General features: G+C 35.5%; 11 protein-coding genes and 2 long non-coding RNA genes across 19 annotated transcripts; 7 read left to right on the top strand and 6 right to left on the bottom strand.

Moving 5' to 3' along the window:
- Nucleotides 1-27,382: 27,382 nt before the first annotated feature.
- LOC126828074 (dynein axonemal heavy chain 7) lies at nucleotides 27,383-34,145 on the top strand. The gene is made up of 11 exons (XM_056102241.1): nucleotides 27,383-27,582; nucleotides 28,244-28,318; nucleotides 28,512-28,769; nucleotides 29,337-29,529; nucleotides 30,233-30,394; nucleotides 30,595-30,789; nucleotides 31,216-31,349; nucleotides 31,694-31,856; nucleotides 32,210-32,467; nucleotides 33,341-33,472; nucleotides 34,119-34,145. The coding sequence occupies exons 1-11, from the start codon at nucleotides 27,434-27,436 to the stop codon at nucleotides 34,143-34,145; spliced, it is 1,746 nt and encodes a 581-aa protein (XP_055958216.1). The 5' UTR covers nucleotides 27,383-27,433.
- A 54,757-nt stretch (nucleotides 34,146-88,902) lies between these two features.
- Nucleotides 88,903-99,339, top strand: LOC126828222 (pyruvate dehydrogenase E1 component subunit beta, mitochondrial). Its single transcript, XM_050557869.2, has 12 exons — nucleotides 88,903-88,963; nucleotides 89,055-89,117; nucleotides 89,849-89,956; nucleotides 91,256-91,318; nucleotides 91,869-91,904; nucleotides 92,995-93,057; nucleotides 93,694-93,738; nucleotides 93,965-94,142; nucleotides 94,803-94,913; nucleotides 95,806-95,897; nucleotides 96,360-96,501; nucleotides 97,423-99,339. The coding sequence occupies exons 1-12, from the start codon at nucleotides 88,931-88,933 to the stop codon at nucleotides 97,569-97,571; spliced, it is 1,083 nt and encodes a 360-aa protein (XP_050413826.1). The 5' UTR covers nucleotides 88,903-88,930; the 3' UTR covers nucleotides 97,572-99,339.
- Nucleotides 99,340-100,254: 915 nt separating this feature from the next.
- Nucleotides 100,255-122,585, bottom strand: LOC126828219 (inner nuclear membrane protein Man1). Its single transcript, XM_050557860.2, has 14 exons — nucleotides 121,433-122,585; nucleotides 120,313-120,362; nucleotides 119,119-119,197; nucleotides 117,951-118,039; nucleotides 117,316-117,380; nucleotides 116,926-117,068; nucleotides 115,816-115,917; nucleotides 115,238-115,334; nucleotides 114,809-114,929; nucleotides 113,138-113,174; nucleotides 112,705-112,795; nucleotides 111,705-111,810; nucleotides 110,686-110,764; nucleotides 100,255-109,685 (listed from the first exon to the last, which is right to left on the bottom strand). The coding sequence occupies exons 1-14, from the start codon at nucleotides 122,391-122,393 to the stop codon at nucleotides 109,531-109,533; spliced, it is 2,175 nt and encodes a 724-aa protein (XP_050413817.2). The 5' UTR covers nucleotides 122,394-122,585; the 3' UTR covers nucleotides 100,255-109,530.
- Nucleotides 122,586-156,696: 34,111 nt separating this feature from the next.
- LOC126827298 (haloacid dehalogenase-like hydrolase domain-containing 5) lies at nucleotides 156,697-162,842 on the top strand. 2 transcript variants are annotated; one of them, XM_050556568.2, is made up of 9 exons: nucleotides 156,697-156,854; nucleotides 157,296-157,342; nucleotides 158,019-158,213; nucleotides 158,454-158,566; nucleotides 158,785-158,875; nucleotides 159,275-159,498; nucleotides 159,735-159,780; nucleotides 160,273-160,415; nucleotides 161,081-162,842. In XM_050556568.2, the coding sequence occupies exons 1-9, from the start codon at nucleotides 156,809-156,811 to the stop codon at nucleotides 161,466-161,468; spliced, it is 1,293 nt and encodes a 430-aa protein (XP_050412525.1). In that variant the 5' UTR covers nucleotides 156,697-156,808; the 3' UTR covers nucleotides 161,469-162,842. The 2 variants fall into 2 exon arrangements, with proteins under 2 accessions (XP_050412525.1, XP_050412526.1); XM_050556569.2 differs by lacking the exons at nucleotides 159,735-159,780; nucleotides 160,273-160,415; nucleotides 161,081-162,842 and having other exon boundaries at nucleotides 159,275-159,502.
- A 2,167-nt stretch (nucleotides 162,843-165,009) lies between these two features.
- Nucleotides 165,010-168,741, bottom strand: LOC126828598 (uncharacterized). The gene is made up of 4 exons (XR_007683165.2): nucleotides 168,717-168,741; nucleotides 166,943-167,052; nucleotides 165,424-165,503; nucleotides 165,010-165,166 (listed from the first exon to the last, which is right to left on the bottom strand). It is a non-coding gene; the product is annotated as an uncharacterized LOC126828598 (long non-coding RNA).
- An 852-nt stretch (nucleotides 168,742-169,593) lies between these two features.
- On the top strand, nucleotides 169,594-183,923 carry LOC126828596 (uncharacterized). Its single transcript, XM_050558462.2, has 12 exons — nucleotides 169,594-169,777; nucleotides 172,960-173,142; nucleotides 173,801-173,958; nucleotides 174,356-174,469; nucleotides 175,574-175,822; nucleotides 176,818-177,024; nucleotides 177,962-178,109; nucleotides 178,765-178,945; nucleotides 179,750-180,263; nucleotides 180,697-180,905; nucleotides 181,445-181,590; nucleotides 182,393-183,923. The coding sequence occupies exons 1-12, from the start codon at nucleotides 169,684-169,686 to the stop codon at nucleotides 182,533-182,535; spliced, it is 2,346 nt and encodes a 781-aa protein (XP_050414419.2). The 5' UTR covers nucleotides 169,594-169,683; the 3' UTR covers nucleotides 182,536-183,923.
- A 3,868-nt stretch (nucleotides 183,924-187,791) lies between these two features.
- LOC126828597 (HMG box-containing protein 1) lies at nucleotides 187,792-199,347 on the bottom strand. Of its 3 annotated transcripts, none has more exons than XM_050558464.2 (13): nucleotides 199,320-199,347; nucleotides 194,809-195,017; nucleotides 193,981-194,087; nucleotides 193,517-193,685; nucleotides 193,321-193,389; nucleotides 192,774-192,901; nucleotides 192,460-192,583; nucleotides 192,149-192,291; nucleotides 191,538-191,673; nucleotides 191,191-191,254; nucleotides 190,561-190,715; nucleotides 190,219-190,383; nucleotides 187,792-189,816 (listed from the first exon to the last, which is right to left on the bottom strand). In XM_050558464.2, exons 1-12 carry the CDS (start codon nucleotides 199,332-199,334, stop codon nucleotides 190,248-190,250), a joined length of 1,455 nt encoding a protein of 484 aa, XP_050414421.1. In that variant the 5' UTR covers nucleotides 199,335-199,347; the 3' UTR covers nucleotides 187,792-189,816; nucleotides 190,219-190,247. The 3 variants fall into 3 exon arrangements, with proteins under 3 accessions (XP_050414421.1, XP_050414420.1, XP_050414422.1); XM_050558463.2 differs by lacking the exon at nucleotides 199,320-199,347 and adding an exon at nucleotides 198,994-199,123; XM_050558465.2 differs by lacking the exons at nucleotides 191,538-191,673; nucleotides 192,149-192,291; nucleotides 192,460-192,583; nucleotides 192,774-192,901; nucleotides 199,320-199,347 and adding an exon at nucleotides 198,994-199,123.
- Nucleotides 199,348-204,907: 5,560 nt separating this feature from the next.
- On the bottom strand, nucleotides 204,908-220,484 carry LOC126828595 (putative helicase MOV-10). Its single transcript, XM_050558461.2, has 17 exons — nucleotides 220,392-220,484; nucleotides 219,070-219,799; nucleotides 217,746-217,993; nucleotides 216,870-217,116; nucleotides 215,917-216,057; nucleotides 215,303-215,465; nucleotides 214,674-214,816; nucleotides 213,973-214,164; nucleotides 213,248-213,392; nucleotides 212,752-212,916; nucleotides 212,055-212,158; nucleotides 210,930-211,126; nucleotides 209,851-210,269; nucleotides 209,248-209,424; nucleotides 208,756-208,844; nucleotides 207,238-207,356; nucleotides 204,908-206,421 (listed from the first exon to the last, which is right to left on the bottom strand). The coding sequence occupies exons 2-17, from the start codon at nucleotides 219,744-219,746 to the stop codon at nucleotides 206,369-206,371; spliced, it is 3,279 nt and encodes a 1,092-aa protein (XP_050414418.2). The 5' UTR covers nucleotides 219,747-219,799; nucleotides 220,392-220,484; the 3' UTR covers nucleotides 204,908-206,368.
- Nucleotides 220,485-221,364: 880 nt separating this feature from the next.
- On the bottom strand, nucleotides 221,365-230,729 carry LOC126828600 (uncharacterized). Its single transcript, XM_050558467.2, has 2 exons — nucleotides 230,626-230,729; nucleotides 221,365-227,675 (listed from the first exon to the last, which is right to left on the bottom strand). The coding sequence occupies exon 2, from the start codon at nucleotides 227,594-227,596 to the stop codon at nucleotides 225,857-225,859; it is 1,740 nt and encodes a 579-aa protein (XP_050414424.2). The 5' UTR covers nucleotides 227,597-227,675; nucleotides 230,626-230,729; the 3' UTR covers nucleotides 221,365-225,856.
- Nucleotides 230,730-231,999: 1,270 nt separating this feature from the next.
- LOC126827676 (dynactin subunit 4) lies at nucleotides 232,000-233,811 on the top strand. The gene has a single exon (XM_050557126.2). It carries the CDS (start codon nucleotides 232,031-232,033, stop codon nucleotides 233,378-233,380), a length of 1,350 nt encoding a protein of 449 aa, XP_050413083.1. The 5' UTR covers nucleotides 232,000-232,030; the 3' UTR covers nucleotides 233,381-233,811.
- Nucleotides 233,812-234,621: 810 nt separating this feature from the next.
- Nucleotides 234,622-267,180, bottom strand: LOC126828837 (uncharacterized). Of its 4 annotated transcripts, XM_056102106.1 has the most exons (6): nucleotides 267,056-267,180; nucleotides 266,628-266,684; nucleotides 262,168-262,408; nucleotides 242,973-244,069; nucleotides 241,919-242,043; nucleotides 234,622-241,211 (listed from the first exon to the last, which is right to left on the bottom strand). In XM_056102106.1, the coding sequence occupies exons 4-6, from the start codon at nucleotides 243,850-243,852 to the stop codon at nucleotides 240,231-240,233; spliced, it is 1,986 nt and encodes a 661-aa protein (XP_055958081.1). In that variant the 5' UTR covers nucleotides 243,853-244,069; nucleotides 262,168-262,408; nucleotides 266,628-266,684; nucleotides 267,056-267,180; the 3' UTR covers nucleotides 234,622-240,230. The 4 variants fall into 4 exon arrangements, 3 of the variants coding, with proteins under 3 accessions (XP_055958081.1, XP_055958082.1, XP_050414802.1); XM_056102107.1 differs by lacking the exon at nucleotides 266,628-266,684 and having other exon boundaries at nucleotides 267,056-267,125; XM_050558845.2 differs by lacking the exons at nucleotides 262,168-262,408; nucleotides 266,628-266,684; nucleotides 267,056-267,180 and adding an exon at nucleotides 245,799-246,313.
- Nucleotides 262,346-265,759, top strand: LOC130013514 (uncharacterized). Its single transcript, XR_008788680.1, has 3 exons — nucleotides 262,346-262,576; nucleotides 263,121-263,242; nucleotides 263,882-265,759. It is a non-coding gene; the product is annotated as an uncharacterized LOC130013514 (long non-coding RNA).
- An 18-nt stretch (nucleotides 267,181-267,198) lies between the features above and the next one.
- LOC126828838 (uncharacterized) lies at nucleotides 267,199-278,890 on the top strand. The gene is made up of 8 exons (XM_050558847.2): nucleotides 267,199-267,286; nucleotides 267,814-268,686; nucleotides 269,662-269,841; nucleotides 270,502-270,834; nucleotides 273,106-273,214; nucleotides 274,193-274,422; nucleotides 274,718-274,844; nucleotides 275,747-278,890. The coding sequence occupies exons 2-8, from the start codon at nucleotides 267,937-267,939 to the stop codon at nucleotides 275,884-275,886; spliced, it is 1,869 nt and encodes a 622-aa protein (XP_050414804.1). The 5' UTR covers nucleotides 267,199-267,286; nucleotides 267,814-267,936; the 3' UTR covers nucleotides 275,887-278,890.
- Nucleotides 278,891-281,113: the final 2,223 nt, after the last annotated feature.

Raw genomic sequence — 281,113 nt, 5'->3', positions numbered from 1 at the left:
CCAAGATTACCACCAATCAAAAAGCCTGTATCATCTAAAGATGATCCGTATTCAGACAGCAAATTAATGACATTTAGATTAGCTAATCATAAACAAGCTCTTTTGATGCAGATATTGTAAGTTTGTGAATGTAGCCTAGTCTATTTTCGTTTTATCAACAAATTGTAATTCTGAGGTCTTGAAACCAGAAACTTGTTGCTAAAGAAAACTTGATATAATGAACTTTAAGATCAACGCAATAATTTAAACCAGAAAATTTTCAATTAAAAATACAAGATCAAGGAAAAACAATTAGTCAGAATATACACTACAAGGCGAACATATTTATTATTTTGTAAGCACCTAATATGATATTGTATATACTATTTTATTTTAAACTATCACATTAATTGAAAGATTTCTGGTACAAATTGCCATACATTACACTGAAAAACTCTTCTCATGACATCAGAATTTTGAAGTTCTACTTATTTTAAAATATTAACCTTACATTAATGTATTCTTTGTATCTAATTTTTCTTGTTATAAATATATGTGATGTGAATATTTATCGTGACCAATAGCCTACCTAGCACTGGTCTATTGCATAAATATGACATGTCAATTACCAAAATCAAATTTAACATCCTACTTTTCTGCACCAACTGGGATAATGAAGTAGGGTATACACAATTAAGGATGTAACGGTTCAAAATTATTTACTACACGCGTTCCTTTCACAAGCCATGCTGTATAGTACCAGTAGTGACCTGTATGTTATCAAGTTTGACCCCATCGGCTCAGCACCGTAGGCTCTTTTGATAATATAAACAATTTTGAAGGTCAGGTATGATATGGAAACGAATACCGGTTAGTAATTTTTTGAACTGGTTCACCAGTACAACCGAACCGTGACCAGTTAACCGAAAAGCCATTTACTTCCTTATACACAATGCAATGTGCTATAATAAGTGGAATTTTGCCTGGATAACAAGGGTTCTTTTGCGTGCACACTAGTTTGTACACATGACTTCAGTTTTTGTCCCATCTGAACTACTAGACCATGTTCCTTAATAATAATGATAATAACAGTTACTGTATCTTTATATTTTAGACAAGATAATGCCATAAAAACTATGAATGATACCAAATCTAAAACAGTGAGAGTTTTAGATAGACCTCCTAGTCCCAAATATCCAGCAGAGGTAATCCGTCTAATCATTTATTAATTTAGATCAAAAATTGTCAAATTAGAATATTTGCCCATCCAACTTTTTAAGATTATGATCCTGTTTTTCTTACATGTCCAATCTTTGTCTCCTCATTTGTTCTTCATGTGGCTTTACCATTAATTTATTTTTTACTTCTTTTTAATTTACCAATGTCTAAATCCTGTTTATTGATCATTCATACAAATTTTAATCTCAGAATCCATTTAGCAGCATGGTAAAGTATTTTTCTCTTCTTGACTTTTTTGTGTGTTAAATTGTAATAACATCCATTATTTTGTACCTGAGTATTGCACCTGTTTTTCATTTTTAGACAAAATAATTAAAGGAGGCAACTCGATATCATCCTAAGTCTTCGACATTGCATACATGACTTATTGGTCAATTTAGATCAACATTGATTAATGCTGATATCTTACCGTCCAAACATGGGCTTTTGATATCCAAAATTTTGACAAAATGAAAATTTTAAAATTCGCACACGAATCACGTGCCAGAATGCTTTTGAGCACCATTTGTAATGAGTCAACTGGCGTGGTTTTGAATTATTGATATAAAATTGAACCATGTGTTTATCCCGAAATGACGTAGTGTGTGTTGAGTGGACATTCAACCCCATTCTCTCTCGCTCTCTCTCTCCATTTGTAATGAAGCGACTCGGTGAACGAGGCTAAACATATCCCACGTAGCAGAATATTACCGGTGTAAACTAGAATAACCAGACGCTAAAGACTACCATTCAATTTGGACTCTTTGCATATTTCTCCAAACATAACTGATTAGAAATTACAGTAAAAACAGAAACGATAGAATGTAAATTGCGACCTATTTGTGTCCATATCTAGGTGTCAAAGAATAGAGATTTAGCTCCTTTAAGTGTATCACTATCACTTAACATACCCTGGGCCACGGTATTCAAGTGTTAAGGTGTTGGACTCTTGATTCTTCAAGTCCAGCCTTCACCCTGCAAAATATTCCTAACTCACACTACACAGGTAACCAGAGAAATAAAAATTGCCATATGTTTGTCCCAAAATGACCAAGGTATTGTGTTGATGAGACATCATAACACCATTTCATTCCATTCAACTATGCACATTTCTAACATAACACACCTCCCCAGCCCACCCCTCCTCGATGGTAGACAATTGCCAGTAATGATTCCCCATCTATATGGTTTTCAATTTATTTCATTGTGCTGTGGTTTCCTGCCTTGAAGTATATCAAGCTATTGAAATGTGTGTTTTGTGTTAAATGTGGTGGGCATGCTTTTGTTGTGAATAACATTTTCAGCACAGTTAAATATTTAAGAAGAAACAGCTTGTAGATTTTGTGATCTTACCCAACCAGTTATCTCATCATCTCAAAAACATTGATACAGCATATCAATTCTGTTTACCTTTTCCTCTTTGATGGTGCCAGCAAAACCATTCACTATTTAGACCAATTAGAGGATCGTTGAACATCTCCCAAATAGTCAGGCAGTATTATTGAATTCCAAATGGGTCCAAAACATTTCCCAATATTTGAAGCATAAAAGAGATATCTGGTAGCAAAAACAAATATTTTTTTTTGTACTCACCATCTACTAAGAAGTGGACTGTTCATTTAGATAACCAATATATTTCTGATATTGGGTAATGAAGACTTTCTATGATTTGCTTCGTGATTGTGAAATGTATCGCACATTGTTGGGTCGGAGAAGAACTACTACGTATTCACATTTTACTTCTCTAACTGTTTGGTCACCTAACATTAAATGTCCGTCTATTCCATTAAATCAAAAAATAACCACCTATCACTGAGTTAAAAGTCAACAGATCATTTTTATATATTATTTTAATCATTTCTTTTATGTCTGTATAATATCCAGAGGGTAGTGTATCCTATAAAAACCCACATTTTGTTGTACTAGAGCCCTACGATAGTTACAGTATGTAGTCTCATATCCTAGGATTGTTCTGTCATAAACTTGACACTTTGTGAAGAGGGGTGAAAGTATAGTACACATACATTAATTATATTTACAGTGTTTTTTAATGTTATACAATAAATGAAATTATGACCGAATAAATGATATTCTTTCGTAAAAATAATGATTTGTTTGTAAAGATTAATTTATGATATTTTATAACTTTGTACAGATGATGAGTAGTGATAGAAATACCAGGGTAAGTTGGTGGTAGACTGATAGCTGGCTAGATACATCTGTATTAACTTTCCAGTACCACAAGTCTCTAACGATAGTCTAACCATGGAACTTGTATTACCATCCCCATCCTCTAGACTCTAACCATAACACTTGTATTAACACCCCATCCTCTTGTCTCTAGCCATAGTCTAACCATAATACTCTCATTACCGTTTCATCCGCTGGTCTATAACCATAGCCTAACCATCATATTCCCATTAACAACCTCATCCTCTAGTCTCTAACCATAACCTAGCCATAATACTCACATTACCATCCCATCCTCTAGTCCCTAACCATAGCCAAACCATAAAACATGTTTTAACATCCCACCCACTAGTCTCTAACCATAGTCTAACCATAATACTCCTTATGTACTATACCATCCCATCCACTAGTCTCCAACCATAGCCTGACCATAATACTCCCATTACCATCCCACTCACTAGTGTCTAACCATAGCCTGACCATAATACTCCCATTACCATCCCACCCACTAGTCTCTAACCATAGCCTGGCCATAATACTCCCATTACCATCCCACTCACTAGTCTCTAACCATAGCCTGGCCATAATATTCCCATTACCATCCCACCCACTAGTCTCCAACCATAGTCTAACCATAATACTCCTATACCATCCCACCCACTAGTCTCTAACCATAGCCTAACCATAATACTCCCATTACCACACCACCCACTCTAATAATACTAAAGTATTTAAATTTCTTATTCCTATAATTTGTGTATATCCCTACATACAAGCTTAATTCTTATAATTATACATATAGCATAATTCTTACCCCAATTCTAATAGTGTGTACCTTAATTTATAACAAGATACTCATATAAATTTCCTTTAAGAATACTTTTCTTTTGACAAATCTGATCAGTTTAATTTTACAGTCATTCTTTATATATTTGAAATTGAGTCCAGAACTGTTTAATTTACCATATTCTTATGTTTTCAGAAGATAAATATTGGTACTGATCACTTTTCAAAATTAAAATTCTCTTGGTTGATTTTGATTTGAATGAATAAATTTATCCACAAGTTTGTGTTATTCAAATTGTTTTCCAGTTGAATTACCAGTTTTTGAAGCAATGTGTAGAAAGTGGTCCTGTAACACCAATGCAGAAAGAATGGGATCAGCATATTACAAGAATGATACCAGACCATTTGATGCATGGGAAACAACAGAAGGAATGTATGGAGGAACTGTTTGGTGAAATAAGACAAGATTTCTTAACCAGTATGAAGAAATCTATGGGTATGTAATTAGAGAATATATCAAAACCAGATAACTATTATTCTATGGAAAATGTCTATGAGATGTATTCAAAACCAAATACAGAGATTGAAATTTCTGCTCTCTCTATACTGACCCCAAAAGACAAAAAATCAAAGTTCTCTCCCAAGCATTGACATTGAACCCCATTCCATTGTCTAAAAATTGGTCGTTGTAAAATCTTGTAGATTAATAATGATTAAACTTTAGTTAGATAGATAACAACATGTTAAAGATTGCTAAATTATTTTTTTACAGTTCAGCATGTATTGGTTAAACCTGAAGTGAAAGGTCTAGAAAATGAGGAAGCTGGTCCACCACCCGAAGAAACAGAGTAAGTAACATTATAGGCATCCTCTTTAGAAATACAAGGTATTATGGACCAGGAACCGAGTAGAACGTCATCGCAACCTCTTTTGGAATTGTGAAGTCAAATCATAAATCAAAGCTCATAAGTTGATGCTCCTTTGTCCAAGAGAAAGCATGCCAAGTTTCATGTCGATTGTACTTGAATTGGCAGAGCCTTACATTTTTTTCGATGAGCATGTCACCCCCAAGAGAAAGAACAAGATGAGTAATGCTTGGGGCCCAGTTTCTGGTCCAATAATTGTGCTGTATATAATCTCACCATTTTAAACTGTTCTTTTTCATTTTAATACAGTTGAAATATTATCCCTTTAAAAATATATTTATTTTTTATTTTCACTTCAGAGGATTAGATTATTCTCGACCTTGGCATAATAGCTTTATAACAGCGTGTGAAACAATACGATCAAATCTTCATCTGTTACATCCCACAATGCAACAAGTATTATTAATGTGTCAAACTACATTGGGTAGTATGGTATTAGTAGACTGCTCACAATATAGGTAAGTTTCATAGTCATATGACTAAAACCTTTATTATTCCTATTTAGAGACATACATAGTTTTATCTTTAAGGTCACACCAATTTAAATTTTTGTTCTTTGTGAACACCTATTATAATTTTGTTTCCTATTTCTTGGGAGAAAAAATATAATTTTAAAGCAAAATTTAGCTATTTATTTATTAAGATTCCGAAGAACTGTTTCTTTGGCCCTAAATACTATTGCATGTGCCTGATAAGTTGTTTATTTTAGGGGGGGGAAATTGGTTTAACATATACACTTTAGATCATCAGATCTGTCATTGAGTCAGTGGCATTGTTTCGATTCCCCGCTTGTATGTTAGACCCAAAGTGACCTAGTTTGTGTGGTGCGTGGGACGTCAAACCCCATTTGTGCTAAAGACTCCTTAGCACAATTGAACCATATTATATTAGTCCCGAAATGACCTAGTTTATGTTGAGTGAACATTAAACCCTCTCTCTCTCTCTCTCTCTCTCTCTCTCTCTCTCTCTGTAGTCTTCCTGTCTTATTAACCCAGTTGAAACCCTATTTCCTTCTCTGTGGTCTGTCCACAATATTTTATTTCAAATTGAACATGTAGCTAACACAATTATATTATCTCCATTGATGATAGTTTTTGCACTAAGCTTACTGGAAACTTTTGAATTTGAAAATGAAGAGATGTACTGAAAAAAAAAAAAGATTCGGCCATTTTTATGAATTATTGAAAATTTATTTTCCAGAGCTAATGGTCCAATAGATTTTGAACGTCTGAAAAATGATTCTATAATAGATCTAGAAAAAGCAGAAGATAAACTTTTACACAAGTAGGTATTACATAATGAGGTGTTAAAGATTTGATGAGCCATTTGCATTTTAACTAATATATCAAATTTCTCACAGCTTTATCCACAGATTGATTATTTAACATTTAATTAAGAAAACAAATCAAAAAACCAATTCGAGATAATCTCCCAGCTTGGATTCAGTTGGATTTAAACTAGGCCCAGCAGAAATCTTTGCTACCAATAAAAGATATTGGCGTCTTGTTATAGTAAGCAGCATAGATCGGTGAAATTTCAATTATCATAGCTTTATAAATAAATACAGAACGGAATTGAATCATTTTTGGACTGTTATTCCTTTTAAAGATTCAACTTTAATTCGTATAGTTCATATGATTCATATAGTGCTAAAATGACACATCAAGACTTAAGTGATATATATGGGAAAGATTATTCTAGCACATTATCTTAAACTATGTTTTTTTTTACTAATTTTCAGCTGGTATCCAAAAATTATAAATATATTTGCTGATAAAAATAATTTCCGTACTATAACTGGTGATAAATTAGATTCTTTTTATAACTGTATAACAACGTTAATCTCTAATCAGGTGAGTTCATTATTTAAAAAAAGACCAAAATTAATATGAACTGCTCATTATTATTTTTATTGAATTTAAGGAAAATGGCATGTAACTAGAGTAATTCCTAATTCCCGTATGTCAAATCAGTTTTTCAGAAATTGCCAGTCCATTGTTTTTCTGGGTTTTTTTTTTTTACCTCCACCCTCTTCCGTGCCATTTTCTTCAATAAGACACCCACTTACCACTCTTTTGGTGACTTTGCAAAAAAATAATCCAATTTTTATAATTGCTAAAATCCTGTATAAACCGTAATAATGTATGTTTAATTATATTTATCTTTCAGCTAAAAGCCTTGTTAGAGAGGACTATAGATAGTTTTGTCCAGTTGTTTGAAGAAGAAAATAGATTAAATCTGCCCATTTTAAAAATGGAATTGACATTTGATGATGATAAAATGCAGTTTTATCCCCCATCAGAAGATCTGGAAGAAACTGTTTTATTTATTATTTCGAGAATCACTAAAACTATGCAGTCAGTACCAACTATATCATCATGGCTGTCTGGTGGCAGCAGTGTCACACATACTGATGTGTCAATAGCTAAGCATATCCTGGATACAGCTGTAGCCAGACTGAAAGAAAGGGTAGCATACTATTTTGAAGCTCCATCCCAGCATTTACAAAAATTCTGTAAGTATAACAGTTCATTTTACAGACTTAACATCACAGGAAAAGTCAGACCTGTGGTCTAAGGGGAGATAATATTGTGTTAAGGAGATTTATGCGGAGTTACCTCCCCTTTAAACGTAAACCTGATGTAATATTATTCAGATGTTCTTTTTTACTATCTTAGCATGAATGATTAACAATTGTTTTTAATGAATAAGAATATGTACTTTGAATATTGTAATTAATTATTTTCAGTTGATACTTATGAATATATTGTTAATGGTGAAGCATTAAAAGAAATCCATGCCTATATGGCTGAAGAACATTCCTTTGATGAATATACAGAGGTTGGTTTAGCATTATTGTTTTATCAATTTTTATTGATTTGCATAAAAAACCAATCATGAATAACTAATTGACAATTGTAGATATAGTCCTCTTCGGTATCTAAATTAAGCAAATAAAACCAAGTAGGTAAGGTAAGACAGAAGAATTTGTCATTAGTTTCTTTTGGACCATTTAATAATAATAATAATTCTCAATTTATATATTGCAAAAATACTTTATGGCACATTTTATTGTGCTTTTCAAGTTTGAACAAATTTTTTATGTCAGATTTTTTTTTTTTAACAAATAGTTTTCCATTTTTTTCGAAACTTTTCTTTGATGTTATTTTATAACCTTCTATTTGTAAACTTATTTAAGCCTATGTATTGATATTTCAGTATATTGAAAGATTCCGTAACTTGGCTGGTGAAATCATGGGTTTACCAAGTATTGAACATTTTGACATGATAAGATTAAACTGTGAAGATTTAAAGTTGGGTTTAGCCAAGGCAGCTCGAGGACTAGCTGATGAGTTACTAAGTCGAGTATCTGCTGATCACAGAAGTGAAAATGAAAGGTACGAAACTTCTATGTGATATTATAAGATTATTTCAAAATTTATTTTGATGTCAAACAAAACCAGAGTTAAAGTTAAAGATTGTATATTTTACTACAATATTTAATGAGAAACTATATCCCAACAAAACCAACATAGGCCATTTAGTTGTACTCGTTTTTTTACTATGTCTGTGGTTTTGTCTGGTGTAATTGTTTGTGATGCAGTCCCCCTGCACTTACTATATAAGTAATACTTCAAAACTTTAAAAATAAAAAAAAAAACTGTTGGAAGAACATAATTTAATTAAAATATCAATGGTTGCATTTTGTAGTATTTACAAAGACTATTGTATTTTGTAGTATTTACAAAGAATCTTGTATTTTGTAGTATTTACAAAGAATCTTGTATTTTGTAGTATTTACATAGAATATTGTATTTTGTAGTATTTATAAAGAATCTTGTATTTTGTAGTATTTACATAGAATCTTGTATTTTGTAGTATTTATAAAGAATCTTGTATTTTGTAGTATTTACATAAAATATTGTGTTTTGTAGTATTTACCATTTATATTGTATTTTATAGTATCTGTAAAGAGTTCAGTGAGATGATGGAAAGAGCTTTAAAAGATCCAGAAACTAGTGAAGATCTAATGGACATGTTGGCGTTTGTAGGACAAGCTAGAACTATGGGAATGATCAAACTTAACGAACGTATTAAGGTAAACATCGACACCTATTTTTGATAGTTATTTTTTTTAGCATTTTTGAGATTACTTCTTTTATCACCATTAGACATAAGCTTGCAGTCTGCTTTAAGTTGACTGAATAGTCTAAAGCATTGTACTGCAGTTCTTAGGTCTGTAGCTGATGTGGATAGAAGGTTAAATCTATTTCATAAGGCTAACTTTAAGTTTGATCAAAGGTCACAAGATGCAAACAGGGCTAGCGCTAATCCCAACCCTAACCCTAACCCTGGACCTTAGCCCTAACGCTTACCCTAACCCTAACCTACAATTTCGCCAACAATCGCTTACCCTAATCCTAACCTACAATTTCGCCAACAATCGCGTGCCCTAACCTTATTTAAATCTCAGCGACCTTGACGAAATATTGAGTTTGCCGTAAGAAATAGATCTAGCTGGATAGAGGTTTTTAATCCCTTGGTGTTGTAGGTGTATGTTGTCTGGGTTATCTGGTTTTCTCTGATAAAGTGCCCTTGAAGGCTGACAGTTATTCATTTTCCATGTACTTTTTTTTTATTTACATTTTTTATAGAAATTTTGGGGGGGTTGGGTGGCCGAATGGTTAGCACCTGCGTGCTGTATCATACGGCCTGTCATTGAGTCAACTGGCGTGGTTTCGAATCCCCGGTTGTACGTGACAAGGAGTAGGCTCGCCTATCCAACCTCGTGGGTTTTCTCCGGGTCCTCCGGTTTCCTCCCACTGCTAAAGACTCCTACGCGCAAGCAAATTAATGAAATAAAATTAAACCATATGTTAGTCCCGAAATGACCTAGTTTGTGTCGAGTGGACGTTAAACCCCATTTCTCCCTCTCTCTCTATAGAAATTTTGACTTAATTTTATGTTGATGTGTGATGTATTTTATATTTGTTCATGATATATTTTCAGGAGTCAAAGGATCGTCTGGCCTATCTGATTGATGTATATATGTTTACACCAGAGGATATAGATTTAAACTGTGAAGTTTTAACATGGCCAAGTCGTATTAATCCTGTATTTGATCAAAACGATGAGGTAATTCTATTTCTATCGTTTTATGATAAGTTATATTATTCATTAACTCAGATTTTTAAATGTGGGCATATTTAGGATGTTATAGATTAATATAAAATCCCTAATTGTATTCCCTTATTTTAAGTTCTGAATGTTATTGAATAAATTAAATTATTCTTCCTATATATGGAGGTTGGGTGGCCGAATGGTTTAACATGTACGCGTTAGATCATTAGGTCAGTCATGGAGTCAGGTGGTGTGGTTTCAGTTCCTGCTTGTATGTGTCAAGGAGTAGGGTCGTCTGCCCTCGTGGGTTTTTCTGGGTCCTCCGGTTTCCTCCCAGAGCTAAAGAACCCTAAGCGCAAGCAAAGTATTGAAATAAAATTGAACCATATATTAGTCCTGAAATGACCTAATCCTGAAATTTTAAGTAGTTAGTTTTATAGCTCATGCTGATGACTTTGCTGCTTAGGAGTGTATAAAGGGTCAGGCTAGGCGTAGATTAAGCCGTTGAGAAATAGGCACTGAGGTTAAAGATCCTGAAGGTTGTTCGTGACCGCTAGGCAATCATAAATTTATTAACAGCTCAACTTCTTGAGGAATTGACCACTAGGCAATCATAACTTTATTAAAAGCTCAACTTAAATTTCTTTTTCTCCTTTTAGCTTGTTGAGAAATCTAAACAGAAGAGTGAGAAGGAGTTATTACAGAAACGAGAGAAAGTTATGCTGGAGTTAGAGAAATTACGTCAACGAGTTATCGAGTTTAATGACTGTGGTGAATTAGATCACATGCAACAATATGTCGGTGATGTTCGAATTGTACAGAAGAAATTAATAGAATTAAATGATCAGATTGCTTGGATAAATAAGGTAAGAAAATAAATGTTGATGAAATTAATTCAAATGGCAGTATGATTTACACTTCTTTAATGTTAGGTATGTAAGTTTACTTGTCTTATGTGAGCCCTGGTGACTTGACATGGTGGTCTTGGATTCGCTCTCGCTGTTGGTCAAGAAATTTTCTCAGGATTTTCCCTCACAAAGTTTCCCCTTGTCAGTGGTTCAGGACAGAGCACCAAAATACACATTGGCGTGCACATAAAAGATCTCTTGAAAGTTAGAATTTGTAGGGTTTTGCGCCGCTGTCCAGGCCAGATTTCCCTCATAGCACACTGTATGGCGTAAGCCTGTCTTCGTTAGCCCAGTCGGTGCAAAAAAATAGGATGTTGAACCCCATTTCTTTTCATTTACTTGTCTTATTTATACTTGTTAAATGAGAATGATTCTGTAAAAATCCTCCATAACTTCTTCTGAAAATCATTTAATTAAATACTTGCTCCCATTCACATGGGGGGAGTTGGATGGCTGAATGGTTAGTCTGTTATTGAGTCGACTGGCGTGGTTTCGCCTGTCCAACCTCGTGGGTTTTCTCCGGGTCCTCCGGTTTCCCCCCACTGCTAAAGACCCCTATGCGCAAGCGAATTATTGAAATAAAAATAAACCATATGTTAGTCCCGAAATGACTTAGTTTGTGTGGCCGTTAAACCCCATTTCTCTCTCTCTCTCTCTCCCATACACATGGAGGGCCCTCGATTGTCGTTATTAATTTACGAAATTACAATTAAATCATACAGTTCTTTCACAGTTCTGCCAATCCAAAAAACAGGCTGTGAAATAATAAAACATTTCAGCTATTGTGATTTATTTAATTTTAATCATATTGATAAGGCACAAGCATTGTTATTCCAAATTAACATGTTTACTAAATTAACACCTTTCGAAAGATGGAGAGACCCCCCATACATCACTTTAGTGAGTCACTGAACATTTTATTTAAATTTATCCAGGAAGAAACATTATTTAAATATCCTGTTACAAGTTATCCTGATGTAGAAGAAATATCAACTTCCTTAGATCCATTCAACAGATTGTTTAATGTTGTACTGAAATGGCAGAAAGCAGAGAAAAAGTAAGTACCCTAGCTAATCATTTAGTTATAAATTTCTATCAAGATTTCAGTATTATTCAGTGTCTTTGTCTTACTTAGTATTTCTGTCCGTGTTTGAGGCTGAGTACTGGTGACAGACAATTCAAAATGTGCTTGTGATTTTAAATGGACGAATTTAAACATACATTATGCAAGAGCTAAATCTACCTATTGCATGTCTTTCTTTAGGCCTTAAATGTTATATAAACTATTAATTAGACATTTATTAACATGATAAGACCATAATCAACTCTCAATGCTATCGATTACTCAACATTTTAACTAGATTAGAACGGTTCGCCATTTAAAAATTAAATTTGAAAATGGGAAAACAAGGCTAAGTCTCGAATATACCAGTGCCCTGGATCTCACAATGCACACATCTTGTCAAAACTACAAACGGTGATAATTTGGCTCAGAATGAAGTAATCTGAATGAAATTTTCAATATTTTCATTTTACATTATCTATTTTTGAGCTAAATCTTACATAATGTATCTTTAAATGGAAATATTAATGTTTGTTTACAATGCATTTTTAGAAAAGACAGATTGTAAAAATTGATAATATACTAAAAGTTTAATTACAACAACATCAAATTAACATGATCAATGGTCAATTATGGATATTTTGTGTATATTATAGGTGGATGGATGGAGCTTTCTTGGATCTAAATTCCGAGGCTATTGAAGGTGAAGTAGATGAATACTGGAGGGAACTGTACAAAATACAGAAAATCTTTAATCAAAAGGTCAAGAAAATGCAAATGGAGAAAGAGGAGAGAGATCGGGATAAGAAGAAACGTAAACGACATCATGAGGAGGGTGAAGAACAGGAACCAGAGGAAGAAGAAGAAGAGTTCCACATGCCACAGGCCATTAGTGTCTGTAATAATGTTATGGATAATATGAAAGATTTTAAGGTAAGAAACTGTTATATTTTGTGATATTAAGACATTATTAAATGTCCCTTCATTGCTAACATAGTAGTAACCTCATAAAATTATAATCTTTAGAATTGTCCATTTATAATGCAAATGTCTTCTGGAAGAGATTACATAGCCTATTATTACTCTTTGAATCAGTTGTGTGTAACAAGTCTAGTCTTTTTTGATTCAATACTTCTCTTTCCTTTTCAATACAAGATGGTCCCTCGTTGGATTTCTCTGGGCACTCTCACTACTAAAAACTTGTATGTGCAAGAGAATTATTGAAATAAAATATTAACATTATGTTAATCTCGAAATGACCTAGTTTGTATTGAGTGGACAATAAACCCAATTGTTCTTTCTCATTCAATTCAAGATAAAACTCTAGAAAACAAATTTAATTATTTTTTAATTTGTTGTGTTGAAGTGTTTGGTGCAGAAATGACTGAAATTTTGAACTTTACAGCTAATAATACTATTAGTAGAAAAGGATTATTCATTTGAATTTTAATATGATTTTTCCCAGATAAAGTAAACTATTTACTTGTATACATCTTAAAACATAGTGTGACTTGACGAGAATTAGTTGAACTTTGACTATAAATTAATCTTTGATTTGTATTGATTGTGATGAATTATTTATTAAGTTATTGTGTTTTTTATCTCTGTTCGTCATGATATGTGTTTAGAAGTTGAATGAGTGGGTCGTCAGTCCAGGTTCAAATAGTGTATATTTATTTTTTGCAGGACAATATTCCATATATTTCTATCATGTGTAATCCTGGTATCAGAACCAGACATTGGACTCAGATGTCAGAAATTGCAGGATTTGATTTGACGCCTGATTCTGGGACAACATTACGGAAAGTCCTCAAGCTGGAGCTGGACCCTTACATGGAACAATTTGAAACTATTTCTGGTGGTGCATCAAAGGTAAGCAAATCTTAGACATGTTTTTTTTGTGTTCCTTTCTTTGAAAGCTTCAAAAAGATTTTTTTTTTCTTATGTGAATGCACCAGTGAAATTTACAGGAACATGTTTTGTTTCATAACAAATTAATATCCAGTTGGTTATGAATTCTTGTAATTTCCAGTGAAGAAATTTTTATCCAAAATCTAAGAGTGTGTCTGTTTTATTTTCAGGAATTTTCACTTGAGAAAGCCATGAATAAGATGATGGAAGAATGGGAGGGTATTAACTTTAACTTGACGGCTTATCGTGATACGGGTGTCTCAATCCTGGCCTCTGTGGATGATATTCAGACCATGCAAGATGATCAGATTGTTAAAACACAGACGATGAGAGGATCACCATTTATTAAACCATTTGAAACAGAAATAAAGGTAATATTCTTTTTTTTTTACCCTTACACGAATGAAGAATTTAGTCCCCATATTAGAATACATGTGTTAACATGATAGATAGTAGAGATTTTTCGTGTAAACCTGCTTACACATATACAAGCTATGCAATGGGGTGGCTATTGTTTGTGCCACTGGTGAGGGTGGGGGGGCATTGAGTCTGCCTGTCCCTCCCCCCACAAACACTATGCAATTATCATTGTCGAAAAGAAATATATGACAATAAACAGGGATTTTGTGGAAAATTAAAAAATATGTTCGGCATCTTGTGTCCTTCTACTGTCCTGACAGAAAAACACCATGGGGCTGTTTTTCAACACAGTCGATCAAAAGTGCCATCTCCCAAATTAGTCCCTTGTCTGTGGTGCAGGACGGAGAGCCTGAAAAGGACAGCTGTCTAGTCATTCGAATGGGATGGAAAACCAAGGTCCTGTGTAAACATTGGAGTGCATATATAAGATCCCTTTGCAGATAGAATTTGATATAAGAGTTGGCCGTAGCACCACTGTCCAGCCCAGTTGGAGCAGAACAGTAGGACGTTAATCCCCATTTTGAGCAAGGTAATAAATGTATTTTGATTTTTGTGTCAGTTGCTATGATTAACTATCAATGAAATGTTTGTTTTAGGAATGGGAAGAAAAGTTAATTAGAACACAAGAAACTATAGATGAATGGTTAAAGGTACAGGCTCAATGGTTATATCTGGAACCAATCTTCTCATCAGAAGATATCATGCAACAAATGCCAGAGGAAGGACGTCTCTTTCAGATGGTCGACAGAAATTGGAAAGATGTCATGAAACACACAGTAAAGGAACCAAAAGTAAGCAAAATATTTAGTATTTTGATAATTACCCATAGAATAATAGATGTCAAGGACAGATATTGAATCAATTCCTTCCAATCTACTGGAAATAAGGTCACATAAGAACTGTTAACAGGCCTGAAAATAACGGTTTTAGTAGTACCTAACAAAATGCCAGGCACTAATGAACTATAGTACTGACATTTTGAACTTTCTGTCACATATATCAATAAAATCAATAAAAATACCGAAAAAACGTGCCGTACACAATGATAGGCACAAGAAAGATTGACAAATTCGGAATTTGTACCAGACTATGTCTGTGACAGGTGTCCTATTTCCAGACTTGACTGTATTAAACCTATTTTTTATTCTTCCTAAGTCTGTTCAGTGGAGACTATGATTTCTTCATATGTCTTTTCTCTCCACCTTCATCACCTATTCAGATCTAATGGGTTTATCCAACTGTTTTAACTCTATCCTCAACTGGACAAATATAAAGCCGTGTAAACCTACCACAGGATTAAAACTTTTTCTATTATGAGAGGTGTCTTTTATTAAACTACCTCTTTAATACTATGATATCCTGTGTTTTTAAGGTGATGATTGCTGCTTGTTTACCAGGTTTATTAGAGAAATTAGTTGATAGTAATGGTTTATTAGATAAAATCATGAAAGGTTTGAATGCATATCTTGAAAAGAAACGTCTTTTCTTCCCCAGGTAAGTTTATGATGAGCAGTTGTAACACCTAAATTTTTACAAATCCTGCTATGAATTTCAATAACTTGTATTGGCAGAGAGTTTATGCTCTATAAATTCCAAGACATGTTTTGGGAGCCATTAACAGATCTTCTAATCATTTAATGATGTTATTTAAAAATGGCGAATCAAGGCTGAGTCTCGAATAACAACTACCGTTGTTACAATAATAAACAATCTATGCCACATCTTGTCAAAACATCAAACAGTGATAACTTCACCAAGAATAAAGTAATTTGAATGAAATTTTCAATATATTCATTTTGCAGTATCTATTTGTGAACTATTATAGCCAGCATATTCAGTTCTTTATCTAAATCTTATATACCGGTAATGCATTTTTAAACATTATATCCACCATAGAATCTTTGCTTTAACCTGCTATTTTCATGTTACAGATTTTTCTTCTTGTCCAACGATGAAATGTTGGAGATTTTATCTGAAACAAAGGATCCGACTCGAGTACAGCCACATCTGAAGAAATGTTTTGAGGGTATAGCCAAACTCGAGTTTGATTCTAAACTAGATATTCATGCCATGTTCAGTAGTGAAGGTGAAAAGGTTAAATTCAGTCAAATTGTGTCCACATCAGACGCACGTGGTGCTGTAGAAAAATGGTTGCTACAAGTACAAGATGTCATGTTAATGTCTGTCAGAGATGTTGTAGAGAACTCCATTGAGGTATGAAACATTGTAGTGTGTTCTGACTGTATCTGTTATGATTTTTTTCTTGGAATAATTTTTTTTTTTTTTTTGCGATATCGATAATACACAATAGTTACATTTACAAAATGAAATAAAATGGGGATTGAGTGTATTACTTTTTCTGTATCAACTGTGCTAACGAATCTGGACATATTTCAATTTCCAACTATAAGGGGATGCCAAAGAATAAACAGAACCTCAGTTTTTTGTTCCATCCAAACAACTAGATGCTTTTCTGTGCCAGGCCCCCTGTATTGCACTACTGACATTAGAAACCAGACAGAAAAATCCTGAGAAACTTTCATGGTCGACGCAAGAATTAAAACCAGGACCTCACAGTTAGTGAGCCAACGCCTAACACGATGAGCCACTGTGGCACCTCAAAATTATATGTACAAATTCTGTGTAGGATACAATGCAAAATTTGATTAGGAAGTTATAAACATGACCAAATCATTCTGCTAAATATTTAACCTTCTATACCTTTTTTGTTTACAGGCATATATTATTTCACCTCGTACAGAATGGGTCAAAGAATGGCCAGGTCAAGTGGTTCTGTGTGTATCACAGACATTCTGGACACGAGAAGTCCATGAAGCTATCCGAGGTGGACCCCAGGGTTTGAGAGATTACTGGGATCGTCTAGAGGCTCAACTCAAAGATATTGTTGCTCTGGTACGAGGAAAATTAACTAAACAACAACGAACGACACTTGGAGCTCTTGTTGTTATTGAAGTCCATGCTAGAGATGTGGTTTTAGATATGGCTAACAAAGGTAAGGATGAATCTATTATTATATAAGACACATTATAGTCTTTATTTTATTATCTTCTGTCAAGACAATATAATGTGTCCTTAAAATCGCTGGTCATAATTTGAGGGGTATTGAATCCCTTACAATAGTTACAAACTATAATATTGTGAAAGTTGAATTTCAAAAAGAAATATCAGCCCATAAATGGATTGATTCCATGTAGTTGTGGATTGAGTCCACTTTTGATGAATGCTTCTAGAAAGAGTAAAAAAAGAACGAAATAATAATCTTACTAGACACCTATGTAAAATTTAGACAAAGATGATATTTTCTCAGGATTATGCTAGTATAATAAAGTCAATATTTTGCTTCTTTTCTTTTTCTCATTCCATGTATTGATATTTGCTTGAATTCTCCAAATATATAATATTTTAAAATGTGAACTTTCATTTTTTTTTATAGGAGTTTCTACGGAGAATGATTTTAATTGGTTGTCACAGATGAGATATTATTGGGAAGAGAACAATATGTTAGTACGAATCACTAATGCTACTGTCAAATATTGTAATGAATACCTGGGTAATTCAGCCCGATTGGTCATTACACCGTTGACTGACAGATGCTATCGTACTCTGATTGGTGCTTTCCATCTGAATTTGAATGGAGCTCCAGAAGGTCCTGCTGGAACTGGTAAAACAGAGACTACAAAAGATTTAGCTAAAGCCATTGCTGTCCAGTGTGTTGTGTTCAATTGTTCTGATGGTCTGGATTATATTGCTATGGGAAAGGTATTCGTGTTTCTTTATCACAATAATTTGGTAGATTCTTGGCTTGAAAAATAATGAACTGTGTAAATGTGTTCATTTTCTGCACCAATCGGACTAATAAAGATGGGCATATGCTAATATGCTATGCAGTGTGCCATGAGGAAACTTTTTTCACAGACAGCAGTGGTTCTGTCCATCTGAAACCTCCTGTTTAGTGAGCCAATGCCATGCTTACTGTTGACAAGATTTCTGCTTGCCTCTTTGACACTAATACACTAATATTAACCCAACATTTTTTTCTGATATATAATTATAAATCAAACATTTCCTTCTCATTCATTCAATTTGTATTTTAAATATGTTATTTCTTTCAGTTTTTTAAAGGTTTGGCTTCATCTGGTGCTTGGGCTTGTTTCGATGAATTTAATCGAATTGATTTGGAAGTATTGTCTGTCGTAGCTCAACAGGTAAATATAAAAACATTTCAAATAGAAACTAATTATTTTGGAATATCATTTCTAAAGTACATACATTGAGATGAATTTATATAAGCTCATGCTTGTTTTCAGATCCCATAATTATATATTGTATGTTTATGATATGTAAATATTTATTGAATAAGTACATTGAGGTGATTTATGTCTACCTCTAAACATTATTAATTGATCAAATAGAACAGAAAATACATGATTATTGTAAAATTTTCTATTGATATGCGTTGATAAAGATACGAATATCCTTGTCAAAATGCTCCTTAATGCTAAATTCTGTCAATGTGCATCTGATAATTATATCTAGTGTTAATATCTTCAATTACCAAATGCCTCCCAAAGAAATTATGTGTGGAATTTGTAGACTTATGATTTTAATTTTATTGGAATAGATCCTGTGTATTATTCGAGCTGTACAAACGAAAATGGATTGGTTTGATTTTGAAGGAACAGAATTACGTCTCAATCCTAATTGTTATGTGTGTATTACTATGAACCCAGGTTATGCTGGACGTTCAGAACTACCAGATAATCTTAAGGTATGTTATTTGATTGGAATTTTATTTCTGTTTCTTTCTTTATAAAGTGGTTTTTTTGCCCCGCCTTTGTGATCTGACGAGAAAGTAAAGATAGCATAATGATCAACAGATTTTTTTTTTTTTTTAAATCAGTTTAACTTAAAGAGTCTGAACAATATCTTAGACCAAATATGTTTTAGAAGATTTTTTTTTATATTTAAACCTGAAATTAGAAGGGAAAGTGTGTAGTTACTGGTATATACTGCTAGCCTTTACTTTAATATTGTTAAAATTTACTTACATGTTTATTTATTTGCAGGTACTGTTCCGTACAGTAGCTATGATGGTACCAGATTATGCCATGATTGCTGAAATTTCTCTGTACTCCTTTGGTTTTCTGGATGCTCGAAACTTGTCAGTCAAAATTGTCACCACATATCGTTTGTGCTCAGAACAATTGTCATCACAGTTTCATTATGATTATGGTATGCGAGCTGTAAAAGCTGTCCTGTCAGCTGCTGGTAATCTTAAACTCAAAGATCCTGACGGTGATGAAGATATACTGGTAAGATTTTAAAACATCCGATTTTGAAGAAAATTTGTGCATAGGTCGTATTCCACAAAATTGTGGTAAATACTAAAGGATGATATTAGTTTGTTAGCTATGGGAATCTACCAGATATGGCGTAATATTTTCAACTTGGATTAATAGATTGCTGTTATCATTTTCCGCCCTAAATTAAAAGCCAGTGATCATTATTTGCATTTATCAGACACTGTCCTTTTGTCCATGAGTTAATCAATACCAGAACTTTACTCAGATTGATTGTTTAACATTTAATTAAGTAAGGTTGACATTTAATTAAAGATACATTATGGGAGATAAGATAAAGAGATGGCAGTTCTCGCTATAATAGTTAAAAACTAGATAGTGTAAAGGTAATTTGCTGAAAATTTCAGTCAAATTGATCCACTATGAGCCGAGAAAGAAGCAGGTGAAATTTTTGCATAGTCTTGGTCATCATTACTAAAATCATTAATATAAACAGCATAGTCTCGATTATCCACTTTTTCTGATTTAATTATCAGTGGCTGTTAGCGGCATATAGGAATCTAATCCAGCCAACATCGAAGGCTAGCCTTGACATCGAGAGTTTATTATGATCTGGATAAGTTAATTAATGTCTAATTGATAATTTAGGTAACATTTCAGGCCTAAAGAAAGACTTGTAATAAGCAGATTTTGCTCTTGCATAATGCATGTTTAAGTAGATAAAACCAAAATGTCTATGGTAGATAATTTCTCTGCTTGGATTCCAAATGCTGCTGAATTTTCAAATCATACCTTTGTAAACACTGTACAGAATTGAACCATTTGTTGACTGATATAGTGATATTCCTTTCAGAGATTCAACCTCTCAATATTGTACTTGACAAGGGATTCAAAATCCTGTAATTGTCTTGTATACTCGTATATTTCTTGTGCAAGGTTGATACTTTATTGAAAAAGAAGCATGGAGTAAAAGGATATTCTGAAACATAGAAATACTCTGACATTTCTTTCAAATATCTGGGGAATTATGGGGTGGTTTAACAAGAAACAATTCTATATTTGTTTGTTTATTTTTTCAGTTGTTGAGATCTATCATTGATGTCAACTTACCAAAATTCTTATCTCACGATATTCCGTTGTTTAATGGTATTATATCTGATCTGTTCCCTGGACTCAAACTACCAGAAGCAGATTACGATATCTTCTTAAAAGCCATCAGAGAAGTTGCTGCCAGGAAGAATCTTCAGTTTGCCGAGTTCTTTAAAGAAAAACTCATTCAAACATACGAGATGATGATAGTTCGACATGGGTACGTTTTATATTTTTATCAAGATGTCAGGGGGTAACATGTGTGAGGCTGATAGGAAAAGTTTGTCTAATAGTTCAGATTGTACGTAAAATGGAATTTCCATGCACAAATTAAAAAGGCACATAATACTAGGAGGCTCTTGGCAGATATGAAAAAGATTGACTGGAAATTATAGAAATATTTGATCTTCCTGGAGTTCAGATGTGTTACATTTCCAAATGATGTGGTATAACTTTAGTATCTTTGTTTGAAAATGTTTTTTCTCAGAAGTTCATTCAATTTTAAATAATGATTAAAAATCATTTATAGTCAGGTTAAATGGAGATGAATTTATATAAACTTCAACTTGTTTTCAAACCCATTCTTCAAGTATTGTATATACTCATTTCATACTTGAAATAAAATGTTGTTGAAACCAGATTAAATGATAATGAAAAAATCTTAGACATTACTTTTAAAGTATTCAATACATTTAATTAAAGTATTCAATACATTTAATTAAAGTATCTAAAATTTATAATTTTTTTTTTTTCAGTTTTATGTTGGTAGGAGAACCATTTGGTGGTAAGACTAAAGTATTAGAGGTTTTAGCTGAGGGTATGACTTTACTCAATGAACAAGGATATGATGAAGAATATGAAAAAGTTTTGACTCGTATTATCAACCCTAAAGCTATTACTATGGGTCAACTTTTTGGTCAATTTGATCCAGTATCTCATGAGGTAATACGTTTGAATCTATTTAAATTTTGTTGACTTAGAAAAAGAGATTTGCAATCCTCGTGGACTGAAATTAGTAACTTTTGTCTTTTTGTAAAATTAGTTCATTCTAATAATTTGGCTATCTATTCCCATTACTAACACATTTAAAAATAAATCTTCTTAGTCAACTCAACATTTGAACAGTTAAAAAATAACACGTTAAATACCTAAACCTGGGTTACATCTAGAGATCTCCTTTTTATATTAAAAGTTTGTCAGATAGTCATTCTGAATTTTTGGCCTGGTCCTAATAATATGAATGTTTCAACATTGTCGGCAGAACTGTTTTCATAAAGTTTGAACAACAAGTTTATGAAAGGATGTGATAGACAAAAAAGTAAGAATCAGTAAATAGGTAGGCCGCAATCCTCCCCTAGGTTATATGATTTTATAGCTTGTGGTAGTCTGTTAACACTGATGGTATCGTAAATTAAATGTTTTATTTTTACATTTATTTATAGTGGACTGATGGAATTGTAGCCAACACTTTCCGAGAATTTGCTTCCACTGACACACCTGATCGTAAATGGGTATTATTTGATGGTCCTATTGATGCCTTGTGGATTGAGAACATGAATACAGTATTAGATGATAATAAAAAACTATGTCTAATGTCTGGTGAAATAATACAGTTGTCTGCTGTTATGAGTTTAATTTTTGAAACAATGGATTTATCACAAGCCTCTGTAAGTATACACATATAATCAGTCTGTGTATTTCCACCAGTTTGTGCATATTCACAATAGTAATACATATATACAGACGAATGTTTTAATGCATAGTTAATCTCTATGTATATTCACACCGGTAATACACAATTGAAGAGTTTATGTATTCACACAGTATATACAATTTAAAACCCCTCTCTCTGTGCCTTTATTCTAGTAATACACAACCAGTCTGTGTATTGACCGTAGGAATACACATACCCAGTTCCTCAATATATATTTGCACAAGTAATACACCAGCAGTCTGTATATTCACACCAATAACACACAGTATACCCAGTCCAAAAGAGTGTATTTGCTCTAGTAATACACACCCAATTCCTCAGTGTGTCTTTGTACTAGTAATACACAACCAGTCTGTGTATTCGCCCTAGTTACACACACACCCAATCATTCTGTGTGTATTCGCATTTAGTAATACATATTTAGAAATTTTGTGTTATATATATGCTTTCTTTGACTTTATATCCCAAATAATAAAAAATAATAATAATGATTTTCTATAGTGCTGAGAAGCTGTACAAAAGGATATAGCATTGAAAACAAGAAGCATGTGTAAATAAAATTATAAAAATGCCCAATATTGATGTGTTATATAACTGTCATGTAACTGGTTTCAAATCATAAAAGATTGTTTGTATTTTAGCCTGCTACTGTTAGTAGATGTGGTATGGTGTACCTTGAACCCTCAACTCTTGGTTGGAGACCTATGGTTCGCTCCTGGCTTAATGTCTTTCCAGAAGTTGTACCAAGAGATGATGTGGAAGTTTTAGATGGTTTGTTTGAATGGTTGGTTGATCCATGTCTAGAATTTGTCCGAAAGAACTGCAAGGTTGGTAAAACATATTAATATTATTGTTACCCATTCTCATTACAAATAAATGAAATGCAATTGGTTTAACTTCCAATTAATGAATATGTTCATGCTTCTCCGCCTACTCTTCATCCAATTCGAATGTGCATGAGAACGAGTACACAGGTGGCCATTGTTTTTTTGTACCAGCCGAACTACTATATGCTTTTACCGTGCCAGGCCCGCAGTTCTGCCCCACTAATCGAACTGAGGACCTCTTGGTTAGTGAGCCAATGCCATACACACTGTGCCACTGTAACTCCCATAACAAAAGTACTAAGAATCCTATAGTAATGGTATCCGGTGTTTTAAGCGGTAACATTAATACCCCTTTCATGCATGGCACCAATAGCATATTGTATAAATTCTGTCTCAAAGGCAGCTAAGAATTATATAATGATATTGGTAAGCTTATACATTTATGAAAATATAAAAATTTTATGTTTTTTCCCAATAGGAATATGTTCCATCTGCTGTGGCTAATTGTGTATCATCGTTGATGAGAATGATTGACATGTTAATGCATGAAACATTAGAGAAAGAAGATGCAGCTGATAATAAACACATCCGAGGATATTTAGTGGTAATTATTACTCTGTAGAATATATATCATATTTTGAAATGAAATGAAATTTAATGTCCGACTTTATTGCTCCGACTGGGCTAATGAAGACGGGCATACACCATAGGCCCTACAGTGTTCTGTGAGGTAATTTTTGCCCAGACAACAGCATTAGGACATAGCCTAGGGATGTTTTACGTGCACACCAATGTGTAAACGGAATCTCAGTTTTTCATCCCATTCAAACGATTATACGTTATTCCTTGCACATATGTCCTGCACAGATAAACTTTCTCGGACAACGTAGGGATTGAACACGGTACCTCCAGATTAGCGAGTCAACGTCGTACTCTCTGAGCTAGCGTGGCTTCCATGATATTTTGAATATCTATCATGTTTATTTTATCAAAACAATAATGTAACTAAATACTTGTTTGATATTTTTACTTCCTAAAAGGTGTTCTGTAGTTTATATTAAATGACTTTTGTTCACTAAATTCTAAACGAGACATTTTTTTCAATTATGTATTATTTATAAATATATTCTATATTTTTTTAGTCGGCTGTTTTATTCGCCATACCATGGACAATTGGAGCTGGTGTTGATAATGATGGTAGAATCAAGTTTGATACTTTCTTCCGTGAAATATTGTCTGGCAAGATGGAAGAATTTCCTATACCGAAATCTGTAAATAAACTAGAAGTACCCTACCCTGCTGAACATCATGTATATGATTACATGTTCGAGGTAATTTAACAGAAATTTTTTGTTTTTGCTTTGTTTATTGAAACATTGTCATTGACAAATGAAATGAAAGATAATCATTAATATCCATAATTCTTGGAAACCCAAATCAAGTTGTAAGATAGTAAAGAGAATAGTGGAACAACCATATTGTTAGAACAAGTATGGGCGTACTATTGACCAGGTACCATGTGTGATACCATCACAGCCATCTTTAGATATTGATGTCATATCGAAAATCGAAATCCGTCAATTGATGTACAATTGTCAAAGGAACAAGCATGCCAAGTTTCATGTTGATTGTACTTAAATTGGCGGGGTCTTAGGCTTTTTGAAAGAGTGTCCTCCCCAAGAATAACAAGATTAATAGAGCTTGGGGTCAGGTCCAAAAATATGAATATGTATAGAATATTCAGTGTTATATTAAACTAATGATTTTTATGTTTTAACAGCAAAAAGGTAGAGGAACATGGAAACATTGGAATGAATTAATTAAAGGAGCTGAAATAAAATCTAAGAAGATAAGAGAGATGTTAGTACCAACTATGGATACAGCTAGATATACCTATCTCATGGAACTCTGTATACAACAATCAAGGTATGCAATCAAATATTACATAAAAAAAAAAAAATAACACGCCTGTGTTTTAGAAAGTCTTAATAAAGAGCGTAGCAAGCATTTATGACAACCGTCAAGTGCCTGGTAAATATTGATACACCAAAAATGTATCAATACAGTGTATCACAGACAATTATATTGCAATCTATAGATATAGCAATATTTTTTGACGGCCCTACCTATGAAACGTCATTTTCTTCCTTCTTTTCCTTGGATACCACTAACTGATGTTTTCTTGTTTTATTTTTAAACAGCCACCATTTGCTTATTGAAATAAATAAACAATATGTTGTATTTATATTTCAGACCTATATTATTAGTTGGTCCGACCGGTACAGGTAAAAGTGTGTATGTACAGGATAAATTAATGAATGGCTTACCTAAAGATAAATATCTACCAACATTTGTAAACTTCTCCGCACAAACCAGTGCTAATCAAACACAGGTAGGATTCAAATTTAAACATTTCTTAAATTTAACAAACGTAACCATGATAACTTAAATAATTGCCTTTGGATTTGCTTTTTCTTTGACTATGAATGGTAAATTGCATCCGGATTGCAATATTGAAAATGCACTAATGTACATTTATACGGTTCAATTTATTAGAAATATTAATAATGCATACTGCTTTATACAAAAGGCCAAATAAATTTAAATTTTAGTACATTGGGAGCAATCAGCTTTGAATTTTTAAGAAAAAAAAAGAAATATCACTCAGAGCCTAATTATCAAGATCCCGAAGAACCAAAAATCAAATTGTTTTAGCCTGATTAATTTGTTTGTTTTAGAACAAAATTTGCTTTTACTTTTATGTATTAATTTGTTTATTTCAGAATATTATCATGTCTAAACTTGACAAGAGAAGAAAGGGTGTATATGGACCACAAGTTGGTAAGAAAGCTATTATATTTGTTGATGATATGAACATGCCACAGAAAGAAGTATATGGAGCTCAACCACCCATAGAATTATTACGACAATATATTGATCATGGCAACTGGTAAGATTTTTTTTTACCTTTCCTTTTTATTGTTATCTCAAATATTTTGTTATATATGTACTGGTGTGGCCGACAGAAACCGAAATTACATGTAGTTCTAATAAAAGTGAATTTTCAAGCACAAATATCATAATGAGATTGTCACTTATGCAAAAGGATAATTATAATTCTAGGTATGATCTCAAAGATACATCTAAGTTGGTTTTACAAGATATACAGTTTATGGCTGCTATGGGACCACCAGGTGGAGCTAGAAATGTCGTCACTCCCAGATTTTTGCGACATTTTAACATAATTGCCATGAATCCATTCTCAGAAGACACTATGGTGAAAATATTTAATACAATTACATCATCATATTTGAGAGTAAGTACTCTATTACTGTAATTTGAAAAATAATCTGGCCGCATTCTACATGACTTAATATCAGCACGTCATGGAATGATGATCAACCAATCGTCCATCAAAAGTCGTAAATATTGTTGAAATTAATGTAATTATTAATGGAAAACATAGGTGAAACTGACTGAAACTTATTGCTGTTGTTACTATTTTTTGAAAATGAAATAAGGTCGGGTTTACTTTGATGTCTTATTTTCCGTGCCAACGTGGTTAATTGAGACAATCTAGTGTGCCATACGGAAAATTTTGCCCCCAAACTGGCTGTACGACCTACTCTTATATTTTTTTCGAACTGTCAGTGGATCTTAAAAGTGCTGCCAATTGTATACACAGGACCTTTTGTTTTTGTACTATCTGAATAACTAGACGGCACCTTTTCCATGCTAGGCCCTCTCGTGTTCCTTGCCCCATATCAGCAGAGCTTGGCAAAATATTGAAAACATAATTATATAGAATCTCATCAGTTAATGTCAAATTCAAATTCCCCCCCCCCCCCCTCTCGATGTTCTTTTTTTTTTTCACTCAATTAATTTGTTTTATTTTCTCAATAGAGTGCCGAGTTTTCAACCGATTTCTTCTCTGTTGGAAGTCAGATAGTTCAGGCTACCATGGAGATGTATAAAATGGCAATGGTGAATCTCCTTCCAACTCCTGCTAAATCTCACTACGTGTTTAATCTACGAGATTTCTCTCGTATTATTCTCGGTGTCTGTCTCATTAAAAAAGAACAAGTGGAAAGTAAAAAAGTCATGGTCAGGTAAAATATTATATTCAGTTTTTTTTAATCATAATATATTAGATGTGCTTCTTCTATTGATGTTTAACGTCTGCTTCCTCCAATGGTGATATCGCAGACAGATTGTCTTATTTTATTATGCTTAGCGCATGCGCAGGGGTCTTTCTTGTAGGAGGAAACCGGAGTACCCAGAGGTGACTGGCCAGCTAGAGCTCGAAGTACGATACTTTAGACCACTTGGCCATCCCAACCCCCTATTAGTTGTGCTGTTGATGCAAAAAGGTGCAACATCGTTGTGTAGGTGATATCAGGGATTTCAAAAAGAGTAAGCCTACTCTGCCTCATTCAATACACAGATCATTATGATTTGGATTTCAGTGATAGAAGTTCCATGGGAACTATGACAGAGGCCTGTGATTTATGTATTACTTATTATTTTATGTACTCCAGGGTTAATTTGTATTTTATGTATCTCACATCTCATACTCCATCTTTTATTTGTATTTTATGTATTTCGCATGTCATACTCCATCTTATGTTTGTATTTTATGTATCTCACATCCTCATACTCCATCTTTTATTTGTATTTTATGTATCTCACATATCATACTCTCTCTTTAATTTGTATTTAATATATCTCACAATTCATACTCCATCATTTATTTGTATTTTATATTTATAGATTATGGGTACATGAAGTAATGAGAGTATTCTATGATCGTTTAATTGATGACTCAGACAGACTATGGATTTTTAAGTAAGTCTTTAATCAAGTCAATTACATTTTCATATCATACCATGGAAACATGTTATTTATTTGTTCAAGTACTGATAGAAAAATTTCAGTCGGACATGTCTTTCTTTTTTCGTATTTGAAGTTTCTAGAAAATTTGATAAACTACTACTTTTGGAAAAAAGCTCTAACCCTTTTATGTTATCTAATATTATAGAGCTGTTCAAGGCCTGGTCAAGGAACATTTCAAAGAAAGTTTTGAAGGAGTGTTCGAACATCTAGCTGATGAAGGTAAAGTGAAAGAGGAGAACTTGAGAAGTTTGATGTTTGGAGACTATATGAACCCTGAAGCAGAGCCTGATGAACGAGTTTATGAGGAAGTTAAATCATTAGATGATTTCTATGTGGTCGTAGAACAATGTCTAGAGGAATATAACAATACACATAAAACTAGAATGAATCTGGTTATATTTAGGTAAATAAAACATGCATAATCATATATTGGCTCCATGCTTGCAGGGGGGTTGGATGGCCGAATGGTTAGCACGTGCGCACTGTATCATAAGGTCTGTCACTGGCGTGGTTACGATTCCCCGGTTGTACGTGACAAGGAGTAGGGTCGTCTATCCAACTGTGTGGGTTTTCTCTGGGTCCTCTAGTTTTCTCCCACTGCAAGCGAATTGTTAAAATAAAAATTAACCCTGTGTTAGTCCCGAAATGACCTAGTTTGTGTTGAGTGGACGTTAAACCCCATTTCTCTCTCTCTCTCTCTCCCATTCTTGCAATATAATTTTACAAATAAACTGATTACTGTACAGTTCATAATAGTTTTCAGATAATAAGCCATCTAATTTTAAAATCTTAACAATCGGTATATGAAAGTTGGCAATGGTGTATCCATGTATCAATTACTTGGCACCGCCATAAAAAATGGCAGAAATGATGAATGAGCATTATAAAACTCTTCAGAAATGTAGTATGTTAAACCCCATTTCATTTCATTTAAAATCTGTTAAACTTCCAATGCCATTATTTTTTCCAGATATGTATTGGAACATCTATCTCGAATCTGTCGTATTTTGAGACAACCTGGTGGTAATGCCCTTTTGGTTGGAGTGGGTGGTAGTGGTCGTCAGTCGCTGACCCGTTTAGCAACAGCTATGGCTGGCTATAACCTCTTCCAACCAGAAATCTCCAAAAATTATGGTAAAAATGAATGGAGAGAAGATATTAAGGTAAGACTTGAATGTTTTAACATCCTATCCGCCGTTTTAACTAAAATTGATTCTTAAAATCCACCATAACTGTTGCATTCTACATCATCGGTCAACCATTTAGCATTCGTAGATAGAAAATTTAATACAAAACAGTCTACATTTATGAGCTCACCTGTACATTTCGGGATTCAAAGAAAAATTTAGTACTTGTTTATTGTCAGTTATGTTCTTTTCGAAATTATATAAATTTTGCTAATAAGATTATAATTCTAGATGTCAAACTGTTTTTCATAGTAATGTAGTGTTTACACAAATACGGTGTTCAAAATGTTTTCAAAAATTGTTGAACTTATATTGTCAATGTTCTTTTCTAAATTATATATAATTTTGCTGATAAGATTATAATTCTAGACTTCAAACCGTTTTTCATAGGAATGTAGTACAAATATTCAAAATGTTTTCAAAAATTTTTGAACTTGTATTGTCAATGACAACTGATGAAATTTCATGTTTTTGTCTCCTATGTACTATTTGATAATATTCATTCATTGAAATCAACTAATAAAATATTCAGAAATAAACAAACAATAATGATTTGAATTGAATATTCTAATGGCATTTGAATAATGACATAGCATATTTGAACCTTAAAATCAGCCTTCAATGTGACTTCTACTGCAATGAAAGATAGCCAAGATACAGAATTTATTTTGTATTATAGAATCTTCTGAAGACCGTAGGAGGTGTTGGTAAAGCCACGGTGTTCCTCATCACAGATACACAGATTAAAGAAGAATCATTCCTTGAAGATATTGACAGTTTACTGAACACAGGCGAAGTCCCCAATTTATTTGCTACAGACGAAAAGGCGGAAATTATGGAGGTTTGTTTCATTTTGTAGATTTAAGTAGGAATTAAAGTGCTGCAAGGTCTAGATATTTAGTTTGGTTATCTTAGGAATCATGTTTGTAATCTCTTTAAAAATATTTCGAAACATAGTACTAGTAGAATTTATTTTCTGAAAAATTAAAAAAGATATTAACAAATTTAAACATGACAACAATTTTTTTTTATCTATTGCAGGCTGTTAGACCAGTTGCTCAAGCTGGTGATAAGAATGCAGATTTCAGTCCTCTTGCCTTGTTTTCCTTCTTCGTCAACCGATGTAGAGAGAATCTACATATTATGATAGCCTTCAGTCCTATTGGTGACGCTTTCCGTAACCGGTTACGTCAGTTCCCTTCACTGATTAACTGCTGTACCATAGATTGGTTCCAGGTTGGTTATTGATTCATATTTTCTCCATATATTACACAGGTTAAAGCCACAGAGCTTGAATAGGTGGGAATTTGAGCTAATTGGTTAAGGTTGGGGTTTAAGGTCTGGATTAAAAACCTGCAGCTGAAACACTCTACATTTGTTAGTGAGCAGTATCTGTTAACACCCAGCCATTTTCTTGCTACTATAAAATTATAATATACTGTTCAGATGCTTAAATTGAGCTAGTTTGAGAAATTTGCAGAGTCAATCAAGATATAATATACATAATTAACTACAACCTCTTAACATGGATGTGAGAACGATTAAGCTGGCTTGAATTTTGTCCATTTGAATGCTACAATGCCCGGGCTTTAAAATGCCAGTATTTTAAACTAGGTTAAATATAGCTGTCTGAAATGAGCATTTTGTTTGTATTGTTTATAGCCATGGCCAGAAGATGCATTAGAACGTGTTGCTAACAAGTTTTTAGAAGATGCTGATATTGAAGATCAAGAAAAGGTAGAATCAGTTCATATGTGTAAATATTTCCATCAAAGTACCAGAATCCTTTCTGAGAGGTAAGTGATCAAGTACTCACAATTATTATAAAATCATTTTTGAATCTTCTGTTTGAAATCATTATTCATCCAAATATGAAACTCAAAATGTAATCAGTTCTCATTTTTGAAAATATCATTTATTATAGTTACTATTTTTGTTTAAATATGGTTTTTGTTTTTGAATAAATCATTTATTATAGTTCTTGATTTTCAGTATGATATCACGTATATGGTAAATAAATGAACATAAATTCATCAGTAAAATTTTCCAAACTTTTTATAAGTAAAATGTTTATTTTACGCATGTTAGTAAAACGCCTCTGTTTTTGATATTGAAATATTTATTTGTGTGTATATTTTAGGTTTTTGGAAGAGTTGGGTCGACATAACTATGTTACACCTACCTCGTATTTAGAGCTGATTTATGCCTTTAAAAATCTGCTACAGAAGAAACAAGATGAAATCATGAAGGCAAAGAGACGATATATTGTTGGTCTGGAAAAACTTGCCTTTGCTTCTTCTCAGGTAACATATTTGTCATACATTATACCTTTGTATACTTTGAAATTGATCATCCTCAGTATTTTCCTTTCTGATTTCTCCTTGTCAGGGGTGTAGGATAAAGGGTCTAGTCATTCGGATGGCTACAAAAAAAACAATGTCCAACCATGTAGTTGTATAAGAATCCTTGACAGTTAGAAGTCGTGGACGATAGGTAGAAACAGCACTGTCCCTGCAGCATTTCCCTCATAGCACACTACGTGGCATATGCATGCTTTCATTAGCAAGATTGGTGCAGAAAAGTAGGATGCTAAACCCCATTTCATTTCATTTCAAAAACTGCATGTATGATTAATATCTTTATATTCTCATTCCAGGTAGCAGACATGCAGAAAGAGTTGGAAGAACTACAACCACAGCTTGTTGTATCAGCAGCAGAGAATTCTAAAATGATGGTCATTATCGAGAAGGAATCTGGAGAAGTGGAAGAAACTAGTAAAAAGGTCAAGGCTGATGAAGCAGTAGCCAATGAACAAGCAGCCGAAGCTCAAGCTCTAAAAGATGAATGTGAGAATGAGTTAGCTGAAGCTCTACCTGCTTTAGAAGCTGCCTTGTCTGCCCTTAACACGCTAAAGGTATGTGCTAAAATTATTTCATAACATGTATTCATTTTATGTCTTATTTGACTGTGCAGAAGCTAGACTGTCAGCTGATCTGTCTGGTTATCCATTGATGGTATGGATTAGAATATAATTAATGTAAAACCACATGTTGTGAAATCAACCATTAACTCTCTTGTCTTTAAGTCAAAGATTACATAATGGGAGATAACTCCAAAAGACTCTGATGACTAATAAAGGGGAGGAAACCCTTCCATGAAAAGTGTGATTAGCACGCAATGTATGGAGGATATATAATGAGATATAATTAATAAAAGTATAGGTAATTAATTAACACTCGGGGATAATATAAAGATGTTAGCTGTTTAAGCTTCCCAAATGAATACAATGTGGTATCAGGTGTTTCACCCACCTCATGCAAGAGAATGATATCCAAAAAAATTCAAGATGAGAATCGTTGAGCTTGATGATGTGACAGGTATATCTCCTGTCGGGATTCAAACCAGTGACATTCAGTGTGAAAGATTAACTTTCTACCAAGGCGGCCATAAGGGTGCCCCAGGCCTAATTGGCTGAATTAACTCACACACAATGTATTTACAATCCCTAGAATAGCCTGCATGGCCATTTGGATCAATGGGGGTGATTAGATTAACAAGAGCATGTGTTAATTTAACTCCCATCTTTATTTGGCCATAATCTCTAAGGGCAGGCAACTCTAGCCAGCCTTACCAGCTATATCAAGGGAAGCCACTCCTTTAGGTTTGGGGCATGTCAGACCACTATTATGTTACTAGTGGGGAATATTCCTAAGAGAATTATTACTACATAACAAAATGTATATGCAACCTGTTTACATAATCAAAACACTATTTCATGTAAATTTAGACAGCAGATATTGTTATTGTGAAATCCATGAAGAATCCACCATCTGGTGTAAAAGTTGTAATGGCTGCTGTCTGTATTATGAAGGATATCAAACCAGATAAAATAAACGATCCTGATAAACCTGGATCAAAGGTAACTTTACATCAGTTTTATTCAGGTTATTCAAAACAATGTTTTATGATTGTAAGATATATTATTAAGAAACTAGATATTTCTCTGCGAAGTATCTTTCTAGTTCTAAGCAAAACTAATTATCATTTCTAATGTGATGGAAAATTCGAAAAAGATAATTTTAGCTTAGCGATCTGTGAAATCCCAAAAGCATATATTATAACTTCTTTAGACACTTTAGTATTATGTAATTATTTTCTGGTGAGTAAGATGTTGGCTCGCTAACTTGGAGGTCCAATGTTTGATCCCTGTTCTGACCAAGAAAGTTCATCAGGATTTTCCAGCATGGTTCCCCCATGTCCGTGGTGCAGGATGGAAAGCCTGGCAAGGGATAACGTATAGTCATTCCAATAGGACAAAAAACTGAGGTCCAGTGCACTTAAAAAAAACTTTTGACATTTGGATTTCGATATTAAGAGTAGGCCGTAGTGCCACTGTCAGGGCAATATTTCCCTCACTGTATGCCCTCTACTTTTCATTAACCTCTTTAATATAATATTATTATTCTTTATAGATTATTGGGGACCTCTGTAATATAATAATATTATTCTTTACAGATTATAGATTATTGAGGACCTCTTTAATATAATATTATTATTCTTTACAGATTATAGATTATTGGGGACCTCTTTGATATAATTTTATTATTCTTTACAGATTATAGATTATTGGGGACCTCTTTGATATAATTTTATTATTCTTTACAGATTATAGATTATTGGGGACCTCTTTGATATAATTTTATTATTCTTTACAGATTATAGATTATTGGGGACCTCTTTGATATAATTTTATTATTCTTTACAGATTATAGATTATTGGGGACCTCTTTAATATAATATTATTATTCTTTACAGATTATAGATTATTGGGGACCATCTAAGAAGTTATTAAATGACATGAATTTCCTTAGTATGTTAAAAGAATATGACAAAGATAATATACCCGTGAGTAAAGAAATTTATTTTATTTCCGTTTACATACTGATTCTTCTACAAAATAAAACATTTAGACCAGTAATTTTAAACCATAGCAAAAATCAGCTTGAGCCATGATCAGGCCCCGCGTTTACAATGCATTCTTAGACTTAAGTTAAGAATTTTCTTAACATTCAATCACTGTTCATGAGAAATACTTTTGATCCAGAAACACGAAAGTTTGCACAGAGTTTCTTATTGATTTATTTGATACAATAAAACAACAAAAATTTTATAAAGGACTATATTTTAGTTAAAATAAGGCGAACTATTTTGAGTAAATTTTTAACATAAGTCTGAGAATGCTTTGTGAACTCGGTGCCAGTTCTGTTGTGCTAGAACTGATTATGAAGGTGGTTCATGCTTCAGTGTGGTGGGGCATGACTGATTGCAATGATTATAAATAGACCCCTATGCACGACCAACCTATTGAAATAAGATTGTACTATATGTCCCAAAAGGACCATTGCTTGTATCAAGTGGACATTAAACCACATCTCTCTCTCTTAATTTTTATATATATTTTTTTTTTTCACCCTTACATGTAGCCAGTTGTTGTTTTGTAGGTACACGTCATGGCTAAAATCCGAAAAGAGTACATTGGAAACCCTGAATTTGATCCTGTTAAAGTAGCTAATGCCTCATCAGCTGCTGAGGGTCTGTGTAAATGGATTACAGCTATGGAAATATACGACAGAGTTGCCAAGGTTGTTGCTCCCAAAAAAGCCAAACTTGCTGAAGCTGAGACAGAATTGAAATCCACGATGGACATGTTGAATACAAAACGTGCTGAATTAGCTGCTGTAGAAAAACGACTTGCCGATCTTAAAGCATCCTTCCAGGAAATGACGGACAAGAAAGAAAAACTGGAATTTCAAGTCGATCTGTGTGGAAAGAAACTCGTCCGGGCTGAAAAACTAATCGGTGGATTAGGAGGAGAGAAAGAGAGATGGACGAAAGCTGCGGAACTATTACAGATAACTTATGATAATTTAATGGGTGATGTATTGATATCAGCTGGTGTTATTGCCTACCTCGGACCTTTTACTTCTGCATTTAGAGATTCCTGTACAATTGATTGGGTGAAACAATGTACCGTGAGTGTTTATTGGTGATTTCTCTTACCTTTGTATTTTTAACTGAATTGTGTAAATATTCTGTCATTGAGGCTAGTCGTGTCATGGTGAAAACATATACCTACAAGCTATGCTAGTGAATTTTTCTGGATTTTGATTTCCTTCAGTCACAAAATAAAATAATGGTTCTATTTCTATTGATCCATCAACAATTACAATTTTTGTTGTTAGATTATCGTCTACAAATTTTAGAGCATTAATATTTGTATTTGGCTTGATTTTTTCAGAATCGTAAGATTCCATGTTCTCAAGAATTTTCTTTGAGTAAAACATTGGGTGAACCAATCAAAATACAAGCCTGGAATATTGCTGGTTTACCTAAAGACAGTTTTTCTATAGATAATGGTGTTATAGTTGCTAATGGTCGTAGATGGTGAGTACATTTAGTATATTCTATGATTGATAGTGATGACAGTGCCAAAAATACCTCCGTATCGAAGTGTTGCTATGGCCTACACAGACTTAGATTTAAATTGTCAAGTGATCTTCAAAGTACTTGTGGGGGGGAGGGGCCGGATGGCCGAATGGTTAGCGTGTGCGCGCTGTTATCATAAGGTCTGTCATTGAGTCAACTGCCGTGGTTTCGATTTCCCAGTTGTACATGACAAGGAGTAGGGTTGCCTGTCCATCCTCATGGGTTTCCTCCAGGTCTTCTGGTTTCCCCCCCTTGATAAAGATCCCTACGCACAGGGGAATTATTGAAATAAAATTGAACCACATGTTAATCCCGTATTGCCAATGGTATACATGGGGGCAATGCTTTTCCTTGCCAGATCCTCCATCATGCACCACTGACAAGGGGGGAAACTAGGAACTTTCTCGACCAACACCCTATCGAACCATGCATCTCTCCAAGCCACCACAGCTTCTGCCTCTGCATCGAATGCTGACATGAGTTTATAAGAAATTTCAGGACACCGGTAAGTTTTGATACTGGTCGTTTGAATGAGGCACCAGATGTCAAAAGTACAATTTATAGTGCTTCAATGGATCCTTTGACAGTTATATTTGTAGTGTGTAGAAACACTGGGTTAAATTAAATGTTATCTACTGCAAAATTAATGTTCAAATTGTCCTTTTTTTTTCCATTTCAGGCCTCTTATGATTGATCCACAAGGTCAGGCCAACAAATGGGTGAAGAATTCTGAGAAAGACAACACATTATCAGTTATAAAACTTACTGATGGTGATTATATGAGAACTTTAGAGAATTGTATCTCATTTGGTAATCCTCTATTATTAGAGAACGTAGCAGAAGAGTTGGATCCGTCTCTAGAACCTCTACTATTAAAACAAACATTTAAACAAAGTAAGTTTATTCAAACAAACTTTTAAAACAAAGTAAGTTTATTGAAACCAACTTTTAAACAAAGTAAGTTTATTGAAACAATCATTTAAACAAAGTAAGTTTGCTAGAGCCCAACTCCTTTGAAACAAACTTTTAAACAAAGTGAGTTTGCTACAACCTCTACTGAAACAAACTTTTAAACAAAGTAGTCTGCTTGAACCTCTACTATTGGAAACAAACATATAAACAACGTTTGCTAGAACCTCTACGATTGAAACCAATTAAGTTTGCTAGAGCTTTGTATTGAAACCAAATTTTAAATAAAAGTTTGCTATAACCTCCATTGATACAAACTTACAACAAAGTATGTTTGCTAGAATCTTTATTGAATCAAACTTTCAAACAAAGTTAGTCTGCTATGATCCCTTGAAACAGCAGATGCTGTCAAAGATGCTTTAAAAAGCATTTATTTAAAGCTTATTTGGGAGATAAAATCTCACAATTTCATATAGTGTTTCATACAGTGTAATATAAATGTGGGACACATTCTTAAAAGTTTTTTTTTCAGATTTAGGTTTCTATTTCTGTTTTTAGAATCTTTTGCAATAAACCAAGCAGACAGACAAGTTGTCAATACATGCTACTGACATCTTATGTCCCAAATAAGGTTGACAAGATTTTGTTTTTTATTTAACTTGTATTAATTATATTGTTTGTAGGTGGTGTTGATATGATCAGACTAGGAGATAATGTTACTGATATATTATGACAAGATTTTGTTTATTACTTAACTTGTATTAATTATATTGTTTGTAGGTGGTGTTGATATGATCAGACTAGGAGATAATGTTATAGAATATAGTAAAGATTTTAGATTCTATATCACAACCAAACTACGTAATCCACATTATCTACCTGAGGTGGCTACTAAAGTCTCTTTATTAAACTTCATGATTACACCAGAAGGTTTAGAAGATCAATTGTTGGGTATTGTTGTTGCTAAAGAAAGGTAGGTCTATTTATTTATTCATTTTACTTATTTGTTAACATTCAATGCTTTCTTTTCTTAAAGTGGGATTTGGGGCTAAGTGATCTAACTTATCCGCTTTGGATCGTAAGGTCTGTCATTGAGTCAGAAGGAAGAGATTTGTTGATAAGGAGTCCAGTCACTAGTCAAGCAGTGCAAGTTTTCTCCAGCCTCCAGGCCCTCCAGATTTCTCAGCAGTTATATTCAACATATGCTCTGACATAACACCACATAAAAAAACAGACTTTTGGACAAGAATGGCTTTTCAACATCCTTTAATGTCCATCTGATGATCAATTTGTTTTATCAACTTCAGACCTGAATTAGAAGAAGAAAGACAAGCGTTGATTATAACCAGTGCTGCGAATAAAAAACAACTGAAAGAAATTGAAGATAAAATTCTCCACACCCTGTCAGCATCAGAAGGCAACATTTTGGAAGATGAATCAGCCATTAAGATTCTAGATTCGTCGAAAATTCTTTCTGATGAAATCTCGAAAAAACAAAAGGTAAGTGTACATAAAAAAATCCTGGACTTCGAGAATTTGATGCGAGTCGGAGGAGAATGCTGCTGTCCACACCAACTTCACTTCCATGCATTGCACATGTCACAATAGAAATATCCATGTTGGTTTCAAAATGACTGAAAAGACATTGAACCACATTTCATTTTATTTTATCATTTAAAGAGACATATGTTTTGTTGTGTTGGGGCGTTTTATCCTAGGATTGTCCTGGATTTTTTTTATTTATAACAGTCCATCAAAACAACCATCTTGAAGTTCACCCAATCCCATACTCCTCTAGGACTAAGGCCTTTTATTAACAAGGGGAACAACTCTATATGCTATAATGGTTTTAAGAAGGCTTCAGACCACATTTAACTAATTATTAATCTACTTTGTAAAAGTAGAATAGCGAGCAAGTAATAGGAGCTATATATGACAATATCTATTTTTAGGTTGCTGAAGAAACAGAAAAGAAGATTGAAACATCAAGAATGGGATATCGACCAATCGCCAAGCATTCCTCTATTCTTTTCTTTTCTATAACCGATTTACCTAATATAGATCCTATGTATCAATACTCCCTCACATGGTTTGTCAACTTGTTTATCATGTCAATTCATGACAGGTATGTACACAAATCATTTACATATTTTCTAGAGACTTTCAGGGATTTTTTTTTTATTTAAAAATAATAAATAATTGTGAATTGGCAAGTGTGTCCCAGGTTATTTAATTGGGATAAAAACAGTGTAATGCACATTAACGATTCCTTGGGGGAAGAAATTTATACTGTCTAGGCAAAAATCCCCTCTTGCCTTACACATGCAACCATAGAAAAAACATATGGCAGTCTCTCAATGTATTGCACTAATGGGATACTTAACTCCATTCCTTTTCTTCTTTATGTGTCTACTAGCGGATGACCCTCCGTTACATGGGTAGAAAGTAGTATAATTCTGACATCGGAGGACCAATGCCACCAGGCAACCCCTATACACCAAATTTCTGTCCTAGTGTAGCCGCCAACCCTGAAAATACAGACAAACAAACGACAGTCACAGATATTAGTATAGATGATGCTTAGTCTTTAACATTACTATAATTTTACAGGACAACTTATATTAATAATGGATTCTTTATGCATAATAGTTTAAGGCATTAATGCATCAGATGACCAATAGTCATTTTCATTATGCATCAGATGACCAATAGTCATTTTCATTATTTACATATAAAAATAAGATCTTAAATGTGTTCTTTAGATAGTAATGTAACAATTAAAAAAACAAAATAAAATAAGTTAGACACCATCTTATCCTTAATTTTCATGGATAGAAGCAAGTTATTCTTCAGAAAATGAATTACCGTCTAAGATAGAATATGACATCATGAAATTAGTAGAAAGTAATAGGAACTTTATATGACACAAACTTTAATAAATTAAGGACCAATATGTTTTTTTTTATGTGTATGGATTGCAATCTGCATTGCCTACTAGTGTGGAATATTGTGCCTTAAATTATGATATTATCTAACTTTACCAACTTAATTTCAGCAATAAATCAAAGATATTAGAGAAGCGTCTGCGTTGGTTACGAGATTATTTCTCGTTCCAGCTATATGATAATGTAACACGCTCTCTCTTTGCTCAACATAAACTGGTGTTTTCATTCTACTTGTGTGCACAACAGCAGTTGTAAGTTAGACCCCCACCATCCCAACCCTCTGTTATAGATATAGTAGCTTATAGTTATCTCCCCCTACCGAAGCTCTCTGTCTATCTCTACCTTAGAAGTTGAAGTCTAGATCTAGAAAATGCATGTAATTGCATAACTTTAGTATACAAGTAGATATAATGCACTTACCGTAGCCATTCTAGATAGTTAAATAAAATTTATTTATTTAGTGTAAGATTGACTTCTGCTCCTGTTTCAACCATTTTTACTCCGTTTCCATACCATTTTACAATGGCAAAATTTTAACAGTTTACTTTTGCTAGATTTACAAATAGATTTGCTTTATGTCTGGTATAATAAAACAAACAGAAAAATGAAAGTATGTTAAAACTTGTCATTGTGAAAATGGAAGCAAATCCAAAAGATCTATCCCATATTTTTTCATACCAGGCTTTCCGTACTTATTGTACCCTATATACTCATGATCGTTATTATTCTTACTATTTTCCAGCAACAAATCCAAGATTCTAGAAAAACGATTGCGTTATCTTTCTGATCACTTTACATTCAGTCTCTACTGTAACGTCTGTCGTTCTCTCTTTGAGAAAGACAAACTTCTCTTTTCTTTCATTCTCTGCTCGAACATCCTGTCGTAAGTAAAGTCAGTCATTAGTGTTTGATGTTTGTCATAATTTGATTTTTTTTTTTTCTAATGGAAAACACTTAAAGCGTTTGTGCACATTTGTTGTGAAAAAAATTATTTCTAAATTTGTTTTATTTGCATTATGTGAGTTATTTGAATTTGAGCATTAATACTTTAATATTTGAATTTGAGCATTAATTAATACTTGTTTGAATTTGAGCATTAAGTTAATATTTAGTTAGTTATTAACCATTCATTTGAAGATTTCATTCTCATTTACTGTATCACTATTTCTATTTCTTTTTCTCACACAGTTTTAGTTTAATGTATTTTTTGTGCATTATGTTAACTTTTTCATTTAATTAATTAAACTTTTTAAATGTTCTTTTTTTATACATGTATTTATGTAAATTTCTATGTAAAATCTATGAATAATGTAAACATTATAATTGCAATATAATTTTAAGTTAAATTTTTAAAAGGTCAGTGAAATTTATTTTTTTAATTGAAATTTAAAACTGTTATTTACTTTACAGAGCTCGTAATGAACTTGATATGAATGAATTTATGTTCTTCCTGACTGGTGGTGTTGGTTTAGCTAATAAATTGGCCAACCCTGCTTCACTTTGGTTAACAGACAAATCATGGGATGAAATATGCCGAATGTCTGATCTGAAGAGTTTCAAAAAATTCAGGTAATACTACATTTTAACATGTTATATTCGGATCCTGGGGTGTTACATGGTCACATGTGGGTGAAAGGGAAAAACAACCATTTTCCATGTTAAAATTCCGATCTATTTTTGATACTCAAAAAGGCAGGAGAACTACAACATAAGGGAGGCAAATTATATCTACTTAAACGTACAGTTTCAGACCACAATGATGTTCAATATACCGCAATATGACATAATGTATACACCAATTCTACTTTCTCTTAATTCAGTGAAATGAAATGCTTAAGTTTAGTGCACTCTTAATTCAGTGAAATGAAATGCTTAAGTTTAGTGCACAAGTAATTTTGAGTCTACCATTAATGCTGTCGAAATGTGTGCACGCATACAATCAATATGCAGGTGACTGTTCAGAGATAGCCAGTGCTGATCTTGTGACCAGTTGAACTGGTAGCACACATAGATGAAAATCGCATGAAAAAATTGCATCACAAGAGATTCTTGGCTACTGTATACACACTACACAGCGTTTAATGTACGATTTCAGAGCATCGAGGCACCCTTTGTTACCGAATATCAAACATGTTTAGTATTAGGCAACTTAACGCTGGCTACAAAAGTTGATATCCATTGCAGTCATATCCATTGCTGACAATATGGAAGCAATTAGAAATCACTTACAAATTGCCATAGGTTTTATGTTATTTTGTTAAAATGAATTTTGAGGATAGACTTAAAGTTAAAGAGTGACCTCCAGTATTTCAGATTTTAATAAAATTGTGTATTGATATTTATTGTTTTGATTTTTTACAGAGACCATTTTATGAAGAATGTTGATAAATGGAAGGATTTCTACAACTCAAGGGAACCACATAAGACAGAGTTACCAGATCCTTGGCAATTTGATCTAAATGAATTCCAGAGAATGATAGTTTTACGATGTATTCGACCAGACAAGGTGAGAATTCTCTAGAAAATATTTAAGAGCAGAAATCTACTTTGGTACTAATTTTTCACAGCTTAACCCTTTTTAGGTCCAAAATAATTTCTTGTTTTAGGATATTTTATAGTCTTTTGGGTTTGATTAGGGTATCCACAAAATTAAGTTTTGCAAATTTTGCTGGAGGGGATGGGGTTGGGACTTGAATGTCATGATGGACGGTAATGTTATTGCTGGAATCTTTATTTTCATTACAACTTCAATCAGCAACACTAAAAAGACAATTCAAACAAAGAAGACTATATTTTCTCAACAATTGAAAACAATAACAATTCATAGTTAGGGATTCAAATGACAATCAGCAACTTTAACTTTAACCTAAGCCATTTGTTAGTTTTAATTAAATTCTCCGATCCAGATTTAAATAAGCCTGAGTTTGAATTGTTTGATTACAGATTGTTCCAGCTATAACAGATTTTGTAATGGAGAAATTGGGTAAAAAGTTTGTTGAGCCTCCACCATTTGATCTAGCTAAGAGTTACGCCGATTCAAGTCAGTGTACACCTCTGATCTTTATCCTATCACCTGGTGCTGATCCTACCATGAGTTTATTAAAGTTTGCTGATGATAAAGGATTTGGTGGAAATAAATTTAATTCAATTTCTCTAGGACAGGGACAGGTGAGAACTTTTACACTATTTATACTGGCTCCGAGTTCACAAAACATTCCCAGACTTAAAGATACATTATGGGAGATAAGATAAAGAGATGGCAGTTCTCGCTATAATAGTTAAAAACTAAATAGTGTAAAGGTAATTTGCTGAAAATTTCAGTCAAATTGATCCACTATGAGCCGAGAACGAAGCAGGTGAAATTTTCGCATAGTCTCGGTCATCATTACTAAAATCATAGTCTCGATTATCCACTGTTTTGATTTAATTATCAGTGGCCGTTAAGCGGCAAATAGGAATCTAATCCAGCCAATATGGAAGCCTAGCCTTGTCATCGAGAGTTTATTATGGTCTGGATAAGTTAATTAATGTCTAATTGATAATTTAGATAACATTTCAGGCCTAAAGAAAGACTTGTAATAAGCAGATTTTGCTCTTGCATAATGCATGTTTAAGTTAAGAATTTACTCAACTTTCAATCACTGTTTATGAGAAATATGTCTTTGATACAGAAACACAAAACTTTGCACATAGTTTCTTATTGATGTATTGGATACATTAAAACAAGAAGTTTTATAAAGGGCTATAATTTAGTTAAAATAAGGCGAACGATTTTGAGCAAATTCTTAACTTTAGTTTTGAAAATGCTTTGTGAACTTGGGGCCTTATGATAGTAGACTAACACAAGTAAACAGATTTATTATAAATATTTTCTTAACTTACGGGGGAAAAGTTATGTCTTAATGAACTACAACTCAGTTTGATCAGTGTCCTATATCCATTACGATTTATAGGATAGTCTATTTTAAGGCAGATTTGGGAAACTCCAGATTAGACACTAGACTGGTTAGGGCTAGGAGTACTTAGTCTGAACCATACCCCTATCCCTAACCCAGTATTCCTGGTGGATGAATTTCTGTATGATCTCTTTAACTGGCAGGAAAATGGACGAACTTGAACCATTCAAGTTTGTAAAAAAAAAACCCAAAAAAACCAATGCTCTCAAATGCAGATGTAAATTTTATTCTCATCCTTCTTGGATACCCCCAAAATAACCTCTTCCTATCTTATTTCACAGGGTCCAATAGCAGCTAAAATGATAGAAAATGCCAGGAAGGAAGGAACCTGGGTTTTATTACAGAACTGTCATTTAGCTGTTTCATGGATGACGGCCTTAGAAAAGGTCTGTGAAGATTTTCTGCCAGAAAACACACACTCTGATTTTAGATTATGGCTGACTAGTTACCCTTCACCAAAGGTAAGTTTACATACAGCGAATTAGGGATTTGAAATAACTAAAATGTGTAGTTTGATTTACAACATTGGCAAAAGTATTATGTAGATTTCTTCATATTATTGGAATCTTTATTGTGGCGAATAGCCATCCCAGATTCTGTCAAAAAGCTTCTAAATTGTTTCAATGGCATTTAGTAATTGAACTTGAATTGTAATTGTATTCCATAGAATTGTAACCTGTATAAAAAGCTTCTAGTTTTGTTCATAATTAATCAAGAATGTTCGTTCGTTCGTTTCTGAGGTTTTACGTCCACTTCCATCAAGGGTGATATCGTCGACAAGTGTTTCCTAAGAAACTTGCCTGAGGAAGCCACAAAATAGGCTTGACCCAGCTTATCTGGATAAGACACAATGTCTGTGCAGGGAGGCGCCCAAGGTATATTTCATCCAATGGAGAGACTCTGTGTGTAAAAAAAAGAAAGAGTGGCGAGCGTGCGCTGTCTGGCCCCCTTTGCCTTAATAGCAAGAATGTGGGGCTGTTCCCTTTTTATAGTCATTTGGGATCGGAAACGGGTACACTGGAGTCGTTTCATTTCTGTAACGTTTGAACAGAAAGTCGACTGTTGTATATTGCCCCCACTCTTATCTTTTGGTAATTCATACTGTATTAGGGGGGTTGGATGGCTGAATGGTTAGCATGCGCATGCTGTATCATAAAGTCTGTCATTGAGCCGACTGGCATGGTTTCGAATCCCCGGTTGTACGTGGCAAGGAGTAGGGTCGCCTGTCCAACCTCGTGGGTTTTCTCCGGGTCCTCCGGTTTCCTCCCACTGCTAAAGACCCCTACGCCCTAGCGAATTATGTAAATAAAATTAAACCATATGTTAGTCCCGAAATGACCTAGTTTGTGTCAAGTGGACGTTAAACCCCATTTCTCTCTCTCTCATACTGTATTGATGTTTTTTTTTCAGTTTCCAGTAACAGTGTTACAAAATGGTGTTAAAATGACAAATGAACCACCAACTGGTTTACGACAGAATTTATTACAGTCATATCTTAACGATCCAATCAGTGATGATAGTTTCTTTAAAGGTTGTAAGGGAAAAGAAAATGTAAGTAGAACGTGAACATTCTTAGAAATTTGTCTGATCCTTTTAATTGAAGTTGCAGATCTTACATCTGTCATCTTATCTATGCAGTCACAGATTCAGTGGCATACAGGGAAGGAACAATCTGATTAAAACACAGATCCTATTTCGTTTCTTTTTTTATAGTTTAAAATTTCGTTTTAATTGTTTGTACTACACTAGGATCTGGAAGAGTTGTTATATAACAGGCGTTCTAGTTGATGTGAGGAATTAGCCAATGAAACTATCTGTTAAGACTTCTTGGTGTGTCATGCATGGAACTGTGGGTAAACCACTAGAAACATCAATGCTGATTGATTAATCAATGTCTAATGTCATAGGGTCAAAAGCCGCTCGTATGACCCCTGTAGTGTAGGCCATCGGAAGTATTAAAAAAAACGAAACGAAATATAGATCTGTGTTTTAATCTTATTGGGAAAGGGACAGTAGGGGTCGCTTGCTTAACCTTAGGTTTTCTTTAGATACTATTGTTATCTCCTACAATTTTTGGGTCGTTGGGTGTTTAAGTGTGTCAAGTGTTGTGGTTTCGATCTCAGTCTTGTACATGTACATAAAAAGGCGTATGGTCTCCTGCCTAACTCTGTGGGGATTTGTTGGGTTCTTTAATAATGGTTTATCATATGTTAGTCCCACCGAAATAATCCAGTTTATGTATGAAAATTTCAAAATGTGCCAGTTGATGTAGAATGCCAGTTAAACCTCATTTCCATGCATCATAGCCAGTGCAATCCAAATCATTATTTTACTATCTTCACTAATATCAATCAAAGTTGTTAAATATCTATTTTTAATTTGGTGTGATTAATAGAATTAATATACAATGGTGTTTTAGTATTGAAACGAAGATATTTGTGGAAAATTTTATGGTTTGTAAACATTTTTATTGTCTTTTCCAGCAATTTGAAAAATTGTTATTCGGTTTATGCTTCTTCCATGCCTTGACCCAAGAAAGAAAGAAGTTTGGTCCACTTGGCTGGAATATTCCCTACGGTTTTAATGAATCAGATCTTCGTATCTCAATCAGACAGTTACAGGTAAGATATTCAATTCAATATTTTATAGTTCGAAAATACTTGTTATTTCAGAATGTTTTTCTAATAAAAAATAATTTATCATCAACAAGTCTACTGACCTACCTTGTTGCACTGAAAGTTGTTAGATAACATAATAAGGGTGTGGTGTTTTCCTCATTATTTTTGTTTTTGTTCCCTGAAGCCAATCAAATACTAGCACTAGTTCTTAAAGGGGAAGACCAACAATTTTCAACAAGGTTTCCATAAACGTTAAATATATATTGATAAATAATCCCCTCTGTAGCACAAGCAAAAAAGTTTTTGTAAGCGAGAAATTAATTTTTATTAAAACAGGAAGTGACATAGTTGGTTCAACACGCTGACTGGGCTCTATAGTAAGCATACAGATTTGGCATAAGTTTACTGCTGTATTGAGTTCACGCTTCGTCCTTTGGCCGAAAATCTGATCAATTGGCGCGTGAACACAATACAGCAGTAAACTTGTATCAAATCTGTATGCTTACTATAGAGCCCAGTCAGCGTGTTGAACCAAGTATGTCACTTCCGGTTTTAATAAAAATTAATTTCTCGCTTACTAAAACTTTTTTGTTTGTGTTACAGAGGGGATTATTTATCAATATATATTTAAGATTTATGGAAACCTTGTTGAAAATCGTTGGTCTTCCCCTTTAAGTATCTGGGACATGGCTCGAAATGTTCGCCTGTCGCCTGTTCGTCTGACAGGTAGCAAGTAAAACTACCTGTCGCTTGCGACAGGTGGACTAGATATTACTTGATGTTCAGTAAATTGACTTAAGACCACAATACTCACGTCCACGTCATGTACATTTAATTATTCGTTTCTAAATGCAAGAATTAAGCACGGAAATACCGTGAAAAGCCGCCATTTGCACTATTTACATTTCGCTCTGTCGTAGGTAGCAGTTACTCACACAATTTGAAAGTAGACAATTTTATAACAATGGATTTCACACCATCTACGCTTGTTTCCTTCTGCTTGACACTAGTTTATAGCATATGAAGTATTATATCTAAATAAATTAAAACGCACCCCCAGGTCATCTAAAATAGTTCTATTGTAACACCACCACAGTAAATATAGTGGTAGCTGGAATGGAAATGCACACAGCTCATTGCCTGGTGTGTTTAATCATTTAAAAAGTTGAAAACAATTTCCATAAATAAAGGCTACGAATTATTTATAAGAAAATTTACAAAATCAAATAATTAGATCGGAAAAATTTTTTACAAAATCAAATAATTAGATCGGAAAAAATATTTCATATATAAATATAATTTGTAGCCTAAATATAGACGGGATATGTGAGAAAGTAATTACAGGGGGCGCTACCTGCCCTCCGCACACGGTACATGTAAATACGGGAGCATGCACAGGTGTGATTCGTGTTTTGATAATCAATGTAGTACGGATATTTTAAAATCTGAATTCTACACCTCAATGGCGAAGTATTCGATTTAGTACGCAAGTTTGGTACCATGATACTTGGCAGAATTCGCGTGGATACAGATGATAGAATTGTACGAATCTTCTAGTCACTCAGCTAAAGCCGATTCGCCGACTTTCAAGAACTCTTTGGCATTTCTATGTCGAAGAAATAAAACGGTTTCATATTATGATGTTTATATGGAGCAATGTACATCAAGACATAAACAATTTAAGAGTGTGTGTGTGTACCTACATGTATGGATATGTGTCATGTGATTGGTCTTTGATAATTGAGAGTGACAGGTTATTTACTGAAGTGACAGGTATGAAGAAAAGCTACCTGTCGCTTTTTTTAAACATTTCGAGGCCTGATCTGGGAGCCATGGTGGTTCAGTGAGAAGGATCCATATGATGTCCTAGACAGTTCCTCAGGATTTTCCAGTCTAGTTTTCCACTTGTCAGTGATGTCTGGTGGGATTGGCATGGAAAAATGTCTAGTTGTTTGGATGGCACAAAAACCAATGTCCCACGTATTCCACTGGCAGCACATTAAAGATGCCCTGAATGTCAGAAATCAAAATAATAGTTGAGGTAGTGCCGCTCTCAAAACAAAATTTCACCTAATGGCAAACATCATGGCCTATGCCCATCATCATTACCCTGATTGTTGTAGAAAGTGTATGAATATGTGATTTGTTTATTTTGTAGATGTTTATAAATGAACATGTGATTTGTTTATTTTGTAGATGTTTATAAATGAATATGATGAGGTGCCGTTTGAAGCTATATCTTATATGACAGGAGAATGTAATTACGGTGGTCGTGTAACTGATGATTGGGATAGACGAGTTCTGTTAACCATCCTATCTGATTTCTATAACCCACAAGTTATAAATGAACCTAAACATAAATTCTCACCTAGTGGCAACTACTATTCACCACCTAAAGGAACTTATGAAGATTATGTAGAATTTATTAAAGTGAGTATGCTTCTTTCAACATGCTGTTTTTTTTTTGTCTTTAGTAGGTAGACAAGATATGATACTATATAGATTTAAATAAAGATTTCACACTGTAAATAAAAATGGGTTTTGTATGCAAATCAAGCTCCAAGATGTGAAGAAATAGCCCAATTACCTTTTCTGAAAGTTTCAAATCAAAATATTGAGTTGTTGAAGATTAGCTCTAGATTTGTGTATCTATGCAGCTAAGTTTTTTAATTTCACGATTTTATTGTATGAATGACCTAACCAACGTAACTGCGATAGATAAGAGTAAAGGCATGGTTATCTAGACACTTATATGCTCACTGATCAGCAGTGAATATTCGCTAGGTTGCAACAATCACTGATAAGCATGACATCCATGTGACTTAATGAGCGACAAATATTAACTTTTTTCCTCCGACAAATTAAATTCTAAAACATTTTTTTCATGTATTAGAAAAATAAATAAAATCGTTTGACGTATTTGTAGGTAAAAATTATTTCCTATAGTAACGTCTTATGTAAACAATGCACGCGCCATTGAGCCAATGTTAAAGGTAGTCATCTTTTACAGAAATATTAGAAAACTTTCGTAATCCTCTGTGAAACAGATTGACTTATATGATGTGGAATTTGGGGACTTTTGGCAACTGAAAGTTTGTATTTGTATAAATCTCTTTACTGTCATTTATTTTATGAGGCTCCTCATTGAAAATAAACATTATATTTTTTTGTAGTCACTACCAAACATCCAACAACCAGAGATATTTGGTATGCATGAGAATGTGGATATATCTCGTGAGTTACAGGAGACAAAGTTATTGTTTGATTCTGTGTTGTTAACACAGGGTCGAGGTGGTGGAGGAGGTGGGGGTAAAACAGATGATAAACTCGATCAAATAGCTACTGATATATTATCTAAGGTAAGTTCAAATATTATAGGTTTTCAGCATCGTGGATCATAAGAAATCAAAGCTGTGATTGAAGCAGAGCACAGCTTGTTAGTCTCACATTGGCCTGGCATTAGTGTCATATTGTGGTATATTCTCTCTCATTGTGGGGGATCACGTGGCTAAGTGGGTAAGGCGCTGGCTCGCTAGCCTGGAGGTCGGGTGTTCGATCCCTGCATTGGCCGAGAAAGTTCATCTCGATTTTCCGGCGTGGTTTCCCCTTGTCAGTGATGCAGAACGGAGGGCCTGACAAGGACAGCTGCCTAGTCGTTCGGATGGGACGAAAAACCGAGGTCCCGTGTACACATTGGCGTGCACGTAAAAGATCCCTTGGCAGTTGGAATTCGATATAAGAGTAGGCCGTAGCGCCGCTGCCCGGGCAAAATTTCCCTCATAGCACACTGTATGGCGTATGCCCGTCTTCAATTAGCCCAGGTTAGGTGCAGAAGAGTAGGACGTTAAACCCCATTTCATTTCATTTCATTTCTCTCATTGTGGTCTGAAACCTATGTTTAAGTAGACACAAGTTGTCTCCCTTATGTTGTACTTCATTTGCCTTTTGGAGTAATAAAGAAAGAGATTGGGATTTTTTTGTGCCATCTGAAAGATTGGGCGACACTTTCATTTTCAGGGGGAGCTACGGTGATGAAGTGAGTAAGTTGCTGGATCACTAGTGTGGAGGTCGCGGGGTTTGCTCCCAGTGATGGCCACGAAAGTCCATTGGGATTTTTCACATGGTTTCCCCTTGTCAGTTTTGCAGGACATAGTTCCTAAGACATGTGTGTAGTCATATATCCATAAAATTCTGTCACCAGGAAATGTATTTGACAATCGAGACAAAATTAATCTTGACTCCCTTGCTGTATTCCTGATTAATCTGGCTGTGTAATAAAAAAAAACCTAGTAATTTATTTGACCCGCTAATTTGATTAAATCTTATTTATTCATTTCCTGTTTTCAGTTACCTAAAGATTTTGATATAGAATATTCCACTAAGAAATATCCTGTAGTATATAATGAAAGTATGAATACAGTATTAGTACAAGAAATGGAGAGGTTTAATGTGTAAGTTCATCCCTAGTTTTTCTTTGTCAATTAACATTTGAATGGAATTGTATAATAAATCGGAAGACGTGTGGCTATGCTTTAATTGTTTAAATATTAGATCCACTTTCCCTCAGGCAGTTTGTGCGGCCGAATGGTTTAACAAATGCCTTTAGATCATAGGTTTTATCATTGAGTCAAGTTGTGTGGTTTTGATTCCAGGCTTGTATGTTGAGAGTGGGTTTGCCTGCCCAATCTCATGGGTTTTCTCTGGTTTCCTCCCATTGCTAAAAAACCTTAGGTGCAAGCAAATTATTGAAATGATATTGAACCATGTTAGTCCCAAAATGACCTAGTTTGTGTTAAGATAAACCCTCTCTATCTCTCTCTCTCTCACTCACTTTCCCTGAAACAATTAAAGGAAATAGTATATGGCATATTTTCTCATTACTAATTCTGAATATAATATCTCAAGATTGTTTATTTGTTGCGGGTGTTGGATGGCTGAATGGTTACCGTGTGTGCGCTGTATCATAAAGTCTGTCATTGAGTCAACTGGCGTGGTTTCGATTCCCCGGTTGTACGTGACAAGAGTAGGATCACCTGTCCAACCTCGTGGGTTTTCTCCAGGTCCTCTGGTTTCCTCCCACTGCTAAAGACCCCTATGTGCAAACGAATTATTGAAATAAAATTAAACCCAATGTTAGTCCCGAATACCTTAACCCCCCCTCCCTCCCTCCCTCTCTCTCTCTCTCTCTCTCTTATTTGTTGCACATTGAATTTGTCATTACATTCTGAAACTTGTATAATTGTTGCACATTGTATTTGTTATTAGTATATAAAACATCAGACAAACTTGTTTTTAAAATTCTTAATGTAAGTATATATTTTTAATTCATGTTGATGGGTTATTATCATATTTTTTTCCTGATTTTTGCAGGTTATTGAGAATTATTCGATCAAGTATACAGAATTTACAGAAAGCTATAAAAGGTTTAGTTGTCATGTCTGCAGAACTAGAAGGATTAGCAGGAAGTCTTCTGATTGGTAAACTACCGGCGCTGTGGGCCAAACGGTCATATCCTTCTCTAAAACCACTTGGTAGTTATGTCAATGATTTCCTTGACAGACTCTCCTTCCTGCAGGTGAGAGTTGAGAATTTTAGAAACTCTACTTTTATTTCTTCTTGAAAACTTTTGTCAGTAGCTTTTACAGTTTACGACAGCCTGTAGAGCATGACAAAATATCTTTTATATTGTGAAACATACTAAACTAACACTGTCTGTCTACAATTAGCTCCACTTGAGAACAGACACTAAGATAGTTGACAGACATTTTATGTCCTAAATCAACCATTTTAGTTGAAAACACTAAGTATAGTTCAAGAGTTTGGAGAATTATTTATTACTCTTCCATTTAATAAAATTGTAAAGGTCTATTTAGTCTTTGTGTGTGTAGGACAGATGTGATACAAGGTAAACCTCATTACAAAATGGTATACTAATATTTGGATAAGGCAGCCTCCCAGGGCAGAGATCTTTTCTTGAAGTAGATAGTTCTCTGTGTGCAGTATGAGAGTGCCATTCTCATTGATAAATTTTATGAATTTTGAATTCAATCTGCTGGACCAGTGCACCAAAAAATGGCTGTTAGTTTATCATTTATGACAGCCAGTAGAGCATGACAATTTATCTTGAACAGTAGGACATTAGACCCCATTTCATTTTATTTCACAAATGATCTTTTATGGTTGCCATTCTCATTGATAAATTGAATGAATTTAAATTTGAACTGCTAGGCCAGTGCAACAAAAATTTGCTTTTAGTTATTGTGAAGTGATGAACTATTTAATTATTTGAAAGAATTTAATATATAAACTTGTTCTGTTGTTCATGAAAAAATACTGTCTTCATTTGCCCAGTCGGAGCAAAACAGTAGGACGTTAAGCTCCATTTCATGAGAAAATATAAAAGTGTGCAATTTAAAAAATAATTCCAATATCCTTTGTTCTATAATATTATTTCCTTTTGCGTTTCAGAAATGGTTTGATAATGGTAAACCACCAACGTTCTGGGTTTCTGGTTTCTTCTTTACTCAAGCTTTCTTAACTGGTGTCATGCAGAATTATGCTAGAAAATATACAATACCTATTGATAAACTGGCTTTTGATTTTGAGGTAGGAATTTAAAAACATAATTCTAGAAAATTATTTGATTTGTAAAGATCAGTTTAATAAAAAAAAAATGTGTAACCTAATTTGACTCCTCAATCTCAAAAATTGAACTTCTCCATAGCTTGTACAAATTGCTAAAATCATTTGATGGCCAAGATGATGGCCAAGAAATAAGATTGAAATCAAAAGTAGTAAATGTTTCCCACTGACATAGAAATTTTGTAGATTTTATGATTTCCATATCTCCACGGAACAAATTAATTAAGTTTTTGGTGTGCAAGGACATGTTGATAACTGATTGTTGTTTCTGTTTTAGGTGCTACCAATTGATAGTTCAAACAAAGCCCCTGAAGATGGTGCTTATATTCATGGTTTGTTCTTAGATGGTGCAAGATGGGATAAAAACATGTAAGTTTTCACATTTGTAAGACTTTATTTCTAAAACTGCTTGGCAAAATAGACAATTGTTTGGTTAAGATACAGGTCGACTTAAACTAAATGTGTCAAAAACTGAGTATCAGTTTTCAGATTGGCAAGTCAAACAAAAGATTCCTTAGCAGTTTAAATTCCAAGAATAATATGTTTTGGTGTTTAAATAAAAGAACCCTTGACATGCCAAAATGTCACTGTCAGAGCAAAACCCTCCACACATATAGTCAAGGTCAGGTTCTCGAAACAGGTGTGAACCAAGAACTTTCAGGCACTTTTCAAGCGCAGCCCTCGCTTGTCAGTAAGGTGTACTTTGAATGGGACAAAAAATTATGTCCCTTTGTGTACACATTGGCATCTACATACAAGAACCCTTGACAGTCTCAAAAGGATTAATGAGTTCAAAAAGTATTCTCAGACTTAAGTTGAGAATTTACTCAAAATTGTTCATTTTTTTTTAACTAAGATATAACCCTTTATAAAACTTTTGTTATTTTAATGTATCAAATACTTCAATAACAAACTATGTGCAAAGTTTTGTGTTTCTGGATCAAAAGATATTTCTCATAAACAGTGATAGAAAGTTGAGTAAATTCTTAACTTAAGTCTGAGAATGCTTTTTGAACTCGGGGCCTGAAATCTCATTTCTTTTCTTCAAAATATAAAGTAAAATAATCTGTTTACATTATTGCTTGTGTGCATTTAGATAAAAAAACTTCACTAAGATATTAATATTATTTATTTATTTTTTGTAGGGGTATGCTTGGAGAACAATTACCTAAAATATTAAATGAAGCCATGCCATTAATTTGGCTTAAACCCAATCTAAGCGTTGAAATTGATCAATCAGATAATCGATACAAATGTCCTGTTTACAAAACAAGTGAGAGACGAGGAACACTGTCAACCACTGGTCACTCTACAAACTTTGTTCTACCTATTTTACTACCCATGGAACAAACAGTTCAACATTGGATAAAGAGAGGCGTGGCTTTGTTGTGTCAGTTAGATGATTAATAATCCTACTTTCAGTTTGCTGATTTTTCACTCATTCATTATCAAGACATTAAAGAAATATCAGAAAGTCTTACTTCTAGACTTATATTAACAGCATTAGTTTTAAAACTAAGAATATTTGCCCATTTGCTTTTTTGTTACTTTCTGATTTTTTTTTTTGTCTTCACATCACATCATGATAGTTTTGAGTATATTTTTTATATGTATATGAATATTGATTTTAACTGCTTTGAATTAATTTTCAAATTTTAACAATATCACTTCCAACAAGGTATAGCATTACTTAATTTATTTACAAAATATCGGATGAGCATTATTTATTCATGTATTTTAATTACATGTAAAAGTATTAGAAGTAAATCCAATTCCAAAACACAGGGTTTATTAAAGAACATTTTTACATTGTATATTTAATTAAATCGAAGAAAAAACAGGGTTATTTTTGGTTATTTTGTAACAAATGCATTACACAGCATTATTCTTTCTTCACAGTAAATGTTAGGAAAATGTTTTATTGAGAAAGCATGAATGTATTTAACGAAGTGTGTATATTATCTTAATTCATTATTTTATATTGGAATGAATTATTATATAGGTATGAAAAGGCTGACAGGATTTATCAGGTTGAAACTAAATTCATACATTTTAAGCAATTTCTGTGATACATAGTGCTGTAATGATTCACCGCTGATTGCCTGATTTTTAACATTCATGGCTGTATTGGTTAGTTTCTGTATGTTTTGATTTACCAGCCAGAGTTGAAGCAAAAGTGGTTCACAGCATCCAGCCCTTAGAAATTATTCACAACATTCCAGTATTATATTTATATTTTGTTTTTCTTATATTCCGTCCCACCTTGTGCTATATTTATACATGAAATATACAATCAATATTATAGTTTATAACAACTGTTGATTTTAAATATTTATTTAGAGACACCGTCCATTTTTTGGGGAATAGCAGTTCCAAGAATAGAATGTAAATATATAATTGATTATATTATAAATAATATTTATATATTTTAGAAAAGTGTAAATAATAAGTTGTGTATCATCACGTGCACTTATATTCTGTGATATAAATAAATAATTTATTAAATTCTAAAATTAGATTGTGGTTATTTGTTAGCAGTTCATCACATGTACAACAGAATGAATGATCGATGCAGAAAATGCTAATGTCATCTGAAAAAACATTAGTTCCATCTGCTATGTTCTCACACAGGAGGGTGGCTAGGTGGCCGAATGGTTTAATGTGTGCTTTAGATCATAAGGTCTGACATTGAGCTGATTCCTCGCTTGTACATGAAAAGGAGGAGGGTCACCTGTCCATCTCACTGCTAAAGACTCCTACTTGCAAGTGAATTAAGGAACCATTAAATATGTCAAAATACCTAGTTTTTGCAGTGTGGACATTAAAACCCATTTCCTCTCTCTCACACAGTTTTCGACTGCAGCTCTAGCTCAATCTTTGATTCTATCCTGCCTTGATTATTGTCATAGTCTTTTCACCGGTCTTCCTCAAAATCAACTAAATCGCCTTCAACGATTTAGAAGTCTCACAGCAAGAATGGTCACAAGATCTTCATATCTTTATCACATAATCCCACTTCTCCAAACCCTTCATTTATTACCATTCAATGCTCTTAAAGTGATCTGCCTACATACCAGAGTGTCAGTGGACAAGCTCCTGATTACCACTGTGAATTAATTTAACAATATATTCCTAAAAGACAATTGTGTTCAAACAATCTTAATTGACTAGTGATACCATAATATACGGATTAAAATGATTAAAATACAGATCTGATCTGACCGTTTGTTGTGGAAGGTTGAGTCAGGGGTCATATTAGCATATTTTGACCCTATTTGATTAACCAGTGAGCATTGATGTTTCAAGTGGGTATTTGGAAATAAAAATTTTACTTTGTCTTCGCTGTGAATGTCTATACAGAGTTCTGTGTAACCTTTACAAAATCTGCAGATGGCCTTAATATTTAGACCTGATCCTTCCAGATCCTAATGTAGCAGGGGGGTTGGATGGCCGAATGGTTAGCACGTGCGTGTTGTATCATAAGGCCTGCCATTGAGTCAACTGGCGTGGTTTCGAATCCCCGGTTGTACGTGACAAGGGGTAGGGTCGCCTGTCCAACCTCGTGGGTTTTCTCCGGGTCCTCAGGTTTCATCCCACTGCTAAAGACCCCTACGCGCAAACGAATTATTGAAATAAAATTAAACCATATGTTAGTCCCAAAATGACCTAGTTTATGTCGAGTGGACGTTAAACCCCATTTCTCTCTCTCTCTCCTAATGTAGCGAAGGCAAATAAAACGATATTTTGAACTATAGAAAACAAAACGAAGTAGCATCTGTGGTTTAATCAGAGAGAAAAACATATAATCAGTGCTCTTATTTGATGTGGCATTCATCTTTTTCCTCACAAAAATGTAATTACATGTACTTGAAATTTTATATTCAAATAAATCTAAGGCTTACTCAACGCTAGATAATCCAACCGGTTACAAACACACCTTGAACAAAGCATTTTACATGATTATTTGTTAAACTCTTTGAAAAACATGTATACAATGAATACTAATTCAATGAAGCTATCATAAATGTGGAACCTGGAATTGCTTGTCAGTTATCTGTGATCATGTTGTTGTATATTACTTTCAAAGGGAGATAATGTTTATAATTATTGAAATTACATTTTTATTTTTTAAAAAACTGTCTTAAATGCATTCAATTTTTGATCATTGCATCTACGTGTTGTGGCTATGTGGTAAACTGATATTCTGCCGGTATTGTCCAATTGGGTATTAATGCGTCAGGGGAGATAATTCTTTTTAACAATTTTTTTTTTTAAATAAACACACGCACACTGTTGCAGCGTCACCATTTGGTTATTTCAAAAGCTGTCAATTGTGTTAGCCGTTTGGTTGTAATTTTCGAAGATTCTTAATTTTAAACGACAAAGACTCAATATCGTCATCGCCCTATATCAATATTTTATGTAATACGATGCGCCAGGGGAGATAACTGATATTTGTTTTTTTTGTTTTTTTTGTTTTGTAATTTCTTCTTCTTAATTTTCAATCTGATCAAAGAGGAATTTTCAGATGCAAGGCTTACGCTATATAACCAGAATGAAAAATTAACAGTTGGGTGAAGCAAACGCGCCCCTTTTGCTTTTTGTTTTTACAATATTGTTCTAAATCAGTTCCCCGATTTTACGCCTACGGGATAACGTAAAAAAATACACAGTTTCACCCTAAAATAAATAGTGGCTCCGTAAATAAATAATGCTTTATCGGAGAGAAATAAAGAATGATTGACATTAATTTACAAAATCGAAAGCTACATAATTCGATAAAACGAATACACAATCAGATGGAAATTACTTGACGACATAGCCTACATCATATTAAACGGATTCCCCCGCCGCTCTCATGATCCATAACGCTGCCGTCTAAATGGTATATTTATTTCTCTGTAATCTAAATTTAAATCAATTGCGTGAATTTTTTTTATGCGGCCATCCAGTTTTAAAACACCCTCAACTCTTTATCAATACAAAAATATTTATTTAGAGAATATTTCTAACGTGTCCATTGTGATTGTGACGTCATAATACTAAATAGCGTTGCCGTAGTTAAAGCGCGCACGCCTTTGGGCTATTCGGAGCAATTATAGCTTTGGCGCACAATTTTCTTTCGGATTTGTGCTTTGGGTAAGTTATTTTATTATTTACATGTAGTATTTTCAAATTTGTATCAATAATAAATATATAAATGTTTCTAAAGATGATTTTGAGTTGATCAGAGCGCCTTTTCCCGGGTAGCCTAAGCCTAATGAAGGCGCTCCGAAAAATGAGGAACCGGGTAATAAAGACGCTCTAAATATGAAAGAAAATCTAGGTAACGTGTTCTATCAACTGGACTAATTTACGAGGGACACTGTGCCTGGACTGGCACCGGACAGAAGTGTTCCCGTCTACTCTTTATCGAATTCCAACAGTCACGGATTCTTTCATGTGCATGCGAATTACGTACCATCTAAACAACTAGACGCTAGTCCGACTGGGTTAATGAAGACGGAGAAACGCCATACGGTGTGCTATGACTATATTAGGGACCCTTTGCCGCTGTAACGGCCTACTCTAATATCGAATTCCAACTACCACGGACTCTTTTACGTTTATGCGAATGTGGACACAGGACCTGGGTTTTCGTCCCATCGGCATCGAAACCGCTTAGACAAGAAGAAACACCCTGAAACAGGATCGAAATTTGGACCACCTTTGTTAGTGAGCCAGCGCCTTTCTCCCTGAGGCTCATCGTGACCCCTGTTATTTAGAAAATTGTGATAAATTAATATATGTTTGAGTGCAGAATTTATTTACTGCTGTAGTAAAAACATTTATATTGGCCTATACTTCAATCGGCACTGTACAATCATATTATTTAAATATTTATTTATTTATTTATTTATATTTTTTATAAACAATATTTTATTCATAAATGAATGGGATTGGAGAATTTATAGTTTTTTTTAAATGAATGAAATGGGGCTTAACGCCCTATTGTTCTGCTCTGACTGGACAGGCATCATACAATGTGCTTTTAGTGACATTTTGTCCGTTGCGGCCTACTCTTTTATCGAAGTCCAACTGTAGACTGTCCTTGATTTTACGTGCTATCCCAACAACTAGATGCTGTCCCTTGCCAAGCCACCTGATCTGTATCACCGTCTACATGGAGGCAGGAGAGATGCGGGGGTACGCCATAAAATCACGATGAATTCTCTAGGCCAACACCTATATCGAACACGGAACCCCAAGCTTGGCGATCGAACGGCTTTCTCACCAGTGGATTTTTAGCAATATACATGCTACCACGCCCTATACATGTGGTTCTATTATTTGAACATGCCAACACTAACACTTAGCGACTGTTACTCCTTCCAATAACTCATCAATAAATTTCTTTATTTACGAAGCACTGATTATGAACATTATCATCTCTATCCCACGCTACGCTTACTGTGGTAAATCCGTGTTTCTGATTTGTTACTTTGATCAGCCCTGTATTAACCATTAAGCATGTGCTTAGGGCAGTGAATGAAACGGTGTGGAGGTGTGGGAGCTACGACACCTCAGGGGTCTTTTTTCAGTGCCGGATTAACCGAGTCGAGAGTGGGTGAATGATTTTTGTAAATAAATGTTAAAGCCATTGTAGCCAAACAGAACCCCGATATGGTCGGCTTTGCGGATAAGTTGAGTGCTCCCGCTTCCTATCTTCGGCAGAACCGCTTCCTGGGTAAGCGAGCGCACACCGCATTTTTCCCGACTCTCCAACCGGCGTATCCGACCTACTTTGCGTCGCCGCTTGTGCTCCGCCGTTTTTCGTAGGGCAGTGAGGGAAATGTTTCAGCCGTTACAGCCAAACAAGCCCCCACTGGGGTCGGCTTTGCGGATGAGTTGATTGCTCTTGCTCCCTATCTCGGACAGAACCACTTTAGGGTAAGCGAGCGCGCATCGCAATTTTCTCGACTCTTCCGACGGTGTATCCGACCTTCTTTGCGTTGGCGCTTGTGCTCCGCCGTTTTCCTTTCGGTCCGTGGATTATGTTAGACTTTTCTGATTAAAAACATGTCCCGCTTCCGCAGGATTTCTAACAGGCCTTAGGATTTAGCCTCGACCGATCGAAAGAGCAACGCGTACCTTTCTCCACTTCGGGCTTAGATGTTCTCGCTTGAATCTTTGCTACTACCACCAAGATCGGTGTATCCGACCTTCTTTGCGTTGGCGCTTGTGCTCCGCCGTTTTCCTTTCGGTCCGTGGATTATGTTAGACTTTTCTGATTAAAAACATGTCCCGCTTCCGCAGGATTTCTAACAGGCCTTAGGATTTAGCCTCGACCGATCGAAAGAGCAACGCGTACCTTTCTCCACTTCGGGCTTAGATGTTCTCGCTTGAATCTTTGCTACTACCACCAAGATCGGCAGCCGCTACACCCAGACTCTCGTCTAAGGGCTTGGTCCCATAGGGCATTTTTTACCTCAGCGATTTACTGCCGTTGGAAAAAGAAGAGCCTCTGGGGGCGTCGCAAGCCATGTTGAACATTCAATTTCAATATTTCCTGACGTTCCGTGAATCTGGAAATCTCCGGGGATGCCCCCTGGAGCTTCCGCGAAATATTGTTTGCCTCCAGGGATAACAGAAGTCTGTGGTGAACTGGGGGAATCTACCCTCCTCTCCTTTCCAGTGTCTTCAGCATCACTTTCAACAGGGGCTGGTTTCTGTGTGGTGTTTCTTCTCTTCAAAACTTTTTTGCATGGTGGTTTATCGGTGGCACTTATAAAAATGATCGTCGGTTCAAAACGAAATGTATAGGTATTTTATGCAGAATCCAGCCAATCAGCGCCATGGGAAGCATGCACTTTTCAAACGTCGTCGAAATTTCGACGAATATTCGAGGATGCAACTCCGTGAACGGGAATGTGTCACCGATAGGTCATGGAATGGTCACCGAACATTCACCGGGGATTCAAATATCATTGAAGGTCCCCTGATACTTTGGCAGCGAGAGATGGGCGAAGATTAGAGGATGATGCCTCGGGGGAAAAAATATATTTTCCGGAAGCGTCAGGGTAACACCCCTGGAGCTTCCCCATGGATATGGAAAGCTCTGGGGATACGTAACCGGTCTGTTTCCCCCTTTCTGTCGGGAATACATCGATAAAAATTCCAATGCAACATTGAAATATTTCGCAGTTCCACATGGCTCGCCATGCTCCCGAAGCTTCCCAGAGACACCTGGGAACCTGTCTGTCCTCGACGTCTCCTAAGGTTCATCATTTTCCATTGGTAAATAAATGTTCAATGGGGCCGAGGCATAAGTGGCGCCAATATGCCACCACGCAAGGGACTTATAAGTATACAAATACGCCCCGCCCCCATTAACCCTTCCCAGAGACACCTAATCTACGGGGATATTCACACGATGAAGATCATTATCAGCGAAGGTAGACCGGAGCTTTCCCAAGCATCGGGAACCATCCTCGACGATTCACGGCAACTGTTCCCAGAAGATTTATGAACGTTCCCCGGACCATCCACGATGCCACCATCCACGTCGCAAGTCACTTCTATTGGGACCACTCCTTTTTTGTGGGGAAATATATTAGGAACATCGGGAGCCATCGGGATAAAAATTATTTCCACATCGCCGATGATTTTTACCCAGTGGGACCTAGACATAAGGCTTCTACACTGACCGCGGCGACCCTCCTAATCGTCTCGGGTTCGGTCACGGTATAGGCTTCAGGCTTCAGCACCATCCATTTTCAGTTCTTGCATACTGCTTGACGGGTACCGACTTGCATGGTCATCGCCCTGCTGTCTTCATCCATAGGCGCCATTTGCGTATTCTGCTGCGCGTGACGATGTAGCGCCTTAAAACGGCATTTGGTTCATCCCACAGTGATAATTCTGGTTACCAAATTACCAAAAGTGACCCACTTGACACTCGTTCATTCCGACGGGGGCCGAGCTTCCTAGGTCGAGCGGTAGACACCCCCTTCTACCCCCTTTTTGGCACAGACTTCTCTAATCTTTCGTTTTACCGGACGAAACTGTCTCGTAGAGCGTCGATTATCCTGGGGGAAACTTCGGAGTGACCTGCAGTTACTGGTAGATTCGATTGGTCTTTTGCCCCTACGCCCAAGTTCCGCGATCGATTTGCGCGTTAGAACCACCTTGGACCTCCAACAGCAGTTCTCTCAGCTTCGTCCAGCTCAGGCCTAGTTCACCATCTTTCGGGTCCCAACTTCAAGTGCTCTTGGTTCGTTGATGCCGTAATAACCCTTGACGGGTCGGTCCTGTGCCTGTTTCCTCGCATAACCACGTTGATTTAACTGCGCACACAAGAGAATGTTGTCCCTGTCACTGACGCTTACCTTAGGCTCCTTGGTCCGTGCTTTCGCCGTTTCGGGTCGGGAAGAATGTCGCCACGCCCAGGAGCCGAACGGAGTAGACTTCCCGAGAGACGCGCCCCTAGCTTGACTCCAGCCGAGACGATGCACAGTCCCGACACAGAGGAAGATACGCCGATGGGGACGAACCGAGCCCGTCCTCCTAGAAGAAAAAGTTCCTACCGCACGATGAGCCGCCGGCCCGGCGATCTGAAAACCGCTGGTCGCACTGACTGTTGCACCCGTTTGCCTGTATGCACTGTCACGGTCTCTTGAACTCTCTTTTCAAAGTTCTTTTTAGCTTTCCCTCACGGTACTTGTTCGCTATCGGAGTCGTACAAGTATTTAGCCTTAAATTTTAACTCACTAAATTAAAGTAAATAACTAGAAAATGCCCCATGACGGCCAGCTTGAATTTTAAATTTCCACAAGGGTGCCACCGATGACCAATATTGCAATATATTACACACATTTTTAGGGAACTTTATAAGTTTCCCGCCAAAATGAGCTTTTGAATTTGGCCCCCTAGCGGAATTAGCCGTCATTTTGAGGAGAAATACCACAGCTCATTGGATTCAACGGGTCGAATTCTTAAAGAAACCATCTTCAAACCGAGTTACCCCACTAAATAACCAGCAAATACCTAATGGCGGCCATCTTGAATATTTCAATTTTCCCAATGGTGCCAGGGTGGCATCATCTGGATTCTGAATCTACACATACTGAAGATATATAATCCACCAAAAAACATTAGGTGGACTATTTATCCACGTCAAGGTTTAAAATGGGGATTTGCTGCCGGACTATGATAATTACCATCACTTACTTTGGTATATCTGTGTTTCTGATTTGTTATTTTGATAAGCCATGCATGAACCATAAGCATGTGGTTAGGGCAGTGAGTGAAACGGCGAGGAGCCGGATTAAACGGTGGCGAGAGTTTGTGAAAAAAAATTTTTCAAAGAAATGTTTTAGCCGTTGTAGCCAAACAGCCCCCCCCCCCCACTGGGGTAGGCTTTGCGGATAAGTTGATTGCTCTAGCTCCCTATCTCCGACAAAACCATTTCAGGGTAAGCGAGCGCACATCGCAATCTTCTCGACTCTCCCGACGCTTGTGCCCCGTCGTTTTGCTTTCGGTCCGTGGATTATGTTAGATTTTTTCTGATTAGAAAAATGTCCCACTTCCCGCAGGATTTCTTACGGGCCTTAGGATTTAGCCACGACCGATCGAAGGAGCAACGCGTACCCTTTTCCACTTCGGCCTACGAGGTTCTCGCTTGAATCTTTGCTGCTACACCCAGACTCTACATGTAGTCTAGGCTTTAGCACTGACAGCGGCGGCCCTCCTATTCATCTCGGCTTCGGTCACGGTGTATACTGCACGCTTTAGCACCACCCATTTTCTGTTGTTATATACTACATGGTCATCGTCCCACAGCACCAGTTCTGCTTACCAAATTACCGAAAGTGGCCCACTTAGCACTCATACATTTCGACAGGGCCCGTGCCTCCAAGGTCGAGCGGTAGGCAACCTTTCTCCCCCGTTTCGGCACAGACTCCACTAATCGTTGTACCGGACTAAACTGTCAGCTACCCTGAGGGAAACTTCGGAGTGACCTGCAGTTACTGGATGGTTCGATTTGCCTTTTGCCCCCTACGCCCAAGTTCCGTGAACGATTTTCGTGTCAGAACCAAAATGCACCTCCACCAGCAGTTCTCTCGGCTTCGTCCAGCGCGGGCCTAGTTCACCATCTTTCGGGTGCCAAGTTTGAGAGTTCTTGGTTCGATGGGGCCGTAATAACCCCCGACAGCCGGTCCTGTACCTCTCTCCTCGCCCGAGAGATGATCAGACCACGTTGATTTCGCTGCGCACCCAAGGGCATGCTTTCCCTGTGACTAGCGCTCACGTTAGGCTCCTTGGTCCGTGTTTCCGGTCGGGAAGTATGCCGCCACGACCAGTTGCGAATCTGTAGACCGTCCCAGCGACGTTGACCGAGTGACCACACGTGCACTGTTAAGTCATCGAGAGGCACCCAAGACAGCCGCGGCGACGCCGTTCCACGGTTCGGAGCTACATTTGCCCAGGAACCACCATCTTTCTAGTCCCAACAAGTGCTCTTAGTTCATTGATGCCGTTATACCAGGACCGACGGGTCGGTCCTGTGCCTCTCCCCTCGCCCGAGAGAGCATCAGACCACGTTGATTTTACTGCGCCCCCAAGGGCCGACTGGAGCAGATAGTCCGAAGACAGGTACAACGTCCCGAGAGACGCGCCCCTCGCTTGACTTCAGTCGAGACGATGCACTCCGAGCCGACCCTGACACAGAGGGGGACGAACCAAGCCCGTCCTCCAAGAAGAAAAAGTTCCTACCGCACGAGGAGCCGCCTGTCCGACGATTTGGAATCCGCTGGTCGCACTGGCTGTTGCACCCGTTTGCCCGTATGGGCTTTCACGGTCTCTTGATCTCTCTCTTCATAGTTTTTTTTTCAGCTTTCCCTCACGGTACTTGTTCGCTATGGAGTCGTACAAGTATTTAGCCTTAAATTTTAACTCACTAAATTAAAGTAATAACTAGAAAATGTCTCATGACGGCCATCTTGAAGATTTAAATTTCCCCAAGGGTGCCAGGGTGGCATCATCCGGATTCTAAATCTACACATATTGAAGATATATAATCCACCGATAACCAATATTGCTATATATTACACACATTCTTGCTCGAATTTTTGTTACTACCACCAAAATCGACACCCGCGGCGGCTACACACGGACTCTAGCCTAAGGCTTTAGTACTGACCGCGGCGACCTTCCTATTCAGCTCGGCTTCAGTCACGGTGTAGGTTGCACGCTTCAGCTCCATCCATTTTCTGTTGTTACATATATACTACTTGACGGGTACCGACTTAAATGGTCACCGTCCTGCTGTCTTCATCGATGGCCGAGATTCCAAGGTCCAGCGATAGGCACCCATTCTCGTTCGTTTCGGCACAGACTCCTTTAATAACTCGTTTCACCTGACGAAACTGTCTCCGCGAGCGCCAGCTATCCTAGGGAAAACGTCGAAGTGACCAGCTATTAGATAGTTCGATTCGACTTTTGCCCCTACGCCCAAGTTCCACTAAACTTTTTAAAAGTTTTATCGCCGTCATATTGACTTGATTCGTAAACATAAAATATCCTCTTTCGGCTATTACTCTAGATATATTTAATTGAAGCGTATACTATTTTCCTTGTTATGTCTACGACATCTGTTCATCACATCAAGTCCATTGGCTAAATATGCTATTTTACCGATATTTCGTCTAATGTATTTTGTACACGCTGAACAGTTCATTTGCTGTTTGCACTATTTTGGCTATACCGTTTTTTTAGGACTTCGAATTTTGTCTAAAGGTTTGGATTGTTCGTTGTTCGTACTTGGTTTTATTTTATTGTCCGTGACTCGCACTCACGTTAGACTCCTTGCTACGTGTTTCGGGTCGGGAAGAGTGCTGCCACGGCCAGCCGGGAACGCTGACCGAATGACCACACGTGCACTCAAGACAGACGCGGCGACGTCGTTCCTCGCCCGGCCTCAAACCCACTACGGCCTCAAACCCACTATATGAGCACACCTGTCCAGCGGGACTTGTTCGGACGGTCAGACGCCTGACGAGTCGGACCCTTAAGCCAAAGGTCCAATTGGGGAGTCGGCAAGAGGCTCTTCCGCTTCGCTCGCCGCTACTGACGGAATCCCGATTGGTTTCTTTTCCTCCGCTTAGTGATATGCTTAAGCTCAGCGGGTAATCTCGTTCAACGCGAGGCCCGTGAGGCAATTGACGGAATGGAGGTATGGAGAGTGCTCGAGCGCGCCGGAAAGACTCCAGGTCTTGATGTAGTTCCCCCACTGTCACTAGAGGTGGTATGATAGCGTGTATCTTAATATTGTTCCCCCATTGTCACTAGAGATATGCAATGACCTATATACTGTCACTAGAAGCATGTGAAGGCCCCGTGTCTTATGTGGATCACCCACTGTCACTAGAGCCACCATCACTAGAGATATGAGATGGCCTGTGTCTTAATGTGGTTCAGTCACTCTTACTAGAGGTATGTGATGGTCTGTCTCTTGATGTAGTTCAGCCACTGTCACTAGATGTATGTGATGGTCTGTCTTGATGTAGTTCAGCCACTGTCACTAGAGGTATGTGATTGTCTGTCTTGATGTAGTTCAGCCACTGTCGCTAGAGGCATGTGATGGCCTGTGTCTTAACGTAGTTCAGCCAAAGTAACTAGAGGTATGTGATGGCTCGTGTCACTGTCACGAGAGGTATGAGATGGCCTGTGTCTTAATGTGGTCCACCTATTGTCACTAGAGGTATGAGATGACCTGTGTATAATGTGGTTCACCCACTGTCACTAGAGGTATGTGGTGGTATGTGTCTTGATGTGGTTCACCCACTATCACTAGAGGTATGTGACGGTCTGTGTCTTGATGTAGCTATTGAATCTTATCTTGTAAACTATTTATTAATGTTCCTTTTCGGCGGATCCCCCCTTGTCAGTGATGCAGTACGGAGAGTCTGACAAATACAGCCCCTAGTCGTTCTGGTGGGACGAAAACCCCGTGTACACGTTGGCACGTACTTAAACTAATTCATTCCAGCTTGATATCAGTTGCTACCCGGTCAAAATTACTCTCATGGCTCATTGTATGGCGTTCCGTCTTCATTAACCAGTTGAAAGACCGGGGAAATTCTAAATTTGCACAAAAGTATTATCATTATTATTCACGGGGAGCGTCATGGCCTTATTAGTAGTTTTTGGTCCTCTAAATGTCTGAATCCGACCCTAGTTCAAGAAAGGTGTTCATTGGCAGACAACTAAAATCCTAGTCCATATTTTAGCTTTCAGCCAGTGAAACAGCAGCATTCTTAAAATATTTTATACATATTTTATTGAATAATCACTTAGACTCCACGTCAGCTTATTTAAGCTTAAATGGACAAATAACGATAACCAGGCAAATCTCACCTGCTCTCAGAATTATATATTGTCCAAAGGCTTCATCCATGCCTTTTGAATAATTGTACGAGGTAAAAAAAACACACAGTAGATGTATAAACTGTTCAAATAATCGACTCGTGAGCTAGGCAGACAAATGGGGACCCCTGGTGGCTCAGTGAGTAAGGCGTTAGCTTGCTAACCTGGAGGTCCCGTGTTCGATCCCTGCGTTGACAGACAGAGTTCATCTGACAAGGGGTTTGGCAAAGGACAACATATAGTCGTTCGGATGGGACGAAACACAGAGGTCCCGTCACACATTGGCATGCAGATAAAAGATCCATTGACAGTTGGAATTCGATATAAGAGTAGGCTGTAGTGTCGCTGTCCGGGCAAAATAGCACAGTAAAATAGGCCGTCTTCATCAGCCCAGTCGCAGCTGAACAGTAGGACGTTACACCCAGTTTCAAGAAAAAGGTAGACACAGGAAAAGAATCTTTCATATATCTTGGGTATCAGTGTCTGGGAATATGAGGTTCACGCGTTCTCTTTGAAAATCGGCCAGGAAAGCTTAGTCCCGAGATGACCTATTTTGTGTCAAGTGAACTTTAAACCCCATTCTCTTTCTTTCTCGCTTTGTCAGTGTAATATTCAACATCAATTCTTTTAACAAAATAGCAAATATATTCGTCGGAATTGATTTTGTTTTCACCTTTTATTAAATGTGCTTCTGGGCAGCTCCTCCATAACTTAATTAAACACACAAATCATCTTTTTATATTCCTTAATGTCATTACATTTTCAGTCGGCTACAAAAATGAGACCACCTTCTTTACCGAGTGTATTTCTGCCTAGTTCAGACGAAAGCGAAGACAGCCGGTCACCAAGCCCGGTTCTTCTAACCGTCAAAAATAGGTACACCCGAGAAATGCATCGACCTCCTATGGGCTGTCCACCTTTGCCGACTCAAAAAGAAAGACCTATAACACCAGAGGGGATACTGAAATTGCCCAAAATAGCAACAAATCAAGCCGAGCGCAGACTCATGGAAGCGGCAGAAAATGATTCACAGCCTACCCGGAAAAAAAAGGAAAAGAAGAAACGTCAGCGTTTCTCCGAAACAACAACACTGCAGTTGACTACTTTGCCTATGATACCATATCCACCTCGGAGGCCAAGACCCGATACGCCATACGAGCGCGTCGAAATAAAAAAAAGCACCGAAGAGGAAGCCACTGAATCACCTCCTGCAACACCTCCACCACCGAGAAAAAACTACGAAGCACTGGAGGGTCCAATTACTACAGAGGAAGAATTTGGAATGGGAAAAGAACATGTGGGTACGAACAGAGACAAGAGAGTAATCAAGTCTGTTTCCGAAGCAGTAAATTCGCAGCAATATTTCAAGGAGGATCCACCGTGGTTTCCATGGGAAACATTAGAAGACGCGGGTAAATCATCGGACACCAAAAATAGAGCGTCTAGATGTAAGCCAGAACAGAAGAAGAAACCTCTCGTTATTAGACAGGAGACGTCCAATCGGGTAGCCAGTGAGTTATCAAAGCTGTTTCCTAGATCTCCACCTCAATTAGAGTTTGATGTGAGAAAGGATACTCACAATAACACAATCCAGTCAGGAGCACAGAACGTGCCTTCTGTGATTTGTTTACCAATGCCACCCCAGACGGGAAAGATGATGCCAGGCTCACAATATTTATCCAAAAGAGCTCAACCGCTGTTAGAAAAGCGAAGAAAAGATCAAGTATCCTTAGGAGCAGAAATTGTAATGAGAAATCAACCCATCTTTAAAACTAAAGAACGGAAATCACTTCAGACTGTTTCTGAAGCATTAAATCTGCCTCCCATGGGCTGTCCACCACTGCCTCCTCGAAAGGAGAGATTTGCAACAGACAAGAAGCCAACTGTGCTTCCAGAAGCGTACACTGGATGTGGCATGGTATCCCAACCTAAACGTGCCACATATGCCGACTCCGTGGGATACAAACCCATTACAATTGAGTCATATATGTCATCAGGATCTAACAATCAACCCACTGCACGACCAAAAACTCAACGAGGTTTGAAGCCTGCAGTTGCTGAGCACCCATTTGGAGTTCCAGGTAGAGGGGTCGGATTCAAGCGATCACTACAGAAAGACAGACAGTCTCACCATAAAAAACAGTGGTAAGACTGCGCTAGGTCTTCGTGGAAGTTTAACTATCCACAAAGATCAGGTAAGGTTTACTTTATTATCTGCTATAATACACCAAATACGAATAAAGAGTAAATAAGCATTGCCCTGCGCAATAACACGCAAATACCCAGAAACCATATGGACAACAATTAAGACTTGATTTTCAGAACCCAAGACTACTAAGCGTAAGTTAACATATGGCGATAAACCACCAGCGCTGACGACATTGATTGGATGTAATACTAACAGAGATGTTATGTGAGGTATTCTTGGAATGCATGTTGTAATGATATTTTACTCTAATAAAGATTCATTTCACTTCATAATACAGCCCTTCGTCTTTGGCAGCATTAATGAATAATAATATACTTAAAACTATTATTTTTCAGACTTGACCAAACTTGGGACCATGTTATTGAATGTGGTTCCAATTGGATCCCGGTAATTCCTAATGAATCCTGAACTTTTTACTACCTGCGACTCCAAGGCAAATATATTCCATGCAACTAACCAAGGATAACTTACTTAGAAATTATAATTATAGATTTTATCGTTGTGGTAAACATATTGATGAGGTTTTGTGAAAGTCAGTTCCCCTTTAAGCACCAACCAGTAAATAGAAATATTGAATCCCTTGTCTGATCCTAGCTTTAAAGGTTCATATCACCAAGAGTAAGTGGTTGTAAGCCTGTAAATTATTCTTAAACTTTCAGAATATGTAGTAATAATAGCAAACCGAAACAACTTCCAGTTCTCTCTGATAACATAATACCTGGTAGCCATATTATTATTTTTTTTTCAAATAAATCCAAAACTTCAGAATGTCTAATAATAGCAAATAAGAACAGCAACTAGCGGTTCTCGTTGATAACATTTTCGGCGTTGAATTCAATTATTTTAAAACATAGTTAAATCTTGGTCAAGTGTTCCTTTAATATATTTAATGTCTTGCTTATTGAAGGTGGCATGTAATTATCCGACTCTCCTAAAAAGAGAAACAACTTCTGGTTCTCTATTTCAACATTTTTGGCATCGATTTACTTTCAAAATTATTTTATTTGAATTATTAAATATCGCTCAAATTTAACGTTTATTTACTAAAGCTGGCATGTATTTACAAAATTCCCAAAACTCCTAAAATAATACTTTCACATAAGAGAAACGACTTCTTGTTCTCTCTGATAAAATTTTTGGCGTCGATTTTAAATAATTTCAAAATAAATTTCGTTCAAATTTAATGTTTTGTTTATTAAAGCTGGCATGTAATTACAAAACCCCGACTCTCCTAAAAGCTATTATTTTGCAAAGAAATTCAGATTTTCAGAATCTTTAATAATAACAAAAACGATAACATTTGTGGCGTCGATTTTCAAAATTATTTTACTTTAATTATTAAATTTCGGTCAAACTTAAAGGTTTGCTTATTAAAGCTGACATGTATTTACAAAACCCCGAATCTTCTAACATAATCCCTTCTGGTTTTCTCTCTAATAACATTTTTGGCGTCGATTTTAAAATATTTTCAAAATTCTTTTACTTTAATTATTAAATTTCGGTTAAACATGTATTTACGGCATGTATTTATAAAACCTCAAACTTTCACAATTCCTAATAACAAAAATTGTTCTCTGTAACATTTTTGGCAGCGATTTTGAATTAGGTTCAAAATTATTTTACTTGAATTATTACATTATCAAATTTTATGTTTTGCTTATTTAAACTGGAACATATAAAAATCCCGACTCTCTCCGAAAGTAATACTTTTGCTAAGAAATCCAAATTTTCAGAATCTTCAATGATGACAAAATAGAAACAACTTCTGGCTCTCTCTGATAAGATTTTTGGCGTCGATTCTAAATATTTTCAAAATTATTTAACAATCATTATTTAATTTCGGTCAAATTTAATGTTCTGTTTATTTAAGCTGGCACGTATTTACAAAACCCCGAGTACCTTTCGTTTTGAAATTATACTCGGCGTTTTTATTTGCAAAGAAACATGGCCGCCTTGGTTTCATAATACTGCGTGCATTCCAAATTCTACTTCCAGTCTAAATAAGATCTTTGATACAGCAACATCCGGTCATCTCCCATGAACAGCGACCGCGCTTTTAGCGTGAAGTTAAGCACGGAAAGGTAAAATCCACAATAACACCTGAGATGTCGAGCACTGAACGATGTGGTGCGCAATCTTTCATGACACTATCATACCAACGCTATCTGTTTTTTGAGAAAATAATTTCGGAGACATAATTCTAATATTTATAGGCCCTGATAGATGATAACAATTCATTGTGGTACTGTAACCATTATGATGTGGAACTAATTTCAGTAATCTATAATTGTTTTACTTAGCCGTCTTTGCCGATTTGGTGCCAATGGTTGTGACATTTAGTATAATGTTATTAGACATACAAACGACCAAGCCACGTTACAATTCTTTGTGATGTAAATTATATATTTAATGAGGCACGTGTAAAAACGATGCTTTATTCTATAGTTAATTTTACGTTATAAAACATTGCGATGTTTCGAAGTCGTGAATATGGTTGGTAACAAGATATTGGAATACAATCAGTGGCCAAGAAGGCGACTTTGTAAAATAAGTATAAATTTACAGGGGTTATCTTCTACTGATTAAAGGTAACAGTACGCATGGATTTTATTTTCTTATCAGGGAATATTTATATTCGGATAATGCATTTGGAAGAGTCTTTGAGAATTACATTTATTGTTTGTTGATGATGCCTTGGATGATTGTGGTCTATACCGTACAATAATCTACTGATCTTGTGGAAGTTATGGCTGATACCAATCCATGTTTGAACGAACACTATCATCAACGTCAATGTTCAGAAGACATAACTGGGCGTTGCTGGATCGAAGACCTTACTGGAAGCTGATGATTTTATGTTAACAGTAGAATTTATATGTGAACAAAGCGGTCATTGCAAATATATATAAATATTATTTTTTATGTAAGTACACACCAGTTTAAAAAAAACCAGATGAAATTGTTACTTTAACAAAAAATCTATTCAAATAAAGTCTAAAATTAAATTTATATTTGGCTCCAATATAATATCATAAAAAGAATCTGTCTTTTTCTCAATATTTCAGAACTTTACCATCTTACACTTCAGTATAGATTAATAGTCGGGGATGAACATGTTCCTTTTTTAAAACTTCCACCCCAAATAAAGTCTAAAAGTCTTTTTTTATTTGGCCCCAATACGTCAGTATGTCATGTGTATTTCTCTCTTGTTTAAAAACAAACGAAAATCAACGTTTTTGTTCTCAATAGTTTAGAATCTGGATAATAAAATTACAAGTTTACATTACCATTTTATAGCTGGGGTAAAAATGCTGCCCCTTAACTCCTCCCCACCAACTGGGTTTTGTAATTACATATCGCCTTTAATAGCATTTAGAAGATATACTTGCTACTTAACTAAAACATATGTAGTCAGTAAAATTGTATTTGGCCTAAACTTATTCTATCACCTTTTACTCGTCCTTATTTCAAAACCAGAATCGGTATTTAGTCATGTTTTGTAATTACATATCGCCTTTAATAACAATTAGAAGATATTTTATATTTTCTACTTTATTAAACGATAATGAATAAAATTGTATTTGGCCTCAACTCATAGTGTCAAGTTTTACCCTCTCTTGTTTCAAAGCAAAAATAAATCAATGTTGGTATTCAATATTTCTGATCAGCATTTAGTCGGACTTAGTAATTACACACTGCCTTTAATAACAATAACAAGATGCTTTATGGAAGAATAAGGAACATATAGACCGTAAAGTCTATTTGGCCGCTATCAAGTCTTATTTCACAACAAAGCGACTCCATATCTCCTTTCCAATATTTCGAATCCAGCATATCAAAATTACTGTAACTGTAAATGAAGAACCGTTAGACTTGCTGTTTTACCACCACCTTTCTTACCGTGGTGCTTTTATAACATGTCAGATACTATTATATGTGGATTATTTAAATAATTTTTCTAATGCTACCGGGTAAGATTCTATTCCTGTAACTAGATTAATGCCTATATCACATCTATTGCTACTAGTTTATATTTCTGTTACTAGATCAGTGCCTATATCACATCTATTGCTACTAGATTATATTTCTGTAACTAGATCAGTGCCTATATCACATCTATTGCTACACCAGACTATATTTCTGTAACTAGATCAGTGCCTATATCACATCTATTGCTACTAGATTATATTTCTGTAACTAGATCAGTGCCTATTTCACATCTATTGCTACTAGTTTATATTTCTGTTACTAGATCAGTGCCTATATCACATCTATTGCTACTAGATTATATTTCTGTAACTAGATCAGTGCCTATATCACATCTATTGCTACTAGATTATATTTCTGTTACTAGATTATTTCCTATATCAAATCTATTGCTACTAGTTTATATTTTTGTTACTAGATCGGTGCCTATATCACATTTGTTGCTACTAGATTATATTTATGTTACTAGATTATTTCCTATATCAAATCTATTGCCACTAGTTTATATTTCTGTTACTAGATCAGTGCCTATATCACATCTATTGCTACTAGATTATATTTCTGTAACTAGATCAGTGCCTATATCACATCTATTGCTACTAGATTATATTTCTGTTACTAGATTATTTCCTATATTAAATCTATTGCTACTAGTTTATATTTTTGTTACTAGATTATTTCCTATATCACATCTACTGCTACTAGATTAGTGCCATATCACTTCTATTGCTACTAGATTATATTTCTGTTACTAGGTCAGTGCCTATATCACATCTATTGCTACACCAGATTATATTTCTGTTACTGGATAAATGCCTATACCACACCTATTGCTAATATGTTTCTGTTACTAGATTAGTCATGATATCACATCTATTTCTACTATATTAGATTTCTGTTATTAGATTAGTGTCTATATCACACCTATTGCTACCAGTTTATATTTCTGTTACTAGATTAGTGCCTATATCACATCTATTGCTACTAAATTATATTTCTGTTACTAGATTAGTGCCTATATCATATCCATTGCTACTAGATTATATTTCTGTTACTAGATTAGTCATGATATCACATCTATTGCTACTAGATTATATTTCTGTTACTAGATTAGTGCCTATATCATATCCATTGCTACTAGATTATATTTCTGTTACTAGATTAGTGCCTATATCATATCCATTGCTACTAGATTATATTTCTCTTTCTAGATTAGAGCCTTTATCACATATATTGCTGCTAGATTATATTTCTGTTACTAGATTAGTGTCTATATCACATCTATTGGTACTAGTTGATATTTATTTTACTGGATTGGCCATGATATCACATCTATTGGTACTAGTTTATATTTCTGTTACAAGATCAGTGCCTATATCACATCTATTGGTACTATATTATATTCTGTCATTAGGTTAGTCATGATATCACATCTATTGCTACTAGATCATATTTCCACTCTGTCCCATTGATCCAACTGGACCCTCAAGGCTTCCAGACTAATGGTATGGAATAATAGTCAAAATCGATTTATCGGACTTGGTGATAAACTCTGAATAACTATACTTCCAGGTAACATCTATCTCCGTAACATTTTCTTGATAGACCATATTCTGTACAGTTATTTGGGTAACATTTTTTGGTATAAATAACCATGTTGCTGAAACAGTTCAGTATTTTTAATTTTACTTGTGATAATTTTCTGTTAGTAATTATTTAGTAGGTCCAGCTTGTCCAGTTCTGCTAGTCAGTCATGTTTATTTCTCTTTTAAGTAAACCACCCTACCTCCTACCCCTCCAACAAAATGTTATATACAAATATCCTCTTTGTGGACATATCCTCTTTGTGGACATGAACCTAATCCAAATTAGTATTCACTTACCAATAATCCGTAGAGTTATTGCTTATGTCGCCCAAACTTTGTAATCGCTCTACGGTTTATAGGGTTTAGATCCCCCTTGTTTCAAACTTGCTGGAAGTATTAGCTAATCATAAGGGTGAACCCTATGGAAACTCATCACCGTTCATCTTTTATTTGCGGAGGCATCGCCCTTGTTACCCAAACCTTATAATCGAGCTTCATGTCAGAGTTTTAAGGGATGTCTTTTCCAAATTTGCTTCTTTTATTCAAATACTCAAAGACATGAACCCTAGGGGCATCCATAGCCATACATCAATTATTCGTAGAGTCTCTGCCATTGTCACATTGTAATCGCTCTGCGTGTCATATTTTTAAGATCATGAACCAATCTAAATTTAGAATCGCGCATCAATAATCCGTAGAGTTATTGCTCATGTCGCCCAAACTTTGTAATCGCTCTACGGTTTATAGAGTTTAATTCTCTTTTTTTCAAACTTGCTGGAACTGTTAGCTAGTGATAGGGGTGAAACCCTATCAAAAATCATCGTCGTGCATGATTTATTTTTGAAGGCAATGCCGTTGTCAACGAAACCTTGTAATCACGCTTCATGTCACAGTTTTAAGGGGTGTCTTTTCCAAATTTACTACTCTTAATCAAATACTCAAAGACATGAAACCTATCGACATTCATAGGACTTATTGCCTATCAAAAGCCAGTAATCTGCCCACATGAGGTTTTTTTTCACACATTTTCTGGAACTAGGATGAACCCTATTAAAATCTAGGTTCAGACATCAATTATTTCAGAGTTATTGACCTTGGTCTCGAAATCTTGGTAAAAGGAACAATCGGAATTGAGCATTGTGGACATATTGTCTAGTAGCAATTTAAAAACATGAACACAAAACTGGTTAAATGATATATAAACTATTAATATTTTCCTCATTGATAAGTCTTACTAGTTTTTATACTAAAAGAAAAGAAGTAATTATAAAATATCTTTTTAAACTTATTAGCATATATGAAACACCTTACACAATGTGCATGAAATATTTTTTAGACTGTTGATAAAGCATATCCTTATTAAATAATATTAAACAATACACAGATTTACCTTGGATATATTTGTCGCAGAGGAGCATTACTTTCTTTTTTGGGTGATATTCTGATCTTGATTATGTCTAATACTAAATTTCAAAATTGTCTCCACCAGCTGTACTACAACTAGAATAATTCTCTACTGATGCATATTCATTTTATACGTCTGTATAGTGTCGTCACTCTTATCTGTCTGTCTGTTTGTCTACCAATTCTTTTAAACACTCAAAATTCTACAACCTACAGTTTTTCAAAATTTGTGGGATTTTCGGCTAGTCATATCGAAATTCAAATCCGAACTACAATTTTATTTAGAGACACTTGACCTTGTTCTTGTTTTTTGGGGGGCACAAAGAGGAAATTTTGTCGAAATTCCATTGACCCTGTCACCGAAACCATGTAAAACCTGTTGACCGACAGGTCAGATTTTCTTATAGCCTTTTTTCTTAAACATGTTGGGATTAATCGGATAATCATAACGGGATCAAAATTTTCAGAGAGTATTTTCCCCTGGTATTGTTTCCTTTTTAATTATTATGCTTCCATTCAGAAAGCTGCTGGTGTGTGTACAATCCGTTGCCTATGAACGCGAGTTCAATAAAGTATCCTAAATAATGTATAAATGAATATGTTTATTTTTAAAACTGTGAAATGTATAAATTAATCAATTTAGTGTTGATGGATGTGTTCATTAATCATTAAATGAACAAAATACATCAACGTAAAAGTATGTGCTTACATTATGTATAATGTATAAGTATAAGAGGAAGAGTTGAAAAACTGTGAAATGTATAAAATAGCCAAATGTCGTTGAATTTTATTCATTAATCATTAAATGAAGAAAATACACCAACGTAAGGGTATGTGATATTATGTATAGGAGAAAGAGTTAAGTTTGAAAAATGCGAAATGTATAATCCAATAAAAGGTTTGAAAAATTAGTTATCTGTATCTTTTTTTTCTTTATTTAACTACGTTAAATTTTAAGTGAAGTCAAGAAATACATTGGAACTGTGTATTTTTTGATATACTATTCAAAAAAAGTAGGGGATATTTGATTTTGGGGGCATAATACTAAAATATGCAAATGACTACGAAAAAGTCACTATAGAACCTAACAGAAGAAACATTTCCAGTTACATGTGACGCCCAAACGCACCAATAGCTACCGCATGGAATGCAGGTGATGCTTGGGATCATCATGGGGGTCCAACCCAAGATTTGCACGACTCTGACTTTGAATGTTACAGTCATTGTGGCATTGAATTCCAGGGTGGAAACATCAGTTTAATTGTTTTAGTGACCAGAAAACAAATTTTGATATGCGTCGGCTTACCCAAAATGAAAGGTTACGTGCCCTTGGCATGCTACAGATCGGCACAACACAGGCGGTTGTGGCGCGGACGATGAATGTTTCTCAGTCTGTCATAAGCAGGCTACGGTCCAGATACCGTGATACACAATCTGTACAGGACAGACCACGCTCAGGTCGACCAAGGGCGACAACTCAAGCCCAGGATCGATTTATCCGTACCTTGGCCTTGAGAAATCGTGTCATCACAGCAAATCAGATCAGCGCTCGTCTTCAAACAGACACTGGTGTGAGAGTGAGTGGCCAGACGATTCGGAATCGACTGCATAGGGGTCACCTTCGCGCCCGACGTCCTCGCGTGATCCCTTGTTTGAGAGATCATCACATTCAGGCAAGACGTTGTTGGTGTAGGGATCGTCAACACTGGGATAATCGACGCTGGAGCAATGTGATGTTTTCAGATGAGTCAAGGTTCACTGTTGATTTTTTGGACAGACGTAGGAGGGTGTGGCGTCGTCGAAACGAGCGCTTCCAAGACGTTAACGTCATCAGACATGATCGATTTGGGGGTGGTTCTGTTATGGTGTGGGGAGGCATCACTGTTGCTGGAAGAACGGCTTTACATGTTGTTGCAGGGCGTGTTACAGGCCAGTACTACCGGGACAACATCTTGGCAGTCCATGTTGTGCCGTTCGCACGACGTCATGGCCGCCGTTTCATCTTCCAGGATGACAACGCAAGATGTCACAGGGCCAGGATCGTTACAGGTTACCTCCAACAACAGAACATCACCACATTACCTTGGCCAGCACTGAGTCCCGACCTCTCCCCCATCGAGCATGTCTGGGACATGCTTGGACAGAGGTTACGTCAACGTCAACAACGTCCTGCCAATGTCCAAGAACTTGCTGCTGCGTTGCAACAGGAATGGGACAATCTGGACCAAAATGACCTTAGACGTCTCATTAGGAGTATGCCACGTCGGATCAATGCTTGTTTGGCAAACAGAGGAGGATTTACCCGTTACTGTCTTGGTTGTGATGCTGTGGTAACTTTGCTGTTTGACCCCGGGTATCATTTTACCCTTATAATGGTCAGTCTGTGCCTTACTTAGTCTAACGATCATTTGGAATAAATCGATGAATGTGAACTTCATTTCATTTTGTCATTTTTTTCTTCGTCAGTTTAATTAGGTGACTTTAATAACACTTAAAAATCAAATATCCCCTACTTTTTTTGAATAGTATATTTTGATGATCCATGTCGGTGCGATTGAGAATGGTAACTCGTTAAAACAGCCGATTAGCCGCGATTCCCATCAATCTAGAAACACTTGAACATAGTACACGTCTGCTAATTTGACATTTCAGATGCAAGAAGAAAGTATGACCTTTTCTCAAAAGCAGTATTTTAAAATGTAGAACTAATGATACGAATCGAACGTAGCATTGTCCGTGAGTCAAGTTTCAGGACCAGCGTATTCCGGAGGCAATGGTTGCGGGCATGGATAAATGGTGTGTTTGATGATAGTTTAATATGTTTACCTGATTGCGGTTCCTACAGACTAGATGGTAGGTTAAACACCAAAAGCAGTCTTTCACAAGGAGCTGGACCCATGTAACCTGCGTATAATATTACGACTTATACAGGCGCCTTGGGATTTCAGCTTGCAATTTATCTGCTAATGCGGCTCGGATTTAAAATGTAGATAAAACAGAGGCTGTGTATGTAAACTAGTTTGATTTGTCGGACTCGAACCTAGTAGGCCACTCTCGATTTCCACGGTTCGTTACAAAAATTAGAAAGACGGGATATATGGTATAGAAATATAACATGGGAGGCTACAAAATACGGGGTTTTTTGTTAACAATCTAATAATTAGTAATACATGATTATCATTTTGGAAATACGCCAGTATGAGACATAGACCGTGAATCTGTTGGTCGAGATGCTGAGTCAGCTGCTTCCCAGATTGATAATATACAGGATGGGGAATCTAATTCACAACAAGACTTACTGAAACTATCAATGGATCGAACAAAGGCCTCGTTAGCTTCTTGGTGTAGAATTGCTCTAATGTTTGTCTCCACATAATCTAATGTTTGAGCGTCCATATTATCTGGTACTACACTAAACCCATCCCCGGTAGAATTCGGGAAAGGTGTAGATTGATCCTGGAAATCGAACCCCAGATCGTCATAGTCTGAGAGATTTAAGACCGGCAGTTCACTAAGAGTGTTGATATCATTTAAAATACTGTGTTCCAGGTCACTGTTAATTATCTCCGGAAGGTCAGCAAAAAGATCGAGATTTGCTTCCGGTTGTATTGCTCGACTGGAAGTTTCGAGATCACCAAGAATACTCGTATAACTTTCTGTTTGTCGCGGTCGACCCAGAACATCAATTTTCCCGCCATTTTCGGCTTCCATCAAGTCTTTCAATGTTCGATCCAATCGCTCAGAACGACAACCAGTCACGAATTCAACTTCTTCGTCCTCAATTAGCTTCCAGATCAGCTCACTGTAACCCGTTTTTAATTCAGTCATTTTTTGGTGGAACTTTTTACTACAATTATTAATCACGTTCGGTTTAAATTTTTTCAGGCATTCAAATAAGACTTTCCGGTGAAAAAAATCCATGTCACTTCCTGTCGGGCGATTAGAATCATCAGGTCCATTTACTCGATTCTTGTTTAACATCTGCTCGAAGTCGTAGAGGAACTGAGAGTAGTCGTTCCTTGATAGAAGCTTCTGGTAAAACATCAGCCATTTTTTAAGATGTTCTCTTTGCCTTATTGGCTTAAGTTTTAAGAACCTGTCAATGTCAGAAACACATCTCCATGACGTATTCCTTCTGAATAACTCAATTTGTTCTTCTTCTTCCTTGTTCAGCTTCTCTTCTGCAAAGAGAGGGGAAACTGGTTAGACTTAATCTATACCGAAATGATATTGAAATGGGATTTAACGCTCTCATTTCTGCAGCATCTGCTGACTAATGGACACGTTTACTCGATACCGCTAACCATTTACCAGTGCCGGATTTACCTATAGGTTTTTCGGGCTGAAGTCTAGGGCCCCAAGATCTACGGGTGTCCGGCCGAGGTGTATAATATTTTTGACACTGTCATATTGGCCTTTCTGACACGTACTGAGTCTAAATCAACCTGCATCATCCTCGGCTTTGCGCAATTAAGTTTAAGAAACATTTTTATCTTCCTCTAGTCGTGTGGGTGGGGAATTGGAATGGGCGCCATAAGTGGAATAGCCTAGGGCAACACTTCATCTATATTTACTACATCCAGTTTATTGCCCGACGTGGTTACTAGGACAGAACCTAAAACATTTAAAATAAAATAAAACCAAGTACGAACAATCCAAACCATAAGACAGAATTCGAAGTCTTAAAAAACGTTATAGGCAAAATAGTGTATTCAAGCAAAATAGTGTAATCAGCAAATGGACTGCTCCTCGTGTACAAATTACACGACAAACAGTGGTAACAGGTGTCCGGAAGAGTAAGCTTACCCTGCCTGGCGCCACACCCGCCATAGCTGCATCCAAACTATTAGGCGAAATGTAGGTAAAATAGCGTGATTGGCCAATGAACTATCGGTATGCAAAATGCACGCGATGAACTGTGTTAACGATGTAGTAGATATTATCAGGGAGATAGTAATAGTATACGCGTCAATTAAATATATCTAGAATAATAGCCGAGAGAGACACGTTATATTTACCAATCAAATCAATATGACGGCCATATGTCGGTAAAATAGCGTGATTGGCCAATGAACTATCGGTATGCAAAATGCACGCGATGAACTGTGTTAACGATGTAGTAGATATTATCAGGGAGATAGTAATAGTATACGCGTCAATTAAATATATCTAGAATAATAGCCGAGAGAGACACGTTATATTTACCAATCAAATCAATATGACGGCCATAAAACTTTTTAAAGGTTTTAATAAGTTTAGTGCGCAAGTATCCTTGTAGTTGAAGCTTAGATGACAAATGCCTCGGTCTACTTAAAAAATCAGAATAAAAGGAACAAGCTCTCGCGTAACGAATTAGCTGAGACACAAACACGCCATAAGCTGGTGATATTGGAATGTTACTACTAATAAATGGAAAGTTAACAATCGGAAAGTCAAAGTCATCACGTTTATCGTACAATTTAACACTCAGTTTATGGCAATTGTCAAAATCGAGACGCAGATCCAAGTAGGAAGCGTAATTGTCACTGTCAGTGGTGTTTTTAATTTCGAGCTCATCAGGATATATGAATTCTACATAATCACTAAATTAAGGATTATTAAGTGATAAAACGTCATCGATATATCGATAAGTGAAATTAAAAAGTCTGACTGATCGTTTATTAGTTTTTACGAGCGTCTGTATGTAATCGGCTTCGTACGAATAGAGAAACAGATCAGCAAGCAAAGGTGCACAGTTGGCGCCCATGGGAATGCCAACCACTTGCTGATATATTTCCCCTCCAAATTCAACAAAGATGTTGTTAATTAAAAGATCCAACATCTGAATTATCTTGATGGCCGTGAATTTGTTTTTGGAATCACTGTGATTCTTAACGAAATATGTGGAATTGTAATTTACAACTAAATATTGATATCTCGCAGTACCTGATTTAGACGAAAAGACACTGTGAATAATGTCTTTCAACCGGGCTTTTAATTTACTATGGGGATTTTTAGTTTACAAAGTGGAAAAGTCAAACGTTTGAATAGATGAGACTGAAGCAAGGGATCTAGATTGCAAACCATCAAGTAATTCTTTGGAATTTTTCAATATCCACATTCGATTTATACCACTACGAGAGTATATTTTGTCACAGTATTTTTGAATACCCTCTTTAACAGCCGTTAGTATAGATGTCAATACTTTTGAAAGTGGTTTTGTGGAACAACGGGATGAACCTGCTATAAAACGTTGCTTGTAGGGATTTTTATGTAGTTTAGGTATCCAATATAACAAGGGCAAATCTGTATAGGTATCTCCACACGGAGTACCAAATGAAGTGAGTACAGATTTGTGATTGGATATAATTTCATCCTTACTAAGAGTTGATGGTTTATATGTAGCACTGTCGATTGGTTTCCCGAAATTAAGTTCTTTGAACAGACAGTCAAAATAATGTGGTTTACATATAAACACTATGTTATTGAACGCCTTGTCAGCCGGAACAATGACATACTTGTCATGCAAGGCATTGAGATTTTCAACAATGTTAACATCATTGAAAATAGACTTAGGCCTAGTGTCAACTGACAAACGTTGCATGTATTAATCCATCTACTGACGTACATAATGAAATTACAAAATGACCAAAACACAACTCCCCGTAGAGCGCTTCAAATAATGTGTTAACATGCCTATAATTATACGACATTACATTGTATTATTTTATAGTAGTCCTTGATTTCAAATCTACCAGTATGACTAATAAATTCAGTTACGTATATTAATCGTTTTATTAATGTTTTTAAAGGCAATTATCTTTGCAAATATCAAACCTTTTACTTTCTTCTTTCTCCTCACAGAATGTTTATCTTCATCTAACAACGCGTAGCGGGCACGCGTGTAAAATCGGACCTTTGTCTTGGGTGAGACAAGATTCCATTCTAGCTCTAGAGCACTGTTTAATTCATTTGGTGAATCTGATTTGTGAATTTGTTGAAATGTCCACCGGTTCTCGCTGAAAGAAATGACATGGAGAAACATGCAGGGTTATTAGTAGTGCTCATACTTAGAGAGATTAAGTATGCTTACTATTCACAAGCACACAATGCCACGTCTTTAATCTTTGACAAATTGGAATTTAAAGGACGACTTTAACATCTGGGTATTTCAACTGCTGCTGGTACTCTCGTTTGCGACAAGGGAATTTCACAAAATGCAAAGAAACATTTTTTTTTTAGTAAATGGATAATCAATCAGGCTGATAGTTGATTTCCAGAAATCGAAGATCGTACATTATAATATTACGTCGCATCGTACTTACCTCATCCAAAGTGTTTTGGCATGATCTACCAAAGTTTCACTTGGCATGAAAACCTCGGATGACTCGGCTTCTTCACATCGTCGGCCATATCTAGAAAATAAATAAAACAGAACGTTATATTGTACATGCAATAAAAATACCGCAAATCCGGAATGTGGTAAACTGCTACGTACTTTGAGGTTCGAGTTGTTCTAGATGAAGAAGGTTTCTTCTTGCGGTCAGTTTTCTTTTTGTTACACTTGGCATTTAATTGCGAATCAACGCCATCAGATGAGATACGACCTTGTTGCGACGAATTTAACTTCTTGGTATTAACAGTATTGCTGCTACTGCTACTGGTACTCTCACTGGTCGACGCCTCGGTAGTACATGCATTACCGGCACTAGAGTATTTGTTAAACTTTTTTAATTTATATTTTGGCATTTTATTTAATTTAATCTTTGTTTTGAGTTTGTTTATTCCAAAACCACGCTTTTCTTTTTTTAAAATTCTTGAAGTCTCAGGATAACAAATTGTATTTCTTGACTTATGTGATTCGGGTTTCAACAGTTTTGGTTTCTTCTTTGGTTTAATATTATGTGAAAGCCCAGTATCCAATCCCAACAACTCTTTAATGTCTGGTATTTCTCTTTTGGTACGTTCCGCCGGACCGCAGTTTGACTTATCGGGGATTTCTTCTATTTCCAATTTTTCTTTTTTAATTTCATCGATAGACTTAATTTTACAATCGTCCATCTTGTTGCTGGAAGCCGTTGATGAGGATGTTGAGGGGGAGTCTTTACAGAGATTAAACGCCTTTCTTTGCAGGCGAATGCTGCGTTTAGGTGTTGTAATGGAGTTCGCTAATTGGGATGTCTTTGATTTGCGACGTTTCGGGGTTTGTGGAGAGGTTTCCCTTGACAGATCAATGTGAAGTCTTCCTAGTTTACTGCTGTTGTCACTATCTGCAGAAGATGCCGTTGTGGATTCGATGTTTGTTGACGGTAGAAACCCCACTTTCAGTAATTGTTCACGGTCTACGTCTGCTTTCTTTCCTAGATAATTAACTGAGTCTACACGACGACCGTCCAACAGTTCTTGTGATTCATTGGATGACTTACTCTGGGAATCTACTGCACTGTTTTCACTGGATAGTGCCTCTGGACTGAAAATAGGAAGGGCGACCTTTTGAATTTGACACACATTGGATCCAAATTGAGTCGTATCTGCGGTATTATTGGGATAATCGCTTGATACGTCAGCGAAAGAACTGAACATTGTCACGGATCTGGATAGTCTGTCGTTGGAATAATGCGACTCGGGTAGGCAACTTTGCGTTGAGCAGCCATCCATAGTTCTGCCACGAGACACAGATAGGTTCGTCAATTGTTCCTGGCTATGTTCAAAAGTACACGAATCTGAATTAAGGGGTTGATTCCGGGAACATGTGCTTGATATATCCGAGCAGGAGGAGAACAATTCCACTTGAGCTGAACATTTGCTGAATATGCTGTTTTGTGTCTCACAGCTAGCGGGTTCTTGGGTGGACGACAAATTGCTAAGCAATGGGCTGTCTGCTGTCTTTTCATCTCCTGAATAGGTAAAGTGACTCTGGCCTGACCCAGTCATAGCAGTTTTAGAACTATCTTGGTTTGATCCACCTGCTTCAGCTTGTAATATCGTTGACGATTTCGGGTTCTCTTTGTCGGACAGTGTGCCAGATATATTATGTTCACAATCTATAGACGTATCATTGGATGTTTCAATAATTCTACAATGGCAATCCATAATACAGGTCTGGCACGAACTAGGTGATGATCTATATGTTTGATTAGATAATTCACGAGATTCACCTGTTGCCATTTCGTCTGGGGATTGCTCTAAACCTTTTTCTGACGAGTGGTTGTTTTCAGTGTTTATAAGTTCGTGGCCATTTCCAACGGGAAAATTGCGCTTTGTATGAACTGTGTGCAGCAATGGCCTATCGGCAGAGAGACGCTTGCTTACATTCCCAACGTCTTTGTGTGAACTGGTGGTATCATTTTCAGATGACATATCGGTATTAAGATGCATTTCTTGGACACTAAAACCAGATTCTGAACCCATTGCCGATGATTTCGTAGTACTACTACAAGATCCAAACAAATCAGTAATCAGCTGTTTTCTGTATAAGGAATGTTTATGTCCATCATCTACACTCCGAGTTAATGCTCGAACCCGATCTTTCCCTGCGTTCAGATCATTATCACCGCACTTGGAACTTATCGTTGAAGCTTCCGATGAACTTTCAGAACTACAGCTTTTATCAACAGGGGGTGTATTGGGTCTTCCGCAAATATCAGTAGAAATGTTTTGTTCGATGATTGTGGGATTTTCAATACTTTCGTCTGATGATGTATCAGTAGAAATACATCCGGAACTTCCCAGTGAGCCGCAAGAAACGTCAATAACTTTAACACTATCCTCACCTTTTTCTTCGTGAGGGATTTCGGATGCTTCGCAACTATTTGCATCGGGGGGAGGGGATACAACATTGGCGTCCAGTCCTTCTTTAAAAAGGTTAAAATAGTTTGATTTGACTTCGCCATCCTCAGTAGCTATGTCCCGTGCTGTAAATGGTTGGGTATCTGAACAAATAAAGGAAAAACCTCGTGAATCCTCCGATTCCGAAAACCTTCTACCACAATGTTTAATCTTACAGCCTGTCGATGTATTGTCCTCAACAGACTTGAATTTCACTGGTTTAACATTATCTGATGCGCACTCGCGGTTGTTTTTACTTTTTGGCTGAACAGTATCCCCCACGTCATCGCTTTGACTCAGGTTTACAGACATCATTTTAGTTTTTTGTAAATTTTTCGGATATCGCAGCATAACCGGCAAACCGTCCCACAGACCATCCTCATTGAGTTCACTTCGAAGACGTTTTCGCCTAATATAAAAGTACGCACTTTCGACACTGGGTTTGCCTTTGGCCTCGTCGTTTTTAACACTAGGACTTGACGAAGTCGGGGTTGTGTTTAGTGTCTTATGTGCTGTAAAAGTTTGTGGGGAATGCGAGGATCCTTCGTTGGCATCGCTTAGGCGCTTTAAAGGATATGTCTTGTCTACTATGTCAATACCAGTTGGTCTGTTTGGTATTGTTTTAATGTAGTGTCTGGTTTTTGGTCTTTCGAAATTTGAAGTGGATCTATTGCCAGCATTAGAGTGCCCTACACATTTCGTTTTAGCAATGGGCTCATTTGCTGGTGACAGATTTCTGGATTCAGATCTTGAATGTTCTTTGTTCAGTTTTTCAGATGTAGACGATGTGGATGATGTGGAAGACTGAGAGGAGGACGATGAGCTTGATGGTGATGCTTTTGGTGACTGCGAATAGAGAGATAACAAAGTAATGATCAAATATATAAATACATCAAAAATTAACATTAAATAATTTTCGATTCCATCTCCTTTCATAGCCCACTGGCGTTGGTCCTATTTTTGTTGTGCACTTTCAGTTTCAACGTATTTTTAATTTTACTTATCAAAAAAACTAATTTTATCAAAATATTTCATTATTTCTGTTTTAAGCACATTTGAAGTTCATATGATTTATAAACTATGTCCAACAGTTACCTTTTCTACTTTTGTCGACTTCTCTTGTTGGTCATAATGAATAGATCTTAATCTGCGCCTTCTGTCCATTGTAGTATTATAAGGTCTTGGAAATCCACAACTTTCTAAATGACGTAATATTTAATGACGTCGAACATGGAAACGTCTCCATGACGTTTACTTATTAATTCTAACAGGGTGATGGGAGAGCATATAAAATAAAATGACAACAAAAATATTTTTATAATCGCTAAACCGTTAGTTCTGGTGATTGCCCTAACACGGGGTAGAGTGTGGAGGTTTCTCTAGGACCCGGGTTTTTTCTCTGTAAAATCGTAAGACAGAGCAAAAGAAACATTTCTGGCCACGGTGCACATAGGGCCTACAGGAATCTACTTAGCCGCCCCTCGCCCCTGCCCCTGCCCCCCCTCCCCCGCCCACTCCATTTAAAAAAAACTATCCGCCACTGGTCACAGCACTTTCTTACCACATCATGCCGTGAACATATTAGGTTAAAGTGTCGCCTGCAAGGGAATCAAAGGTCGTTTGTCACCATACAAAACGTTTACAAAACCAAATTGTCGGAATCCGCAAACCAATAATGAATATAGCAGAACCAGGGGTGTTATAGCGTGCACCTGGTCCATAACATGACCATCGATATTCTGCATCAAGCCCCTGTGATCCTTATTCACCATAGACTTCTGTGGTGGTACAGTGAACCTTATCTCCTGGCTTTAATTGTAGGCTATGTCAATAAATTAATCTTTTAGAAATCATAGCCAGGGTAAATTGATATATTTACAGTTGATTTTTTTCATTTTATTTTTTTTTTTTCATTTATTTACTTTTTTTTTAACGTTTGCTGTTTTCTTCATTTGGAAGAGGGGGGGGGGGGTGTCACGGTGGCTATGGGTAAGACGCTGGCTCGCTAGCCTGGAGGACGGGTGTTCGATTCTTGCATTGGCCAAGAAAGTTCATCCAGATTATCCGGCGTGATTTCCCCTTGTCAGTGCTGCAGGACGGAGGGCCTGACAAGGACAGCTGTCTAGTCCTTCGGATGGTACGGAAAACCGAGGTCCTGTGTACACATTGGCGTGCACGTAAAAGATCCCTTGGCAGTTGGAATTTGATATAAGAGTAGGCCGTAGCAACGGGCCAAATTTCCATAGCACAATGTATGGCGTATGTCCGTCTTCATTAGCCCAGTTTAGGAGCAGAACAGTAGGACGATAAACTCCATTTCATTTCATTTGGGAAATATTCACACAAAAATTACGGTAGAAGGGAGGTAACTCCAATTAGATTAGTCAAAAATCTTTTGTGGTGCATCACGACAGCAAGCAACATGGCAGCTATTTCTGTTCGGAAATTGGTGAAGGTTGGATTTTATTTTAATTCTGTTGTAAATAATTTCATTACAGACATAGTTATTGATTAAATACTACAAATAAACTTTATATTATTTGTAGGATCCAGTATGGATGGTTTTGAAGAGAAATATCTCCATGACACCAGCTCGGTTAGGAACACAGGTGAGAGAATCGTTATAACAAATTTGACATTGGACATTTGTTTTACAGTATGCCATGTTTGTGTAGAATACCATTTAAATCGAGTTGTTTCAGACAGTTTGAATGCTTTGTAAGACTGTGTTTAGTCCTGATCAAGTCTATGCCAGAAGTTATAACTGTTACCACCATAGAATATAATTATTATAATATGGTAGTGGAGCATGTTCATCGAGTTTTTCATTGACCTTGACAACAACTCTTTTAAAGAATTTCAAATAAAATCACTAAAAACTAAGGAAATGTTAGTCAGTATTGTGAACAATAAAAATCAAAACTAGATATGCAATAACAGTCGAAATTTGCCAACTGTTTTAAACGATTTGCCTTGAATTGACATGGACGAGATAAATTTTGTTAAATTATTAATATTGTTGTGGTGTGCTAGGATTACGCCTCAGATATATTTAATTACCCTTTGAGAATAAGACAAATGTTATAAGCTATCTCACCCATGCTTAAACTTCAATTCAGATTGTACACAAATAGGATATTTTTACAACTTTGATCTGTTTGGAATAAAAACTAACTAAATTTCCTTTTACTAACTTTTAGTATTTGGGAGTCTGTGCAGAATAATTGACTTAGGCTGGGTTTTTGCTTTCACTTTTATAACACTCTTTTCTTCGTACACTTTGAAAGGGTCAATCTTTTTATGATTATTTACATAATTAATCCATCTGTATTTTAATTAGATGACTGTTCGTGATGCACTGAATTCTGCCCTAGAAGAGGAATTAAAAAGAGATGAAAGAGTATTTTTGATGGGAGAAGAAGTTGCTCAATATGATGGAGCTTATAAGGTTGGTTTATGTTACATGGCACTCTCTCTGTTGTAATTTGGGGGACCAGGCCATGGTAGTTGACCTATTGATATAGGATGGTATGGAAAACCATGGCATAAACACTATACAGACAAAAGAACCCTACATGTAGGTTAAAATGCTACCTTGCATTGCACACACACAACCATAGAATTTCTCTCAAAATGGTTGATGTATTGTGATGAAAAGACTTTAAAACCTGTTCCATTTCCATCTATTGTATTATATAGAATATAAAAGATCAGTGAGAGCAGGGTTTCAATCAGAAATATAATATATTGTTGACTGGCCACTGATGATATTAAATAAAAATGATGTTAAATTTTCTGTCATTGTTTTCAAATAAGAATTTTAATATAAAGTAACTTTAAATTTCTTTATTAGTCTAGTTATGTTATTGTAGCTAATGATGTCCGTATTTGATAGTATACCACTGTATAAACTATTCTTCTATTGTTCTATTGAGGACTCTGGACGAAATCTAGTACTATTCAGTTCCGAGATGTTAAGCTTAGTAACTTTATGGGTATTATTAAAGATGCATTATGTAAGAGCTAATTCTGTCTATGCAGGTCTTTTATTTGGTTTCAAATGTTATATAAACTATTATATAGACATTTATTCACATGACAAGCCTATAGTATAATCAATTCTCTGGACCATTGGATGGCAAAGCGATAAACCGATTAAAACATGATCGCCATTTAGTGATTTAATTTAAGAATGGCAAATCGAGGCCAATTCTTGAATAACAAATATCGTTGTTTTGATACTAAACAAACTATGCCACATCTTTTCAGATATCAAAAAAGTGATAACTTCACTTTGACTAGACTAAAGTAATTTGAATGAAATTTTCAATATATTCATTTTGCCTTAATTATTTTTGAACTATTAGAGCCAGCTCTGAATCTAAATCTTAAATAATTCATCTTTAATTACTAGTCCTTAAAACTTTGCTAGCATGTACATGTAGATATTAATTTTAGATGTAACTGACAATTTCGTGCCAGACATGCTTTATAATAAAAAAAATATATCAAAGAAGAAATTTTGCCATCTTTAAAATGACAGGAACCAGATGAATTGTTACCGACAAACTTTGAATTTATGTCTGACAATATTTGTGACGCGAGTTTTACTTCCAGGCTTGGTGTACTGTGTTTCACTATACATGTATGTCCAAATATGATAATGTATGTAAATGCTAATGACAGTCATTTTGTTACAGTATAACTCTTATCTCCCAGGTGTAAAAATGTGGAAATAATTTTTCAGGTATCCAAGGGGTTGTTGAATAAATTTGGAGAAAAAAGAATCATAGACACACCAATCACCGAGGTATTTTATTATTACATGCATTTTAACTTCTGGTGCTAACTGTGACGATTGTAAACTGATGAATAAAGTCATTTCATTTTGTTTAAAGTAAAATATACAGTTTTTCATCTTTCCATTGAGCAACGTCTTCAATATTTCTTAAGCTCAGTTACTATGTAGCTGGCTGAGTACACAAGAAAGTTGCTTGGATTTTCCAGTCTAGTTTTACCTTGTCAGTGGAGCAGGGCGAGAGGGTCTGCCCCGGAAAAGCATCTAGCTGTACAGATTGACAAAAAATTGATGTGCTGTGTACATGGAAATGACTTTATCCAGTCAAAATTTCTTTCAAAAGCCACTGCAAAACATATATCAGTCTTTATTAGTTTGGATTTTGGAATTAAACCATATTTCTGGTTGTTACGGTTGAAACAATGAACAGTGTAGATTTTATCTCTGTCACTAATGCAATCAATTATCCCTTATTAAATATGTATGACATACAGTATCAATATACAGTATTAGTTATCACTATGTCTCTTTAAAATAAAATGTTTTTATTTAATATTTCTAGATGGGGTTTACTGGATTAGCTATTGGCGCCGCCATGGTAAGATATTGTGTTGTTTTTATATACCCCCACATTTTTATGTGGAAGTATATTATTGTCGCCCCTGTTTGTCCACAATTTGTTTGTGGACACTCTACAGGTAACAGTTTTTTATCCAATTTTGACAAAACTTGAAGTATTGGTTAATCTCCCAAAGGTCTTGGTTCCTTTCGAAATTGGACCATAACTTCATGGATTCTGTCCCCGGATTGTACAAAAATCACATTTTTAGCTTAAGGACACTCCAGAGGTCGCAATTTTTATCTGATTTTGATGAAACTTGAGATGTATGTTTATAACCCAAAGATCTCGGTTCCTGTCGATATTCGTGCAAATTGAATCGTATCTTCCTGATTTATGGCCCCAGATTGTACGAAAATCACATTTTTAGTTTGTGGTCCCTCTAGTGGTCACAAATTTTATCTGATTTAAAAATAACATTTGAATATATCATCGTTACACCATAATGATGTTTGAGTTCGAATTTCATGAAAATCGGATCCAAACGGCGCGATAAAATTGACGCTCCTCATACTCTTACTTCCTTGACCCTGATTGTACGCAAAATCTAGTTTTAAGCTTCTGGTACCTCTAGAGGAAACAAATTATATCCAATTTAAAAAAAACGTCTAAATATATCACGGTTGCACGCTAATGTATCTTAATGTTTTGATGGAATAAAACAAAATACCCTTAATTAAATCATAACTATATAAACAGTTTTTAGACAAGGAGGGTTGGATGGCTGAATGGTTAGCGCGTGCACATTGTATCATAAGGTCTGTCATTGAGTCAGCTGTCGTGGTTTCGATTCCCCAGTTGTACGTGACAAGGAGTTGGATTGCTTAAGATGCCTATGCGCAAGCGAATTATTGAAATTAAATTGAACCATATGTCAGTCCCAAAATTACCTAGTTTGTGTCAAGTAGATGTTAAACTCCATTTCTCTCTCTCCAGTTTTTAGACAATTTGAATTTTGCAGTCTTTGTAAAATTATTCAACTTATTTTTGCCATTATTAGCATATATAAGTAAAATAATTCAAGGGAATGAGTAGAATAGTTATTTCTATTTTTCTTCTTTTATTTCAGGCTGGATTGAAGCCTATTGTTGAATTCATGACATTTAATTTCTCCATGCAAGCCATAGATCAGGTATTGAACTTAAATTATTGTTGATAGATGTTAAAGTATCGATCAATAAAAAGTAATGAAAATACAGATAGTGCTAAAATTATAAGGAATGTAATTAAAGATAAATTATGGGAGATTAGATAAATAGCTGACAGTTCTCACTATAATAGTTAAAAATTAGATAATGTAAAGGGAATTTGCTGAAAAGTTCAGTCAAATTGACACAGTCTGAACCAAGATTTTACCGATTGAATTTTCGTCCTAGCCTCGATCATCATAACCAAAGTCGGTACGATAAAATACATAGTCTCGATTATCCATTTCATGATTAAATCATGAATGAAAGTTTAGGAGCAAATCTGATTGTAATCCAATAAATATCGCTGGCTAGCATTGATTATGGTCTGGATAAGTTAATTAATGTCTAATTAATAATTTAGACAACATTTCAGGCCAAAAGAAAGATCTGCAATAGGCAGATTTAGCTCTTGTATAATGTATGTTTAACTAAATGACTGACAGTTAAGATCTTTACATACTAAACTGATGTCCTTAGAAAAACTCTAGATCATTGTGAAATGATATGAAAAAAAAATCTGTGGTTCTTGTAGTTATTGCTGATGAAATTTACTTTATGTTATTGTTTTTTTTCTTCAGGTGATAAATTCAGCCGCTAAAACATATTACATGTCGGCCGGAGCGGTGAGTTTTATTGACATTAACAATTAACATTTTTCAAAAACTTTGAATTATTCATTGAAAATTAGAAAATAGATCTGTTTTAATGATTTTCTTGATTCTTTCTTTTTCGGGGGAGGGGAATTTTTGTTAGCATTTTATCGAGAAATGCCGGATATATTCTAGTGAATAAAACTTGGGGTGAAAGACTAGCTTTAAGTTCACAAATTTGTTCTTTTTATTTCCCTAGGTACCAGTAAATATTGTTTTTCGTGGACCAAATGGTGCTGCTGCTGGTGTGGCCGCTCAACATTCTCAGTGTTTTGGTGCTTGGTTTGCTCATTGCCCTGGTTTAAAAGTTGTCTCCCCTTATAGTTCAGAAGATGCTAAAGGTTTATTAAAGGCTGCAATCAGAGATCCTAACCCAGGTTGGTAAACTGAGTGAAGTAAATGTAAAAAGGTTTAATTCTAGATACCTTGCTTATCATGGGAAGGAACCACAGTGGCTAAGTGACTAAGACGTTGGCTTGCTAGCCTGGAGGTTGCAGGTTTGATCCTGGTGTTGGCCGAGAAAGTTTATTGGGATTTCCCAGCATGGTTTCCCCTTGTCAGTGGTGCAGGACTGTTGGCCAGACATGGACAGCTGTCTAGTTGTTCGAATGGTACGGAAAACCAAGGTCCTGTGTACAAATTGGCATGCATGTAAATGATCCCTTGGCAGTTGGAACTTGATATAAGAGTAGGCTGTAGTGCCGCTGTCCTTGTAAAATTTCCCCCATAGCATACTGTATGGTGTATGCCTGTCTTCATTAACCCAGACATAGTAGAAAAGTAGGATGATTAACCCCATTTCATTTATCATGGGAAGAATTTTGATAGTATTCAGCATGGAACAAGAAAAACCTTCAGGATTATCGAAGCCTGGTTACCACTCACCAGGCTTAGTTTCTGTTGGGCTGACAAGGAAAGTATGTCCTGGCAATTCACATGTATTAAGAGAAATAAAAATTGATGAAGGTTAAACTCCCATTCGTTTTCTTTAGTTTTCTATTTGAAATATTTATATTATGAGACCTTTTGTTTTGTAGTTGTATGTTTAGAAAATGAAATTTTATATGGTTTGCCATTTGAGATGTCAGATGAAGCAATGGGTGAAGATTTTGTTATACCTATTGGTAAAGCTAAAATTGAAAGAGAAGGTAAGTTTAAAAGTTGTGTAGTTCTATTGAGAGCAAGTAATAGATGCAGTACATTCTGAACATCTGAGACACGCTACCTGCGGAGAAGTATCTTAGACACAGTCAGTAGCCATCACATGATCTACACATCACAGGTCATGACATTGGCGTCGATAGGTTTATCTTCAGCATTGTGTCCGTTGCACCCATAAAGACTATATAATTCGTACAGTTCCAACATGTTCTCTCTTCTTCCAATGATTTTTCACAAAAATAACATCTACAACTCATAGAATTGACGTTGTCTTCAATGACAGCGTCTGCGAGGGTTGTTCATAGAGGCAGCCATATTGCACTATTTTGTGCGTCGGTCGGGTCTATTTCAGATATACACAATCAATTCTGTTGATGTTTTTAGCGTTGGGATTGACTAATGGTTAATGTGTTTCAGTTCTAAAACAAATATTTTAAACTTTAACGCAAATTTAGAAAATAGCCAAATTCTGGCTGGGATTACTGAGCAAAATGGCCATTCACTGTATACGTGCAAAAAAAAAAGCTAGCCACCAATTAATTTTCGTACGTTAGTTACGTACGAGTTGCAGTATTTTGAAAGGTACTATGATTTAGAAATAAAAGAAATAGGAAAATCAGCAAGATTTTGGGATATTGATCAAATGGTAGAAATGTATTATACTTTGTTTAGGATCAAAGTAATCTATTTGTATTCTAGTTGACAAGGGGATTATCTGAACAGTTTCTAACGCTACAGTGTTCTTATTCTACAGTATAGACTAGGTGATTATCTGAACTCTCTCAAACACTATAGTATACACCAGGTGACTATCTGAATTGTTTCTAACACTACAGAAAAGACAAGATGATTATCTGGATGATTATTTTGTGTTTTCAGGTAAACATGTAACATTAGTAACACATACCCGATATGTTGGTATTTGTTTAGAAGCAGCAGAAGAATTGGCTGGTAAAGGTGTAGAATGTGAGGTATGTCTATAACTATTAGAAATTATATTCATTAAAATTTATTGTCACCATAGAACAATAAAACCGGGTTTCATATCTTTAGTGAAGATATACATAAAGATTAGTTTGTTTCTTTTATATGCTGACATATATTGCTGTAGCCAGCGTTGTATCAGTTCGTCCAACTTTTCTTGTGAATGCTCACATATTTCTGGTGATATTTTACCTTTTAGAATATGTGAATTTGAATTAAGAAGATATTATTCATGACGCAATTAATAATATTTGTGTTTCCATGGAAACAAATTAATTTTTCTTAGTTCCCCGGAAATTGTCGATTTTGTTTTGCTTTCTCAGAAGTTTAATGCAGTACTGGTAAATTTGATCTAATTGTGCAGATTAGTTTCAGATATGAAATGTCTTGGTTGTGAATTTTAGTTAAATTTTAGTTTTCAAACCATATTGATTATCCCTTTATTTCAGGTTGTTAATCTTCGATCTTTACGACCTTTAGATGAAGAAACTATAATAAATTCTGTTATGAAAACGAATCATTTAATAACTGTTGAAGGAGGCTGGCCACAATATGGTGTAGGTGCTGAAATATCTGCTTTAGTTTCAGAAAGTAAGTAAAAAAAATAAGAATTTCACATTTTTTGGTTTTCTCAAAATTTTACGGGGTGGGGTGGTTATATTATAAGGTCTGTAGTGTTTTTGACTTCCCGCTTGTACGTGACAAGGAGTAGAGTCGGCTGTCCAAGCTTTGCGTTTTTTTCGGTTTCCTTCCACTACTACAGACCCCAATTGAATTAATGAAATAAAATTGAACCATATGTTAGTCCCGAAATGATCTGGTTTGTGTTGTGTGGATGATTAATCCAATTCCTATCTCTTTTTCTCAAAATTTTAATATTTTATGTCATAAACAAAAAGGGGGTTGGATGGCCGAATGGTTAGCACGTGCGCACTGCGCTGTATCATACAGTCTGTCATTGAGTCAACTGGCGGGGTTTCGAATCACCAGTTATACGTGACAAGGAGAAGGGTCGCCTGTCCAACCTCGTGGGTTTTCTCCGGGTCCTCTGGTTTCCTCCCACTGCTAAAGACCCGTACGCGCAAGCGAATTATTGAAACAAAATTGAACCATGTGTTAGTCCCGAAATGACCTAGTTTGTGTCGAGTGGGCGTTAAATCACATTTATCTCTCTCTCTCATAAACAAAAAGGCCAGATTTTGATATTTTCTGTATTCGTGGTGGCTCAGTGATTTAGGTGCTCACTCACTAACCAGAGACTTCTGAGAAAATTCCTCAGGATTTTCCAGCGAGTTCTCCCCCCTTGACTGGTGGGCAGGACTTTGAGTCTGGCAAGGAAAAATCATCTTGTCCTTCAGTGTGGATAGAAAATCAAGGTCCTCTCATATATTCCTTGACGTGCACGTAAAAGAACCCTTGACAGTAGGAATTTGATAGTGTATGCCCAGAACATCTAACGTGTTAAACCATATTTCATTTCATTTATGTGTCTCTTTTTGTCCTATTTTTCAGGTTCAGCTTTTAATTACCTTGATGCTCCGATACTTCGTGTGACAGGTGCCGATGTTCCCATGCCCTACGCTAAAACACTAGAAACTAATGCCTTACCACAAGCATTCAACGTGATCAAAACTGTAAAAAAATCGCTGAATATACCCTGATAACAAATTATGTGTTTAGAGTTTGAGATTATTGAAATTATTATATAGGTACATTAAATTTCTGTTGACAAATGGTGACTTTTAACATTTAAACACTGATTTAATTAATATGCAGGGGCTTGATGTACATACTTTCAGTATTAATAAACAATTAATTAAGCTTGATGTTATAAACCTTTAACAGATAAGTTTTAATATTTTAATTAGAATATATAAACCAAATCTAAAGAGATAAAAAAATTTAATGCCTGCTAGTCTATGAGTTCATTTCGAAATCTATATAAGTTGTAAGCATAAACCTCATTTTTGTATTTCTGAAATGATCTTCTTCAAAGATGTTTATAGACATATTGTCCCTTGAATACTGTTTGAAATTCTGTGGTTATATAGATTTTGTTGTGATATTCTGATTTTCCTTGCCTATTTATAGTTAACCATAGTACTTACATGAATTAGGGTAATTTGGACCACTGTTTATTATATAAGATTAAAGGCACTTGCTGTCAAATTTAACTAGTCTCATTCTTCTACCATTAAAGGCACTTGCTGTCAAAGTTAACTTGATGATTTATATACTACCATTAATTTTGTAAGGTCCGGTGATACTCAAATGACAGAAGCTGGGATAAAACAGGTTAGCTGAGGCGTAGTATATTAAAAGGTAGATCTGATAGAAGTCTATTTATTCTGTGGATATGATTAGATCTGGAGAAAATTATAAATTTCAATCTTTTAACAGTTTTACAGCCAGTATGTTACAAAATTTTGGAATTCAATCACTCCTGTTCTAGAAGAAAATATTGGAATTCAATCACTCCTGTTCTAGAGGGAAATATTGGAAATCAATCACTCCTGTTCTAGAGGGAAATAAATATATACAAATAGTCAAGAGAAAAGTCATTTAATTTAATTGTACAGGTTGTCACAATTTTAAGATAATGGATATTGTATAGTAATTATTATTTATTGTTAGTTGTTGGACATCAATAATGAATTAATTTTGTTTGTTAGTGATGAGCAGGATTCAGTGTAAAAAATTTTAGATTTGCTCAACCCTTGTATTAAAAAGATCTACAATATCTAAAATGACACACCCAGTGGCTTAAATACGGATATTAATTTATGGTTTTTTAAAATTATTTTATTGATGTACAGGCTTATTTGTTATGATGCTTCAAAACAAATGGATGTCAGTGACGTGTATGAGTAGGTAGATTTAGGTTACACTTTCTTCTTTATCTTTAAAAACATATCTTTGGAAGTCAACGAGATCCAGTTAGGGATTATTAGGTACTTGAATCCATCATACTAGTTTAATGAAAATAATTGGTCTGTTGCATGTCTTGGAAACTGTCAGGTGTTCGTGCCACCCTAAATCTCCAAATTAATCTATAAAGAAAGGTCCTGCAACCAATCAGACCAATTTCTTTCATTTTTTACTGTGTTAAACTTAGACCATATAAAAGAAAATATTCTATTTCTTAGATACCCCTGCGCTATGTAAGAATATTTTTTTTAATATGGCCATTATAACACAATTTATTGATGCAGTCATGTTCATGTATCAATAATTGTATAAAATAGCTGTTTCATGTTGTACAGGACATGGACCGATATAGTTTATCATGGAGTGCTATAATACATTTAGTGCTACTTTATTTAAAAGAGTTATTATTATATTATGTATAAGAACATCTCTGATGAAATATATTAGATGTGTATTTACATGTATGACTTTTTACCAGAAAATAAAAGCCAGAATTATCAAGGGTAAATTTATGCTTGATTTTTTTCCTAATCCATTTTGTGACAAATGAACATGGTTACCTTGTCACATGTCCCACAAAGTAATTCTTCCTACATATATTTCAGGAGGTTTGTAAGAAGTTTAATTCTAGATTCTTTTTTCTCCAAAACCCAAAAACTGTTTTAACAATCTGAACTGGTGTTTTTAATCTCTATTTGAGTTGGATAACTGTTTTATTTTACTGCTTGGGAATATTTGCACAGGAAATCAGGTTCTAGTCTCTTCTAAATGATCTAATTTTCTTCTCAGAGGGAGTCAGAGTTTCTCCTCCTAGAGCTGACAAATTTGAGACTGTGTGGAGTGTGGACCAGGCTGGAATGGTATTGTAGCATATCTGAGCAACGGTAAATGTTTGACACTGGTCGAGCAACATGATTATAAAGTAATAAAGATCAGAATTTGTCAATAGTTTTAAAAAAAACCCACAATTTTAGAGGGGTGGGGGTGTGCAAAAAGTCTAATTGACGCAAAGCATGTCATTGCATCCCCTTCACTTACCACCTGCCCTTAAAATGAAATGCAATAACTGGGCTAATGAAGATGGGCATACGCCATACAGTGTGCCATGAGGGAAATTTTGCCCGGACAGCGGCACTATGGCCTACCCTTATATTGAATTCCAACTGCCAAGGGATCTTTTACGTGTACACGGGACCTTGGTTTTTAGTTCCATCCAAACGACTAGACAGCTGTCCTTGTCAGGCCTTCTGTCCTGCATCACTAAAAGGGGGAACCACGCCGGAAAATCTGGATGAACTTTCTCTGCCAATGCAAGGACCGAACTCCAGGCTAGAGAGCCTGCGTCTTACCCACTTAGCCACAGTGACCCCCTGCTCTTAAACATATATAAAAGCATGAATAAAGAACGAATCCAACTCAATTTACAACGGTTTTATTAGATACTCCAAGAAAGTAAAGAAACCATGATTATTGAATCTTATATTTAAGTTTATAATCTACACTACATTACCAAACTATGTTTACAGTGATAACAAGAAATAAAGGAGAAAGGACAAGTTTCATATCAACTTGTACAGATACAAGCTAGAACAAGTTTCATACAAACTTGTACAGATATACAAGCTAATTACAGCTATTTTAATACAAAACTAAACAAGATTATACAGGATGGAATTCTATGGAATACAATAAGCGACCACAATGAGATTAGGTTTCTCTAATCTTTATTATATGTCGTTTGTGTTAATTCTGTGTTCCATAGAATTTTGTCCGGTGTATTTTCAGTTCAATTACTAACCACTGGAACAATTTATATAATTTCGATCTTTAAGTTCAAGCTATCCTTTGGAAAAAAACTGGTTGGTTCTTGTTAATGTCTTACTACCCTCCAGATTGAGACATCACATCATTCCAGTGATTCATCTAGCCAGATTAGCTGTAGCTGATCTCTATTTACTTTCAGTTTAGTTTTTTTATTTATTCTGTGATATTTTAATAATATAATAATTTCTTATTCTTACTATATGTAAAACAAACTGAGTTTTCATAATTAGACAATTACCAGGCATTTTAACAGAAAACTCTAATTTTATGGTGATTATTACTTACAAGTAAAAATTAACTGGAGTTTAAATATAAATTAAACAAAATTCTCTAGAATGATTATAATAATGTACGAAAGAATACTATCAGAATTATCTGTAGAATTGCATTATAGTTGCAACAATCTTAAATAAATGTACATCTTTCTTTTTTTTTTTTTGTCTCTTCCAAATATTATACATTTAGAGTAAATATATTCATGAAATTTACATTCTTATTGTTTAACATGAGCTCAATACCAGTCAATCATAATAAATTTATTCATTTTGCTAGACAGTAGCCCTGTTTAATTAGATGTACACTCGTATATTTTCAAGCTTTGGAGCTTGTTTCATGAAGTGCAAGTTGTACATGTAATTAAATGTTCAATTTTGTGAATGGTGATATATTTCTAAGGTTAATTTTGGAATTTAATCCCAAGTGTTAAACAAGTAACCACAATAACCAGATACCAAACTATCTCGACCAACCCCAGCAGGTGAAACAGGTTACCATGTCAGTTATTGGGACTAGCAGAACTGTGACAGAACTAAATTCACTGTCACTCGACTGCAATTCCATCAATTGAGTGCCCCTATTAGCATATAGAAAAACTAAATTAACACCATTAGTAGTCATAGCAACACAAGCAACTGATCTTATCTGATTTTCAAAACTAGAGAGCAATACTCACCACACAAGGCTATTGCTAGACAGTGTCAAATTTGAATGATTTAATTCTTGACTTGGCTATAAAAGTTGAACATGAATATTTGATATTATTTAGTTTCTATTCTTGCCTACATTTTTTTTTTTTGCATCACAAGGCAACCATTTTATGGCGAAATAAAAAATTTAATAATTAAATCTGATTAAAGCTTTTGCTCTTTAATAGTCAACATATAGTCAAATATCTTTAATCACCAAATCTTTAAGTAAAATATTTTAAGTATACAGACTTTTCATCGACTGAACATTAAAATCATAGCACAGATTGTAGCTCCCGTGCAAATAAATATACTGTATTATTAAACCAGCGGCTGCCAGGCAGGATACGCCCACATTTTCGAGAGATGGATAGAGAACAAGCTAAAAAGAAAGTGATTTTTCCTACAATCAAGGGCCATAATTCAGGAAATTACAATTCGATATGCGCAAATATCGAAAGGAACGAAGATCTTTGTGTTATAAACTTACATTTCAAGTTTCAACAAAATCGGATAAAAATTGTGACCTCTATAGGGTCCACAAACTTGATTTACCATATTTTTTTTACGCTATTTGAGAACGAACTGCAGCCATTTTGTCTCTCAATTTTGGGCCAATTCATTCGGACTCAACGATCCTTAGGGTGTAACGGTGATATAATAATACGGCTTTTTAAATCGGATAAAAATTATGACCTCTATAGGGTCCACAAGCTAAAAAGGCGATTTTTGGTACAATCAGGGGCCATAATTCAGGAAGTTACAGTCCGATATGCGCGAATATCGAAAGGAACCGAGATCTTTGGTTTATAACCTTACATTTCAAGTTTCAACAAAATCGGATAAAAATTGTGACCTTTATAGGGTCCACAACCTTGATATACCATATTTTTACGCTATTTGAGAACGAAGGGCGGCCATTCTGTCTGTCAATTTGAGGCCGATTTTCACGAAATTCAAACTCAGCTGTCCTTAGGGTGTAACGGTGATATAATAATACGTTTTTTTAAATCGGATAAAAATTATGACCTCTATAGAGTCCACAAGCTAAAAACGCGATTTTTCGTACAATCAGGGGACATAATTCAGGAAGTTACGGTCCGATATGCGCGAATATCGTAAGGAACCGAGATCTTTGGGTTGTAAACTTACATTTCAAGTTTCAACAAAATCGGATAAAAATTGTGACCTCTATAGGGTCCACAACCTTGATATACCATATTTTTACGCTATTTGAGAACGAACGGCGGCCATTTTGTCTGTCAATTTGGGGCCGATTTTCACGAAATTCGAACTCGGCCATCCTTAAGGTGTAACGGTGATATAATAATACGTTTTTTTAAATCGGATAAAAATTATGACCTCTTTAGGGTCCACATGCTAAAAACGCGATTTTTCGTACAATCAGGAGCCATAATTCAGGAAGTTACGGTCCGCTATGCGCGAATATCGAAAGGAACCGAGATCTTTGGGTTATAAACTAACAATTCAAGATTCAACAAAATTGGATAAAAATTGTGACCTCTATAGGGTCCACAAACTAAAAACGTGATTTTTTGTACAAACATGCCAATATCGAAAGCAGCCGAGATCTTTTGGCGATAAACCTATATTTCAAGTTTCGTCAAAATCGGATAAGAATTGTGACCTGTAGAGTGTCTGGGGCGACGACAATATACGTCCACATGAAAATGTGGGCGTATAAAAAAAGGAGGGAAAGAGAGAGAGAAATTGGTTTTAACACAACCTAGGTCATTTTGGAACATACATATGTTCAATTTTATTTTAACAATTTGCTTGTGCTTAAGGGTCTTTAGCTGTGGAAGGAAACCAGAGGACCCATGGAAAACCCACAAGGTTGAACAGAGGACCCTACTCCTTGTCACGTACAAGTGGAGAATCGAAACCATGCCACTTGATTCAATGACAGACCTTATGATCTAACGCACACAACTTGAACCATTCGTCTACCCAACCTCATCTTCTAAAAAAAAACAAATACATTTTAGTTTAAGATTCCATGAATAAGGTCTGACTATTAAGATAGGATTGCATTCTAACTGAGATGCCACAACAGACAAAAGTCATCATCTATCATGTGCTGGCGTCAATTGTGTGTTTATAATCTTTATATACATGTAGGTTCTTCATGTGGATAACCAAGAAAGTTTCCCAGGATTATCCAGTGTGGTTTCTCCATATCAGTGATGCAGGAAAGAGGGCCTGGCCAGGAACAGTGTCTATTTGTTCGGATGGGATGGAAAACCGAGGTTGGGATGCACGTATAAGCAGTTGGAATTCAATTCATCATAGCACGCCACATACTGTTTGGCATATGCCTGTCTTCAATAGCCCAGAAAGTGCAGAAAAGTAGGGCATCAAATCCCATTTCATGCATTCACTCATTCTTCATGTAGAAGTTTCTGGTACATGCCCTTGTTTTGGTTTTTTTGTCTGCAAGAAGATTCCAAAAAGGGTTATGGTTGGTTTTGATTCTACTATGCCAATTAGAAATACACAAGTGTGCACTCAATGATGACTTCTGTGTGTAGATGCATGTTTTATTGTAAATGAAGACTCAATACTGATTTGATGTCATTTCTACATCCTAGTACATATAGCAATGTAATTTACAATATTAATATAAATCTAATGAATACAATACAGAATAAAAAAAGCTTATACACACACACAAAAACATAGCAAATAACAGATGAAACAAGTTCAGTTTTATATGGTTTGACTTCAAGATGGTAACATGGCATCATATACCAAGACAGGTCACAATTCTATGGACTACAATTACTGCTTATTACTGAGCTTGATAATGACTAGAGAAGTCTAGTCAAAATGTCATTCTGTAATTGTATTTCATAGAATTGTAATCTAGTTTAATTACTAAATGCCACTGAAACAATTTATCATTTATCTAATTGTTTTAGTTACTTTCATTAGTCAGACACAATCTATTCACAGAATTGACACTTCTGATAAATTTCTGAAAAGTGAATACAATAAACCACAAGTGGAATCAACCAATTGACATCTGAAAAAGCCTATTTCCTTAATGCAGGCCGCTAGCTTAAGATTTGATGTACCGATATATAGAAGTAAAAGTGGTTGATTCTTTTAACTGCATATAACTTTATATATATAAATATGAATATGGTTTTAAATCTTTAATTCTGACAAGGCAAAAACTTTAAAAATAAGTACCATTATATACATTAAATAAATGTAGACAAGCAAACGAGTACAATACAAATTATAAAATTGAAGAATGAAAAAAAGGTTGCCATTTTTTCTCATGTCTTTAACAACTATTCAATAAAGCATGTACAGGTAAGTATTTACCAACACTTCAGTTGACATTCGAACACAAAGAAACTACAGTCCACACCAGATGGTTCAAAACTATACCCGTCTATGCATACCAGGACTTTCATTTCAAAATATTGCCAACCAGTCCATGACTGACATACTCTATTATCTTGGAATATAATTTCTTAGCGTTTTCCCCAATTTTTTTTTATATATTTCCAAGTGTTTTTTACACATAAAAATCATAAATTAACTACAGTATATTTATTGTGTTTAAAGTTAATCTTTGAAATATCCAACTTTATGGCATGTAAAATGACCAACCAACAAGTTCTTCAGTCAATCAGTCAAGACCGGTTAATATGAATGAAATGAGAGCCCTAGTTTCAACAAATTCAGGTGGACTTGTATTTCCAAACCAGTTGGTCAGTTTTTGTAACCAAACTCCTCCATGGCTTTTTGACTATGTAAATGTCTCGCTACATGTATACAAAGATTGCTGTCTTCGTTTTTTTCTATTTAGTTATTATGCTTTAATTATACCATAAAGGAACAAGTATAAATTCTACAAAGTGTGACATTTGTCAAATTCATTTTTGCACAGCTGTAACTTTCAAATAAGTTCACTGCTGGCGAAAATCAAATAAAGACCTTGTGACGAAGAGGCCAGTTGAATAGATTTTATTTTCCATGGGTTTAAGACAGGTAGAAAATATCAATTCTATTGTGGTTTCTTCTTATTAATCAGCTTGGCTTAAAGGGATTGTCCCGATTTGAACAGAGTCTCAAAAATAAAAGTCTGAATACGTATGAAATTTAAGCGCCAAAATATAGAGGAATGCTGTATTTACCTTGCCTCAAAATTTCAGCTCATAATATTGAGTCGTTTGGGCGTGAACATCAAAACTGCTTATCCGGACACGTAACCCTTTCAAGATTTCGGGTAAATTTTTTTGTCGGATGGCCTGATAATCGATTCCTGTTCTGTCAAAGGTCTATACAATGAATGACCCATGTGCTGTACTTGATAACGAAAGGTAAATTTCACCTACACATTATTTTATTAAAATAAAAGTCTGGTTACATCCAGTCACTGCATAATACAGCTTGGGGCACCGGTCTCCATTTCCAGATGAAGACTGACGGGTTTAAGTTGTTTGAAAATGTATATCATATGTTGAGTTAGTTGCTCCACCCTAAGGTAGAGAATTTTAAGGGATTTTAACACAAAATTAAGCAGTTTTATTCTCCAAAAATATTATCGGGATTGGCTCTTTAAGCTAAAATATGTATAAATAAGCTGAATAGATGTATATTTGTCATTAACTTGAGAATGTGACCTGTAAGTGTAACGTAACGTTGTTATTTAATAACAAAGAAGTAGTTATATCCATATAAATCTTGTGTTGTGTTCTGTTTTACATAGGTAGAAAATATTTAAAGCCAATGTAAGTTAAGTGATTTTGAATCCCCAGTAAACTAAAATATTGTGAAAGTAGGCTCCCTAAAAGCAATATCAGTTAAAAATGGTTCAGTTCCATTCAGTAATTACAAAGATGTGATGAACTAAAACAAGCCAACGCCAAGTATAGGTGTTAAGTTCAATTAAACATTTCAAACGAACTGTTAGATAATGAATTTGGGTAGATTTTAGCAAGTATTAATCCATGAAAAATTAGATATTGTCAAAAATGAAATGGACGATAAGTGACTTTTATGTCATGTCACTGTTACACTTTATTCCTTTATGGTTACCTGTATTTTGATTACTTTGTTCAACAAGCAAGCAAAAACTCAACAACCTACCTTAATCATAAGTGTCATGTACAAGCCTGGAGATAAGACACCTGTCATAGACTTTGTCAGCCACAAATTATCACACAACATTTATATTATAATATATACATTGTATGATAATTTGTGCCTGACAACATCTGTGACAGGTGCCTGATGTCCAGGTTTGTATATATGTTTTGTGATCATAATTTGTACTTGACTAAGTCGGTGACAATGCCTTATGTCCAGGTTTGGTTATAAAAGTCTTTCTGCATGTAGTTATGGTTACCTGTATTCTAAACAAGCTACCTTTATCATACATGTTATGGAAGTCATTCTACATGAAGATAAGAATGAATATATGAATGTAATAAAATGTAATATGTATATCGATACACACATAAAGATGGCATAATAATAATAATAATACACGATGCCTCTATATAATTTATACATTTAAAAAAAATTCTAAGCAGCTATGATTAACTATAAGCACCTAAATTTTATTTACAAATGGCTGTTTTCCTTGTGAATCTACTTTCCATAACGGTGCAACTTGGTTGCTAATGACAACTATACTATTTTATCATTTATACAATATAAAATGAATAAAGTAAAAAGTCAACTAAATTACGCACTAGTTTTTGAAATCATCATGATACACTTCTCTACCAAATGAATATCTTGTTCTAATAATAGGTGAGAGCTTACAGTCAATCAAAAAACCAATCTGATTAAAACACAGATCCTATTTCGTTTCGTTTTTTTTTTATAGTTCAAAATTTCATTTTACTTGTCTTTGCTACACTAGGATCTGGAAGAGTTGTTATATAACCAGGGTTTTGATTGATGTGTGAGATTAGTCAATGAAACTTTCCGTTACGGTGAGTTCTGGGCGTGCTGTGCATGGAACTGTGGGTAAGCCAGTAGAAACGTCAACACTGATTGATTAATCAATGTCTGACACGATAGGGTCAAAAGCTGCTCGTATAAACCTGATGCGACCTTCCACTACAACCAGTCAGATCTTCATGTGTATAAAAAATCAAAACAAAATGTAGATCTGTATTTTAATCAAGATTGTCAATAAACCGGTCTTTAATTTCAGTTGACAATGTTGACATATCACTGACATATTTAGCATAAAAAAGTGAGATTTTTTTGTTTGAAATTTCACATTAATGTCTTACTGGCCTTAAATCTAGAGAGATATCAGAAAAATGGAATGACTTTTTGATATCCTATCGAGTGTTACAAAAACCAACAATGTAACTTTGTATTAATAGTTGCTACGAATCAAAATAGAATTTGATTCCCATCAACTGTTTTCTCAATTTCATATTTACGATGATAATGAAATTAGTGTCTCATGAATTCTCTGTGAGACAATGATTCAATTTTTTCACCGGATAAATATGTGACACGAAATGCTGCTATTTGATGTGTGTAGGTTTAATTATTATCCCGAACGTTTACAAATCAAAATTTTGAAAGTGCTCGACTACAAACTCTGGCTATTTTTAAGACTCAAATTTGAAGTTCCCTTATTCTACAAATCTTATGTTTGGGTACCAGAAAATTACTTTGATATATAAATAGAACCAGAATTACAGTTTACAAGCACACATAAAATTCTGATGTGCAAACGTATCAGCTCAGATATATTTGTTTAATAAGTAACCAATACTGAATACACAAATATTATTGTATATAAACATGAAACTGAATCACTGTGATAGGAAAATGATGAAATATGTGCATACTATAATTTATGTTTGTAATCTCCATTGACTGTGCTAAGTTCACCTTGTGTACGTGGGGTGAACAGATAGACTTTATATGTACCTTATTTAATCTTCTGATTGAGAAAAACAAATAAAGCAAATAAAATCAGAACTGAGCTATCATATGACACTGCATACGACATGTAGTTTAAAGGACAAATCGGAACTGAGCTATCATCAAGCCTGGAAATAAGGCACCTGTCGCAGACAATGTCAGGCACAGATTGAGGATTTGTCAGCCACAAAACCTCTGGTGCCTGTCATTTTGTCTGGCACTGATTTGTCTTTTTTACTGATATTATTAATACATGTCCAGCACTAAGTTGAAATGTCAGGTACTATTTCATTAGTACCTGACATTTTGTCAGGTACATCTAAAACCGTTATTTCCAGGCCTGGCTATCATATGGCATTGCATATGACATGTGATTTAAAGGAGAAATCCCAGATATATGTGATTGACTAAAACTGTTTAATTTAAGGTAAAGGACTCCTATAAATGTTTGTCCTAGTACTGTGCAACTATGTGTAGCTCTTTGGTACTTTTGGAAGAAATGCCAACTTTTATTATCCTTTCAAGGCTGACCGTATGTCCAAAATTCCAACCTGTGTAAGGGCCTAGATAACCATGTCTATATACATGCGGATGTTATTGTGGTAAGCCACGATCACGATTATCTAGTCACTCATAAAATTGAGGAATGGAATTCCATATATGACTTATGTCACCTAGCGATATTTCTGAACGGCTCAATCTTCTCATCTTAAATTTTACTTCACATTTGGCATTGGATTTACACACCTATTATTTACAGTGTCCTGGGAAATCTGAGACTTCCCCTTTAACAAAGATGGCACATGAATAAACCCTTCAATCCATTGAAAACAATGAGTTGTAGACATTGTTACCAGTCAATGGAGTATACACAGCTAACCTCATGCAATGACAAAATGATATTTAACAGTACATATAGTCACTGGGATTGTACAAAAACTTGCTAAACTTGATTACATTCAATAAATTATGTCATCTCTAAAGTTGATCTGAAATACGGTTGGCGGAGGGAGGAGCGGTCTTGCTGTTTTCGGAGACGAAGGGGCCGAACAGCTTTAACAGAATCTGGAAATTGTTTGTGGTAATGTTCCAGACGCAGATATCTGGCTGTTATAAGGCGACCTGTAATATATGAAATGAAATGGGGTTTAATGATTTGTAATATGAAATGAATGTATCGTCCTACTTTTCTGATTGTACAAATTGCAAGTCTTTTCTTCAGTTTCAAACGTTATATAAATTATTATTTATACATTTATTAACAGTACAGGCCTATAATCAATCCTCTAGATCATTGGATTTAAAAATTTACAATAAAATGGGCAATCAAAGCCAAGTCTTGGTTGTCAAGTACCATTACTATGATAATGAACGATCTACTCGATATCTTTAAACAGTGATAACTTCGCTCAGAATAAAGTAATTTGAATGAAATTTTCAATAGATCCATTTTTCATAATCTATCTTTGAATTATATTAGCAAAAACGTCCAGCTTTGTCTAAATCTTACATGATGGATCGTGATAAAATTCAATTTTTCGAATTTTTATTGTAATTTCTGATCAATTATGTTCAGAGAAATTGAACAGCAGTCCTTTATGACTGCTTAGTCCATGCGACACATTTTTTTTATTATCATTTTGTTGTCTTGTCTGTGAATCTGCCATTACTAATCACTTCTGCAGTGTCTTGTAGGATGTTTTTCTTTGTTCATTACAAATGTCACCCGAAACCATAGAATACATGACTTGTGCATATATTTTAAAATATTCATTATGTCTTAAATATTGGATATCAGGATCCCATATTTTCACAGCAAGATAAATTGCTTGAAATAGACCAATCCTGAGTTTTAATTCATGTTTTTAATTTCAAATTTTACGGAAAATATTGAGTTTAGAGGTTTAGTTCCTTTAATGTCCAGAATGTCAGGCACCAGTTCATTAATGCCAGACATTTTTTCAGATATAAATAAAATCACTATTTTCAGTCCTGCTAAAATAAAGAGGGTGCATTTAACTTTCACGCAACACCGACCATCTTACTTGGGACTACAATATGGTATATTTCTATTTCAATAATATGCTTTCATGCAGAGTATTTAATATAAAAGTTAACTTACCATCAAACCACCAGCCATGGAGACACTGTCGAGCTTTACCTGCAGATTCACGACTACTACATTTCAAATATACACAACCCTGAAATAATAATCAACGGTTAAAATTACATCCACGTCTCTAATTCATCTTATATTTCACTGTTCTAGGACTTCATTACAACACAAATTATTGCATACATCAGGATTTAATATGGCATCTGACAGTATAATAGTTTTGAGTAAAATTAAATGAATTGTGGTACAACATCCTACTGTTCTGCTCCAACTGGGCTAATAAAGACGGTTATACGCCATGCAATGTGCTATGAGGAAACGACTACACACAGGACCAAACGACTGCTCTTTGGTAAAACAGTTAAAGGGTCTCAATATACCGTTGGAACAATCATTGAAACCAACAGCTTTAATAATAATCACATCAGAAAATGTTCTTATAATGGACCGTTGATCATGCCAATGTATTACTCCGGTCATACTACAGTCTGTTCGACAAATGAAATGAAGTTTAACGTCCTACTTTTCTGCTCCGACTGGACTAATAAAGATGGGCTATAAGATAAAGAAAATTTTGCCCGGACAGCTGCGCCAAGGCCTACTCTTATATCAAATTCTAAGGGTGAAGGGTTATTTTGTGTGCACGCCAATGTATATGTTGTCCCTTGCCAGACCCTTCCGTCCTACACAACTAACAAGTGGGGAACCATGTTGGAAAAATATGAAGACCTTTCTCGACCTATACCTGGATCAAACACAGGGCCTCCAGGTTAGCGAGCCAACATCTTACTCACTGAATCAGCGTAGCTCCCTGTTCAACAAAGGTCAATATTTAAATACCTAAAGTTTATACCAAAGTACCACTGTTAGTTTCGTAAAACAAATGAGAAGTGTGATGGGGTGTTCTATAGATTAAGTACACCCTGCCTCCTGCACAACACACATCATTTTGTGTAGTTATTTGGAGAGATAGTATGAACTTGGCATATAGTATGACGTTGTTCGAATTTAACTAATTAACGAACCTCTGTAGAATTCTCATCAACAAACATGTGAATAATATCAGCAACACCTTCAGTTTTCTCTAAAATAGCATTTTCTACTTTCTCAAACCAATCTTCTTCACTTTCACTAGAAATATATCATCAAACATTTAATTATGCTATACAATGTATACTCAAGTTGGAAAATAGTCATTTCAATTGTACCTGACAAAACATCTAATACTTATAAGAAATGAAATGAAATGGGGTTTGATTTCCTACTGTTCAACTCCGACTGGGCTAATGAAGACGGCCATATGCCATACAGTGTTCTATGAGGGCAATTTGGCCAGGACAGCAGCAATAAGGCCTACTCTTATATCGAATTCCAACTGCCAAGGGATCTTTTATGGGCAAGCCAAAGGAGTACACAGGACCTCTGGAAAATCCAGATGAACTTTCATGGCAAACATCAGGATCGAACCCGTGACCTCCAGGCTAGCGAGCCAGCGTCTTAAACACTGAGCCACCATGGCTCCCTAACACTTAATAAACTAGGACCCAACATTTTTAACGTCTTGCTGGTCATGTATTGTATTAAAAATATCACTATTTCTAGGCTTGTGTATAATATATCACACCTAGTTTTACCATATAATAACTGGAAAATCTAAGCTACACAAACAAATAGTCAAATAGGGCTAAATCTATTTGTTAAGGCCAGCTCAATTTTTTTAAAGGTCGTTTAGATGTAAATAAGGTTAGGTCACATGATTGGAGATTCTAGGTTAGGTTTAAGAATTTGGGGGAGGGGTTAAATCTGCAATATGACAAAAAAATTGAGCTGGCCTTATCATTTAGCACTAACCAGTCACATAGGAAATACCTGACTGATATTGAGTCCAGAACTAAATGTTACTGATAATCTAGACTATGGTGTTGGAAGACAATCTAGACTAGGAGTACAGACATGTTTTCCAATGGTTATAAAGGTTACTATATACTTTCGTTTTGTAATTCATCATGATAATAGTTTACTTACACAGCAGCATCAAACATATTCTTAACTTTAAGACATGGTGTAGGACTATATCTAATAGGACTGGTCGTAGTTTCTTTATGCTCTCCAAATGCTACAAAAATAGAACAATGACATTTATAAAGAATGTTAATACTGAAGTACAGTTTCTAAAATGCTGTTGGTTGTTATATTCAATGACTGTTTACAAATAAGGGTTTTGAAATGCGAATGTTTTCAGGTGATGTAAAACAGCCCACTGTTGTTAGCTGTTTCATTTGTTGAAAGCTTGTCCCATCAGTAATGGAAATAACACATCACAACAATCTAATTCAAACCTTTATTTTGACCCAAATGAAAAATGTTCAGCTCCTTTATACAGGGACAATTTTATATGTGTGAACATTGTCAATCATATAACTTTCAAATACAAACTAAATTATTACAATGTCCTTACCTTGTCCTTGCCAAACTTTACCACCATTGGGAACAGTCTGTAAAATAAATCATATTTAGTTTTTTAATCTTAAGCCCTAACTGATGTTAATGTATTATTATTAAAGAGAATACCCCCAAGCTCAGACATGATTTTAGCTGTTGGAGTGGGGAGTGGGGAGGGGGGGGCGTGTCCAGGGACAACGCCAGTGTGTTATGGGGGCCAAAGGCGATTTTAAAGTAAAGGGGGGGGGGGGGGTGTCCTGATAATGAATTTTAAAATTCTTGTATTTGTCTACTAATTTACTACAATGTTTTTTTAACCGTCTTCATTAGCCCAGGTTAGGAGCAGAACAGTAGGACGTTAAACCCCATTTCATTTCATTTCATACTACAAATTTTGGCTTAACTTATATTTAATTTTTTTCTCTTCCATTTACAGAATACTTACTAACAAAAAAAATAATGTTTGAACTACGGATGCGATCTTTTGATTGTCCCTGTATAATTTTCTAGACTAGAATGTTTTGCTCTAAACTTCTCCATCCCCCTCCCTCCGACTGTAATTAATATTAATAATTCACGACTCTTCGGGCATTGACTTTACGAATAGAACGTCTCACAAGCTCGCCTTCCACCTTCCGTTTCAACCATTTCCACTTCCATACATTTTAAGGTCCTTTGTCTTTGGTGTGGGCGTCTCGATCTACGACATTAGCCATAGTGCGGAAGAACTGAAGACGATTACGTACAATCATAGATATGTTACGATAGAGAAACTCTATGTTACTTGTACACAGTGACAGGCGATCTCTTCAATCTTGCGTGAGTCTACGGCACCGTACTGTTAATGTTCACATCGCTGACATCCGGTTAGCAGATTTTAAAGTTATGGATAGATATTTTGGAGTTAATCAGTTAGAAATTCGTCAGGAAAAAATTAATGATTTTTTTATTATGATATTACGCTTTTGAAACAAGGTGCCTGAATTAAAACGGAACAATATCGTAACAAAAGCTTTGTCAAAAATCGGAACCGACCGCCAAAAATCAGAACCAGACGGGACAAAAAGCGGAAATCCGCTTTAAAGCGGGAAAAAAACATGTCTGCAAGCTACTGTCTTCTGCTAAAACATTGGTGAAGTCCAAAACAGACAAGTTTTGGGGGAGCACAGAGACAGAATTTTTAACTAGATAAAGAAGACAAGGTATCCATGATATTTGAAAATCAATGGAATGAATTTGCAGAGAACTCAATCTGATTAAAACACTAATCCTATTTCGTTTCGTTTTTTTTATAGTTCAAAATTTTATTTGTCTGTACTACACTAGGATCTAGAAGAGTTGATATTTAACCTGCGCTCTGGATAGCGTGAGGTATTAGCCAATGAAACCACCTGTTACAACGACTTCTTGGAGTGCAATGCACGGAACTGTGGGTAATCCACTAGAAACGTCAACGCTGATTGATTAATCAATGTCTCACAACATTGGGTCAAAGCCGCTTGTACGACCCCGGACGTGACCTTCCAGTAAAACAGGTCAGATCTTCATGTAGTGCAGGCCATCGAAAGTATAAAAAAACAAAATGAAATATAGATCTGTATTTTAATCAGATTGCTGAGAACTGGACATCAGAAATTAAAATGGTTATAAAGAGATGAGTGTACCATGATATAGTATTTTATTTTACCTGTATCCATCTCCAAACTTCAAATTCTTCTCCTTGTATATTCTGTGTCTCTAGTCGAATTCTGGACTCATTATCTTCTATAAATTTAACAGCCTTATTCCAGATAGGTTGTAATTCACGACTGTAATAACATCAATTGATAGAAACTTTAAACATATACCCTAAGACAAGAACTTGGTGACAAAATTAACCAATATTTGTATAAAAACATACAGACAGAAAGTGAAGAAGTAGGTGTCCAGACAACAAAACATGTCCACAGCTGTCAAAGTCAATCAAGCAGTTCATAAAGGTTGTCACAGTTTTTTTCTTTTGCAGGTAATTGTAGGTGTCTTACAAGACACAAAAATGACCAAGGGCAACAAACACTGAAATAATTATCAGAACTTTGATGCCTTACATCTATATATCAAGGGTAACATTACATACCGCTGCTGTGGAGGTAGAAGTTGATCCCGAACATGTTGTACCGCCATATAACTTGTATCATCATCAGAATCATTATCACAATTTTCTTTTAATATGTCTAAAAAAAAACCAATACAACAAATATATTAAATTCTTACGTAGAATATCCTGTAATAATGCAATTGACAGTAAAGACATGAATGCTTCTGGGAAATACCAATCTCATTATAGACATATTTTCTTGACAGAAGCCAATACAAGAATTTTCGCAAGATAACAGAATATGATACTACCCAATATCTCGACCAATCGTCATAGCTGAAATGCTTGAATATATCATGACTCACACCACATCTGTTTCCGAACTGTCAATCAAGCAGCGGAGTAAGGTGTAAGTTATGTATGTGCTAAAATAAAAACATCAGGTCTAGTGGCTGACACTCTGTGTCAAATATCTGGTTTAATTTATTGTGCGTTAATAAGGCAATAACTTTAGCCTCAAGAGTGTCCAAAACTGGGCCGACACCAATATATATATGTGGGTAAATAGAAATAAGGTCAAAGAGTGCAATAGATGTTAACATAAAAAGTATCGTTACCAATAATTTCTTCCACCATTTTAAACACTCGTCTTTGTTCTACATCAGATTTCTTCGATCTGTATTTATACAACTGAACACCAAAATATAATACTAGAATGGCTGAAATACAAAAATATTTTTATATTATTCAATCAAAGATAATACTAGAATGGCTGAAATAGCAAATACTTTTTTTTATATTATTCAACAAAATAATTATATTATCCTTTTTCCACAAATTTAAGTAATTATGCCAAACATTCAACAATAAACAGAGAACATCCTGTGACAGTATTTAAACACATGGTCAACTATGTCTTCCAGATAACATCTATTTGTATTTTATTAGATTCATTTTAGCATTTTGATTATAATTAATATATAAATGATCAGAATTAGGAGACCCATTCTTACACTATAGGAATATAAACAGTCACATTTTTAGTATATATACCGTACCCAATTGAAACGCCATAAGTATCCATGGTTAATAAATGTATTTAAGAAAGAAAGATGTACTAAACGCAAAATAGGTCATTTCAGGTCTGATATCCCTTTTATTTTGCAAGATGTGGCACAAGTCAGTGACATCAAACTAATGATTCTGGCATTAATGATCTACATTAGGTATTGGTATCCATGGTTAGTAAATGTATCTAAGTGGGAGAGAGATGTGGGTTTAACATCCACTAAACGCCAAATATGTCATTTCAGATCTGATATCTATACTAATATTTGTGACTGTTGTTTGTTTGTCTCACATCAATGATTTACAATTAATTTGAGACCATTTGGCCATCCATCCACTTGTTTAAATATAAGCACATCATAGTACAAGAGAGAGAGAAATGGGGTTTAACGTCCACTCGACACAAACTAGGTCATTTCAGGACTAACATATGGTTTAATTTTTTTATTTCAATAATTCGCTTGCGCGTAGGGGTCTTTAGCAGTGGGAGGAAACCGGAGGACCCGGAGAAAACCTTTGAGGTTGGACAGGCGACCCTACTCCTTGTCACGTACAACCGGGGAATCGAAACCCCGCCAATTGACTCAATGACAGATCGTATGATACAGCGCGTGCGTGCTAACCATTCGGCCATCCAACCCTCCCATCATAGTACAAACCTGTTAAGAAGATAATTATGCCAGTGATAACTCTATAGAATGATTGTCCTAATCTACACACTAGACTTTTAGATGCTACAACAGATTCTAATGTAGCTACTTCATCTGGTGCTGTGGCATCACTACCATCATCTTTATAAGCTCTGTAAAATATTCAAACAAACTAGTCAACTCATCATTATCACACATCCTGATCAATACAAACAGCAGTTTATGTCTTTTCCCTCATATCACTGAACAAAATGGTTTAACTATAACTTTAAATTAAAAGCACTTTTAGCTTTTCCTTAATGCAGATTTCTTTGCAGATAAGGAATTTTTCAGATTCAAACTTGTGTGCCAAAACAACAAAAGAAGATTGTACACTATATTTTCTGATAAAACACTAACCTTAACTTCCAGTGTGGATTTTTAATGATAAGATCTGTACAAGCACTATATAATCTTTTTACAGTCTGTAAATAATATTAACAAAATAAATAGAATATACGTGAAATGAAATAAAACGGGGTTTAATGTCCTACAGTCCTACTCCTCCTGGAATAATGAACCAGCTTATATGCCATACAGAGTGCTATGAGGGAAATTTTGCCTGGACAGTGGCGCCAAGTCCTACTCTTATATCAAATTCCAAGGGATCTTTTATGTGCATGCCAACGTGTACACAGGACCTCGTTTTTTTCGGCCATCCAAACGACTAAACAGTGGTTTTGCGCCACGGAAAATCTCGACAAACTCTACCGGCCAACACTGGCAGCGAACCTGTGACCTCCAGCCAGGCTAGCGAGTCAGCGCCTTACCCTCTTAGACACCGCGGCTCCTAGAATATATATAAACCACACAAATATAAACAGAGGTGGATTAGGTCTAAATATTAAGACCACCTGCAAATAGAAATGGGTGATGCATCCCATTTTCACTGATTTGGCAGTATCTAAGTACCAGAATATTTTATTTATGTGGCCTTATAAGCAAAATAAATCAATTTATTTGAGTACAGATTTTATTTTAAAACATGTAATTACCTTTCGTTTATGCTTCATATCTTTAAGCTGTTGTTTAAAATCGTCAGATGTCATATCTTTATCAACTTCATTTCCACATTCTACCTCACCTGGAATAAAAATAATACATTAATCCTGGACGCATAAAATATAATCTTACTGCTTGTCAAACTGGTAGCGAAATATTCCACCTAGCACAGCAAGTATTTTTTGTCCTTTTCAGTTATAATCCGGAAAATGCAAAGATCTTTATTCCACATAGAAAGAATGACCGTGCTGTAACCTTTAATATGATCTCATTAGATATTTGATGTATCCTTTCTTCTACACATTTTGATATGTTAACAGGCAGTTTCCATGCAAGATATGCCCACATTTTGCAAGAGCTGGTCAGAGAACAAGCTAAAAAACAAGAAGCGATTTTTCGTACAATCAGGGGCCATAATCCAGGAAGTTACGGTCCGATATGCTCGAATATCAAAAGGAACAGAGATCTTTGGATATAAACATATATTTCAAGTTTCATCAAAATCAGATAAAAATTATGACCTCTAGATCATCCACTACCTTGGAATTACATACTTTTACACTATTTCCATACAACAAGGTTCCCGCGGTCTTTGTCAAACATTTTTTCAAGGATATTCAAGGATAAATAAACGTCAAATTCAAGGATTTTCAAGGACATTTTTTAGCCTAAAGTTACAATTTTTCATCTTAAAAATAACCAAAACATTACCAACTATCGTTACAATCTCATATCTAAAAGGAATTGAAGACATATGAAACAAAATTAAGGATCTCAACTGGAATTCAAGGATATTTTCCTATTTCCGCGAAATTCAAGGATATTCAAGACCTTGAAAATGAAATTTTAAATTTAAGGATATTCAAGGATTTTCAAGGACCGCGGGAACCCTGTACAAGGAGCAACCATTTTGTCGGCAGTTTCGAACTCAACCATCATTAGAGTGTAACAGTGATATGTTAAAATGATTTTTAAAATCGGATAAAAATTGTGACCTCGAGCTATATCTGGCGATAAACCTATATTTCAAGTTTCGTCAAAACCAGATTAAAATATGTGACCTGTAGAGTGCCGACAAACAAATTGTGGACGGACGGACGGATAGGGGTGACAACCATATATGTCCACATGAAAATGTGGGTGTATAAAATTTATATTTACCTGCTTTTGTACTGAGTAGATCATACAAATCATGAATTATTATCATGGCCGTTTCAACTTCATCTTTAGAATAACATCTCTGAAATAATAATAAAATATCTTTCATTGGATTCATTTAATTTAGAAGGTCTTCTTTCATTACATGGCCATATTTTAAAGCTGCCGATTCATTGCAAACTACAATATTGTGAAAGTTGAAACTCTAAAAAAGGAATATCGATCCAAATAATACTTTAATTTCCATTCTGTATTTAGAAAGACATGTTGAACTGAAATATTTCACAACATTCAGCATCCTTTGCAGATGATGAGGAGCCACGGTGGCTAAGTGAGAAAGATGCTGGCTTGCTAGTCTGGAGGGCACGGTTTTGACCCCGGTGTTGGTTGAGAAAGTTCATCAGGATTTTCTGGTGTGCTTTTTCCTTGTCAGTGATGCAGGATCGAGGACCTGACAAGACAGCTGTCTAGTTATTAGACTGGGACAAAAAACGGAGGTCCCGTGTACACATTGGCATGCATGTAAAAGATCGCTTTGCAGTTGTAATTCAAAATAAGAGTAGGCCGTAGAGCTGCTGTCTGGGCAAAATTTCCCTCATAGCACAACGCATGGCTTACATGTATGCCCATCATCATCAGCCCAGTCGAAGCAGAAGAGTATGACGTTAAACCCTATTTCATTTGCAGATGATATAAACAAGACAGCACCACCTGTAGGTATTTGAAAAAATATTTTGATGGCCCTGTTTTTTATTTAATCTCACTGAATCTATACATCAGGAATTTGTCTGTCGTTGAAATTTTAGTTTTGTTTCCTTAAATATATGTTGAATTATCAATTTGAGCACATTTAACAATGTGAAAAATTACCTAAGATACAGTATAGTCTGCAAAATTTAAAGCTAACAATTACTGTAACAATCCCTTAAATAACATTCAGAGTCAGTTTAAACATTTTTGAAAATAAAGCATAATTTTTGAAAATAAAGCATAATTTTTGAAAATAAAGCATAATTTTTTATTTGACATAAAGCATAATTTTTGAAATTTTTTGAAAATAAAGCATAATTTTTGAAAATCAAGCATAATTTTTGAAAATAAAGCATAATTTTTTTAAAATAAAGCATAATTTATTAAAATAAAGCATAATTTTTTAAAATAAAGCATAATTTTAACCATTTGTTGAAGTGTACTTACTTTAGTGGGATCTTCTTCATCTTCACACAATAAATATTCTGATCGTGGTCCTACAACGAAAAAATAAATACAATTACAAATAAAGAGAGAGAGAAATGGGTTGTAAAGTCCACTCGACACAAACTAAGTCATTTCGGGACAAACATATGGTTCAGTTTTATTTCAATAATTTGCTTGTGCATAGGGGTCTTTAGCAGTGGGAGAAAACCTGAGGACCCGGAGAAAACCCACGAGGTTGGACAGGCGACCCTAATCCTTGTCATGTACAACCAGGGAATCGAAAACCACGCCATTTGACTCAATGACAGACCTTATGATACAGCGAACACACGTGAACCATTCGGCCATCCAACCCCCCGATTACAAATAAGCTTCAACAAATAACATTAATAACTGCATCACAGAATACAGTTTGTAATATTGCTTAATCTTTTTCGTTGTCTTTAACGTCGCTTCCACCTAGGGTGATATACTTGTACATCATGTACATGTAGCAGACAAGGTTTTCTGGGAAAATTGTGAGAGGAGCCAAATAAGAGGCTCATTGGTATCAGTGATTCTCCCAAAACGGCGAACACCAAAAAAATAGGGATAAGGCGACTTGATCATCCGGATTACTATATTTCCTGTATACTTTTTATTCTGCTGTAAAACTTAGAACTACCAGAAAATTCAAAACGAAACAAAAAGGTGTCTATTTTAAATGCCATTAAAGACATGTCTTCTATTCACTTAATTCATTAAATATTGCCCATCTATACTGAAGTTGAAGAAAACCTCAGAAATTAAATTATCTTGGAATCTAATTTTGGTCGAAAACCTGAAAATAATAATTATTATTAATTCATCAGCGTTGATTTATTAAAAGACGATTTGGCTATCTCCACTAATCGGACCTTGTTTTGTCGTACCATCAGAATGTCTAGACACTGTTCCTTGCCAGGTCATCCATCCTGCACCAGTGACAATTAAGTGACCTAATCGATTCTGTTTCAATAAATGCACAGCAGCATGCAAATACTGCTGCAAATCAGCCCTATTTAATGTTGTCTATGTCTTAAAGTTGGTTTGTTACCATACAGTAGAGGCCTATTAACATTTGTTACAAACTTATACAAACCTGCTTTTGGGAACACACCACCATACAATGAATACACAAAATTGTCTGATTTCACAAACATATAGCCTACTACCAAACAAACAAAAAACAATATAACCACCGCTACAAGTCCTTCTGAAATATGCTCTGGATAGAAACCATATTTTTTTTTCTTCGATTGTTTTTGTGAGTTATTAGTATTTGTGTCATTGTTCGTATTTCGATAACTGTTTCTGGATGTTGATGGCAGCGGTCTTGTACTTGGAGTAAACTGGTATTCTTTCCGAAAACTATTTAGAAAACTTGATGTATAACGAGTTGTTGGTTTTGTATTGGATTTTATGGGAATTTTACTTTCAAATTCCTCATCTTCATCATATGGTAGCGTTGTGTTCACAGACTTGTTTTCAACCTCATATAAACTTTCTTCCATTTCTAATTCAGAATCTGACGTGTCCAGACTCTTGCCATAATCGTAAAGACTATTAAATTTCGATGTGGAGGGTCCGGATTGGGTAGAAGAGTCCACATAACCAGTGGATTTGTCATTTAATCTACTACTTGGATACAATTTGGAGCTACTTCGAGATGTTTTATTTGTTGACATAGGAACCACTGGCTCAGATCGTCTGCTTCGACGAGGCGTTGGACGCTTAAACCCCTCATCATCAACATTTGATTGTGTATTGGACGCTGCAGCTGATCGGCGCCGAACTGATTTCAGAAAAGTCTGAGATGAGCCAGAAGCAACATCTTCCTTTGAAGACGAATCGCTTTCATCTGAACTAACCGCGTCAAGTGTTCGTCGGTTTCGGCCACTCTTCTTTATTGGTGATTCGTCGGACCTTTCTCTTACTCTAAAATGATTAAGTTTCTTAATCAGTATTTCCCTCTTTCCAGTTTTTAATGGTAGTGTTATCTTTTCTCCATATTTAGCTAACTCTTCAACAAGTTGCTTATCCGAAATATCGTCCACGGCCATGTTGATGAGCGCAGTCTTGACCGGAAGAGGTATGTCGCGCAGAATCTAAATATCTAATAAAATATTTGAATTTTTTTTTTCTAGATCAGATTTATGGACCCTGTCCATACAATTAGGGATTAGTTTTCTCTTAAAAACGTGTTAAACCTATCGGCGACATGCACAGAAAGATAAATATCTAGTTAAGTCCTTTAAGTATACTGCAATTGGCTGTGAGACATGATTATTGCAAGAAAGAGCAATTTTAAAAAAGAATAACATGGGACGCAACTCTGTCGATCTTGAATTAATTTAATTCTGTAGCAAAATCAAGTCGAAGGGATGTAACTCTATTTTTCGAAAAAGGGAATAAACCACATTCTACTTACAGGCACTTACAGATCCTCTTATGAAAGCTGGCCTTGGCCACGATTTCCAGGTCTTCGTAGCCTAATCAATGCGCTGATTTTTCTACTGCCTCCGGTAATGATGTCAAATTTATCCCCAGGCCATTCCAGGATCGATCTAGTCTGCTTTCAAATGATTTTAGCGTTGTTAATAACAATCAGTTAAATAACAGTCGCTATTTCTTTCTGTGTAGCCTACAGCGCAGTCGCACAGATATCCACAGAAGCTAGTTTTTCACTAGAACAAAATTTATGCCAACCGCGCTTTTTCTCACCGTCGATCTTTCGCCAAGTCCGAAATGGCCGACTCAGTTCCCTGCCTTCGCGCAACCACCAAAAAGGCTAGAACTAAGTTAAGAATGGAAATTAATTTCTACATTGCATCTTGTTCAATGCGTTACAGTCCTACTAAGACTCGTTTTGAGATATCAGCATGTCTGTATGGCAGAAATGACAAATGTTGGCGCAAAGATACCACTTAATGGCACATTCCCACAAAGGAATTTTCTATCCGAAATTAGCTTCATGAAAATTTTGTTGGTATAATAGGGTCTATTTTACATTTATAAATTAATTCATTAATGTTCTTAAATACCATCTTCTCCATACTATCCCGCGGGTGTCTGAGACGGGTCAGGGTCACCCTGTTTTGATTTCTTTTTTGTAAAAAACGACCAATGACGTATTTCGCCCACAACTTCGATTGTTACAATTCGAAGCAATATGCAACATAAATAAAAGTAGACTATCTTCACTCATTATTGCATAACGTAAAACTCCAGGAACGAACGAACGAAACCACCACGACGCATGTTTTGCCGACTTTGCCTCGGGCTCTGTAATCCGCATACGTTTACTACAGTACGCTGCTGTCGTGGGCCAATGTTTCTTCACTTCTACCATAGTCTATCGTTTGATGAATCCTCCCTTGTGTTGACTTTTCATATGTACATAGCGGTAACAAATATATACTATACGAGTTATACGACCCCAACAACATTTTAAAAGAAGACGAGAACGTCATAGTACGTGCAACCGGTACGAGGTTGCGATCACAAGAGCGATAACCCAGTATAAAATTATTTGCAACTCTGGATTTCGACAGAATTCCTCCTTATGGTAAGGTGAACAGCCCCAGCAAGCTTGAAATACAACAAAAAAACGGCAATATAAGCCACCTCCCAAAAACCCGAGACAGTTCAAATAGCTATTTTGAGACACCGGGGAGATGGGGTATCTAGGTTTCCGATTCAAAACCTCTAGGTGTATTCAAATGACCAACCCATGTTTATTCTTATATGAATTTTCATAATTCACAGGGAGCCACGGTGGCTAAGCGAGTAAGGCGCTGGCTCGCTAGTCTGGAAGTCGCGGGTTCGATCCTGGTGTTGGCTGAGACATTTCATCGGGAAAAACCGGCGGGGTTTCCGCTTGTCAGCGTTGCAAGACCGAGGGTCTGTCTAGTCGCTCAGATGGGACGAAAAACCGAGGTACTGTGTACATATTAGCGTGCACGTAAAAGAGCCCTTGGCATTTGTAATTCGATATAAAAATAGGCCACAGCGCCGCTGTCCGAGCAAAATTTCCCGTCTTCATTAGCCCAGTCGGAGAAGGACAGTAGGACGTTAAACCCCATTTCATTTCATTTCATAATTCACAGGAAAAATGTTGACGAGACGTTAAACCCGATTCTATTCCATTAAAGGAGAATAAATATTTTCTTTTTCTGGAGTAAATATGACGTAACATTTAACTTTATTAATACCGCTGATCAGACGCGTGATAGTAGCATGTCAATCAAAGGATCGGCCAAATTTCATACCCCAGTTATAGCCTACATATGCACAAAATCGTGTTCGACTATGGCCGCCCTCGTCTATTTTCGTGAAAATTTCCTCAAATAATATGCAAAAGAAATGTGAAACCCAAATGTCATATAGCCACCATTAGAAGTCATGTGGTATAACATGCACACAGTACATGGTATGTACAAATTCAGCTATTGACGGAGTATTAAATCAATGAACGGTCAGAGTATCTTTATGTCACGAAAGCCTTCGAGTCAAACTAAGCACTACTTCAATGACATACCGAATGATTCCAATACATTCCTGGTATAGTACTTTTCACCAGAACAAATGTATTTTTATTCACTTCTACTCAGTAGAAATGGCATAGTAGGACTTTTCTCCCTTTTATCATTTAAACAATTAAGGAATATCAGACAAAAATGGTCCATTTCAAGTCAGTATTAACAAAGATATTTTGAACTGAAATGTCATCGATCTATGTAATAAGCCCACCCTCATTTTGTTGTTCGCGAACATAATTGATGGGCCTGTTTTTACAGTTACCCATTATCACCACAGGCCCTGGATTTTATTTTTAACAGGCGTGTTTCATTATCATCTAAAAAGGGTATTACCAAAGTTGAAAAAAATATCCACTGAACCATCAGCATGAGTCATGGTAGCTCAGTTAACAAGGCCCCCCTTCCCCGAGTCATTTTGGTTTTCGGTTTTTTTTTAAAATATTCATCTTTGAGATATTTGGTTGCGTTTCTTGAGGTTCCTGAATTATGGCCCTTGGTTAACTTGAAATTCTATGTTATGAAATTATTTTAGTTCAATTTGACGTATTTGATTGAAAGCTTTACACTGCGTCAATCTATTCCATATATATGTATTTCATAGGTTCCCAACACAGGATCAGATTGCGACCCCTCGAAGAACAAGTCACATTTTACTATGAAACATCATTATCATTCACTTTTATTATTGTTTACTTATTAAAAATCTGATAACAAATTATTGATTTTTTTAATCAGTGTGATGATTGCGTCTGTTTTACAGCGACCAGGTTTTCAATGCTTGGCTCAACGCCACTCAGCGCGACAATCATGTCCCTTTCTATTCAAAGCCGGTTCCTAAATTTTGTTTTTATCACAACCATTGTAGAAAACGACTGTCTGCATATGCATGACGACGGGTACGGCATGAGGAGTCGTACTGCATTCTTGGATAAACGTGGATAGGATTCAAGCATTTTGCACCAGTACTGGACAAAGACAAGGACTTGTACAGTGATTTAGCTCCGGAATCCTGCCGCAGTCTCACGAGCTCCTCGTGATGGCGTCTAATGGTGCACTGTATGGGTCTAGGACCACGGTGAATGACTGGACGTCGAGCTCAGGGAATAGTGTTCGAACTGATCGATCAGTGACTGAAGATGTTCAGTGATTTCAGCGAGATCAAGCCTTCTATTGAAGATGTATAGATAGATTACATGAAAAGATAGCATTTTTTTAAAGTTCTCAGACTAGTCCGTGACCTCACGAAAAGTGCTCGCGACCCAGAGGTTGGGAAACGCCGATGTATTTGGATTATATTTTCATAGAAATGTATTCGCAATATAAGTCTCTTCTAAGAGCATAACTTAAAATTTGTTGGGCCAGTAGTGGAAATCTATAGTTTCAACGCTACTATCAAAATGATTTGTGTTATAGCTACAAAATGTCAACCATAACCATGGCATTTCTGGCTTAAAAAGGTAGACCCTTGTAGACCCAATAATATACTGTACAGTTACAGTACAGTACACAATAGATCCTTTCAAGCCCAATAATTGCACAAGTATATGGTTAAGAACATTTTGAAAATTAGACCGACGCAAACACTTCCTTCAGTAAGTGGGGCAATGAAATGGGATTTAACGTCCTACTTTTCTGCACCGCCTGGGATAATGAAAACGGGCATACGCTGTGAGGGAAGTTTTGCCCGGGCAGCGGCGCTACGGCCTACTCTTATGAGGAAAATTTTGTACGGACAGAGCCATTGCGGTCTACTCTTATTTCGAATTCCAACTGTCAAGGGTGCTTTTACGCACGGGCCAATGTGTCAACGGTGTTTCGTACAATCTGAACGACTAGACACTGTTAATTGTCAGACCCTTTGACCTGCACCACTGACAAGGGGAAACCACGCTGGGTGCCAACTGGACTAAGACTAGTACGAATGTAGTGCGAGTTATAAATAGACAATTTTTCCCTTAATTTTTTTCTCCCCTCTTCCTGCATTTTTGGGTTGACTTTTTGGTCTAGAATTGGAGAAAAGGGATCAAATTTGCAATTTCATAGCAGTTTTGGGTAATACTGATGATATTACAGCGGAGGGATAGGGGGTGTAAAGTGTCTTTCTGCAGAGCAATCATTGTGTCGGAAGTAAGATTTTCACCCCAGTCAACTTCAAATCCGTGTAGCAAAAAATCTAAATGGTCAACCCCCTACAAAATTATGTTGAGGAGATTGCCAAATGTTGTCCCCATTGTGCCTATAAAGATTGGAACCAACGGAATGTTGAGAAAAAAGCTACAGCCTGTGATGTTACAGCCATTTCACATTGAAGTCAATGGGCAAATAATTGCTAGTCTAAGACCAACTATAAGAGACATCATGATTATCGAGTCAATGTCTAACTCACTGAGGGAAAGTAAAGGGGACACGACTCGAAAGCAGATACCAACGTGTAAAAACTGTAATCCAAAACACACAATTGACTCTTCTGAGTTGATCATGAAATAACGTCAAAATTAGACAGGGGTGATTCATGGGAAACCGGCCAACAAACACGTTCAAGTCTAATATTAAAGGACAATATTGGTGCAGTCATTATCACATATGTAATAGAGCTGGTTAAACACATTCCAAATATAATTTTAACACAGAGATCATTGCTACGATAGCTGAGTAATACAGGTTTCCTGAATCGAAAGTGACGAACGCCAAAGGAAAACACGAGTCATACCTAATATAACTGACTGATGTGACAAGTGATGACAGAATAGCAGATACACGGCCGAATTTATGGTACTATCATGTTCAAATGCTGCAGCAGCCCAAGGTTGGCTTGTAGTTGCAGCATGCTCCTGTGCCCCGGATTGTCCACCGGCGTCTGTAATGTGGAAATTCTCTTAGGGGCTAAACCGCTAACTCAATATTTCCCATAATATTTTAAATTAAAAACACGAATTATAATTCAATATTGGTTGGGTACATTTCAATCAATGTTAATATCTTTCTGTGAAAATATAGGATCCTAATATCAAGTATTCAAGACACAATTTCGAACGCCATTTGTAATGCACAAAGAAAAACTTATCCAGCAAAACAATGCGAAAGTAAATAGTAATGGCTGCTCCCCAAGCGACAAAATAATACTTTAAAAAAAAAGCAAAAAAAAACCCCAAAAACCAAACGTGTGGAATGGACTAAGCAAGCGTAAACGACTGTCGTTCAATTTGGACTGTTCACGTACTTCACCGAACATAAATGATTAGATGTTACAATACATTTTTAAAAAATTGAATATGCTCGTTTACAGATGGCTCTTTTCTCTGCGAAAAAGTGAGTTCGACCATTTTCTACTTTCCAGCCGCGAAAAAAGGAGCAAGCCAATCAGAATTCCGTAAACTCTCACGTGGTAATACAACTCACGAGGCCAAGGCACGTCCATTGTACACCTTCCGAATCCAAAACCTTTTTCTGTACTTCTGCAGTAATGTCTTATGTAAACAATGCACGCGCCATTCAGTCAATGATTGACGCCGCGTGCTGTGACAGCACGTGTTAAGGCAATATTATTAAAATACAGATCTATATTTCGTTTCGTTTTTTTATACTTTCGATGGCCTACACTACAAGTGTAGTAAAGACAAGTAAAACAAAATTTTGAACTATAAAAACTAGACGAAATAGGATCTGTGTTTTAACCAGATTGGTGTTAAGGCAGTCATCTTTGACAGAGATAATTACTAGACTCGTAATTCTCTGTGAAACAGATTGCCAATCACACTATTGCAGCTGCATTCACAAATAATAATCATTGCCCGAAAAATGTCGTCGAGTAGCTCCAGAAAAAAATGTTTTAATCCAAAGTCACTTCAGTAAAAATTCAATTATATTTTGGGCACTTTATTATGCCAACTAGATGATATATTATAAATTTCTAGGGTGCGGATGGGAGGACTCCCCCGGCTGTAACTAGCGGCGGACCTGTTGTAGGGACAAGATCTTGAAATAAAAGGTATAAATATTGCTGTTTCCCTTTAGTTGATTTTACATGACTGGTAATATGACACTGGTTGTTAAAGCGCATGGTATCTATACGAAAATATTCGAAGCTATTATACATGCATGACAATGGATAAGATAAACAAAAAAAGGGTTAGAGTACAGGTAAGGGGTGGTGAAATATATGAGTGCATTCTCATATACACTCGTATGCGTCTCGGCAAGGTCATCCGGATAGGTCACGTGATTATACTAAGGAGATGCCCGTCAATCATGGATAGCTCCGCCCAAATATTCCAATCAACAGGAAATATGTGAGAAATCTATTGAATTTTAATATTCATAATCTATCAACTCTGCGCCAATCCAAAATCGCTAGTACACGTCCCTAGTCAGAAATTGCGAAAAGGCGTGTTGCAAAATCTACACACACCCGCCCAAACCACCCCTGTTCATAAAATAAAATTATTATAATTACCTGGCACTTGTTCAAAAATATCTATATTAGGATAGATAACACCATAATATATAAAACCGATTAATAAAAGCGTGCACGGGAATAATGCGTCCTGACGGAAAGGAAGACTGCCCATTTTCCGATATATTTCCTACTATAAATAATGATGACCAGTGAATTACACTTTAAGACTTTGATATCGATATATTTTTAGTATTGAAATCGAACTATGCATAATTAACCGACTTATTCAAGGTCCACGTGCACACACCAATGATTTTCCATCACCGACAGATATTCATTGATTGGTCAGCATTACATAGTTACATTTCGTCGGCTATTTCAACGCTTTTGGCTTGACAAAATATTTTTACAAATATGGGCGAATTTATTACGGAGATTGTTTAATTCTTTGATGGAACCATTTTGTTCAGTTTTGTATAGGCCAATCGTTGTATGGGAAGTAGGTCACAGAAGTGTTTTGTCCGATAGATTGTGCACAGGCCTTAATACCGGCACTTTACAGTGGACCCGGCGTGTCGTTCACGTGTACCAAATCAGCTGTTCGCTTGCTGAAAGGGGTTAAAGGTCATGAAATCAAACGACGTCTGCGTAATGTAAAGGTCGGCTATTAACCGATTTTCTGAAGTAAAGATAACATTACAAACCAGTTTGGGGTTACACTTTGTTTATTTTTGGATAATAAACCGTTTATTTGGATTAAAATCAATGCCTTGCATTAAACAGTATTAAAACAATTCCTCACTGAAGGCCATTTTGTTTATAGTCTCGATCTTATACTGACCACAGTACACACACCTACAGAGATGTACGGCATTTTGTTTTATCAAATAGGTTTTCCCAGTCGTCACAGACAAGTGATTGCCTTCCGAGTCCAACTTATTAGACCTACTGGTACATGTATATGTAAATACCGAGCACCTAACTGTTAACAGGACTGTTCCAGAGGTTAGGTTTAGACTGTTAACAGGACTGTTCCGAGGTTAGGTTTAGACTGTTAACAGGACTGCTCTGAAGTTCGGTTTAGACTGTTAACAGGGCTGTTCCGAGGTTTGGACTGTTAACAGGACTGCTATGAGGTTAGGTTTAGACTGTTAACAGGACTGCTCTGAGTTAAGGTTTAGACTGTTAACAGGGCTGTTCCAAGGATAGGTTTAGACTGTTAACAGGACTGCTCTGAGGTTCGGTTTAGACTGTTAACAGGGCTGTTCCGAGACTAGGTTTGGACTGTTAACAGGACTGTTCCGAGGTTAGATCTAGCCTTTTAACAGGAGTGCTCTGAGGTTAGGTTAAGACTGTTAACAGGACTGCTCTGAGTTTAGGTGTAGACTGATACCAGGACTGCTCTGAGGTTCGGTTTAGACTAATAACAGGACTGTTCCGAGGTTAGATCTAGTCTTTTAACAGGACTTCTCTGAGGTTAGGTATAGACTGTTCACAGGACTGTTCCGAGGTTATGTCTAGACTGTTAACAGGGCTGCTCTGGGATTAGGTCTTGACTGTTAACAGACACACAAGGACTCTTTTATGTAAATAGTCTGCAAAGACAGTTATGTAGGTTTTCTATAGGTTTTCTATAATGACTTATATAACACCAGCAGAATCTATTAATTAACAGTGTGTATAGTCTTTCGGATGTTATGAAAAATATTGACAGTTGGACACGGAAGAAGCGGAAGAGGAAATGCCGCTGTCTTGGCAAACTTCTCTTACCTTACAATGTACACGTAACTATAAATATAAAAATTACCACATACAATAAGTAATATTTCGACGAGAGATAATCCAATTAATGTTCTATATAATATATGGGCTAGAGCCTATTGGAGCCCATCTTCAATAGAATGCTTGATCTCGCTTTAACTCCGCACATCTCTTATCAAGCCCTTTACGTAATACCCTGCATATGTCGGCACTAATTTCCAATTGGCTAGCTAGGAAACCTATCAGATTCCCCGACCATCGCGAATGCCAAGTCTCACGCTCTCCAGCTAAAATTTCTACCTGAGATAATCGGGTGGCAAATTTCAAAGTTCGCTCAATGTCAAGGTTTCCGTGGAGGTCGCAGCGGCGAGTAATAACTGGTTTTTAACCCAAAACTTCTCCAATCATCTTAAAATTTCAAGTACCTTTAATTCAAATTTTATAGGTCATTAAATTTTTAATGCATTAGCTATTAACCCAATAATTCAGTGAATATAAAGTACGCGGTTGCCAGAAAGAAGTTATCCCGTTATCATGGGACTTGAAAATATCCAAGTCACTTCGTATACTTAGAAATTCTTTTCAGGCACCCACCTGGTATTAATAACGACGTATAAGCAAGCATGAGTATCGCACATTTATTGACTTCTTTATAGAATGCCATACCAGTAACTGCATTACCTGTTAGTATTGTGCATAAACAGATATTTGCTATAATATAGTCAAAACAGTAGAGCATTAAACCCTCTTTCATGTCATGTCAAGTCTATAGGCTATAGACTTGACATGACATGAAAGCAGTTTAACGTTCTACTGTTTTGCTTCGACGGGGCTCATTAATACGGGCATATGTCATACAGTGTGCTATACGGCCTACTCTTATATCAAATTCTAACTGCCAAGGGATCTTTTACGTGCACGCCAATGTGTACACAGGATCTCGTTTTTTCGTGCCATCCGAACGACTATACACTGTCCCTTGCCAGACCCTCTGTACTGCACCACTGAGGATGGGGAACCACACCGGAAAATCCCGATGAACTTTCTCGGTCAACACTGGGATCGAACAAGGGACCTCCAGGTTAGTGACCCAACGTCTTACTCACTAAGCCATCGTGCACCCAATGTACATTCTCGTCTTGGACATCTTTGTGACAGACACGCCTATGTCTGTTGGGGTATTTTGTGTTCCAGTATCACCAAGCCCAATTAGTTGAATGGCTTACATCGCATCCTTTAAGTACTGCTTACAAAATGTAATATAACGGCTTTGGTTGTCATGAATAATTTAATATGTTTTGTCAGTGACCTATAATTCGACATAATATAGTGATAGCATGACACAATGTAGATAACTTTATTCCTTTAAATAGATATAGGGCAGTCTGGATTACCAGCTGAGACATACTCTAGTACCCCGGAGATCACAAACATCCCCTTGGTGGACACGGAAGGCCAAGGTCCTTTCGTCCGTCACCTTGCTTAGATTTTAAAATAAAATCGGTCGGAAATTATATTTGATCTATTTTAAGTATATTAAAGGTCACAATGAAGTTGTTAAGGTTGAGGGGGATCACGGTGGCTAAGTGGGTAAGACGCTAGCTCGCTAGCCTAGAGGTCGGGTGTTCGATCCCTGCATTGGCCGAGAAAGTTCAACCCAATTTTCCGGCGTGGTTCTCCCTTGTCAGTGATGCAGGGACGGAGGGGCTGACAAGGACAGCTGTCTAGTCGTTCGGATGGGACGAAAAACCGAGGTCCCATGTACTCATTGGCGTGCACGTAAAAGATCCCTTGACAGTTGGAATTCGATATAAGAGTAGGCCGTAGTGCCGCTGTCCGGGCAAAATTTCCCTCATAGCACACTGTATGGCGTATGCCCGTCTTCATTAGCCCAGTTCGGAGCAAAACAGTAGGACGTTAAACCCCATTTCATTTCATGTTAAGGTTGAATATAGAGGGTTAAAAAGTCATTTTATATTTATAATTTTCCACGGCTCTTGTTTTAACATACAGTTCAGAGATCGATAACTATAATTTGATCACCGATAACCAACCTTCGAACATCGATATTCATCACCCACACAGACCGATAATCACCACTATTATCATCAGTAGCTAATACCCAAATGTCAATTCGGAATGCCTCGGTATTTCTCACCCAAGAGTGGACAGTATCCCGGCCCATCCCAAGTATTCCCAACTAGTCAGTGGTTTTATTGGCGTTTCGATCTTGACTAATCATAATTTATCACAGAAATCTGATTGAGTACTCTTAATTGAAAACTAAAGTTCCAAATAACCATTGTGCATATACAATCCGAAATCAGTTCTACCCACCCGAAGTGTTTTCGTTCAAGGTGTATCGCCAATCTGATCAGAATAGTAAATATTCGTTTGGCCGCCAATATTATAGAAGTCTTTAGCATTACCGCTGTAATCGCCTTAATGTCCTATCCGTTCTGTCGAGGCCACCTTTCGAAGGTCCCTGGTTGTGTGAGAAAATGCGTCCAACCAAAATGTTGCTATTCAAAACATCGGCTGGTAAGTAGCTGATGGCCCTTACGCTCTAGCCCCGGTTTCTGAATTTATGCTCAAACCATTATTCTTGGGTTGGTAACCCTGCTGGTAGCCTTTGATCCCCAAGTTACGTTCTACCGGGAGCAGCTTCGGCTTCTCACCACTGCAGTTAGCTGTAGGTAAGGACTGATGTACGAGGCAGGTGTGCTTACCAATTCTATGCCACCTGATGCCACTTTCAGGAGATAACATATTCAGTTGTGTGTACCACTTTGCGAAATACACACAACGTTTGATGTACTCTTGCATTCAGTTAACTACGGAGCCCCTTAAAGTAGCTAATTCTCTAACTCAATATTATCCAAAGTCATATCAACGGTGACGCCATATTCTTATCTGGAGAGCATGCGCAATAAATACTATCTGTGTAGACTGGAATAACCAGACGCTAAAAATTGTCATTCGAGTAAAAACGGTTCACGATATAATTATATAAGAGTAGAAACGTGTACTTAAGGGGCACCGTAGTTGAGTATAACGATTAGGTTGATGTCCAGAAAAACAAGCACTAGTATTTAAATGATTAAAGATACATTGTGTGAGCTTAGATACAGAGCTGGCCGTTCTCCCTATAATAGTTAAAAACTAGATGATGTAAAAGGAATATGCATCAAATTTCACTCAAACTGCTTCACTCTAAGCCGAGAAAACCCTATATTACAATCTTTGTAGCCTCGATTGTCACTGTAAGCGCTGTCACGATAATTGAAAAAGTCTTGATTATCCATTTTTGCGTTTAATCATCAACAGACGTTGAACTGCAGATCGGATTCAAATCCATCGAAAATCGGACATATAAGATGGCATCGAGAGTTGATTATGGTCTTTTCATGTTAATAAATGTCTAATTAAAGATACATTATGTAAGATTTAGATAAAGCGAAGATATTAGCCTTTGAAGGTTTGCCAGACGTGTGCAATAATTTCAACCACCGTACTGGTTGATCGAAGCTACGTCTCGGTCCTCCATATTTGATTAAATCAAAGTATCGCTGAACCATTCTAATCTATTTAATATCGGAGAAATCTGATGCCATCAAGAGTTGATTAAGGCCTGGATCAGTTAATTAATGTCTAATTAATACTTTAGAAAACATTTCAAGCCTAAAGAAAGACCTGCAATAGGCAGAGTTAGCTCTTGCATAATGCATGTTTAAAAGTCTATATAACATTTCAGGCCCAAAGAAAGAACTGCAATAGGCAGATTTACCTCTTGCATAATGCCTGTTTAAGTATGTTATGTTACGAATGAACATTTTCTCAAGTTCTTTTAAGAAGTAAAGTTGATACTGTATTGGTATATATGTTTAACTGGGTTAAAGAGGGTCAATAGAAGTTCATGAACCAAAGTAATTAAAATCTTTACTGGTTCATTTGGTATAAGAACTACAGCACACGAACTGTTGACTAACTAATAACGAACATTTTATGTGATTTCTTTCATTATAGACGACAAATCGATGTACTGAATGTTGATCGTGATGAGGTCTATGTTAGCATGGCTTTATATTAGATCAGTGGCAGTGATTGAACGAGTTAAAAACTGAAATTATTAACATACAATAATATCTGACCTTGCTTTGTGAAAGTATAAACGTTAAGCAGAAGAAAAACACACATTTTCTGTTTGTTTTTTGGGGGTTTTTTTCTGAAGTGCGTGGTCATTTTATACACCTGCCTGCAAGAAAAAGAAACGAACTATGTGTAAAAGTGTTCCAAACTGTATATCTTCAATTCTACCCGAAAACGATTTAAAGAACAAATGGTGAAATGGATTTAAAGTCTAAAAGGATGTAACACTATATACGTTCTTTACTCTGTTACATTTAATAATGATTCCTTCAATTTGTTGACATAAGAAATCTTTCAAAACACATATTCACCTTATACCTTATCATTTATGTTAATACTTGTGTGTATTGATCATTGACCAGTGATATTTTTATCACAATTCTGGTGCTAATTAGCTTTGATGCGGGTATAGAAAAGCTATATGTATAGATCTATATTTAGAAATATGAAGTCACAGACCACTACCGAACCACGTGTTATTGGCATGCCCTTCTAAATGACAGCTCAGTGATTTCTACGCAGAAGGGGAATGCGAATGATGTCACAAATGATCATCGTTATATTCAGTACATTTTTAAAAAAAATTTGCAATGAGGCAAGCGGGAGATGAGCGGATATAAAAATGCGCGCATTGAATCGAAATTAAAGAAATATTGGTGGAGCTTGTGTGTAGGGGTCATTTGATAACTGGACTTTTATCTTTCTGTCAAGGACTGATAATATTATTATTAAGTGTTGCTTCACTTTCTCGCCATCATCTACGAGATAACATAATAGACGCACAGCTGACGGGGTCTTTTTTTTCATTATCGCTTTTAATCTTTCAACAACAAACAAGTGTTGTTTTTGTTTTAATAATAACTATTAAGGACTTGAGTGACATTGACGTGATTGATTTGGTTCCAAAACATTCTGCACCATTCCGATAAAGATGACTGATATAACTGCCATAGAAACAATTTTATGTAAGTATATTTTAACCATTTTTTGTCATTTTTGTGTTTTATTTGTTTTTTTAAAATCTGTCAAACACAAACTATTTTCTTATTTTTTTTTTCTTATTTCCATTTCACAACGGTCAATAGGGAAGGGATTCGTACAATTTGTCGAATTACCCGTCATGTTAAAATGTTTCATACTGGGGGGTGGGGGTTAAGAGCAAATCCCCCCCCCCCCAAAAAAAAAAAAACTGAACAAAAAAACAAAAACAAAACAACAATGATGTATAATTTACTTTATTATTAAAAGCGTTAACTCCTATTTCTGACTACTGTATTGTATTTGATTGGTTAACACGGGTTAAGGAGGTGGATCATTTGTATAACAGGTGATACTCAGAAAAAGACAACTCCGATTTTTAGGAGAGACAGAAACGTGGTTCAACTTTCTTTTTTAAACTGACTATGTTAGTTCGGGACCAAAATGTTATATATCTTTATTTCAATAAATCACTCGAGCATAATGGTTATTAGAGGAAACTGAAGTAGCCTACCAGGTGAAAACCTATGAAGTTAGGCAAGATATAATTTTTGTCATTTACCAGTTCTTGGTCGTACAGCGGCGTTTCAGCCTACTCCCCGTACTGAACCTTGTAATAAGAACCTTGTGAATAAGAATTTTAGATAGGCCTATATTTCATAACTTAAAGGAGCTAAATCGCTATTCTTTGGCACCCAGAAATGGACACAAATGGGTCGCCAAGCTTATAATAATGTAATGGGAATATATATAAACTGATTTACATAGCGTCTGGTTATTCCAGTCTACACCGATAATATTCTCACCTGTGGGATATGTTTAGCCGCTTCTTTACAAATGGCACTCGGAAGCATTCTGGAACGCGATTCGTGTACCAATTTTAAAACTTTCATTTTGTCTTAAATAATGGATATGAGAAGCCCACCTTTTCACGGTAAAATATCAACATCAATGTTGATTTAAATTGACCATAACAAGCCGTGTTTGCAATGTCGAAGACTGTGGATGATCTTGAGTTAGCGACTTGCCTTGTCAAATGTAGGCTATTTCACAAGGCCTAGATAGGCCAAAATTGGGGATGCAATAATTGGAAAAGTTAATAAATAAGGCTTCGATCAATGTGTAGGTTTAATAATATTTTAATAATGTGTAATATGCCTTCGTTCTAGCTGTCCCAAGGAAGTAAATCATAAGGCCAGGAAAAAAAGTCAGACATTCCGGACATTGTTTACCATAACCTCTCTAGGACCCTTGGATTCTATACACACATCCCTTCGATAGTACAATAACTAGGCTATTCGTTTTTCCCGTGTTGCAGGGCAGAAGGCCTTGTGAGGAACAGCGTCTAGTCATTCTGATGAAAAGAAAACATGACGCCCCATGTAATCTTGACATGCGCGTAAATGTGCGGCTGGACAGCTATGTTGGAAAAGTTTCCTCAGAGCACATTAGTATTCTCGTCTTAATCAGCCCGTGAAGCGAGAGAGAGAGAGAGAAATGGGGTTTAACGTCCACTCGACACAAACTAGGTCATTTCGGGACTAACATATGGTTTAACTTTATTTCAATAATTCGCTTGCGCATAGGGGTATTTAGCAGTGGGAGGAAACCGGAGGACCCGGAGAAAACCCACGAGGTTGGACAGCCCGTTTGAAGCAGAAAAGTAGGACGTTAAACCCAATTTAATTTATTCATTTCCGCCATGTTATGCCAGAGATGTGGATATTCGACTCCAATGCAAACATGGTATAAATGATGCAAGCCACGCATTCGTATTTCCCGCCAGTTTATCCGCAATGCGTTGTAGGGTATAAATTGGCCTCGATATGGCGACCTTCATTGGTAGAGTTTGCTATCAAGTGTTTTTACCAGGGATCCGAAAGTTTAGTCACTTTAGTCGTACAGGTTTACTCATTCATGTTCCAAGATCTCCACTAAGAAGACAAGAACCATTAAGTTCGTTCACAAATAACACCACACGTGAGTAGGCTAGTGCCTTTATTGTGTTCCTTATAACCGGGTGTGTTGTTGATAGTCGGGATCTACCAGACACACAAACGAAACCTATTTCAGATTAAAAAAAAAGGAATAAGACCAATTGTGTCCAGAATCAAAATGAAATGCACCGGGGTTTAATAAATAGTTAGGCTTGAGCAACAAAAGACAAATATAAACCAAGTAATTCCACTGTCAAGGTCACAGGGAATATAGTTAGAATCCCGGTGTTATGTCTGCCCATATTTCCTGAATTCCATCCACACTGCTTGTGCAGCCCAGTACTTACTCTGCATTCAGGTACCCCCTCCTTTAAAACCGAGAAAAATAAAGATTGCGTTGGGCGGTTGGAACCACAATCCTCGCTGCTTAAAAGAACACGTCTTTTGTTGAGCAGGCTATTCGTACTGTGTTGATTTAGTTGGCCTATTCAGTATCAATTTTTTAAAAAGTAGCCTATACATGTAGGTAGCCACATGTATATTTTAATGGGTTATCCGAACACCTTTGTCCTGTTTGTTTATACATGCCAGTCTGAAGGATTTTGCTCGTATGCTTTTTATTAGAACAGTAACTATATCCAATACGTGATAGCCTCCATGATAACCAATAATTTTTTAATATATTTTATCTTAAAAGTCCGAAGTCTGCTAAACAAGAGATAATTTATTTTGATACGCAGATAAATGATTTCCATAGATTACTTTGTCGTGATTACTGGTGTTTCGACAATGTCCTTGGTAGTATTAAAAAAAAACAATAAATGTCCTTGTTCTTGACATGTTGGGAGCCACGGTGGCTAAGTGAGTAAGAGGCTGGCTCGCTAACCTGGAGGTCGCGGGTTCGATCCAGGTGTTGGCCGAGAAAGTTCAGCGGGATTTTCCGACGTGGCTTCCCCTTGTCAGCGGTGCAGGACGGTGGGCCTGACAAGGACAGCTGTCTAGTCGTTCGGATGGCAAGAAAAACCGAGGTCCTGTGTACACATTGACATGCACATAAACGGTTCCTTGGCAACTGGAATTCGATATAAGAGTATAGAGGGCGTATCGCCGCTCTTCGGGTGGTATCAACTTGGGTTTTTGCAAAACCATCTTATATTATTTTTAAGAGCGAGATGACTTGAGTGTCGACAATCGGGTTTACTTAGGTAGCTTACGATCAATGCAAAAAAAAAATCCCCTGTCCCGTTATAGTGACCTGTCTTCTCAGGTTTTTTAAAAGTTTTATATGTCTAATGATTGTCAATGATTTCCGATAATTACTTTCAGAGTTATTGGCCCTGATTACTTTGAAAAATCATGCAGCGTAACATTATCATCTGATACTGTCGAATATGATCGATTTCCGATAAAAAATTCACAGGCTGTAATGCACAGACCCGATTGTATTGTTGGAGGCATGATCCACGCTTCGATATTGTTTACCTAACGAAACCCTCATATGACCGAAAAACCCCAACAATAAGAGATTTGATCTCAATTCAAAAATAATGAAAGCATGTCAAGGACATTAAGAATTCTTTTTAGTAAAGGCGTGTTGAACTTTTTGTCCTATTTCTGCTATCTGCAAAAAAAAAGCTGTACTGTCAGACCTAAAAATAAAGCTTTGTTTACGAAGTCAGCTGTTCGGGGGAAATGAAACCACGGCGACATACAAATACATACATTACTATTAATGTACATATCACGATGCAAGCACATGTACAAAGCGTAGATACAGTTAACTGTTTGGTTTGTGTCAATACTAGTTTCTTAAGTTAGTATTTAAAGGTATATTTCCTCGACAATCACGATCCTCAAAAAATGATCCTCGATTGGAGACCATGGAAACTATACCTAAATTCGGTGCCCTCACATAGGGGGAGGCTGAAGGGGGGGGGGGGCAAATGTTCGGGGCGACACTTCGGGGGGGGGGGGGGAATTATCTAAGTGTATACCAGAAATTTTCAAAGGGGGCCCTTTGAATATTTATAGACTAGCTAGCCTCCTTGGAGATGGTGATTAGAATTACGATTTTTCCAAGATATATTATAGGGTTTTTCGATCAAATGGAGGGTTGAAGGGGAAATAAACATAAACATTTTACAAATAAGCTGATTTAATAAATAGTTATTTAGATGTTGTTAAATGTATAAAAGATTGTATTTTAAAATTTCTTTAATCATAGAAAGTCAACAGAGCGTAGGCACTGAACAAAGCAGTTACAGTATGCAGGGGGGGGGGGGGTCACTGAAACTTTTGCCGTGGGGCACCACATAGGCTTGCGAGGGCCCCGTCTAAACTACCGAAATAATTTTAGAAAAAATATTATCGTTCGAGGTACTTCATGTTTTTAACAATCTACTGCTGTCTCCATTAGGTCGCCATTATGTAGTACACGATGAGTGTGCAAGCACAGGCATGTGTGCAATGCACTCAGACCAAAGGCCGGATTAAACACACCCTAAGCACTGAAAAGATTGTGGTCTCCATTAGGTCGCCATTATGTAGTACACGATGAGTGTGCATGCACAGGCGTTACCGGAAAACATGTGTGCAATGCCCTCAGACCAAAGGCCGGATTAAACACACCCTTAGCACTGAAAAGATTGTGGTGTCAAGAACAAAAATTAGAATCGTTATTGACGTCTTGTAATAATGAAGTTTGTAGGCATCTTGAATCTATAATTTCATTTTTCGTGGTCACTAGAATTATCCAACTTTCAGTCGAATAAATGCACATTATTATTGTCGGAGGAACATATCTTTAAATGTATCGTTCAAAATGCATATATATATATGAAAGCTTGTACCGCAATCCAATGCTCATTGTACCCTTGCATGATAACCATTACTATTTTGCAAGCTGATCTTCCCAAACCGATTAAAATAGTTTTCAGTTTGTGCAGTAATTTGTGATAATTCAAAAAGGTTGATGAATGTTCAGAAACATACGTGTCCTTCTGCACGGGTTAAGACTAGTAATTATTTCCCCTTACGAATGTAGTTCATCTAGTTATAGCACCCACCCACACACCCACACACAACCAACCAACCAACCCTCCTTTTTGCGGGGCAGTTTTTGTTGATTCTTTGATCTAGAATCAAAGAAGGGTGTATGAATTTACATAATCTGTTAGGTTTTGGTGAATATTTATGATATTGACGTGGAAGGATCATGTAGTAAACCGGCATCAATATAGGGGAAGTTAGATTTCTTTGACCTTCTTCAATATTTTTATCAGATTATGGTTGCGTGATGGATTCTATGTCGTTTTAAAGATTAAGATCATCGGGATATTTAAATACATGTTATGCGCCAAGAAATGTCATGGATTTAACGTTAAAGCGAAAGTCAATGTGTGGGGTAGGGGGACTACTAGTCTGCGTCCACATGGAGGCAGACCACCATTAAGTTTCTCGGTGCGAATGTTGCTCTCTTAATTACGGTGAGGTATGCTACCTCAAGGTTGTGTATTTCCACATTTCAGAGATCAGCTTCATAAAACTTTGGAGCCAACTCATAGTCAGTTGTTGCTCTGTCTGTAGTGAAAAGCGTTCAGCGGAACGAAAATTTTGGGAAAAATTGGAGCCGAGCAAAGGGACCAAAATTAACATTGTAGTCAATGGGGAAATAAATGGTGGTCTGCCTCCACATGTTATCTCCCCTGCTTATTTCTTAAGGTCGACGTCCCCAATGATAATACATTCTTAAAATAAAATATTCACATAATTCTGTGACGGTTATTTGTATGTATACCGGCCAGACAACGGCTAGAATTCGTCCTATCTGTTGAAACACTTGTGCTATGTGTGTATTTAAGAGTTATATCAGTATTATTGATGATGTATAGTCTAATATATAATACAGATTATACTAATGGTGATATATACGATTACAGATAACAGGTGCTCTAATAATATGAACTGACCGCAGATAACCTTTTATTTTGCTGACCTGACGATTTCACCTTAAAGATAAGCGATTGTTTGATTTGTCCGGATAAATCGAAGACGATTAATGTAGATAGCCAGACATTTTGAAGGGGTTTAATGGCTCGAAAAATTGAAGTATTAAATGCAAATATTACCTTAATCTGCGAAAGTGATCGTATATTGTCGTCTCCCCCCGTCCGTTCGTCGGTCCTGCATCCACAATTGCTTGTAGATGCTCTAGAGGCAAGAGTTAATATCCGATTGACTTTGAATTTATACACAGTGTTTAAGATGATGAGGCGAAGAATCCTGTTGATTTCCGATAATTACTGTCTGAGTTATATCCCTTGATCACTTTGAAAAATCTTGTGGACGCTCTAGAGGCTAAAGTTAATAACAGATTGAATTTAAATTCATGCACAGTGTTTAAGGTAATGGAACAAAAAAACTTATTGAGTTATGGCCCTTGATCACTTTATACACAGTGTTACGGGCCATTTGTCGAGGAAGCCTATTGATTTTCAACGATTTCCGACAATTACTGCCAAAGTTATGGCTCTTGATCACATTGAAAAATCTTGTATGCGCTATAGCAGCTAAAGAGATTAAGACGCCTGCTTATTTTCGATAATTTTGTTGAATTCCCGGACGACTTAGCTGCTGTGGACATATTTTTCGTTGCCTGGCACCCTATCTTTCAAAAACAGTATGTATAATATCAGTCGTGCCTTAATTTAATAACCTGTTTAATTAGATAGCTTTATTTTTTCTGAATAAATCACACTATATCAGGACTAATAAAATTGCGCATATATATTAACGAACAGCAAATCAACTGCATTATTCATTATTCGTCTAGGCATGTTATAATATTATGATTTTATACGATATGCCCAAGACATATTAGAACTATCACCAGAACCATAAACAAGTTTAATATGAGCTGCATAAAATATTGAAATGTTGATTTTATTGTGTGCACACTTTGGCTTATGTCAGTCAACGAATAATCAACCTAGAAATATCTAATAATTTACGACTTGTATTTATACTCTCGTTATGTGACTCATATATTTAAGTACTAGTACTAAACTGTACTGCTGTACTAGATGTAAACACGAATCATATTAACCTTATTCTGTTCTGGCAGGGAATATGCTAGCCGGTAAGCTTATAGGTTATTTACCTACAGAAGTATATACATGTATGTGTCGAGCAGTCTCTTATTTTTTGTATATATACTATACTTCCTTAATTACTTAATAATGGAGCGCGAACAAATTAATAATATCTTAATTTGATAAACAAGTGTATATTGCAAAGATGTAGAATCCATGTACGCTGCCGGGATGCATATTTTCAAATACATTAAATACAGCCTCGGAGCCGCGTCATTTGAGTTCCATTCTTTAACAGACGTGTTGCTGCTTTTCCTTCTGCCGTCTCGGTGCAGAAATGTGGGAATTTGAACCCCATTTCATTTCATTTTCCTTCTGAAAGCAGACGATAGCGACATGACAATTTTTTGTATAACCCTAATATTGAATAATTACAAAAACAGTACATTAGGTATGGCCCTTTTCAGGATAACACACTTCTGTAGTCAACTAGGTATTGCAGTAGCCATGATAGTTTTTTTTATTTATTTATTTATTTATTTATTTATTTATTTATTTTTTATTTTTTTTTTTTTTTGGGGGGGTGGGGTGGTCAATATAAATTACAAATTGACATGTATATCCTATTATATATAATGTTTTATCGCTGAAATTTTGTACTAGTAGGCAGGGTCCTCCCATGAGTGGCGGGGCGCTGAGAGGAGGGGGGGGGATATGCCCGGGGGCGACTCTTTTTAGGGGGGGGGGGGAATTATTCCAATGCTTACAGAATATTTATGGACTAGCCTCCTTAATTGGAGCTGAGATAACAAATCGCCGACCTTCGCTTCCCCATAACCTCTGTAAACCAGTACGTATTTCAGCAAATAAAGAAGGTAGAATTATGAATTTTCATAAAAAAAATCAACTAGCACAGACACTGAACAAAGCAGTTACAGTATGCAATGGACGGGTGGGGGGGCGTCACTGAAACTTTTGCCCTGTGGAGCGCCACAAAGGCTTGTGAGGGCCTTGATAATAGCTGACTTTCGTTCCCATTTCAGTCAATGATTAATTTATAGTCTGTGCCTCTAGGTTAACTAGTGCAGAAGTGAACGTAGTCTTGGATTCTTTCAACATCGGATTTCTTCGCAAGATATCCAAAAAAAAGGGTATAATCCTCGTATTAATTCTGTCTGTAAAAATTTCAAGGATTGTAACCTTGTCTGCGATATCACCTCGGTGGAAGCGGACGTTAAATAAAGCTATTTCACACATAACGGAAGCCATACCCACATAGTTATAAGTACCCTGTCATTGTTTGTTTAATTAGAGTGTATAACTGTATCTGCAGAGAGCACGAGGTCACTCATTCATACTAATGTTTAAAATAAACTGCAAATGAATTCTCCTGGTACATGCGCATTTCAATACCAAAACTACAAACATTATCCGTTAAGAAAGAGCGAAACGCGACGCCATGCGAAGGGTGACGCGTCGCTTTTTGAAGGGCGACGTCGTGTTAAAAAGTCGATGTCGCTTTTTTTGTCTCTCTATAGAGAAAAGGGTGACGCACGATGCGCGACGGGAACACCATAAAAACAAGGTCACTTTTACTAGAATATCAAGGTCTCTCATAATTTATAACAGTGTTGACAACAAAAGCCTTCAAATAGATAATTCAGAGCAAGGCTTTGAGATAATTGATAAACTTGTAAAAAAGTCGACGAACAAGAAGTGTTATCTAGAAAATTCTAGTTCTCTGAATACATCATGTAGTGTAATGTATTGAAAGATTTACTCGGACAGCGGCACTACGGCCTATTTTTTTTCGATTTCCAACAGTTAGAGTAACGGCTACCCATGGTATACACAGAGCTGCAGTCAGTGACCGATATGATCGCCGAGCCACTCTATAGACTTTAAATGTTTCTGTACGAATGTATAAATGGAGTTTAACGTCCACTCGACACAAACTAGGTCATTTCGGGACTGATATATGGTTTAACTTTATTTCAACAATTCGCTTGCACTAGGGCTCTTTAGCAGTGGGAGGAAACCGAAGGACCCGGAGAAAATCCACGAGGATGGACAGGCGACCCTACTCCTTGTCACAACCGGGGATTCGAAACTACGCCAGTTGACTCAATGACAGACCTTATTATACAGCACGCACGTGCTAACCATTCGGTCACCCAACCCCCCGATAACCCTAATACAAGTTAGGACTAGCTGTACTTCTTTTATTAAAAATATCCCCTTGATTGATCTTCGAAAATTACTACCGGAGTTACATCACCTGGCGCCTATTGATTTCCGATAAACACTTCCGTGGTTCTTACCCTAAATTTACGAAAGCTGTCTAATTACATCCAGTGGTACATGTTTTGATATTTAAACATGTTGACCTTGAATTTGGTAAATTTGGAGAGAAATCGTGAGAATATTGATTGAAAGCATTTTGGACATTAAATGTTAACTCTGTGTATATTTTACGTTGTTTGCCTATATTTCCTTAACATGTCCTTCAAAAATATCTTCTTTTGACGTCTACGTGGTGTTTATATCTCCTCTTGTGTTGTTATTTTGTTTGAAGAAGGCTGCTTGTTTTACATTACATAATAAGTTCATTGGCTTTGTGGTATGGCACGCCGTTATTGCCATTGATATACGCCCATATCGATAAGTGGTCGTATATTTCCGTCGCCCATGCCAGGCCGTCGTCCATAATTTCTTGTGAGCACCATACAGGCTAATTTATCATACGAGACGGAGGTATGTAAAAATTGAAGAGATGTTAAAATGCTTAGGAGTTTTTGTATACACATAACCCATACAATTAGCTCCGATTGATAGACACTAAGCTGGATGGCCGACATTTTAAGTACTAAATCGACGATTTTATTCGAAAAATGAGTAAAAGGCACCAATTTTGCCACGACTAACTGCGTCCAATGTAATCAATGCACGTGATTTCGACGCCGTATGATGTAGACCGATATTGTCTGCGATATCACCTCGGTGGAAGCGGACGTTAAATAAAGCTATTTCACACATAGACCGATACTGCACGTGATCTTAAAGGATAGTCTTATTGCACAGAGTTAAAAGAAGGCTTTCGCATTACCGATGTGAAACAGATTGCAGCAGTGTTCGTAAACATACTTGTGTAATAATGTAGGCCAGTCATCAGCTGATTGAGGTCGATATACTACCGCTATAGCAGCTATTGCTGGGTTATATATATTTACCATTACATAGACCTAGTTACTATATACATATTATATAAGATATATCAATATTTGTGTTTAAAATAGATATTTATATACTGCACTAATCTTTTATTTCTAATTTTATATTAAAGGTCAAAACTAATGCCTTTGTTTCTAAGAAAAGATATGCATGCGATGTAATGTCTTTCATTTTATTCTTAGATTTTATAGTTTCGTATTATAAACTTTGTAAACCCAGATTGATCTTTATGAACTCGTGGTCTACCGAAACAATTTAACACCCGTCGCTAAACATTCCAATTTAATACAAAAGTACAACAAAATGTTTTAGCAAATGAGAAGTGATGGCGTCGGTGTTCTAGAACGAGTTTTTTTTTGTTTGCAAACACAATGGTACACAGAAGTGAACATTACGTATGTTACTATAATTAGCTGATAAAAAATGTCGGTCTGCCAGAAGATGGGTAGTGAATAACATTTTTTTCCTTTATAACGCATATACTTAACTCATGTATGTACGCATTTCTCAAGATAAGTGTAGCTTTCTAGAAACACGACCTTTTTTTTTAAAAAAAATATATGAATAATACGTCTTAAGGAAAGCAATGTGCGTATTTTGTAATGCGTTTAGTCATTTTGATACCGATCACCAAGATTTCGGGTAAAACATTGATCCCGCATGTAGAAATTGGCCATTTAATTTAGCACTCACACAGAACGAATGAATCAGTGAATGGGAGTTTAACGTCCTACTTGGCTTCTGTAGACCGGTGTACGCCATGTCGTGTGCGAGGAGGGAAATTTTGCCCAGGCAGCTATGCTACAGCCTACTCTTATGTCGATTTCAAGCTGTCATGGGTTCTTTTACGTGCAAGTCGACGGGTACGCGAGACCGCGGAGTTTCGTCCCTTCCAAACAACTAAACTCTGCCCTTGTCATACCGTCCGTTCTGTACACTGACAAGTGGAAACCACACTGGAAAATCCCGGAGAACTTTATAGGCCAACAGCTTGGTTGAACCCCGGATCCTTTGGTTATATGAGTGATCCAGCACCTTTCTCGCTGAGCCACCGTGACTCCCACACTCCTCACACAGTTGGGCTATATGCATACAGCTAGGTTTATGTTAACTATTTCCAGAACCTGGCACATGTACAGATTTTCTCCAATGACGAATACCAAGTCCAAGACTACATAAACGGCTTTCCTTGACTCCATACCATCAGTTATTACAATCATATGATACAACTTCACAAAAAAACAAAACAAAAACAAAAAACACGGATGTTTAGAAATTTATCGTGATTTGACTACTTAACTTTATGACGTATTATTTTTCTAACCTACTTCTTTTAATGTTTTGATGTGTGAATGAAATTCCATCACCGCATTTTCACGATGAGTAAAATGATGCACGTAGATGAAACTACGTCACAGAACTTAATACGGTTGTTGTTTGTTGATAATTTCGTTTGTCCCTGTTTTTAAAATTGAGTTAATGATTAGATAGTTAAAATAACAATCGATCCCTGCTTTGGCTGTCCGAGAAAGTTCATCCAGATTTTCCGGCGTGGTCCCCCCTTGTCAGTTTTGCAGGACGGAGAGGGCCACGGTGGCTAGGTGGTTAAGACGCTGGCTCGCTAGTCTGGAGGTCGGATGTTCAATCCCTGCATTGGCCGAGAAAGTTCATCGGGATTTTACGACGTGGTTTCCCTTTGCCAGTGGTGTAGAACAGAGGGCCTGACAAGGACAGCTGTCTAGTCCTTCGGATGATACGAAAAACCGAGATCCCGTGTATACATTGGAATGCACGTAAAAAATCCCTTGGCAGTTGGAATTCGATATAAGAGTAGGCGATAGTGCCGCTGCCGGGCAAAATTTCCCTCATAGCACACTGTATGGCGTATGCGCGTCTTCATTAACCCAGTATAGGAGCAGAACAGTAGGACGTTAAACCCCATTTCATTTTTGATGCAGGACGGAGGGCTGGACAAGGGCAGCTGTCTAGTCATTCGGGTGGGACGAAAAACCGAGGTTCCGTGTACACAGTGGCGTGCACCTAAAAGATCCATTGACAGTTGGAATTCGATATAAGAGTAGGCGATAGTGCCGCTGCCCGGGCAAAATTTCCCTCATAGCACACTGTATGGCGTATGCCCGTCGTCATTAGCCCATTTCATTTCATTTCGATATTCCCGTTGGATTCCCCCACTCCCCAAAGTGTGAGGAGGGACCCTTGGTGTGTCCAACAGACAGTGCAACATAAATGCCCAGCAGCAGTACAAATCAAAATGTCAGTCGGAGGATAAGCCCTTCAAACTTCCTCCTGCAGACTAGATAGAAATGAAATGAAATGAAATGGGGTTTAACGTCCTACTGTTCTGCTCCTAACCTGGGCTAATGAAGACGGGCATACGCCATACAGCGTGCTATGAGGGAAATTTTGCCCGGGCAGCGGCACTATCGCCTACTCTTATATCGAATTCCAACTGCCAGGGGATCTTTTACGTGCATTCCAATATATACACGGGACCTCGGTTTTTCGTCTCAACCGAAGGACTAGACCGCTGTCCTTGTCAGGCCCTCCGTCCTGCATCACTGACAAGGGGGAACCACCCCGGAAAATCTGGATGAACTTTCTCGGCCAATGCAGGGATCGAACACCCGACCTCCAGGCTAGCGAGCCAGCGCCTTACCCACTTAGCCACGTGATCCCAAGACTAGATAGAATTTCGAGAGACAATATCAAATCAAATCTAACACAGATAAGTCTAGTAAGCAGTTACAAATGGTATCATGTATTCCTGAAATAATAAGCATACCCTGCCTCGTGCACGACACTCGAGATTAAACGTATTATGTTGTAGCATATGTAATGTAGAATAGTTTTGGTTTGTTATTTTCATTAAACATGTGGACTGATTAATTATTTATGTTTAGAGAACAACCTAGTAGAATTTGCTTCGGAATTTGCAAATCTAGCTGCTAGAGGAGTCGCTTAAAATGATCAAGCCACTTAAACTGTAATTATGACGATAAGGTCATATATAGTAATGGCATATTGACCTTTGGTAAATACTTGAACGATGTACTTGAAATACGAAATATGTACTTATATTTATATTTGAATTATGTTCACATGCGCACTTGTGAGAGTTCTTGGCCGCTTTAAGTCTTGATTTAATTTTTCAGAACTACGTACATATTTCTCAGTACCAATAAGAGAGATGAGGGAGAGAAATGGTGTTTATCGACCACTTGCACAAACTAGGTCATTTCGGGACTAACACATGGTTCAATTTTATTTCAATAATTCGCTTGCGCGTAGGGGTCTTTAGCAGTCGGAAGAAACCGGAGGACCCGGGGAAAACCCACAAGGTTGGACAGACGACCCTACAACCAGTTAACTCAATGACAGACCGTATGATACAGCGCGCACGTGCTATCCATTCGGCCATGAGCATTGCCTTCTTAGAGTAAGCAGATAAGCAATTTGATAGGTCGAGACTTCGAAGCTCCATAACTTCATTAAATGAATACCTTGACTAAGTTCGACGAGGGGCATTTTCTGATGGGTCGAGACTTTGGAACACAATAACTCTTCTTCTAATTGAGGTAGAATGTTCAAACTTGGGGTAGGTGTTTATTAGGTGAATGCATTGACCGCGTTCGATCATGTGCATTTTCCAATAAGGCTAAGCAGAGATAAGCAATTTGGTTGGTCAAGAGTTTGGAACACGATAACTTTGGTTCTAATGATGAGAATATTCTGCTGTAGCGAACATAACAACTCTACTTTAAAATGTGGTAAAAATTTTAAACGTGTTGTAGATGTTCATAAGGTGAATGTCTTAACTGAGTTCAATGATTAACATTTCGAGCTAAAACCAAGCAGAGCTAAACAATTTCATTTGTCGATACTTTGGGACAAGATAACTTTGATTTTAACTCATGCAGTGTGACGAAACTTAGTGTATAGTTTCACTACCAGGTACTCTGGCTAAGTATGGATAATCGGTTTGATGGCTCGTTTCTGTTCAAAAAGATTATGGGTTTGCGGCGGAGGACATCAGCCTCACTGTTGGCTTGTAACGATAACCCCAACCCAACCCTGTCGATCGATAACCCAAACCTACTGTTTAAAAACAAAGTGCTAGTAATCAGTAAGAAACAATTGCTGTGGACTATACCCATTCAATACATCACGGTCAATTGCTGTCCTTGACTGTAGCCTTGAGTCTGGCAAGCACATCCTTTATCCGGTGTTGGCGTGGTTGTTGTTATTTGATTAACACCTGTTTTATTAGTATCGCAGTTGCCAGGTAAATGCTGTTTTCCAGCATTTATGTATAATCTCTTGGGGTCTAAAAAACCCAATAAGTCTTGTAAAGGGAAGCGACGTATGTTACTAAATTTGAGGAAATGGCGAACAGAATCAGTAGCAGTATACTGTTATTTAATTTTGATCATATAGAAAATAGTATAGGACTAAAGGCAAACGAGTTTTCTATATCCATTGCGTCCAACAGCCAATAACTGATAATATTGTTAAGTTTCTGCAGACATGTGCCATATGTATCATATAATACAAATATAGCGCCAGTGGACCCTGGGGACATTTGAATGATAATTATTAGCAGATAATTAATGGCGAGGCCACGAACTCTACTCATCGGTTTCAATGCCACGAGGTGACGCGTCCATGAGCGTCCAGCGAACACGCCGTGGACATCCCACGCGCACGTGAACGTCTTCTATATTAAATAATTAATATAGTTTGGATAACACCTCGAAAGAAAGCGCACAGACTTGAAGCGGTCATATATCACTTTGTCATTGTCTAACGTCGTTATTATCGATCGCGAAGTCGCGAAGGTGAACATTTACTATGTCAAACAAACCTTTTTATATACATATATACTATTCAAAAAAAGTAGGGGATATTTGATTTTGGGGCCATAATACTAAAATATGCAAATGACTACGAAAAAAGTCACTATAGAACCTAACAGAAGAAACATTTCCAGTTACATGTGACGCCCAAACGCACCAATAGCTACCGCATGGAATGCAGGTGATGCTTGGGATCATCATGGGGGTCCAACCCAAGATTTGCACGACTCTGACTTTGAATGTTACAGTCATTGTGGCATTGAATTCCAGGGTGGAAACATCAGTTTAATTGTTTTAGTGACCAGAAAACAAATTTTGATATGCGTCGGCTTACCCAAAATGAAAGGTTACGTGCCTTGGCATGCTACAGATCGGCACAACACAGGCGGTTGTGGCGCGGACGATGAATGTTTCTCAGTCTGTCATAAGCAGGCTATGGTCCAGATACCGTGATACACAATCTGTACAGGACAGACCACGCTCAGGTCGACCAAGGGCGACAACTCAAGCCCAGGATCGATTTATCCGTACCTTGGCCTTGAGAAATCGTGTCATCACAGCAAATCAGATCAGCGCTCGTCTTCAAACAGACACTGGTGTGAGAGTGAGTGGCCAGACGATTCGGAATCGACTGCATAGGGGTCACCTTCGCGCCCGACGTCCTCGCGTGATCCCTTGTTTGAGAGATCATCACATTCAGGCAAGACGCCGTTGGTGTAGGGATCGTCAACACTGAGATAATCGACGCTGGAGCAATGTGATGTTTTCAGATGAGTCAAGGTTCACTGTTGATTTTTTGGACAGACGTAGGAGGGTGTGGCGTCGTCGAAACGAGCGCTTCCAAGACGTTAACGTCATCAGACATGATCGATTTGGGGGTGGTTCTGTTATGGTGTGGGGAGGCATCACTGTTGCTGGAAGAACGGCTTTACATGTTGTTGCAGGGCGTGTTACAGGCCAGTACTACCGGGACAACATCTTGGCAGTCCATGTTGTGCCGTTCGCACGACGTCATGGCCGCCGTTTCATCTTCCAGGATGACAACGCAAGATGTCACAGGGCCAGGATCGTTACAGGTTACCTCCAACAACAGAACATCACCACATTACCTTGGACAGAGGTTACGTCATCGTCAACAACGTCCTGCCAATGTCCAAGAACTTGCTGCTGCGTTGCAACAGGAATGGGACAATCTGGACCAAAATGACCTTAGACGTCTCATTAGGAGTATGTCACGTCGGATCAATGCTTGTTTGGCAAACAGAGGAGGATTTACCCGTTACTGACTTGGTTGTGATGCTGTGGTAACTTTGCTGTTTGATCCCGGGTATCATTTTACCCTTATAATGGTCAGTCTGTGCCTTACTTAGTCTAACGATCATTTGGAATAAATCGATGAATGTGAACTTCATTTCATTTTGTCATTTGTTTCTTCGTCAGTTTCATTAGGTGACTTTAATAACACTTAAAAATCAAATATCCCCTACTTTTTTTGAATAGGATATCTATCTTTTTAGAAAAAAAATAGAGCAATAAATACATTTATAAACTATAACACATACTTATGGAAGAACAATTACTGATTTATTTGGGCGACGTTTCGAAGAGTATTCTCTCAACGTTGAATAAATGCAAATGACATTTCGTGACATATTAATAATTTCTGTTGTGAAATGATTGGATAAGTAATGTCGGAGAAACCAATGACTGCACTAATGCTATTATTATAGTGTAATGCCGTTTGGGTTATCGACCGCACCCGCCACTTATCAAGAGTGTTTCCGGAATACAGTTATTGATATTGCTATCTATTTTTATATCCAGATCCAAAAGCAAGGTCATACAATTAGATCATATTAAGATATATTTTGTTATTATAGTTTGCACCTGTAAATAAAAATGCAGCTCCATCTTTGGTGCATGACCTACGAAGATAAAGCTTGCTCTGCAACAGTGTCGTATTATTTCTGTTTTAGTGACATACCACATGATTCAATTTCAAGTAAATATTAATAAACTGGTTATGCCCAGCCACGAGCAATGCATTTGATTAAATGGAAAAAATACTAGGGTCCAATTGTATTGTTGTGCATAGTTTTCACAAATAAACGAGAGCTTTTTGTGCGCTGCTTTGGATAAAACTATGATTCACCATGCGAAGTCTAACAAACATTTAATTGCCAACATAAAGATTTTGTCTCCCAATGCCAATTATTTGGTATTTTTTTGCAAAGGCTGCATAATTATGATGTTTTGGCATAAAAGTATGTTGTCGTTCGACGTCCACGTCTAGAAAACGTGCTTCAGTACTGATGATCTTGACCGCCTTACTGCATTCTATAAAGTTAGAGTATACCTTCAGAATACGTAACACGGTTACGTTTAAATTTCTCGTTCACCAAATTAATCCTCACATGGCGTGCCCCGTGAATTCCAAGACAAAAGTAAATCTATTTATAGATATGTAAACACAATATAGAGATAGAACAGATTCGCGATTTGCTGAGTAAGGTCATTTCAAATCTTTTGTAGGTTGCAGACAAATTCATATATGCTAATCAGTAAGCCGCTTTAAAATATTACTTGGTGGTTAAACTCAAGGTAAAATGTAGCCTACCATCGAGTACAAAACACTAATTTGTTCCGATGCAACCATACTTTCTGTTATTGCACGATTTCTTTTAGATCAAAATGAATGAAACTACTGCACTCGGCCGTCCTATATGATGTAGACTATTAAAATACCTGTATGCAATTATGGGACAAAGTTTTATTGATCTCCATCCTCATACAACAAAAGAACCCGGTTGGGCAGTCTTGGGCCCTCAAGGTAGTTATAGACTTGGTGATCCTAGCTGCCAGTAACTCAAACTTGAACTTCAATTGTCCAAAGCCCGCACTAGACAATATTCAAATACGCCGGAAATTAATCAAGGGATGTCCATTAGCTCAAGACCTTATATCGAGATTATCAGGCCATGAAGTTGTAGAGGAAGTATCACATACAGATGTGTCATTTTGGGTACGGGCAAACTAAAGTCCTGTATGTATAAACTTCTGTCTATATTGGCATGGAACAGTCCTAATATGTCGGGATTTGCGAATCATGCCTGGACGTTGCTAATATACAGGTGTGCAAATTGGACAGGAACTTTAGCTTTAATGGACAATTTCACATAAACCAATAGTTGCCACATTTTGTCTTTAGTGGAGAAGGGCAAGAACGGAATTTTACATAATCCGTATCTAAGGACATTTGCAAAAGATACAAACCCTCAACAACCAACGATTTTAAAAGATCTTTAGCGTTAAAAAAGACTGAAACCAAATGAAATAGTTAAAAGCATATCTGTCTGTTTAAGTGCTAGCCCCATATTTCCAATGGTCTCAACTTGTTTGCACTAAAACTTATCTATGGTAAATAGGTGACTATATATAGAACAATAGTACCAGACAAATGGGAAAGTATATAACCAGGCTATGACACAATTTCTTTTCTATAATTTATTCTAATAATGTTGGTGGCTGAGCTACGGTTATACATAGACGCAACTGGTCAGGGCAGTAATTCCCTAAAAATATGGCTTAGTGGGTAAGAAGTTGATTCGCAAATTTGGAGGTTTAGTGTTCGATCCCTGCGTTGGTTCATCCAGATTTTCAGGCTTGAATCCCCCTTGAAAGTAGTGCAGAACAGGGGGCCTGGCAGGGACAACATATAGTGGTTCGTATGGAACGAAAAACCGACGTGCACGAAAAAGATCCGTTGGCAGTTGGAATTTGATATAAGATTTAAAGGTGAGCCGTATCGAGACTGCATGGGGAATGGCTGTCTTGAAGTGCCCAGTCGGAGAAGAAGGGCGTTAAATCCAAGTTCATTTGATTTCCTTACACGCTCATCAGCAGCAAGGTCGTCCATACTAAATTTAAAATCACAATCAACAAATCCCACCAAGCAAGCTTTCAACCATCTTTTAATTCTGTACTGCTCTTTAAAAGTAAAAGTAGTAAACGGGTAAATAACTCCGCGAAATAACATTCGGATTTTACGATTGTAAATTTTGAACTTCCCCTTTTTTATGCTCAAATGAACAATCTGGCCAAGTAGGATACCTCAACAACATACCGTGAATATTAATTGGAAAAGGTTTCGACTGGTACTATCCGATAATTTTGAAAACCGACAGAGTTCTTCATTGTAATCAAATGAACAGCGTGGTCTCCTCTTGTCCAAGGTGTGGGGCGGAGTGTCTGTGGTAGTAAGAAACGCTGCTGTGCAGGCAATGCCATGCAAGAGACCAGCGACTGGTGGGCGCCACAGTTGCTCAGTGGGTATGGGCTAGCTCGCTAATGTGGAGGTCAAAGATTCGATCCCAGTGTTGGCTAAGAAAGTTCCTAGCATTTTTTTCTGCGTTATTTCCCTTTGTCAATCGTGCAGGACAGACACAGATAAGGAACAGTCTTGTCGTTGGAATAATATTAAAAACTGAGGCAATTGGAATTCAGTTGCTGTTTGGGCAAAATGTCCCAAATAGCACACTGCATGGTGTATGTCAGTCTTCATTAGCCCGTTTTGTGCATTTCCCTTACCATACTCACGTATTTTCTGGGGATCGCGTGGCTAAGTGGGTAAGACGCTGGCTCGCTAGCCTGGAGGTCGGGTGTTCGATCCCTGCATTGGCCGAGAAAGTTCAGCCAGATTTCCCGGCGTGGTTCCCCCTTGTCAGTGATGCAGGACGGAGGGCCTGATAGGACAGCTGTCTAGTCCTTCGGATGATACGGAAAACCGAGGTCCCGTGTATACATTGGAATGCACGTAAAAGATCCCTTGGCATTTGGAATTCGATATAAGAGTAGGCGATAGTGCCGCTGCCCGGGCAAAATTTCCCTCATAGCACACTGTATGGCGTATGCCCGTCTTCATTAACCCAGTTTAGGAGCAGAACAGTAGGACGTTAAACCCCATTTCATTTCATTTCTCACGTATTGTCTGTTCAGTTGGGTAATAAACCATTACATTTTTGTATTATTCTAATTTGTGTATATATAAATAATATTATTGATAGGCGGAATACATACACTCGTGTTGCCCACTGTTCTTAAACAAAGTGTGCGTACACATGTATTATTAGCCGTCTGGTGTAATGTATGTCATCACTGATTGCCTTATCGTTATTTCACATCAGCAAATCTTTCTACATTTTTCTCTGGTGCAACATTTCATATCGGTTGTTGAGGTACCAAGAAGCCCTTCACCGATTTAAAAATTAATCAAGGCCATGTAACCGAGTTAGTTCATTTTGGATGAAAACAAAATCACGTGGTATGCAAGCTCAACTTTGACCCTCTACCTCTTTGTCAGCCAATCAGAAATTTGTGTTAGTCTGTTTTGCTGATAAACAAAGGGATGCCTATTGGCTATAAAATACACAAATTTCGACGCTTCCTTAGAAATAAATTTTAAACTTGAGGAAGGAAGTCAAACTTTGTTTTATACTGTGAAATATTTGTGTGCATTGACATCATGAGAGAATACGATAGTCCCACGAGGGATGATGGTTACTCAACAGGTAGGCACTCGCATGAATGAATATTATCAGAATATTGCGAAATAGTGATAAATATTTAATTAGCATTCTGCACGATTGCATATTTTATGATTTGAATTGTCATTGGCTATGCAAAGATTTCTACATTAACAGAAATAATCTGCAATTGACAATTGTTTGTCTTGACAATTGACAATTGTTTGTCTTGACAATTGACAATTGTTTGTCTGTTGTTATTTTTTTTATATCTGTTTTTTTTTATTGTCTTTTATTGTGATAAATCCATGCAACTACCTATATTTAATATATAAAAAAAATACAACTTGTCCCGACTCTCCGACTTCACCTCAACGTTTCTAACGACGTTCTCGTAGCTAACAGTCAGTCACCGATCGACATACATCGGTCCGATTATGCGTTGTATTGGTTTATTATTATTAAAGTTCTCTTAATTTCTTTCAGATAATTCAGACATATCAACAGGGGATCTTGATAGTGTCCTAAATGACGTAAGTTTAAATAATTTTTTAAGTTTCTTCATTTTTATCATATATTTATGATTATTTTTTTATCAGTTGCATTTTATACCCATTTGCTTAAGACAAAATAAGTGCAAATGAAATGCAATCTGCTTACAAAACTAAAATCAATGTAAAATTGGTGCAAAATTGCAATATGGCCATTTTGGTCGTTAGCATGCGGAGAAAGTTATGCTGTTGAGAAAGTGATTTCGGAAATCTCGAACGCTGACATTTGTTCTTATTGACACTGGGAGTTCACAGGGGTCATAACAGAATCTACCAGTCAATAGACGCTACTGCGTCTGATTAATTAGATGGCACATAAATTGACTCAGATCTGACGATAGTAGGTCATAGCAACCTTCCAGATTCCACGTGCTGAACAGCTGATTGTATCAACAAAGACCCCACGTGATCAGCTAGTGGTCGATAGCTGCAATATAATTGGTCGATGGACTATAATTTTCCCACCGTTTGGACACGGCGTGAAAAGAACGGCATCATTTATTTTATTGAACTTGAAGACACTAAACAACAATGAACTGTTGCAAAGAAACTTTTATCCACACCGTACGTAGTTAGAATTTCATGCGTATTATTTTTATAACAAATTAAATAACTTTTAAAGAAAATAGACGATAATTCTTGTGTTTCTATTTTACAGCCCGATTTTGGTATACTATTTGATGTGGATGGCGTGTTGGCCCGGGGTAGTACGCCCCTCGACCCCGCCGTAAGAGCTATTGAACGATTGAAGGATTGCGATGGAAACTTGAGAGTGCCGATCGCCTACGTTACCAATGCTACCAACAGAAGCCATGATAAAGCAGCACAGATTAGCAAATGGTTTAATATGCCCGTAAGTAGCCCACTTTTTTTGTCATCATACTAATTTTAAGAATTGCCACTTATACATTTAGAAATGACTCGCCTAAATTCTACATTTAGCGAACTTAAAGTCATATACACAGGCTAAATGACAAATATTGGCCTGCGTAAGACTTAATCATAATATATCTCAACACAACGCAACAGGGGAAAGTTGTAAATTTCGTCTACTTCAATTTCGCTATGTTAACATTTTTGAATTGTATTTCAGGTCTCTCCAGAAAACGTCATTCATGCACCAACTCCCGCAAAGTTACTTAGAGAGTACCACGATCGCCACGTGTTGGTTATTGGTCAAGAACATCGTACAGAAATTGCTGAAGAGTATCCTTTAAACCTGAGTTTGTTATTCTTACAATTACGAAAACCAGTAAAAAGTTTAAAATTTGTATTTAAAAACAATGTTAGAAGGTTTTTGACTTGGTGTGGCCGATTATGATCAGCAAGTAACATTTATTTGTTCGTATTTTTTGCATCAAGTCTAAATTCAATAAGATAATTAAAACAAATGTATATGGTATTATTCCTTGACGATGTAACAGTCTTGGTTTCTCCAACGTATGTACTATTGAAGAAGTAGCCAAAGCCTATCCATTGTTAGATATGGTTGACCATGATAACAGAGTTGCTATTGTAAGTATAGTTATATATTTCTCTTGTGGTTCAATGAGTATCACGCTAACTCGGAGGTCCTGATTTTGATCCAGGTGTTGGCAGAGAACGTTCCTCAAGATTGTCCACCGTTGTATCCGTTTGTAAGTGGCGCGGGTACAGGGCGGAGGACCTTGCAAGGGAAAGCTTCTATCCTACTAGTTGGCGTTTTCGTAAAGAACTCTTGGGTAGGCGGGAAATTAAGATGCAAAACCCCGTGTCATTTTGTATTTCTCTGTTTGGACGTGTAGCACTACTTGTTTATTCTTGAACACGATAAATCGAAGTAAACATTCCATACAAAAATTGGGTCATGGCTAAATTCGTTGTAGGGGTTTAAATTCCATAAGTTAAACATCCTGTCCACTTTCTTTTCTTCAGGCAAAGGGCCATTATACCGAAAACCCAAACTTTCCAAGAGTTGAAGCTGTTTTAATGATTGGAGAACCACAGAGATGGGAGTCCAATCTTCAGATTTTAATTGATTTACTGCTGACTGAAGGCAAGCCTACCACAGCTCCATCTGACGTTCATAAAGTACCCCAGTTACCTATTATTGCTTGTAATATGGATCTCCAGTTTATGGCTGAAGCTTGCATGCCAAGGTGAGCATTATAAACAATTTCAGAAAGATATTATATTCAAAGGGAAATAATTTTTTTTAATTAACTAAAAATGTGTTGTATAAAGTTAGGTTTATTTTTGTTGAATTTTCCAGGCAATATCATTTTCTACGTGAGCACAGTAAATATTAGATGTGTTTGCTAAATATAGTTTTTTTTCATAGTTATTCCATGAATAGTGTTTTTAATATCTACATTTTTATTCTGCTTATTTTCAGATTTGGTCATGGTGCCTTCTTACTGTGTTTAGAAGCTCTCTATAGGGTAAATATAATATACATAATTATACTTGTATACTAATAACTATAGCCTGATTGTCAATAGCTGTATTTATCTTATGGATGTTTGGTAAACCGACCAAAATACCTAATAAGCCAGTGGCATTCACATTTGTAGTACATTGTATGTCTATTTATTAACAGTGCATTAAATTGCTACGACCACAGTGATTGGATATCGCTTTGATCCGTGGTCGTTATCGCCTGTTTGAAAAACAACCAAGTGAATGATACTTGCTTCAACTGTCGTAACCTGTAATAGAAAGTTGCCCGTATTACGGAGAACAACGTGTAAGTTGCTGGTATAACCAAGCACAACGCGTAAGAAATGTCGAATAAAAGAATTGTTTCATTTAAATATGGCCGTATACATGAGGGGTCCGTAATACTTGGTCGGTCGTTAAGCGCGGGTTCACTGTATAACTAATATTTATAAAGGTAATAATATTATTTATACATTTCTGCGTTTATTTTTCAGAAAATAACAGGTCATGATATTCACTATACAGCTTTAATTGGTAAACCTTGTGAAATAACATATCGTTTTGCTGAACACACTATTAGTCGTATTGCTCAACAGATGGGACTACAGAAAAAGATCAAGAAGTTGTATTTTATTGGGTGAGTAGAATTTGCTATTTGAAAAAAACCAAAAACAAATATGGAACTCTAACAGCTAGCCACCGTTGAATTTTGGGAGCCACAGTGATCCAGTGAGTAAGACACTGGCTCGCTAGCCTGGAGGTCGCTGTTTCGATCCCAGTATTTGTCGGGATTTTGCGTTCTGCTGTCCCCTTGTTAGTGGTGTAGGATGGAGGGCCTGACAAGGACCATTGTCTACTCGTTTGGATGGGACGAAAAACTGAGGTCCCGTGTATACACTGACGTGCACGCAAAATATCTCTTGGCAGTCGATATAAGAGTGTGCTGTTGTCCGGACAAAGTTTCCCTCATAGCACACTGTATGCCCGTCTTCATTAGCCCAGAGTAGGACGCTTAAATTTTGCGGTATTGCCTGTGTAATGAACATCTCGGTTACTCCTGGGTAAAGTATAGTGTTAGGAAACAAAATATTGTGGACGGATACCCAAAATTAGCACTTTTAATCAACGGAAATTACAACAGCAGTTAAAGGAAAGTGAAGGAAATTGAATGAGGTTTAACGTCCTACTTTTCTGAACCGACCGGTCCAATGATGACGAACGCTGTTTAAATTCTCTAGGACGTTTCGTAATGTTCTTTCATGAAGGGCTTAATTATTGATAAATTCTTATTTGTATTTTCAGTGATAACCCAAATGTTGATATCGTGGGTGCTAATCTGTACGACAGATATATTCGATCTCTTAGCAACCACGAAAACGGCAATTCCACTGACAACGACGCCGTCAACACCTTACCTACTTCCAGACTTATTCCATCCAATGTGGATCTTCATGAACAAACCGTCGAACGGTGCCATAGTGTGCTAGTCGGTACGGGGGTTTACAACCCATCCAAAGTAGAAGCAGACAACCAGAATGCCCACAAAGTTCCTATTTATCACGGACATAGAGACATTGCAGACGAACCACACCTTGCGATGCCATCCAAATATGTTAGTGACGTATATCATGGAATTCAACACATTCTTGAGAGAGAGATCAGTAGAAGTGACAGTGTAGAAATTGATTAATCGCTGTATTAATTGTGTTATATGGAAGACAGATACTGCTAATTGTGATGCAGCCAATCGTGCTAGAGTAATTACATTCTCTGTGGACCAGATGCTTTCCAGCCGGAAGTGCGTAATGATTGGTTAATTGAGAGGCCACCCGGTGCTGAGATATGAAGGGATTTCTCCTAACTGTGATTATCATGGACACTTATGATCTTTTTGTCTCGTTTTAATGAAACTATGTTTCAATGTTTTATAATTATTTGTCAGCGTTCGTTTAGTTAGTTTATTTTTGGAGCAGGAAATAGTCGCCAACGGCTACTCATCTGGTTGATTTTCATGGGGCGAAGCACTTCGAAAGAAGTCTAAGGCTGAGCCAATTCATGTACCATCGATATCAAACTTGGAATACTTGTGCCTTGGACAATTGCACATCGAATAGCGGACTTCCAAGATGGCGACGATGATGTCATAGTCAGTACCTTGTCCATAGTACGGTGGTACTAGTTTATTTGGCGGTAGATGTACCAAAGATCAAAGCATGGGGTATATTAGGAAGACACAAATTATCGATTTTAGGACGGAAGTCTTAAACTATATGTTGTTGTTTTTTTATTATTGTATATCACTGGGTATGTTTCAACGCATAGGGCATTGTGTAAACGAACTTATGTATAGAATTTGTTGTTTTTTTTCTGAAAAAGAGGTATATGTCATGAGTTTTGTATAGATTAATGTGAATTTTAAAATGACCCTAGATGACTTTCAATTTTCATAATACCAAGTTCATCTACCTCATTTTTTTTTTAGAGAACTTAATTTATTTTATAATTTCAAAATATCTGTACATAAAGAGTTGATTTTGAGATTTTTTTCCCATGAATATATGGGTTCTTTAAAGTTTGTAAGAATTGTGACATAAGGACATTAAACTTAGTATTTACAAATTGACAAAATAATAAGGCGTTTTTTCTTTTAATCAATATTATTAGTGAGAGTGTGAGTGTTTGTCGAATGAAGTAAGAAGAAGACTAATTATAAACGCCATTTTTCTTTTATTTATTAATACAGTGTAATTGTTTGTCGAATAAATCATGTATAACTATTTAATTTTTTATAAAACCGTTTGTTAAATTTTAAAAAAAAGAGTTATAAATGTCGTTTTCTTAATTTTATATATACATGTGTGTAAATGTTAGCCTATGTGATTTCTGAGTGAGAGAGAAAATATGTTATAAATGCACTAGTAAAAGAAAGAGAAAATGTGTACAAGTGAGACAGTTTTTTTATTCTGATGATATGATGATATATGTCTTGTAAATTATTTTCTGTGATTGTGTTTGTAAATTTTGATATTAATAAAATATGAAATGAATAAAATATAAAAATACAGTATTTATCTTAAGTGGGCTCCAGCGGAAATACGCTTTATCTCCAGATTTGGAACAGGGTGAAGCGTCACCAAACCTATAGATCAGTAGCTCTCAACCCTTTTTACCAACGGCACACTTTGGAACACATAAAAAAAAAGCAGCACACCTGGCTAAATATATATGAAAAATATCTGAATTTTGCAAAATAAAAACATGGCAAGTCATAGACGACATACAACCGTAAACACAGACTAGTCATAGACACATAGAATGACTCCAACTAAATAAAGAAAAACACAGCCATGAACTTACCAGTAGACACCAATTAATACACAATTGGAATCACGTGGTTTTTCGCATTTTCTTAGTGCGCTGTTCAAAATTTCGCAGCACACTTAGGAAGATCTTGAGGCACACTGGTTGAGAATCACTGCTTTAGATGGTTTGTGGACCTATTAGTCCGAAATGACTCCTCCACTGGCCTTTGTAGTGGTTATTTTAAGGTAACTTACAATGTAAACCAGTCAGAACTATAACTGGGAGATACCTATTGCATGACCTATGCAACGATACCGAACGCTGGATAATTTGCTACCAAAAACATTATATTTTTCGGCATATTTCAAGGAAAGCCTTTTTTGACAATCTACAAAATTTTAACGCGTCCGTCAGTATTGGTCGTCGTCTTCTTATTATAACAAGTACGCTACCCGGGGGACTTTCTCGATGAACACTGGGATTAAAACCCTAACCGCCAGACTGAGCCGAGCCAACGCTTTACTCGCTGAGCCAGGTGCCGTGGCTCCCTGAAAAAAAACCGATTTAGTTATGTATATCCAGCGGTGATATCTCGACGTTTATGAACTTTTAATGGCTAAACTTTGATCTGTCTGCTATTTACGAATGGATGCTGCCAATGCCATATAAAGTCTCACGATTTGTTTGCTGGTAATGTCTCTGCATTGCGTCGTACGACTTCTTAAAATTTACTGCAGGAATCGTATTTCATTGTAAATATTGAAAGAACTTGTTCAGATGTATATCTTTGGCAGCCAGAAAATTAATGTCGATTGAATAATTTCTGCTGATTTAAAGATACCGTATATTTCATATTTTATTTGTTACGCTGCCTTATATTCCTCAATCCTCCCTTTCTCTGTTTCACAGCAGCTTGGTGCATACGACTTTATTAAAAAAAAACAAACAACGCGCTTATATGAGATATTTTTGACCGCAGTACCTGGGATTCAGTATTTATTATGGTAGTGGCTATTTGCAACATGTTGTAAGCAAGAATTTCAAAATATCCTTACAACTGCAGATCGCAATTATTACCCGATTTATATGAAACTTACAGATTATGATAACATTGATAATATCTCTGAGTAGCCAAATGTCGGTCCTTTCCTTTTCGTAGTTTCCGAGATATAGGGTTACCACACATTTCATGTGGCACGGCTACAGTCCGCAATAATCAACCGATTTCAAAGAAACTCACCGATTATGATGATATTAATAATATCTCAGGGTAGCCAAAAATTAGCCCTCTTCCGGTTAGCAGTTTCCGAGATATGAGGTTATCACATATTTCATGTGGAAAGGCTGCAATACTCAACCGATTCCATTGAAACATATAGATTATGTTTCCATTAATAATATCTCAGAGTAGCGTTTACCACACATTTCATGTGACACGGCTGCAGACCACAGTTATCAACCGATGTCCATGAAAGTTACAGATTATAACAACATTAATAATATCTCAGGATAGGCAAATATCGACCACTTCCGGTTAGCAGTTTCCGAGATATGGGGTTATCACACATTTCATGTGAAACCTATAGATCATGATAAGATTAACAGAGTAGGCAAAGTTTCAGCCACATCTGGTCAACGGTTTCAGAGATATCAGGATACCGTACATTTCATGTGGCACGACTGCAGACCACAATTATCAATTGATGTCCACGTTAGCACGCTCTCTGTCAGTGGCAACTGTAACTTTATTTTCTGTTATTTGAGTCAGTTCCCCGAGGTTCAATTATGGTAACGGATCAACTGAAGCAACTAGCAAAGCTCTCCATTTTAATATTATGTTTGAAATACAGTTAACATTTAAATGTATTATTAAAATAATAAAAGTATAATATACAAAGATACAGCTGAAAGGAAATTCTTAAATCAAATAAATCCTAACAAAACAATAATTCATAATTAAAAACTCTTTAAAATTTCTTTTAGAGTTGTTTTGGGACAGGCCATATTCGTAAGGGTTTAGAGTAGATCCATGTTTTCCTTTAGATTAAATACTAACGGAACTTAGGATCATTTCATCTTCATAATCTGGAATGAAATTAAAAGAATAAATTTTGAGGGCAGTAATTATAATTGTTGTGAAATTTACACACCATTCATAGTTGGAATTCGATTTAAGAGTAGGCCGTTGTGTCGCATATGCCCGCCTTCATTAGCCTAGTCGGAGTAGAAAAGTAGGACGTTAAACCCCATTTCAGTTTCAATTAAAACAAGCTCCTGATCATTCTTTATAAATGTTTCCAGTTTTACATATTTGTATTAAAATCAAGATTATGTTTACTTACCGTCGTCTGTGTCGCCATCATCCAGGCTTACAGGCCCAATAGTTCTCAGGTTATGATTACCCGGTGTTCTTCTGAGCGGCCTGGAAACAAAAAAGTAACATAAAATGGAGTTGAAGAAATATTTGAAATATTGGACTTTTGGGGCCTTTTCGAGACTCATATAAATAGTCCTCCACAGGGGTGGGATTTGGGGTTAGCTTCAATATTTTTAGCCGTGATAATTGCACTCAGATTAAAATACAGATTGATATTTCGTTTCGTTTTTATACTTTCGATGGCCTCTACTACATGGAGATCTGACCAGTTGTAGTGGGAGATCGCGTCAGGGGTCATACGAATGGCTTTTGACCCTATATGATGTCTGACATTGATTAATCAATCAGCGTTGATGTTTCTAGTTGTTTACCCACAGATATGTGCACAGCACGCCAAGAACTCGCGGTAACAGACCGTTTCATTGGCTAATTCCTCACATCAAGAAGAACGCCTGTTATATAACAACTCTTCCAGATACTAGTGTTGTGAAGACAAGTAAAACGAAATTTTGAACTATAAAAAACGAAACAGATTGTGATAATTGCATGGAAATAAGTAATTATGTTACAAATAGTGCAATCTTATATTACCAATAGTTTTTCTGTCATTTAGACGTGAAATCACTTCCGTGTTCTAATTTTGGTTCCGCGGCCATTTTAAAATGGACAGAAATTTCGCGTAGCAGTTGGGCTTTATCAAATCATATAATTATGCGATAATGTTTCACCTTTATTTCAATGGGAATTGGTTTATTATAGGTTAAGCTATGTGCAGTAAAGTTATATGCCAGTAACTGTTTTGTAGTCAAGACAAATGACTAAACAACTGGCTCAAAGGAATGCCTTAGAACGATCCAAGACTGAAAACATCAGTAGTAGAACCATGTAACCCCAGCTATAACCCAGAATTCCCTATAGATAATTTTCCGATTGGAAATTTCCTCCCCAATCGGCCTGACCGTATGACATTTTTTTTTACCAGTCGACACTGTTTACGCAAGTTTCAAATATGGTTTCTGTACAAATATTCACTAAATTTGATAAAGTACAAATATTTATCTTTTTTAAAAATAGAAAGAGAAGGACAATTACGCTAAACGTGGTTCAAAATGGTTGTGTCAGGAACTTCTAATTTCTTTTTTTTATATACACTATAGCCAAAAAACAAAATGGCGTCAAAATCGGATAAACTTTCTCTCGTATAAGCTAAACTACAGTAAAATAAAAAGTTATTGACAGATTCGGCTGAAATTTGGTGTGAGGTCATGGCTAGGTCCCATGAATACCCCCTGAAAATTTCAAGTCTCTATGATCATGGGAACTGGTAGAGGTGCGATACTGAAATAGAGCCCATTTTAACTGCAGTGTATGGCCTAGTATGTTCCATATTCATTCTTTATCTTTGGCATGTTCAAAATATAATGAAAGCAATTTCTTACATTTTGGAAATTTAATGAAAACAATTAAATAAAACATATACACACGCTGTTCGAGCATAGAAATCACTGTTAATATAATCATCATCTATCAAAGTTCCATGGGGTGAGATTGTTTCACCTACAACATCTTTCATAACCATTTTATTCCAATCGCGCTGGAAAAATAAAATATCAAAATCAAGAAATGGCTGATTAGGATCTTTATTTTTATATTGTGCTATGGATGACTGTCAACTCTACACAAAGGTCGCTTTATATAAATGAGTAATTTGGGGAATACTAACCCTAACCCTAACATTTTTTAGAAGACGATCTTGGATCCAGTTTACCTTATACCCCTCTTAAGAGAGCTAGGATTAGATTCCCCAAATACTCATTTATATTTAAAGTGGCCATTATGGTCCCGGAGATTCCCGAACTTTCCCGACCGGCCTACAATTAGCATCTTCCCTCTTCACTAGCCCAGTCCGTTATTGTACAGGGCCCTGTTTCTCGAAATCTTAACTAAAGATAAAATCCAATTTTAGTAGATACTTAAATTTTGATTGGCTAAAATCAATCTAATATTATCCAATCAAATTACTCAAATTTGGATGTAATCTTAGTTAAAATTTCGTGAAAAAGGCCCCAGGTCACTCTCTATTTCTAACTCATTGGAACTTAAAGGTAGAGATCACTTAGACGGTTTTTAGATGAAGATGTTATTGCAGGTTTAAGACCATGGGTTATACTTTTCAAGAAACCAGTTATCAATAATGTTAAATTGTCAAGAGCTAAGTCATGATGTGCCATTTGCATTTTTCGCTATAATTTCAAATTTCTCACGGCCTAATCCAAGCTAATATGTACTCAGATTGCTCATTTTACATTTAATTAAGAAAACAAAATCAAAATATCAACTATACCCTCCCCCCCCCCCCCCAAATAATTTGGCCGCAACTTCTCCTTTCTTCAGGTTATTGCACGCAAGTAATTATGCCATTACATATAACGAGGTCTGATTTTAACATATAGACGTGAGAGTCACACGATTAGTTAACTGAACAGTCGATCTTTGTTTCAACCCCATCTCACTTCCGTTGTATCTATGACAGATTAGGTAAGTAAAAAACAACGACGGGATAGAGCTTTTCTCACACTCTTTCCCTGTGTCCCTTAGTAATCAAAATACGCCCACATTTTCCATGAAATGTATGCGGAAGAGGTAAAATCAATAGCCTCGTCCTCTCATTCAAAATTATTTTTATCCTTAACATATTTGTTAAGTTTCATCAGAATGGGACAACAATTTGTAGTTCCTCTGGGGTGTCAATAAATTCATACATATTTCATATTTTGCTTAAAAAGCAGGGGCTATAGCTCTAGAATGTAAGGTCTGGTGCGTACCAAAGTCAAACTCATCCAATAACTTCTGATCCTTTCACATTTTTTGTAAAGGGCAAGGGACCAATGCGCACCAAAGTTGAACTCATCCAAGAGCTAGTGATACTCGTTTTGGGGATGGAGTAAACTGGATTTGCAACTTTAAATTATCTAGTAGTAAATGCAAGTGGACCGCAATACACGTATAACGAACGAATAACGAAACCGACAAGAAGTTCACAACAAAATAGATAATAGCTATGTTAGTTCCCATTTCCTAAGGACAGTCTATATGTATATTTTGTACATTATCGGTTCCCTATTTTCGTGTCTACGAAAGATTTGTATTTGGGTTCTTGTAGAGCGGTTAACAACGGCAGCGGCGCCATTTTCATTTTTCCTTACATAACTTAATAATTCGATCGTCTAATCTTTTTAGAAAACTGGAATGACTTACCTTGAAATTCCTACAAAGGTTGACGTCACGATAGAATTACGTCACGAATTAAAACATTTTTCATAGTAAATAAAAAGAAATAAACATAGATTTCTATGGGAATAAATGTCACATTGCTAGCGTCCACTCAACACAAACTAGGTCACTTCGGTATTAACTCATGGTTCAATTTTATTTCAATAATTCGCTTACGCGTAGGGGTCTTTAGCAGTGGGGGGAAACCGGAGGGCGCGGAGAAAACCCACGGTGTTAGACAGGTGACCCCACCCCTTGTCACGTACAACCTGGGAATCGAAACCACGCCAGTTGACTCAATTACATATATTAGCACGCGCTAACCATTCGCCCCCCCCCCCAAAATAAAAAAAAATAAATAAATAAATAAAACAAAACAAAAAACCAAAAAAAAACCCATGAAAATGTCTCTACATAAAATCTTCGTGGTGTAGAGCTACTGAATTTAATGGCTATGACCTATACGGGTTATTTTACGTGCACGCCAACGTGAACACGTGTACTGGAACTCGGTTTTTCGTGCCATCCGAATGATTAGACACTGTTCCTTGCCAGGTCCTCCGTCTGCACCACTTGGGAAGGGGAAACCTCATTGGAGAATTTAGACATATACATGTACTTTCTCGGGAAAAGGTTGGCGGCTACCTGGTAATAACTGAGCTAGCGCCAATCAGGTTTTATGGTGTATATTAAAATTATATCCCTCTCGTATGCCGTCATATACACAGTCTATTGAGAAAATATCCCGGGCATGTGAAGAAAAATATGGGCTTCGGCAAGTAAAGGGAGGTAACTGCAAAAAAACTCTCCTGTCGCGAAAGATCAAATTCAGACATCAAAACATTAGGCACGTGACTAGTTTGATAGATAATTTATTTTTGATGTACTTACTAACATCTTGTTTACCATTTAGAAATGTAGCTTTAAACGTTTGTCATTTGTTAATTTTACAATGGATGAATCAGGCGGAAAGAAAGTCGTCTCTTTAAAGAGTCTAACTACAGAAGAAACAATTACTTTGCAAGGACCCAATGAATTTACTGTCGGTAAGTTTAGAGATTTGCATTCGCTGTCATTGTCATTCACTCAGTGTCACTCGAATCTTCACTCAATTGCCAGTGTATCGTATGGTACACGAAAGTCTTGAGACTTTTGGAAATTCGACCATAAAATGCAAGGACAGGTCTATAATTGCAAATTATATTCGACATTCTGAATCCAATAATTTTTTTGAAAATCATTGGCCACATTTAGTTATAGTAGGTACAGACACAGTCATAAGGAATTCTACGATTTCTCTTTTGGGGATTATGTTTATCAAAGCATTTCAAAGCAGTAGGTTTACTGCCAGTGCCTATATCCATTCCAAACAATGATCATTCCCTAGAACTGTCAATCAGGTGTTCTTATTTACAACCAACGTCAACCTTCACAAAAGATGATCATATTTACAAAATGAAACAGTTTATATTCAGCATAATAAAATTTCTCCAATGCAATGTATTATTGGGAACCATGATGACATCTTAATAAAGTTCCAGACAAACTTACAAATCATGTGGCACTTGGATTATACATTATGTAATTAAAAATATAATTGTTGAATGTGGTTTCTTTTTCTTCTACAATTTTTGCTGCTGTTATAATTACCATCATCAAAGGCAAATTCATCAGTTTCATTTTATTTAATTACACAGAACTAAATGTGCCATTTTTGAAATCTTTAAATTGAGATTAGAATATTTAGTGTACTTGTGTTCTTGAGTTACAAAATATATTTGATAAGAGTTTTTCTAAATACATTTATATGTACAGGAGAAATTTCTGTGCTGAAATATATTCAACAATCTGTCACCTGTTTCAGACATTAGGTTAAAATAAGTAGTCTGTAATAATCAAAATCTACTTATTTCATCTGTTAATGTCAAGTAAACATTTACATTAATATTTGCTTTAAATAAATCAATGATGTTTCTTGCTCAAAATTTAGGACACACTTCCATTTTGATTGTATTAGCATGATTTTATTAATTGATCAAATTGGTTGCAGATGGTAGTTCGGTCGTAAATATATCAACAGGTTATTTAATACATAGTAAGGTCAATTGAGCTTCAGATAGGATTCATAATATATGGTACTTAAAGATACATTATGGAAGATTAGATAAAGAGCTGGCAGTTCTCACTATAATAGGGGGGTTGGATGGCGCATGGTTAGCATGTGCGCACTGTATCATAAGGTCTGTCATTGAGTCAACTGGCATGGTTTCGAATCCCCGGTTGTACGTGACAAGGAGTAGGGTCGCCTGTCCTCCGGTTTCCTCCCACTGCTAAAGACCCCTGCATGTACGCGCAAGAGAATTATTGAAAAAAAATTAAACCACATGTTACTTGTTAGTCTCGAAATGACCTAGTTTGTGTAGAGTGAACAGTAAACCTCATTTCTCTCTTTCTCTCTCTCTCTCCCTCACTATGATAGTTAAAAACTAGATAATGTAAAGGGAGTTTGCTGAAAATTTCAATCAAATTGGTCCACTCTGAACCAATAATCTAGCGATTAAATTTTGGGCCTAGCCTCGATCATCATTACTAAAGTCGGTACGATAAAATACATGGTCTCGATTATCCATTTCTTGATTTAATCATGAATGAGCATAGAGCAACATATTGGATCCTAATCCAGTAAATATCGCAGACTACCGATGACATTGAGAGTTGATTATGGTCTGGATAAGTTAATTAATGTCTAATTAATAATTTAGATAACAATTCATGCCCAGAGAAAGACCTGCAATAGGTAGATTTAGCTCTTGCATAATGTATGTTAAATAAATCCCCAATAAGTTAGGCATTGATCTGTTTTGATCACACACCATCATTAAGCATAGTATGGTTTGTTTGATATATAACACATTAATTATTTAATCATGACTTTCGTTGATGTTAAATTTACAACAATGCTTGCTTCAGTGAAATATATTCACACCTATTCAGCTATGATGAAATGTAAAAGATCAAACTGTAAGCACGGACATAAGTGATTTTGGATTTGCTAAATTGAAAAAAAATAAGATTGTACAAAAAATGAATTTCTTCCTCAGAATCAGCTAGGTATTAAGCAAGGAGGTATTTTTTCTTTTAGATAGTGGGTTAGATGCATTAAAGATGACATGTTCCCTCAAGGTTAATTATGTCATCTTATGTAACCTTAAAACTTATTTTAAACTAACAATTTGATATCTCTTATGAACGTCCATAGAAAACTCAAAATAAATGAAATAAGACATAAATCCTTAAATTTCAACACAGGAATTTGAAATTGAATAAAAGTTTACATTCATACATGTAGCTCATGAAATGTAATGTTTTTAGCAAGAAATATATTTTTGTCAGTGGTTTGAATATATTTTCGAATCAGTGTTTATGTATTTAGTTTCTCTACTGTTGAGACAATTTATCTTTAAATACTGTGATACAGTGAATTATTGTTTATCTGCACTGTTTCACATAATGGTTTGAGTGGAAAAAATTAAAAAAAATTTTTTAAACATTTGAACTGATAAGAAATTATGCATTGTATTATTTTTAATATTAGAACTATATTATATTCATTGGCACAGTTTCGCATAATGTGTATTTTATGGGAAAAAACATTTGGAATGATTAAAAATTGAATATTGTAAAAATGATAAGAATATTATAGAATCCAGAAAAATATTCTAATATTCAAATTCAAAGTCTGTTTGAACTGAATTTTTAGTATTTTTTCTTCCATGTCAATTAAAACTAATGGAAATTAGTCTGTTATTTGTCTCATATACTTTAGTAATATTAATTCAATGCAATCAGCTAATATCCCAAAATACACAAACAGATAATGGAATGTAATGATAATGATTTGAAAGCTTTATAATTTCTAGAAATTTGATTATACATGTATACAAAAAAAAAGAAAAAAGATTGATCATTTGAATTGAATTAAATAGCATTTGAATAATGCCTAAAAATATTTGAAAGTAAAATCAGCATTCAATGTGAGTAATAGTATATAATAATGACATGACATGATTCTGATTATCACGGTTATTTGTCAAATATATGAGTGAATAACTTCCTTCCCCTTTCTAATTATGTTGTATCATTCTCCTGTATTGTCAGCCTTTAGTACACTTCAAATTCATCACTATTTTCATGTGATAACCACATTGTTTTTTTCTGACGTATAAAGGTCTGACAACTGATGAGAAATTGTCATGGTGTCAACGATGGGCAGAGGAAAGTGATATTTGTTTACCATTATTTGTATTAACCATATGGCAGACAGAAGGTTCATCTCTAACACCCAGTACCAAAGACCTTCCTTGTTTAATCAATGATGAGGTTATTACAGCAGAAACTAATCTTATAACAGGTAATAATGTAGATATTTATCTATTGTAGTGACGGATAGTTTTGGTTTCACAATTGAGTCATAGTGTTTTTTAAGAGTCAGGCTGTTGGAACAACAAAAATATTAAATTTAATTTCGATTTAGTATATTGTTGTATTTAATGTTAAATTATAACCTACATCACTCTGAAACAAACAGCAATACAGCCATTTCAGAATCAGATTATGGTACTCTAAATTAAGAAATTATGAAAATTCAGGTAACATATTTATGTTCAAATTGGTTATGGCTAGAGTCAAGGATTTAATAAGACTGGTATCTTTTGTGGTCTGATACATTCAGGAGGAAATAAAAGTATAGAGGGCAAAAGGGGCAGTTTTGTAGTGGCAACACTTTTGATCTGTTACATTAAAAAACAGTTGTTTTTTTTTGTCAGAGCAGTAAAAGGATACTGTTTGTTTAACTGTGTTATATGATTTTATCAAGGGATGGGTACTGCAAACTTAAGGCCTGGACTTCAGAAACACCACACTGCACCACTGGGCACTGGATAGTTCCCATCTCCCATCCAAGGATAGAAGAGAAAATTTGATACTCAAGTTTGGTCATGAAGATTGTACAGTGTGAAATCTAATGAAGTATTTCTATTGGTTATAGTATGTTATTTCACATTTTTTAGGTTCTAAGATAGAAATTGGTGATAAATTGTTGGAATTTATAGATGGTCCTATACCTAGACATAGACGTCATCTACCTCCTACACCTGGAGTTCATGTTAGAACTAACCCACCAGATAAACCTACAAGATCACCTGATGAAGACAGTTCACCAGATAAGGTCAGATACTTTGTTATTGATGGATTTCGTCATAGGATATATGGAAAATTTACCATTTTGTATTTGTACTAAATAACTCTGGTTATTTCAAGAAAATTAGACTAAATTATATAATTCTTACCCAAGGTAACAGTATATTCCTAAGCAGCCTGAAACCAATTAAGTCTCTGTAGGTTTTCTCCGGGTCCTCCGGTTTCCTCCCACTACTAAAGAACCATGTGTTAATCTCGCAATGACTTAGTTTGTGTCGAGTGGATATTAAACCCCATCCTCTCTCTCTCTCTCTGTCTCTCTCTCTCTCTCTCCATTTCATCTGAGAGAGTAACCCTGGTTAGACTCAACGTTGTAGATATTGGAAGATATTAAATGTTAAAATTTTGAAAATATTTTTTTGTAGGTAATGAGTGAATTAGTATTAAATGATGAAGAAAGACTATCTGAAGAATGGTGTTTAGCTCATCCACCTAGCATGGAGGAAGAACTTATTTGTCAATTACAGACTCCTGAACAGGTATTATTTAGCATTCTCTTTATAATTATAATATACTTATTTTGTGCAACATATAGAAACTATTGGTTGTATTAAATGGCACACATTGATCAATATACAATAATTCTCTGCTACATGTACACATCTAACCACAACCCAACCCTGTGTATAGGATGATGGTATTGCATGGGAGGCAATTTCATAACATCTTCTTTGAGTGACATTTAGAAATTGACACATGTAATAAACACAAACACATTATATGCAACACAATTAGTATTACTAATTTAATCAAAGTGGTGTTTCGTTGAGGATTCTTTCAGCGTTATCAAACAAATGATGATGAATATAATATAGTGAAGGTTTATATACAAAAACAAGTAACAACTAATTACCCAATAAGGCCTTTGAGCGTGAAGGTCCCGTGTACACATTGGCGTACACGTAAAAGATCCCTTGGCAGTTGGAATTTGATATAAAAAAAGGCTGTTGTGCTGCTGTCTAGGCACAATAATTTATTGTCCCCATAGCACACTGTGGCATATGCTTGTCTTCATTAGCCCAGTCAGAGCAGTACAGTAGGCCGTTAAACCTCATTTCAGTTCACTTTAGGCATAATGTTCTTATCACGACACTGTAATTACTTGCTTGATAACACTGAGAGAACGCTCAGCAAAACATCGCTTTAATTATAATAGTTTCCATATTATGATTTTGTTCCATTGAATGGTGGTGCAGGATGGAGGGCCTGACAAGGACAGCTGTCTAGCAGTTCGGATGGTACGAAAAACTGTGATCCCATGTACACATTGGCATGCACGGTTTATATACAAAAACAAGTAACAACTAATTATAAGACCTTTGAGCGTGCACATAAAAGATCCTGTGGCAGTTGGAATTCGATGTAAGAGTAGGCCGTAGTGCTGCTGTCCAGGCAAAATTTCCCTCATAGCACACTGTATGACGTATGCACGTCTTCATTAGCCCAGTATAGGAGCAGTTCACTAGGACATTAAAACCCCATGTCATTTCATTTCCTTTAAATGGCTTCCCCACACACTTCTTAAAACAGATTGCTAACCATCAAGTTTCCGATTATTTTTGCAGTTGTTATTTTTATTCCAGATTGCCAATTTATCAGCAAGTTACCTCAATCGTCAGGTTCACCTGTTCACAGATACCAAATTAAATCCTATCCTAGTTGACCAAATTTTTAAAACATTTCAAGATGTAGCTGTACATCGGAGAGATATTTTAGAAAGTTTTCTACGTGAATTCGCTAAAGAGTTAGCCGATACTCCCGAAGAAGAAAAAGGAAAGCCATTCCATACTCCTATTATTTATTTGTTAGTAGAAATATTGAAACAATTTTTGGTACGTTTGATTTTGAAGTTTTATTTTAAAATCCTAACAAATCTCATATAATACTGTAAGACCAAAAAATTAAAGTCACCCATCCTGATTATGCGCTTTTTCAATCTGATTAAAATACAGATCTATATTTTGTTTCGTTTTTTTTATACTTTCGATGGCCTACACTACATGAAGATCTGACAATTTATAGCGATAGGTCACGTCAGGGGTCAAAAGACCGACTTATGACCCTATGACGTCAGACATTTGATTAACCAATCAGCATTGATGTTACTAGTGGATTACCCACAGTTCCGTGAAAAACACGCCTAAAGCTCGCCGTAACAGACCGTTTCATTGGCTTATCTCCGACACCTTTCAGAACACGAGTTAAATAACAACTCTTCCAGATCCAAGTGTAGTAAAGACAAGTAAAACGAAATTTTGAACTATAAAAACAAAATGAAATAGGATCTGTGTTTTAACCAGATTGGCGCTTTTTTGGATAATGTCTAATTTTTAAGGCTGTAATCAACGCTTGTTTAACACTTAATTAAAGAAGCAAAACCAAAATATCAACGGTAGATAATATCCTGGCATCAAAAAATTTTATCCAAGAATTTTATAGATGGTGCTGGTGTTTGTTTATATCATCTGTTAAGGACACCAAATCATGGAGCCATGATTATTATTATTGTTCTGTGTCATGGGTACTTGGTTGGGAATTTTTATTTATCCAAATATTTGCAGTTTATAAGATTGTTTAATTGATAATTAACCATTTTGTTTGAGTCCTAGCCTATATCCAATCATGAAAATATGAGAGAGGAATTAGCAGAACCCCATTCAAAGTTATAAATTATAAAAACAAAACTTTCCTATAACAATAAGTGCAGGAAGACTGCACTAAACACAAACTAAACCGATAAAACAAAACCTGCGGACAAGACAAAGTATAAAGATAAAATCAACCAATATCATTAAGTACTATTTTGAATGTTTTTGTATATTTTCAGGATCCGTTGTCTCATGTTGTATTATGTTTACAGTTGTTACGTGCTATAAGTCACGTACCAGATAATCTCCCAGCTTTGATATATCATCAATCTGTGGCAGCTATTCTCGGCAGTATGACCGCATACCTCGACAAAACAGACGTTCAACAGTTTGGGCTGGATATTCTAGTCAAAATAGCCACTTTTAAACCTGATATTACGGAAAAGGTAAACAATTATAAAAATACTTTTAAACTGTTTCTTCATATTCTAAATTTAAATGAAAGGTCTTTTGGTAATGTTTATTTTAAACTCTGAATTTAACCTTATATGCTGTCATGTTGGAGTTTTATTGACAACTCCAATTAAAAAGGGGGGTTGGATGGCTGAATGGTTAGCGTGCGCACGCTGTATCATACAGTCTGTCATTGAGTCGACTGGCGTGGTTTCGAATCCCCGGTTGTACGTGACAAGGAGTAGGGTCGCCTGTCCAACCTCGTGGGTTTTCTCCGGGTCCTCCGGTTTCCTCCCACTGCTAAAGACCCCTACGCGCAAGCGAATTATTGAAATAAAATTAAATCATATGTTAGTCCCGAAATGACCTAGTTTGTGTCGAGTGAACGTTAAACCCCATTTCTCTCTCTCTCTCTCTCCAATTAAAAAGGTATAAAGGGGTCCCAGTGTCAGTGCATGTATGTAACAAGAAATATAGCCCTGAGTTCACAAAGCAATCTCAGACTTAAGTTCAGAATTAACTCAAAACTGTTTGCCTTATTTTAACTAGAATATAGCCCCCTATAAAACTTTTGTTGTTTTAATGTATCAAGTACATAAATAAGAAAGAATGTGCAAACATTTGTGTTTCTGGATCAAACATTTTTCTCATAAATGGTGATTGAAAGTTAAATAAATTCTTAAGTCTGAGAATGCTTTGTTAACTCTGGGCTTGGTCGCCCACCTAACCATTTCCTGCTACTGCAATAGTCCCCTGTACGTATGTAAAGTGTTGAAATGAAGAAAATATTTTTTACATATGTTAGTCCCAATATGACCTAGTTTGTATTGACTGGACATTAATCTCTCTCACTTATCAATATCCCTTTCCCTGATGAACTCGGAGAGTGAACAACTGCTTTAAAGAATTTTAATTCATTTTTTATTTCAGCCTCCATTACATGAAGGTGGTATAGAAGTTATCTCGCTATCTATACAACATCATGCTAAGAATCTCACGATTGTACAGTCTGGGTGTCGTGTCTTATCTAATCTAAGTACAACGCTGTATGACACTGCTAGTCAGGTCATAGATGATGGTAGGTCATCTGTTACTTTACCGTGAACTATTACAAAACGTGTGATATTAAATCATGCTTTGAATATACATGTAGGCTAAGTTTGCTTCAAAGCTATAAACACTGACATGGGCAAAGTTTGCTTCAAAGCAAAACTATAAATACTGACATGGACTAAGTTTACTTCAAAACTGACATGAGCTGAGCAGAATCTCAGGAGTTTACAAGCCTGGTTCCCTCTTGTCAGGGGTAGTGCCTAAGTAAAGTGTTTCCTCGTGATTCAGATAGGATAAAAAGAAAAAGAATTCACCTGTGAACACGTAGTGCACATAAAAAAAAACCTGGACACTGATAATTTGACTGAGTATACACAACATATAATGTTTTGCTAGTCTCTATATGACCAAAGTATTTTATTAACAAGACATATAAAACCCATTTGGTTTTTCTCCTTTTCGAAAAACAATTGACAATACAAATTAGATAATTTCTCCAGTTATTGTATTGTTCCAATCACTAATGTAGAAAAATACTTGATCAGGATGTTGTTGAACACAAATGACGAATCTACTGGGTCTGAATCTAGTTACCATTTAGAATTGCAGAAAGAGAATAAGCAGTGTTTGAAAGTTATAGTGATTTATATATGTGTTTATGATATTATTTTGTTTTGTAGATTGTGAATGTAGTGTAGATATATTACAAGGATTAGACAAGTTTCTAGTAATACTAGATACTATCAGCTGGAGTTGTACCAGTATAATACAGGAAGCCATGAAGAACTTTTCAACAGATCTAGGTGTAAAGCGAGAAGGGAGAAGATTTCTGTATGTCTTTGCTAGACTTCCTCACTTAAAGTAAGTTTACTAGACTTTTGCTCTTAAAGTTAAAGTATGTTATGTTACCGAACTTTCACACTTAAAGTCAGTTATGATACTAGACTTCCGCACTTAAAGTGAAGTTATGTTACTAGTCTTTTGCACTTAAAGTGAAGTTATGTTACTAGTCTTTTGCACTTAAAGTAACTTATGTTCCTAAACTTTTGCACTTAAAGTAACTTATGTTACGAGACTTCCGCTCTTAAAGTAACTTATGTTACTAGACTTCCGCTCTTAAAGTAAATTATGTTACTAGACTTCCGCACTAAAAGTCAGTTATGTTACTAGACTTCCTCGCTTAAACTCAGTTATGTTACTAGAATTCCGTACATATCGTTCAAAGTTGTTATGTGCTGGCTTGCTAGCCTGGATGTGTAATGTCCGATCCCTGCATTGGCTGAGAAAATTCATTGAGATTTTCCCCTTATCGGTGTTGCAGGAGGGAAGGCCTGACAAGCACAGCTGTCTACTCGTTTGAATGGGACTAAAAGCTGAGGTCCAGTGTATACATTGGCGTGCACATTAAAGATACCTTAGCCGTTGGAATTCGATATAAGAGTAGGCCATAGTGCCGCTGCCCTGAAAATTTCCTTTATAGCACACTGTATGCCGTATGCCCATCTTCATTAGCCCCGTTGGAGCACGCCATGGTGTCGCTGCCCAAGGAAAATTTCCTTTATAGCACACTGTATGGCGTATGCCCATCTTCATTAGCCCCATTGGAGCAGAACGGTAGGACATTCAACCCCATTTCATTTCATTTCTTTTTTATTTGTTTTGCAGACAGAGAAAAAGTCAGTGGTATGAACAGAGTTTAGAAAACGACTTAAAAAATCAACTTAGTGATGAAGAAAGGGAAGAAGATGAACCATTAACCAGTATTTTAAAACGAACACGATCTTTCGAAAACCTACGAACACCAGACAGGAGAGTACAATTTGACGAAAAAGATGATTTCTTATCTTCGGTGTCTTCAACTGTTAGTGATACATCTACAATTGCAGATGAAAGTGGTATCGAAGTGTGTTCAAGAGTTTTTTATGATCCACACACAGGAAAAGCTTTGGATAGTGATTCTCTCTTGGATATAACACTAAAAACTAAAGACAGTCTTGAGATGGGAGACAATTCGAAACATATTAATGGCATAAGTGATAAGACAGATGAAAATAATGAATCTGTTATAACTGACATGAATAAAAAAGACATAGTAAATAAACGTGAAGTTATAGAATTAAGGTGTGACAAATTATCCAATTCAGATATTAAGATATTGAACAAGTTATTGAAATCGGTGGTAAGTATGAATTAACAATGTGAAAAATAAAATGGGTTTAATTTCTTACTTTTCTGCACCAACTGGCCTTATGATGACGGGTACACGTCATGCAGGGTGCCATGAGGAAACTTTTGTCCGAACAGCGGCGTTTCCGTCTACTTTTGGATAAATTTCTACTGCCAAGGGTTCTTTTACTTGCAGGTAAACAAGTGCATGGGACCTCGGTTTATAATCCCATCCAGATGACTAGACACCCTTGTCAGGCCCTCTGTTTAGCTCCACTGACATGTCGTGTGTGAATCACAAATTCTACAAATTACAGCTGTTTATATTACAACAATCGTACATACATGTATGGGGGATCATTCAGTGATACATATATATATAGAGAATGAAGCAGGTAGAATTCTAAATTACAAGTTATAAAAAAAAAATATTCCTTAAATTTCAGATTGTATGCCATGTTTGTTCCCTTGCCTTTGATGGGGAAGAATCTGTAGCTTTAAAACTCATAGGTCAACCGATCAGAGAAATGTTTACAAATAACAAATTTCCTAAAGCATTATTAGAGTTTGTGAAGAATCAGTACAAAGAGGAGATAACTCTAATGGATCTGGATCCATCTGTTGCTATTTCTGTTATTGATGCTGTAAGATACAGGTAAATTTCTACAATTTTATGTAGAAGTATATAATAGAGGTAAACATCCACTTTAACCCAGAGTGATATCGCTGACAAATACAAGTGAATGGACAGTAGTTTTTAAAAATTACCAAATTGTAAGCATCATAAGAACCAATCGGGGAAGGGGGTATGGATAGCCGAATGGTTAGCGCATGTCATTGAGTTAACTGGCGTGGTTCCAATTCCCGGTTGTACGTGACAATTAGTAGGTTCGCCTGTCGAACTTTGTGTTTTTTCTCCGGGTCCTACGGTTTTCTCTCCGGGTCCTACGGTTTTCTCTCACTGCAAGCAAATTATTGAAATATAATCAAACACTATGTTCGTCCCAAAATGAACTAGTTTGTGTCATGTGGGCGTTAAACCCCATTTCACTTCCCCTCTCCGGTCAGGGAAAATCATTGCTTCAAATAAGATTCTGTTATGACTGTGGGCAATATTTATCATATTATGCCATGTGGGATCACAATCAATTTCATTGTACTTTTGTAAGTAGGCTTATTGTTCTTTCTTTACAGATCTGTTGCATATGAGTTGATTCAAGGCTCAATAAAGAGTGTTGTGAAATTATTTGAAAAGAATCCAGAGTTATCTACCCAAAAACTAAGTTGTCAGTTTATTGGTGATTGTCTGATTGATGAAAGGTTAAGTAAAGCAGTTGAAGGTAAGTGAATGATATATTTGAGAAAAACTGGTCACTCGGTCAATACAGTAACAGTTGTGCATTGAAGAATCTATGCAATGTTATTAATACAGGGTTGTTTGTATCTGAGCTAACATACTAGGTAGAGAGCAGGAATGTGGTTTGACTAGGTTATTTTTATAACCCACATCCGGCATCCAACCACAATTTCTTGTGAATACTCTACAGCACAAAGTTATTGACTTTAAGAATATTTTGATTGCAAATTACTGTCTTCCAATTTACGTTCCAACTAATAAAAGGACAAAACTCTTGACAAAATCTGTTAAAACATGTTGTGATTGTTTAATGAGGTACAAGAATGAATTATATCAAATTTTGTATGGTAACTGTTTTATGCCAAAAATTGGTTAAACCGTTTGCTTCATTAGTTTGTTTTATTGCCTTAATATAAAGGTCTGTAAAGATTTTCATCAACTTCAACCTTTTATTCTGGATATAAAACTTTCATTCGGATATGTATTTGTTGGGTTTTTTTATATCCTTTACAATTTTTCTTATGTTTATTAATGGGCCTACTGAAAGCTGTTTTATACATTATGTAAGACAATCATTGTGGATGAGGAAATGTAATAGTTAATTATCTTGTAACTAAAGACAAAAAGTAAGATACATGTACCAAGCCAAAAAAGGTACTATTTAACTTTAATTAAGTTAAACTAAGGTCATGCTTGTCAATTTTACGTCCTTTTTGGCACGGTGAAAAATATTCAGATCCTCTTGAGTGAATTTTAAAAAAAAACTTTTTTTTATTTCATTTCAGATGCAACGTTTTGTATGGAATTAAAGAAATATTTACTTCTTGCCATATCTAAAGTTGGGCCAAATACTCCGGTTGATGAAGTTTTAACGCATGTCATCAACCTACATATCAAAGTTCAACAAAAATCAATAGAGAAGGTTTAAATTTTCATTCATGCATACTTCATCCGTCGAGAATGTTCAGCCAACATTTTTTTTTTAAGTTAATGTTATTATTTTTATTTATTTTTGAGATTACACTGAAAATAGAGTATTTAAATATTGTAATTTGATATTTTGTATGTACTGTATGTATGTATTATCCAGGAGTGGCATATTGTGGGGGAGGGGGCATGGGGCAGTAGTCAAAAACTTTTACGCTGTCAAAAACATGCCCTATGCCCTCCTTTGATATCAACAATTTTAATGATGATAGTTGAAAAATATCTTATTGTGTCTCACACCTGGCATCTCTTCAGAAATCCAGGACACACTATTGTAGTGTATGCCCCAATCTAATTTAAGTAAAATGTCAATTTCATTTCGTTTTATTTCTGATATTTGTTTTTATGTTTTGATTGAGTTTATTTGTTTAGAAGTTCTAGAGATTATATAAGTTTCCTCCCTTTTTGTAAAACATCAAATTCACATTGTATACAATCAAACTATGATTTAAGGGCAGCAAGTTTTGCATTCCAGATCCTAAATCCATATCCAGAGAACAAAAAATATTTATAAACATTTGAAAACCTGTAATTTTGCTGTTTTAAAAGTTTTGAAAATGTAATGCAACACAGACCTGTTTTGGCATTGAAATTGTCCTAAGTGAAATATTTTTACAAGCATACTAACCCGTTAGCACCTATCCCGCCCAAACCCTCTACGATTACTACTTTCCCTGGTGCCTGAAACATAACATTTATAGTGTAACCTATTTAAAGATACATTATGTAAGAGATTTAAAAATGTAATGAGAAAATGGATAATTGAGACTTTGTACCATTGCAATGACAATAAACGATCTACGGTACATCTTCCAGCACTGATAACTCCACCCAGAATAAAGTAATTTGAATGATGTTTTTAATATATTCATTTTTCATTATTTATTTTGGAACTATTATAGCAAGAAAAACTAGCTGTTTATCCAATTCTTACATAATGTATCTTTAAGGACTGTATACTGAAGCGACTGTCTAGGGAGCAGTAGTGGCAGATGTGTGCTACAAACTTTTCTCTAATTTTTTGAGGGAACTGGGGTGCCAAAGGGTTAAAGGTTGTTTTTAGTAAATTCTTTATGAGTTGGGGATCTGGTTGTTTAGGTTAGTGTTTGTATAAACAGTATATATAAATACTGTACAGATGTTCAGAGTATATATAATTACTGATGTAACCAAGAAGGTACAGCTTTTGGAATTGTGTATGATCAACACATGCACCTGTAAGATAGCTTTTTTTCTGTAATTAAAATACAATTTGAATAATGTGTAATTAAAATACAGTTTGATTGAATAATGTGTTATCAAAATACAATTTTTATTATGTGTAATTAAAATACAGTTTGATTATGTGTAATTAAAATACAGTTTGATTATGTGTAATTAAAATACAGTTTGATTATGTGTAATTAAAATACAGTTTGATTATGTGTAATTAAAATACAGTTTGATTATGTGTAATTAAAATACAATTTAAATACATGTATTTGGTTTCATATCATGTTTATATGAACTATTAGCATTACTAAAAAAAAATTCACAAAATTTAAATTAATTTAAGTATTGGCAAATTAATAACACAAATTGTTTTAGTTGTAAAATAAGTATGCATGGTGATTAGATATTAAGTTTTTGTTTTAATGATTTTAGTGATAAGGTTTGTGTGTAAGTAATCAAGTTTTAAGTGTAAATGTAATCTTTTGTTGTAGACAAACTTCATAGCTGTAATTCTATATAAATCAAAACTAACAATTCAAAACCAAATGAGTTTTTCCAACGAAATCCAATCAAACGCTTAGAAATTAATAGAATTAATTTTGGCATAGGAGTCAGACTACAAACAATCATTTTACTTGACTGTGGTTAGATTAAGAAACTGCGTTGCCATGAGCGGATATGTTTTCTTTCAACTTTTTATACGCCCACATTTTCATGTGGACGTATATTGTCGTCGCACCCGTCCGTCCGTCTGTCCACAATTGTTTGTGAACAGTCTACAGGTCACAATTTTTATCCAATTTCAATGAAACTTGAAATAAAGATTTATCACCCTAAGATCTCGGTTCCTTTCGATATTGGCATCTATCGGACCTTAACTTCATGGATTATGGCCCCTGATTGTACGAAAAATCACGTTTTTGGCTTGTGAACACTGTAGAGGTCACAATTTTTATCCGATTTTGTTTGAAACTTGAAATGTAAGTTTATAACCCAAAGATCTTGGTTCCTTTCGATATTCGCGCAAATCGGACCGTAACTTCCTGAATTATGGCCCCTGATTGTACGAAAAATCACGTTTTTAGCTTGTGGACCCTATAAAGGTCATAATTTTTATCCGATTTAAAAAAACGTATTATTATATCACCGTTACACCCTAAGGACGGCTAACTTCAAATTTCTTGAAAATCGGCCGAAAACTGACAGACAAAATGGCCGCCCCTTGTTCTCAAATAGCTTAAAAATATGGTATATCAAGGTTGTGGACCCTATAGAGGTCACAATTTTTATCCGATTTTGTTGAAACTTGAAATGTAAGTTTATAACCCAAAGATTTCGGTTCCGTTCGATATTTGCGCATATCGAATTATAATTTCCTGAATTATGGCCCTTGATTGTAGGAAAAATCACTTTCTTTTTAGCTTGTTCTCTATCCATCTCTCGAAAATGTGGGCGTATTCTGCCTGGCAGCCGCTGGTTTGTTATTTGTGTCATGGGTAGTGCAAATCATTCTGTATAGTGATATTTCTGTCTGGAAGGGTTTTTTTTCTGGATTATTTAAACCACCAGTATCGCTTTCTCATTGCTTTATTGAATACGCGTATTATAACTTATTTATAACTATTATTTGTGTAGATCATGTTAATTGTCAATTGAGTTGATTACTAGTCAAGAGAAATGTTAAACTTTATATATCAGTGTAACATTTTAATAATAATAATAATAATAATATCGTCATTTATAAAGCGTTTTAATGCTGAAGAAGTTGTTATAGTCACTGATTATTTACAGATCAGGGTTTTGAGATATCAATTTGTTTAGAGATCATTCATAATTAATTATCCAGATGAGATTCAAGTTTTAACTTTTAAAATTGATGATGATACCCAGGCTTGGAAATAAAGAATTTAGTTGCACCTGACAAAATTTCAAACACTAATGAACCTGACATTTTGAGCTTTGAGTTAGACATGTATTATGAATATCAATTAAAATTTTAAAAAATCTGTGCCACACAAAGTGACAGGCTCCAGAGGAACTGTGCCTGACAAAGCTTTAATTGTGCCTGACAACGTCTGTGGCAGTCGCTTTATTTCCAGGCTTGCCAATACCAGACTGACAACAACAAACAATAGCCGTTCAAACATATCTATTACTTTGCTATTTGCATGATAATGTAAATCTTCATCTTTATGACTTACAACCATAGGTATGGCTTGTATCATGTTTTTCTATTAAAAGTTATTTTGGCTTTTGTTTCCTTAATGAAACATGTTGTTGATATGGTTTTGTCTTTATTCAGTGGGGGTTTATCCATTTAATTTAGCACTTATTAGCATATATGGCTTACACCTTAGGTATGATTCATTGTACAATGCCAATATATACTGCAGTAGTATTGGTATATATCCATGGGTTATCAGGGGTAATATTTTAACATGAATAAAATCTTTTGTCAAAAATTTGTGGGGATATTTTGGTTGAAACATAATCTATGTATTTTAGATGAATCTTTAGATATGAAATTTGGTCATATATCACTCTTGGTGTAACAGTCTAATAACTGGTATATTTTATAAATGCTTTGGATTATGGTTCAGTTTATTGGTATATGTACTGATTAGGTATAGTCAGACCTGGGGTAACCGTTGGCTAGCGATTCCTATTTTGTATGTAATGAAATGTAATCTGTACTTAAACACTAATTGATTGTAAACACTAATTGATTGCGTAAAATTACGTGGAGGTGAAATGTTGTTAAAAGGTTATCAAGTAATCATCAAGTGTAATTGATTACATTTCAATGAATAATTATAATGTAATTTATTAAATGTATAGTAATAAATCATTGGGATGTAATGAAAATATTAAATTAATTTTCATTGAATAGATTATATTTGAACCCAAGTCTGAGTATATTGGTATGTAAATAGGGTTATAGATATGACACAATGAATAAATAAATCAAATTTATGGGGGTAAATGTATGGCTTATTATGAAGATTGGCAATATTGATAAAATGTAAAAATTGTTGTTTTTATCAATGTTAAATATAATCAGAGCTGTGATAGTTATATATAGTAAAATTGTATCATAAAATCAATCAATATTTGTCATATGTATTGTTACAAGTATTTACCAGCAACAGTTTAATTATACTTGCACTGTTCTTATGTTTCTTTTTTTAAATGTTAACATGGGGGCTGTGGTAGTTATGCAGTCCATGCTTGAAATTTCAGCATGGGTCGGGTTAATTTTGAGGATTTTTCAAGCCTGGTTCCCCTTTGTCAGGGGTAGTGACTGTGGAATTGCTTCAGTTGTTTCCACCTCTTGATACTTGTTATTGTAGGGCTGAAAAAAACTCTGACATTTGAAATTTGATGAAGGGCAAATGGACATGCAGCTGTGCTGACAGAATTCTCAACCCTAGCATCATGGCCATCATAAAAAGCAAGAGTATATTAGTCTGAAGTGTGAAAATGACCAAAGTATGACCAAAGGCCATAGACTCCTTTCCTTTATGTTAATATTTACACTATAGTAAATTCTATCAACTTCTTTAAAAATTTTGACCTTCACTTACCTCCAATTTGGCAGAGATCCACTCCACACAGGGGTCTTTAGCAGTGGGAGGAACCCAGAGAAAACCCACAAAGTTAGACAGATGACCCTACACCTTGTCACGTACAAGCAGGGAATCGAAACGCCGCTTGACTCAATGACAGACCTTATGGTCCAATTTGGCCAACAGGAATGCCACAACCCATCTTGTTTTTCTACGCTGAGAGACCCCCACCACTACATGAATTTTGTTTGACATGCCTGCGGCCAATGTTAAGAGATGCTTTTCCTTTGGCAATAACGGTTTTTAACCAGTCACATGGCTTAGGACATATTCCAAAGGGTACTATAACTGACAAAGAAGAAGTTAGATCTTCAGGGGGTGTATTTAAATATTGATCTATAGAAAATAACAAATTAGAGTAGATTCTTAAAATATATTTGAAAGTGATCTTAGACCACAAAATGTCGATATTGAAAAATGACAGAAAGGAACTAATAAATAAGTACTAATATATGTTTGATTCTTGAATTAAATTATATCAATGATATGAATTCATCACATAATAAGCTTCAATGCCCAGTATTTCCATATATAACACTTTACATTTGACCCAAGTTATAAAACTATAATATGAAGATACTTTATAATAAGTCTTACCATGAATCTAAGTTTTTGAATTAAAATGGAAAGAAGGCCACACCCATTTAAATTTATGTTCTTTGTGAACACCTACTGAAAATTCTTCCTCAAATTTCTACATGAACAATACAGACTTAAAAACAAAAAGTACTTATGGCTCTTTCCAAAATCTTTTTGTTCCAAATATTTATGATTGGAAATAGTAACAACACATCACACATAAGAATTGAGTGCGTTATTCATTTATTAAGACCCAGAAGAAGTGAAATGAAATGAGGTTTAACGTCCTACTGTTCTGCTCCGACTGGGTTAAGTAAGACAGGAACACCCAGAAGAACTGGAAATGAAATGGGTTTGGCCGAAGGTAATAATATACTAATAACAATAAGATATATCTATTATTTTCTATTATGCTAATCAAACAATCAAAAATAAACAGCAATAATTGTAATCTTTGTAATAGTAGATTTACATGTTACACAAAATAAATGCTTTCCTCGACACCAAATTATAACAAATTTAAAGAAACCAAAAATATTTGGCATTATTCAAAATAGGCCAACCCATGAAGTAGTCCCCTCTTTTACTATGTATTCTACATATAACATGTTTGACTTCCGGAACATTTACATCTAATTTCTATGAGAGTTTGTAAAATAAACAATCTATCTTTATATCAAGATACATGCAGTCTTATAAATGCTGTAGAGATACAGATATGTAAATTGGTTGTATTAATGAAAAAATCTAAATATTTGGTAATACTGACAATAAATGTTTTGATAAAGGGATATTCAACTGTATTTACTTTTAAAGAAATATATACCAGAATTTATGTAATAGAAGTTTTAAAAGATAACTTAATTAATTTAAATAATTTATTAAATATTCTTATATTTAGATTCTCAATCCAATTCATAAATAAATATTAAATAATATCAACAAATATTAGTGTATAAGATGTTATTCTCCTCCTAAACCTTTATAAAATATTTCTACTCCTTTTTTGAGCACTGATGAATAATTCAACAAAATAATATTCAAAACAATAATAGCACTTTGGTATTTTTCCTTTGGAAAAAAGAATGGGTCTCTGCTAGAATATTGACCAGCTAGAAAGTAATCAAATTTGATTTTTTTTTTTTTTTTTTAGATTTTTAAGGTCAAATTAAGATGATTTCTATAAATATTTTAAAAACAATACGGGCTATATAAAATATTCAAAAAAGCTAGAAGAAATCATGTTACTATTTATAACATATCATTCTTAAAACCAGTGGCCTGCAGAGGTTTTATTATTCCCCAGACCAACTCCTTTATTGTATGCCTTTCAGGGATAGGGCCTAGTAGTCAGAAATGTGAGAAAGGAAGACATTTTATATATGTAAATACAAATGAAATAAACTTTCAATTCAAATTAAGTAGTGGTAATTTCAGATTTCATAAAAACTTAATTTTAATTTCACTCTTTCATTGGATATATGGTTTCCCAGGGCCATCACCCTCTCTGCGGGCCACTGTATAAAAGTTATAGATAGAGAGAAATGGGGTTTGATCATTTGAATAAAACAAGGGTATAATATATCTTTAAATATTTGAATGTATATATAACAATTCTTATGGTGACTACTGAACATTAATAAAACATGCATGTTATGACGATGACCAAGTCAAATACCAAAATATAAATAATAAAAATAAACAATAATAATAAAATGGCAGTGAATGTTAAGTTTAACAGGCTTCTGTCCTGTGGGTTGTAATCTGGCAGTTTGTAAAGATTTGAGATCACTTGAAAAAAAATTCTGAAAAAAAAAAAAATATCAATTAGTTTTCTGGAAAAAATGTAAAAATATATGCTACGATTTAATTTTCCGAGAAAACTACCAAAATATTTGATAGAAAGAAATAATGTATAGATCTAAAGTATCACAATGTTTGATAAAACCTTTGATAGAATCAATGAATTGGATAGAAAATGGGGATATTTTTGATATACAATAGACAAAAATAAAATGAGAAGCCACGTGGTCCATTGAGACACTGACTCACTGAACAGAAGGTTCAGGAGTTGGTCGAGGCGACTAAGTTTGTCAGGACTTAGGACAAGGAAAGACCCCTAGCAGATCGGATAGGACGAAAACGAGAAGTCAGAGTAGACATAAAATAGCCCCTGGCAGTTAAAATTCAAAAAGGGTAGGTTTTACCTTTGATTATTGTTTGCTGTTTCTGGTATTTAGCGTTTTCTTTTCCAACAATCAGGATGTAACTTGACTTGTTGTTTAGAGAGTTGCTTTGCCTCCTCTTTATAATATTCCTTATCTTTTATATCCAATGCCTTCCATTCTTCACCCAATAATTTACTTATTGCTCTGAAATATAATCATTTTCATTTTCACATTCAGTTAAGTTTTAATAATTTTAAAAGGCAGTTTTAATATTTCCTAAATTGAAGTTTTAATATTTCTAAATTGTAGTTTTAATATTTCTAAATTGTAGTTTTCGTCATAGACAATAAGCTGACAACTACAAACCAGTGCGATGCATACCTGTTATCTTTTCCAGGATGTTTCCGTGTGTATTCAACTCGCTTCTCTTTGGCAAATAACATAAATCCATTCATTGGGCGTTTAGCTTTTGGAGAATCGGGTAAGTTTGGTGAATTTGGAGCAGAGTTTCCAGACTTTTGTTCTTGGTATTTTTTCTGATAAAAAGAAATTGTGACACAAATACGATTTATGTATGTGTTATATAGTTACTTTTGATTGTTTTATGATCCCCCGGCAGTTGTCGTGGTACATTTCCACCATATAACACATAACATGGCGTGTGTACGGTTGGTGCAGACAGTTACACGTTAACCTCATTTGAATTCAAAATATCCTTTAAAGATTTAAAGAAAAGGGGAAATTGGGGAAATTAATGAAATCAAGGCGGAACTAAACTGTTTCAAAAGTTGTATTGTGATCTCTAACGCCATTTTTTTTTAAGCCAATCTATTATGAATTTGACGACAGGCGGATCTCATTGGTATTCAGGGCTGGAAATAGGTTTAATACTATCTCCATTTCTGGATTAATTTTATATATTTGATTTTAACTATTCGAGTGTGTTTTGAAGTGGCAAACAAACACACAGTGTCCACCCCACCCCACCCATTGCTCGCGAGTAAACCTTACCTGTTGCATACTGCTTAAAGCTATAACAGCTGTGGAGTCTGTGGCAGACAGTGGCATACTGTAACTAAATAAATAATATATTAGATTATTGGTTTTACCTCGGTTATTATATAATGAAACACATTTAAATGCATGCTAAATCCCCTCCTGAAATAAGTTAAAACGCAATTAGCAACTTCTCTTAGTATACAGGAGTAGACCAGGCGTTAGAATCTTAACTCTTAAAATTAGTGTTTCAAAAACAAAAGATTTGATTCCACTTGCTTACATCAAAATATGCTTGAAACATATTTTGTTTTGCTCTACCATCCATCCATCGAGTAACATTTGTTTTAAAGGAAACACACCTAGTTGTTTTATCATAAACTTTAGAAAATGTGGCATCTGGATGGGAGGGTGGTAAACAAAGGTCATTAACTTCAAGGGTTTGGCATGGTATTCCATAATGATTACTGGAAAGTGTGGTATCACACGAAGACCAACCTGCAAAATCATAAGAAAAAAGATCCAACATTACTGTTATAAGTATAAAACAATTTAATCTATTATTGCCCTTGTATATTTTATTTTACTTATCAGAACTATACCCAAATTCTATGTTCCCCACAGTATTAGAAATGCACCTACTGTTATAAGTATAAAACAATTTAATCTATTATTGCCCCTGTATATTTTATTTTACTCATCAGAACTATACCCAAATTGTATGTTCCCCACGGTATTAGAAATGCACCTAATCCGTGGATGAGGTATATACTTTACGTTTTAAGTCGTCTAACGAATAAATATATAGCGATGAAATTAGTAATGAATACTTTGAGTTTTTGTCTTTTGGCACCACGAACGAACCAATAACGTTCAACACTATAATGTATGAGGATATGGTGACTGTACTGTAAACTAATCATAACGCAGCAACAGGGTTTAATATTGAAATTCACCAGGCTGTCATACTTACCTTTATCTTTGACAAAGAATGGATGGTCAATTTTACATTTTGCTGTGGCTAAAGTCTTACGATCGTCATCTAGTTGAAAGGATAGGGTTACTATTTTCGAGAAGATTTTAATATTTTGAACTTTAAAGCCTACGTCTCTATTTCTATAATTAAACGACATGTAATTTAAAATTAGGTCTATATCATAAAAAGTGATAAAAGTGTTTTATTAAATGATACAATAATGTGTCAAGTATTCAATGATTAACAGAAGATATGAACAATGCAGATCAACGAGCAATAGAGTGGTAATTTATTGACATTGCCTTTACCTGAGATCACGCTGATGTATATTAGATGCTGTTCTGTCGATTTCATATTTCTCTGCCAATTCCTCAGCTAAGTTCCAGGTATTGCTTGAATTGGCGTCAACAGAGCAGAAATTAAGGAGTGTTCCTGTTGAAAAAAATGGATATTATAAATTTATTTGATATCTATTGTCAGTCGTGTAATTATAAATTTCAACAGTTTTTCATGTAGAGTTTTGTTTTTTGTAACACCTATTTATTCTTTTTGGAACACCTGATATCATTTTCAGTTTATTTAAAAACTTGCGCCTTGATAGATGCCCTTTAATAGTATTTACCTTTTAGAAAACATTGCCACACTGCTGTAGGCCAGGAATGAAATCTATGACCACTAGTAGAATCAATGGTTGGTGATGAAGGAAAAAATGTTTGTTTAATATCTTTCTGGACGATTTCGTCACTTTGACTGAAATAAAATAATTTGAACACCCGGCACCGTGGTTAATTATACAATCATTCTCATATTATTTTAACAACCCCAAGTTGTCCATATCTAAATTGAAAAACATGGATATATACATACGATATTTAAAGAAAGAATTCCACTTACAACAATAAAGCCTGTTTTTTTTATTAAGGGCCAGGCAATATATAATATAATCTACATGTATATAATAATTACTCACCTTTTATGTTATATAAAAGTACACATGACTTGATACCCAATGGATGTTTATCACTAAATCAAACAAGGAGTGTTTTTACTAAGCTTGAAATTCCCTTATCACAATATATAGCAAATGTAACTTAAGTGGAATCAAATCTTTTTTTTAAATAAGTCAACCATTCCTTGTTTAAAAAGACAACAAAAAAAACTTTAAATACCTTGTTGTAGCTTCGGGTAATTTCTTGGGTTTGCAACTCAGATCTAAGGCTCGCTTTACATTCTCACTTCTGAAATTATAAAAGTCTATGAGGTACAATAAGAAGCACAATTATACAAAACTGGTCAAGTAGAAATTCATGTGCCGAATTGGAAAGTATCTAGACAGATTAATGCATACAGATAATGTCTACTTACCCTGTATTTAGTGCAGCTGTCACAGATGTTTTCTGTAGTAATGGACTCTGTGGGCCAGTTGCTATAATAGCTAGATCCCTTAATCTATTGTCATCATCAAAACGACAAATTGGACGATTTGGTTTCACCTCAGGTCTTTGGGGTGGAGATCGTTTTGGTCTTGCAGGTTCTAAATAAATAAAATATTAATCCAGCTTTACTGTTGTGTAATAACGACTACGGATTTTTAATAATTGTAAAATTGTAATATAAACTAATATACCGTTTGAAGGTAATATGTTCGTCATTTATGGTGTTTTATAGGGGTTGGTACTGGGTCCAATTCTATTAACTGGCATTACTCTTCGTGGGAAAACTGGGCAAAAGTGATACCCTTGGAAACATTGTCACCATATATTAGCTTTAGAAAAATCATTTTAATTTCGCCAATGAAAAAAAAAATATTAGTATATAGAAATGATTACCAGGTCCTGTTTTTTTCTTGACCGTTGGTTCTGGATCTGGGTTGTGTTTTGGAGATATTGATTGTCTTTTGCATATAGACTTTTTGTGATATTTTAAACCATTAAAACTGCAATTTAAAATATTGAAGTAATTTAACATAAGTTTCTTTTAAACTGGAACCAGTGGTCAGTTATATTTCATAGTATAAATACTATATTATTATATTCATCTATCAGACAAAATTGTTACAAGAACAATTTATTGCCAACAGTGATCCGAGTACTTGGATTTGTGATAATTAGTCTAATCTAAAGTTATTTTGAATATATTATATTAATTTAATTAAATTTATTTTCTTGCTTTAAAGTAATAATGCATCTTTACATATACATTATGTAAGATTTAGATAAAGAACTGACCGTTCTTGCTATATTAGTTACTTTATTCTGAACCATGTTATCAAAGTAGATTTGACAAGATGTATGCATTGATTGTTTATTATCGTAACCACGGTACTGGTATATTCGAGTCTTAACCTCGGACCTCTGTTTTTAAATTAAATCATTAAATGGCCGAACCGTTCTAATCTAGTTAAAATAAAATCTTGACATCGAGAGTTGATTATGGTCTTGTCATTTTAATAAATGTCTCAATAAATAATTTACATTTAAGGCCTAAAGAAAGACCTACAATAGGCAAATTTAGCTTTTGAATAATGTATCCTTAACTAATTAATAGATACACAATAAATTTTTGTGTATAGTGAATCTTGATATAAATATATTTGGGGCATATAAATGACGGCGTTTAGTAAGAACTATCCAGGTTTTGGAGATTTTTTGTCCTACCTTATAAACGATCGGAAACAATTTTGACATTTATAAGATGATTTTGTAGGGGAATGTGTATTCACGTGGTATTTTAATCCTGGGTTACTGGTAAACCATTTGTTACAACCTTCGTGTGGACATTTTCTTCTCCGGATTCTTGTTTCTTCACCAACTGCTCTAAATTCTCTCATTCGTTCTGTTTCAACATGGCGCCTCTTTCCTGCTAACTGTAATCAAATTTAGAGCTGATTTTCTACTTATGTTTAGAGGTAACCATTAAAATGTTCATGTTCTTCTAATTAGGGTTGTTCGGTAAATTTAGAAGCTCGACAGGAAACAATACCCCCCCACCCTTTACTCAGATTAACTCAGAGTTGAATAAACATGGGTTGCAACGAACCTAAGTGAGCTAAACAAGGGGAAATAGTCCTAACTCGGGAAGCTAGTATCGAAAATCGCAGAAAGTCAACAGGGTTCTTCATTTCAAAGGAATTGACAACCAATGTAAATTTCAGGAAGATAGTTATTCATTGTAGCCTATAAAGTAAGATTAAGAGGTCTTAACTCTAGAATTGATTATTGAAAAAGTTTGAATATTAATAGGTGTCTTCGTTTCTATGAGATAGACAACTTAAAAAGGTGTATGGATTAATGTAGCCATGACTGTGGAAATCATCATCCACAATTAATGAAAATTTTAAACGGCATCATCAGCTTACACAAATTTTTAAACAAGCGGTAATTGTCATGCAAGATACGCCCAAATTTTGCAAGAGATGGACAGGGAACAAGCTAATATATTTAAACGGTTTTTAAAATTGGATTAAAAATTGTGACATCAAAAGGGATCATAAGCTTGTACAATCAGGGGTCATAATCCAGGAAGTTACTGTCCGATGTGCGCGAATATCCAAAGGAACTGAGATCTTTGGGATATAAATATATATCTTAAGTTTCATCAAAATCGGATAACAATTGTGACTCTAGAGGGTCCACTGCCTTGCTATTACATAGTTTTGCACTAAATTCGAACTCAACCTTCATTAGGGTGTAGCGGTGATAAATTTGAACGGTTTTCAAAATCGGATAAAAATTGTGACCTCTAGAGTGACCACAAGCTAAAGAAATCGGTTGCCAGGCAACGAAACACACACCCACAGCAGATAAATTGTCTGGGTAGTCATCAAGAGCTGTCGCATATTTTTACGTTTGTCGGCAATGAAACATTTACAATACACTAAAATCTGATTAAGAGTAACAACTCATTAAGTAATTATTAAAAAAATCATTAGAATTCGTTTGGGACATGCCATGGTAACTAACATTAAGTATACAAAACATTTAATTTCATGGATTTAGCTGCCCAAGTTATCAAAAATCATTGAAAATCAATATATTTGTTTTTCTCAAGACATGTGTGTCAACCTAAAGTCAACCGAAACAATTATATATAGGCGTAAACACGGTCTATAAATATAAAATAATTATCGAAATAGTTGAAATACAGGATTCTTCGTCTATGACCTTAAACACTGTATAAATTTAAAGTCAATCGGATATTAACTTTAGCCTCTAGAGCGTTCACAGATTTTTCAAAGTGATCAAGGATCATAACTCTGGCAGTAATTATCGGAAGTCGGTAAAAGTCAATTTAAAGTCAATCGGATATTGACTTTAGACTCTAGAGCGTCCATAAGGTTTTTAAAGGTGATCAAGGGCAATAACTCTGGAAATCGGTGAAAATCAACAGGCATCTTTGTCTCATGACCTTAAACACTGTGTATAAATTTAAAGTCCATCGGACGGACGGGCGGACGAGGCGACGACAATATACGACCACATTTCAATGTGGGCGTATAAAAACGCGATTTTTCGTACAATCAGGGGCCATAGTTCAGGAAGTTAGGGTCCGGTATGTGAACTGACGGACGGCCGTCCGGGCGGACAGGGACAACAACAATACGTATAAAATTATACACATATCTATAAAAGCAATATAAAATATATAAAAAGTACATTGGTATACGCACAAAAGTCTGAATATATATTTTTTGACGAAAATAGCTGTAAGGTTTTGCTTTAAAGGCTTCCTTGACATAACAGTCCTACATAGATCGGTGAACCGGGAATAACCATTATAACGCAATCCCAGAAAAAAGAGGACATCATGAAACAATAGTCTCTGTGTCTTCGTCATATTTAAAAGCCCATCCTCGATCCTTTATTCCTTAGCATATACCTCCATAACCTTTGGTTGAATAATTTCCTATTTGTTTGCTGTTGTTTTCTTGTGTTAAAGGGGCATTATGGAAGATTAGATACAGAGCTGGCAGTTCTCGCTATAATAACTAATGTAATTAGAATATGCTGAAGATTTCAGTCAAATTTCTCCTCTCTGAACCGAGATATTAGCGTTTGAATTTTAGGCCTAGCCTTGATCATCGGTAAAGAATATATAGTCTCGATTTTGGGATTAAATCATCGATGAGCGTTGAGCAGCAATTCGGATTCAAATCCAGTGAAAATCCGACACATAAAATGGCATTGATAGTTTATTAATAAGGTCTTTTAATGTTAATAAAGGTCTAATTAATTGTTTATATAACATTTCAGTCCCAAAGAAAGACAATAGGTGGATTTAGCTCTTGCTTGCATAGAGTATATTTAAATAATAAAATCCTTTTTATAAGACACTTCCACGGTCATCAATTAGGACGATTTCAAAAACTGATGTCCACAATGAACCAAGGCACGAAATTCATTGAATATACTAAAACTGGCTGATAATTTTCAGTGTCATAAGCTTCGTTTGACCTAATTTGTTTAGGTCAAATCGCATATGCTTATTTTGGCTAACTTTTGAATACTAATTTATAAAAAAAACTACTGCCATGGCCTCTTACTTCTTGAAGAAATAATAATATTGATATATCAGACAATGGTGAGCCACCTGGCTACCATAGGTTCAAATACTGCAGAGTATGTCCTCAGTAAATTAAATCGTATACCCTTGATATTATCAGATTCACTTTTTACAAATCAAAGAAAAGACTAAACAAAAGAAACTAGAATAATGTTGTTTAAAAGTATATTTGATATAGAGAATAATATATAGTTTGGCTTAAAGTATATTATATAATCTACCGCCATTTTTGGAAATGGAATTTTAGACCCGAAAAATAAATTAACCCTGACAATATCAATATTATACAGCCTATAAAATTATACATTGGGATATATATATATATATATATATATGAACTTTGTGAAATTTAGATAATATTCTTGGAGAAATCATGTAAATAAAATCTTCTTTAATTGACTTTCATTGCGAACCAAATGTGTTATTATTAAAATGTGCTTTTATTAAAATGTGTTATTGTTAAAATGTGTTATTATTAAAATAAATCAGATTATTAAAATAAATCAGATAACGTTATTAATCTGCTTATTAATGTTTTAGTTATGTATGAAAGCAGGTCAACATGGCCGATTTACAAAATAAAATATTTGACTTCTGATAAACTTCGATTCGAATCGGAAATTCGTTGGTATTAATAGTTATCATAAATGTGGTTCGTTCTTTTTATATATATTTGAGTACATTGTATTTTAAGATGTGTCGACGGATTTCGTCTTCCCTCATTTGTAATTTGAGTCATTATATGACATATATAGATGATGTCACTATTATAAATAAAACGGGTCGATTTGACACGCGTGAATAGAACAATAATGCATAGGAAGATCTGCAGTAAAAGTTTATAGAATAATTTGTAGATATTCCATATTTCAGTTGCCTAAATCCTAGTTATGGCAATAATACCAGTGTTTATTCGTTTAAAATTTAGTCGCTAATATGCAGGTGTCGGAACTTAAAAAATTAATGATATATTAATATTCCCATCAAAATCATTTCCATTTTTTAAAAAAATAAATCGAACATAGCTCAATAATTTGTATTCCCCAAAAAGATTAAGAAAAATGGAAGTACGTATCTTGGGAAACGGTTCAATTCGCTCAGCTGTGAAACCGCAAATAAACAATTGAATATATCCATAATACGTGTACAATATAGATATATCTATATAGGCCATGGGGATATTTAAATCTTAACCTTGTTTGTCTTCGTGTTATTTCGCTCGACTCCTCTATTACTTAATTAATTATTGAACTTTTGTTCTTAAAAGATCAGAAACTTACCCCTGCATTGTTTGGACATTCGCATAACATGTTTACAACATAACGTACTCTTCTTTACAAACTTTTAAGCGGTCTTCAATACTATAACCAGCTGACGATAGTAGCGTTATAGTAAAAATTTTAAAATGCGTATATCCAGCCGGGCTTTTTCATCCGTTTACGCGGTAGAAACCGTTGCAATTTTGAGATAAAATTTGTGTGGACATCCATGACAACTGGAAACTATGCATCGGTGAACAAATTAAACATAGTCTAAATAAAATGGAAAAGTTTGAAAGAGTTTAAAAGGATTAAAATTGCTATAGTAAAATATTGAGGTTACTCACGCTTTTAGACGCCATCCTATTGAGGCCAGTTGGGGGCAAAACCAAAACATGAAAAATGATTGGTTGACAAGTATCGTGAGTTTTGTCAAATCGTTTTCTGGTTGGCTTATATTTTACCGGGTATATTAATATCAACAAACAAGTGAGCTTTATATTTTCAAGGTACCCGCTAACTTTTTTTAATTTCTCACATACGTCAGAGCGCACACTCTCTGTCGCGCGCTAGTGATCTAATATTATTCAGGTATTATAACATATAATTTAAATATTTACTTATACAGGTAACACTTTACTCATTTAATATACTGAATAACATTTGTTTGGCCATTAGGCCTACAAATACAAGACCATTTTGCGCTCTTGTCGGAAGGAACTTTCATGGGGTTATCAAGGAAAATTGATGGCAGCCGAACGTAGCTATGGTAACCAAAGGTAATTCGCTACGTAATTTAGTGACATATTCACACTTACAGTTTAAATCATAAAGCTGGGATAATGTCGGTAAGATTGTCAATACGGGTCACGTACAACCAGGGAATCGAAAACACGCCAGTTGACTAAATGACAGACCTAATGATACACCGCACAGGTGCTAACCATTCGACCATCCACCCCCCCACCCCCATTCCATCATGAACCAGCGGATGCTTTGTTTGAATAAGGAAGGCCTACTATCTTTTTTTTCAAATGTTTACTGATCAAATTGCTTAGCTACGACAGAGGGTCATAAAACTAAAAAAGTACCTTTTCTACAACCTGTCAAGAATTGAAAAAAGGTTGTATCTGAAGTCTGTGTGGCCCTTGTCTGAAATATGTGCACCCATAGGATTTTGGATGGACAATGTTTATACATGGTTTATAACCAAGGCTCATCTGTTATTCCAAGCTAATCTGTTGTCAGATTTTCTCCTAGAGTACATTTGTACTTTGATTAAGACATTAATTTGTTTTTTAAAATTCCAACGTAAGAGGAGTTGATAAAGCCAACCAAGTATAAATGTCTGTATAAATCTTTATTTTCATCCTTCATTTTAATTTTTATCACTCATTAACATTTCTAAATTCTCTCATTAACATTTCTAAATTCAACACACTTTTAAAATAATATATTTTGTGAATAGATGGTCATAGTTTCTCAAGGAACTGAGATAAAATAGAAACTTTGATAAACAATTAGCTCTTCTATAGAAACTTAGTTAAATTAACTTTAATAGAAGATCTATAGATATTCCAATTAACCATAATATAAAACTGATGCTCAATTAACCATACATGCAAACTTTGTTAATTAACAATACAAACAATTTAGTTAATTGACTGCAATAGACATTTAATTGACTGCAATAGACATTTAATTGACTGTAATAGAATTTAGTTAATTAAGCCTATTAAGACTATTGTGAAATTTAGTTAATTAAGCCGAATTGAAACATAAATAATTAATTGTGATAAGAGAAACTAGAGTTTTTTTTAACTGTAGCCTAATTTAGTAAATTAACCATTATAGAAATTTAGATAACCAATCATAATAAAAGAAACTTTTACTGAATTTAACTGTAAAAGAGACTTTAACTGTATTTATAAATTTAGATATTTTAACATTACAGAAATGAAATGAAATAGGGTTTAAGTTTAACGTCCTACTGTTCTGCTCCAATTGAGCTAATGAAGACGGGCATACGCCACACAGTGTGCTATGAGGGAAATTTTGCCCGAGCAGCGGTGCTACAGCCTACTCTTATATCGAATTAGAACTGCCAAGGGATTTTTATGTGCACAACAACGTGTACACAGGACCTCGGTTTTTCATCCCATCCAAATGACTTGACAGCTGTCAGGCCCTCCGTCCTACACCACTGACTAGGGAAACCTCTATAGAAACTTTGATAATCAATCTGTAAAAGAAGCTTAGTTTACTTAACTGTAAAAACTTAGATAATTGGTTTTATAATTAACCAAAATAGTTACCTGTGCAATTAGCAATAACAAAAAGTAATCAAACAGAATAGAATGGTCAATCAAACAGAATAGAATGGTCAATCAAACAGAATACAATTGTTAATCAATATGAAAACATAAAAATTAGTAACTTTACAGTCAAGGCAAGTAATGACAAAAAGAATAGGGACCTACACAACTATTATTAACAATAACAGTGCATATCAATCAATTTAATTTATGTCTAAAAATTTAATGCCATGTATTATTTCCATAAATGTTTTAATTATAATTTGATATACAAGGACGTTTTTATTTTATGTTTCTACCAATTCTCAACCCATTAAGTGTAAATAATTTAATTAAATCAACCTGTCCATAATATCATATTTCATGTATTGGACATTAAATCTTTAATAAAAAAACCCATAAGAAAACAGTCAAGGCAACATCAGAAGCTTTGTGAAATGATTATGAAACAAATATAGTTGATCAAAATTTACATGAACTCAGGTGATGACATAATCCCACATTAAATGATTGTTTAAAAAAGATATAAAATAACAACAAGCTAAGAATGTTTCCTTTGCTAGAAAATCTTCTTTTTCTTTTTTTTAAATGAAGTAATTATAAAAACAGGTGACAATTCTATGGAATACAATAACTGCTTATCACTTTATAAAGACTATGGAAACACTGCTCAGTAATAAACATTATTTGTATTCCACAGAATTGTCACCTGTGTATTTCGTGTTCAATTACTAAATGCCATTGAATTGAGACTTGTTTATTTTGAGTTTATTTACGGAATGCCACCGAAACAAATCAGGTAACTGTACCCTTTCCTTGATATCCAATACCCATGAATGAATCGTTTTCTATTGCCACATTGTTGACTATGAATAAAAATAAATCACATTTTATATAACAAGACAAGACAGGCTAACAGTTGTCATATTTTAAAGATGCACTATGTAAGATTTAGATAAAGAGCTGACAATAGATAATTCAAAATTAATATATTGAAAATTTCATTCAAACTACTTTATTCTGAGCCAAGTTATCACTGTTTGAAGTTTTGACAAGATGCGGAAAACATTGTTTATTAATGTAGCAATGTTTAAATCTCTGCTATCCAATGGTCTAGAGAGTTGATTATAGACTTTCATGTCAATTAATGTCTAAATAATAATTTATAGAACTTAGAAGCCAAATTAAAAACCTGCAATAGGCAGAATTAGCTCCAATGAAATTAGGAAAACTAAAATACACACACTACATTAGGTAGCGTATTTGGTAAAACACAAAACCTAAATTGGATGAAATAGCATAGATGGGGGCTTGTCCAGGACCTCCAGTCTATATGCCCACCAACCAGCAGAAAAATTATCTAAAGCATTGTCAACAAACCCTACAAGCAAGTTTTAAAAACTTGATTATGACCTCTGTATATAAGCTTTAAAAGTCAATATGTAAACTGAGAAATAACCCTGTGAAATGCAACCAAAATTTATAGAACTCCAATACTACGCATCAATAAATAATCTCTCTAAGCTTTAAAAAATTCCACTAGGAAATTTGTCCTGTATCATGTTAACAAGATTTAACAGTCATATTAAGAATGGAAAGAAAACTGCAAACTCATGGAAAATTTACAATCCAAAATTCTGAAATTTGGTAACTTTTTTGCTTAGTTACAATAAGCAATACCAACCAATTTTTAAAATCTGTGATTTTAAATAAAAGAAATTCCAAATTTCATTAGGGCTCTTTTTTAGGTCCAAATCAACAACCAACCAAGTTTTAAAAAATTTCCTTTAAATACTTTGTGTCCTGTATCTCTTTCACAAACTTTAAAAGTCAAAATATGTTCAGAAATATAATCTGGCAAAAAGTGTTCTAAATCATGATTGAAAACTTCTTCCTCAAACTTGTCATGTATGATCTTCACAAGTAAATGGGAAAATTACTCTGAAATTTGGGATAAATTTTCTTTAATTTCAAAAGGTTTCTTCCTTATGACCTAGGGAAATGGGATGGACCAATGGACCAACAGAGTCTGTTGAACAGACGCAGGTGACGATAATATGTCCACATTAATCGTGGGCATATAAAAATGTCATATATTCTCGAAGTTAGGAAGAATTGTCATTAAAATCCTCACCCAAATCACAAATAACAAACAAATAATAAAAAACTGCTTAACTTTCACAAGATATTTCTCAAAATGAAACAAAACAATAAAAAAACGTTTTATGCTCTGAGCTTTAGTCAACGTTGGTTAAGGGCGTTGAGTAGTCTAAGATATGCACTAAGTTTTCCACACCAATCTTATTAAAACTTTGCACACTTGTTCCATTCGTAAAATAACCCAGAGGACCCATAATAGTAATAATGGAGATACAAGCGGAAAGAAAAAAAATATTTATAGTAAACGCGAAGATTTCCCCAACCAAGATCAGTTCTTGAATAAATTATAAGGTCATACACAATGTTCGTGTCATCCGCAGTAAACAATCATGGCCGTCTTCAGTAGCATTTTCACACTGTATAATTTTTGGCATCGAAATGTCGCTTATTACCTCTACTTTTGATCTACCGGAGGGGCGGGGGTGGCGGATTATCAATATCTCTTTTTAGTATGTACTAATAGAATTTCCAAGGAAACTCATCGTTTTTTTTTTGGCATTTCCATGGATACCAGACATGGAACATCGTTGTAATTAAAATTGTTATTTTTTGGTAATCAATATGTAGTTTATCACCCCAAATAACAAAAAATGTCATATCTTATCAATAAAAATTACAGTGCTAGCTTTAAAATGTGCATGTTAGGCTGCTCAACACCCTGAAGACCAAATGAAGTAATAAAACCAAATACATGTAATCATCCTTGTGCATTACTTAAACACCACAGATAATATACATATGTCCTTCTAAACAGTTCCAGTACATAAAAATAACATTATCAGACATGAAAATCTTGAATAGAATAAAAAATAAAATTATCGTTTGTTGAATGTGATGTGTTGATTTGTTTTGTAAAACAGAAATGAAATAGGGTTTAATGTCCTACTGTTCTGCTCCGACTGGGCTAATGAAGACTGGCATACACCATATAGTGTGCTATGAGGGAAATTTTATACTACTGCCTACTCTTATTTCGAATTTCAACCTAATCCAAATAGTTTTTTGTCCTTTAAGCAGATATAAATCATTAACCAGCGGCTGCCAGGCAGGATACGCCCACATTTTCGAGAGATGGATAGAGAACAAGCTAACAAGAAAGTGATTTTTCCTACAATCAAGGGCCATAATTCAGGAAATTACAATTCGATATGCGTGAATATCGAAAGGAACCGATATCTTTGGGTTATAAACTTACATTTCAAGTTTCAACAAAATCGGATAAAAATTGTGACCTCTATAGTGTCCACAACCTTGATATACCATATTTTTACTCTATTTGAGAACGAACGGCGGCCATTTTGTCTGTCAATTTTGGGCGGATTTTCACGAAATTCGAACTCAGCCGACCTTAGGGTGTAACGGTGATATAATAATACGTTTTTTTAAATCGGATAAAAATTATGACCTCTATAGGGTCCACAAGCTAAAAACGCGATTTTTCATACAATCAGAGGCCATAATTGAGGAAGTTACGGTCCGATATGCGCGAATATCGAAAGGAACCAAGATCTTTGGGTTATAAACTTACATTGCAAGTTTCAACAAAATCAGATAAAAATTGTGATCTCTATAGTGTCCACAACCTTGGTATACCATACTTTTACGCTATTTGATAACGAACGGTGGCCATTTTGTCTGTCAATTTTGGGCCGATTTTCACGAAATTCGAACTCAGCCATCCTTAGGGTGTAACGGTGATATAATATGTTTTTTTAAATCGGATAAAAATTATGACCTCTATAGGGTCAACAAGCTAAAAACGCGATTTTTGGTACAATCAGGGGCCATAATTCAGGAAGTTACGGTCCGATATGCGCGAATATCGAAAGGAACCGAGATCTTTGGATTATCAACTTAGATTTCAAGTTTCAACAAAATCGGATAACAATTGACATTGATATACCATATTTTTACGCTATTTGAGAACGAACGGCGGCCATTTTGTCTGTCAATTTCGGGCCAATTTTCACGAAATTCATCCTCAGCCATCCTTAGGGTGTAACGGTGATATAATTGAACGTTTTTTTAAATCGGATAAAAATTATGACCTCTATAGGGTCCACAAGCTAAAAACACGATTTTTGGTACAATCAGGGGCCATAATTCAAGAAGTTACGGTCCGATGTGCACGAATATCGAAAGGAACCGTGATCTTTGGATTATCAACTTAGATTTCAAGTTTCAACAAAATTGGATAAAAATTGCGACCTCTATAGTGTCCACAACATTTATATACCATATTTTTACGCTATTTGAGAACGAACGGCGGCCATTTTGTCTGTCAATTTCGGGCCGATTTTCACGAAATTCGTATACAGCCATCCTTAGGGTGTAACGGTGATATACTTGAACGGTTTTTTAAATCGGATAAAAATTATGACCTCTATAGGGTCCACAAGCTAAAAACACGATTTTTGGTACAATCAGGGGCCATAATTCAGGAAGTTACGGTCCGATATGCGCGAATATCGAAAGGAACCGAGATCTTTGGATTATCAACTTAGATTTCAAGTTTCAACAAAATCTGATAAAAATTGTGACCTCTATAGTGTTCACAAGCTAAAAACGTGATTTATCGTACAAACAGGGGCCATAATCCATGAAGTTTCGATCCGATACATGCCAATATCGAAAGGAACCAAGATCTTTTGGAGATAAACCTATATTTCAAGTTTCGTCAAAATCGGATAAGAATTGTGACCTGTAGAGTGTCCACAAACAAATTGTGGAAGTCCGGACAGACAGGGGCGACGGCATAATACGTCCACATGAAAATGTGGGCGTATAAAAATGTTATAAAATATAACTGATTTCTGTATATTATGATATGATTATATACAGTGCATAAAATTATCACAGGATTGCACAGGATATTAAAATTAGAGTTGTCCCCCTTTGTTGTTATGGGATTGCTATGGTTTCTATATATCTTGTCTCCATGACTGATCATTAAAATGACTAGCGGTTTCTATATCTGAAAAATAAACAAAAATGAACAAATGAAATGAAATGGGGTTTAACGTCCTACTGTTCTGCTCCTAAACTGGGCTAATGAAGACGGGCATACACCATACAGTGTGCTATGAGGGAAATTTTGCCCAGGCAGCGGCACTATGACCTCCTCTTAGATCGAATTCACGGGACCTCGGTTTTTCCGTCCCATCCGAACGACTAGACAGCTGGCCTTGTCAAGTCCTCTGTCCTGCATTACTGACAAGGGGAAACCATGCCGGAAAATCTGGATGAACTTTCTCGGCCAATGCAGAGATCAAACACCCGACCTCCAGGCTAGCGAGCTAGCATCTTACCCACTTAGCCACCATGATCCTCAAAATAAACAAACATCCTATTTCGTTTCGTTTTTTTTATAGTTCAACATTTCGTTTTACTTGACTTCACAACACTAGGATCTGGAAGAGTTGTTATATAACAGGCGTTCCAGTTGATGTGAAACATTAGCAAATGAAACCGCCTGTTACGGCAAGTTCTTAGCGTGCTCTGCACTGAACTGTGGGTAAACAACTAGAAACGTCAACGTTGATTTGAAGTCATAGGGTCAAAAGTCGCTCATACTACCCCTGACGCAACCTCCCACTACAACTGCATGGTCAGATCTATATAGTAGAGGTCGTCGAAAGTATATTAAAAACGAAACGAAATATAGATCTGTATTTAAATCAGATTGGGAAAAAATCATATATTTAGATTTGTTGTGAGATCAATTGCCAGGGGAAGCACTTTTCCATCCAAAAAAAATATACAAGGACCCATGCATTAAAAATTTGTATACCTATGTCTGTGAGTTGAACAGTGTTTAATCGCTGGATAATGTCTTCTAACATATCATCTTGATCATCCAGTTGTTCAGTGCCAGCTAAGCCACCATTTTCTTTTATGTAATCTATAAAGCTGAAATTGAAAAAGGTAAAATAAGTCAATGCCTTAGGAAGGATTTATGTGTACAAATAAAATTATTACAAACCATACATAAATGTAATTTGGTAGATGTGATAAATGTATTTGGTAGAATATTCACAAGGAATCATTTCAGAAATGAAATGTGGTTATATGGCACGTCAGCTCCAACTGGGCTATATTGCGCCAAACATATGGTGAATATTACAAGACAGGCTAAATTATATCACAGAAAAACATGATATGCATAAATAAAAACAATATTACAGTTAGTAAAATTAAAAATAAAATACAACTTTTATGCATATAAATACTAAATGCAAAAATAAAATGATATATATATATATATATACAATTAAAATTTATGATAAAATCCTGTCTCTTTTAAAAAGTCTAATACTTTACAATATAAACCCGGTTGGGCAAACATGTGATGTAATGACTGACAACGGTAAAAATTTGATCTAATATCCTTGAAATGCTTGCACTCAATCAAAATGTGCTTAACTGTCAAAGGAACGTGACAGTGTTCACATTCTGGTTGAGGCTCTCGCTTTAAAATGAAAATATGAGTTAAAAAAGTATAACCAAGCTAAGTCTGCTTGATCATTCCCTTAGTCATATTTGCTAGTCTTGACTGTTTCCTAGTGTGAGGGAGAGAGAGAAATGGAGTTTAACGTCCACTCGAGAAACCACACCACTTGGCTCAATGACAGACCTTATGATCCAATGTGCATGTGTTAACCATTCGGCCATGTGTTAACCCCCCCCCCCCCCCGTTTGCTAGTGAACTGACTGTCAGTCAATTTACATGCCATAGAATCAGAATTTCAAAGAATTTAAAATTGGGGATAATGTTAATATTTGTCACATTTTTCAAAATCTTGAAGTGAAAAGCCTACGGACAGACTGATGGAGACAGCACTATTACAATATGTATGTATATCAAGATCTATGTAATGTGTAGTTAATAAGCTGAGTACTTTGGGATTGTGACACCATATGAAGTTAGTTAAATTCTTAAAATAGAAATGACATTATAGAGCAGTGATTCTCAACCAGTGTGAAATTTTGAAAGGCACACTAGGAAAATGCAAAAGACCACCCGATCCCAATTGAGTATTCACTGGTGTCTACTGGTAAGTTCATAGCTGTGTTTTCTTTATTTAGTTGGAGTCATTCTATGTGTTTATGACTAGTATGTGTCTACGGTTGTATGCCGTCTATGACTTGCCATGTTTTTTTTTGCAAAATTCAAATTTTTTTCATATTTATTTAGCCAGGTGTGCCGCTATTTTTTCATGTGTTCCAAGGTGAGCCATTGGCAAAAAAAAGGTTGAGAACCACTGTTATAGAGAACAACCATTTCTTGACAAAACAATTATAAACCTACCTGCTCCATGTATCATCTAGTGTTAGTATATTAGGATTACCAACAATAATCAACAAAGCTTTAGCTCTAGTCACCGTTACATTAAATCTCTACAATATAAAATACATATATCTCATCAATATAACAGGAACCACAGTGAATCAGTGAGTATGGTGCTGGCTCACTAACCAGGAGGTCCTAGATTCGATCCCAGTCAATGCTTATCTTCATCTTCTTGTTATGAGGGACAACACTCTTTAAAAAAAAAATCCAAACGCTCGGCCAATTCGAACATGGACATTGGTATGTGTGTTCTATGAATTTTTGATATGAACGTCACAATCTCAAGATGTCTGCGATGATGTCTTGTTCAGTTCCTGATTCATATAGTACACTAATACCCGTTTCGTGAAAAATAAAGAGTCACTTGGGATTTGAATTCAACCCAACATGGGCTCAATATCCTCCAAACTATGTAAATCTTGACGATAAAAAATATTGGAAAGTACTCACCTTTGGATTACGTAAAAATCCGAGTTTAAAGTTAATGTCTAAAGACAGGAACTCCGGACTACTTCTTACAGTAGACACGATTATCACTTTCCTCTCTTGACCTTGAAATTCCTCCACAGAACCAACGCGGATGTTCTTCCATCCATTTGTTGACATCATCCTCTGTATCTTTCGAACCTAATTCAACAAAGACACAAGTTTTAAGAAAAATATTTTTAAAATAACCATACAAATGTAAAAAAAATATTTTGATCAATTTTTTATTGGTGTCATTTCTTTCATGTTTCAAGCATGACCATTAAGTTCTCATTAGATGTTAAGGAAGTTTAATGAAATGAAATGGGATTTAATGTCCTACTGTTCTGCACTGACTGGGATAATGAAGATGGACATACACCATACAGTTGGCTAAGGGAAATTTTGCCTGGACACCAGGACTACAGCCTACACTTATATCAAATTCCAACAGGGTTCATTTATACTTTCAGTTATTGGGGCCCCATTTTATTATAAGAACAGCCTGTAACAAAAATGGGCACTGAATGGTCAACAGAGAATATATAGATGCGACATCAATGTATCCAAACTAGGTATTGCACCCACCTGTTTCTGATAAGGGGAAATAATTCCAATATCTTTATCTTCCAGTTTCGCTGACCCTTTAAGTTTCTTTAGGTCTTTGACATATTGTAAAACTAAATAAGCTTCTTCTGGGTTGAAAAACGATGGACTTCTCTCTTCTCGTAATTCTTCCCCATAAACAGAGTGGAATATAATTGGGAAATTCTTATTGGGCAAACATTCCCAACCACACATTTCATTGGCTACTTTTGGGTCGGCATAGGTTTGTAACTCTCCATCATAAAATAAAATGTTAGGTTGATGTAAGATAGCTCGATGTGATCGATAATTTTTCACCAGCTTAGTCAAGACGTTTGGATTATATCGGCAGATGCCATCTTTCTCCAGTATTTTGCTGTAAATCCCACAGTCTGTCATATAACGCTCCAATAATGACATTCCTAAAATACAGAAAAGAAAATAAATGATTATGCTGAATAGTTAATATAGTTGTTGGCCATGTGAACTTTCACAATAAAAATGAAGAGTGGCATCAGGTGTTCAAGAAAGAGTAATTAAGCATACCCTGCCTCATAACACATCACCTGTCACAGAATGGATGTTGATTTCAGAAGTCAACGCTACATAGTAACAGTAGTCGCGAGGCAAAACACATTTTGGTTTAAATGTTAGTTTTGAACACTGCGTTTGTTAAGACAGTTTTTTCGATACTACACAGACATCTCGAAATTGAGAAGGGAAACTTAAAAATTCATTCTACTTAGTTGTTCTCATGAGGTAAATAATGAGTAACAAATTCGATGCTACATAGTAACAGTAGCTGCGAAGCAGAACACATTTTGGTTTAAATGTTAGTTTTGGAACATTGCGTTTGTTAAGAGAGTTTTTTTGATACCACACAGACATCTCAAAATTGAGAAAGGAAACGTAAAAATTCATTCCACTCTCATGAGGTAAAATAATGAACAACAAAAAACTTCTATAAAATAAAAATATGGACATTTTTTGGTCTCGCTCATAAACGAGAATCCCCATCATCCTCAAATACTAATATTTATCAAGTTCCATAAAGCCTGATATGAAATGTTGAATATACTTACCAAGACCGTATTTTATAGCAAAAGGAGATCTAAGTATTGGACCAAGTTGTTTTTGATCACCAGCTAGAACTAATTGTCCTGTTGTAATATCTAAAATATTAGTTACTGCTATCATAGATTCAGGTTCTATAGCATGACCAGCTTCATCTATAAACACATGTGTAAAATGACCAACAGGAAACTTGGCTGATGCTAATCTAAAAATAAAATAAATATCAAGTAAATCACAGCAACAGTAAAACTAGTCAAAGATGCATTATGTAAGAACTAAATCTTCCTATTGCAGATCTTTCTTTTGACCTCAAATTATATATAAATTGTTAATTATTGACATGACAAGACCATAATCTACTCACTAGACTATCGGATGGTCGAGATTTTTAATGGACTGAAACAAGATTATCATTTAATAATTTAATTCAAAAATGGATAATTGAGACTGTGTTCATAACAATGGTAGCAATGAAAATTGAGACTGCGCTATTCTTGTCAAACTTCAAATATTGATAACTTTGCTCAGAATAAAACAAATATGACTTAAATTTTCAGTATATTTCGTTTTCATTATCTATTTTAAAATTATTATAGCGACAACGGTCAGCTTTTTATCTAATTCTTACATAATGCATCTTTAAGTAATTAACAGAAACAATTAAAATTTGAAGGACTTCTAGGTCTTCCCTGTGCAAACATTTATTATACAGAACATGTACTTGAAATCAATAGGCTTCTTCATCTCGTGAACATAAACACTGTGCATAAATTCAAAGTCAAAGCATTAAATCTATGGCTTAAAAAAATCAATTTATTTTTAGAAATACCGGGGTGCATTTTTCTTGTGCAAATGCTTATTTATTTAATGCTAATTTTTTGATTATATTTTCTATTTATTAAATTTTCATTTTACTCAAAAATGAAGTAGATATCTGCTGTTTTCTAAGACCAGAATATCCGTCGAGGGGTGTCGAGTCTACTTCTTAGGGCCATAGCTTAATAATGGTAGATAATTTTCAGAAAAACTGAATTGTCTGAAATCATAGGGGAGTATTTTTATAGGGGGATTATTGTACAGGTATAAATATTTGGATAATGCTTTTTTTGACCAACTCTTTATGATATACCTACCTGCCAGCTGTTATAACAGTACATACAATAACTCTATACTCCTTTAAATCTTTCTTACATGGATAATAATAACTATTAGTCTTCTTATCATAATTACTTACATTCTATAATAAATAAATATATAAATATCAACAAACAGAACATCAATCAAACCTATCAAAAAATTTGAATATTTATATTACAAAGCATACAATCTGATTTTATATTTTTTCTGAAGCATTTTTTTGTTCTACGGTAAAAGAAAAAAAAAAAAAACATCACAGGGTAGATTCTGATATTTGGAAACCTACAATACCCATATAAATGCCTGGCTTGTAAAATATCTAAATTTAAGTAAGAGCCCAGATATAAATAATGACTAAAACCCAGAGTAGTAGAAGGGAGTTCACACAATTAATATTTTGCCACGGTGGATCAGTGAGTATGGTGGAAGCTTACTAACCAGAATGTCCCCATTTCATCCCTCATCGGCTGGGATGGAGTTGGGGTTGGTATGGGAAAAGCTTGAATCATATGGTTGAGCCGAAAAGCCAAAGTTCTGTATACACTTTTGGCAAAATGTTTGAAATTCAAAATAAGAGTAGGCTATAGTGCCGTTGTTCAGGCAAAATTTCCCAAATAAGACACTGCATAGCGTAGGACCATCTTCATTAGCCCAGTTGGGTCATTTGACCACTAAAGACATTTAATACCATACCTTAACTTTATCAGGAATACTTCTCCAACTACGAGATACAGCATTCAATCTGATTATATTCCCTAGTATTTCTCTATTATCTAATAATCTTTCTGTAAGTAGATCTGCTGCGTTATTAGATGGTGTACAGGCCAAAACATGAGCACCAGGATCACATGTTAAAACCTACAGCAAAGAAATTATCATTATTATAATCATGATCTAATTAAATATGGTCAAATGTATAGTTAAAGGCCATTTACCAATAATATTAAACACAAAGATGCAGTATAGTATGGTAAATTATATTAATTTAATTAAAAAATGCAAGGGAGATAACTCATCTTGATTGTCCTCAACACAATATTATCTCCCCTTAGACCACATACTCCTTCGATTGTCATTTTAAAATTGTATAGTACAGCATTTTATCTTACAATATAATACATTTGACAAATTATTATACTGCAGTATATTTCATATTTTGACAGTCGAAATATTAACAATATGTGCTTACCTGTTTCATGGCTTCAACGATTGTGAAAGTTTTCCCAGTTCCTGGAGGACCGAATACAAGGTATGGAGCTGGTCTCGAGGTTCCAGCTACAATATGTCTAATGGCACGTTCTTGCTCTGGATTAACAGGGATCTTGCTGTAAAACCTGAAAATTAACAAAATAATCCTTGAGTCTTTATATCTGTGATGTTTTCATTCATTACCAATGACTTTTGGTCGTTTTCACCTATTATTAAAGAAAATGATATACACAGAATTTAAAGTTTGTGAAAATATTTAAAGTAGACCATTATATTCCTATATGTTTCATAAAGTTTCAACACTTGAGGTAAAGAGAGCAAGAATTTTTTTGTCATAAACAGGTCCTCGATATTTATTGTGTTCCTTATAAACCAATTTGGGGGATTGGATGGCTGAATGGTTAGCACATGCGCGCTGTATCATAAGGTCTGTCATTGAGTCAACTGGCGTGGTTTCAATTCCACGGTTGTATATGACAAGGAGTAGGGTCGCCTGTCCATCCTCGTGGGTTTTCTCTAGGTCCTCGGGTTTCCTTCTACTCCCAAAGACCCATACCCACAAGCAAATTATTGAAATTATTGAAATAAAATAGAACCATGTTAGTGATAAAATGACCTAGTGTGTCAAGTGGAGTAAATCAATCTCTCTCTCTCTCTCTCTCTCTCTCTCTCTCTCTCTCTCTCTCTCTAAACCAATTTAATTACCTTAATGGTGTATTAACAGGTTGTGTTAGAGGACTAGTACCAACATCCTGTAGAGTAGGAAATAATAACGGTTTATATAAGCTCGTTTTTTTATTTACTAGTTCACAGGCCCGATGTTGAAGGCACATCGGTAAACGACTAAATACAAAACGTACATGAAACTTTGTGTCAGGTCGAACTATTTCTGACAAACTGAAAAGAAAGGGCAAAAATTAGTCATTTACTAAATTAATCTAAACTGACGGCAAACAGACAAATATTAAATATTAGCCATATTTTCTCATGTTTGCAAATTTCTAAGTTATTATCATCTTTCAAAATCGTTTCCAAATTAAATATTGTTCAAAAAGTAATCATACACATTGTGAACATTTACTAATTCATTTAATCATCAGGGCCCTGTTTCTCGAAATCTTAAAATCCAAATTTTAGTAGATACTTCAATTTTGATTGGTTAAGCACTAAAATCAAACTAATATTATCCAATCAAATTACTAAAATTTGGATTTTATCTTAGTTAAAATTTTGTGAAACAGGCCCAAGATGATAAACCTTCAAAACTCTTTAATTTAACCCTATTAGTCTCGGGTTAGTGTCTTAAAATGAAAGCTGTTCACAAACCTCTGTCAATTCATTACATTTATCAACAAGCTGTAAGAATTAAACCAGGCATTATCTCTGTAAAATAGGCTTAGAATCACCTTTTATGAAATCCTAATCTGACCTCATTAAGACAAACTTCATGAACATAACCTTTATATTCCTTATCATCGGTATCAGCCACACGTACAAATAACCAATCACCGCGTAAAACTGAAGGACGATTTTCAGCTAAACCAGGTACCTGAAACAAAAGATATATGAAATCCTTTCAAGTCAAAGAAATGGCGAGAAATATTACAATATATTTACTAGATAAAATACAAGAAGTAATTGGTTTGACACAGCTATGCTCAGTCATGTTTCTTTTTTTCTCTAACATGTCGATTGGGAAAATTTAAGTTCTTTTGACCCTCAAGTCCTGTTAGATATTTTGGGGTTTAACGTCTACTCGACACAAACTAGGTAATTTCGGGACTAACATATGGTTCAATTTTATTTCAATAATTCACTTGCTCGTAGGGGTCTTTAGCAGTAGGAGGAAACCGGAGAACCTGGAGAAAACCCTCAAATTGCACAGGCGACCCTACTCCTGGTCACATACAACTGGGGAATCGATACCACGCCAGTTGACTCAATGACAGACATTATGATACAATGCACATGCGCTAACCATTTGGTCATCCAACCCCCCTCCTTAATTTTATAACAGTGATATAATTAAACATACTTTTAATACAAGTAATCTGCTATTTTCTACACATGGTGATAATGTAGCTGCCTCCATGTCATATTGTCTAATATCAACCTCCATCTGTATTTCTTCACAATGCATTAACACATCCATTCGTTTCTGATATGTTGATATGGAGAAATCTCCTTCAAGCATAGTTCTGTAACATACAACCAATAACAGTTGAACAACACAATATTACAAGCATAGTTCTGTAACATACAACCAATAGATTTTGAACACCATAATATTACAAGCATAGTTATGTAACATACAACCAATAAACAACATAATACAATTCATTATGGGGGGGGGGGGCAACAAGATACCTATGATTTAAATATCTATACTATGCATTATATAAGGCATAATGACTCGAGGTAAAGTTATTAACGAAGGAGAAAAATGAGCAAGAAAAAGCTGATTTGACATAAACCTGCTGAGAAAGCTTTTTTATTGTTTGTGACCCAAAGTTCTGAAAAGCTGAGGTTCTCCAAGGGAGATCATTTGGAAACTGTTCAGAAATATTCTTCAGAGTCTTCGAAAAAAATAGAGAGACATCTCTTTTAAATCTATGGATCATTATTTCTGTTAAATGATTATTATTTTACCTTAAAGCTGTAGTTTCTATTTTCTCTGATGTTTTTAAACCTTTAGTATTGGTGAGACCTCGGTTAATGATGTGTCGTAATGAATCAGGAATGTAATAGGTCTTTAAGTCCAATTCTCTTTCTAAGAAATTACCAACCGTACTGAAATCAAATCAATTTGATTGATATTATAAATAAATGCATTATTATCGACCACTGATTATACAAAGTGATTAGTATTCAATTAAATTTTCATCTTTAACGTCCATCTAATTCAAATTGATTAGCCTAATCAGCAAATTTATCGACACTGATTTCCAAAGCGATTACCTTGTGTCCAGCCACAAGAATTGTTTAACGAACTCGCCAAAGTGCTTTGAAATTAACTATACTGTCAAAGGACACCTCCACTAAATTCAAAGCGATTTGACAAGTCGATAAAAACACCTTAAATGAAGACTAAAATGTACTTCATGTTCCAATATTGTCGAGCTAAAGTGCAAAATTTAGGTTTTTACCAAACCCTATCAAACCACAAAAATAAAATTCTTTTCTTACTGGAAAAAATCTTGTTATGGACATTGGTAAATGCCTTGCCAAAAGGAGTCAATATTCAAGAAGAGATTTTCTTTGGGCCACTAACCCAGATGTGATCAATTATTAGGTTTTTGAAAAAGATTTTAAAAGTAGTTATTCAAAAGAAGGAGGCCTTACCTAAATTTACAACTTGAGCAAAACAGATTCAACTGGGGCCTCAGTCACGAAAATATATTCAAAATGCTAGCTTTTCATTGGCAAAGAAGAAAAATTTGTACTAAGGTTTCAACTTCCAGCCAATGAAAAGACTCAATCCTTAAAACATATTGGTTTAAGTTTTCATGAATAAGGGACCCTCTGATGCATGGACACAATATTTCATTAAGTCTTGTGAATGAAGAGAGATAATAAATATAAATCAGAGCCTCCATTATTACCTGGGTAACTTGAAGCCGTCAACAATTTGATTAGCTGGCTTTTTCAGTGCTTTCCTAGGTGGTCTCTTGTATTTTTGGGTTGGTTTCATATTTTCAATGGTTTTATTTTGGCATCGAGCATGTAAATAGCGTACAATATGAAAGCCAAATGGTGCCGGACTGATAGTTTGGAAATGGAAAGCTAAGGGTGTGTGAAAACTTCCAACATTTCTTGCTTGAGTTCTAATCAAAACACAATAGCTGCTTCCTGAAATGATAAAATGAGTCATTAGATAAGTAAGGCGGGCATTCATATGAACCCTGGGTCAAACTTACCAATCAACCGATGACTATCTGCATAAACAAACAGTTAATTTATTCAAACAATCATTGAAATGATGATGTCATCCCATTCGAACAACTAAACGCTTTTCCATGCCAGACACACTGTCTTGCACCACTGAGAACCTGGGGAAACCAGGCTGGAAATACCTGAGGATGTTTCTTAGCGAACACCAGGAATAAACCAAAGACCTACTGTTAGTGTTTCGTTATCCTAGGTATCTCCCCAGTGGTCTCATTCCGTTTTACTCCACATACCCTGGGTTCATCCATGGGGGAGACATGTATTGAAATTATCTGACCACTGGGGATACCAAGGATGCTGTTTAGTAAGGAAAAACTTCCTTCAAAGCACACTACATGGCCTTTGTCCATCTTCATTTGCCCATTTGGGGTCAGAAAAGTAAAACGTTAAACCCCAGTTCATATTTATATGTGAATTTGAAATTTTCACCAAGAAATTTGAAATTTTCAACGAGAAATTAGAAATTTTCAATGAGAAAATAGAAATTTTAAATGAAAAATTAGAAATTTTCAATGAGAACATAAACCTACCTGGTGTTAAAACAACACTGGCTGTCCTTCCTTCTGTTATTTTTTGTGCATCATCTAGTTGAAATATTCGAATTCGTTTGAGCATCTCACACTGTATCAATTCTACTGATTGACTAGGGTGGGTATTTTTTATATTGACTTTAATACTTTTAACTTCATTTTCAGCGACAGAAACTTCGACAATACCATCTTCAAGATCATAGTTTGACTTGATAACTACTCCTTGTTTTTCTTGTACCAACTCTTCTCTAAAATAATCATCAAAAGTTTTAAGGTTTTAGTCAGGAATACACTCACACAAATATTCAATATTTGAAGCTGAATACTGGTAGTCTTATTTGATGTCGGGAGCCATGGTGGCTCAGTAAGTAAGATGTTATCTTGCCGAAAAAGTTTATTCAGGATTTTCCGACATGGTTCCCCCTTGTCAGTGGTGCAGGACAGAGGACCTGGCAAGGGACAATATATATACTTGTTTGGATGGGAATAGAAACTGACATCTCGTGTACACAATGGTGTGCATGTAAAAGATCCCTTGGTAGTTGGAATTTGATGTAAGAGTATGTTGTAGTGCCGCTGTCTGAGCAAACAAAAATTTCCCTCCTAGTACACTGTATGCCCAGTCAGAGCAGGACAGTAGGAAGTTAAACCCCATTTCATTTCATTTTATTCATTTCGATATAAACTAATGGAATGTGGTTTGTTATTTGTCTCCTACAAGATAGGCCTATTTATAAATATATCTAATTGAATGAAAGCAACTAATATCCAACAGATAATGGCAAATATGTTGATTTGAAAGATTTATAGTTTCTAGAACCAGCCCAAAGATTGGCATCTGAATAATGGCCAAGAATATTTGAAAACTAAAATCAGCATTTGATAACTAATAAGCTTACTTGAACTTGGGGGGTGGGGCTGGGGTGGGGGATGTCCAAATGGTTAGCACATGCACACTGTTTCATAAGGCCTGTCATTGAGTCAACTGGTGTGGTTTTGAATCCCTGGTTGTACGTGACAAGGAGTAGGGTCACCTGTCCAACCTCATGGGTTTTCTCGGGGTCCTCTGGTTTCCTCTCACTGCTAAAGACCCCGACGTGCAAGCAAATTATTGAAATAAAATTAAACCATATGTTAGTCCCGAAATGACCTAGTTTGTGTCGAGTGGACGTTAAACCCCATTTCTCTCTCTCTTTCACTCGAACTTGGAGTTCCCCACATATTATTATTAAGATACTTTTAATAGTAATTATAAACATTAAAGCTTATTTTGTGCCATCAGTTAGCCACAACTAAAAATAATAAATATCTTTTAAAAGCAAACCTTCTATTTCTTAATCCATGCATAACTTCGGCTACTCGATGACGTCGTCCAGTGATGTGTTTTTCCATTTCATTCCTGGATGTGCAAGACACACCACAAGCAACACAATTAAACAAATTCCCCATGACATGTATGAATTTGGGCAGTTTTTCAGTACCTGCACCCGTCGCTTCAGCTTCCCCAGGAGGTTTGTTTATCATTAAATGTTGATCGACAGCAAGCTTTGTTGCAGGATTGCGACGACGTCCTCTTGAGCGTTTTCTTTGTCTACTGTGTTGGACATTGTCAGTCGATACAAAACCCATTGCGCCATTTTGGTGTTCCCTGTGATTAGGCCTACTTGCTCCATTTTCTTTAATTTTATCAGTACCAGCAGGTGGACCCTTAGTTTCTCCAGCACTTCTACCTCGCCCACCTCTTACAGCTACCATCACAACACCTCTTCTTACTTGTACTTTATGAGTGGTTTCTAAGGGTTGTAAAACACGAACAAAGGGAGGTAATGTAGTTACACCAAGCTGAGTATGTGACAAATGAACTTTAAAATTTTCATTAATGTAAAGTAACTCAAGCTCCTTAACTGCTATTTCTGAAAAGTTGGTATTGACATTCTTGGCATACTTCAACAACTCTTTGCCTAATAAAAGGCGATCATTGAAGGAGATAACCTTGGACATTGTTGCGAACTGTTAGACTTCGTATTCTTATGTTACAGCTTTCTCATCTTTATCTGCAACAAAATATATCAACAGGGGAATCATATTAGAAATGAATCTTCTGACAGATTTTGTGATTTGGAGAAAACTGTACTCATACGCAATTACGCTCTTCGATTTTCAGATCAATTCTGTTTGAGGTGCAGATAGGTAGGCCCTATGATTTCTTACACTCTTGTCTTAAATAAACTCCCTCATCATATGAAACCAGTAGGTACCTACCTCTGCTTAGTCAGAGTACCTGTACTCTACAAGGCCCTATTATGGCCATAGCACTCATGACTCAAAATCTGCAGTTCAGACTGAGATTCTTGTTTGAATTTGACAGGACAAAATACTACTAATGAATGGTATTGTAGCAATTGAACAAATTATCTCCCCTTTGGCCTTGTGCCGTGCAGATGGCCTTTTTGATTGTTTTCCGCAAAAGCATGCGATTGTCACGAAAGATTGCGACATACATATGTGTACTTTGACACCACTTTCATTTGGTGAAAACGATAAGTTAAGAGTGCACGTGCCGTGTAGCTTGTTTCGATGATGCATCTTTTACCCTTCAAAGTGGAAATATAAATCTAGGTGGTGTTAATGCTTCAATGTTTCTACCTTTCGATTTACCGCTAGAACCACTATCTTATTATACAACTTCCATCACCTTTACCGTTATCGTCACTAGCGTCATAACGGTTATCCCTTATTTTGGTGACGTCATTGTTCACCGATTCATAGTCGGGATTTACCAGTGATAAAATTCACTAAATGGAGTAGTGTCCCCTTCACCACTCATCGAAATCATACTTGTTTCAAAGGTTCTACATGTATATTATCATGGACCGTCGGTCCATAGTTCTATGATAATGAATACCTTCCAACCCCAAAATTTAACCATTTTGATCTGGAACTTGGAAGTTTAAAATCCATTTCAGTAGTTCTGTACACTCTTATATCAGTCTTCGAATGTCTTTTGCCTACGAAAATGCAAATATTAAAAATTTCAATTGTACTTGTAGGGTCTGAGACTGTTAAACTTTAAATAGCCTAACCTTTTTTTTTTATATTATAAATAAAACAAATGTGATATTTATTTGCTTTTAATTATGGCTACCTGTGATATTTATTTTTATTTATGTGTATCAATGTATTGTTGCGATGTTTCGTGCAATATGGCCTGGTTGATGCCATAAACCATCTCATCTTTTCATTTCATTTTCAAATCAAATCAGAACAGATAGCCCCATAGGTGCGCCTTTGGATTAGTAAAAGTATGTCATAGCTTAAAATAGAAAAAAAATTACCGGATGATTCGGTACAGGGAGATTTCATCTTACCGGTAATCATACGATTGTCTAATTGGTGTTAACAAATTGGAATAGATAACCATTACAGGTCCATAATGTAGCCTATAGTGCACTGTGGACCTAACAAAATTTCATAACAAAAGGACATAAGTCTGGAGGATTGAAAAATGTTGCATATCAATACAGGATTCAGGATTCTTTGTTGATCATAATTGTAACCTGTACAAACAGGGGTGACAGCAAATTAATTTTAAAATTCATCACAAACTGAAGCTAACCAATTTCATTCATTTAATATATTTTATTATAAGATTTAGTATTGGACTTAATTGCATACAATAGCAGGCCGTTACAATGTAAAATAGCATTTTTCTCTAGGCCAACAAAGGCTTAAAAACATACATTTACATCACAATTGCATCCATGGCACAGATATATTATTTTACAAAAAGAATTATTCATTCATGATGAATATTTCAACAAAGTAAACACACCACTTTAATCAGGTGTGTTAACAGAACAAAGACACTCTCGCACAAATCTAATTTTTATCAACTTTTTTCATTTTTTAAAAATAAATAGAATTTAAATTGTACAAATTCTATGAGTTATTTTCTAGACAACTTTTAACTAAATGCAGTATCTACATCATAGAACTAACCATTGATAAATATGTTTATTATAGAACAAAAAAATAACTTGATGCATAAAAGTGAAAACATGCAAGAAAAACAATCCTCTCTTTAAACATAATTCTTAGAAAATACTTGAAGTATAAAATGATTTAGGATTTGTATGATAAATTCATTAAATTTTAAATTAATCTACTAGAATAATATTATTTGTAATCAAAGTTCATAAATTAATCTGGAATAATAATAAACAAGCCAACAGTGAGGCTGATGTCCCCCGCCGAAATAGGAAAATAATTAGAGGACACATATAAAAATCAAATTGCGTATCGCTCTGCTTACCCTGAGCAGAAAATGCTCATTATCAAACTTAGTCAAGGTATTACTGTAATGAAACTATACACCAAGTTTCATCAATCTCACTTAATTAGAACTAAAGTTATCGTGTCCCAAAGCATCAACCAATCAAATTGCTTATCTCTGCTTACCCTAAGCGGAAAATGCTCATCTTCGAACTCCATCAAGGCATTGACCTAATCAACACATACACCAAGTTTGAACATTCTAGCTCAATTAGGAAGAGAGTTATCGTGCCCCAAAGTATCAACCAATCAAATTGCTTATCTCTGCTTACCCTAAGCGGAAAATGCTCATCTTCGAACTCCATCAAGGCATTGACCTCATAAACACACACACCAAGTTTGAACATTCTAGCTCAATTAAAAGTTATCGTGTCCCAAAGCATCAACCAATCAAATTGCTTATCTCTGCTTACCCTAAGCGGAAAATGCTCATCTTCGAACTCCATCAAGGCATTGACCTAATCAACACATACACCAAGTTTGAACATTCTAGCCCAATTAGGAAGAGAGTTATCGTGTCCCAAAGCATCAACCAATCAAATTGCTTATCTCTGCTTACCCTAAGCGGAAAATGCTCATCTTCGAACTCCATCAAGGCATTGACCTAATAAACACATACACCAAGTTTGAACATTCTAGCTCAATTAGGAAGAGAGTTATTGTGTCCCAAAAAGTGTGACGGACAGACAGACGGACCGACAGACAGACAGACGGACGAACCCATTTTAATAGTCCCCTGCTTTCTTCGAAAGGCGGGGGACAAAAAAAAATATCAATCATTACAAAGCCAATTTCTTTTGGTATATGTCCAATTTGAAAATACTTAAATTTATTGCCAAGATGTCACCATGTTTCCAACAAAATAGGAAACAAAATACCACAAAGACCCAGGCCAAATAATATCCCACAAACGAAAAGGGTATTTTTTTAAAATATAAATTAAATATAAAAAATGAAAACTACCAACAATAAAAAAATAATGTACATTTCATTTTTAGCGAGTAGTTCAGGAACCTGTTAAATCAAAATAAAGCAAAAGTGTTCTAAAAGCAGAATCTAAAAGTTCCTGATGAGTATAAACATATGGAAGACAATTCTATGATCTCAAAATGTTGATAAAAGAACATATTTTTGTTCAATGAAGAAAGAATATAATCTAGAAGCAGATATACACATAACATGATTAACAAGTTATTTTTATATAGTTTACTATTTAAAATAAACTTTATAGCTAAAAAAAAAGATAAGTTCAATTGAGGCAGTCTAGGCTAATTACATGCATATGACAGCTGAGAGATTCTGTAAATAAATGGTTTACATTGGATTCCTGTTAAACATGGAGTGTCATTTGTGTTATATGCTTGATAACGACTTGTGAAATCTTGTTGAAACGTCGCAGTGAAATAAACCACAGTAATTGTTATCCATAAATAGTGTGTTATTTGATTATGTTCCAATTACTAAATGCCATTTAAGGAATTTACTATTTAAAATAAACTTTATAGCTAAAAAAAAAGATAAGTTCAATTGAGGCAGTCTAGGCTAATTACATGCATATGACAGCTGAGAGATTCTGTAAATAAATGGTTTACATTGGATTCCTGTTAAACATGGAGTTATTGCATGTCTAATAATTGTCCTTATATTAGGAACATATATATGTAACATTAACTTGAGGAGAGAATCAAAAGGGGTTTGAAGTCATAGTACAATCATTTCATATTTTACAGAAATCCTAATGATAAAAAAACAAGACAGTATCAAACCAACTTGAGTAATTCAAGTTTTCCTACATGTATCAAAAAATCTAAACCATACCAGTACTAGTAATCATTGTTCATAATGTAACTTCTCAAGCATCGAAAAACAATAAACTGAGATAATGTGAGCCGACAAAAGGAGAACAAAGCACCGGCCTCAATTGACTTCTAAGTATTAATAACTTTTTAAAAATATCTAAGAATAAAATATTGCACATTATAGAATAGATTAGATCAATTTTGTTTTCACAAATATCTCAAATCTACTGCCTATTTCAATTTCTTTATCGTAATTGACAAGTTCTAATTGCTGCTCTGATAAGAAATTGTTTCCACAGTTGATGTTTGATGATGAAAACATACCCGCAGGATATATAACGAAATACCATATTTAACCAATTAATCCTCAGATTGTTCAATTTCTGTAAACTGCCTAGATATTCACGTAAAAATACTTTCACTTGATAATACATGCATATAATCAGTTTAATCTCTACATGTTTGCAAATCAGGATAAATAAAGTTTTAAATATCCTGACCTCAATATAAAGGCTATGCAATGAAAATATTGACACAAATTAGAAAGTCTAGGTGTTATTTTTTTTGTTTACATTTATAACGAACTAGAACATGAAGGATTATTTGGTAAAACATGGAAACAGTAAATATAACTATTTACAGTTGAAATTTTTCAGCAAAAACAATATTTTGAGCTGTCGAAAATAGCTGTACATTATTATTATGCAATTCCTAGTTAATTACCGATACATACTGTACAGTACAGATAAAAAAACAAAAACTTGCATGAATTACTAAAATTCTTCGAAATCCAGGTTAGAAAACAGAATTTTAATTATCCATACAGATTTTGTCTTTCTTTTGTTCTCATTTTTTTTAGAAAAGTTTTTATTTGTTCTATTTCTAACACAGATGTATTTATGTATACACTATAGTGCATGCAAGTGACACATATTCATACAGCTGCAGCTACAATATAAAGATCTATAGTAAACAGTCGTACATCGCAATTCGTGTGAGTACAAGGTTAACAGTCAAAAATATTTCATTTTAACATTTCTTACTAATAACAATCCTGAGTTTTTATGTTGAAAACACAATTTTTCCCACATGAAGAGAAAACTTATACAAAATATTAAAACTAAAACAATTCTCAAAGATCTTCAATCATTTGTGTCAAAACTAAAAATATTCATTCAATCCATTTCTAATTTTGTCACCTTTTGTTTGACTTTCAGTAGAAAACTACTTAATTTGGAGTTCCTTGTTAATTTGTATGGGAATATATTAAATGATCTACATGTATGAGATGAGGCTCTACGGCCATCGTCGATACATGTATTTACAGTGTTGTCATTCAGTCAAAAACAAACAAAACACAAAACCCTGTTGTTATACACTTGAATATACATGTAATATAATTCTCAAAATGCTCAAAAATTCAGATTATCCTGTTTGATTTCTCCTCCTAACAAAATTTATATATGGGTAAATTTTTATAGATTGTAAATATATTATGTATATTACTGTAGAAATTGGAGCCTTATTTGTCAGTTTGAGATCAAAATACAATCAACTAGCTAAATACATGAAGGGGCAATTACGTGTAATAACTAAAACCTCCAGTCATTAAATATTTATAACGAAATTCATTCATTTCAGTTTGTCAATATCAAGATTAGGAGGAGAAATCATGGAAGAAATTTAAATTTCTTGGACAAAACATAAAATTAAATAGAAATTGGTTAGTTAAAATATAAGATACCAAATAAATGACTCGATAAAATTCATTCTAAATACAATTCCATTATTATTAACAAAAACTCTAAAACCACTAAATCAGTTATTTTTATACATGAATACATGTTGATACAAAATAAAATAAGACAGATTAAACATGTCACTTGAAATATTTGAATAAATAGTTTTTATTTGAATAGAATAAATAAAAGTTGTTTATTTATAATAATATAATGTATCACATATTTTATTTGTTGTAAGTTAAATATTTTCATGGAAGAGCTGAGTTGCGAGGACGTCCCCTGTCGTTATCGTCTGACAGCTTACATCTATCATCTTCCTCTGACCTTTGTTGGCAGCTTTAGGGGAATCGGCTGTCCCATTTGTCATTGTTGCCTTTCTTTGCTCTCCATCAGTTTTTATGGTTATTTCCTGTTGATTATCACCAAGAACAGAGCGATTCATAAAATAACGCTCTGCTACCATGCTTAATTGCGGTTTGTTATCCTCCTCATCGCTGAAATGCATGTCATCCACGTCCTGCAATCCTTCAAGTTCAACATGTTTGAAATTCCACACTGGAACCACACCAGCTGCACTTGGAGCAGCATCAGAAAAAGCGTATTTTATTCCACTTACATCCAACGGAGTTCCAGCAGCATCGTTTAATTCAGGCATAAATTTCTGCATCTCTTCATCGATATTAGATACAGGTGACAACGGTTGTTTGACACCATCCATCGGAAGTTCTAACTTTGCAGCTATCTTATCCAAAAGATCTTCAATTGATTCGTTCTCCTTCCAAACTTTGATTGCACGCCACTTTGCACGACTGCCTTTAGGAGCAGGTATCGCATCGAAACACACCATTTCTCCAATTTTCAAAACTTTACTCAGATCATCAATACTTTTACCAAATATAGTTCTATCGATAAATACATGTTCGTGCTTGCCCAAGTCGATTATGCCCCATAATTTGGCAACATGATAAATCTTGCCTTTCCGACCCTGAACGGTAGGTCGGTTCGAAGCCTGGGGTCGGCTTCCAGTTATAATGACATTCAATCGTGTATTGTGATTGGCTGAAACAAGATCTTCACCACTAATGGTGAAAATATTCTGATGATTGACTATAAATGTGGTGATGTCATTTTTGTTCCAACCTATTGTGTTGCGTAAACTTTCTGGTGCTTGATTGATGTGTGTTGAAAGATTAGAAATACGCATTTCACCTTTCTTTTCTAAAATACTCTTCACAAACATGACGGCTTTATATTCATTAGCTGTCATTGTGATAGGACCAGATTTAGCACCAGAAGTTGCAGGTTTAGTAACCGATTGTTGTCTATTATATTCTACAACGTCAAGAGACTTGGGTCTTCGTTTTATTTTAGGTGTGTACGATTGTAGGAGTACATCTGGTCGAGTCGAGGGCATCTTTAAATTTTCGATTGGTTCAGCATTAGGGTTCACAGCACTGTATGTTATGTTATCCTTTAGGCTCACCAAGTCTTCTTTCACGTCAAAAATTAAAGGATGCCTAAGTAACCACTCACGAAATTCATTTTGTGGACCAACACACTCGCGTATTTCAGCAGGTGCTTGTGAAAGATGCCCCGCGAGACTCTTTATCGGAACCCATGTCTCTTCTCGTTTGACAATCCGACCTCGAAAAAATTGGACAGCTTCAGTTTCTACTGAAACCTCTGATTGGCTGAAGCCTGAGGAGGAGGCTGGGCTGCTTTCTCGAAAGTTCCCCCCAAGAGAGGCAGTTCCATCGTTTAGACTGACGAGGTTTCCGTTTACTGTAAATAGTGACGGATATTTTAATAGAAACTTCTTGAGTCCAGCTTCATTTCCACCAGCGGCTGTTCGCATTTCAGGTGTGAAGCTGCGTCCTCCGAAACGTCCTGCCAGCTGGCTGATTGTGAGAGGTACATTACTGTACATAAGTACCTCTAGAAAGTACAGCATGACCTTATGACCCGGGTCGTCGGCCATTTTGGCGAAATAGCAGGATGTTTCTTTTTCCGAACTCTGAAGTTAACCTCAAAATTTATTTGGAACTGTTTGCTTGAATCTGAAAAGACAGAATAATAAATTGTCATAACTGTCTCATAGAGGATGGTACAAGTAACAATGTACAAATAGTCAAAAGTCTTTTCTTTTTCTCAACAAATTAATTCCTCAGGTTTAAATGTTATCAAATCTTGATAGCAGATCAAGAAAAAATGTCAGGAGGTAACTTCAGTCTGCACACAGAGAACTATCTACATGTACTTCGAGAATAGATCTCTGCCCTGAAAGGTCGCCATATCCAAAAATTAGTATATGGAGGTAACTTTTGACAAGTAAAACATTTTATGACAAGGGTAATAGGACTTTCATTTATAATGTTTAACTTGATACAATGTATGTGTAACTATAACCATACAAGTTACAATATTTATGTACTGTAACACAAAATGCATATAAAATAGCAATTGGTTTTATATTCATGTTAAGCTCAAGCATTTGGACTAAAGCCAATATAGACAAACATGAAACTAAAAAACAACCATCCTACAGCAACCTGTCATACGGAGTTAAAACACAACCAATATCAATGCCAGAGTTGGGAATTCAATTAAATTAAAGATCAGGAATTTTAGGATTGTACATGTACATGTATTATCATGTATATATGGACAAACTCTTATTAATGAACAATGTGGGGGCATTTACTCCTGATTCAGTCATAAATATTCTCTGATTCTATATACAAACGAACTATGATCATTATTAATTTATTCCCTCATTAGCTCAATAGCCCTCCATAATTCTTATACAGTATCTATAAACATGAAGGTTAACTGTAATCATAGCTGTTAAATAGTAAATGACATGATTACCATAATAACCCTACCATTATATAATATTATCATGTATTACTTCAATGATATCTGTCAGAGATTAAATCTATACACTATAGCTATGTATTACTCTATGTATATGATAATCATGTCCAAGTGTGTACTGGTAAATGTACCATAAAGAAGGCAGAGGTCTAGCTTTATTCCACCGGTGTCACATTTTACATTCCCTCCAGCAGTTTTGAATAAAGTTAAATAGTCTATCTGAGGCCAGTGCTTCAAAACTAATATAAATTCTGTATTGTTACTAATTTTCTAGTAAAACGAACAATACCACTTTTGTTTATTTTGGAATAAAAAGTTCATGGCCTACAACTGATATGTAAAGTACATGTAGTAAGCTTACATTTTCTAATTAACCTTAATACAAGAAAACATTTAAAATGTCTGAAACAATTTATTTAATAAGATTACACAGTGGGAGTTAAACACCAGATTAACCCATTATCATCTTTTTAAAGTAGATTAGGAAACATAAGACAAGAAAAAATAAAGGTTAAGGTCATTAATTAATGTTCATGGTCATAAAAAATTCAACATCCCTCTTCACAGTCTTGTCAAAATAATTAATTCTTCACTTTAACCTACATGTACATTACTTTCAAATCATTTAATGAAAATTAAGGTTCATTCATTTGTGGGGGTGGGGGGGCCTAAAATTTTAACCTACATTTTTAATAAAAGCCCTTGAGGTAAGCTTACCGTTTGTGTTTTTATTATGCTGTATGAATCAAGGTGACCATCTAAATCTATGTACATGTATGTAGTTTTACAGCCTTCATAACCATATTGTATTCTAAGCCTTAAGAATTATCTGCTTGACTAGTCATTTCATAAATACTGAATGTCTTTAAGGTATTTATTTATGGTTTGGGCCTATTCACTCAGAGTGAGGCTTTTTATTAAGTATTTTTACCAAAATATTATAAACACATAAATTTTACTTTGACATTCAAATTTCCAATAGACATTCTTTACGCCTTTGCCTTGGGTATGGAATACAAATTTTCCACAAAATCTGACAATACATAATTCTGATGAAATCATTGGTACATGTAGTGATCATGTACATGTATATTTACAGTACTGTCTATAATAACATCAAATCCAATGTAATTTTTATCTGCTTGAGAGTTCCAGTAAGTACATGTATGGTTTACAAAATCCACCCAAATCTTTCAATACAGTACAACTTAGATCTCATTGATTTTCATATCTCTTATTGAAATTTTCTTGTAGTACCAGTTCGGTTAAAACTGACAGTTTTGGAATATAACTTCTACATGTAAGTAGGCTTATGTGGTTAATAAATCCTTTAAGGTGCATGAATATTATTGTTGTTATTTAGTTACTAAAAATTATAATTTCAAGCAGTGAAAATTGAGTTAAATCTAAATCATTGAAATTAACGAGTTGAAATAGTAATAGTATAATATAGCAGTAGCATCCCAAAGAACGAGCAAGTTGCAATTCTGAGATTTACATTAAGCCAAAGATGTGTAAACTTTTTCTTGTGAGAAATGATAGAATCATTCTATATCATTTCTCACAAGAAAAAGTTTACACATCTTTGGCTTTAATGTAAATCTCAATGTCAGGTCTAAAATGTAGCAGTCTTTTCTTAAATTATAAAATTTCACACTGAATTTCTTTAAAATAAAAAATTTCAAACATGTAGTCTAGGACGTATTGATTTTTATTTTATTGAAAATGGATAAATCAGGCGTTAAATATATAAGCGCCACCAGTTCCAGTCACGCACTGGGTACACTTTCATGCATACGATAACGGCAACGCAAACAACAACTTTCCGACACTTTGCAATAGCCAAATTCTATTGCTGGAGTGGAATTGGCTATCACGCGAATTAAGACCTCTTGCAGTTACCTACAGGCTCGTGCTTTAGACATTCCACAACTTGAAACGTGGTGGAGTTTGCCTGCTACACTCAACATTCCAGCCAAAGAAGATTACATCCATTCATATTGAGTTTTAGAAACACCTCTCTTTCGCTTGACATTGCGTTACTACGGCAATGCAAGTAGAAGTAAATAAATTTAATTCTGATATTCAAACAGACATAGAACTATATTATTTGTAAATCTTGTTAACTCTTACCTAGCTAAACGCTTCCGAAAAACACAGAGCTAAACGAAAGATGCCATCTTGGAGAGATTTACCCGAAATTTCTCTCGCGCACACACCTCAGCTTCCGATCAGACACGGCGATAGTCAAATTTTTCCAGATACACATGTCTGCATAAATATCGGTCTGGATGGCCGAGATTACCGAGAACGAGGTGGCGTATTATGTTATACACTCGACACTGCACCTCCGGCAAAGAAGAATGGTCTCACATCATCAATGGAAACAATACTGGATAAGTTGGTCGGATTTAAAGCGACCGCCAATAGTAATAATGACCAAATAAAAATAAAAAATAATTAAATAAATCATAAAAATAAATCAATAAATATAATACATGATTAAAAAAAACCTTTTGATACATCAAGTTTGCGTAGTTATTTAATCTTCTGTACGGTTATTGCAAACATTAGAAAATAAACTTCTCGAGCTATGTGTAATGTGTATGCATGATTGTGTTGGTGCCTAAATAAGCTTTATTTTGGTTTCTGAGATGTGAAGCGGGGTTGAAAATTGAAGCAAAATGGCCAATTTCGCGAACAAGTGGTGCCAGTTCGCGTTACTAAATGGGCAGTAACTTAGTCAATTCTTCTCCGATTTTCATAAACTTGGTGTTGTTACAATTCTGAAATGTACAGCTCTCAGAAAATAACAAACTTCTGAAGAAGAAAATAATATTTAAAAATAGCTTCCCGTCGCTAATACAATCCTTGTCATAGCTCACAATATTAACCCTTTTCCTTCTGCAAATTAAATTCTATAACATTTATTTTAAGTACTAGACAAATAAATAAAGGTCTTTGAAGTAGCCTGGCCTACATATTATACATCTGAATTGTACCGTACCGGTACATAAATTAGGCCTAGTAGATTAAGTCTTAAAAAGAGTAAAAAAAAGGCAACATTCTACCCAGACCGGTTTACGTTATATGTCTTATGCATGGAGGTGTATTATATTGACAATATCTCTATGGTGGTCTTATATGTAAACAATGCACGTGCTATCGATGCCAACGATTAACGCCGTGTAATTTGAACTTATTAAAGGTTAGTCATCTTACACAGATTATAAGAAGGCTTTTGCATTACCCAGATAGGAATCAACATAGATGAGTGACTGATAGGTTCTTATTGGAATCAAATTTCGAATGATAGATGCAGATACTTTAGTCTAATACCTAAATTCTAAAATGTATTATTTACAGACAGCCATGAAGCTAAATTCTGCAGTCAAACAATTTTATATTTACAAGATGTTATATTATGCTCTTTAAATTATGAAGAAGTTAGGTTGATTTGTATAATATAATACAGCCTACCGGAGAGGAAAGTATGGTCACGTGACAAACTGGAACATGACGTCATTCTGTCTCAAACATGGCTACTTACTTGGATGTAAAGTTGGTGAAATATGTTTGTTCGTGTTCCAAACATTTACCGGTGTGCCGATTATATTTATGCAGGCACTGTCTAAAACTAAGATGTTCAGACTGTGTTCAACATGAGGTTGACACCCCTTATTGCCCTAACTGCTTAGAGAATATGCCAACATCTGAAGCCAAACTGAGAAAAAATAGATGTGGGAGCTGCTATGACTGCCCTGGATGTGGCCATACACTGATGACTAGAGCTAGTAATCTGACATTGCCTGATCCAGAAGATGCCACTAAAACAATTTCCAAGAAAATGTATTACATGGCCTGTAGTTTCTGTCGATGGACTACCAGAGATGTCAACATAGAAGATCAATCCGTGGCAAGCGGTGCTTGGCAAGATCAAGAAAATGAACATGCCAAAAGGATCAATAATTTACTGGAATATTATCGTAAGCTGGCGCAGAAAGAAAAAGCTGAAAAGGAAAGAAAAAAGTATGTGAAAAGGCGGAGTCATATGTATTATACTGACAAATATGGTCTGACATCTGTCGCTGCTGCTAGAAAGAAGACTCTTTCATCAATCTCATCATTAAGTGTAAAGGATAACGAAGAAGCTGTTAGTGAATTAGAACCAGGAAAAAAAGTCGTGGATTTTGCACCTTTACCAGATGACATATTTACCAAACCGTTAGAATTATCCAAGATGACATGTATGGAACAAAGATTATCAACTCCAGAGTTTCAACCAGCTAAAGCCCAAGATATGTTCCCACAACATAAACATTTATTGATTCGTAAATCATTACGATGTAAAGAATGCGAACATAATTTAAGTAAACCAGACTTCAATCCATTGTCTATTAAATTTAAAATCCAGTTGATAGCTTTGAACCATATTCCTGAAATTAGAATTGGTGGTCCTGCAGTTTTTCTTCCCAACAAGGAAACCAGAGCTGTATTGACATTAAACAATCCACAAACCTTTGACACAATTGTTAAACTGTTAGCTATGGATGATGAGTCTGGTTTAACAACAGCCAAGATTGAATTACCCAAGAAGGAGATGATATTAGCTAAGAGAAATGATTTGGCTGGTTATGATGATAATCCTGTTAAGCAAGATTTTAATGACGATTCAAGTTCAATAGCATTTAGAAATCTCAATAAAGTTGGGGTATTTGTCAAAGTTACACCTGAAGTTGAACAAGGCGATGTTATAGTGTCATTAACAATGCAACATGAATATCGAAATACAACAGCTACTGTTGGTACAGAAGATACCGAACCTCCAGTCGTTTGGATTGAACAAAAAGTTTTTATCAAATTAGGCACAATAAGCAGAGAAGGTTAAGTGAATACATTATGGTTCATATTCTATTTGATCTAAGAGGGGATATGGAATAGATATTTCGAATAGTCAGTAAATTAAATTATTATTTTGTTTGTGGAGACTGGAATCATTTGATAAACTTTACGGGAAAGGAACAGCATTTTTTTTTATTTATAGCTTATTATACATGTGGGCTTACATCACTCACAGATTCTCTTTGTCTACAGCTTGTTATATCTATCACAATATTAAAATGCCATCAATGTGCTATTTTACTAATTGGTATGTGTTCTACTCAAGATTGATTATTTATTTATGTAATTATGTAGTGTCAATACTCAACACATGCTAGTGTAACAGTGTATGTAAATTTGCTCTTGTGACATTGTACAAGTATATGGAGAACTGTTATTGAATATCTCAGCTTTGAATTAAAGAGACATTAAAACAAATCTGAACTATTGGTTTTCATTGTCCGATATTAAAACAAAATTTTAATTACAGTATTGGTTTTCATGGTCAGACTTTCCCCCACAATTGTATGTTTCACAGATATTGCCATCCCAACATGAATCCAGCTGCACCACACTGCACTTGAATAAAAGATTATGGGACATTAGCTTGCCATTGAGCAAAAGCAACTATGTAAGAAACCTAAAAAAAATAATTTATGTGACCGCATCTATATTTTATTTTGCATGGATGGCATTCCTTAAAGGTCAGTACTCACCAAAGGTTATTTCAGCCAGACATCACAATTTCTTGTTAATAATACAGCTATCTGTCCAGTTAGCATTGCAGTTTAATGGGGATGTCTCATTAACATTTCCATGCCTGACCCACAATTATTAATATGTGTAACAAACCATCCGTCTTATTAAAAGCCGTTTCTAAAACGGCTCCATATAAAGATGATTTTCGGATAGGTACATGTAGTTTCAGTTCTTTGCAGTTATAGCCCTTGTTAACTTGAAAATTCTTATGGTCCTTGAAGCAACTATATTCAAGTTATCATCCAATATAAAATGTATGTGTTGTTTATGCTTGCACTAGCAAGAAGCCTATAAAATTACATCTGATAATTACTCCATTCTTGCTTGGCATTGGCAACCTACAGGCATATTTTCATAATTCAGAAAATAAGAAAAGTGAAGGAAACAAAGTTTGTATTATGGTTAGATTTTCGTCCCATCCACCCAAAAGTACACAAATACCATATATGGTAATCTTTTCAAATAAAACACAACTACAATATTCTGGGATTTATCATAGTACAATATATTTATAGCTTAACATAATACAAGCTGACTTCATAAACATAATGCACAGATTTTGATGAACAAAACAATATACTGGTAGGCTACATAATATGTTTACTTGTAATATTAACTTATACATATATTAATATCATGGAGAGGTCCACAAGAGAAACTGGAACCCAATAACTAAGGTTAGGTAGAATCAGAAATTAAATTGACCAAATGGACACCGCATTCTCGCCACAACTGCTATTTAACCGAAAATGCAAATTACGGTACGCCATTTTGTTGAATATAAAAAGTGTGAAATTGTTCTCCTTTTAGCACCAATCTACCCAGAGCCTTATATATAGAAGCTCTGAATCTACCAAATTATTTCACAGCATTAAGGTCATATCTATGGATACATAAAAACAAAGTATTTATTTCAAAGATATATTTCCATGGCAGTTCAATACTATAACTACCAGGTTATATTGATAACTTCATATCTTTAGATATACCTTAACTGAAACTAATTTGCCAATTCATAAATATTAAAATAGGTGTCACTAGGCTGGGCTGGATTAAAGGGAGGGGGGTCTGATTGGGCTTCAACCAGGGGCCCCCAAATTAGTTCTAAAATATAATCTGGCCTCTAAAAAATCTATCTACCATATTGATATACCAATTGTGTTAAGAGTTACAGACAATGACCAGAATAAGCCCCCTTCTCACTGATGATACAAGGACCCAAGTGACATTTTCAGCTAGGGACCCCATGCAAACTTATTCCATCTCTGCCACTAGAGGACTTTTTGCAATGTGGAAGAAATGCACATGCTACGATGTCTAAAGCTGTGTGTGACTGATGCTTTTTAATAAATAACTTGTTTAATTATTCTTGATAAACCACAACTCTTATGGACCATTATCTAAATAGATAGCAAGTCATGGGATAAATAAACAGAAATAAGTCAGGTTAAATCCAACTTCATGCATGCCAGTGGACAGACTTAGCTGAACATGAAGCTATCATTTGTACTGGTATAAAACACTACCATTATATCGAGGGCACAAAAAGTTCTCAGGGTCTGACAAATAACCTAATTATAATTTAAACATACATTATGCAAGAGCTAAATCTGCCAATAGCAGGTCTTTCTTAAGGCCTGAAATGTTATCTAAATTATTAATTAGACATTAACTAACTTATCCAGACCATAATCAACTCTCGATGGCATCACTAGCCTGTGATATTTACTGGATTAGAACCCGGTATGCTGCTTCTGATTAAATCAAAAAATGGATGATCTAAACTATGTTTTTTATTGTACCGACTTCAGTAATGATGATTGAGGCTAGGCCCAAAATTCAATCGCTAAATACTCTGTTCAGGGTGGATCAATTTGACTGAAATTTTCAGCAAATTCCCTTTACATTATTTACTAGCTCTTTATCTAATCTCCCATAATGTATCTTTACGGTTAATATATCTATCAAGCTTGAAAGGGCATTTAATCAACAACATAAACAAAGGCAATGGTGGATTTCAATGCACAACAACAATATCCTATAATCGTCATGGAATATTGTAATGTTTTTGATTTACATTAATGCTGTCATCATCATCATTTTATTTGTAATTACTTTCAGATAAAAATCAGTAAAATTTATCTTTACAGACTTTCTCTTAAATATAAACTAAAAATATGCATCCTAACTTTTTTTTAAACATAAGGTAAGTAACCACACGTATGCTCAAGAATTAATAGATTGATGTACAAAAGTTTTCCATTATATTTTATAAAGAAAATAATGCATTAAGATCAGGTCTTAAAACAACCAACTTTTCCCTTAAACATTTTTTTTCTATACAAATGTATTCTTTTCTATAAAAAGTTAGGTTCAATTTCTGCAGCTTGTGAGTGTCAAAAGTATATTTTCTCTTCAGTAAAGTTTGTTTCTGTTTCATTTTGAAGATGCACTATTATAGTATAATTTTTTGAAGCATTTACATCAAGTTTATAAGTAAAATGTCCTGAATTTAGAAAGTCAAACTATCTACATACATGTATAAACAAAAAAACTTATAACATTAATTGCATTTTATAACAATAAATCCTGCAATATCATAATTACATTAAAATACAAACAACTAACATTAATTTAAAACTTTCAAACTATTTTCTTTGGGGGAAAAAAAATTAACAAAATGAGCTACATTATCTACAGAACAAAATCATTATCAACTTTCAATATCAACCATATTGATTATTTTTGATGAGGATTTCTAAATGCTGCCTTTAAGAATTCATAATAAACAAAAATGTGTCTCACTATTAATCAAATTAAGATCAGATGTCATTTACATTTGATTTTATTATTTTTACGTCCCATTGGACATCTTTTCCTTAAAACCAGTGTCCAGAACAGTGTTGGGATTTCAAAATTTTTCTTGTTGGACATTTTTACAGAAAATATAGGGGCATAACTCTTCCTGTTATTTAAGCAGGTGGTTTCAGATCACAATTTAATAATCACTTGTCAACAAAATATTTAAATTCGTATGTAATAAAAAAAATAGGTGTACTTTGTTATTCTTCATATGTTATTCAAAATTATGTCAGTAATATTCCTACAAAATTCCTCCAGAATCTCTAGATCAAATAAGGTTACTGATCAATCAAATTGCCCTTGATATTTTCTTTTTATTGCTTTTTAAATATGACGTGCTAAATAAGATAGACTACCAAGTTTTTATATGTACTTACATGTATGTAATTCTGATACTAACAAGCTGAATTTTCCTTTGAATGAATAGCACCGCAAAGGACAATTTGTAAGGCTTGGCATATTTAAAATACTGAGGTGTTGGGTGTATTTTGACTCCTATACAAACAAAATCTACATTATGCTTCCATAAAATATACAGACTCAAAAAAAATAAATAAATAAAAAATAAAAAGCATGCTAAATATTTTTTAAAATCTGCCCCACCAAATAGAATCCCACATTTTAAAGGTCTTTTAATATCCATCTGCTTAGTAAATTAAAAATGAGTAGTCCTTAATGAAGGAAGAATCTGAAAAATCATCAGTTGATCCAAGCAACTTAAATTTAGTACAAGTATCACAACCTTATTTCATCTGAATAGTGAGACACATCCCGAAAAAATGGCGTTTCTTAAAATTTTTTAAGAAAACTAATAACCTGTTAAACAGGCATTATGTAAGAGCTAAATCTGGCTATTGCAGGTCTTTAGTTTAGGTCTGAAATGTTATGTAATTAGACATTTTTTAACATAACAAGACCATAATCAACTCTCGATGCCATTTGATTGCTCTGATTTTAAGTAGATCAGAACGGTTCAGCCTTTTGAAGATTTAATTTAAAAATGGAGAAGCGAGACTAAGGCTCGAACAACCAGTACGGTGGTTACGATCAATGCACACATCTTGTCAAAACGAAAACCAAAATAACATAATTTTAATGAAATTTTCAATATATTCATTTTGCTTTATCTATTTTTGAAATATTATAGCGAGAATGGCCAGCTCTTTTTATCTAAATCTTACATAATGCCCCTTTAAATAATATAACAGAATATTTACAAAACTAAATACAGTTTGGGGTCATCAATACTACATGCACTATCACTTTGACAATTGCTTTTGATCTTACATAAAATTATATTTTAATTTGATGTTACCACACAGGTAATTTCAATATGTTCAAATATATTATGATAGCCCAAACCATGTGAAATCTGCTTATAAAATGCAGAGATAAAACATTTGAAGTTAAAATTTATGAATCATTACGATTTACATGTATAGTGGTATTGAAGGAGTTCAGTGAAAGCTCATACAAATACACTGCATGTTGTTTAACAGGACCAAAGCTTTTTAGTTTAAAATCTTTTGATGAAAGTGATTAAATTACATTAATATATAATATCTAATCCTAATTTAGATTAAATTATCAAAGAGGATCAATTACTAGAACATACAAACGAACAAAATGTTTCTTCTAAATTTAATTCTAAAGGCCTGCACACACTATAGACCGACCGGTTTTCCTTGATCAAGATATGACAAACCACATCGAGAGTAAGCCACTTAAAGACTGGAATTATTTAACAGTGCCAAGATTTAAAGACACATGAAATGAAACAGTAGTGTAATATATGCGTATAAACCAGCTTTGTTTTGTTATGCACACACATTCCTATCTGTCCAAGAAAATAAAGCACCAAAGATTCAGATCTATAGAGGAAAAGTTATAAATAACTAATGCCTATTCATCAATTATTAGTAAAGTTATCAGAGTATAAAATCAAAAATATCAAATTGTGGTTTCAAATAAAATACAAAAATATGATACTGGTACCGAGCATGACAATAAATATAAACATACACGTATAACATTATACTCAATTTTGTAACTTATACAATTTACCTCGTCTCATCTATTAAATCTAGCATCAGCATGGAAATATGCGATGGGACAGATAAATCTGTAATTGGCAGTGAAAGGGTTAAGATGTACACATGTATGATAACACATGACTTAAATATGATGAGAGATGAGAATCATGCACATTAAAATACAATTTAAATCATGTACCATGAATTACAATTAAAAATCATGTACATTGAAGAATGGTTAGAAATCATGTACATTAAAGTATTGTTAGAAATCATGTACATTGAAGTATTGTTAGAAATCATGTACATTGAAGTATTGTTAAAAATCATGTACATTGAAGTATTGTTAGAAATCATATACATTGAAGTACTGTTAGAAATCATGTACATTGAAGTACTGTTAGAAATCATCCTTTTTTTTATTCTGTAAGCAATAATTCTGTGTTTGATTGCACCAAATTCCACATTAAACAGTTCATATTGTGTAGAATTGTAAACGAATCTCTAAAATGAAACACTCCTAACTGAAGACACTGATCACTTATCTCTATCAGTAACAAAATGAGCGATTGAAATAAGGCAGAAAGGTCAGGGGGAAATAACTCTTGCAAGGTCGACTGATACATTTAGAAAGCTGTTTAATAAACACAAGACAGGAGTAGGCTACTTGATTTATAACAAATGTCATGTTTCAAATTTAAGAAATATAGTCAAGTTTGCAAAATAATTAGAATATACTAGACTTTTGGCTTATTGATCTAGCAAGAAATCTTTTTCAAAATGTACTGTAATTCAATTAGGCAAGGACAACAATTCTTTTCTAATTGAACAATTTCAACATCTTGTAACAATTAAATTTAGTTAAAAATCAACTCCACCTGCCCCTGTGGTTTTATCAGTATAACAGGCCATGCCACACCATGAAACAATCTGTCAACAATGTTTATGTTAACCTGCCATTAAAACATGCAAAATTATATAAATGTATCAATCCACCTAATTTTAGCCTATTTTCAATAAGAGCAATTTTTCATTAGAGGAAAGAATGAAGAAATGACCATGAATATAAAATATAGCACAACGCAATATCCTTTATGTTTTGTTTCATCTCATAAGCAACTTTTGAAGTATTTGAGATCAGATTTTTAATATTGTCACTAGCTACAAACAAAGAGATTAAATTTTGACCTTTTCTATTCTCTGTTAGTTTCGTTCCACCTGCTTATAAAATAACAAGTAACTATTTTCTCTCACTTCTCGTGAATTAATATCTTCAGCCATATTAACCTGCGATACTTTTTCATCATCGAAGCGATACCAGTTTTTATTATCATTCAAACAATAACTAATATAATGTCCGTTATTTGTACTCTCGCCACCCAGATGCAAACAGATACCATAGAGATCGTAAAGATGGCTGCCAGATGGTGCGGTCATGTCTTCTCGATCTGTTACCATATCATAAATTATAGACCTTAGATCTAAACCTTTCCGTGGAATGCTGACAGGCGTTCGGATCTTCTTAGAACGTCCGCTTCGAGCATTGTACGTAAACCTCAGTAGTTGAATAGTAAGACATTCTGGCAACTGACGTAACAAACATCTTCTTTGGACATCTTTAGAATTTTTCTTTTTGTCATTACTCAATTCAGAAATGGGTGTGGAAGTTTTAAAAACATTATCATAATAACCACTATCATTGACAATGTCTCTTATACCAATTATTGGTGACATCATTTGTGATGTGGAGGGAGAATGGAAGGCGGAGTCAGGGCGACCTTTGACTAAATTTTGTGGAGTACTTGCTGCATTTTTTAGTGTTTGTGTCCGTGTTATCATTCCGGGTGTTTTCTTTCCGGAATCGCTAACGCAAACAGAGCATTGTAAGTCATCCTGTCCAAACAAATGTTCGACATGACAGAAACTAGTAAAACAATCATCCAATAAAACAAGACCAGATGTAACACTGGGTGCTATGATAGGTACCGGTAAAATATTGAATGCCTGCATTTTAACCGATATGTGATTATCCAGTAAACAGTGATAAGCTTCAACAATTTGTCCTTTAAACAAGTCATCAACAGATGAATCATTCTCATGTTTATGTGTCAGCCATTCTAAGTCAGACAATCTCTGTATTGGTTCTGCATAAGAATCATTTTCTAAACCATTTGCTAGCTCAATCTGAAGAACAAAATAAATCTGAAGTTAGTGCCTACACATAAATATATTGTAAGCTTAATTTAATAAAGGTATGATGTATTTTTGAGAACTTTTTTTTTATTTTAGAATTATGACCACTTTTTGTTCATATTGCTGTCATGTTTTGATAGCACTATTACTCAAAATATGGTATTACATGATGGTACATGTATATCATTACCAAAATAGTATATCAGGGCAAAATAGATTAAAACCCACAGCTCTGTTGTGATACCATTGGGAAAATGCATCTTTCTAGCTTAACAACGAGGTACCGAATCATCATTCCCAAATAAGATTTCAATAACACATTTAAATATTGAGTTCCAAAACAATGATGGTTTCTAACATACATTTTTGTAGCATAAAGTTTTCTGTCTCTCCTGAAAATGTCAAAAATTTTAGATACCGGTACTGGTAGCTTTTTTAGAGTCACACCAACAATAGTAAATTTGTACATGTACATGTATGTAATAACAAAGCTACATGCATGTGTGCTAATTGTATTACGTTGACAGCAAACTCAAGAAATTCATTTTAAGAAGGGAAATAACTCTTGCACTGCAGACATTTCAACCATAAAATAATACTTGTCGACCTTTTCATCTTTTGTCATTTTAGTATCAAATAATTTTTAAACTGCAATATCACAAGAAGAATAGGTCTGTTAATTACAATATTATGTTTACCTCACATTGACATGCTAATTTTAAATCTTTAATTCTCTTTTTATTTAAATCTCCATATATTTTCTTCAGCATTGCCAGAGATGAGGTGCTGAATCGTTCATTACCACACTGTTGTTGGTGTTTATCTGAAAACCAGAATTAAACAAAATTATTCATTTTTCAAGATTTGACACACAAGAATAAAGATGGTTTTGTACCCCAATAACTGTTGAAAATATGTACTATTAAATACACATACTTTATGTTATTACAAATTAATTTTTTCTCGATCAGTTGTGTGAGCTGAACAAATAATTTTGATCAATTGCTATACATGTACAGTATTCTAATTTGTGTAATTACATATGATAGGGATTGCTAAATTTGTATACAGATGTACAGGAAGCTAGCTGCTGACTTATTATAATGTATGATTGAAAATAACCGAAGTTGAGAGGTGAAATATGGATGAAACTACAGATACATGTACAGTGTAAATAATCTTGTGGGAATTTCAGATGTTTGCACAGTTACAATGTAGTGTTAGAACATGAAAATCTAGGCAAATCAAGTACATCCACAAATATTCAACATACTAAATTTGATTTAGTGCAAAAAATTAGTATTTAAATGCACACAGAAAACTTTGTGACAAAAAATGCATCATTATATTATATATTAAATTTAAAACACCAATTCTGACGTCTAGTGACAATTAAGAACACTAGATACACGTAAAGATACATGTTGTCTTACACATATTCTAAATGCTGGAGTACATGTACATGGCAAGTCTCTATTTTTTTTGTGTATGTACATGTATGCATTGGTCATGTAGGTTAGTTATTTCCACAATGTTGCATATATTCATATGCTACATACATATAAATTGAAAACAAAAATGAACCAAAGGTGAAAAGTATATCAGTGAAAAGTGAATTATACCATTACCATCAATAATACAAAATACACTCTAGTGAAGCGTGACAATGGCGAACATGCAAAGTTAAGTTTAATATTGAGGGAATTTAAAAAGGATTAATACTAATAGAGGGGGACTTTAATAAAACTATACCAGATTGTAGGGCCTTTCTATTCTTATTTAAAATATTATGCACAGTGTCCAGTATCCACATCAGGAATTCTGCAGCATCTTGTTGAGTCTGTGGTTGTCCAGGTGACGATACAATTTGTGGATTGAGAGCTGAAGCTGATTGTCTAAATGCTGCTGGATCTAAGCTGGAGATAGTGTTTGTTGCAGGGTCAACACTACACTGGTGTAATAGTTCAACAAATGATGTTAATAAAATCGATTCTGAAACACTACACTCTAATTCTTTAGCAGAGTCAACAGATAAACACTGTACTAAATGCGGGCTACGAGCTAAACACTGAACAACAGAGTTAATAAAACACAGATTCTGGCCATTGTTCCTTATACCAGGTGGTTTACTGTCAGCAGGACCAGATCCAAGTCCAAACACATTTAAAACTTTTGATTTAAGAAAACTACCAGAAGAATAAAGGTCAGGAATTTTAGATAATATTCTATTGTTCTCAGCTCTAAGTGGACGTCGCCTCAATTCTGTTTCAAAAGCATTGTTTTTCACATGAACTTCTCCAGGTTTCTGGTCATAATTATTACGCTTGAAAGGATTGGAGGTATCCTGTAGATAACTATTCCCCACCCCTCCTGAATCAGTAAATTTACTACGGTAATTTGGCAATTCATTTTGCTTTGTCTTAAATTGATCTAAATTAGGATAGAGTCCCTGGTTATGACTTACTATAAATGTGTTTCTGTCCAATCCTGGGGACACTGTGACATTGGGTGGGAATCCCCCTGCTGTGGGAGTATGTACATGAGGGTAGTATGCTGGATGTGGTATGGTTCTTAAGACTGGTGCCCCAGGTGGGGATTTCTGTTGCAACTGATGCTTCTTCCTTTGGATCATACTCTCCTTGTGTTGCTGTGCTTCTTCCCATCGTGTTATGACTAAGTTCCACCAATAGCGGAAGTCAACACGCCGATACAATTGTGTATAAAGAAAGGTGAATAGTGTTAAAGGTATCAGAACCACAGGTGTATGGTCAATTAAGTAGATCACTACAGACAAACAAACTAAAGCTGCCGATTCAAATAACCAAATCCTCCGCTTCTCTTCATCACTCCTGTAATGTAAAAAGAAAAATTAGCAAATATATTTAATTTTGTGTTATCTGCAAAATGCACCAAAACCAGTGCAAAAAAAATTGCATTTGACGTAAACAATGACTTAGATAATAGAATATTCAAATAGTAAAATCAGCATTTAATGTGAGCATCTAATTCTAATATAATCATTAATTTATATGTAGTTCCTTTAAGAACGGTCTCTGTCTTGTAACCATTCCTGTTCATCCCTACTCAGTAATCAGATTAAAATACAGATCTGCATGATGTATATTTTGTTTCATTTTTTATACTTTCGATGGCCTTCACTTCATGAAGATCTGACCTGACCAGTTGTAGTGAGAGGTTGTGTCAGGTGTTATATGAACGGTTTTTGACCGTATGATGTCAGACTTTTGATTAACAAAAAAATGTTGATGTTTCTAGTGGGATACCCACAGTTCTGGGGATACCCACAGTTCTGTGCACACCGCACACCAAGAACTTGCTGCAACAGATTGTTTCATTGGCTAATCCCTCACATTAAACATAGTCATAACATGGGTTATACAACAACTGTTCCAGATACTACTACTACACTAGTTCAGCTCTGAACGTAGGTCTCATTTTACACTCGACCTCTACGTTCAGGGACTGTCCTATTGAATCCTTGTCGAAAATCTAATCGCTTCCCAGTCAATTTTACTGGGCAACTTTTTACTGCTAACTGGTCGCATGTCAGTCCCTGTGAACGCCTGAACAATATAAATGAACATCTTAGGGAGAAAATAAGACCTTGCTTACCTGGCTAGAGTCAGTATGAGCGACACAACACGCTGTTAAAAAATATGTCTCCGTCTTCTAACCGACTTGGTGGACATCATTGAAAGGGTAACGCACAAATTTAAGAACTCGGCCATATAAGATGAAACGAAATTTAGGTAAGCCTGGTGCGAAAAAATTGGAATTTTTGAAAGAATTTGATTGTAAATTATTGTAATTTAGCTAGGCAAAGCAATAAATCACTGAAGATTCTCAACTTTTCAAAGTTTTCATTTTTTTTTCTCCCAGGCTCACCTAAATTTCGTTTCATCTTATATGGCCGAGTTCTTAAATTTGTGCGTTACCCTTTCAATGATGTCCACCAAGTCGGTTAGAACAGCGTGTTGTGTCGCTCATACTGACTCTAGCCAGGTAAGCAAGGTCTTATTTTCTCCCTAAGATGTTCATTTATATTGTTCAGGCGTTCACAGGGACTGACATGCGACCGGTTAGCAGTAAAAAGTTGCCCAGTAAAATTGACTGGGTAGCGATTAGATTTTCGACAAGGATTCAATAGGACAGTCCCTGAACGTAGAGGTCGAGTGTAAAATGAGACCTACGTTCAGAGCTGAACTACTACTACACTAGTGTAGTAAAGATAAGTAAAACACAATTTTTTTAACTATGAAATACATTTGTTGGATCTGTGTTTTAATCAGATTGCCCTACACTGCTACAGCTACTGACTTGACAATAATTCAAGCAGGAGCAACATTATGATCATTATTCATTATTATCAACATAGATAATGATAATTAGATTACATATGATATGAAAATACTGCCATTGTAATCATTGTTACATACTCTTTTTATTTCTTCTATTTATTTATTTATTATCATACAATCTGCAAGGGTGTGAAATATAAATTATTAAAAAAAATGGATTAGGCTAAGTTGGGCTTATAAATAAAATAATAATTCTTACACTGCTTCTTTCAACACTGTTTTGGCGACGATGTCGACAAAAATGAAAAATACAAAATCTAAGATAGAATGTACAAGAAACGAGTACAAAGATGTCAAAATCCACCAAACCATTGTGAGAAATAAGCCTTAATTATACTATTTTCTTAATCGCATCTCGGTAATCACTTAATATATTGTTGTGTACACATATTTTTAAATTGTCAACAAGATCCGTTTAAATTTCGGCTCCAAAATGGCGACTTGAAACGTGCACCTGCGCAATGGACATAGCGGAAATGAACAGATATAATGTAGTCAAGTATTTCAAGTCTTTATCAAGACTGCGCAATTACCCCTAAGTACCACTAGAATTTCCAGTCAACAAACTATTTATTCTTTAACTTATACTGATTAGTATGGTGGCTGATAGTGGCCATGTAAAATCTCGCCCTTTTCATAACGCGACAACACGACATCACGACAGTATAGACGCAATCATACGACACTTTATTCTGTCGTATCATCGTGTTATTTTTATCGTAACGTCGAGATGTCGACTTATTGTCCTAGTCTCTTTCTACAAGTCACAAAAATACAGCTGTACTGAGTCGACCCTAAGTCCAAAACAAATAGTCAGTCGAATAAACCGGTCGATGGCTTATTAAAATTTTGGAATCGTTTGTAATCTGTATAAGTTAAAGAAAAAACGCACTAATTCCAATATCTTTTATCATTGTTTTTGTTTATTTTTTACGTCCCCTCATGTTCAAATTTGATTGTTCAAATTAAAACTTTAAGGTGTTATCTTAGTTATTGCCACCGCGGCTTAATAAAGTCATGCTTGACTTTTTCCCTCATCCCCATATGCCCCCATCTTTTAAGTGCACGCCAATGTGTACACGGGACCTCGGTTTTTCGTCCCATCCGAACGACTAGACATCTGTCCTTGTCCACCTCCAAAAGAATAGAGTCCCTATATATGATATGTTGGGTTAGGGGGGCGATGGGGATGAGGTATTTGACATTATCATGTGGCCTCGTCCAGTCGATAAAATCAGTCAGTTAGTTCAGTCGAATAATCCAGTCGAATAAACCAGTCGAATAATTCAGTCGAAAAGTTCAGTCGAATAAACCAGTCGAATAGTTCAGTCGAATAATTCAGTCGAATAAACAAGTCGCTCAATATTAAGCAGCGGTGGCAGTGGGCTAAGATGATATGGTAGCAAATCATGCTCTTAGACATAGCTGAAGGAGCCGGGGCATGGGGTAGAGACCGGGGGGCTTCCCAACTAGTTTCAAGAAATGAAAAGAAATGAAATGGTGTTTTAACGTCCTACTGTTCTGCTTGGAACTGGGCTAATGAAGACGGGCATACGCCATACACTGTGCGATGAGGGAAATTTTGCCCGGACAGCGGCACTACGGCCTACTCTTATATCGAATTCCATCTGTCAAAGGGATCTTTTACGACCACGTCAATGTGGACACGGGACCTCGGTTTTTCGTCCCATCCGAACGACTAGACAGCTGTCCTTGTCCGCCTCGAAAAGAATAGAGTCCCTATATATGATATAAACGAAGAAAGGGGATGGGGTGGGGCGGGGGTGGGGGGGGGGATGAGGTATTTGACATTTTCATGTGGCCTCGTCCAGTCGATAAAATCAGTCAGTTAGTTCAGTCGAATAATCCAGTCGAATAAACCAGTCGAATAATTCAGTCGAAAAGTTCAGTCGAATAAACCAGTCGAATAGTTCAGTCGAATAATTCAGTCGAATAATCCAGTCGAATAATTCAGTCGAATAAACAAGTCGCTCAATATTAAGCAGCGGTGGCAGCGGGCTAAGATAATATAGTAGCAAATCATGCTCGTAGCCATAGCTGAAGGAGCCGGGGGCATGGGGTAGGGACCGGGGGGCTTCCCAACTAGTTTCAAGAAATGAAAAGAAATGAAATGGTGTTTTAACGTCCTACTGTTCTGCTTGGAACTGGGCTAATGAAGACGGGCAGACGCCATACACTGTGCGATGAGGGAAATTTTGCCCGGACAGCGGCACTACGGCCTACTCTTATATCGAATTCCATCTGTCAAAGGGATCTTTTACGTCCACTCCAATGTAGACACGGGACCTCGGTTTTTCGTCTCATCCGAACGACCAGACAGCTGTCCTTGTCCGCCTCGAAAAGAATAGAGTCCCTATATATGATATGAACGAAGAAAGGGGGTGGGGTGGGGCGGGGGTGGGGGGATGAGGTATTTGACATTTTCATGTGGCCTCGTCCAGTCGATAAAACCAGTCAGTTAGTTCAGTCGAATAATCCAGTCGAATAAACCAGTCGAATAGTTCAGTCGAATAAACCAGTCGAATAGTTCAGTCGAATAAACAAGTCGCTCAATATTAAGCAGCGGTGGCAGCGGGCTAAGATAATATAGTAGCAAATCATGCTCGTAGCCATAGCTGAAGGAGCCGGGGGCATGGGGTAGGGACCGGGGGGCTTCCCAACTAGTTTCAAGAAATGAAAAGAAATGAAACTCCATTACAGGATTTATATCGGGGTCCGATTTGTATTACATACATACGAAATATAATTTACTACATCATTCTACATAGTAATTCGTATGTGTTTGTCAAAAATCATATTGAAAAAAGTCTTTGAAAATGCTATAAAACAAATCAAAATCGATCAGTGTAATAATCGGTTACAGACAGACTTGGTTGACTATTCCGATGTGTCCACCACGACCTTATCACTTTCTATTGTATAATAACAAATTCAATCGTGACACAAACAGACGCGTATCTTCTTATGTTCAGAAACATCTTTTACATTTTGTATTCGGTGTTCTACTTTCTATAATATGACCAGTGTATTTTGTGATGCAAATTGATAATCTAAATATATTATTTAACTTATTGTAGTTCAATTGCAATATTACAAAATTTATTTTAGGTTAAGATATATTTACAAATTTTATATAGTTAAATGAAGATGCAATGTTTTTTTTACGTGGCGATATGATTTTTCTTCAACCACAATACAATTGCCTTTGCTTGCTAAATCCGGTCAATGGTTTATCGTGAAAAAGCCCTTGCTATATCTATAAACTATGAATTATGTTTTAGATATATTATGTATGCGAAATATTATTGAAAAAAATGTTTTAATTTTAATGTTTTATTCAATATAATATTATGTATGTGAAATATTATAGTTTTTATTACATTAAATGTCTGTAAATTAACGTATTAAGATAATGTTCAGGTAATCTATCTATGTTATGCTATTATCTATTATGTTATATACATGTTCATAAATATCATTTGGGGTTTGGCTTTTTTATCTCTTATTTTTTTGGCCGTTATGAGCAATTTGTATGACCATAATTATTTTGACTTCTTCAGAATTGGTGGGAATTTATAAGATCTCGATTTAGTTATGTTAATTATATTTCCATTGATATCATTTTGCATTAATTTTAATAGCAACCCTTACCTACAAATGGTACCAAATGCCTGGTAAAATGTTGAGAAACCTAATACACTTTTACATGTACTTATTGATGATAATCTTAATAATAAATTGTCAGTGCGCTTTGGACAGGAGGTATGATATCATTTAATTCCAAGTTTTTAGTAAACTTGTCTCTGTAGTTTTGAAGCATATTTTATTGATAGACACTGTGACTCATTCCATCTAGATAGCAATACAGAACTAAATTAAAATATTTTGCATAATGGTCAATATGAATTTGGTAATGGATCCGGGTCAATCAGTTTTCCTTCTTTTAGCTCTTTAATATTTATCACATTTATTTATGATATTTATCACATATACTTGTATCACTACGAAAGGTTCCAGATTTAATTTCAGTTAAGCTCTACTTTCAATGTACCTTAAAAAAAAAAGCGTCTATAGCATACCCCCGTTCTCGTTTTTAAGAGAGTAAGGGACACGCCATTTTCCAATATTATGCAAAAATTAATGGATTTATATGCCTAAATAGTATAGAAAAAATGATAAAATAATGTAATTATAAGCCCGAACCATTACATTAGCAACGGAAAGAAAATACCTCCGTCTGAAAAGTAAATGATGTTGTAATACTTACAGTATGGTCATCAATATCATCCATATTTAACGGCACATTGTGTTAATTCCATGAAATATTATAAAACACTACGTTCTAAAAACGTTAGGGGCACGTATTAACTGGCCTACTACTACTATGCTATGTGTTTAACGTCCACTTCCACATATATGAAATGTGTCCAAAAGGGGGCTGCTTTTAAGTATGTTTTTTTGTGTATTGCTTGTGAAGAGCTAGACTCAGTGTCTAGACTCTGAGTCAAACTCTTCTTCGGCAATACACAGAAGAGGCAATTAAGTAATAAATTAAAAAAACAAAACAAAAGAAAGTAATAAAACATCTGTAACTAATTACGTTGTGAAAAAGTCTGCAAATTTGTGACAAAATTTGCAACAAGTCCAACTAATCAAGATGCAATACAGTTCGGTCTAAAACAAAGAGAAACAGAATAATGAAAGAAGTAACAGGATAATAAAACCAGAAGAATGATCAAAATACCCCCCCCCCCCCCACGCACACCAACTCTAAAACAAACTAAAATATCAAAGTATCACCTGTAAATAAATAGATGTCTTTGAATATAACGTTATTAACGAACTATATATATATTCAACTATCTATACCCCATAATCTTGTTTCGTACATATACGAATTAACTAATTGTCACATATTTCTGATTGTATATACTATATAATAGTGTCGAAAGTTTATTATTCTTATATCCGTTAATTTTAGAAGGATATTGAACTTTCTTTACATAATATACTATTCAAAAAAAGTAGGGGATATTTGATTTTGGGGGCATAATACTAAAATATGCAAATGACTACGAAAAAAGTCACTATAGAACCTAACAGAAGAAACATTTCCAGTTACATGTGACGCCCAAACGCACCAATAGCTACCGCATGGAATGCATGTGATGCTTGGGATCATCATGGGGGTCCAACCCAAGATTTGCACGACTCTGACTTTGAATGTTACAGTCATTGTGGCATTGAATTCCAGGGTGGAAACATCAGTTTAATTGTTTTAGTGACCAGAAAACAAATTTTGATATGCGTCGGCTTACCCAAAATGAAAGGTTACGTGCCCTTGGCATGCTACAGATCGGCACAACACAGGCGGTTGTGGCGCGGGCGATGAATGTTTCTCAGTCTGTCATAAGCAGGCTATGGTCCAGATACCGTGATACACAATCTGTACAGGACAGACCACGCTCAGGTCGACCAAGGGCGACAACTCAAGCCCAGGATCGATTTATCCGTACCTTGGCCTTGAGAAATCGTGTCATCACAGCAAATCAGATCAGCGCTCGTCTTCAAACAGACACTGGTGTGAGAGTGAGTGGCCAGACGATTCGGAATCGACTGCATAGGGGTCACCTTCGCGCCCGACGTCCTCGCGTGATCCCTTGTTTGAGAGATCATCACATTCAGGCAAGACGTCGTTGGTGTAGGGATCGTCAACACTGGGATAATCGACGCTGGAGCAATGTGATGTTTTCAAATGAGTCAAGGTTCACTGTTGATTTTTTGGACAGACGTAGGAGGGTGTGGCGTCGTCGAAACGAGCGCTTCCAAGACGTTAACGTCATCAGACATGATCGATTTGGGGGTGGTTCTGTTATGGTGTGGGGAGGCATCACTGTTGCTGGAAGAACGGCTTTACATGTTGTTGCAGGGCGTGTTACAGGCCAGTACTACCGGGACAACATCTTGGCAGTCCATGTTATGCCGTTCGCACGACGTCATGGCCGCCGTTTCATCTTCCACGATGACAACGCAAGATGTCACAGGGCCAGGATCGTTACAGGTTACCTCCAACAACAGAACATCACCACATTACCTTGGCCAGCACTGAGTCCCGACCTCTCCCCCATCGAGCATGTCTGGGACATGCTTGGACAGAGGTTACGTCAACGTCAACAACGTCCTGCCAATGTCCAAGAACTTGCTGTTGCGTTGCAACAGGAATGGGACAATCTGGACCAAAATGACCTTAGACGTCTCATTAGGAGTATGCCACGTCGGATCAATGCTTGTTTGGCAAACAGAGGAGGATTTACCCGTTACTGACTTGGTTGTGATGCTGTGGTAACTTTGCTGTTTGACCCCGGGTATCATTTTACCCTTATAATGGTCAGTCTGTGCCTTACTTAGTCTAACGATCATTTGGAATAAATCGATGAATGTGAACTTCATTTCATTTTGTCATTTGTTTCTTCGTCAGTTTCATTAGGTGACTTTAATAACACTTAAAAATCAAATATCCCCTACTTTTTTTGAATAGTATATTAGGTGTTGTAACTTCAACTGTATAATAATGGGGAGCGCCTTGCATCTCTAATTGAAGATCTTTTTTTCTTTATTTTTCTTTTTTAAAATTTGTTTATTTACAGGCTCTTGTATATGATGGCATCCAATGATATGATGATATTCAAATATATAATTCCTAGAAAGCTCAGTATAGTGTAAGTTGATTCGTTATCATTGTTGATTCGATCTTGGTCAAATGTGTAACCCTTTCAACGCCCATGTATATAATATTGAAATCTGTATATACTTGTCATATGGCATTATGTTTATGTTGTTTTCACCTTTTTAAGTTTGTTGTTTGAAATACAATGTATTTATATTTCTGTAAATAATTTCTTACGGGAAATGAAATTACATGTATATAAGACCTGGAATGTTTTCAGACCCCATAAATAATGTATCTTTAGATTATGTATATTATATTGATTGAATAAATCTTGCTAGAAAAATTTACAGATCCAATTATTTAGTTTTATTCTTTTATTTTATTTCTATATTTATTTTAGAATCTTTTAATACTTTTAAAAGACTAATTAGAACTTATACCTAATGTCAAAAAACAGATAACTTAAAGTTGTTTTTGTGTACAAATTTTTTTCTTTTTTATCCTTTTCCATGTGAGCACTAAATATAACACATTGACACTGTGAGCTGGCTCAAATATCGACCGAATTATACGATTGAGTTATTTGATGAGACTTCTTCTTGTATCCTCATGCAAGTCGATAAAACAAGTCAGATACGTGAGTGTCGTTAACACTAATCCAATATGGGGTCATAGGGTAGTAGCTGGGGGGTGGGGGGCTTTCAAACTAGTTTCAAGCCCAATTTTTTTGGCAAAAGTAGTTTGATAATATAGGTATTTAAGCGATGCTTAAGCCATAACCGTAGGAGCCAGGGGATCGGGAGGAGGGGTGGGAGAGGTCTTCACCAGTCTTAAGTGATACATGTACTTAAGTAGATACTAATATTCCCCCGCCCCCCACCCCCACCTCGAAAAAAATAGAGTCCCTATATATGATAGAAAGGTGATGCGATGGGGATACGTGGGGATGAGGTATTTTACTTTTTCATGTGGCCTCGTCCAGTCGAATAATTCAGTCAAATAGTTCAGTCGAATAATTCAGTCGAATAAACAAGTCGCTTAATATTAAGCAGCGGTGGCAGCAGACTAAGATAATGTAGTAGCAAATCATGCTCGTAGCCATAGCTGAAGGAGCCGGGGGCATGGGGTAGGGACCGGGGGGCTTCCCAACTAGTTTCAAGAAATGAAAAGAAATGAAATGGTGTTTTAACGTCCTACTGTTCTGCTTGGAACTGGGCTAATGAAGACGGGCAGACGCCATACACTGTGCGATGAGGGAAATTTTGCTCGGACAGCGGCACTACGGCCTACTCTTATATCGAATTCCATCTGTCAAAGGGATCTTTTACGTCCACTCCAATGTAGACACGGGACCTCGGTTTTTCGTCCCGTCCGAAAGACTAGACAGCTGTCCTTGTCCGCCTCGAAAAGAATAGAGTCCCTATATATGATATGAACGAAGAAAGGGGATGGGGTGGGGCGGGGGGGGGGGGGATGAGGTATTTGACATTTTCATGTGGCCTCGTCCAGTCGATAAAATCAGTCAGTTAGTTCAGTCGAATAATCCAGTCGAATAAACCAGTCGAATAATTCAGTCGAAAAGTTCAGTCGAATAAACCAGTCGAATAGTTCAGTCGAATAAACAAGTCGCTCAATATTAAGCAGCGGTGGCAGCGGGCTAAGATAATTAGTAGCAAATGATGCTCGTAGCCATACCCGAAGGAGCCGGGGGCACGGGGTAGGGACCGGGGGGCTTCCAAACTAGTTTCAAGAAATGAAAAGAAATAAAATGGGGGTTTAACGTCCTTCTGTTCTGCTTGGAACTGGGCTAATGAAGACGGACATACGACATACGAGGTCTCGTGTATACATTGGCGTGGACGTAAAAGATCCCTTGACAGATGGAATTCGATATAAGAGTAGGCCGTAGTGCCACTGTCCGGGCAAAATTTGCCTCATAGCACAGTGTATGGCGTATTCCCGTCTTCATTAGCCCAGTTCCAAGCAGAACAGTAGGACGTTAAACCCCATTTCATTTCTTGAAACTAGTTGGGAAGCCCCCCGGCCCCTACCCCATGCCCCCGGCTCCTTCATCTATGGCTATGAGCATGATTTGCTACTACATTATCTTAGTCTGCTGCCACCGCTGCTTAATATTAAGCGACTTGTTTATTCGACTGGATTATTCGACTGAATTATTCGACTGAACTATTCGACTGGTTTATTCGACTGAACTTTTCGACTGAATTATTCGACTGGTTTATTCGACTGGATTATTCGACTGAACTAACTGACTGGTTTTATCGACTGGACGAGGCCACATGAGAATGTCAAATACCTCATCCACCCCCACCCCCCGCACCACGCCATCCCCTTTCTTCGTTCATATCATATATAGGGACTCTATTCTTTTCGAGGCGGACAAGGACAGCTGTCTAGTCGTTCGGATGGGACGAAAAACCGAGGTCCCGTGTGCACATTGGCGTGGACGTAAAAGATCCCTTTGACAGATGGAATTCGATATAAGAGTTGGCCGTAGTGCCGCTGTCCGGGCAAAATTTCCCTCATCGCACAGTGTATGGCGTATGCCCGTCTTCATTAGCCCAGTTCCAAGCAGAACAGTAGGACGTTAAAAACCCATTTCATTTCTTTTCATTTCTTGAAACTAGTTGGGAAGCCCCCCGGTCCCTACCCCATGCCCCGGCTCCTTCAGCTATGGCTACGAGCATGATTTGCTACTATATTATCTTAGCCCGCTGCCACCGCTGCTTAATATTGAGCGACTTGTTTATTCGACTGAATTATTCGACTGGATTATTCGACTGAATTATTCGACTGGTTTATTCGACTGAACTTTTCGACTGAATTATTCGACTGGTTTATTCGACTGGATTATTCGACTGAACTAACTGACTGGTTTTATCGACTGGACGAGGCCACATGAAAATCTCAAATACCTCATCCCCCCCCACCCCACCCCACCCCCTTTCTTCGTTTATATCATATATAGGGACTCTATTCTTTTCGAGGCGGACAAGGACAGCTGTCTAGTCTTTCGGATGGGACGAAAAACCGAGGTCCCGTGTCTACATTGGAGTGGACGTAAAAGATCCCTTTGACAGATGGAATTCGATATAAGAGTAGGCCGTAGTGCCGCTGTCCGGGCAAAATTTCCCTCATCGCACAGTGTATGGCGTCTGCCCGTCTTCATTAGCCCAGTTCCAAGCAGAACAGAAGGACGTTAAACCCCATTTCATTTCTTTTCATTTCTTGAAACTAGTTGGGAAGCCCCCCGGTCCCTACCCCATGCCCCCGGCTCCTTCAGCTATGGCTACGAGCATGATTTGCTCTACTATATTATCTTAGCCCGCTGCCACCGCTGCTTAATATTGAGCGACTTGTTTATTCGACTGAATTATTCGACTGGATTATTCGACTGAATTATTCGACTGAACTATTCGACTGGTTTATTCGACTGAACTTTTCGACTGAATTATTCGACTGGTTTATTCGACTGGATTATTCGACTGAACTAACTGACTGGTTTTATCGACTGGACGAGGCCACATGAAAATGTCAAATACCTCATCCCCCCCCACCCCCGCCCCACCCCACCCCCTTTCTTCGTTCATATCATATATAGGGACTCTATTCTTTTCGAGGCGGACAAGGACAGCTGTCTGGTCGTTCGGATGGGACAAAAAACCGAGGTCCCGTGTATATATTGGAGTGGACGTAAAAGATCCCTTGACAGATGGAATTCGATATAAGAGTAGGCCGTAGTGCCGCTGTCCGGGCAAAATTTCCCTCATCGCACAGTGTATGGCGTCTGCCCGTCTTCATTAGCCCAGTTCCAAGCAGAACAGTAGGACGTTAAAACACCATTTCATTTCTTTTCATTTCTTGAAACTAGTTGGGAAGCCCCCCGGTCCCTACCCCATGCCCCCGGCTCCTTCAGCTATGGCTACGAGCATGATTTGCTACTATATTATCTTAGCCCGCTGCCACCGCTGCTTAATATTGAGCGACTTGTTTATTCGACTGAATTATTCGACTGGATTATTCGACTGAACTATTCGACTGGTTTATTCGACTGAACTTTTCGACTGAATTATTCGACTGGTTTATTCGACTGGATTATTCGACTGAACTAACTGACTGATTTTATCGACTGGACGAGGCCACATGAAAATGTCAAATACCTCATCCCCCCCCCACCCCCGCCCCACCCCACCCCCTTTCTTCGTTTATATCATATATAGGGACTCTATTCTTTTCGAGGCGGACAAGGACAGCTGTCTAGTCTTTCGGATGAGACGAAAAACCGAGGTCCCGTGTCTACATTGGAGTGGACGTAAAAGATCCCTTTGACAGATGGAATTCGATATAAGAGTAGGCCGTAGTGCCGCTGTCCGGGCAAAATTTCCCTCATCGCACAGTGTATGGCGTCTGCCCGTCTTCATTAGCCCAGTTCCAAGCAGAACAGTAGGACGTTAAAACCCCATTTCATTTCTTTTCATTTCTTGAAACTAGTTGGGAAGCCCCCCGGTCACTACCCCATGCCCCCGGCTCCTTCAGCTATGGCTACGAGCATGATTTGCTACTATATTATCTTAGCCCGCTGCCACCGCTGCTTAATATTGAGCGACTTGTTTATTCGACTGAATTATTCGACTGGATTATTCGACTGAACTATTCGACTGGTTTATTCGACTGAACTTTTCGACTGAATTATTCGACTGGTTTATTCGACTGGATTATTCGACTGAACTAACTGACTGGTTTTATCGACTGGACGAGGCCACATGAAAATGTCAAATACCTCATCCCCCCCACCCCCGCCCCACCCCATCCCCTTTCTTCGTTTATATCATATATAGGGACTCTATTCTTTTCGAGGCGGACAAGGACAGCTGTCTAGTCTTTCGGATGGGACGAAAAACCGAGGTCCCGTGTCTACATTGGAGTGGACGTAAAAGATCCCTTTGACAGATGGAATTCGATATAAGAGTAGGCCGTAGTGCCGCTGTCCGGGCAAAATTTCCCTCATCGCACAGTGTATGGCGTCTGCCCGTCTTCATTAGCCCAGTTCCAAGCAGAACAGAAGGACGTTGAACCCCCATTTCATTTCTTTTCATTTCTTGAAATTAGTTGGGAAGCCCCCCGGTCCCTACCCCATGCCCCCGGCTCCTTCAGCTATGGCTACGAGCATGATTTGCTACTATATTATCTTAGCCCGCTGCCACCGCTGCTTAATATTGAGCGACTTGTTTATTCGACTGAATTATTCGACTGAAGTATTCGACTGAACTTTTCGACTGGTTTATTCGACTGGATTATTCGACTGAACTAACTGATTGATTTTATCGACTGGGCGAGGCCACATGAAAATGTCAAATACTGAAGCGACTAGATACTATGCTGTCATCAGTTTTATGCATCGGACACAGACTTAATTCAAGTTGTTTATATTAGTACGGCCATTGTTTTCAGTTGATGACGTCAGTCGTTGACCCTTAACCCTAGATGACGACCTTACTCGCAAAGAGAGGTCAACACGTTGTTTAGGGTATTGCTATTGGAAGGAAAATCTCAATAAAATTGTGACTTCAACTGTCAGATTTGAACTTGGGGGAAAATAATCAAAATAGACAAAAAACGATGTAATCATATTTGAGTTAGTGCGTTTTTTATTTCAGTCAAACAAACTATTCCCAAATTTTAGCCCAACCATCGACCGAGTTTGTTGACTGGAAATTCTAGTGGTACTTAGGGGTAATTGGCTGTACTCATTACATCATATATAGGCCTAAGTAGTAGATTTGATAAATATAAAAGAGATAGTAGGAAAACGTTGATTAATTATTTGTTTTCTCAAAATAATGAAACATTTTGTGTCCACAATTGAATTATATTTGGTATTATATTTAAATAATCTAGAATTACAATAGCAGGACCAAAGTGAGTTAGCTAAGTTAATTCCTTGAAGAAAAAGTGGTGTCGGGAGGTATCGAACAAGTAAGCATTCATTGCCATGTGTACGACACCCACCAATATTTATAGATGACTGGAGCGATAGTTTAAAAATGATTTCAGAAGACAGGGTGGGAAGGGGATTGTAAAAAAACCAAATCGGGTCACATTCTTTAAAATCACAGCATTATCATAGTGCAGCACGTCGCCCCAATAGTTGCAGGAGTTTTTTTGAATGAGGTGGAGAAAACGATTCGCAGCATGTCATTGAGTCAACTAGCGTGGTTTTAAATACCCGGTTGTACGTGACAAGGTGTAGGGTCGCCTGTCAAACCTCGTGGGTTTTCTCCGGGTCCTCCGGTTTCCTCCCACTGCTAAAGACCCCTACGCACAAACGTTTTATTGAAATAAAATTAAACCATATGTTAGTCCCGAAATGACCTAATTTGTGTGGAGTGGACTTAAACCCTCTCTTTCTCTCTCTCTCTCTCTCTCTCTCTCTCTCTCTCTCTCTCTCTCTCCCATTTGACATCACTAATGGGATTGAGGCCTAGATGAGTAAAAATAGGCCCAGTAATATCTTCAACTATGAACACACTCTAAAAGCCTCATACCCCCCCCCCCCCCCACGTCACCCAAATCGATGCAGGAGTTTTTTTTATGAGGTGGAGAAAACGATTCGCAGCCGTTATTGACCTTATCGCATATAGGCTTGCATCCGTTTGACATCACTGATGAGATTGGGGCCTAGATGAGTAAAAATAGGCCCAGTAATACATTCTAAAAGCCTCATACCCCCCCCACCCCACGTCTCTTATTTAGTTTTACAAATAATTCCAGAATCAATAAAATGGTATCAATGATGTTTGATACAACTGGAAAATAATATGTCAAAAATTGATTAAACATGAGAAATATTATTACATATTGAATCCGTATCAGTGATAACGTACATTTACTCAATATGTTCCTTCCAATGGATCATCATTTAACATGAAACAAGGAAAGCAGCGATCGAAGAAAAAGATTTAAAAACACACATTTCAATATGACAGTAGTGATTCGGTCATGCATTTACATTCGAGAGTGTCATGCTTTCTTTGAAAGTAATGATTGTGCCAAATTTGAACAAAGTCAGTTTACATTCGCGGCCTATAGGTAGAGTGTTGACAGATCAAACGTAAAAAAAACCAAAGAAAAAACCAGACCTATAAAAATATATTTCTAAAACTCTTTTAATTTTGAAATAATATTGTTTTCGCATGTGCTAAGTGTTTCAGCGAATACATGTAGTTACAGAAAGGGTCTTGTAGATTAAGACTATAGCGCATGTGCAGTTTCAAACTTCCGAGACGACAAGTCGACAAGTCGATGATACGACAAAACCAAACTGTCGTATCATCGACTTGTCGATTTGTCGTCTCGGAAGATTAAAACTGCACATGCGCTATAGTCTTAATCTACAAGACCCTTTCTACAACTATTCGCTAAAACACTTATCACACGTGAAAACAATATAATTTCAAAATTAAAAAAGTTTTAGAAAATATATTTTCATGGATCTGTTTTTTTTTAAGGTGTTATCTGTCAACCCTCTGGTATAACTACAGACAACAAGTCGATGATACGACGGCACGACAAAAAGCGAAACTGTCGTATCATCGACTTGTCGACTTGTCGTCTCGGAAGTTTAAAACTGCACATTGCACATGCGCTATAGTCTTAATCGACAAGACCCTTTCTATAACTATTCGCTAAAACACTTGGCAAATGTGAAAATAATATAATTTCAAAATTAAAATAGTTTTAGAAAATATATTTTTATAGGTCTGTTTTTTTTTTCGTTTTATCTGTCAACACTTTACCTACAGGCCGCGAATCTAGATGGACTTTGTTCAAATTTGGCACAATCATTACTTTCAAAGAAAGGATGACACCCACGGATGTAAATGCATGACCGAACCACGACTGTCATATTGAAACTTGTTTTTTAAAATCTTTTTTTCTTCGATCGGCTGCTTGTTTTCCTTGTTTTCAAGTTAAATGGTGATCCATTAGAAGGAACATTTTGAGTAAATGTATCATTGATACGGATTCGAAATGTAATATTTACTACCCTATGTTGTTTAATCAATTTTAGACACATTAATTTCCAGTCGTATCAAACATCATTGATAGGGACCTGCCATTTTATTGATTCCGAAATTATTTGTTAAACAAAATAAGAGGGGGGGGGGTGCGTAGGGGACTTTTGGAGTGTGTTCATAGCTGAAGGCAATACTGGGCCTATTTTTAATCATCTAGGCCCCGATCCCATTAGTGATGCCAAACGGATGAATACGCGATAAGGTCAATAACAGCTGCAAATCGCTTTCTTCACCTCATAAAAAAACCTCCCCTGCACTTATTGGGATGGCGTGCTACACCAATGCAGTGATTTTCTGTGATCTGATTTGAGGTTTTATATAATCCCCTTCCCACTCTAATAAAATAAATTGGAATTCTTCTGAAATCGCTTCTAAACTATCGCTTCAGTAATCTATAAGTATGGGTGGGTGTCGTACACGAGGCAATGCATGCTTGTTCGATACCTACCGACACCACTTCTTATTCAAGGAATTAACATAGCTGACTCACTTTTGTCCTGCTATTATAATTCTAGATTTTTTGAATATAATACCAATAATTCAATTTTGGGCGCAAAATGTTTCATTATTTTGAGAAAATGAATAATTAATCAACACTGTCCTATTATCTCTTTTGACGAGTCTTATTGTATCTAATCTGATGTAATGAGTGTAATGAGTACAGCTGTATTTTTGTGACTTGTAGAAAGAGACTAGGACAATAAGTCGACATCTCGACGTTAGGATAAAAATAACACGATGATACGACAGAGTTAAGTGTCGTATGATTGCGCCAATACTGTCGTGATGTCGTGTTGTCGCGTTATGAAAAGGGCGAGATTTAACATGGCCACTATCAGCCACCATAGATTACAAACGATTCCAAAATTTTAATAAGCCATCGACCGGTTTATTCGACTGACTATTTGATTTGGACTTAGGGTCGACTCAATAATTGTCTATATCTTAGCAAATGTTTACATTTTTTTTTTCTTCTAAAAAGACATTTTGAATGGTGATTCGAACTTGTCAGGTGCTGTCTGTAGTATATACGATATTTCTGACGTTATTTCACTTCTTAACAGGAATTATTTAATGGTGCGTGAGGGAGAAATGGGTTTAACGTCCACGCGTCACAAAAACTAGGTCATCTTGGTAATAACACATGGTTCAATTTTATTTCATTAGTGACGAAACCAGGAACTCAGAGAAAACCCTCATGGGTCAGTCGACCCAACTCCTTCATTGTCGGGGGAACACGGTGACTAAGTGGGTAAGACACTGGCTTGCTAGCATCATCATGGAGGTCGATCTGGTGTTCGATCCCTGCATTGGTCGAGAACGTTCATCCAGATTTTCCGGCGTGGTTTTCCCTTGTCAGTGATGCAGGACGGAGGGCCTGACAAGGACAGATGTCTAGTTGTTCGGATGGGTCGAAAAACTGAGGTCCTGTGTATACATTGGCATGCACGTAAAAGATTCCCGGACAGTTAGAATACGATATAAGAGTAGGCCATAGTGCTGCTGTCTAGGCAAAATTTCCCATATAGCACACTGTATGGCGTATGCCCGTCTTCATTAGCCCAGTTCAGAGCAGAACAGTACCTAGGACGTTAACCCATTTCATTTCATTTACGTCACTTGACTCAATGATGGGCCAATGCATACGCGTTATTATAACTATTCAACTACCCAACCCCAGTTGATGAAACTTAAAATATATCTTTATATCCCAAATATCATGTCATAGTCAGACCATAACTTCCTGGATTATGGCCCCTTTTTATAAGAAAAATCACCTTTTTTTTAGCTTGTTCTCTATCTATCTCTTGAAAAATGTGGGCATATCTTGCCAGGCAACTGCTGGTTTGTTTCTGTAAACCATAGAACTAGAATACTAACGGGAACGCCCACCGTGTGACGTCACTACCTTATGTGACGGCGGGCCTCTGACGCTGATATCGGGCACAGCTTACTTCCGGTTTCTGCTCGCACTAACAAAATGCCTGGCGCGAATTGTGTTTTGTTCGGATGTTCCGCCTGCAATAAAAGAAATCGGGGTTGATCATTCTATCGCTTACCCAAAAACAACATAGAGTGGAGAGAGAATCATTACGTATCATACAGTCTACCAGATCAGACCCGATAAATGACAAGACCTTGACAATATGTTCAAGACACGTTGAGCCGGATTATTTCGTTGAAAAAGTAAGTGAAAACTCAAATCAAAAGAAATTAATTATGTAGATTCTAGTTGGCAGTCCACCCTGACAACCTACAATGAAGTTAAGTTAAACCCATACTAGCTGAATGTCTGTATTTTCATGTTTGCCCGTTAGATTTTACCCTTTCTCTCATCAAAGTTGTATGCATATAGGTTTGTTTACATTAGTGCCGTAGCTAGGCCTAGTCTACTTGCAATTTGTTATGAAATTGACGAATACTACACCCGATGAGTGTGTGACAGCATGACGATTCTCTCTCAACAATCTTCTTTTACTTTAATTTTATGAATTACTAATTATTATTTTTTTTTAAAGGTCAAAGTTTTAACTGAGCAGCTCCATAAAAATTAAAATTGTATATTTATTTATGACTGACCTTGACCTGTCAAATCCTTTTACTTTTAAATTCCGAAATAATCTTGTTCCCGGTATGAATAATCAACAAGCATGGAAAAAAAATTAATTATATCTGAACCTTTTGTTTTGTATGTAGGAACCTTTTTATTTTGATTTTATGAATATTTCAGATGTTTACAAAAATTCTGGGTCCACATATCGAAGATTAAAAGAAGGGTTAGGGAGACTATCAACCTTAATTCTTCTACAGAAAAGCGTAACAACAAAGAAATTGAATCCAAGGAAGTCACCGGTAACTTAAATTTCTGTTAACTTAATTATGAATATGAACATTCGATGTTTCCTTATAAAAGATCAGTATATGAACATTTAATTCATCAATATTAAACAGACATTATGCAAGAGCTAAATCTGTCGATTGCAGGTCTTTCTTTAGGCCTGGAATGTTATCTAAATTATTAATTAGACATTAATTAACTTATCCAGACTATAATCAACGCTCGATGGCATCGCTAGCCTGTGATATATACTGAATTAGAGCCCAGTCTGCTACTTCTGATTAAATCAAAAAATCGATAATCGAGACCATGGTTTTTTTTTATCGTACCGACTATAGTAATGCTGATCGAGGCTAGGCCCAAAATTTAATCATTAAATACTTGGTTCAGGGTGGATGAATTTGACTGAAATTTTCAGCAAATTCCCTTTACATTATCTATTTTTTAACTATTATAATGAGAACTGCTAGCTCTTTCTGTAATCTCCCATAATTTTATTTATAAATACTTGTATGAATATCCGATTCTTCTTTATATTTACTTCTGTAATTTTTTCGATTTTATTCAGAAACCGAGAAAATTATGAATACATGTATCAGAATCCAATTCTTCTTGTTTTAATTGAATTTTATGAATTTGTCTATTTTATTCAGAGTCCAAGGAAAACCGAGGAAACTCAATGTTTACATATGAACGAAGTAACCTTTCAGATGTTGCAGAAATCATTTTTATGTCAAATGTCTGCTTTGTGGCTATGTCAGTCTTCAAGTGATTATATCTATCTGTTTAAAACTGAAGATAAAAGTGTAACATACCATTTAACCATTGACAAGGACTTGAATTGTGAAGTACAATATAATAATTTTTGTTTCCTGTTCAAATTAAAGTTACATCTATAGATTTACTTATAAGAACTGTTGAGAATATGAAGATATGTGGGGGCTTAACATCAAAACATTTACAGTCTTATTCTCAATGTCAGCCTACAACTGTAAGATATATCAGACAGGTTGATATTTTCATGAACACAAATAAGTCAACATAGAAATTACGAAAGCTGTGTACTTGCTTCTGTATGTAATAGTTTTGTTGAGGACACTCAAAAAGAAATTTGTTTAAGTTGTCGACAGATTAACAGAGATTTACAGAGAAAGTAAATAGTAATAATAATAGTTTATTTCACATATATGGCTACATAGCACATTGCATATTCAGATTTTGATTGACAATATATAATTCAAAGAATCAATATTTACATACTTGTAAATGTAATTTACAATTCAAAAATAGCTTAGCAATAATATATAGTTGCCATATAAACGAGCAAACAGTGATAGAATATAATCATGTGGTATGAATTTGATTAAAATGTAGATTTCACTCCATTTTGATTTATTTCTTCCAACTGACTCGACTCCACATAGATTTGAGGTCAAATGAGAAGTTATAGAGTTAAACTGTGATCAGTGATGTCAGGTATTTTATTTACAGCACTTTGCTGCAAGCATTTCACACAATGAAAGTAACAAAAACACAGATTATACAGATAATTTCATACAACAAAATAGAAAGTGTATAATTAAACTAAACATTTCCTGGCTCTATTGGAATTAATATCAATATTGGAAGTATAAAAATATAAATGTGATTGAATCTAGGATTAAATCTAGAACTTAATCAGCAGTGTTCTACAGATTTTTTATTTCTTGTTATTACTGTATTGTAGTTAATAAGTAAGTTCACAAAGCATTCTCAGTCTTAAGTTAAGGTTTTACTCAAAATTGTTTGTCTTATTTTAACTCAAATATAGCACTTTACTAACTATTGTTGTTTTAATGTAAATATATCAATAAGAAACTGTGCAAAGTTTTGTGTTTCTGGATCAAAGATATTTCTCAAAAACAGTGATTGAAGGTTGAGCAAATTCTTAAGTCTGGGAATGCTTTGTGAACTTGGGGCCAGGTTGATAATAGTAAACAAAATATATCGAGACGCAATGAAATAGCACCTCTGAGATGACGTGGCATAACTTTGCACCTTCCACAAAACCTAGCTTTTTAAAAGCTGCATTATATACCCCACGTGTGTACCAGAAAAATCAACATACTGATTCTGTTGGGTTTAATTTTTTTGATTGAGAATTGTTCGGGGTGCGTTTACGCAATCTTCAAAACATTCTCACATGTTATCATCGTAATATGATGTTGTTACATCCTTAATTGCAAGATTAAAGCAAATCTTTAAAACAAAATTGAGCTGAAAAGTACTAAGTAGGGCGTTAAACCTGGATTCATTTCAAACAAGATTTACATTCATCCATTTATAAAAGTGATGTATTATTTTTATTGCATCTCAGTATAAAATATTAACAATGATAACAAAATTTATATAAATTTTATACAGGTGCACAACTTGTAATGTGTGAGCTTTATAAATGTATTAAATTATTCTTAAATATACATTATGTAAGATTTTGATAAAGAGCTAGCCATTCTTGCTATAATAGTTCGAAGATAAAAAATGTAAAATGACTAATTTGAAAATTTCATTCAAATTACTCTATTGCGAGCGAAGATATTAGCCTTTGAAGGCTATTTTAGAATATTTCAATTAATTGATGATACAAATTTCATCTTAACACACCTTATTTAAAAAATTCAACATAATGGTTTGAAACGTCTAACGTAAACCTTTTCAAATGAAACTTCGATTTAAAACTATTTTCGAACCCTCTCGACAATTAAAATAGGATGTAATGGTTTATTTACACAACAGGTGGGACACTTAAACATCTAGTACTTAGAGATATTATTTATTTTCTGGAGCTTTCAAGCCAGCAAGAGTGTTATTGTCCCTTTAAAGTAAATATTATACAAAATAAAAGAAACTGTTCCAAAGCAATTTGGGATCACGTGGCTAAGTGGGTAAGACGCTGGCTCGCTAGCCTGGAGGTCGGGTGTTCGATCCCTGCATTGGCCGAGATTTTCCGGCGTGGTTCCCCCTTTTCAGTGATGCAGTAAGGAGGGCCTGACAAGGACAGCTGTCTAATCCTTCGGATGATACGAAAACCCGAGGTCACCTGTATACATTGGAATGCACGTAAAAGATCCCGTTGCAGTTGGAATTCGATATAAGAATAGGTGATAGAGCCGCTGCCCGGGCAAAATTTCCCTTAAATCACACCTTATGGCGTATGCCCGTCTTCATTAGCCCAGCATAGGAGCAGAACAGTAGGACGTTAAACCCCATTTCATTTCATTTCCAAAGCAATTTGATCGTTTGAGAAGAAAAAAAAAATATATAGACATGGTCGAGACTATAATGAGTTTCATAACTTGCCCATTTGCTACGAACACTATGTGACTATATGCATGTATGTTGTATATGTAGAAAACTTACGGATGCTACTGGAACGACAGGTTGAGATGTCTCAAACAAATCTTTAGCAAAGAAAAGCTGTAGTAAAGAATACACATTTTTTTTTTTATAAACAATATTTTTATTCAAGATGTCTGAATGGGATTGGGGAACAGGCTTAGCCTATGTAAAACCCCTTGTTATAAACAAGAAAAGGGCACTGGGAAACCAGCCAAAACTGGCACGGACATGCCAAAGGCTAACAACAATATACACAAAACAATAAATAAAAAAAATAAAATGTGAATGTCATCATAATTTATTAATAATAATTTTATAATATGTAGTAGAAAATGATACACAAACGTGTGTTCGGATAATTTAATGTCCGAAAATAAATGGTTTATACTCCCGATGGTATGTTATATAACTAATTTAAAAAAAACTCATTAAAATTATGAATAACTTACATCTATTACACCGTCAAGTTCTTGAAATTCCAGGACGTCGTACGCTTCTGCCATGTTGACATACGGCCGGAAGTTACTTGTGCCTTATTGACTTCGCGCATGCGATGTACAACATAATTATGTCATCACCGTTATACGTCACCGAGTGGGCGTTCCCGTTAGTGTTCTAGTTCTATGTGTAAACAGACAGTAGCATTTCTGTCTCCTTTTCTTTGATTTTCAACTATGAAGGTTGGTTCTTTTATGCGAACGACTGCACATCCATTTGTATATGGATCTTGTTTTTTTTGTCCCATCTAAATGACTAGGCACACAATTGTCAGACTCGCAAATTGAAAAATTGTAATTGTTCTTATTTTCCCAATCGGACAAGAACAGTAGGATGTTAAACCCCATTTCATTTCTTATCTGCCCATCCAGATGAATCCTATCATTTTGATCGTCAGCAGTTAACTATGCACGTACGTCATACATGTACTGAAATATATAGATATGACATCTTTTACAATTCTGCCTGGCAATTAGAATCTGTATGCGTCAAGCATAAATTTGGTCTTTGTCACTGTCAGGCACAATTCTTCTACCCATGGATTTGGCATTACGTCCGGAAAACAATTGTTATTTGTTAAGACATGAATTAATCCACACAAGATGAAATAACTGACATTTTTGTGGTTTATGGCTGCATGGATTTTTCAAGCTTCTAAGACTTACATGTATATTAATTGAAACTATAAATCTAACCTATTCTGTTTCAGTCTAAGTAATAGAAAATGATCAGACAACTGTATGTCATAATACAACAAGTACAGCAGAAATTATAAGCTTTGTGAACTTTGATACCATATTATAAGATCTACTTACGTCTAGAATAAATCAGAATGGGAATATCTTACCTCTTAACTTATTGTTTAAATGAAGAAAATGGATGCAAGGAAGAAGTGGACCTTGTAAGAGTTGCGAGGGAGAGAAATGGTATTGAAATACTGGTTGACTATAATAACTTTTTACAGAACATTAGAAGAAAATTTGCGGAAAATTTGTGTGAAAATACTGGAAACGAGTATCTTAGGTTATCCGGAGCAGATTATGCAACTTTTGATAATTATGTCTGCAATATTCTGAAAAATCTGAATTTTGCTAACATTCGTTTTCGTTTCTATATCGATGGCGCCAAAGGAAGCTGTAAAGAACAAAAAAGACGTAAACTTGATACATGGATTAAAAGAGACCAACGGAATGTGGATAAATTGAACAGGGTTTTAAATGTTTCTGGTGGTTTTGAACATATATACAATCTAAGAAAAGATGACTGTTTTCGACCTGTACTGATCGAGGTACAGATGCTGGAATCAATCAAATCATGTGGGTGTGACATTGTACAGATACCGATAGGAGAGGCCGATGATGTCATAGCCATTGACTTTGTGGAAAGAGAAAAAGCTTTTGCTGTTTTAAGTAGTGATTCCGACTTCTGTATTTTTAAAAACTGTAAATTTATTCCCGATAAACTTTTTGATATGGAAAATGATCTGCATTTAGATCAAATAATAAACCCGTTTTCTACTCAATCTTTGCCGAAACTAATATGTGGAATAGTCACAAATGAAAGAGTTGTACGTAGTTTAGGGGTAAGTCTAAGATCTAGATATTGAATACATCTACTCAGTACTTAGACACTGTAAAACAAGACATTAATGATTCTATTGTAAACAAAAATTTAAAGCCTTTTTTTGTACAAGAAAATGTACTTACATTGATTATTTAAGTAAGAAAATAAAATGAAAATATACATAATAATCACCCAGCTTGGATTCAATTGCATTCAAATAATTTAAAAGAGGACTATCAAAAAATAGTTTGCTAGGGATTCAAATCTAAGTCTCTCAAATGATGATCAAATCGGACGTACAGCAAGGCTTATATGCTTTTCTGTTCTAATCAATATCATACATGTAAATCAACATGTGATTAAAGATAATACCCCTTAAAACAATAAGATGATAAACAGTATAATCCTTGAGTGTCATTTAGCGATTGAACACATTAAAAAAAACAGCACAATTTATATGGGAATACAATCACTGTTTTATAGGGATAGCACGATGTTTCGACAAGTATTCTCTTTGTGCTTGATAACGATAAGAGAATACTTGTCGAAACATCCCTATAAAAAAGTGATTGTATTTCCATATAAATTGTGTTGTGTTTTTTAATGATAAACAATGTTTCAATTGACAGTGGGAAAAGATCTGCATAATATATGATCAGATTTCCATTCCAAAATATTAACCTGACATTGAATTATTTTCTGTTTCATTTCTAGTTAAAACTTGATTGTTGAACACCAAATTAGTTATATCTCAACCTTTGTTCTATCTCACTTTGCGAAATCTATCAACACATCAAATTTAAATAAATGGACTGGTAACTTTAAACTAGTGTGTTATAGTTCACCTTTGTTCAATTTACAATATGCCACACTGTCATAGTATTAGAAAAGCAGATATGACAAGCTAATTTAACTATGCGTTTATGCCAGTTTTTGTAAATCATTCAAAATTAATTACTATAATTCATTTGAATTGTTTTGTTTTTTTTGTCAGTTTTCATCCAGTAGTGATCTTATTGAAATGAGTATTCTGGCTGGTAATGATTTTACAGCTCCGATATTATTAGCTAATGGATTGGCATCACAAATTAATTGTAGGAGTATAGAAGAGTATGCTGATGTTATTCATCGTTACAGAAAAGTTGAAAACCTTCGGGATTTTGCATATGAAATGGTAATGGTTACTAATAAGCTGACATCTTTAAATTTTAGCAATTTTTTGTGACAATATAATAATTACATGTATCATTAACAGCGACTTTATCAGTTCAACTTAAAATCCACAGTAAAGGAAGAAGCTATTTGTCATAAATGTACCGTAATAGTTATGAAATTGATTTATGCAGAAAAATAAGTTTGTGGCCCATAGAAATTGGGGGGTCCCTGGCATTATCCCAATTGGTCACCCCATTAACCCAACACAAGAAGCACTGCCTATTTTCATGACCCAAAATTAACTTGTGTGAAACAATGAAAACAGAATAAAGTCCTTCAGAAGTATGTCAAAAAGGAGATCCAATGTCTAGTAGGTGGCTTAATGGTCGAACACATGCGTTTTAGATCACAAGATTTGTCTTTGAGTCAAGTTGCATGGTTTCAATTCCCCGCTTGTTTGTGACAGGAGTAGGGTCACCAGTCCAACCTCGTTGGTTGTTTACAGGCCCACCAGTTTTCTCCCACTGCTAAAGAACCCGACGCTCCATCAAATTATTCACATAAAATTGTACCATATGTTAGTTTATAAATGACCAATTTTGTGTCGACTAGATGGCATATCCCGTTTCACTCTCTCTCTCTCTTTCAAATGTGTTATATAAATTATTTTGTTTTTCAGTCACATGATCATTCATTTATGAAAGCAGTTGAATATAGTCGAGATTTTTATCAGTTGAGAATAGAAAAAGCACCAGCATCATCGAAAGGTTATTTTACCAAATTAATAGAAAAAAGAATCCAAGAACAAAAATATCCATCCCCTTTAATGGCCATGCACTTTAACTTTTATTGGAGAAGACTTATTTTAGAGGACACGCATCATGGTCAGCCGTGTGCAGAGATTAAATTGGAGACATTACGCTCATGTATATATCATATGATCTTACCACAAAACATACAAACAGTAACAGAATATGGTCGCACTCCAGATTGTAAAGTTAATTCATATCAGGTAATGTGGCATTTACAAAAAGATTTAAAACACTTGAACATATAAATTGTTTCGATGGCATTTAGTAATTAATCAGGAAATTCACAAGAGGCAATGCCTTGGAATGCTTATTACTGAGCTTGATTAAGACTAGATAAGCTTAGTCAAAATGTCGCTTGGTAATAAACAGTAATTGTATTCCATAATATTGTGACTTGTATAGAACTCATAATGCATGATAGTGGATAATACTATTCATAATTTAATTTTAAACATACATTATGCAAGAGCTAAATCTGCCTATTTCAGGTCTTTCTTAAGGCCTGAAATGTTATCTAAATTATTAATTAGACATTAATTAAAATATCCAGGCCATAATCAACTCTAGATGGCAGCGCTAGCCTGCGATCTTTAGTGGATTGTAAGCCGATTTACTGCATAACTTTTCTTCTCGATTAAACGATAATCGAGACTATGCTGTTTATCGTACTGACTTTAGTAATGATGACCGAGGCTTATGGGGATTTCAATCGCTTAGTTCTCGGTTCATAGTGGATCAATTTGAATGAAATTTTCAGCAAATTACCTTTACATTATCTAGTTTTTAACTATTATAGTGAGAACTGCCAACTCGTTACTGAATCTCCCATAATGTATCTTTAATTGTTACTCAACATTTAAAATATTTCAGTTTCTTCTTTAAATAATTTATTATCTAAATTTTCTCATATGAAATGAAATGGGGTTTAAAGTCCTATTTTTCTATACCAACCAGACTATTGAAGACAGGCATATACCACACTTTTACTCTGACAGTATTTTCCTTCCCATGCCAGTAAGGAGAATATTGTCTGGAAAGTTGTGTTTAGGCATACTCTTCATCAAGTTCCAACTCTCAGTTCCAACCTCAGTGTTCTGTCCTATCCGAACAACTAGAAACTGTTCTTTGCCATTTGTACTGCAAACTGCCACCAAAATAACCCTAATAGTGAATAAACTAGAACTAGTAATATCCATGTATTTTAGGGTGTGTAAACTTAGGTATTGTTTCATTCAGTATATTGTACAATGAGAAATTTTTCCGATGTGGTTTCCCCTTGTCAGTGGTGCAGAACGGAGGGCCTGACAAGAACAGCTGTCTAGTCCTTCGGATGATATGGAAAAAAAACGAGGTTTCGTGTATACATTGGAATGCACGTAAAAGATCCCTTGGCAGTTGGAATTCGTTATAAGAGTAGGCGATAGTGCCGCTGCCCGGGCAAAATTTCCTACTTGCACACTGGATGGCGTATGCCCGTCTTCATTAGCCCAGTATAGGATTAGAACAGTGGGACGTTAAACCCCATTTCATTTCACAATGAGAAATTAATGGCTGGACCTTTTTCGTTTCTATCAGAAATCTCAATAGATTTCATATGCCAGTCTAGATATATAATTGATTTTATATTTCACTTCACACACAGAAGTCAAAATCTGAACTAAAATTAGTCAGTAAGCCACAGTTCAAACTTCAAACAAACATTTAATGTCACAGAGCCTGTCCCATCAATAAGACACACATCAGGTCAACCCAATACAATTTTGTTTCAGATTTTATTAAAGATACATTATGTAAGATTTAGATAAAGAGCTAGCCATTCTTGCTATAATAGTTCGAAAATAGATAACGTATAATGAATAATTTGAAAATTCCATTCAAATTGCAAGCGAAGATATTAGCCCTTGAAGGTTTGACAAGACGTTTGCAATAATTTCAACCTCCGCACTGGTTGTTCGAAGCTAAGTCTCGCTCCTCCATTTTTAGCTTAAATCAAAATATGACTGAACTGCTCTAATCTATTTTATATTGGAGAAATCCGATGCCATTGAGAGTTGATTATGGCCTGGATAAGTTAATTAATGTCTAATGATTGTTCGAAAGCCAAGTCTTGCTCCTCCATTTTTAGCTTTTATCAAAATATGACTGAACTGTTCTAACCTATTTAATATCGGAGAAATCTGATGCCATCAAGAGTTGATTATGGCCTGGATAAGTTAATTAATGTCTAATGAATAATTTAGAAAACATTTCAGGCCTAAAGAAAGACCTGCAATTTAGCTCTTGCATAATGTATGTTTAATCACTGTTGATGATGTAAAGAAATATGTATTAAAATTAATGCTGCTGGCTATTGCAGGTTCCATTTAAACAGCTACTTGGCTCAAATATCAAAGAAGTTTAGCATTGGAGTTCAGCATTATGTTTTTCATTCTTTATAATTTAAAGAAATCCTTCTTTTTGTTGTTTTTAAGGTCACAGCCATTAATGATAGAAATATTCCTAGGATAAACGACATCAACCCTAGTAAAATTTTTGTAAATCTACGAACCTTTCACTATATAATGACGCATCTTGAACCAGGTATAAATTATTCAGTTTAACTACATTCGATCAGACATATTGAATAATTTAAATGTTAGCAACAGAGATTTAACAAATACAGGATTTGGTGTATGTACTTGATAAGGCATTTAATTAACAAAATTTAATTGAATCTTGGCATTGATCATAAAGGGGAAAAATAGGCACATGGAGCTTGGCTATACATTTTTTATTAATTGTCCCAAGCATTTCGAAGAAAGCAGGAGACTATTAAAATAGGTCCATCCGTCACACTTTTTGGAACAGAATAACTCTCCTTCTAATTGATATTTGAATGTTCACATTTGGTGTAGGTGTTTTATTGGCAGATTGCCTTGATGGTGTTCGAAGATGAGCATTGAGAGTGATGAAACTTGGTGTATAGTTTCATTAAATGAATACCTTGACTCGATAAGCATTTTCGGCTCAGAGTAAGCAGAGCGATAAGTAATTTGATTGGTCGAGACTTTGGAGCTCAATAACTTTGATTCTAATTGAGTGAGAGTGGTTAAACATCAATACCTCAATACTTTGGCTAAGTTCGATGATGAGCATTTTCTGCTAAGGCTAAGTAGATACTTCTATCTGATTGGTCGAAACTTTAGAATGTTCAAACTTGTTGTGGTGTTTATTAGGTGAATGCCTTGACAGTGTTCAATTATACATTTTCCACTAAATTGATTGGTTGAGACTAAATTCAAATAATCAGTTTGATTGCTTGATAGTTTTCAAAATGATAAATGTGAAAATAATTAGAATGGATCACCTATTTATTTTGGGATTTTGGCGGGTGACATTAGCCTCAATGTCGGCTTGTTTTATATGTTCAGGCTAAATTTCAATCATAGTTCACCGCCTAGTAGACTGAAAGGTGTTTGCCCATATTCATTATCCAGGTAGGACATAAATTTTCGATTCATTTTCTTCAATTTGTGATCATTAAATGTATTTGTATAATTAGTAATTTTCTTTTTGTAGGTAGTATAGACACTGTTTGGACTGACAAGTATGGAAGAAAAAATGGTTTTAAATATTTAATGCTGAGATATTTCCTGCTATTAAATTGGAAAAAGAATTTATGGGTTTCTGAGGCGGAATTTTTAGGATTAACAGCTCTAGTTTATGGAGGACATACCAGAGAAAGCGAATATCAGAGAATTCCAATTTGTCCATCGCCACGATGTTTCACATTAGTCAACTGGTTAGAGGTATGTGTAGATATTTTTATTTACCTTATTTACCTGGGCTACTGAAGACGAGCATATGCCTTATAGTGTGCTATGTGGGAAATTTTGCTGGGACAGCGACACTACGGCCTACTCTTTTAAGATATTCCAACTGTCAAGGGATCTTTTACATGCATGCCATTGTTCACACAGGACATCAGTTTTTTTTACCTATCCGAACAACTATACATTGTTCCTTGTCAATGAATTTTCACTCTAGTTTTGAATTATTTGTAAAATTCCTCAGATATGTTTATTTCTGAATTTTATTTTTCAGTGTATTTACCGTACTATGTATGGGTTTATTGGAAAACTGCTTTTTTTATCCCATGAATTTCCCTTGCCAAAAGAGCTATTCTCTGGAAGTGTTTGGACAGTTTTCTATGTATGTTCTGATCAACGTGGTAGGTATGATTATATAGTATGGTTTATAAAATATTGCCAATCTTGATTGATTTGGGGAGCCGCTGAGACTCTGTGAGTAAGTGTACTGGTTTGCTAACCTTAAGTCCTGGCCCAGAAAGTTCCTTAGGATTTTTCGGCATTGGTTCCTCCTATCAGTGGTGCAGGGTTGACAAGGAACAGCATCTAGTTGTTAGGATGGGACAAAAAAGAAACTTTGACAGTTGGAATTTCATTGCTGTCGGGCAAAATTTCCCGCAAAGCACATTTCATTCATTTGAATCTGTTTATCTAAAAGTAATGGATGAATTAAAATGTTAACTGGCTTTGTAATGGATGCCATGTCCAGCATTCTTTGTTAGCCCAATTGGTACAAAAAATATGAAGTTAAACCTCATTTAAATTCATTCTGATTTGATTTGTCCAGTTTATATAAAAGACCATCTTAGTACATATGCATGAAGATTTTATAGGGTTAAAATAACATATAAGTTGAAATTTGACTAAAATACATGTTATGGTTCAAAATTATTTCATTTGAAAATGACATTTTTTCAAACAACTTACAAAGGGTGTCCTGTATACAATAATTCAGTTGGAAACATTATAACTTTAAAACGCTCATCTCTATTTGTATTTTTCAGACAAAATCCACACTGAAATTTGATTAAGTCAAAATTGATTATTCATTATTTAGTAAAGAAAACAAAATTTCAATGTTAGATATTTTCCTGTCTTTGATTCTATCGGATAAAATAGATGCACATAAAGAGATTTTAGCGAAAATTTAATGCTATATATTTTTCCCACATTTGTTTCCGAAAGCTTTAAGTATTATAGCATAGTCAAATTTATTTATTTACTTTTTCATTTGTTAAAGTGTACCTTTATATATATTTTACAGCATGGCATCAGGAGATCAGAAAAAACTATGGACAACTTCTGCATCAAGCTAAAAGAGAAATGAATGCTATAATTAAAGAAAAACGTCACATTATAAAACATATTGCAGAAGGCTGTTTTTACTTCGATGATAGATGGTGATACTGGAAAGTAGAAAACTGTACGATACGCTGTTTCTCGTATAAATCAGGAAGCAGTTTCATTGGGTCTTCGATGATATGCTCGTAAATTATTAAAACTATCTGTGATAACTGATACAGCCAACAGTGACTTTTGAAAACTGTTGAGGATCACTGTCTCTTTTAAAGAACACCTGATCAAATTTGTTTATGCGGTGGATGTTGTTTGACAATATTTTGTAGAACAAAATTTCCCAGTCATTGTGTGTTGAAGCATATGTTCTGAATCACATGGGTACCACTTATAGATCATGAGTTACCACATCGGTATCGTTTGATAATTGTGTTATTGGTACACATCAGTATTTGTGGATAATTGGCCATTTTTACTGATCTTTTAACTGATATTTCATTGTGAAGAACTTTTAAGGTGGCTGATTAAATTTGATGTTTGTTTTTATACGCCCACATTTTCATGTGGACGTATTATGCCGTCGCCCCTGTTCGTCCGTCCGTCCACAATTGTTTGTGGACTCTCTACAGGTCACAATTTTTATCCGTTTTCGACGAAACTTGAAATATAGGTTTATCCCCAAAAGATCTCGGCTGCTTTCGATATTGGCATGTATCAGATCGAAACTTCATGGATTATGGCCCCTGTTTGTACGAAAAATCACGTTTTTAGCTTGTGGACCCTATAGAGGTCACAATTTTTATCCGATTTTGTTGAAACTTGAAATATAAGTTTATAACCCAAAGATCTCGGTTCCTTTCAATATTTGCCCATATCGGACCGTAACTTCCTGAATTATGGCCCCTGATTGTACGAAAAATCATGTTTTTAGCTTGTGGACCCATTAGAGGTCATAATTTTTATCCGATTTAAAAAACCGTATTATTATATTACCATTCCACCCGAAGGACAATTGAGTTTGAATTTTGTGAAAATCGCCCCAAAATTGACAGACAAAATGGCCGCCGTTCGTTCTCAAATAGCGTAAAAATATGGTATATCAAGGTTGTGGACCCTATAGAGGTCACTATTTTTATCCGATTTTGTTGAAACTTGAAATGTAAGTTTATAACACAAAGATCTTAGTTCCTTTCGATATATGCGCATATCGAATTGTAATTTCCTGAATTATGGCCCTTGATTGTAGGAAAAATCACTTTCTTGTTAGCTTGTTCTCTATCCATCTCTCGAAAATGTGGGTGTATCCTGCCTGGCAGCCGTTGGTTTAGAGTTTCTAGGGCCACCTATTATACATTAAAACTATTTAGTATTCAAATTTTGGGTATTTGTATCGTCTAATAGTTTTACCAAAAGTATCTGATAATGGTTTTACCGATAACACCACTATCAGCTCACTTCTGGTACTCATTATTCATTTTTTATCATTCGTATTATTTCTATATGTCCACATTAACCAAGGACTGACCTGCTATCATGTTTATGTCATTTTGAAACATGTACATGTGCTTTCTTTTCTTTGTCCATATTTTAGCATCATTGTAAGAAAAGCCGGTAAACATCAATTATTTAGTATTTCTGTTTGAAATAATTTAGTATGTTATATTATGTTGTGTTATAAATTTAGTAGTGGTCATATTGAAGGCTTATATTTCTTTACTAATAGTCTAAATCATTCTGTGAATACTATTTAGTATTTGTGTGAGCGCTAATTTATGTTCAACTCAAAAAACATATCGACTTTTACATGACCGTCTTTTATTTCATGTGTTTTATAACCTATTATTACTTTACTGAAAATGTTTTTGATTTTTCTTTTACCAACAAATAAAACTTTTGTTTATGTTATGGTTAGAAATAATCACTTGTTACATTGTTTATTACTTTAGGCCTTGATGATTAGGAAAGTTTCTGTGCAACTAATTTTATCTGGATTCAATTTGGTTTGAATTAAAAGTAAATAGTTAAATACAAATTTCTGGACTTCTGTTGGATTTAATATTAATTAACAGGTATGCTGCAATACATGGGAGGATTTCTGAAAAGGGGGTTACAGAATTTTAACCAGCGGTTGCCAGGCAAGATACACCCACATTTTGCAATTTTTAATGGATAATCTTGAATTTCCACACATATTCCTTATACCTAAGGATGACCTCTTTCATTTTTGGTGTGCGTATGTCGCCCATAGGCTGCAAAACTTAACAGTACCTTTTGAAACTTTGTATACTTTCAGGATGATCCCTATTGTTTTTGGTGATTCCCCGACTCCCAGGGGCAGAGCCACACCCATTCTTTCTTTGTGTGTCTGTTTGATTTCTACAGGTCACACCTATTTTTATACGCCCACATCTTCATGTGGACGTATTATGCCGTCGCCCCTGTTTGTCTGTCCAGACGTCCATCCACAATTTGTTTGTGGACACTCTACAGGTCACAATTTTTATCCGATTTCAACGAAACTTGAAATAAAGGTTTATCTCCCTAAGATCTCAGTTCCTTTCGATATTGGAATGTAGCACTCTAGAGGTCACAATTTTGATTCGATTTTGATGAAACTTGCAATGCGTGTTTATAACCCAAAGATCTTGGTTCCTTTCGATATTCGCGCATATCGGACGGTAACTTCCTGAATTATGGCCCCTGATTGTACGAAAAATTGCGTTTTTGGCTTGTGGTCCCTCCAGCGGTCACAATTTTTATCCGATTCAAAAAAACGGTTTTATATATCACCGTTACACCATAATGAAGGTTGAGTTCGAATTTCCTGAAAATCAGACTAAAACTGACGGACAAAATGGCCGCCGCTGTACGCGAATAGTGTAAAAAATATGGTATATCAAGGTTGTGGAACCTGTAGAGGTCACAATTTTAATCTGATTTTGATGAAACTTGAAATGCATGTTTATAACCCAAAGAGCTTGGTTACTTTCGATATTTGTGCATATCAAATCGTAACTTCCTGAATTATGGCCCCTGATTGTACGAAACGACAACATACCTTTTTTGTGGTCCCTCTGGAGGTCACAATTATTATCCGATTTAAAAAAAACTGATTGATTATATCAATGTTACGCGGTAAGGAAGATTGAGTTCAAATTTCATGAAAATCGGACCAAAACTTCCGGACAAAATGACCGCCGCTTGTATGCGAAATATAGTAATCAAGGTTGTGGACCTTGTAGAGGTCACAATTTTGATTCGATTTTGATGAAACTTGAAATGCATGTTTATAACCCATATTTGCGCATATCGGATCGTAACTTGCTCAATTATAGCCCATGATTGTACGAAAAATCACCTTTTTTCGCTTGTGGTCCCTCTGAAGGTCACAATTATTATCCGATTTCAAAAAACGTTTGATTATATCACCGTTACAACGTAATGAAAGTTGAGTTCGAATTTTGTGAAAATCAGACCAAAACTGCCAAACAAAATGGCCGCCCCTTGTACGCAATTATAATAGTGAAATGGACGCTCTTTGTATGCAAATTGTATATAAGTATGTAATTCAAAGGTTATGGACCCTCTAGAGGTCACATTTTTTATCCAATTTTGATGAAACTTAAAACATATCTTTATATTCCAAAATTCTCAGTCCCTTTTGATATTTGCGCATTTCAGACCATAATTTTCTGGGTCGAGATGTTCCCTGATTGTACAAAAAATCGTTTTTAGCTTGTTCTCTATCCATCTCTTGCAAAATGTGGGCGTATCCTGCTCAGCAGCCGCTGGTTTCTTTGTGTGTGTGTTTGCTGCCAACAGGACACACACATTTTTTCTTTGTGTGTCTGTGTATTGTCTACAGACCCCAATTCTTAATGGATCATCTTGGAACTTGGCATATGTATTCCTTATGGCCTAAGGACAGCAACTATTGATTTTGCTGCATGTTCCAACCCAAAGTGGCAGAGCCATGCCCAGTTTTTGTGTTTATCGCATACCAGCCGCAATTCTGAATGGATCATTTTGGAACTTGGCATATGTATTCCTTATAGCCTAAGTGCGGCAATTTTGTGTCTTTTTGTCTACAGGCTGGAATTCTGAATGGATCATCTTGGAACTTGACATATTTTATTCCTTATACCCTAAGGATAGTAACTAATTATTTTGGTGCATGTCCCGACTCCCAGGGTTGTGGTAGCACACCCACTTTTTTGTTAATTTTTTTGTCTGTAAGTACTCTACAGGTTGCAATTATGAACAGATTTTGTTCAAATTCAGCATATCAATCATTTCAATAACAGGGTTGTACCTTTATAGTGTTTGAATGGCATTTAGTAATTGAGCACATTATAGTAAACACAACAGATCTAGAGTTGTACCTATTTATATTGTTCCATCTCCAACACCCAGGGGAAGAGCCTTGCTCAGTTTTTGTGTTCATCGTTTACAGGCTGCAATTCTGAATAGATCATCTAAAAACATTGCATACTTATTCCTTGTTCCGTAAAGACAGCAAATATTTATTTCGGCGAATGCCCAATCCCCTGGGACGGTGTCCCACTCATTTTTTTGTTAATATTTAGCCTGTAAATTTGGCAAAATAAACCCAACGTCTAGCCTTCTGTGCATCATGTCATAGTACAGTCATTGCAGTCATTTCATATTTCATTCTCTTTTTTTATTTTTAGAACGGTGTCTGATTGGACCGTCTGATATAGTCTGATCAGACACCGTTCCTAAAGAACTTAATATGCAGGGGCCGCGGAACAGGGGGGGGGGGGGGCTTGTCATGTGAAAAAATATTTAGTTAATAATTCATATAACATTTGAGTCTTGCAGCCAAAAGAAAGCCCTGCAATGGGCAGATTTAGGTACAACTATTTATCTTTGAATTGAATAACAAATGAAACACATGTATAGGCCTATACATAAATTGTTGAGACATACTTTAATCAAATTTATACAAAAATTACTATCCATTATACAAACAGAAATTTATTTTTTAATTATAACTTAATAAATTGGAGCACAAATATAACAAATATTGATATAAACTGGAATAAAACAAAAAAATATAATAATAATTCATTTTACAAATATCAAATATTAAAAGTACTACTAATAAAAACAATTCGTTTCGTAGTTACTTATTCATTTTTGTGCATATTTCAACACTTTTCCGATTTTTCCATTTAATTTTGTGCCTATTTTAGCCGGGCTATTTTTACCATGCACCCAGCACGCCAGGCAATATTTTGGTTTTATGTTGTTGATACTTATTAAAAAAACAGAAAAAATAAAGATGTCGGCACAGTGAACAGTGGGAATAGTT

The sequence above is a fragment of the Patella vulgata genome, chromosome 7, assembly GCF_932274485.2.
Source record: "Patella vulgata chromosome 7, xgPatVulg1.2, whole genome shotgun sequence".
NCBI classification, from domain to species: Eukaryota; Metazoa; Mollusca; class Gastropoda; family Patellidae; genus Patella; species Patella vulgata.
This window is presented reverse-complemented; position numbering and strand designations above follow the sequence as displayed.

Excerpts from the sequence above, each read along its gene's own strand:
- LOC126828838 (XM_050558847.2), top strand. The coding sequence starts at position 267,937 with ATGGGAATATCTTACCTCTTAACTTATTGTTTAAATGAAGAAAATGGA. Across the intron at positions 269,842-270,501 it reads GGGATTTTGCATATGAAATG|TCACATGATCATTCATTTAT; the intron begins GTAATGGTTACT and ends TTTGTTTTTCAG. Across the intron at positions 273,215-274,192 it reads AATGACGCATCTTGAACCAG|GTAGTATAGACACTGTTTGG; the intron begins GTATAAATTATT and ends TTCTTTTTGTAG.
- LOC126827298 (XM_050556568.2), top strand. The coding sequence starts at position 156,809 with ATGAGAGAATACGATAGTCCCACGAGGGATGATGGTTACTCAACAG. Across the intron at positions 158,214-158,453 it reads GCAAATGGTTTAATATGCCC|GTCTCTCCAGAAAACGTCAT; the intron begins GTAAGTAGCCCA and ends ATTGTATTTCAG. Across the intron at positions 158,876-159,274 it reads ATGATAACAGAGTTGCTATT|GCAAAGGGCCATTATACCGA; the intron begins GTAAGTATAGTT and ends TCTTTTCTTCAG.
- LOC126827676 (XM_050557126.2), top strand. The coding sequence starts at position 232,031 with ATGGCTACTTACTTGGATGTAAAGTTGGTGAAATATGTTTGTTCGTGT.
- LOC126828219 (XM_050557860.2), bottom strand. The coding sequence starts at position 122,393 with ATGGCCGTGGACGATATTTCGGATAAGCAACTTGTTGAAGAGTTAGCT. Across the intron at positions 115,918-116,925 it reads CATAATTATCTTCTTAACAG|CCATTCTAGTATTATATTTT; the intron begins GTTTGTACTATG and ends TTTGTATTTCAG. Across the intron at positions 114,930-115,237 it reads CTTCTACCTCCACAGCAGCG|TCGTGAATTACAACCTATCT; the intron begins GTATGTAATGTT and ends ATGTTATTACAG.
- LOC126828596 (XM_050558462.2), top strand. The coding sequence starts at position 169,684 with ATGGATGAATCAGGCGGAAAGAAAGTCGTCTCTTTAAAGAGTCTAACT. Across the intron at positions 175,823-176,817 it reads AAATATTGAAACAATTTTTG|GATCCGTTGTCTCATGTTGT; the intron begins GTACGTTTGATT and ends GTATATTTTCAG. Across the intron at positions 181,591-182,392 it reads GTTAAGTAAAGCAGTTGAAG|ATGCAACGTTTTGTATGGAA; the intron begins GTAAGTGAATGA and ends ATTTCATTTCAG.
- LOC126828222 (XM_050557869.2), top strand. The coding sequence starts at position 88,931 with ATGGCAGCTATTTCTGTTCGGAAATTGGTGAAG. Across the intron at positions 91,319-91,868 it reads TAGACACACCAATCACCGAG|ATGGGGTTTACTGGATTAGC; the intron begins GTATTTTATTAT and ends TAATATTTCTAG. Across the intron at positions 91,905-92,994 it reads TAGCTATTGGCGCCGCCATG|GCTGGATTGAAGCCTATTGT; the intron begins GTAAGATATTGT and ends CTTTTATTTCAG.
- LOC126828597 (XM_050558463.2), bottom strand. The coding sequence starts at position 199,023 with ATGTTATGCGAATGTCCAAACAATGCAGGG. Across the intron at positions 191,255-191,537 it reads GTTTATGATAAAACAACTAG|TTACAGTATGCCACTGTCTG; the intron begins GTGTGTTTCCTT and ends TTATTTATTTAG. Across the intron at positions 190,384-190,560 it reads CATCCTGGAAAAGATAACAG|AGCAATAAGTAAATTATTGG; the intron begins GTATGCATCGCA and ends ATTATATTTCAG.
- LOC126828837 (XM_050558845.2), bottom strand. The coding sequence starts at position 245,911 with ATGGTTTGGTGGATTTTGACATCTTTGTACTCGTTTCTTGTACATTCT. Across the intron at positions 242,044-242,972 it reads TAGAAAGGCCCTACAATCTG|ATAAACACCAACAACAGTGT; the intron begins GTATAGTTTTAT and ends TCTGGTTTTCAG. Across the intron at positions 241,212-241,918 it reads AATTAGCATGTCAATGTGAG|ATTGAGCTAGCAAATGGTTT; the intron begins GTAAACATAATA and ends TTTGTTCTTCAG.
- LOC126828600 (XM_050558467.2), bottom strand. The coding sequence starts at position 227,596 with ATGGCCGACGACCCGGGTCATAAGGTCATGCTGTACTTTCTAGAGGTA.
- LOC126828074 (XM_056102241.1), top strand. The coding sequence starts at position 27,434 with ATGGAGATGTATAAAATGGCAATGGTGAATCTCCTTCCAACTCCTGCT. Across the intron at positions 27,583-28,243 it reads AGTAAAAAAGTCATGGTCAG|ATTATGGGTACATGAAGTAA; the intron begins GTAAAATATTAT and ends TTATATTTATAG. Across the intron at positions 29,530-30,232 it reads AATGGAGAGAAGATATTAAG|AATCTTCTGAAGACCGTAGG; the intron begins GTAAGACTTGAA and ends TTTGTATTATAG.
- LOC126828595 (XM_050558461.2), bottom strand. The coding sequence starts at position 219,746 with ATGTCCAAGGTTATCTCCTTCAATGATCGCCTTTTATTAGGCAAAGAG. Across the intron at positions 213,393-213,972 it reads CCTGTTAATACACCATTAAG|GTTTTACAGCAAGATCCCTG; the intron begins GTAATTAAATTG and ends GTTAATTTTCAG. Across the intron at positions 212,159-212,751 it reads GTATTCCTGATAAAGTTAAG|AATGTAAGTAATTATGATAA; the intron begins GTATGGTATTAA and ends TATTTATTATAG.